Here is a 280,038-nt window from a genome sequence, read left to right on the forward strand (position 1 = left end):
GGGTAAGAGAAGAGGAAGTATTCCTATTCATTTTAGGAGGAAAAAGAAAACATAAATTACTATGAAAGTAAGGAGAGTATAATCGGAAAAGAAGCAGCGATCAAGTATTTCTGAAAGCAAAGATTACAGTTGAGAGCAAAAGTGAAATTTGAAAAAGAAAAAGAGTTCTTATGAGACAGTTTTGACGGCAAGCTTTAAATGTAGTTTGAGAAACGGGACAGCTATCATTGAAAAGCTTGGTGCATAAAGTGGCGTGAGCCAAGAAAAAATCAATATCCATAAGCCACGTGTCCCAGATTGTGAAAACAACTGTCACTTTCAAATCTGAATAATCAAAGACCAGGAGTGAGACCTCTGATGTTACATAACGATTGCCCAAAATAAGCTGAGCTGTCACCATAAGATAGGGTCACGTGACAAGACTCTAACATGGTCCCATCCAGACGCCTTAACACTTGGTTTATTATAAAGACTCGCCCTTCCTTAGATAGGACAAGTCTTGGCACAAAGTTACCGTTACCAGGCACAGTGCAGTGTATCCCATTACGCCTACAATTGCGGGATCACCGATTTATCCACTTGCGATATCCCTTATCAAGCAGTCGGCCACATATTCGCCGGATTATCAAGAAATATTATATTTATCTCCACAGTATAAAAAGAAAAAGATCATAGAGATAAATGTACGCTATTCTTACACTATTCAAGTTCTAAGCAATTCTGTTCTCTCACCTTTCTTTTCAGGCTTACTGAATTGAGCGTTGGAGTGGGTGCTACCTCACGTTCTCTTTTTTATAGATTTAACCAATCTTAACAAAACTCTATTTTCTGGGTGTATCGCTAATCTTAATATGTTTATTTAAATCTCATTATCAAATGTCATAATAAAAAATTATAGGTAAATTTAATCCATCATCTTCTATATGCTATGCAAATAGAATTATTTTAGGGTAATATGATAATCATTCTTTTAACATATAATTTCATATAATAACCTCTTCATATATATCTATAAAATTATAAACTGAAATTAAATCTGATCTATGTTATCTATATAGTATTAGAGTATATTCTTACTTCAATGTTGGATTACCCACAGACGTAAATACCTGCATACTTTATATTTTAGATATTCATATTTGAACGCGAGGAATGTATTGTCTCACAGTGGTATGATTTAATTCAAAGCTGACTTATAACAATAGAGCATCTAAGTGTGAGATGAGGACCAAACACAAAAGTTCCTTCATCAAGCTAGATGCCTCCAAGAAAATTTTTAAGAATAAATCTATGATTCCTCCGAGAAAATTTAGATGTTGCTAGGCCCATCTAAGTATTTGGACTTCAAGAAACCTTGAAATGCTGAGGCCTGGAAAATACTCACTAAGCTAGCACCCAGTAGGTGACCCACTAGCCAGGGAATGAGCTCAGGCCACACGCTGGCTCGGCACAAGAATCTGGTGGCCCGAGCCAGATTATCTGTGGGGTTATGCTAGCAAATTGATGCTTTCCAGGAGTGCAAAACAACATATCTGAGCATAACTTTCAAAAGTTGAGATTTGATTTGTTAATTTTTTTTTTCAATCAAACTTGATTACTCCGTCCAAATAGCTTACTAGCACCAACCCAATTCATTTATAATCATAATTTTAGATTTAAGATAAAATTTTTTAAAATAAATAATTTTAAACGGTTAGATTAAGACTTATTAAATAAATGAGTTCATAAACAATTTAACAAGTTTATTTTAATTCATTCACTAAATAAGTTTACAAATTAGATTTAGTGTGATTAATTTAAAAAATAAATTAAATCAAAATAAATCAAATTTTATAGAACAAAATTGGTTTGATTACCTAAATGCTTTCTTAATGTTACTATGCAAGAAAATTTTGTACTACGCATTAGCAATCTAAGTTAGTTAACTTAGTATTATTGTACTTGTTGTCCTTTTTAAAAGTTGGTCAAATTTGTATGGTTATGTTTGTTCTTTTTCTTTTATTTCTTTTAAGAAATATAAATTTCATTATTATCAATGTATTTTAAAGTATTACAATAGTTTTCAATAAAGCAAATCTCATTATTCTATTCAAAATTCACTATTAAATATCTATAATTAAAAAGAAAATGCATACAGACAACACAAGTGTCCTTGAAAGATAGGAACACCTGTTGGACATTTTCACAATCATAACCTAAATTCTCAAATGCACCCAATCAAAAGTTGCAGACAATCTAATTTATTTTTAAAAGTCTTGTATAATCCAAAGATAGCAATCAAGACCCATAATTCTCACTTAGTTCACCCTCCTACAATTTTTTCTGATCTCTCCTCGTGATCCAGTGAGTGGACTGATATCTCCCATCTTGATCATGCCAGCCACAAAATCAGAGAAAAAGGTGCTTTGGCCATTGCTGTAGGTGCGAACTATTGAATCAGTGGATCCACCATTGAACAATTGCTGATCGGAATGCAGGAGGCCCTTCTGATTAACCAAGTTCTTGAAGTAGTTGTTATCAAAAGATGTAGGAGTCAGCAAATCAAGTGGTGCCAAGTTGTTGTCCCCTGTCCCACTGGTTCTTGGGCAGTTTGATCTCCTTGTCTGAGCAAAGGAACTATCTATGTTGGTCTCATTGTATATTCTTGCCCTAAACGATGTGCACCTTGCTTGTCCAATTGTGTGCGATCCTGTAAGATTTACAGCTTTTGATTTAGTCATCAGCAACTCTGCTGGCTTATGTATGACAATTTAGTCTCCGAAGTTAGTTCGAGTTTTATACACCCGTAATATAAAATGATAGTAGCGCTGCATGAAATTCCATATATTTACTACGCGTTTATTGCATGTATGTAAATAAAACTAACCCGCTAATGCAACTAGGTCTCTGGTTGAAAGGCCGAGAGCGTTGAATCTTGAGATGAGTTGGTTGAGGTTAGAAGTTGGAGGAGGAATACCATTATTTGCAGCAGAAAGGCTTGCAGTTCTAGCATCTCTTCTTCCAAGTTTAACATCCCAACTTGGACCTCCAAGCTAATTAATTATTAACAGAAGAAAAAAACCCATGATTAGTTCAATAAATGATGCATGAATTAGGCTACATACGTGTAAAAAAAAAAATCACTTACGATAGCAGTAGAGTCTCTAGCAGCGATGGCAAGGATATCAGCACATGAGACTACTCCAGGACAAGCTTTCTCAACTGCGGATTTTATATTGTCTATCACATCAAATCCTCTTGCTGAATTCCGATTTGGATTTGCAGTCTTTTCTCCGGTGAAGGAAGAAGTGTCGTCAAGTAGAAGTGAGCCATCACATCCCTGCCATGAAATTTAAATTAAATGATCATATTGATATAAATAGTTAAAAAGGGGAGGTCCTATCACAATGGAATTACGGCCTTGAATATGTTGGATTCGTTATAAACGTAAGAAATGAATATCTTTGATAGACCGAGTTTAAGTAAGAAAAACTTGACTAATGTAAAAATGATGAAGAGAATGAAAATTACATTAACAAAGCAATCATGGAAGAACAAACGAACGAGGGAAGCACCCATTCGTTTCTCTTTATTAATGGCAGATTGAACAACAGGTTTCACAGTAGAAAAGAGGTTAGGGCAAGATTTGGAGTAGAAGTTTGTTGAGAGTTGAGCATTGGTAGTGGTGATTCCCATGGAAGCCAAAAGCAAAACAAGGAGACAAGAAGACATAATAGGCTTGAAAAAAGAAGAAAAAGCCATGGATGAAACAGTGAAATTGGGTTTGTGTGTGTTGTTGAAAGAAATGCAAGGAAGTGTGGATTTATATAGGCGACAGTTGCTCAAGGTTGTTATGGTCGACAAAGGACAGGTAACCTAACACGTAGACTCTTATGTGTGTGCATGGCTTTATCTACGTTAAAAAATTGAGATGACATTGATTATTGATTAATAAGAGAAAACTGAGGAAGATTAAAGACTTTTGAGTAAGAACACGTATTTTAGAAATGACATGCTACAAGGACTTGTATGTGGAGATTATTTGTCAAAGATTCTAGCTATAATAGGTTTATTTTCTTGGTAACGATTTTTGACAAACTCTAAGATCTCCCAAAAGAAAAACAATCAATTTCTATGAATTGGTTAAGGCCAACTGGGAAAAAAATTTTATTGTTAATTCAAACGTGCAATTGTAGTATCAATTTAAAATGAAAATTTGAAATTGAAATTTTGTAGGCTGGATTTACAAATTTTTTTTTTTTTTTATGTTTCAAATTTTGAATATCATATTATAAATTTTAAAATAAATTAGCAACAAAGAGATGAATAAAATTCTCCAATATATATAATTGCTAAATTGTTATTTTTTTTATTTTTAAAAATGTAGAAAAGAAAAAAGAAAAGTATCGACTTTGATAATAATAATAAAAAAAAAGATTATCGTAAATGTCAAATCTATTGATTAATTATTAAGATAAAAAAAAAATTAAAAAAGGAAAGTAAGAGAAGGATGACAATGACATGGCGTTTTTTGGTGAAGTTTGGTGAAAGTTAACGCGGTTTCTTTTGTTTGCGTTGTGCACCAGCATTGCCTATCCACAGAAGCTTCTAAGTTTTGGAAGACATATAACAACCCACTTCAAGTTTCACTAATGATGAAATTGAATGAAGTAAATAGAATTAAATTAATCTCTTCTGAATAATTAATCATATATACTTAATTCCATAAGTAAGGAAATTTATGCATAATACCTAGAGAGAGAGAGAGAGAGAGATTAGCAAATTGCAAAATGATAAGAAAAAATCAAACACAATTATATATATAAATCAAATGAGTTGAATTTTGCTAAACTTAGCATTAATGGGAATTAGTTGGAATCATAGCTCACTATGTCTTAATCATATGTATGCTTAACCATACAAAGTTGCTTAAGAATTCTCTACCATATGTGAAAAGAATCAAACCATCTTAATTGGATTGGCTTAAAAGATATTCAATTAGTAATCATTTTTTCCTTAAAGTAAAACCAAAGTATTCTAGCAATCTAGAAAATTAACTATATCGACTTTTCTTTTTAATTCATACCCATTTAAATCTATTTCTCTTTTTAATATAAATTTTATATATTTCTATATTCAAAAAGCTAATAAATGAATAATTCAAGGTTTAGTATTTATGTATTTTTATATAAATATTTTAATTCTAAATTTATTTTTTTAATTATAATCTCATTAATTTTAAATCAAGATATAAAATTTAAAATTTAACCAAATATATATTTTGATTTCTTATTAGTACCCTAACTTTTTCATTATTAATTTTTAACTCCTTTTTTTTAAGAATATAACTATTTAATACCTAAAATTTTTAAATTATTATTTAACCCTTAAATTTATAAAATATAATTATTTAACTCTCTCATCTCGTTTATTTTCTTTGTCTGTAAGTAACTGCGGAAGAAATTTCCTAACTCAATCATTTCAATTTACATCAGCTTGTGTAGGTTTTAAGAAAAATATCGAATTTTTGAGTAAAAAGAAGGCTTTTATTTATTTTTCAAAATTTAATACAATAAGTTGAATAAGACAATTTTGTAAAAGTAAAAGTGGTTGAATAACTAATCTCAATTTTTACTCTATCTTTCTTTAATTTTGCTTTGTATACTCATTCTTTTAATTTACATATTTTTCTTCTATTTTTGTTTAGGGAAAGGGAAGAGGTCACCATCAACAACACAGAAATTAATACAAAACTAGTAGGTTGTCATGGATATTGATATTTATTCATTATTTCAAGTTTGACTATCTATAAATCAAATATTAATTCCAATAAAATAAAATAATATAAAATTTTAATAACCATTAATTAAAATGTATATAATAAATTATATGAATAATTAATCAAAATAGTTGTAAAATTCATGCTCATTTGAATTTGAGCCCATGAAGAGTCCTTTATTTCTAGCTTCACAAGATTTGCTCCTGTCGCGTACAACCCAACCCAGTAATTACCGAGGCATTGAGCCTTAGGGAGATTCTTTAATGGCGAGGTGCTGCCAGTAAAGTAAAATAGGAGTAGATTTTTTTCTTTTAAACAGATAATTGGAAATTGGTGAATAAAATTTAAAATTTCACATATTTATTTAAATGCACTTATAAGATGAAATTTGTAAGTACAAAATAAGAGTAAATATTAAAACGGAATGGTCGATATACGCTATTATTTAAAAAAAATTTAAAATTAAGATAACGGGTATATACAAGCTAATATCATCGTTCATTATTTTATAGTTTTACTTATGGATAACGAGTGAGTTTTTTTTTTTTTTTTTAACATTCAAATCATTATGATTTTGCATTAGACAATTAATTTAAAAAAATCCATATTATATATTTAAGTTCTAAAAGAAAGAAATGGTCGTAATTCTGCAATAAATTTGGTTGGTAAACTACTGCAGCTCTTTTTGAACAAGGCATGGATGACTTTTGAAATGGTAAAATTAAATAATTAGTTAGCCACATCACATGAACATTGAACAAATTGAAATTTAGGGATTGCATGCAAAACTTGACTTTGGGTCACCATTCAACAACTTAATTAATATTGTTTAGGCCTTTTGGATGTTGAATTTATTAACAAAAAAAGAGGGGAAATATTTATTTTGCTTTATGACTAGGTCTATTTATGTATATTATAACCAACCTTGCTTTTGATAGAGTCAAACTTTAGTAGAAAACCAATTAATTAATTTTCTTATATTTTTATCCAATGAGTTTCTATAGTTTCATACTTTATTATAAAATAATTATATTATTATCTTATAATTCACATATATATATATGATTTAATGATAGTGTCGAAAACATCTAAATTATTCAAATATTTTTAATACACATCTATTTTCACTTATATAATATATATTTTTTAAAAGATAGTAATGTGTAAAATATATCACGTATAATTTGTAACACTTAGTATATTGTATAGGGTTTGAGCCAATTATGTTTTAGCAGTCGTAAAAAAGATTAGAGAATTAAGATTAGAATTAAGATCTTCATCCTAAAGAGCTTGGAAGGAGTCAAAATAGACCGAACTCTCTAGAACTTTATCTTTTTAATTTCTATCATCCGAATATTTAATTTTGAGATAGCCATATAAGATTTTAAATGAGTATGTTTCATCAATTTTGACTTAACGTATATGAAAAAAAATATGATCTAAACTGATTAAATATTAAATGAGTCAACTGTCCATTATCAATAAGCCGCTGAAAAATTCATATCAAAACAATAAGACTTATTCTGAAAAGATATGTATTAGACATATCCTGAACGAATAAATATATAAATACTCATAATTTTATTGAAAACACAATTTCTATTTTGTTTTTCTTCAACCTCAAAACTCTTTCAGCTTTTCAATCTTAAAACCTTCAAATACTTAAAATTCAAAACCATTACTCCCTCATTTACTATGCATATTCCATATATTTACTATCCTTAACCCTTAATCTAACCACATATCTAAATCTACTCTCTTGAGGATCTTTCGGTTATCAAAAAATAATTGATTTTTTTTTTATACAAATGTAAAAACCACCAGCTAATTTTAGTGCTTCAGCTATATTTTATAATTTTCCTAAATATTTTTGTTGCTTGCAATAGGAAAATTGCCAAATTGAGACTTGAAAACTTCAAAGTTACTACTTGTCTTGACAGATTAGGCCTAAGCCCATTAGTCTGGACTCTATTTGGGCTATGACAAGAACTATGACCACCAGGGTCCAGTTGGTTCTGTACAGCTAAACAAGTTTTAGACATATACAAATTATATAATGGTGATATTAAAATTATAATGGAAAAACTTACTTAGATTCTGCAACCATAAACTCAAATCTTATTTAATTTTTATATAAAAAATTTATATTTTTATATTTTCAATTCATAGTGGATCGGATATTCAAAATCACTTTGTACATTTCACCGAAATTTTATCAATTCATATAATTGTAGTCATACATTAACATTTACTTTCTAAAACATAAAGTTATCATAAAATTTCCCATTATAAAGAATGGGAAAAATAGCAATTAGAACATACACATTTATTCATAGGATCCTAATTACAAGAGGAACTAAAACAGCAAAACAAGAACCTAAAATTAATACTCATATCTTACAAGGACTATGATGCTAATCAATTAATTATGTTTTAGTCTCTTAATTATACTTGTAAACCTAGAGGGGATGTGTCCAAGGTCTTCTCTTCACCTTCATTCACCTTTATGATTTCCTTCTTGTATATGAATCTACTTGATGCCCACACAAAGGCTCCCAAGTTCAGAGTTGATACAATCAAAAGGAATCCATAATAGTAATCTAAGTGGCAATCATTCAAGTTGTTACCAATCCAACTCTTGCCTCCTCCTCTTCCTGTGATCTTATCAACCATTGTCACTAAGAAGCTGTTCAAGAAGTTCCCAACTCCAATCCCACTAGTGAAGAAAGTGGTTCCAAGGCTTTGCATGTCTTCAGGAGATTGATCATAGAAGAATTCTAGCAACCCAATTGCATTAAACACATCTGCAATTCCTATTAGAACATATTGAGGCAATAGCCAAAATATGCTCATGGGGACAATTTCTTTTGGCCCCATGCTGTGGTGTAGCCTTATCACATGCATTCTTCTAACTTCAACTGCATAAGCGATTGCAATGGCAGTAACTTGGATCACAAATCCAATTCCAAGCCTTTGAAGAAGTGTGATTCCTCTTGGGTTCCCAGTTTTCTTTCGCATGAAAGGAACAAACCAACGGTCATACATTGGAACAGAGAGAAGCATGGAGAGTGTCACAAAGCTCCCTAGTGAAGCAGCTGGGATCTTAAAGTTGGACCCAAGGCTACGGTCCAAGGTGGTGCCTTGTTTGACAAAAAGGGTGTTGATTTGAGCCCATATGGTGCTTGGAATTAAGGTCACTAGCCATATCATTATCATCCCAAGGACAAGCTTGGTTCCTTCCACTTGAGTCACTGTGCAGGGTGGACTTGAAGCACTTGTGTTTATATTTTTTATTGCAGCTTTGTCCAAGCACCTGAGAACAAAAAACACTTGTTTATTATGGGTGAAGACTCCAAGAAGTATTTTAAAGCTTCACTTTAGAGGAAGACTTTGTATATCCTGCAACTAATGCTATGTAGTGGAGGATTCCACCATTAAATTCACCTACGAGTTGTTTGGATATGAAGCAATGGTGGGGTAAGGAAGGCGCACCACTGCACTGTGACACTTACTATCTTCATAAACAACTTGACAGAGATGGGTCACAATTCATTAAAGATGACCAACACAGTACTGTATGCACCCATGCACATGGAAAAAATTATTCAAACCAATATGGCTATCCAATCTTAAAGAGAAGCCCCACACTTTGCTTCTAGGCAGAGTAGATTTCCTAGTAATGCACATGAATTTGGGAGGTCCCTCTCCACCTGCTCCTTCACAATGACATTTAAAGACTTGGAATCCATTTTGAGGTCTAATATTGACCATGTTTTCAGATTCCATGCCACAATTATTTGTAGGAATGAAAAGGGTATATATTTTGTCTATTTCAATAGCAAAATATCTTTTCTCATACGAAAATGATTTAGCAAAGCTCATTTGCATTAAAACACATGAATTTATAACTATCTTACTGAAGTGAACATACTTATCAAATGATTGTAAGCTCACATGCAGATTCTTGCCGGATTAGAATCCTTGCAAATTAATAGTCAAATTCTTAGATTGTTCATGCATTTTCTTCTAATTAAGCAAGCTTGGTAGTTTAATAGTAGGATGACAAACCTGAATACTAGAGTGTGATGGACTTGCCGTTTTCCACTATCAATATAATGTTGTTGTTCAAACTCATGAAGCTCTGAGGGATCATTAGGGAGCGGAAGCTTCCTATTTCTAAAGGCAGCAATAGGGACTTGAATTAGATCCCTTGCAGGGCTCTTAGTCTTTCTAACTTTGTGCCTGTAAAGTGGAGTCCCTAAATAGAATATAAATAGGGATAGTAGCAGGCCAACTGTAGGGATACCATACCCTAAACCCCATCCCAAGTTCTCTTGGATGTAAACGAGACAAATAGTGGCAAATAGAGCACCCAGAAAGGAGCTAAACATCCACCAGTTGAAGAATGAGACTTTAAGCTTTTTTTCTTGGGGGTCAAAATCATCAAACTGGTCTGCACCAAAAGTTGATATGTTAGGCTTTGTCCCTCCTGCTCCTATCGCTATAGCATAGAGAGCTGAGTAGAAGAATGCAATTTGTGAAGAAGAAGCCTTGTTGCATACTCCATTTATGCATGTTGGCTTCATGAACTTTAGTGAAACAGTCATTGTTAATAGCATCATTCCCTGCAGAGAAAATTCCATGTTAATTAATCTTTGCTTTTAGTAGAAAGAAGAATAGCATAAAAAAATTCAAACCCAATATGTACTTTTTCCATCATGTGGAAAGAAAATCATCCTATTAAATTGTGACCCGTTTGTTGTTTTCTTTTTGAATAAGCATATTAAAGTAACCCAGTTGTTGTTGATGATGATTCAAGGACATATGGGTTTGGAAGACAAAGGAAAAAAACAGAAAAAAAAAGAAAAAAGGAAATATATGGTATCTATATATTAACCATGATTTGTTGTTATTATTGATGATTAGTGCAAAAAAATAAGAGTCCACTTCAATCAGTTGCAACTCATTTTCAACTAATTGAACCGCTACAATGGCTTAAGTTCCCTAAGAATAGTGCAAAATGATGCAGGAAAGCTATTGGTCTTGTGGGCCTAATGTGAATCTTAAGCTTGTGGAGAACAAATTTTTGCAGCAAATAAATTATATTGATTCAAGCTGATGGCCAATAAATGAAACTAGCAATTCCTGGAGGGTCCCACAACCAAAAATAAAGAAACCAATTGACCACCTTGAAGTAGGTAATCCAATACATGGTCCAAACAAGTGTAAGCTGTCTATTAAGATAGAGATTTTGAATATGAACCTCATGATAGGACAGAAAGATTCATTTCAAGAGAAAATTTGAACTTTTTCCTCCACAAGTAATGGGCTTCTAGATTAGACCTTTTAGAAGACAAAAATAATTAAAAATATATATATAAAAGAGCTTAGTGGAGGAGGCAATGATAATTTACCATGACATATAAAAGAGAAGATACAGTGAAAGTCCAATATCGACCCAAGTAAGTATCTGCTATGTAAGCACCAAGAATTGGCGTGATCCACACAGATCCTGACCAGTTGTTCACATTCCTCACTGATGCAACTGTGTCTTCATGAAGTTGGGTTGTCAAGTAATTAACTAAATTTGAAGCTATTCCATAGAAAGCCATCCTCTCAAATGCTTCATACCCTGTTCAATTTTACTTTTATATAAGCAACTAAACAAACGTAGACTTCTTTTTCAAGTTCTTGATTACATAAAATATACCATTATTTTGATCCGATCACTTGAAAGAATATATTGTTAAAAGCTAACAACTTTCTTCCAGATTTGCTCTAGTCTTCAGCTTAAATTTACATCATCATGCAGACACACTTGTAGTTTTTTTATACACAGAGAGCAGTAAAAGCAAAAAAGATAAGGGGAGAATTGGGGAAGAAATTCAAAGAGAAGATACTGAAGCTTAGGTTCAATCTTGAAAACATCTACTCAGTATATATTCTGTAGAATAATTAATCATTGTGATTAAAGAGAGATTCTCTCATGAAACATAACCAATTAATGAGGACTTAAGTACCCAGAAAAAAAAAAAAAGAACAGAAAGTTTAGCTTGCAAGAAAGAAGATAATTAGAAAATGAATGCAAACTTCAAGATTGACAAGAGAAGAAAAGATGTTTGATTATTTACCAACTAGAAAGGCACAAGCTTTCCATTTGCCAGTTTTGGAAGCAAGAACAGGACGGCCACGAAGATCAACAGTGCCATCTTGGGTATAGCCTTTGGACTCCATTAGAGATTAAATGAAGGTTTTGAGTGAGAGGAAGTAGCAAGCGAGAAATAAGGAAGAAGGAGAGCACTGAGCTGAGGATGGTGGAGGTGGAAACCTCAGCTATATATAAATAGGCCAACATAACAAGGCTTGTATTTTATAGCCACTATGAATTTTCCCTTTAATTATTTATAAAAAAATTTGTATTAAAAAGAGAGATTTTGATTTTGCTTAACAAAACAATAAGCCCTATTACATAGTCAACGTTTCCTACATATGTTGGGACCAATTAGGCAATTGCTTTATGCAAAAGTTCTTGTGCAGTGAGCGAGTTTCTTTTTCATTTTTTTTTCTTATGTCAAATACCATTAATATTATAGAATTAGAAGAATCATCCCCAAAAATATTAGCAAAAATCCCATAATCTTTAATCTGAAATACAATAACATCAGTAATGATTGGGTTGTGTTGATATATATAGATATCTCTGAGTCTTAGCCCACCGTTAGAATAGAATTGGTGACTCAGAGCAAAGAGCATTGGCTTAAGCGTAGTAGCATACTCAGCGCCGCATCACATGAATATTGGGTGAGGCGAATTGGTCCCCTATGTATAAGTTTGTAGAGCTGGAGATTGGCTATTTTATGTTGGGGAAGTCACAAATCAAAAGCAAATCACCACCACTAATCTTCTAATGATAATTGCTTTGGGAGGCCAACACATAATCCACCATCATTTCTACTTAAAATATCATTTTCTTAATTATTTCTTCCTATTTACCTTTTCAATCACACCATTAATTTCATTTATGGGCTGCTATAACTACCCATTAATCATTACATTTTTCTGAATTAATTTCCACTAATCATCACTCTCTTTTTTTTGTTGGAATGTCTACCAAGTATTTTATATATTACAAATCAAAACAAAAATCACGTTCACTTACAGCCAACTCGGAGAAAAAAGCTTTACGTTTCATCTCTAAATTAAATAAAACAATCAAAATACATATTTAGTTATTTAATAATCAAACAATTATAAAGAGAGGTAAATTTAATTAATTTTATTTGGTGAATCCTTTTATATAATATGAATAATAATTGATGGATGTGAATCTAATTAAATGTATTATTGATGAAAGTTGTATTGGAATTATCATGAAATTATGAGAATTGTTTTGTTTCATTAATTGCAAAGGACCTTTGAAAAGGGGGAAAGAATATAGAATTTTGTCCATTGCTTGAATCTTGTAGCCAGGATGGATATGCATGGGGAGACAATATTATATTATACTAATAAAAAAAAGGAAATGTACTCCAAAATGTTAGAGATTCTCATATATAGCCAAAACACAGGAATTTTTTTATTATTCTTTAGCAATAGAAGCTTAATATTACATTCCATTTAAAGCTTTAAATTACATTTCATATATATTTCGTTATTTAATTTGGTAGGTTTACTAAATACCAATAAATGAATAAGATTTTAAGGCAATATAGTTAAAAAAATGACGAGAAAAATCATGCAGAGCAGCCACTTGCACCGACCTTGTAATTCAACTAGGCCCTCACTCACAGACTTTCCCTTCTTATTGTTGCTATTTATCACCTCGATAATGCCAAAGGCACCCCCACACGTTTTGGCATTTGGGTACTAATTGGGCAAAAGTTTTTTATTTATTTAATTTCAATTTGGATTTAAATTATAGACATCATCAATTTGGGTTATCATTTTTTAATATGATGATTGTAATGCCATTAAATTAAAACTTATTATAATAAAAGTATAATTTTAATTAAATATTTATCCTTTTTGTAAGTTTTGAAATACACACGTGAGTGATTCAAATATAAATTATTTGAGAGGTAAGATATTTGCTGCTTTTTTTTTTAAGAAAATATTACATAATTTTTGTGTGTCTCATTTGGTGTAGGATCATTGATTCTCTTGTACAATTTGTCTGAACATAGTTGAAATGGAATGCATTGTGATAATGAAGATTGTCTATGTTCATTTGACTTGCAGTTTGTGGCTGTGGTTATGCTTATATAGTACATATACCTAAGCTAGATGGTCCTCTCAAACTGTAGCATGCCCATTTATTGTCTAATCAAATTTCTTTTTCTTTTTCATTCAAAATTATTTTCATTTCATTTTCATTTATATGTATAATATTGTGCGTTTATTTGTATAATATGAATCTTGGTGCAACAGTTGTGGGGAAAGAATCTTAAAGCAGTTGGTGCCTGCCTTGTACAACAGAACCTAAAAGCCAATATTCCTGAGTAGAAGTAGCTCCAGTTGGGAGCTAGCTACTTGCCATTAGTACTCATTGGTGTATTGTAGCCACTGGAATTGGAAATATGTGTCATCACTCATCCAACATTCTTAACTAGTCACCTTACTCAATCACTTGAATTGAGTACACCCCTAAAATAGATTCGGCTATAATTTGGTTTAACTCGATTTTAGAGTTTTATACATTTAAATTGAAATCAAATTAAAAATTAAATAAATCCCATTCCATCATTAAGTTAATTTAAATAAATAGAAATAAGGATTCTGAAATTAAATTATTTAAAACTCGATAAAAGAATTTTAAATTTTAACGAATCAAACTTCAAACATTTGAGTTGATTTCATTTTCACCGCTAACATAGGTGTTGTTGCAATATGTGTGGTTATGAAGTGCAACATCATTCCAACTCAAAAGAACAAATTATGGAGAGCATATGTTAATAAATGTGTAAAACAAGGCAAAAGGGACCACAACGTCTTGCTGGTTGCCTGTTAAAGGATACACACCGACCAATCACCCTCCATTTTTAATGTAAGATGCTGATCTTTTTCGAATCTATAGAATGACAAAGAATCACCACTTGGTCAATGCAATATCCCAACATTATTTCACTAGCCAAGCAGCTACCTAGCTAGATGCTATTCTAGCACCCAGTTGCCCTCCATTTCTATTCAAGTTGGAGGTTTCTGTGTCTTGTCTATATATTTTCACACTACTAATTCATGAATTCATATGTTCTTACTCTTTATATTTTACAGATTTTAATATGTCAATTTTAAAATTTTTCTTTTTTTTAAAAAAAAATTTGAAACACCAAAATCTAGCAAGAAAGTAATCTTTCCATTAGCTATTGGCTTTTTGATATTTCAGAAATTTTTAAAGAGGATAAGGCTTCTTATACTATGAAGTCGACACTCATTCCTGATCTTATGATGATAAGAAATATAAGATATTTATATATATAATCCAATTTCTTAAATGTGTAAATCATTATAAATTTAAATAAGACAAATGATATATATTATAAATTCTATTGGAATTAAAAATTTTGTAAAAATTTAATTTAATTAAATTTTTTTTGTCAATTCTTTTATTTAGAATAAAGAATCCAATTCTTTTATAACTTCAAAGAATTACTTTAAAAAAAAAATATAAATCATGCATAATTATTTAAATAATTTTCTTATAAAATGAATATTTTCGAATGAAGTTTTGAGATACTTATATAAATACAGAAAATTATAGATTCTAAATGGGTTGACACCAAAAAAAATAAAGATAAGTAATATACATAAATTGACAAATAACTTTAATCTCTATTTACTTTTTTTAAATTAATTTTGATTATGAATTCCTCCAATCAGTATGAGTTATATTTTGTGGTTCCTTTAGACCAATCAGAAGCATCCAGCATAGCAATATAATGTATAAAGAGAGAAAGATCAATCCCATCATCAATAGCAATGTCTGATCATATGATAACATCAAATTGGACTTCTTTTGAAAGGATGGTCTTGTCTTCATTCTACTATATTGATCTTCTTGTTTTGATGAATTGGAAGAAATTGAAGAATGCCATTAAATGAATAGAGGTAAGCTATAATTTTCTTGTTTTTAGTACAAATGATGATAGTTTCTTGGACCAACTCTTTTTTATAATGCCAATGATACATCTCATTCATGGGTTGCAATTGCCATTAAAACAAACTAAATAGCTTTGTATTATCAAGAACATGCTCCAATATTTTCAGAGCTAGGGTTTGCAAATGCAAAGTTGTTGCATGGCATTGAGGGCATGCATATATTGCATGCCCTACATATCAACAGCATCCTAAAACTCAAGCCAGTTATAAGGTTACCCAGTAGTTATTTTGGGAAGGAGGTGTGGATGCCCTCTCCATTGTGCTCATTTAGAAAGAGACTCAAAATTAACCATTAGGGTTTTGATGTGGCCATTTGATAAGTGTGAGACAAACTCTTTTGACAATGGCCCTCAGAAAAGCCCCACAAGTTCAAGATTATGATAAGGCTCTTTTTCAAAGGTGCTGTCCAATGAGGGACAAATTATTAGAAGAGGTCCTATCACTCAATGAAATGAATCACAAAGTCCAAAAAGGAATCAAATTCAATTGAGACTTACAATCTATTGGTTGCCATGCTATGTAAAACTATACACTCACTGTTGCATTGCAAATTATCACTACTAGTCCAGAAGAAAATGATCTACATCGATTTGGGTCGGTAATTATTCTAATAGTGATCGGTTAAAAGTTTAAGGAGTAAATTGAATATTTTTTTATACCTTCAAAATTGGACATGTAGGTTAAATATTAAGCTTTCTCTTGTACCTAAATTCTTGCTTATGTAAGGAAAATCATAAACTGGAATGGCCACAAGATGCCTTTTTTTCATTTGAATGGAAAAACAAAGAAGATAACTCACTCCATATTCACCGTAGCTTTGCCATTGAACAATCAATTGTGGGTGACAATGAGTTGCCAAGTTGGTTTCATTCTTGCAACTTGCAAGAACAGCGACTATGAATAGGAACTAATATATATATATAGGTTGTATCATGCTGTATTAAAAATCATAGACTTTAGTATCACTGAATTAAAACTATTTAATTAGCTTTCTGTATTATAAAATCACACGCAATATCAACTACGTTTCTTTCCGTATATGCTCAAAACCGGAAAAAGGAAAGAAAAAAAAAACCCTAATTTGGAGAATTCAATTTATAAACGCATATGATATATACCAATGATCTTAAATCCTTATCCCCTAATGCTTATTAACCAACAATGGTGGTCAAAGAATGTATATGAGGTTAACTGTGCACAGAACATTTGCTGCAGTAGGTGCACTACATTGAGTTGCAAAAATTAATCATGACAAGAATTTTAAAATTCTCGCATATGATTGGCTCTTCGTGGAGTTATGTTTGGTAGGTGTCGGTGAATAATATGCTATCTGTCTTTTTGAATTTATCTATTGATTTATATTTTATTATATTTTTAACTATATAATCTAAAGTTGAAGAATAAATCTGAACCTCTTATTGTGTGAATTTTGTCACAGTTTCTTATCTTATGTGATAACAAGTTAAAGAATAAATCTTAATTTCACCAATGAAAATAAAAATTTCAAAATAGTCCTTAATTTTAGTAGTGGAAAGAACAATAAATAGAAGAATAGTCATTTAATAAAAGCCCACAAGAATATTGTAATTCCAACCAAATTGGAAGAGCCCTGCAAGCCCATATCCTTAGGGTTAAGGACTTTGTGATAGAGACAAATTTGGGCCTCTGCCCCCAATTGACTTCACAAAGAGAGCCTAAACCCAGCTTCAGACAAATTGAGGTGCCCCAGCCCAAGTAGCTCTCAAGATTATCAAAATTAAATCTCATCTCTTAATAATTTTAAAAATACATTCCTAATTTTATTTAATCTCAAAAACCATTAAATAATTAACCTAAATATTCAATTAAATTTAAATCTCACTGATTAGAAGGAAAATTACAAATATTATATAAATTACAAAACCACAATTTATTTTTGTTATATAATAGTGATTTTTTTTAATAATACATATAAAAAAAGGTTGAGTTGTTTCTCTAGTTTTGAGGTAGAGAGAGAAGCTCTCTCTTCAATTTTCCTGCAGCTTCATTTGTCACCCCTGTGCGGATGTCCTCTGCCCTATCTGGGCAGGGGATGGCTAATTCTTTCTTTGCTCAAAAAACAGGTGTTTCCTCCTCCTCTAGGCATGATTATAAAAAAAAAATAAGATTTTTATTTTAGTTTGTTTAGCTTTTTAAGCAAGAAATTTGTTATTGTAGCTTGGGTGTTTAGTTCTTGACTTGTAAATGTTTGTGACATATGATGTTGAGTCTAATAAAATTTTGAGTACACATCAAGCTTTGACAAGAAAAAAACAAAACAAAAAAGGTTAATCAAATTATGAGCAATTGATTTTCAATTAATCTGTAATTAAATTTATTGAGATGTGATTTTGTTTGGTGCGATTCTTTTTGACTAAAAACAGTAAACGTACGTTATTTCTCTATTGCTTTGTCGGTGAAAAGACCGGTGTTTCTCTCTTAGAAGCATTATAATTAATCAGCAAACAATCCAAAATTATTACCTAAATATTAATATTCCAACCTGCAATTTAAAAAAACAAAATTATTTCACATAAAAATATTTTTATGAAAAATATCCTTTCACTTATTTTTCATTTTTCACTCTTAATTTAAAAAAATAAAAATACTAATAAATCTACATAAATGGTACTAATAAGATTTTCGAAATATAATTTTTTTATTTTAAAAAATATTTTTTATTAATTAATTTTTTAAGTATTTTAAATAAAAAAATTCTTAACAAATATTTTCTCTACACGTATTTGTGTGCATATATATACATATGTGGTGAAAATTACTTACTTAATTTAGGGAATGATCCAACCATTTTCAAAGTGAGCAAAAGCTTTGCTTACGAGTAAGTTGTCCATATGCATAACGCACTCGCAACTATGCTCTTAAAATATAAAATTTCCTTTTATTTTTGTTAGATTTGTAAAAATAAAAATAAATACTTTTAAATCCAAAAGAAATTCTTTTAAAATATTTTTTAACTAATTTTTTCTCCATTTAATTCTATTTAATATCAATTTCATTTTAATATTTAAAAATTAAAAATCTTTTATATGCTTTTTATCTTCCTCTTTCCTCCTCACCCTCCATGTATTAATAATTATTTGAAATTTCTTTTATATGCATAATCCAATTCAACCAATAAATTATAATTAAGTAAAAAAATTATTATAATTTTATTTTATTTATTGACTGAGTGTATATGCACTCGAATGTATGTAAAGATTTCTCGTAATCATTACATCTTGGTATATGAAAACTTGCTTCTCTATTTTCAATATATAACCAAATCTATCTTAATTTTTAGTCTCGCATTTTATCTTTAAGGGGCAATGTATGTCTAAAAATAGATGTAAACTAAAACAAATTATCTCACAAAAGAAAATTTTCCTTAGAGGACCAAAAGCGCATTACTAACAAAAGTTAAAACACCAAAATTTCATATCCATATGTAGCATATTCAGACAAGCAATTTCATGTGAAAAAAAGTAAAGGTTGTCAATTATTTATAAAGCAATGGTGAACTGCTCATCTATTGGTAGATCTTATTACAGAGATCACCAGAATATGATTTGAGAGACAAGGTCGAGGCTATAGATAGGTTCCCTATAGACTATAGAGGACACTGCATGGGCCCTTCTTCATGCAAGATGAGGCTTAAAATTATACAACGTTAGTACGTGCACTATATAATACATTCAAGAAAAGCCAAGCAAAAATAATGGAGGACACTTAGATCAGAAAACGACGTTTAAACTTTATCAAGACACAATAAATAATGACTAATCAAATCAATGCAGCTTAACTTTTAATATCTACTTTCTTATTGTTATTTTGAGTTAAGGGAATTGGCCAGATTAATTATGTGCAACCATATGATATTTATCGACTCCTTTTAATCTTAGTAACTGGGTTAGACTTAATATCTGGTTCTCTTGAGGTTATAAATCATTCCTACAATATTAGCATAGATAATTGTTAGGCAACAGATATTTTCATGGCTTCTTACAACCTTCTGTTGTTCTTTCTGGTTGCTGCTTGTGCATTTGCTGTCGCTAATGGCAAGCTATCCCCGGATTATTACTCGTCTATGTGCCCGAAAGCGTCGTCTATTGTTCAGAAAGGAGTTGTAGCAGCAATAAAGAAGGAAACAAGAATGGGAGCATCTTTGCTCAGATTGCATTTTCATGACTGTTTTGTGAATGTGAGCACATGTTTGTTTATACATATGGTTTTGCTTGTATATTGGTGTTTTTATGGACTAATATTCACTTCATTTGTAGGGCTGCGACGGTTCCGTCCTGTTAGATGATAATGCCACCTTCATAGGGGAGAAAACTGCTGTTCCTAACAATAACTCAATTAGAGGATTTGATGTTATTGATGACATTAAAGCTAAGGTAGAAAAAGCTTGTCCTGGCGTTGTGTCCTGTGCTGATATTGTCGCCCTGGCAGCTCGAGACTCGACTGTTTATGTAAGTTATTGCATATTAAGCTCATAAAAGTGTCAAAGTTTCAGCGTTTTTCATGTGGTTACTTTGTCAGAATAGATACTTGAAATGGGTTGATGTTTTTTTGGCAAGTGCAGTTGGGTGGTCCATTTTGGGAGGTTGAGTTGGGAAGAAGAGATTCTCTCACTGCAAGCAGGGCACTCGCAAATACTTCCATCCCTGCACCTACTTCTAATCTGAGTGATCAGATAAAAAGCTACGCTGCTCAGGGCCTCTCTTTGAAAGACTTGGTGGCTCTTTCAGGTGAGGTTTTGTTTAGCCTTCCGTGAACTCACATTACTAATTCTCTTCAAGAAGCATATAGATGAAATGCTCATTTCAAGATGAAATGCTCATTTCAAGATGAAACTTAGGCGAGAATTAATTAAAAGTTGACTTCAGGTTTTGAGCCAAGACCATCACTTCACTTTTTAAGCTAATACCTAAATTATGATCCTGAAATTTCAACAAACACCTTTATAAATTACTCATTTGGATGGCAGGTTCACACACCGTAGGCTTAGCCAGGTGCACAACATTTCGAGGGCACATATACAACGATTCTGATATTGATCCTTGCTTCGCCAAGTCATTGCAGCAGATATGCCCAAGAAGTGGGAAAGATAGTGTTCTTGCACCCCTTGATCTCCAAACACCAACCTGTTTTGATAATCTGTACTACAAGAACTTGTTGGAACGGAAGGGTCTTCTCCACTCAGACCAAGAACTCTTCAATGGCAATTCTGCTGATTCCCTAGTTAGAAAATATGCAAGTAACCCTTCTGCCTTTTTCAAGGACTTTGCCAGAGCTATGGTTAAGATGGGCAACATTAAGCCCCTCACAGGAAGCCAGGGAGAGGTAAGAAAAAATTGCAGAAAAGTCAATTGAATGTTCCACAGCTGGCAATTGGGGATCACAAGTATGATTAGTATCAATAAACAATATTTTAAGCATGTAATAAAAAGCCCTTTAGTTGGGAATTTCTCTGCCATGTATGAAATTTGGGAACCAAAAGTTGCAACTGCAATAGTGTTATGAAGAATTTATTCTCCATTGCATAATGACTATAGTCTAGAGAGAAAAAGGCTCGTCTCTTTTCTACTCTAGAAATATCATTCTCAATGCATATTAGACTACAACTGCGAGTAGAAAGCACTTATATCATATAGTTTGTTAGATGGTCATTACACTAGAACGTATCAAGATCAACTAAACTATTCTCAACTATACAGTCAAAATTCCACGTTTATGAAGTGTCGTTGGCTCACCCAGAATTATATACTTGATATAACATTTATTCAGTCCAAGTCATCAACTGAAGTAACTTCCTCCTCTGGCAGCTCAAAAGCATCAATTTCTGCAAAGTAAGCTCTTTGCTGCTCGATAAAATCCTGTGGCAAGGCATGACTGGCACCATCTTCCTTAGTCTGGCGTCGCTTCTGCAACAAAATAATAGAGACGTTGAAAATTAATATAAACATATGCTAATATGGACCCTTTATTAAAAGCATCTAGGAAGTTAATTTAAAACAGTATCACTATATGGCAAAATGGATGCAACATGGAACAGAACACTAAAATCTAAAATCAACACTTAATTTATTAATTTATTAACAACTGTGTCAGTTTCAGAAAGAACAGAGACCGATTCTTTTAAGCTGAAGCCATATTGCAAAGTAGAGTGAGTGATACAAAAGCTCACCACCAAAGCAGGATGAAACATGATTATACCCAGAGAAGAAGAAACATAGCAGTCTCAACATCAGCTTGCTGTTGGCAGTGGCAAAGCTAGATCATAAACTTTGAGGGGGCTAACTTACTAGAAAGAAAATGCCTGTGTGCGTGTATGTAATTTATTATACAATAATAATTCATTCTAAAGTATTAATATAAATAATAATGTAATAACATTACTTTCAAATTTATAGGCCAAAGGATAAACCACTTAAATATTTGAAACTTTTAAATACATTATAGCTAGACATTTGAATGTCCAAACCATAAATTGAAGTATTAAATGAGGACTACTCTATTTAATGAATTAACACTAGTTCGTAAAAGTATAGACCAAATTTGAGACGCTGAAATCAATAAGCAAGTAGTCATGCCAATAGATATCACTCTTTACAGGTCCATTAAGAACAGAAATCATTCAAAATAAACTGGGATGCGCAACAAATTTTCCTCACAAAATTTTATATATAAGAAGTTTGTATCAATTTGATTAATAATGGTAAAAACTAAAAACACATCGAGATCCAGAGATAAAATGGGCAATAATAAAAATAGTGTGAGAGTATAGATTACAGACAGCAAGCAAAATTCTCCAAACCTTTTTGGAAGGCAATGTACAGGATTTGGATAGCTTTGTAACTCCACCTTCATTCCCTTCACCCCTACAAGGCAAGACCAGAATATATGGTTTCATTCATCAATCTTGAAAATCTCTAGGAATAGAACTAGCAAGGAAATACATAGCGAAGTAAAGACAAAGCAACACATTGTTGTATGTAGTTAAATTAAACGGCATTATTCTGTAATAAACGAATTGAAAGATAACCCTTGTTTCAGCTTTTGACCACTTTTACTCCTTTAGATTGTACTTCCCAATATCGAAAGGAGACCAAAACCCATTCGAGTTAGTAGAGTGCAGAAACTAAAAAACATCTCTAATATACTAATACTACTGTTAAAGTCTAGTTCATCAGTAGTTAGAATGTTTTAATCTGTCAATATACAATTCATAACAAGTTGGACAAAGCCACTGCTCATCAACATCCCAAAAGGTAAATAAGCCAAAGACCCCTTTCACGAAGTGAGATTACTTGTCTTCTTAAAATTGAGCATCCCACTAGAATTTATAAATTGGATATGAAAGATACTATTCTCATCATCCTGAAACAAATTTACCATAAATCATAAATTTGATAATCACTAGTATGACATGATCAGTGATTCCAGTTTCATATCAAAATTCATCCTTCTACTACTTCAGTTGGTTTACATTTGCCCCTTTATTCTTCTTTTTTTTCTTTGGAGGGGAAGGAACATAAGAAAGAAAGTGAGCAATGTATACCTAGTACATCGAGTCTTTACTGCAGGAAAGCAACTCATGGGTACAGCAACCTCCTTCCCTTTACTTTTCCTCTTATCTGCAGATTGTCTCCGAGTGTAAACTGAACATGGCTCAGAAACCTTATGACTGGCAGTACCTAACCTCAAGTCACAAAACATGCTCATGAGGAGAAAATTGAAACATATATATAGAGAAGGCAAATTGAACAATAAGAATACAAAATTACTCGAGAAACAGGCCATCTAAAACAAGCAAGCATCAATTTAAATGTCATTTGTATCTCAAATATCCAGGCCCTGAAAACAGACCATCCAATTTTCTACTAAGCAATCCCAGAAGAACATAAATTAAACTAGAATGGTTTAAACGTATAATGGCCCATACAATAAATCAATTATCGATAGCTTACATCTATACTAACACCAGACACATCAAATAACAAATCTCAAACGCGACTCCGGGAAGCAAATAATGCCAAATTACCAAAACCCATAAGTTCGTAGTAATGTGGATCAAACAAACAAACAATTCAACTACAATAGAAAATCCCAGTTGAGAACCCACAAATGAAACTCCAATCAAAGAGGAGAGCAGCAAATTACCAGCCCGAGGAGGCGTGGAAAGAGAAACGGTACTAGGGTTTGATGGGGGGTTGTCGTTTTGAGGGGTGCATCCAGTGGTTGATTGCTTTTGGGTTTCTGTTGGTTTGGTAGTGGTTGTGGGTAAGAATTTACTGGGTTTGATAATAGAAGAGGAATGTTTGGTAGAGGTTGAAGAAGATTGAGAAGTGTTTAGAGAATCAATGGAGTTAGTGCAGTCCGAAAGCGGCCTTCTAGTTCTTCTTCTGCTTTTAGCTTCCATTCTTCTCGTAATTTACTTGTTTCCCATCACGGAGGAGAATTAGACTGGTACTTGTTTCTATTGCGGGTAGAGATAGTTCAACATTGGCGGGAAACTTCTCTGTTTGTTATTCTAGTTCTCTGTACATTTCTTCTTTCTTCTTCTTCTTCTTATGCAAGCTAAAGCCATGAGGCCTGAGTTGGGTCACTCTGACTCGGACAGGTTTCATCGTACAAACAGGTCCAGATAAATTAATTTGGGCCTTTATTCAAGTCCAATTTTTCTAATTAATAAGATTTTAAGTTGGGGAAATAGACAAAAATCAGATTATTTAAAATTATATTTAATACATTAAAATAAAATATCTATATAGTGTGAATTTTTAAATTTATTAATACTTTATAAATTATATACTTAAAAAAACTACAATTTTAATACAAATATAATAGAGTTTAATAAATTATAGTAATTATTTAAAATTTCTAATACATACATATTAGGCAGGGCGTATATTTTTTATTTAAAAATTATTAATTTTATTTTTAAATTAATTTTTTTACACTTACATTTTTAATCTAATTATGAAAGGTTTTAGATTCTACTCTTATCGATTCCCATTTTCGTGAAATCTAAAGCGGAGCAGTAGCACCCCTAGTTTCATACAATACCACATTGTTTCTCTCATCTCTCCTTCCCATATTAATTTGGCATGGAATTACAACAACCCTACCCACCACTTTGAAGCTTCTCTTCATATTTATTTTCATTTTTACTCTCTCTATATATAACATTTTCATTATTATTTTTTTTAAAAAAAAATAACTAATTTTATAGGCATAACTTAATATTTATTCAAAAAGTATATAGATAGCTGCACCTACTGATTAAGATATTGAATGCTCTGTTGTATCAACTACTTATATATGGGTGAAATCAAAATCCAACGGCTCACACCAAATGATGGGATTAGGAAATCAAGAAAACCAGGAAAGTGGAGCCTCTAGTTTAAGGTTCCAGTGTTCCAACAAAAAATTGTAAGCACTAAACCAAGGGGCCACAACACAAAGACAACAAATGCACATGTTTCAATATCTAATTCCTTTGCCTATAAATACAAATCCTTCTTTGCTTTCCATTTCCACCCACTCTCTCAATTTCTTCTCATCCATACACTACACGTCTGCTACAACTTCATCAATCAAGAAGATGGAGGCTTTTCAGTCATGGGTTTCAAAGCACAAGCTCACCAGCATTGGTTAGTTTCTGTTATCATGCATGAACTATTTAAAACTGCAAGGATTTATAACTAATAATAATAATAATAATGTGGTGGGTATTGCAGGAGCATTGTGGGCAACAGCAGTTGGAGGATCACTGGCTTATACAAGTAGAACAACTCCTCTAAAGCCAAGTCTCAGGCTCATCCATGCCAGGTATATAGCATCTTTCTTTTGTGAGGATTTGGTCTCCAGTACTTGTAATTTCTTAGTTATATTTTTGTGCATCTCTTGAAACAGGATGCATGCACAAGCCTTGACACTTGCAGTGCTCTCAGGTGCAGCAATCTACCATTACTATGAGAAGCAAGGAGAGGACAATGCTGCTGCTGCTGCTTCTGGAGTTACCAATTCTATGACTAATTAATAACAAGTTTTCTCTCTCTTTGTTAATCTTCATGGTCTTTTTCTCTAAAATCTATATATTAATCTGGGAGTTGCTTTCCTGATGGGTGATAAAATCACTATTAAGGTTTGTACTTTGCAATTCCATGGTGGATATGTATATATACTTATTATGGTTTTATTTTATTACCATTAAATAGTTTTATACATTATTATTTTTGAGGTTTTACTAATTAAATTCTTATTGTTTCCGAATCAAATTAAAATATTTCTACAGTTTATTATGTTCACTAAAAAATTTCTCTACTAGAATTTGAAAATTATTTATTAACGAAAACAGTTCATAATTCATGAAAAGAAAATAAGACATGACTTGATAATAATTATAGCTAGCTAAATTTTAGAATGTAATAATAGTTTGCTTTACATTTATTTATATTTTTAATTATTATATTAAGGTGAAACAATATAAATATTAAAGTAATTACCAGAAAACATTGCCAAATAAATAAATATGCAATCCCAATTTAGTATAAAGAATACTATCTCTAACAATTCATCATTTAAAATTTATATATCTAAACTAATAAAATGAATTAATAGTTAAAAAAATATATAATAGTTTATCTAAAATAACTTTAAAATATTTATTTTTTTCACATTTAATTAAAAAAAAAAAAAAAAAAAAAAAAGCTAATTTATGAGACACAGTAACTACTAACGAGACTGCCACTGTAGACGGCACCACCAACCACCACGCGCCTTTCTCTCTATCCTCCGCTGGACCCTGAGAGAACGTAATCAGAATCACTACAGTTATGAACTTGATTATTGAAAAATGGGGATTGAGTCTATAGGATGACCATGATGATTATGGTATCCTTCTCTCGTTTTTGTTGTCGATTTCTGAAGCTTCGAGCCGTATTTACATGTCTTGGCCCGTTAAATCATTCCTTTTCTTCTCTCGCGAAACAGCACCCAGCAAGCTTCACGAATCGGATTCCCATTTCCGTCAATGGAAGTTTGAAGCTGACGTCAATGGTTTCCGATGCATACGAGTGTAACGTAAAGATAAGTAATCTAGGTCGTCATGGCAATGTCAACCAAGCGAGGAAGTTGTTTGATGAAATGCCTCACCGTGACATTGTTTCGTATGCTTCAATGATTACTGTTTATTTGAAAAACAATGATTTTTCACAAGCTGAAAGGCTCTTTTTGACAATGCCCGAGAGAAATATAGTTGCTGATTCTGCAATGATCAGTGGTTATGTCAAGGCTGGCCAGATTGATAAGGCTCGTGACGTTTTTGATCATATGGTGGAGAGAAATGTGTTTTCTTGGACCAGTTTGGTTTCTGGGTATTTCATGATTGGAAAAGTTGATGAGGCTCTTCGGCTTTTCCATCAAATGCCTTACAGGAACGTGGTCTCGTGGACAACTGTGGTTGCGGGTTATGCTCAAAATGGTTTCATTGATCAAGCTCGTCTTATTTTTGATCAAATGCCAGAGAAAAACATCGTTGCTTGGACTGTTATGATCAAGTCTTATGTTGAGAACGATCGAATTGATGAGGCTTTTGAGCTTTTCTATCGGATGCCGCAGCGGAATCTCTATTCTTGGAATATTTTGCTTTCGGGTTGCCTAAGTTCTAATAGGCTAAATGAATCCATGCAACTATTTAATTCAATGCCTCAGAGGAATGCAGTTTCATGGACAACAATGGTCACAGGTCTGGCTCGAAATGGAATGATTAAACCTGCGAGGGAGTATTTTGATCAGATGCCTAAAAAGGACACGGCAGCATGGAACGCTATGATCACAGCATATATTGATCAAGGCAGCATGGTTGAAGCTAATGAACTCTTCAATTTGATGCCAGAAAAGAATATTGTAAGTTGGAATGCGATGATTTATGGGTATGCAAGATATGGGCCTAGTGGTGTTGCCTTCAAGCACTTAATCCTCATGCTTCGGCAAAATGTTAAGCCGAATGAGACTACCATCACAAGCGTATTGACAGCATGTGATAGCATTGTGGAGCTTATGCAGGCTCATGGCCTAGTGATTCATCTTGGTTATGAGCATGACTCAATGCTTGCCAATGCTCTAGTGACTGTGTATTCTAGACATGGTGATGTCCTCTCAGCGAGGTTTGTTTTCGATCAACTCGAAGCCAAGGACATTGTATCATGGACTTCAATGATATTAGCATATTCAAATCATGGTTGTGTTCATCATGCCTTACAGATCTTTGCACGTATGTTAAGATTTGGAAATAAGCCTGATGAGATTACATTTGTTGGACTCTTATCAGCTTGTAGCCATGCAGGTCTTATCCAAAAAGGTCAAAAGCTCTTTGATTCAATGGATTGTGCTTATGGTATAAAACCAAGGGCTGAACATTATTCCTGCCTTGTAGACATTCTGGGTCGTGCAGGAGAAGTGAACAAGGCAATGAAAGTAGTCTCTGAAATGCCTCAGCATGAGCGTGATGGTGCTGTTCTTGGGGCATTGTTGGGTGCATGCAGATTGCACAAGGATGTTAGATTGGCAAACCAGATTGGTAAAAAGCTAATAGATCAAGAGCCAACTAGCTCAGGGAGTTACGCACTCTTGGCTAATGTGTATGCAGCATGTGGGAAGTGGAATGAGTTTGCACTGGTAAGGAAGAAGATGAAGGAAAGGAACGTGAAGAAAGAACCCGGTTTTAGTCAAATCGAAGTAAAAGGCAAGAGCCATGTATTTTTTGTGGGGGAGAGATCTCATCCCCAAGTTGAGGAAATTTATAATTTCCTTGATTATAGACTGCTACCCCTAATGCAGGACATGGGATTCAATCCAGAAGGCACACCTGAACTATTATCCTGTTACAATGAATAGAAGGCACGTCTGAAGTCCTGAACTATTATCCTATTACTAGGCTCTGCGGAGATGGACGTTTCTATTTTCTTTCTTTTGATGGTCAATAGAGGATCGTTCAAAGCCTTCCTTTGCAAACTTGAGAAATGATACAGTGAGTCACATTTAGGGATGTAAACGGGTAGGGTACCGCGAAAATTAAACTACCCGAATTCGAATCCGAATCCGAATCCGAATCCGATTTATATTAGTAATATCCGAACCCGATTAAAAATTAATTTAAACTATCCGAATCCGTCACAAATCCGATTATTATTATCCGAATAAAATTCGAACCCGTTTAATCTTATATATTTTAATTAATAATTTATATAAAAAATATTTTTTATTAATAATTTTCATTTAAAAAATTTAATATTTCTAAAGAATATTTAAATTTAAATTTTTAAATATAAATATATAAAAAAATTTATAAATATTACTGTAAAATATATTTTTTATATTAAATTAATTATTTATATAAACGGATTCGGGTATCCACGATCCTGTACATAAAATCCGAATTCGATCCGAACCCGCAACGGGTATTATTCTTAAAACCCGAATCCATCCCAAATCCGATTATAACTATCCAAATTCATTCTATTAGGGTTCGATCGGATCGGGTACCCAAAAATACCCGATCCGTTGCCATCCCTAGTCACATTCCAATGCACACTTGATTTCTGAATACCCATTTGCTATTTGGCAGTTCATGAAACATCAAGGTGAGTTTGTGCGCTTCCAACTAACTGATCTCCCTATATACTTCATGCAGGCTGAAATTCGGCTGCAAATTTGCAAGATGCAGATTGAGGATATCTGTATGCTTGAGTGAGCTTGCTCCACGCATGCTTGATAATCAATTCATTGAAGGTTCATATATTGCCACAGACAGCTAGATGATTTTTGTTGCAAGATACCAAGAAACTTCTCCCTTTATCCACTCGGCTTACAGTTATTATGGGTGCACCTCAGTCTCCACATACTAGAGCAATCATCTCTTCAAGAAGAAGGTCCACATTTTGGAAACACTGAGCATTGCAATTTCAAGTCTTAATGTTTGGATGGTCTCTCAGGGAGGATTATAGCTGCAAGAAGGGGGGAATTTTTTCTTCCCCTGCAACTTGACTGATGCTTATGGAGTATTAAACATGACCAGCAGGGTAATTCTAATGCACAATGGGGCTTTTATAACAAGGTTCTTAAAAGGGTTTGAATCAGCAGATCCTCTATGGTTGTATTTGCTTTCTTAGCTGTCAAATTTAAGCATATATCATCTGGGTTACTGGCATCCTCTTGGCATTGAATCTGCTGGAATTAAATGGTGTGCCGACCAATAAACTGGCATTAACACTACAGGGTTGTTGCATGTTGCAGACCAGAAAGTAGCAAGCACAGACTCTACTCTAATTGGTACCATTGTACTGCGGGATATAGCATAGGATAATTCTCAGATAATTAACGTTTGTAGCAATATTTTCGCAAGTATACACGCTTTTTGTGATTAAGAGAAAGCTTAGAGGAGATGTCAGAATGCTCAGAAACTGAAGAAGTTTAGATTAGTGTTGTTTTTTCCCCAAGTATCTATGTAAGTTCTTTTGATCCACTTTTGCTGTGGAAGAAAATAATGGCATCCCTAGTGCAATCTGCTCAATGCTTTTTAGTTCCTTGTGGAGTTTCCATGAATTTATTTTGTTGTTGTTGAATCATTGTTATGTGATTGATGAAAATGTATTATGATTTATAAATATATTTCATAAAAGTTTACAGAAATCAACTTTTTCTTATTAAATTTAAAATTCTGTTTTAAAAGAAAAATGAGAAAAGACAAAGAATAAGAGAGTACCGAAAACCAAGCAAAAAAACACATAAATTGCAATCATCCCTCCATCACAGGATTGGTAAGATCCTAGTATCTTCGTGGGGCTGAAGAGTGGCTTACTGGGAATTCCATTTTAAAAGAAAATCGAACTTCAAGTTTCTATCAGCTGATCCAATGGATGGATCATGGAATAAACTAAAATTTTCAGATACAATTGATTAGGAAGAATTTTCAGATACAATTGATTAGGAAGATCGGTTACTGAAACCCTGTTTGACTCTACTAACTGTTTTTAGGCAAATGTTATAAGAAGTAAATCCCTCAACCTCTAAAATAAAGTATTTTGATTTATATCAAAATACTAAAACTACCTTCAAAACGTGATTACCGAACATTGGGCTTAACAAGCCAAATTGGCCTAAAAGAACTACTTGGTGGAGAGTTCCAAGTTAGGGGAGTGAATAATGGAACTTGCTTGCCTCTCACATACTGGCCTGTTGTTAGGTTGGATAGTCCATTTCTTCTTCCTAACTTTCTGATTCTCTGGTGATTGTTTATTATCCTCCTCATCCTCTTCTTCTCCATTACCATCTTTTTCTTGTTTGTGTTTCTTCTGGGTATACAAACACAAAGAGGAGAATGGAGTGATGTATTTGTAGCTCGATGCCCTCTATTATGAGGCCTCCGAGAAATACCCTATTGTGGAGCTTGCTATGCGGGAGCTAAACAAATTTGATAAACAAATTTGATAAACAAATTTGAAATACCCTTTGATAAACAAATTTGAAAACGACAAAGGAAGCGACAAAGTCAATACTTCTATATATCATTTCTTTCCCAAATTCGTGTAAGGCAAGCTCTTCTTTCGTTGCTTCTTCTAATTGTTTTCTTTGTATTGTCTTTTGCAGTTGATGCTTGTCTTGAATTGATGATCAATATTGGGATTAAATTTTTTTATATAAATAATTTAATCCATAAGCAAATATTCTAAATTGTTTAGCAAATGATATTAATTATAGCCGAAATATTCTAAATAAGGAATAAGGAATGAAGGTGGAGTTACAAATTCTATTAATACAAATATTCCTCAAAATAAAATAACTTTTTTATTAAAAAAATAAAGGCAGGCTAAATTATAGGTTAACCTAATCAATATATACTCAAATTTATAGCAAAACATTTTTGCTGATTTTAATTTTTCATTTTTTATTGGTAACGGATGAAAACTATACAAATGTTTATGCTTTTATGCAAATATACTATCATCCAATGTTGAGCAATTTTGTCATTTAATCAAGTATCATGGAATGTGTATACATTGTTGACTGTCGGGTTTCACCATTCCAGTACGGGGCAGATCTGCGAGGTCAGTATTGACCCGAGGCCAATGAAGCCTCTCTTGTAATACTCGGCTAGAGTCTGACATCGGAATTCTACTGTCCGGTGGAATCTAGGATGTCGGAACCCTCTAGAAGGGTAATAGATATGTTTCTAAAGTGATTTTATTATGTTTTAATGTTTTAAGTATAAAGGAAATGAGTTTTTGAAAGAAAAGAACTAAGGAAGAAAAGCCAGGTTCGGCCGCCGAACATTGCATGGTTTTGGAATCACGTTTGGCCGCCGAAGGTGGTCTGGCCAGCCACCTATAAAAGGCCATAGGTCGGTGAATGGATAAGATTTTTCTTTCCATTTTCACGGACAGAGGTGAGACCATGATCTTCCTTGGGTAATCTTCATGTTTTCTCCAAATCTTTCAAAGTTTTGATAAGTTTTCATGTTGTTTTTGAAGCTTTTGAGCTAAAAACCAAAGTTTGGAAGCTTGGAGACTTTGAGAGAGAGTTACTCCATATCTCCACGTTAGGATCACCTATCCTCTAGATCTTCAAGAGGTAAGTGTAGATCCTTAACTTCTTTTCATGTTTTATGAAGGTTTTATGGAGTTTTATGGATAGAGATGCATGATTAGGTTGAGTAGGGTTTTTGGTTGATTGTTGGTGAAAGCATGTTTATGTGTTGAGTTGTGACGTTTGGTGGGGTTTTAAGGTAGTTTTGGACCCCTTTGTGCATATACTTGGGTATATGTTTGTTGTTAAGTTGTTGGTTGCATGTATGAGGAAGTTTGGTGAAGTTTTGCATGAAGCAGAGCAGGGTTCTGCCTTACTGGAGAAACCCAGTTTCGGCTGCCGAAGGAAGGTTCGGCCGCCGAACATGCTAAGGAGGTGGTTTCGGCTGCCTAAGCTCGCCCCCGAAAGTTTGGATTTTCGGCTCTGGAGGGAGTTTCGGCCGCCGAATGTGCCGCCGAAGGTTGGGGACTTTCGTCTCTGGAAAGGATTTTCGACAGCAGAAGGTACCGCCGAAAATGCCTGAGTTTCGGCTCTGAAGGGACTTTCGGCCGCCGAAAGTGGCCCTGTCCAGCCTTCTTTTGCATGTTTTCCTTGATTGTTTTAGGATGTTTTAGGGGGGTTTTGGGGAGTTTTATAGAAATGTTCTTGAGTTAGTTTGGTCCCTCATTTGAGTCCACCTGTGTAGGAATGAACCAGAGGAATCTAAGAGATCAGTAGTGTTAGCTGCTTCAGAGTTTTCAGAGTCAGTACAGAGTTAGTCAGAGGTGAGTGGAACTAAACTGAATCCTTTTAATCGACAAATCAAATGCTTTTAGCATGCTTCATGCATCATGATTATGCAAAGATTGATTGCATTAGAATTCACGATTTGTGCATTGCATTATTTCTTGTATTTGACGGCACGGAATAGAGTTATTTCATTAGCCTCCAGTAAGTCCTGAGGAGCTCCTTCGCGGGCGGGCACTGAGGGATTTTTGATTCAGTCCGTTCGGTATGTGATTACTTGTGTTGTGATGCATTTCATGTGAGCATGTTTATTAAACATGTTTTTATTGTTATACTCACTGGACTAGTATAGCTCACCCTCTCCCTTAAACCCAGTCTTGCAGGATCAGAGTACAGGAGGAGTTCAGCGAGTACATGAGAAGTAAAGAGTTTTTGTAATAGCATAGTGTGGACATGTAATATTGTAAAGAGCTGTTTTAAGTATGTATAGGTATAGTAGTGTGCTTGACCATTTATGTTTTGTAATCCTGTTTGTATACATTTCTGTTTATAAAATGTGTTTTTATGAGTATGAAACTCAGGCTTATTCATTAGAGTTTTAACTTGTCTAGAGCAATGATGAAAGCTTCTAATAAAGAGTTCTATAGTACAGAGATAGTGCTGCACAGATTAAGCCTTGGTACAGAGTAAAGTTTTATGTTTTACAGAAAAATGTTTGTCATGTATTGGGATTTTACAGTACACAGAGAGTATATCACATTTTGCTACAGGTCCCGACCACCTAAAGTCGATCTGGATCCTAAGCCGTAGCGGTCCGATTTCGGATCTGTAGCCTCTCTGATGGACCGATCTAGCTTCTTCAGCCCTGACTCGACTTAGTCTCATCAAGTAGACTGAGTTACTCACAAGTCTCAGCCTACTCACCACGAGCTCGGCCCTGAAGGAGACTGCCCTTGTCTCAACTAGTTAAGAAATTGGAAGATATTGTTTTTTCAGATAAATATGAAACATTTGTATCTAAAATTCCACATCTTGATGTGCATCTTTCTTGATGGATGCCAAAACCAGGAGGAGAATTGACACCATTTCTTGATGCTGAATTAATTAATTACCAATAATTCATACGAGAAAATCCTAAATTGATAAAATCCTGTAGGATTTCATTTTGTTTAAAATTAAAAAATTTTTAAATTTTAAAAAAATTAAATATTTTTATTTCAAACCAGATAACTGTTCCGAGAAATTAATATATATTAATTGACATTGCATGCAATTATTGGAATTATGAATTACAAGAATGAAATTGTTGATACACACAGTGCACTATTAATCATTTTGATTCTATTGGAATTTCACATGAAAACAAAATCCCAACTGCTTGCCATTCAACTTGCGATAAGCTTCTAATTATTTGATTTGTAGTAATTGCATTTCTCATAAATGGAATCAATCCAACCCTAAACAAAACTTCAAATTATTTTGCATTTTCATTGCAAGAACACAAAACAAAAGGCCAATGCATGCTTTTACACTTCAATTCTTGTACTCTTAACAATCATTTTGATTTTACAATTGCATTTCATTTCTAAATTTGCCTTCTCTCTCCGAACTATGACTTAAATTCGGAGCATAACTAATATCATCCCTCATTAACAATATTCTCCATCTAAATTAGCTAGCTTCAATGACAGATTAAAGAAAAATAAAAATATATCAATGGGTTTTAACTCATTGATATTGGAGCCATCTCCAAAGCTGAAAAATAATTAATTTATAAAAGTAGGAAAACTTTGATGATATATAATTATATATATATGTTATATATTACTCCTCTTCATAACTCTCACTCCAGTTGTTAATAGCCTGCAGCACTGCTTGTTTCACCATCTGAGCATCAATGCATTCTCCTTCTTCATTCTGCGAAATCATACAATCACCCAAAAAATATATATATATATATTTTTTGACATCAGCATGACATACTATTTCACATTCGATAGCAGAAATATCAACCCTTTAAATATTATATGGATAATCAGATTATTCTTTTTTTTGGTTTCAAGACTAGAAGAAGAACAAAAGAAGACCCCACTTGAATTGGTGGCCAAGAATGGTACGTACGAAGCCAGTACATGACTACTACTCCATTGTTAAAATACAGAAGCAATAAGCAAATCTACCATAGCAACAACACATGGCTGACTAGAGTGAGCTGAGCCTCAACAAAAATAAGCTAAATGGAAAAACTTAATATAAAAGGAAAAAAAAAATTATAATAATGATTCCAAATTTTATCCATTATTAGCAATAGCAAAAAGTAACTGTAATACGAATTTCCCATTCGAATTATTGCCCAATAATTAATTATTAGCTTATTGTGATTGCTTGCTTTGTAATCATATGTATATTAATAATAAAAAATAAAATAAAATTTAGTTCATCTCCTACCTCTCCTCCAACTGCTTGTAATCGGAAACTATCAGTACAAGAAACCCTAGCTTCCCGAACATTAAGACCCAGTTCTTCAAATGATTCCAATATGGAGACAAGCAAGCCAGGGCAACTCCTATCTATAAATACTTTTATAAGAAAGCCCTTATCTAGGGTTTCTACTGTTACCTGCAATAATGATAATAATGCAAAAAATAAAAAATAAAAAAACTGGGTTTTTACACAAGACAAAAACAAAATGAATACTATTGAAGAATAAATCAATAAAGAAGAAAGTCCTATCATGTGGGAATGAAATAAAGAATAATAATAGAGAAAGGATAAAAAGAAAAAAAAAATTCGTACCACAGGCAATGGATTTTGCTGGCTCGAAGTTTGTGCAGCTTCTAAATCTTGATTCAGTCTCTCTACCTTCTGTTTTAGCTCTTCAATGTATCTGGTTGCATCCACGATGATTGAGGATTTGTTTAACTGTTACATGCACAAACTTTTGTTAGAACAAGTTCATAAAGACTAACCCTTAATTATCTTCTCTTTAATTTCTTCTGATTCCTTCATAAGATAGACAAAGCAAATTTTGACTCCTGGTAGATGAGATCAATCATAGTATTGAAAAGATGAGTATGGTTTTGTTTGAATTATAGAAATATTTATATATATATGAATTATAGAGAAAAATGGAAGTAAACCAATATGAAAGAAAAGGAATTACAGCATGAGAGTTAGTAATGGAACGAAGAAGTTGAAGCTTCTCATGCAGTGCTGCTCTCTTGTTCTCCCTAGAAACCATGGTTAATTCTTTGATGAAAAAGAAAAATTCTTAGCCTTTTCTCTTTGTTATACCTCTCTATTCTTCTTCTTCTTAATTTTTTTTTTCTTTCTCCTTCTTACATCAACTATCTGCAGAGATGTGAGGGTGCTTAAAGAGGAGATGAAGCTCTCAAATCTATATGATTCTGCTGTTTTCTTCCCACATGACTGCCTCAGTTTCTTCACAGAAAAATATAATATGGGTGGTGGCTGGACTTACCTCAATGCCCTTTCCAAATGAAATTATAATGCAAGTATAACAAGTTATTACGTATACTTCATGTATATAATTTTTTTTTAAAATAATATTCTTTCTGAATATTAAATGTATAATTATATAAGAATGTATATACGACATTAGTTTTCCTTTTCATGGAAACTTGTGAATTGATCCCACCTATAGCTAAATTATATATTAGGCATCATCTTTTTGAAAATTTTAAAATACTTATTACGAAGATGTTGGAATTTGATCATCTCATCCCATAATAATTTTTTCTTATTTCTTTATTTTTCAAGATATATATCATTTACTCTAATTTTTCTTAAGAAAAAGTTGAATAAGTTATAATTTGTCCTTTTCATCACTTTGTTTTTAAAGATGCACAATTCCAAGGCCATATCAAATGCATGCTTTGTAATAGAAACGATGGATGCTCCATTTGTTTTTAAATTTTATATTAATTATATATAAAAAAAAAGAGACAATGAATTTTGTTTTTTTTAAAAGCCATTTTAGGGAAGAGGGTGTTTTGGGAAAGAGAGAATGATGAAGTGAGAGTGCAAAAACAAGAGTATCGAAAGAAGTGAAAAAGAGAAGCAACAAAAAAGATGTTTAGTTGTGATATTTGGAATGCATCCAAACACTCCTCACGGGGCCTTATAAGCTCTTTCTCTCTCTCTCTACACGTGCCTTTATATTACTCATCTAATCACCATTTCATTTCATTTCATTTCCCTTGGGAACTGAACTCTCTATCTATCTATCCACCATGCACTCTCTACTATTATTCATTCATGCATCCCCTTTGATCTATTTCACCATATACCTACTCTCATACGTATCACTTGAATACGACTGAGTTAAAGCTTGCTTAACGACATGGAATGCAGTAATTAAGTAAATGAGATGGGGCAAATTAAAGCATCTGCAGAAGAAGAGGGTCACGAGAATTGAAGTTATCCAACAAGGAAATGAAATGAAAATCACAAGTGAGGAAGAGATTGTCTTGTTTGCAGAGAGACAAATGAAGTACTCCCACATTCACATGTGTGCCCATTAATCATTACAACAAAACAATACTCTCCATATACATACCCCCTCCTCTCCTCTGCTCTTCCTCTTCCTCTTCCTCTTCCTCTTCCTCTTGTCTCTTCCATTGCCTTTGCTTCAGAATCATTTATATATTAACAGATTTATTAAGAGACATACTCTATTGATGTGTCATGCATCCCATGTAGTGATGATATATAGAGTGGTCCATCTATACTTGTATACGTTGAATTAATCCATGCATGAGCCCTAGTTGGAGTAATGAAAGAATTTGGGTCTAGTGACTCATTTGAAACCATCTATGCATGCATGCATGCATATATGTATGTTGAAGGAGAATGGAATGATTCACGAATAATGTAATATAATATTAAATATGAAAATTATAAAATTTAGTGAAAAGAGAGTGACTTTGGTAGCTTATAGAAATGATGGTGTTGCGAGAAAGTGGGAAAAAAACAAATTTAAACAGATAAGCAAGTATTTGTCTTCACACACATTAGCTAGCTATATAGCATTTTGCTTCTTCTTCTGCTTCTTCTTCTTCCACATCACTACCACTGTTTTACACTTCATATGAATATTGATTTCTATTTCCCTCAACCTACTCCTTTTCAATTTCCCATCCAATAATTGAACAATTTATAATATTACTCCAATAATTGTAGCATTTCATCTTCTATTTCTTTTTTTATAAATACTTTTATACGCCAGAGATTATATTAATAATAATAATATTATTACCAAATCATTTCACCTACCCATTACACAAAAACCTGGAGAATTAATGGTTTTACTTATATGTTATTTCAATAAAAGCCCTCTAACAGAAGTCTTAACTTATTTTTAATCTAAGACAGTTTTATATATTTCATCGAATCAAAATATTATAATATCATGAATGTAATTAACTGAAAAAAAAAATTAGTATGTAAATGAGACATAGCTATGGAGGTTTGGTATGTGTGTGATATTGAGAGGCTTAATTTGATTAGTTGCAAAAAAGTTGGAGAAGAAGAAGATACTGTTTTAGAATGTGATGGTGATTGTTATCATTCACATGCATTTTTTTCACTATATAAAGAATCTTAAAATCTAAACAATAAACTCTTTAACTCTACCCTTTAAGGAATTAATTAGCAATTTTAATAATATATTTGCAATGGTGCAAAGCTGATCTGTTATGTCTGATTTTATGTTATTTTACTGTTGGATAAAATATAAAATCATCATGTGACAAAATAGAACAAAATGTAAACCAAAATTAAAACCCTAATAGCCAAATAATTAATATTATTTTAAGCTCCAATAATGCAATTAATTATTTAGTTGAGCAGAAATGTGTCTCGTGACATTCCAAATTACTTAAAAAGTAAAATTGTTCTCATAACATGACGACCAATTTAAAGACATGTTTCCTCGGATTTTAAAGCTTGTAAACATCATCAACATTCCCTCAAATCATTTTTTTAATTTCTTTTATATTTATTTATAATTGTTTTCATTAAATGAAATATATAGTGGGATTTGAATAATAATTAATTTACATCTTTTTTCTTCAAGAGCAATTCAAATTTTGGCTTTTCCTTTGAGAATTTAAATAGTTTTTTTTGTGGGTATTTTTTATCAGCATAATGCATTAAACATATTATTATTATTACCATATTCTGGATTATGGGCATTTGTAGTATTACAGGAGCCTTGTGACTTGGTAGGATGAAAGTCACGTGAGTTGCACATCGGGAAAAGTACATTCACATGATAAGAACAAACTTACAGTCTACGTATAAAGTTGTGATAAGTGCTTCAGATATACGTATGAGATATTATTTTGTTTTTTTATTTGGTAATAAAAGAGTTATATTCATGATGATTTAAATATAAATTTCTCATTAATCAAACTAATAATTAAGGTGACAGCTATTCTATTTTGTCTGTTCTCCTTTTTATACTTTTTCTTTTTAAAAAAATAAAATTATATATATTAAGTTGAAATCACTACTCATAATTTTAACCACAAGTTTCAATCCAACTATTCTAAAATGTATTTGATTAATGAATTTATTAATGGTCACTTGTAGAAAAGGATATAAAATTTTGATTATTAAAAATATATATAGATAAAATTGGAAGAAGATGATATAGTTTTATTGAAAAACCAAGTAGAATAGACAGAGAAGGTGACTTATAAGAGAATAGCAAACAATATATATGTAGTCATGTCATGTATACTTACCAAATTTGTTGTGGTCTTTTTGGTTGATGAAGCCAGCTGCATGAACCTCACAGAATTCTGAGTCGAGTCACGGGGTCTGTTTTATTTGTTGGTATTTTAATATCCTATAAAAATAAATAAATAAATAAATTATTCAAATGATATGATACACTGGCTGCATCAATTACTTCTCATTTTCCTTGCCAGCTACTGCTATGGCCATACGTATCTCTACTAGACATATAACCATTCCATCCCAAGAGAGGCAGGCAGTAGATCATACATATGTAAATTAATTAAATAATTTCAATTAATCAATTTAGAATTAATAAATAAATAAAAGAATACAGACCCAGTTCCTTAAATGTGTTTTATAGTATTATTACAAGAAGGTTTTTCATTGATTCTTCTCTTGATGGGGACATCTAATTATTGGCTTCAAAATACAAAGAGGAGAAGAAGCTCAGATAGTAAAATAATTTCATTTTATATTATACAAATACTTCTATTGGTGTGGATGGTATATAGTGATTCTGCAAGTTATGAAACTCTTTCACTATCGTCATGTTGCAACCACAATTGACTGAAGCTGTCCTACAATGGACTCCATTGTTGACCTAATTTCTCAGAATATACAAGGTTCTGAATGATTCTTGTGGTTTTCAGGTTCTTCAAGATAAAGACTTCGTTTCTCCTCGAGAAATGAATACATTTGCTACTCTGCCAAAAAAGCAAGCTAAATTAGAAAATTTTACAATAATCTTGGTAGTCCTTTACGAGATAAATGGCATGGATCATACGTAATTATTACACTTAGTAATCCCTTGGCTAAACTATATTGATTAAATATATTTCTTCCTTTACTTTTTGTATTGGCCAAAAATAAATTATTGTAAATGAAAGTGTGGAGTTTAATACATATAAAAGATAGATTCCATATGGGACTTATGTTGTCAGAGTCCAAGTCTAGGGATGACCTATAGATAAAATCAATCCTTTACTTGCAATCACAAGCAGCTTATAAACATGACTGTCCCTTTTAGAAGGGAAAATTTTATAATATAGGGCTGTTATATTATTATATATACAACGATTCTACTATAGTCCTTCATCATGAGATTTCATTTAGATCTCACTATAATTAAATCACCGATTTATATATAAATTTACAGAGTAAACTTAATTATAATATCTTAATTCTTCGGCAATTAAAGTTAATTTTTATTTTTTCTTTTGTGCCCTTATAAACTGAGTAAAAAGAAAAAGAAACTAAAAGAAAAGCAACATAAGAAACCGAGTAATCAACACTTAAACTTTTCTTGAGAGCTGTTCAACTGTTCTTTCCAGCCTCAAGTTCAAGTACATCCCATTTGCCTACATTTGATTTTCTTTTTTTTAATTTTAAATTTTGGTATCTGGAAATTTACACTGTATCTGAAAGCTATGCATAACAGATTTCTGGGAAAACGTCCATCCTTCATGTGATTATTTGCTTTGATACGAAGCTGCTAATGATTATAAAGACAACAAGATAAAACTAAATCAAGAATTTCCATATCCAGTTAACATCCAAAATAATCAAGAAAAAATGAGCAATAAATTAAGCCTTAGACACTCATCACCTTGGCTAGTCTTGGGGTGCATTACTTTGCTACGAGCCATGAGTGGTACTCGTTTTCAATATTGCCATTACTCTCTTGTGCTGCTCAACAATCTAATGGTTGCTTTAGAAACTGGAAAGCTATTTGGGCTCTTGCCTGGAGCTGCAGCTGATTATCTTCCTCCTTCTATAATCCTAGTAATTGGCCTTATACTTGGATTAGTTGGCTATGGCATGGGCAGTATCTTTTCATTGCACACAAAATCCCCGATTTGTCTTATTGGCAAGTGCTATTACTAAATGTCCTTGCAGGAAATAGCAGTTGCTGGATCAGCACTTAACTCTCAGGTAATGCCTTAGCCTTGTACTGACATTTTTGAAGCAAAATCCAAAAGGGTCATCAAAGATTGGAGATCAGAGGAGATAAGGCAGGAGAGGCTGAACGAGACATGGAAGAAGAGTTAATGGTGGAAAACATGAATATGGTTTGAAAGAGCTGCCGATAGATGTAGACTTTTGGCCGTTCTACTTGGTGAATGCACGTGGAGCTACAGCAGGAATTGTTTATCTGCTCAACCTGGAAAAAATCTTCATATCTCGCAGCAGCCGTGTAGCATTATCCTTATTCGCAATGTCCTTTGTGTTCAGCTTATTTGGCAGGATATCTTCTCAGTTGTGTCTGTAATTTTCTATGTTGGATAATCACAAGATACTGTTTCCAGGAAAATAAATCAATCATATCCAACCCAGCACTAACCGTGCTTCTAACACTTCCAATGCCGGTGGCATTTTTCCTGCTAAGTAACGACAGCAACAGATGTTTATACATTAGTACAGGAATTCTTGGAACCTGTTCAGGAGCCTTAGATGTAATAAGTGGATCAACCACGTACGAGGCTTTTGGCTGCAACAACTTTGTAGTGAAACAAACCATTGTTCAGACCAATGTTCCACTTGGGGTTCTTGTTTTTGGGTGTTTGGCTGCTGTTAATTATAAGAAGGAAGGCGAAGGAATAAGTCATGTGATTTGCTTGGGGTTGCAATGCTATAGCAGAAGTTTCATCATCTGGGGATACATTTCTCTGGTTGGAACAATTCTCAGCTTTATTCTGCTTCTTCGTAAGCAGAACTTGTATTCACATAAATCGTAGAATAGTCTCAATCCTTGTTAATAAATTTGGGTTCATTTAATAATGAGAAAGCTTTATATTAGCATCATTCTAATATTAGTTAAAAGAGATTAAACAATAATTACCTATTAATTGGATAATTAAATAAATTAATTTTGGACTTTGTTTTATTCCAAAATTAAAATAAATCAATTTAATTAATTTAGTAATGAGTTAGAGCTTTATGTGATTGATTTAGTAAGGGTAACAAATATTAGTATTAAATTTATATTTATAAATATTAAATAAATAAATAATATTTAAAATAACTAAAAAATTTTAATTGAAGTAAATTTTTGTAAATATTATATTTCAAAAAACTAATATTTTAAAATATAAATTATAAATAAATAAATAAAATTTTATATTATATAACATCGTTTGTCAAAGAAGAAGCGGCACCGTTTTGCATGGGTAAGATATATAAACTAAGCGGCTTGCAAGGTTTTTCCTTCTCTTACCTTCTGCGCAGCCAGTCGGCAGCTACCTCTGGGAAGCAGGCAACAGAGTCAGAGAGAGATGGGGAAGAAAGCGAAAAGCTCAAGGAAGGGGAAGAAAGCATGGAGAGCAAACATAAGCACCGAAGACATAGACGATTTCATTGAGAAATCCACCAAAGATGCTCTCTCCGGCGGCTCTCTTTCCCATGTTCCCACCGAGTCCCTCTTCTTCGTCGATAAATCGAAAGGTTACTCCTCCTCTCTTTCTCCTCCGCGTTTTTTCTGACTTTATCTTTAGCTGATTACCTTTTTATTGGGTCAATTTCAGATCTTTCTGTGAAGCGCAATATTGAGAAGCACAGAGAAAAGGTTCTCCGCTGTGACAGTGTACTGCAGAAGAATCCTTTTGTCCAGGCGGTGCCATCTTCAAATCAGAAAAAGAAGAAGAAATCTAAGAAATCCCAGAGAGAGGCTGAGCCAAAAGATGCTACTCAAGATGGTTCCAAGGTAAGTGAGCAAGCAGTTTTAGTTGAGGTTCTGAATTTTCATTAATTACTTTGAGTATTCGGCATTTAGATTATTTCATGGGATTTTGTCTCAGAATGATAGTTGTGTCAAGGGTTCTAGCATGGTGGACTTGTGGGGAAGTGAAGGTATTGAATTTTCATTGGCATACCGAACTTATTAATTTATGTTAGTTTAGCTTGTTTAGAGTTGGCAAGATGTTTATTTTTTTCTTCCTTCGACAATGTTCCAGGTGAAGCTGACAACAAACTTCGAAAGGTACTTGCTTGGCTTTAGAAATCTAAATTTCGACTTGAGCTCTTATTTCTGAGCATATTTCTTTAATTTTGATAGAGTCACACAAGACTCCTTTTTTTTGTCATGGCATATGTGGAGTTCGTTTTACTTTTTAGATATTTAATCAGCGTTTGTTGCATTGGCTTTATGATTATCTGATCACTTACAGGCATCCAAACCTTCAGCTATTCCGGCAGTGGAAGTTGAGCCTCCAGGATGCTCGTTTAATCCTTCATTTGAAGCTCATCAGGTATTTTCCTGTTTCAAATACCGATAGGTTTTGCTTTTCTTTTACTACTTCCAAATCAGAATGCTTATATTTTTTTACTTTAACTCTTCAATCCAGGATTCATTGGCCCAAGCTGTTGCAGAGGAAATGCAGAAAGTGTATCAAAGTGAGTTGGGACCTCAACCTGTTCCTTTAACTGTTCCTGGGGAACAGCAAGTGATTGATGAAGAAGATGTGAGTCTCTTGCTTTACTCTTACATTTACCTTTATGTTTGGCTGGGGGAGTTTGAAATATGAGATTTAGATTTATAAGAGTATATGTTTCGTTCAATTGATTGTAGTGATGAATATATATTGGATTCATAAACTAGTAGAGTATCTTATTTGAATGTGGCTTTGAAATACTTAAAAAAAATTATTATTTCAAATGCACTCTAAAAATCTCTTAATAAGTAAAATAGTGCTATTTGAAATCCCGGCTAGATTAATAATCTATACTAAAGTATATCCAAATCTTCAATTTCAAATGTTGGTTTTCAAGCATAGCATTAAGTTATTTTCCTATAGCAGAAATTTACAACATCTGTACTGTGTTTAGATGTACTTCCTTGAGGCGGATAATGGAGATGATGATGAAGAGAATTTAACAAATAATGAGGATGCTGAACAAGAAAAAAGGTAAGCATCATTTACTTGATTAAAATAGAGATTTTATTTGTTGCTATTAATGCATAAATGTGCATGCGAGTCAAATCAACTTGTTAAAGACTTTTATCTCAAATGCTGTTCTTTCTTTTGCTTAACTTATACCCTTATATGTTTATCCACTAAGTCCTGGCTTTTCAATACAAAATGAAGCATTTTAGTCTCAGATTTTTTAGTCTATTTTGGTTTTGGTAGTTCTATCTGTTTTCCACTAGTTGTATCATCTAACTTCTTTCTGTTTGAAATTTTCAATGGCCATGTGGCAGGTCCACTAAAACAAAAAGGGTGACCAGAGTTGAGTTGAATAGGAGAGCCAGACTCAAAGAACAGCAGAAAAAAGAAGCAGAATCCAAGAAGAAGGAGGAGCTTTCGAAAGAAATTGATTCGTAAGATGATACCTCTTGTTCAGATGAGATTTATTTCAGTGAGAAATGTGTTCTTACTGTTGTTTCTTCATCCCGGCTGCAGCTTGCCTGATATCATTAAGGAAATAGCTAAAGAAGATGAGGAGAAGCATAAAAGACATATCAGGCGTATAGTAGCTAAGGAAGAAAGACTTAAAGCACGTCCACCGCGCCTAGGAAAGCACAAGTATGCATGCAGTTGCTGTTGTCTTTTGACATCTTTCCTTTTGGCCCAAACAAATAGAAAACAGTGCTGAAATATTGTTTGTTTTGGTTATGCATGTTTAACTTCTCAAGGTTTTTCCATTTTCAAAGTTAATTTGTTAATGGATTTCATTTCTTGAATCAAACTTACATTGTGCATTATAATTTCAAGCATGACTCCTGGAGAATACTAATTGACAATTTTCTATTACAGATTTGAGCCTGCACCTCCACAGGTACTATTGTCAGAAGAAATTACTGGTTCTCTTCGCAAGCTGAAGGTGCGCACTAGGATCCTTTTTATTTTTAGAAGTTGCTTAAATGTCATCTGATTTATGTTTATTAGAAGTTAGAAACTGATGTTTGTTGTTCTTATCCTTTGTACTTCAATCATATAAAGGGTTGCTGCACCCTTCTAAGGGATCGATATAAAAGTCTAGAGAAAAGGGGATTGGTTGCTCCAACAGCTAAACGCCTAAGGTTAGTCGATTTTTACCTGTTATTTCCATGTGCTTTTGTCTGGGAGGAGTTTGCATAGTTCATTAGAGCCTGAGTTATTCTATTTAATTTATCTGTGGTTTAAGTTTTTGCTTGTTAGCTGGAAACAGGCATTTGCCTTGGCATGGAGCATACTCTAGCATGTTATCCTTGATCTGCTATAGATACTGAAAATAAGAGTCTGCCCTGCATAGCTTTCACTATGTAACTTGTCTTATAATTAACTGGTCTTTTTAGAACTATAATTGACCAAAGAATAGCAAAAACAAATTAGTAATAAATCAGTAGTTTAAACTGTTAAGATACCAGTGAGGCTAATATAGGAAAAACATGGATATAATTATATTCAAGATCAAATTTTATCTAATGAAAGTTTTATCAGAATCCATTTTAATATTTATGAAAAATTTGAGAATAGCCTTGAACCCAAATTCTCAAAGATATTGGAGGAATCCTTCCTCTTAAAAACAAGATTTCTATGTTAATTTGTGCTAGAAATGTTTGTCTGCATATGTTGAATTTAACATCACTTTCCAAGTTCACTTATATCAAAGCATGGGAAATTTCCTGAGCAGATTTTGAAAAATGAGAATGAGAGTGATAATTACCAATAAAATTATTAATCACTAATCAGGATTAGTTGAAGTTAACTTTAAATATAGATGTGAAAGATTAGAAATAGTATCACAAATTCATTTCATTATTCTCATTAAAGAACAACTACATATAGAATTGGATTTACTCTTAGTGATAATTTCATGTCATGAAGAATAAATAATACTTACTTTTTCCCATCTACTCCTCTTCCTTGTACGGACAAATTAGCACAAAGGATCAATCAAGGACACCAAAGAGAAATTCCAATAGGAAACTTTTATGATGAAAATATTAACTGAGAATAAGAAAGTCAGTATTATATAAAAAATGAAATAAAATAAGAAGAAATAGGGAGAGACTGCAAAATTATTTAATAAGAACTCCAAACTGTACAAACTGAACTAACCTGAATAAATGGAAGTGCCTAACTGTGAGAGATAAGTTGTTAATCGATTATTTAAATATCTTAAGATCATTAGAGAAAGAAAAGTTAAAACTACAAAGAAGCCTATCAGAATCCGCACTAAACATGTATCATCTGAAATAACTGAAGAATCTTTGAATCAACCTGGGATTGTCCTCCTACTCTGCTGTCCAATAGTTGAATTGTAGTTCTGCATAGCATTGCTTTAGAGGGAGGGAAGAAAGGAAGAGACACAAGTGAGCTAATTGTTATATGCAACACTCTTGCAGCATAAGCAATAATTTAGTGGAACTAGGATTACTAATCTTTATAGTGATGTCCCTTCCGCTATTGTCTTATTACAACTAATTTAAGTGTGACTGTGTTATGTTTTCACTATATTATTGATATGCTTACTTGATTCAAAACCAAAATTGGGAGATGTTTGGTGGTTCATTTTGGTGGTCAGTAGTAAATAGTTTGTGTTATAAGGCTATATGGTCTTTCATTTGCTGATGTATTTACTGGAACTGGTCGGTGGTTCAAATTAGTTTTGATTGATAGAATATTATGATCTTGGACAGGAGATAGATGGTGGATTCAACTACAGAGATTGCCTGATTGTGTGGCAGTTGGCACAGTAATGCAAATGGATGCTGCTTAGCATGAGAAGAAACTGATAGTTGGGATGCGAATTCCTTTGCAGACAGAGCCAAAGCCTTCTATGTGTTTTAGTCCATAGAAAATCCCAATCATATTATTAGTCCTTACCAATAGCTTATTAGTGTTATGCAAATGTGATTGTTAAGTTTGACGTTTGATGTTGGTCTCAAGTCTTTCCCTTTTTTCCCCTTTTTGATTCCTTAGATTGGATGAACGTATTTAGAGTTCAGATTATATTTATAGACTCCAGATTATAATTTAGCCACTGTCCCAATCTCATCCGCAAATATTCCCCTTCTTTACCGACAATTCGACATCATTATATTAAAATTAAAATGAACATGAAAAATATAATTTATAGAATACTTGTTTTCACATGAAGATTATAATTTTGTAATAGGCATTATTGAACTTCGGAAATGAATAAGCCATTGACCATGGCAGGTTCGATCTATACGTCTTCACCTTCAGCTAGCTTATGCTGGCAATGAAAAATTGTTTTCCATTTTTATCTTCTGCTTTCCAAATTTCTTCAAGTCTTTGCTAGAGAGTACAGCCTGCAAAGTAACCAGGGCCGGCGTGAACTTGGCATGATTGATTGATTTATCAATTGTGGGAATTATTCCGTGAATACAAGGTAAATGAAGCAGAAGGAAGAAAGTGGAACTTATGAAAAGTAATTGTCCAGATGATAGTTGGAAGTGAAGTGAAATTTAAATTTGTTTATCGAACTTTCACATTTTTTCGAGGAAATGGTTTACAATGAATGATTGTAATCCTTGTACAGGAGATCAATAGTGGATTCTCTCAAGGATATCCTTGATCATGCAGCAGTTTGTGGGTTAAAGCAAATCAAGTGCCATTTAGTCTGATGGAATTGATAATAGAAATATGATGTCAATTTATTTCAATTGCAGATTGATGCTGAAACCTATTTTCTGTGTTGTCATGTTCCATGGATTTAAATTGCTGGATGTGCTTGCCCAGAAGAATTTTCTACTGACAACGAGACTGAGCTGTATGATTGGTATGATTTCCATTTTAAATTAGCAGAGAAGGATGTTATTATGGCCGACTTCATGATTCCATTACAAAATTAAACAAGTTTTGACCATTTATCATTCAAGTTCCACTTCTGCATCCTCAACCTCATGACCTCTAAGTTCAGAGGCAATTCTCTTGCACCAAATCTATATCAAATATCAATACCTATACAGAGCAAAGTTCATTCAGCAGCTAACACTCCCTTCATCAGGAGAAAAGTCTGGTAAAAAAGTTCCCTGAATTGGCTTTTTCTAGACATGCCACATGAACATATCTTCCAAACTTGTCAACTTGCCTTGGCTCTCCTCCTGTCTCTTTCCTGCAGACCTTGCATGTTTTATCAACCCAGCCTTCTTCCACGTATTGGCCATCCACTGATTTCAAGATAAGCAAATACAGCAAACTGTTAGAGCTCGCTAAACCCAGTACTCAAAAGCAGATACAACAAGAAATATGATAGTTTCTACACTTGTTCCAAGAGAAAAATGATGGGATACCAAGAACAAGATTTCGACAGAATGAATACAAAATTAGAAGAATGAATTACATACCTTCAACATAAGATTTGAAGAAATCCTTGTATGTCCCACCAATCTTCCTTCTAAGAGCACCATACTGCATTAAATGAGAAATTCCAGTCACATATGGCTTAGACCACTACAATAAAAAGAATAAAAAGAAACACTATTAGTCCTTGTATCAAAACAAGAAGTCTGCAATACCTGTTCTCTAGTCATTCTGTTGCCAGAGCTGGTGTTTTCTCTAGCCTCCTCAAGAAGTTCAGCATCTTTAGCAGACCGAACTTGGGAGAAATCTAAAGCTTCAGTTACACTGCTAAACAAAGATTGCTTGCTCTTCTTTGGCTCCTCTTTACCATTCTCTGATTTAGCTAAAATTCTAAAGTTAGAGCTCTTATGCAGCCTGTGATCGGACGAGTATTTCTGTGCAACTCGTACCTGTGGAGGGAAAGAACAGTTTTGAGAAGGTGACAAGGGAAGAGTTCTAAGTCCCATGTCTAGTTTCCTGAGGTGTAGCAGTATCAAAGTCAATTTTTTTACTCAGAAACTTCGTCTAATTTGCTCCTTTTATATAGTTAGTACGGCTATGCTTGGCCTGCAAAGCAGAACCACTAGTTTATTGCAATTTGTGATTGCACATAGCTTAGCCGCCACTCACAATACTTGGTGGCTAAAGGAAAGCTACGTGGTCCTTGGGCTAACTAATAAAATTGAGAGGAGCAATTTGCTTTGAACATGGAGCAAATACATTAGAAATATCTCAATGGCTGGCGAGAGATTAGGATGGTCATCTTAATGCCAAAAACAGAACTTTTTTTGTGATAGTTATTAGACTTAATATCAAATTATAATCACTATATATACAATAAGTAGATAATCCCAATTATTGTAATACAATTAATTTTTTGATAACATTATATTGAAACAAACGCATAAGCACTCACCGATTGCAATATTAAAAAAAAAAAAATACACACAAGTAATTAAATAAAGGAAAATAGTAAGTAAATAGCGAAAATTTAACTTGTCAATCACAGCGAGTCACTACGCCTAACAAAATTCATAATCAAAACCTCTTCTTGCTGCTGATGCTTTTCAGCTTACTGTAATCATCATAGTATTTTTCTTATAATTTCATTTTTCTATTTCAAGATGTGGAAATGATTGATAGAAGATGACTCTCTACAAACAAGTTGACCTTCCTCTACAGACCTTGCCTTAATTTAAATTTCCTCTAGCTACAGTTCAGTTTTTTCTCTATATAAAATAAGCATAGAAAATTACTTACATGAAATTATTACACAACATAAACCATGCCAACTTCAAGAAGAGACACTGGTGGAACTTTGAGTGCCACATCTGGGCCTCTGCAGTTCCTTCCAAGGATGTTATACCCATAATTAATGGCTAATCTCTTCAGGAGAGATGACCCTTGTTTTGCTTGAACATGCGAATGCCCTAGTATAAAAGCAGTACCAGCTTGTTGAGCTGCAAACAGATCTTCTAGCTCTTCTTTTAACTGCAGATGCATATCAGATAGTGGCTCATCATCAATGGCAAACCTTACTTTTTTTTCAACTGTGGGTTCCATTTCGATGACATCGGTCATACTTTCTACTGTCGAAAATCCGCCAGATACACTTGCTGGCTGCAGAGTTTCCTCAATCTCATAAGCTGGTATGCCAGATAATGAGTTGCTTCCAATTACTGCCAATCTATATTCACTCGATGATTCATTGGATCGAGAAGCATCATCCTCAGTACATGAGTTAGTCCCATGTGCTCGATGCCAATCATAGTTGATGAAATCAGCCAGCCTAGCTACAAGCTCAGATTCAAAAGAATCAACATCCTGATGCACGTCACGGTATCCATAACGAACAATGCATCTGTAAGATCTATGAGATGCAGGGCCAACACGGCCCACAAGGTACCTCTCAGCAGGTGGCACATAAGGAACAGGCACTGATTTTATGCACACAAATACAAGGATACGATGGAAGGCAGGAAGGTTGGTGACAAATCGTGAAAAGTTTGCAGGGATGCCAGAGGTGAGATCAGTGAAAACTAAGCCAATGCCAGGAACTCTAGCAATTCCTAAGCTTGGACCTAGGGCTAAAAGCCAGTCTAGTGAAACCTTGTTATGAAGATCAAATTCATATTTCTTAATGGTGGCATAATGCCAAACAAACATGATGGTCATGAGGAAGAGGGCTAAGAGGATGGGAAGCCAGGCACCCTCAGTGAACTTGGTGAGGGAAGCCGAGAAGTAGAGCAGTTCAACAGAGCCAAAGAAAAGTAGAAATGAAAGCGCTAAGATAGGGGGCTTGTTCCAACAAAGGATGATAACCAGGGATGTAAGGCATGTGGTCACTAGCATTACTGTCATCACTGCTAGTCCTGCAAGAGAAAACAATGAGATTACAATACTTAGAAGTTAGGTGCTTAAAACAATTTTATCATGATTCTGAGACGAAGCAAGTTATATAACAACGTCAATTCAGCAAATGGCACGTTAGGCTTACCCACAAAAACGTAAAAACCTAGAAATGGACACTGCTCTTATGAACAGGGAAATGAACTTCCAATGTAATAATTAAACATTTAGTTGAAATGGGAAACTAATTTGGTGATATATTAGAAAAATAAGGATCTGAGCCAACACTGACGATGCAACTTACCTGATGCATTCCCCATGTGTTTTGTGTCTCTAAATCCAATGGTCACAGCAATGCAGAGAACCATGAGAATCCAATTGATCTCAGGAATATATATCTGGCCATGTATCTTATCAGATGTGTGAACAACTTTCACTTTTGGGAAGCAGCCAAGAGACTGGCTCTGGTTTATGATAGAGAATGTTCCACTGATGATTGCTTGGCTTCCAACCACAGAAGAAAGAATGGCTATTATTAGCACCGGTAGCCTCAATTTTTCTGCATCCAAAGTCATCATTATCTTAGTAAAGTACACAGTTGCAATGGTTTGAATAAAATAATCCCCAAGACTCCAACAAATAGAGACATTGCATTTTCTTCGGTTGCTAGGATTGGCACATTTTAAAGTTAAGTCAGCATTGTTAGGATGACAAACCCTGAAGTCAGTACTAATAAAGCATATAATGTAACATCCTATTCTATACAACACAGGTTGAACATTGTGATCTTTAAAAAGAATGAAGTTGGTTGTTACCTGGAACTGAAATATAAAAACCAATATGACTATTGTCATCATGATGCTGCGACAGATATGCAGCTTGCCCCATATATGCCAATATAAGTGCTGGATAAACCATAAATGTGAAAGCAATCTGAAGTCCGAAGAAAGAGAAAAAAAAAATTATACTATCAGTTGTAGGATGTCTGAATTTTTGTATGGCCAAAAATCATACTAACTTGGGAATTCCAACAAACCTGAATTGCAGCATAAGAGAAATGACCAAGATCAGCAAACATTGCCTCTGAACCTGCATACACATCATGCACATTATTGGCATTCTCAGGTAGCTGAATAAAATATGATCCAGAGGGCTGTTTCCTGCAATATAATCCATCGACACCAAGTCCTGGATGGCAAACTGTACTGGTAGATTGTATTGGTCTAGGGATACATCATACATAGCAGACACATTTCAGGTTGAATTTGAAATTTGTAGTCACAGAACATCCAACACAACAATTCTGCAAATGCACGTGTTATAAATGTACCTGTTATGCACAACAATATTCCCCCCAAAGACATCCACCCGCCTTTCCTTGTTTTTTTCAAGAACTTAAACATGTAATATGGGGAAAGAGCTTTATAAACATGTGGATTCCAGTAGATTATGTTGTACAAGCCAAGGGCACTGATGCATAGTAGCCACGTCAACACTACTGGAGCAAAGAAAAATCCCACTCGATGCGTGCCATAGTGTTGAAGTGCAAAAAGACAAACCAAGATGAAGCAAGTAATTGGAATTACAGCATCTGCAAAAAGGACGGGGCAAAGAGTATTAAGGTAAAGTTATAACTAAAAATAAAACCAGCATAAAAATGATAATATTTCATTTCTACTGATGAAACACATCTAGTGACATGAATTACTGCGCTTTATGCCAACATGTTTAACATGATAAAATATAAATTGGATATGACAGAAGACCTGAAGAATGAAAATACATACAACAGAAACTCAGAGAGACCTAAAGCCTTTCAGTGAAAAAGATCTGTCTCAAAAAGCAACTAAATGTGTAACAAAATGTCCTATATTAATTTAACTGTCATAAAAAGACATTGACCAGAAAAAAGCAACTAAATATGTAAACAAAGTCCTGTATTACTTGCCCAAAATATTTACAATTATTCTCCCATTCATGGCTGCCTATGCAGACCTAAAGAGAATGGTAAAACTTCATGCATCCAGAAAATTTTACTCTAGTGACATCAAAATAAGTCTAGAAGATTCATTCATTATTGCTGCCAATTATTTACTCTTCATCAACTTCAAATAAAAAATAAAAAGATGCAGTAGTAATAAGAAAATAAAAAATAAAATAAAAAAACTGTTTCTTTGTCAATCTGACTTATGCAGCACTATCCTCATACTCCCTAAACAGAATCACACATGAGGATGACACAAGGTGTCCGGGTATGACTCCTCAAGAACATGGCACCGATAGTATTGATGGTCCCAAAATTTCAGGCCAACTGTCTTTTCTTATCAGATTGACAAAGTAGAGCCCCCTCTCCCAAAAGAACGAATCCAATTATTCCCCTATGGCCAAATAAAGACATCAGCTTACGCCTTTAAATAATTTGCATGACTTTGTCAACATTTGGGAGCATCATGTCACCAATTTTGGACATCACTTTCCTCATAACACAACCAAAGCTCAAAAAGTTTTATTCACAGCCAGCCAAACTCTAATCCTGCCTCTCCCTAGTCCCCTCCCCGTTCTAGTCTCTTCCTTCTCTGGAGAGATCACCATGAAACTAAATAGAGAAATAAGAAGATTGAGCATTAATCCATGTAATTAACTAGCTATTCTTTGCTGCTTTGTTTGCACACCATCAATCTATAAATGCAACAAGATTGGGCATTCCATTAAATACCAGCTTCTTTTAAAATTTATACCTTCTAGGAACAGTAAAGTATTAGAAATAAGGCAAATGCAAGTAAAGAAGAGTTACATTGATGATGTTCCTTGGACATGGATAACTCAAGGCCAGACACTGCAGAAAAAACTACATATGAAAAACAAAGAAACAATAAGTTAGTTAAGAACTGAGAGAAATTCAGCATATACTAGCCAGGGGGGACTGTTACTAGAAAGAGACTCACCAGAAATTGCTGGAGTGAGCAGTCCATCTCCAATCACCATACATGTACCAAGAAGTACCAATATCAGCAATGCAGTATGCAATCCCTTGCGCTTCTCAAGGTACAATTTAACCTTTGATTTATTATTCTTCTCTGGAGGATGCTCCATTTTGTAGGTGGATAATGCTTCATCTGCAACTTGTCTATTGGGCAGAAGGCTAACTTTTGCATGCCGGCATATCAAGGAATACAATGCAAATGTACCGCCTACAAAATGAGTCAAAAGGTTTTCAATTTGATGATACAACCCATAAAAGTTAAAGCAGCATAGCCGTCCAGGCACTTACCCTCTCCGTTGTCATCAGCTCTAAGTACAACGAAGACATACTTGAACAAGGGGACCAAAGTGAGAGTCCAGAAAACAAATGACAGAACACCAAAAATCTCTTCGTTGGACTCTGAATGTTGGATATCTTCTGCAAATGTGCTCTTGTAAACGTAGAGCGGGGACGTGCTAAGGTCCCCATATACCACGCCAAGGCTCTGATAAGCCAAAACCAACAGTGTCTTCCAAGAATCTTTCTGAAATGAAATTTGACAAGCACTATTCTTAAGGTTTCAACCAAGTTGCACAAGCACCACAAATAATTAAGTTTCTACAAACTGAATTGATTCTACGTGTTATGCCACAATAAAAGGTCCACAACTTCAAACAACCAGTGCCTATTAAGCTCTAAAGGAAATGAACAGACCTTTGAGGTATCCCAACATTTACCATGCTCAAGATCCATGGTTCCTATGCCTCAATCTTCACAATAATTTTCTTCAAGTTCCTGAAACAACACACTTGTTGATCTGCAAGGAATCAAACATTTATACTGAACATAGAATTAGAATGGAATCTGAGAACACAATCAAAAGAATATGCTCATGAATTCCAAGGCACCCATGCATATCCTTGCCTTTCACCCGCATACAGAGAAGATAGAACGCGCAAACAGAGAAGATAGAGAACAAAAAAAATGCAGGTCTCATTCACTCACTTTCCAATAAGTCCACATGCCATCCATACCTCCATCACATCCCACCAAACTCTTAGAAAATGCATATATTTTTGCGAAGATTTTCACGAAAACTTTTTTAAGAATATAAAATGAAAACCGCAGAAGTTATTTGACAGCTCAAGCCTAATTTTTAGTGAAATACCTGAATCCTAAAAATATTTGGCTGAACTACAATAAAACTAATCAAATAGAGCTTCATAAATGTAGAAGGGCCCTCATTTTAATTGCTGGACTTGCACTTATTTTGCGTTATAAATAAGAATTACATGTTTACCTTTATTTTCCTTTTCTGGTTAATACCTCTCTGTTTCTTGCTCTTGAATCAATCAAAAAATCCAATCAAACACGAAATATTAAACAACCACCAGCCCATAAAAGACAAAAAGGGTATAGAACAACAGAAGCTTTGAGATAACAGTGTACATATAGCCACGGGTATGGCAGCCTATGGGAGAAAGTTACTGCTGCTACATCTTTCAACAGTGTGGAAAAAAAAATACAAAAAAGTGAAAGAATCCTAAGTGATGGAAACAGAAAGGCACAGTCACGTGATATAACGACAGTTACATTCTCCAAACCATCACACCACCACAAGTGCCCACTGCAATAAAGCCGATATTGAGGACCATTGAACAGACCCCACCCTCCCTTGCTTTCTCCTCCTCATACACACCAAATTGCACAGAACAGAATCCCTTTAATCTCTCTCAATTTATCCATCCACCGATGAGTTACAAGATTCTCAGTACAAAAAGATACACTTTTTATTCTTTTTTCCTGGTAAAATCTTTGAAAGCTGATTCAAGAAGTTTAGAGGAAGGTTAAGCGTTACTATGATTGCCGTTAAACAAATGGGTTTTACTGAAAGCATGTAACGATAATAAAAACGAAACACATAGCCTCAATTGAATTCTTTAACCTACGAAACTTGTCCTCGAGAACTAGCAATTTGGTTCAATGATCATCAGAGGCAGACCCATGTGAGTCATATGAGATGAACATGCTTCTTAGCTCTAAATGCACTAATCACCAAGCCTTTCAAATCCTCTCTGCACCAACATTCAGGCTCTGCCTTTTCTCTTTTCTTGTACCCCACTTGGCCTCTCTCTAGACCCACTTTGTCTATTTAATCATCTCAGCTAACACCCTTCTTTTTTGGCCGGATCATCTCTTATGTTTTCTTCTGGGGGGTTTATCAAGAATAAAGATAGCGACTTGACCTCTAATCTTAGCATTTCACAGCTCACTCTGATTAAGAAATATGGCAAAGCACTTTATAACTGACTCGACCCATCATATTTTTTGTAAACTTCAAAACAAATAAACAATGGGAACTGATACAAACAGAAAAATGTAGTGAAGCATTGAACTTTTACCTGAGTTTCCATCCCATTCTGAACTTCTTGGACACAATTCTCTTATTGGATCTGCAAGTAGAGAGTTAAAGTTCAAATCTTTCCAATCTTCACAATATATTAGCAATACAGTGAACCTGACTCACTCTTCATAAAACAGATTATTCAGCAAAATATAAGGCATGTGAGGCAGATTTGTAGATAAATTGAAGGTGGAGAGTAAGGTTAAGACAGCGAGGAGTGGAGATATTGGATGGATTTAAAGAGTTAAATGAATGGACAAAAGCTGTTAAAGCTGAGCACCAACCGACAATTGCGAATGTTGCTCAATTAAGTGAAGTTAATATTATAAAGAATGAGAAAGGAAGAGAACGTGGGTTAGAAAAAAGGGCGTTTTGATTCTGTCTTGTGACGAATGACGATGGATTTTACGAAAATTGTGATAAAGTTGTATCAAAGTTGATTTCTTTTTATCCAAGTTGAAGAAATATAAATTCCCAAAAACTTTTTATAAATACGAGGGAATGTTTTCTCTTTTCAAAAATATTTCTTTGCAAAACTAGTTGTTCAATGGAGTTGATCCATGTTTGCCATGATTTGGAACTATTCGCCACATCTCAACATACTCTCTTCTTTTTTTGTTTTTTTTTTCATACTTGTTATAAGAGTAGGAACAAGTTTATAATCCGACGGATGCTTTTGAAAATGAGTAAGGATTCAAGAATTTAAAAGATTAATTATTTCGACTAAATATATTTTTTTTAAAATATATATATTTGCTGAAAATTACATAATCAATGACATAATATTTTCGTAAAATTAGAATATCATTTACCAATTAATAATAAATTTATGAAAAAGAAAATTGGAGGGACCAAAATGTGATTGATATAAAAAGGGAAAACAATGGTTGGCCTAATTAGTGGGGTGGCTTATCAATTTAAGGGAATTGGCAGTGCTATAAACCTAACTTTATTTCATGAAGTCAAAATTCAGCCACTCCCAATTAGATCTTTGGCTTTGAAAAAAGAAAAGAAAACAAAAGATCTTTGGGACCAACATCCTACAATAGGCCTTGTGTTTCATGCCTTGTTGATTAAGATTTTGATTTAATTCCATTTACCCATGTGTGAATTTTATTTTAAAAATATTTAATTTCCCTCTTATTTATATGGAGAAACTTTAATCTAATTTATCTTTTTTTTTTCCTTCTAAATTAATCAAAATTTTTAATTCAAATTTGATTTAGATTTAAAATTAAAATAAGAAAATTAAGCTTAACTCAAAAATTAAGAAAAATTGACCCATTGTCAACTTTTCATTAATATTAAAATTCCCTCCTCCACTTGTATAAAAATAAGTGAATTTTTTCATTGGTTGATGTTTATCAAGAAATACCCTCTTTCTTATAATCATCGATATTTTTAACTTACTAAATTAATAATAAATTTTATTCTCCCTATATTAATATACATAATAAAATACTTTTAATAAATATTTACTTAATTAATGTGATTAAATTCTTTAACTTTACTTAAAAATAATTAATATTTTAATAAACATTTGATTGAGAGAGGGGTGAAATATTGAATGAGAGAGAGAGGGGGGCACGTGGAGGAAGACCCATGTGTTTGTTATCTAGACAACAAATGTTCAAAAAAGCTTCTTCATCTTAATTGCTTCTGAGTTTTTTGGCCTTTTCCATTTAATGTGTGAATGTGATATCTCTTAACTCAACCAACTGGAAATTGGAGCTTTTCCAACTTCTCATTAATGGTGAATCTCCCATTATTGCTTCAGCCTGGGCCTTCATGTCAACTATTCCAACAACTCTTACAATTTTGTAATTTCAAGTTCTAATCAAAATAATATCTTTTCATGACAATTTACAGTTTAGTCATTTTAATGTTTAATTTGAATTTCATTGTTTATTTAACTTTTTTTTTTCTTACAAAAATTAATTATCTAAAATATAGATTAAATCAACGTCGATTCAATAATATTAAAATTATTTTCAACTTAAATATTAACTAAAATAAAATGATCCAAAAAAGAAGAAACAATTTTTTTGCATTTCGCTGTTGGATTGAAATTGATAGTACACATTGAAAGCTCCATTCCAGTCAAGAGGAAGACCCCTGTGTTGTTTGTAGTGTTTCTTTTTTTTTTTTCTTTTTCAACTTCAATGAGTAAGCCTGTGAAGTATTAACAAAAATTGCTTGACAGATTTCTAGCTGTTGGATTCAATGGAGATCTAGTATAAACAGGATAAGCTAAAAAGTTTATTTATTGATATTTAAATCGTTTTTGTTATATAGTTTTGAATTTTAATAAAAAATAATTATATTTATAAAAAAAAAATAAAATTAGTAGTTCAATGTGGGACATGTATTTTTTTGATTTAATAACAAAAATCTCGATAGCAGCCGCATTGAGGACGGGCTTTTTAGTGGCAAGCTCTTATGCACAAACTCCATTTATTCATTCTCAATTCTCAAATCAGATCATGCAATCACATCTTTTAATCAAAATCTGATAAGAAGAATATTCCCAGAAAGTGAAGCTATTTTCCATCACTTGGTATGCTATTTTACATCATATTAGGCTGTAAACTGATTTCCTTGTAATTTTTGTTACTCGGGTGAGGACCGATGTTGTCCACTAAGCATTTTCATCTCTATAAACAATATGGGCAGAGTCAACTCCGATTTATCGCTTCACGCCTATGGAGTGTTTGAAAGGTTTAATAGGGAAAGCTTAGCCCAAATTCTAAATCATCCTAATGATTTAAACTCTATTTATTTTATGAAATTAATAGTTTGAATTGAAGTTTTACTCATTTCTGTATCTAAATTTTTTAAAAAAAAAAAGTCTGTTTCTTAATTTTTTAAAAAAAAAAATTATTAACGCTAATATGTATAAAATTATTTTACGTATATTAAAAAATATAATTTTTTATTTATATTTATTTTAAATATATTAAATTTTATTAAATATTAAAAATTAATTTAAAAATTTTTTAAAAATTTTAATAAAATTATAATAGTCAATTTATATATTATTATAATTTTAAAAAATAAATAATAACTTTAAAATAATTAAAAACATAAAAGATGAACAAATTCTATTTAATTAAAATAAACATTATTTACTTTCACATTTTATCAATAATAATTTGATAATATCAATTTAAAAATGTAACAAAATATATTAAAATAGAAATTAAAATTTGGACATATAAACATTATTTTAGAATTTTTTATTTAAAAAACCAAAAAATTATAAAAAAGATGCAAAATTTTAAAAAAATACAGAAAACTAGGAATTGAGTTTTTGTCTTTTAGCAGGTGATTGTGAAGCATATGGCCCCAAACGCAGCGTTGCATTATCCAATGACGACGAGTACTGCTCAAGTTCTGCGATCGGATAAGCAATTAGCAACTTCACCATTTGTTTGGCTCCCGATAAACGGCAGGAAAAAATAATGGCAAAAACACTGCCAATGCCTGTGGCACCTCATATGCAACGTTCGGAGAAGTGATTATCTCTCCACCTTTGTGTCTCTTCCATTCTCAAACACTCCTAAGGCGAGTCCCGTTTTCTTTCCAGGATCCAATCGTTTTGATATTTTCTTAAGTTCGTTTCTCTCTATTTTTTCTTAAGTTCTTATGCACCTCTTTTGATTTTGAATAATTTAGAGACGTTTCAATGCTCTCAATATAAGGAGGTTGAAGGAGATTCAATGCTATTGAGTGGTAGGACATATTCAGGGTTTGCCATGCAGGGTACAACGCACTGAGAACAATTGCCCAACCTTGACGGGGAAGAGAGTCACTGTTCTAGGAAAGAAGAAAGCTCCCCGTTAACCATGTGGGGTTCAAATTTTTATATATATATATATATAGTTGGTAAAATTCCGATTTTGATTCGATTGAAATCACTCTGTAGAATTGAGGTCATCTTCTTTGGAAGTGCTTCTGGTATCTATCCCGTTCTTACTCATATTTTACATATTCTAAACAGCATGCTACATGCCCTTTCGTGTTCTTGTCTAGCAAATTATTCTTGTTGATTAATACTAGGAGCATCCAGTGTAGATAATTCGGTTCCTCAATGATATTGTGATTGTGAGTTAGTACTGACTTAGCTTTTTGAAAATTCGAATGGTTTTGTTGTCTTTGCTACAAACCCATATTACAAGGAACAACTTGAAATTTTTTTAAACCGATTTTTTTTTTCTAGGTCTTATATATTGACATTGGTTTGAGTTCCCACAATTTTCCATGTCTAATCCAATCCTATGCCCGCTCATTGACTAGTCTATTGCCATATATTTTCATCCTCGACTTATTCTACTTATAGTTTTGCATCAATGCGTATTCCATTCACTGAAACATTTGTGAGATCTTCCCATTTGTGGCTAGTTTGTTGTCTCGCAATGTTCTCACTAAATCACTTGTTCAGACATTTGCACTCTGTTTCTGGATTCATAATTGCAAATCAAGTTTAGATCCTAGTTTTCAGTCTACCTCTTGTGTACTTTTTTCAAAGCTTAGGAGGATTGAAGCCATGGATTTTGTAAACTGCAGAGAGCAATAATACCCAGACCAAGAGAAGCCTTGCCAGCCTGCATTTTGTATGGAGCCACATTTTCATTTTCCTGGCCAAGTATGATTGCAAGAAAAGGACTAAAATTGATGTCAGTGATCTTTTGTGAGGATCTGAGTTGGGGAGGGAAGCTGGTTAATAATGATGATTAATTGTCAATTAGAAGGAATACTATTTCCTTGTAGTTTGTTTGCTGGTTGTCCACTAAGCAAGTTTATCTCTTCACTAGAACACAATTGATTGATTTAACTGCAGTTTCTTGCTATATCCTGTTTCTATTAAGACCTCACTGCTGAACGCAAAGATCAAACACTAGAATTTAAATATAGCACAAATGGGCCTTCATCATTTCTCTGTTTAAAGGGGTTGAGCCAGTATTTTTTATTAGATTAAGAGCGGAAGAATGAAATACTAGAGAATGCTATTCTGGCCAAAGGCATTTGTACATAGCTTGGAATCCACAGAAAAAGCTTGAACAAAATTAAGCTTTGTCAGTAATTTCAGATAAGTACTGCTATTAGCTTCATTTTCTATTTAGTAGTATTTCAACAAGAAATTATTGATGAAGATTTTTTTTTCTCTTTTCATACTTGTTATTGCAAAATTTTCAAGAAGGAGCACGTTTGATATATACACTAACTTGTTTAGAGATTTCAACAGTGGTGTGAGTACATGACCCTTGCTTCGGTTAATTTCAAGGCGAAACATTCAAGAAACATTCCCTACATCTCTATGATGAACTAGCAAATATTGATGCCTGCTTGTTATTGAAAAACAGCATTTTCTTTTTCAAATAGAAAAAGGCTGATATTGCTTAGTGCTGGCTTTAGAATTAAGCATGCATAATCATGAACCTGCGCTTAGATGGGATACGGTCGCTTTCTCACCCCTGCGCAAAGAAACAATAAAAGCATCTACCATAGGCCATGATGCTAATTTCCCCATTTGTGATAATTACAGTGGGACTTCACGAAGATTTTTTTTTTTGGGTCACCCAATTGAAGTAGAGGTATGGCCCTAATTCTTTTTTTCTTTTCAAATAATCAGCACAAGATACAGTTTCTAATGAGTTGTACCTTCACTTGGTGGGGACTTGATCATACATCCCTAACCGTATTATGCTAAAACTTTCAATATTATCATATCTTCACCATAAAACCATAGATTAGCCAAAATCCTTACTGAAAATGCTTATTTATTAACAGAGAAGTAGCAGCAGCATAACATGATGAAAATGAGAATTAAACGTAAAAACGTATAGCAGAGAAAAAAAAATAGCAGTTGCATGGAGATAAGGACTAACTCTGCCATCAGTGGCCAATACCAGGGCTTGGAACATCACCATACCTTCTATAGTAGTCATAATCTCCTTGTCCAGATTCATCTCCTGAATCATCTTCCATGTCTAGATGCTTTTCTGTTCCTCTTCTTTCAACAAGGCAAGCAGGAGCACAATCCTTGCCAATCCTGGTAGCCACTTTACATTGAAACATCAGAGACATAAGAAGCACTAGTGTCAGGAGAAGAGCACTGGCCTTGGCCATTTCTTGAACTGATATAATTCTTGATGCTAGCTAGATACCTAGCTTTACCAATGGAACTTAACCTTGAAGGAGGTAAAGCTTACACCAATTTGAATTATTTATAAGGCATTACCATGGGGCGGCATGATTTTTAGAAAGGTAAGTAGTATTATATGATTTCATTCATGTAGGGTCATATAAATAAGCAGTGCATAGTATTTATGAATAAAAAATTATATATTTGTGTGACTTTGATGACTTTGTCTTTGACCTTAGTGCAGTCCATTGTAATTAGGGAACATCTTGAAGTTGAAGATGTTACTGACATCATTATATTTGATGTACTAACTTTAGCTCAACAACGTCTTTGAAGACAAGACAATTTCAGTAGCTGGCAGAAATCTCTGGCCAAGGTATAGCCTGATGTGTACAGACTACAGTTCTGGAGAAATGTTGAGGGGAAGCCTTGGTGGAGCAGTAAAGGAGATTGCAAATTCAAATCTTGTGAGACAGTTCCTTCTCCAGTCAAGGAGGGACATTTTGAAGGTCAGGAGTCAAATCATTTTCAGCCTTGACATGGGTTATATCATATGAAGATTTACTTGCATGTGCATGTTGCTGTCTTCTATAAATTTCCTTGAAGTTAGTACTCAACATAAATCACCTTGAATTTTAGGTCTAAGGTACTTGTAAATAACATGAGATGTTATAGATTGAAGTCTGGTCCTTCATTTATGGATCTGAAAGTTGTTGGAACTACAACTCTCAGTTGATAACTCTCATGTCACATGGGATTTATCAGATTTCCTGTCATGAAATCTTATTCCCTTATTGCACAAACTTCTCAACTTTTCCAATGCAACATGTTAATCCAATTTATGAGGATGAAGCTCTCCTTTTTTATTGACTAGATAACCCTACAATTAGGAACACTTCAAATTATTAACATTGAGTGAACTAGAACGATAGAGGAATTCGCTTCTAAACTTGCTAAGAAAAAAACTTTACCTAAGAGGATAATTAAGGATTGCTTAGATAGCTGGTTCCATTTTATTTTAGATCAAGGTTTTGATTATGGCGAACTCCTATGCTTAACCTATGTTTTAAGGTATCCTAGGAACCAAAGATGCATAGACAACCATAATTAGTTACAATCAAGTTTATAATGCTACTTGTTGGACAATGGAAGATTTTTTTTTTTCTTACAAAAAAATCCATTCCTTTAAAGAAAAGAGATTGAGAGCTGCCTTTATTGCAACAAGATAAAAAAAGGCTATAAAAATAAAAGGGAAACTGGGGTCACCAAGTATTCATTTTGTCTATGGAAAATGTCAATATCTTGATGGCTTTTGCTTTAGTTTGCTTTTTCTTTTATTTTCTTCTTCATGGAAAGCAAGTCTTTTGTAGGTTGTATGTATCAATAACATTCAGCCATGCAGGTGCAGCTAAGCAAATCAATGACGCATTACAAGATTTAATTCTTTTTTCATGGTGTGTAGCTCTCACACTCAACACTTGACACTTTATTTTTCTTTTTCTTTTATGATCAGAAATGTATGTGAAAACTCTCAAAGTATATCATATGATCAGAAATGGAAATAAAATGCTAAGAATCTTTTTTTAAAAAAATATAAAATAAAATGGAAGTGGGTAAATACGTGCCCAAAGCCCACTAACAGAACTTTTTATTATCCACTAATTAATAATGGCAAGGGACCATGAATGCTTAGATTTTGACTGTCAATCCTTAATAGTATCGTGGGAAGTAGGTGAGAATGGTGTTTTCAAATTTGCTAATTAACCATGCATGACTTGGCTCCGACGACCACCGCCACCACTTTCCGTGATGCCCGCCTTTTCTTTTTTCCCACAAAGTTAAGGATTATATTCATTAAAAAGGCCCTTACACCCAAAAATTACAAAAGAAAAAAAAAAAGTCCATGGCCTAGAATTACATTGAATAAGATCTTAGGTTCCCGTTCATGATAGAAAAAGAAAACTCCAATAAACAATAGCCAAAGCCATAAAAACAAACTAAAGAGCGGTGGAGTTAATCCATTGCCAACAACCGAAGTTTCTCCACCAACCTTAAAGTTTGTCATTAACTGAATTAAAATTCATGCATAGATCATGGTAAATTAAGTATGAAGAGTCTGCATGTGGTTTAAGTGTTGTTTTGTAGTTTGTTTGCATGTTGAACTGGGTGAGTAAAATCAGTTGTAAAATTGATTTTTAATTTCAATTGTAATTGGAATTAATTCCTATTGGTTGGATAAAGTGACTTTAGTTACAGATATTAATTAATTATTTTGCCGACATGTGTAGAGAGTGGTAGGTTAATAATTAAAGGCAACATTTTTCAATTCCATGGGATTTTAATGGAAGGAAAGGAAAGGAAAGGAAGTGTATTAATAAGGAAAACAGCAACAATCTCTGAGTTTATAATTCCGTATAAATACCAATATAATTATTTAATCTAATTTAATTTAATGCATTAGTTTCAATAATAATTTAATTTAATTTTAATAGAATGATATGAGCAGATGATATATATTAAAAAAAACTAATAAAATTATATTTTCTGATGCATATCAATTTATTTTATGGGATATATAAATGAAGCATATCTTTAGGAAATGAGGTTGGTGAATTTATTCTCTCCTTTCTCTTTTATTTCATAAATTCTCTTTGGAATTTTTTTTTTTTAAATATTCTTGGCTAAATTAGCTAGTTATATTGCTTGATCTCTATATATGAAATTTAAATTAACTAAAAATTATTTTTTTAAAAAAAAAATGCTAATTAGATAATGTTAAAATTAATTTAAATTTAATTTAATATATTTTTTATCATATATATTTTTTATCAAATTACATTTTAAAAGTATGTTTTTTTTTCAATATTTATTGGAGATTGTGAGGCTTTTCAAATTTATTTAAATATATTTAACACCAAACTAAATTTATAAGTGCTCGAAAATATATTTATAAGAATTAAATTAATCACGATTACAAATAAAATTAAATTACCCTTCATGAACTTCAAATCAAATTTATTCGGTTACGTGTTTGTATAAATAAATAATTAAATATATTAAATGAATAAAATTTAATTTTTTATAAAAATATTAAAATTTAAAAATACAAATTATGAAGAAATATATATATATATATTTTTATTTGTAGTCGGTGAAGCAAAACAGGGATAGTAGTAAATAGAGAAGGGCGTGGCCACCAAGCCAACGACTAAAACGCGTTAGCATTTTGGCATAATCCCGAGCTGGCAATTTGCCAATTTAAACGGTGACGTGTTACCCATCTTTTTCTAATCCTCACCACGCGCTCTCCATCAGTAGAGATGGGACTTTGAATTGCGACATCAGCATTAGCTTTGGAGTAATTTTGACTGATTTATTTTAAATATTTACCAAATTATATTTAATTGTTAATAATAATATGCCTAATAAGTAGTTAAATAAAATATTAAAGTTATAACTTACAACTCCATGAATATTACTATTCTTAAGATAACCACTTATATAGTTTGAATCTATGCTATGATCGACAAAAATTAGATTATATAAATTAATTTTAAATTAGACAAATTTTCCTCATTTTATGGGTCAAATTTCAAATATTACTAATAAGCTTCGTAGTGGATTTCAGTGGAATTAATATCTTCCACTAATTATGGAACTCAAATTTCACAAGTCCAAAGCGTGTCTCAACCAAACTTCCCATGGAGTGGAATCAGCGCGTGAGCATCTCATTTCTTACATCATTTGACTATCATCAACTCCTTCTCTCCTCTGACTTTGTCAGCTTTAACTAAACGCTCTATGTTCTTCCTGCCATATAAAAACCCTCAACCCTAACCTAACCCTTCCCATCAACTCTCTGAAACCTCTCCAAATCTTGTTCTCTCATCTCCAATGGCGAAATCCTACAAAGCCCATAGTCTAATACCGTTTTTCCTTCTCATTTCTCTCTCCATTCTTTCATCTTCTTCAGCTAGGTTATTGCACGACTCTTTCCCACAGAACCTAGCAGCATCCGAACCAGCCTTCAATCTTGCACTTCCTAGTGATAATGTTATTGATGCATCGCCGGAGAACCCATCGGAGAAAGATGAATCGAAGCATGTTAATGTACCATGTGAACTGGAATCCGACGAGAACAAGGACAAGAACTCTGATGTGAAAGTGGGGGCAAGACTGGCCGGAAAGTATGGACCAACGCTTCTGAATATGCTTCCAAAGGGATCAGTTCCAAACTCTGGACCAAGCAAAGGAAGCAACGACATAAACAACTAGAAACTGAAGCTCAAGTCGGTGGTGTTTAATGTTGTCTGTATCTATTAATTATTCTTTCTTTTTTATAGTTTACAAGAGTTGATAAATTAGCTCTTAATTATGTATATAATCATTGCAAAACTATAGGTTATATGATAGAGAGTTTTGAGTTTTTTTTTCCTTTTCTATCAATATAATGGAATTGATGGAAAAATTAGATCTATTGAGAGTTCTTTTTGCTTCATTAATTTCCATGGAAATTTACCTCTCAATTGCAATTCACCTGTGTCTCTTTTTTTTTAAAAAAAAAAAAAAATTAAAACTTCATATTTCACTAATATCACTGAAATAATATTTATGGAGATTTTATTTTTTTTTAGATTAAAAAAAGTACAACGAGAAAGTAGATTTTGATTATATAAGTTTTTATGAAAAGTTAAGATGAGTGATAAATTGTTGCAGCATTGTCTTTTTCCTTTTGTCCTGTAAAGTGAAATTACATAGTTATCAATTATATTTAATTTATTTTTGTTATTATATTTATTTTCAACGAATTAAATCATATAGCAGACTTTTTTAACAAAGAAAAAAAGAAATTAAATTGAATTAATCAAACCAAAAGCTTATAATTTTGTATAATTGCAATTTCTGAAGGGAAATAATAAGCTTTTGTTGCTTCAAAGAAAACACAAGCATTGTTGCAATAAAAAAATGTACAACATAGGTTTGCTCCAAATTAATAAAAATTTTGTTGAATTCTCTTATGGGCACTCAATTGTGATAACATTATTTTAATTAACTTACAATTTGTTTTTTATAAAAAAAAAAAATTAGAGAAATTAAGTAATGAGACATGTATTAAGTTGAGTTTATTAACATCAGAGTGGTTAGGGATTGAGGCATGTGTTCACAAAACTGCCATGATTGTCCTACTTTGTAGCAATTGTGGCGAGGTTCATGTTGCTTTTTTGGGAAAAGAAAGGTTGATTAGTGATTAGGGTGAGTCTGGTATTGGAGCATAAAGTCATGTTAAAAGGTCAAAAATCTTTCAATCTTCGTGCATAAAATCCATTGCCGTCCAAAGCATGGCATTGGGATTTTTAGTATAAAAATTTCTACTCATTTTTCAACATAGGCGTCTGCCTGAGCCGCCTGCCATGACCCCATCACCAAACCAAATATGTATATACTTATTTATGTTTCTTAATAATTTAGTGTCCCTTTCATGAATAAACCTACTGATTTTAAAATTAATTATTAATACATATTTCAGAGAGGTATATGTTTGACCAGGTTATGATTAAGGCCAGTTTTAATGAATTGGAATACCAGGCCTCTCTAAAATCCATGGATGAAGAAATGGGTCCAAAGCCCATTACAAGGTAAAGGTCTCTAAAGTCCATATTGAAACTCCTAAATAAGCTTTCACTTTGAAAATTTAACCAAATAAGCAGAGAAGGGTTATATTTGATAATATTACTAATTTTTTTTAATCTATTTTTTAATAGATGTTGAAGCACCAATTACCCCCTCAAGGTTGCTGAACTCAGAGTTTGCTAAAATCAGAGTTTTGGTGTAGATATGTTTTTAGTTTTTTTCCTTTTTTATTACATTGGTAAGGGACATTTTTGATACTATATTTAATTAAAATTAAAGGAAAAAAAGAAGATAAAGATAAAGGAAGGAAGATGAATTACAAGTGGGGCCCTGAGTGGGATTTTTGTAGTTTTGCCTGTGGTGGGGCCTTCTTTTGCAGACCAAACAGTTTCTCTACTTGTGCTGTTGTCCTGACATTTAAATAAAAATAAATTATTTTAAATGTTATCAAAACTATGATTTTCAGATCCAACAGGTTAATGCTATATTATTAAATAAATAATTAAAAATTAATGACAATATTTTTATAAATAATTAATAAAAATTATATTTAAATATTTTTGGAAAATGATTTAAAACTTTAACTAAAATAAATTAAAATTTTATAGTAACAAATAAAATAAAAATAAAAATAAAAATTATTATATTTATATGAAATATTGAATTCTTATATCCTTTTATTTGAAATAAAATGATTTAAAATGTAATTTGATTTAAAGAAGCTAAAGTAAACAGATCCATTCAATTTTACCAAAACTAAAATGAAACCAAATTAGATAAGAAATAATCATAAAGCCCAACAAAACGATAGATTAAAAAAAACAACAAACAAGTATTATCCATAATTGTTTCAATTGATTAAGTAATTAATAAATATCTATTAAAAAATCCAAATGTCGACCTGGCATTCGTTGAAGGTGGGACAGCTAATTCCGTATCCAAAGACTTGCCAAAGTTCAGTTTCTTCTCAACATATCTTACCTCCGTCCCAAAAATTTTCTGTATATTAGAGCTTTGAAGACCAGATGGACATACTCGAAGGATTGTATTCACTAATGGGGAAGAGATGCTGTTTGTTCTCTTTGTATTTTTTGGGTCTTTCATGGCTGATTCAAGTGGCAGTTGCAGGGAGAGAAGGGCCTCTGTTGCAGAGTTATGAGAAAGGGAGTTTTGGGTATAGCGAATCGTTTAATAGGATTTTTGATACTTCTAAGTATGGGATTCTTCAGCTCAAAAACGGGTTGGCACGAACTCCGCAGATGGGGTCTCTCACTCACTCTCTTGCTTCATCGATTTATCTATCGTTGTGTTTGTTTGCATATCATACAAAAGTAATGTTTTTCAATGAGATATTACTTTTTTTTTTCTTCAAATATTTGGTCGTGGGTATTAATGGGATCCTGTTGTTCTTGGCCTTTTGGGGTGCACAAGTGTTCAGTTTTGCAATGCTCAGGGAATATTTTATTTTTATCGATGCCAGTTTAACATGTCCCAATTTTTTTTTTTTTTCTTCATATCTCTATTTTGGGTGCTTGATTTTGTATTCTTAATCATATTCTCGCAGATGGAATAGCTGGAATTTTTTTGCTTGCAATATCAATGAAACTGTCATCAAGGAAACAGGTGATCATGTTACCTTTTTTGGTGTTTTTGTTGATTTTGATTATTGATTTATTTTATTATTTTTGTTACAAGTTAAAGACACGTGATTTGACTGGGCTCCTTAAAATAAGAGAGGCTACGGAAGTAAGTTGAAATGAGAAAGAGAAGTAGAGGTAAAAGAAAAAATAATTTTGAGCAGAGGCAAGATTGAGGTTCTAACTTATTATTTTTATTGACAATAATTGAGTTAGCAGTTTGGTTTTTCTTTTCTACTTTTTGGGAAGTATTAGAATCTTTAAACTCTGATGAACAGTATGTCTATCTTTCCACATAAATGGTGAAGAACAAATTACCATGGGTGGCTAGGTGGACTTTTAATTGTCTATTATGGTTTTTAAAGTAATAGATGCCCTATATGCATTAGAGTCTATGGATTTTGCCAATCATGCTATGAAATTGACGTTTGCCTTATGAGATTTACTTTATGATAATGTGTTAAATTGAGGACTTAATGTACATTTCATATTTGAATGCATTCTTGTATGCAATTTGATTCAATTATTACTATTTGTGGATGCTATAATCTCAATTCTAAATTGGTCGATCCTAGGAATTGGGAACTTTTTTTTTAATCCTTGATACAACTTCTTTAGAATATTAATGTACAGTTCTGTGTTTGCAGCTGATGCACTTGTTTCAACTGGCTTGGCTGATTTAGGTTATGTTTTTGTTAACATAGGTATAATGCTCTGTTTGTTTCAAGTATTTTTCTGTTTTTTGTCCTTTTTCCTTCTCTTCAAGCTTATTCCAATTCATTGGATGCAGATGATTGTTGGTCTTTTATAACCCGAGATGCAAAGGTCAGTTGGGTCCCATTACCCTTCAAATTATAGTTCTTATTTTTGTTAGTTTTAAACTGCCTTTTGACTTGCCAATGAATTATCTGCTTTCAATGAGACCAATAAAACTGCATCTTCTTTCAATGAATTATCTGCTGGTTACAGAGAAAGTCTGAAACTTTCAATAGGAAATGATTTTTTTTTTTTACTCCAGAAAGCATAGAAATAAAATCTGACACAGCCTCATCCTCTCTCCTGTCCTTGCATGCATCCAAAAGGGGTTGGTAAAATTTTGAGGCTATGAATCATGTCCAATTCTTTAGTATGACCGACTTTGTTTCACAGGGTCAGTTGGTTCCTGATCCAAAAACATTTCCTTCAGGAATCAAAGCTCTTGCAGATTATGTACATGGGAAAGGCCTCAAGCTTGGTATTTATTCTGATGCTGGGTAGGATAAACTTTCCAGCTATTGTTCAGAATCTGGAAGACAGATCATTCATTATGATCGCTGTTATTTCAATCTCCACTCACTCTTTGGACTCACCTTACTGCATTTCTGTAGGATTTTTACGTGTCAAGTTCGACCAGGGTCACTTTCCCATGAAAACGATGACGCAGAATTGTTTGCTTCTTGGGTTAGTTCTGTTATCCTGTACTTAATATTGATAGAAGTCTACCAATTGTTAGCTGGTTTACTTTTGTGTATTTTAATGTTCATTGGAGGCAAATCCTTTAATATTGATTTCTGATTTTTAGGTTTTCTTTAGAAGCACTCAAGTAAAATTAATCATTTCAAAAGCAGTTTCTAGAAATGTCAACAGCAGGGGGATTGCAGCTGAAAATCATTCTAATTTCATAATTGAATCATTGACTGATTCTGTTTGTTTAAATATTTAAATGATCTTCTATGTGCTATTAATTGCACCAAGTATATCATGAACAAAATAAGTTTGTAATTCTCCATATTGTAGCCATATCTAGTTAAGCAAAAACTTCATTACAATAATTTCCATCAGAACCTGGAATTTATGATTTCTGTTTAAAGGACCTGATACCCTATGGTTGTAATATTATTTGAGAGCTATTAATTTGAGCTAATCTTTGATGTTGTTCTTATCAGGGTGTGGATTATCTAAAGTATGACAACTGTTACAATTTGGGCATTGAACCGAAAAAAAGGTTTCATCTCCATCCCAAGCTTATTTATGTTATCAAACAGCCATCTAAGTACTTTAAAATTATGTAATTTGATAATTTCCAGATACCCACCAATGCGTGATGCTCTTAATGCAACTGGGCGCAGAATTTTCTATTCACTTTGTGAATGGTAAACATTTACTTCATATGGTTCTTTAAGCATCCTATATGGTCCCTATTATCATCAAAGTAATTTGCAGCCCTTTTGTTTTGGTTTTGATAGGGGTGTCGATGACCCTGCCTTATGGGCTGGGAAAGTTGGAAATAGTTGGCGCACGACAGATGACATCAATGATTCATGGGCAAGGTTAGTCATCTTGACCCTAATATATTATTCAAAATGCACATGTCATGCGTATCTGGTTTAAAGGCCCAAGCAACTTTTGTTTATATATTATTTACCCAAGGATAATTTGCTATTTTATTGCCAGTTGGCAGCCTTGCCACATTTACTATTTGTTCTTAAGATGTTGAACCAGTTATGACTTACTGTCTTTTTTTTAAAGGCGCTTTAAGCCCAAAAAGTTGGTTGTAATGCTGATTGATTCTTGTTCCTTTATTGTTAAGCATGACTACTTTAGCTGATCTGAATGACAAGTGGGCAGCCTATGCTGGACCTGGTGGATGGAATGGTGAAAACCTGGAACTTTGTGAATATGTAGATATAAAGGCTCAGCTATTTGGTCCCAGCAGTTTTATCTTATTTACCATCATATTTTACCTGGGCAGATCCAGATATGTTGGAAGTTGGCAATGGAGGCATGACTTACCAGGAGTATCGTGCTCATTTTAGCATCTGGGCTTTGATGAAGGTCACTTCTCTGAAGTGTGCTTTACTGATATAGCTTTGGCATTTATGATTGAATTGGCAAAATATCCTTCATTTGTTATTATTTTTATCTTTTTTTCTAAGCCATAAAGATTACCCAGCACAAAATGATTTAGTTATTCCATTTTTAGATAGATGTTTGATCTTATTAAGCTAATCTATCATTATATATGATGGAAAATATCGTCATAGCTAAGCTACTGAAGGAAATATCATGCTGTCCATTCCATATACTTCTGGTTAAGGCTTGGTTGAGTTGGATGAAATTATATAGTTCAGAAAAACTCTGCTTATTTTTTCCTTTCATCACTTTGACATTTTAATTACAAGTTGGTACCTTAGCCATTTGTGCTGCATGAATGTTTTGACTGGTCATGAATGTGTTTATATAGAAATGACACTTGTTTAGTGCTCCTTGTGGGTCATGGGTAACTTTGCTAGTTTTCAAGCTTGCACAACCTTAGCATTGGGCATGAATGCTAAATCTGACCTTCTGAGTCCATAATATGGTGAGCTTAGATGTGCAGGCCCCACTTTTGATTGGTTGTGATGTGAGAAACATGACAGCGGAAACCTTTGAGATTCTAACAAATAAGGAGGTCATTGCCGTAAACCAAGGTGATTTAATGATTTTCATAGATCTTGCTATGCAACGTGTTTAAAGCAGCATTTTCTTGCTTCCTGTTTTATTTATTTATTTTTTTGGCTGATATCTTGATGTTATATTATCTTTTCCATTTATCATGTCTGTTAAACTAAGCTTACAAGGATTTGATTCAATTGCAGACCCACTTGGGGTCCAGGGAAGGAAAGTTTACACTGCTGGAACTGATGGTTGCCTACAGGTGTGGCCCTCTTGCATCCATTGATAATATATTCAGTTGATATTACACATTAAGAAGGGATGAATAACCGAATGTTTCCTAGTCCTGCTGTGTTGCGTCATTTTGCATTATCAGAACCTCGAAAAGTGACCGGGACAAATTTAGTCACGCTTTTGTCTTCCAATTGAACACCTTTCTTTTTTACCAAACTACACGAGGGGCTTTAGTAGAAAGAAATTTTTTTTTTTACCCATTTGTTTTATCTATGGAAATGTGACAGTTGCTTCGTGCATATGTAATGGAATGCAATGCTTGTTCTATGTTCTATGATATATTGGGTTCATTAAGTATATTTGGTGAAGTCAAGTTTGTTGATTTTGTTTTAATTCGAAAAAAACCAATTATGCAATTATCTACCATTACATGTTTAACTTATTTCAGTAACTTTGATCGTTCCAGATCTGGGCAGGTCCTTTGTCGGGAAATCGCTTGGTGGTTGCTCTCTGGAATCGTTGTTCAAAAGCTGCAACAATTACAGCTAGATGGAATGTACTTGGGCTTGAATCCGGCACCAGTGTCTCAGTGCGAGACTTGTGGCAAGTAAGGAAACTACAAGCTGAATATTGCCATCCCACGATGGCTTGCTGTACAGTAGTTTAAACATTTTCCCATTATATAAATTGGAGAAAGTATGTCAAATAGCGTTGCAAAATTTCATAGCAGTAAAATTTAATGAATTGTTTCTGTTTAGAAGACTTCAGTCAATCCAAGTTTTTAACTCATAAAACTTGGCTTGAGCCTTGTATTGTCGTGTACTTCATATTGTGCTGACTGAAGGATTAATTTGGGTTTGCAGCACAAAGATGTTGCAGGAGATGCTGTGGCATCATTTGGTGCTCGAGTTGATGCTCATGACTGTGCAATGTATATCTTTACTCCCCAGAAGGCGCGGCGCTCTGGATTTTAGTTTTCGATAATATGCATTGCCGTGTGATTCTAGTTCATATGGGTGATTCCACTTGCATATGCTTCAATGTTTGTGCATCTGATTTTCTTTAAAAATGAGAAAAAAATAGTGTTACTGTAAACATACTATACTGTCAAACGCTAGCAGTCATATTATGTAGAAACTTGGAGTGGAACTTATATAATATTAGTCAGAAAATATAAACAGTAAATTTTAGTATAGTGTATTCTCGCTGGTGCCATTTCAACGTTAACGTTTGTCGTGAGGGTAGATGGGCCTCTGTTGATTGAAACTGGCATAAATCAGATGGTTGTCGCACTTTTTGATCCAAACCGAACCTGTCAGTTTAGTTTCATCTGGTTCAGCGCCAAGGTCAGAATTTTTTGAAAAAAAATGAAAAATTGGACCAGTCTGGTTTAACGGTGGACTGGATTGAATTTTCCATTGCTGCAAGTTGACATACCTCTTCTGTTAACATTTTCAACTTGTAGAATGAAAAGTCTGTAATTTGCAGAGATGTGAAATGAGGTATGCTATTACTCATCAATTCTCGTCTGCAAGTCTTGATTCTTATTCATCTCTCCATTTCCCGACCTTTTCTATATTCTCTCTTTAAGCAAACACATCTTTATTAACGAACTATGCTCAAGAATTGATCATCACATTCAACGGGTGCAGGACCTAACACAATGCTTACACCATCAGGACATTTGAGAAACCTATGTGGTTGTAAATAAGAAACAAAGCTGTAACTGTCACATTTTACTCTTGTGGGCTTGAAGGGGAAGAAAATTTATTTCACAACTCTTAAAATATCTTCTTAACTGGGATTTTGCAGATAAAAAAGTATGCTCCAGAAAATTGCAGTGCACGCTAACATTTTTCAAGTACAACTCTACAAACCCAAAAAGGGGTAAAAGGTTGACAAAACTCAGCTACCATCCTCTACAAATGCTTTCTGCATTATGCTTTGAAAGTCGGAACCAAAAACAAAAAGTATTTCTCAAGTCTTAAGAGACAGGTATTAGTACTGCTGTTCCCATGCAGGCAACTATCTACTTCAGGGTAGTGCATCAACCTTTCTTTTTGCCATTGCGGGTTTCATCTTCCATCCACAACCCTTTTCCCCTCAACCAAGGGTTTGTGTTTGCTGTCTGACCCTGCACTGCCAAATTAGTAAAGAGAAATTTTGAGAATATTGTGTATGGTCTTCAAATCCTTAATAAACTAAAGGAATGCATGCTTACCCTTGTCAGTCTCCAGTGATTCTTGTTGCTTCAGCTTTCCCATTTTTGGGATAGCCGACGACGTTATCTCCAAAGTGGATGGAACTCCACTATCCACTTTCTTAGTTGCCATTGATGAAGTCGATGACAATCGTGATGATGAATGCCTGTAAGTCCCGAAGTTGATATTTCTTAAGGCGGCAAAGCACTCTTTGGCCTGTGGGGAGTTTGAGATGGGCTGACAGGATTGGCTAGTTTCTGATGACGTGGACTTCTTGAGGCAGGGCAAATGAGGGAATTGATCTAGTGAAACATTCATGGAGCTGCTATTCTCACCCTTTTCTCTGTGTGGTTTGAATTCATCCAATGAAAGATCAAGGTGACGAACATTCTTGCTCTTCTCTGCCTCTGGATCATCTTCAACTTCAACTTCCTTAGCCTTTCGAGACAATTTTACAGGACTGTGAGTTGAAGAATCTGGATTCCTCACCCTCGTGCATGATAACAAATCTTTGTAAGGATGATTGCTCTGCAAAATTCAAGCGACATTTAATGTTTGGTTAAGAGTGAAAAAACCTAGTGATTTTGACCAATTAACAAGGAAAACAACAAATTTAGATATACCACATCAGGTATATATGTGCCTGTTCCTCGTGATTTCCCCATTTCATTGATACCAGAAGTAGTGGCATATAGGTGTAAACCATATGGATGATAGGGTACCAATCTCGGGATATATACATTTTTCCCTCTTTGAAAAAATGCATTTTGCTTGTGTTGCAGAAACTGAGACATTATGTCCCAGGTACTTCTCTGCTGGATTTGAGAAGGTGATGATGGTGGACTGATCTGGGGAGAAACAGGCATTGAATAATTGTGATACCATTGTCCTTGCAGTAGACCGATGTAGTCATTGTCATAGTCTCCTGTGAGATTAGAAACCTCAGATCTTCCAGTGCCAAATGCAGGTACAGGAACTTGTGTATCTAGCCTTTCTCCCCTCCCATTGCGATCTAAAGTATTTACAAAAAATTTCTCCAGTCTTGCTCCCATGCTTTCTCCTGGCAGCATAAGGATTTCCCCAAGTCTTTGAGCCCCATAAGCAAGGGCATATTTTATGCGGTGAAAGTTTCCTGGAAGGAAAGACATGGATAATCATAAGCTAATTAGTTTCAAGCACTAATAATTCTGGAAAAAGTTTTCTTGTCTTGATCTTCCAAAGATAATAAATAAATTCAGAATTTAATTCCATTTCTTCAGGTAAAGATTGCTAAAATTCTAAGCAGAAGTTTCTCTCTCTCTCTCTCTCATGTGTGTGCATACGTGTATACACATAAATGTAATACTGAAGCTTAATAAATTTTCATTTAAGGATAGAAAATATCTATGGCACATTCAGATCTTGATATTCAGATATTTTTGTCTTACGACCATAAAAAGTGACATGCAAAATGTCTCTTGCTAGTAGATGACATGTGAAGTATTGTCCAACACACAACATCAATTGTTCCTTTGTAAAATTGTGGCAGGTCTCTGAAGAGAAAGAACTCCGATGCCTCTGTAGGAAGTTTCATATTTGCAGATACCATGAAAAAGCCTTTTAAATCTAGATTGTCACCCGTAATAGCTTCAATGTGCAATGTTATTCAAGTACCTTTGCTGACACTACGCCCTAAGTTGTTACTGTCTTTTAAAGGATCCAATATGTTGATATGCTTAACAGCAAATTCATGGACCCCATTCTCAACAGCTTTTATTGGAATTGAAAATGTCTCTCTGCAGTTTTTCAGAAACTCTGGACTGATCAATAACTCATTCCCATGATTATCTCGTGATTCTGCTGCAAAGAACATAAGAAAGAGGTGTTTTAAGTAACCGCTTAAACCGATCAAGATGATCACCCCACATAGTTTAACACTACTTACCTGCAATTTCAGGAAGGGATGATATCGCCACAGGACCGTTAATGCTGACACAATAATTTTCCCAATCGAAAGTGCTATAGTAGTCCAAAAATCGATATAGCACCTGTAATCAGAATATCAAAGTCAGCTCAATCATTCATCTGCAGATGCACAGAATAAAAGTTCAAATGAAAATACTCACTGCTAAAGGACCAGGTAGAGATGCATGGAAGATATTGATGATATACAAGACCAATATTTCTAAAGCATATGTTGCAATCAAGCCATGGTGTGCTCCAAGAATTCGGCTCTCATAAAAGCACCAGGCCTTGATTAATATAATACTTTGTTTGAGAAGATGATCTCTCCCAATAAGTTGATCAACCTGAGAAACAGTAAGAAAAGAGAAATAAAAAAGGCGTAACGTTAATAATAGAGAAGAAGGTTGTGGTTCAACACTATTGGGGGGGACCTCGTGGTGGTGGTGATGGGGGGTGCGGGAGTTGCGCAAAGATCCCTCATTGACTTAAGCAAAGGTTCAAAGAGACAATAGAAAAGAGGAAGATTTGCAGGTTACTTAATTAACTTTGAGAATCGGATAGAAAATAAGAAGGAAAAAGGAACAGCAAAATGAAAGACTCTAAAACAACAAAAGATAAGATAAATTAAAAGGTAAATATTGCAAGAGAAGCATATTAATGTAACACACACATATACACATCCGCTACAATTGTTTGCTAGCAGTAAAGATTTATGCAGATTCTTTAGAATATACAAGTCGGTGTATTTGGTCTATCCGCAGGATGCTTCATGTATTAATAATATTCTTATTAAAGGTTGATCGATATGATTAGAATTAAAAAAATAATAATTTTTTACGAATTTCAAAACTATTTACTAGTTATTTAGTTACTTCTGGTTGAAGTGAAACTCAATTCATCACTATAATTAAATATGAAACTGTATGAATATTGCTTAATTAAATGCCAAATCCACAATAAGAAGAAATATATCTCAAAATATTCATTACTCATATGTTGTGAAGAATTGAATAACCGGCAATTTGATAATAAAAAAAACTTATTATAGAATTCAATCATAAAGAATACTTTAATTATATGAACATGTGAATTTTCAAATCTAAATATATGCCCACTTTTAATTCTATAGAGAAAGCATATTCAATGTTTACAGAAGTAACATATGACTTAAATCATACTAATAACAAACAAAAAATTATGAAATTTCATCACAACATAATCAATTATTAAATTCACTAAATTTATTGTCAATGATAAGAGATATCATTTGAAAATTTAACAATTATTTCTTACTTCAGATTATGGTCTCAAATCGCGGTCACGGGTAACGGAAATAAACCTGTAACGGTCGTAATGTGACGGTAACGGCAACGGCAACAGCAATGCAAATTTTTTTGAAAAATTTACAAAGTTCATGAAACTAAAAGATATTTGAAAATATAATCAAAACTAAGTTAAACAACTTAATAACAAGTAGAACTATATCAAATAAACACAAAACTAAGTTGTATAACTTAGTTTTCTGTTTATTTGATATGTTTCTACTTATTATTAAATTATACAACTTAACAATAAATATAAATATATCAAATAATAAGTACGAATAAATTAAATAAACACTTAAAAGGTAGTGAAGCTTGAGAGAAATTTGAGAAAGTTGAGAAGGGGTTGATCAATATCCGTAAATATAGGCTGCTGTGAAAGAACTTGAGAAAAATATTAATGTTTTTTAAGTTTTCTGCTTTGTAATATGAATATGAATGAAGGCTACTGTGAAAGAACCCTCCAATAATTCATTTTTGTGTGACTAAGGCTGTTGGTGAAGAAAAATAAAATTGATCCGAAGATTCCTGCTGGGAAAAGAAAAGAAATAGCTGTTATTTCACTACAACAGCCATTATCATTGCATAACGGCCATAATGGCCGTTACAATAATAAAATTTTATCACCGTTATGTCAAGGCCTTAACGGCCAAGGGTTTCTTCAAAACCTGTAAATAATGACCGTACGTAGTTATTTAAACCATGCTTCAGACCCAAATATTTTAGAATAAAAATGGAAATTTATGTTCATTGCTATTTTATAACATTATCAATATTCCCTTTTACCTTTTTAATAAAAAAACTTAAGAACTTTTAAAAATCTAAAGAAAATTCACTACTATTTAAAAGGAGCACTAAAATGAAGATTATTTTTCTTTTATTTTGATGCAAGTGTCAACATTTCATCAATATACAGGTAATTTACAAAATAAAATTATTATATCCAAAGAGAATAATGCTTAAATCGTTTAATAACTATTACAATTTAATTAGAATAGTACCATGGTGGAAGAACCAAAATAGTTTAATTATTAAAAAAAAAAAAAAAGAAAAGGCAAAACTGAGATGAGAAGAGGAAGGAATGAGGAACACCAGTGCCACACAAATTCGATGTGTCTTGTAATTTGGTTGGAGAGTTCGAGGATAAAATGGTCACAACAATATTCTTAGAATAATGACACAACAGCCAGTTTTAGCATAGATAATAACATCTCCACAAGCATAGCAGTGCAATAGGTGTGAACTGTACCATAGTATCGATGCAAAGCACAGTCACAGCATAAATTTCTACTGCATGGAAATTTTTTTGCTAAAGCATTCTCAAAGAGAATATTCTACTCTCACAACATACAGGAATAACAATGAGGGTAAAATGGTGAACCAAAAACGTTTGTATCCTGTCCCTTTAACCATGTACCTAATACTTTGCAGTAAGCTTGCAGATTCCACACATCTTGCTATACTCTCTCCTCCAATATTAACATAGATTGTTTTATTCATTCAGGAAGGCACATTACATTTAATAATTTTAAACCTAATGGATAACGTGGGATTATACCTGTTCCAGAAAGCAAAGAGCACAAAGCCCGGCCAATTGATTGAAAGAGATGTCAACTGATATATCCTTCACGCAGCATTTTACAATCTTAACCTGGCATCCAAAATTGCAACATTACATACAAGCAAATAATTAACTTTGTTTTGTTCAACAAAAAAAAAAAAGAGATTAAAAAATATAAAGCTTCGCTTCTGTCATACAAGTTGCACAAAAATACATGCATCTAGTCTTAAAATAGGGTAGGGCTATAATTGTATAGAACTAAGAAGTATTAGGTATAATATTGAACCCCAGATCTACACATACAAAATGGCCTCCTTTTGCATAGGCTTATACCTACAAATCATGGATATACTTTTCTCTCTCCAGTTTTTTCTGCAGCATAATATCACTGAAAACTCCTCTCGATGACTAAGGTTTTAATTTTAACTTCTTATGAACCTCAACTTCCTATGAATTTGGAATAGGTTGCAAATGCTAGACAACCTAGCATGATCAGCGCATGTGAAGGACTAGTGTCCTTGAAAAGGTGACCGAGTCAAAGTTTGCAATAGAAATAATTGATTAGCTAGATAGTCATTTTTTGTTTAAATAGATTTACAAAAATGACTATTATTTTGTTAATATAAACTGGTTTGTCAAAATCAGTGCTAAGTGGAACATAACAAGGCAATGATGGAATACTAAATTCTAGAGAACCTCAAAAGTAGAAAATATACAATTGCATTTGCAAGCTAAGCTTAGCAAAAGCAAAGTTTCAACCTGAAAAACAAATGGTCATAAAAAGCGAATCCTTTATTTATTTTTTTGCATAAAAATAATAGCTGAAACAAGAAAGAAAATGCAGTATATATTTGTGGAGTAAAAATCAAAGAAATTAAATTCCACACGCCTTATGTGGAATCTAAGACTATTAACTACCTAAATGGGTGAGATTATTGCATTTTACTTCAGAACAATTGGATTGGTAGGGTCTATAATTCAAATTAGAATAGTCCACACATGGAACAAATTTTCCAAATTGAAAATCACAAGGGGTAGGGGGCTTAATGGTTTATGTTTCTCAACTGGAACTTTTGGTAACATATCATAATCATCACAGGCTCTTTTATATACATTTAACGACAAATGAAAACTGGTTTAACAGAAAACCATTTTCAGATTATCTCTTTTTTTTTTGTTGCAAACTTGAAGAAGTCATATTGTAAACAATAATAATAAAATATAAGTTCATAGGAAGTTGCTTTGGCTACTTTTCTGTTGGAATAGAAGAGCAAGTCCTATCCAAAAGTAGCTCTAAAGAGCAAATGTAGCTAATGGAAGACTCAACGAATTATTACACATGGCTAACACCTCAAGAATTTGTGATAAAAAGCCATATTAGCTTCAAGCTATAAAAGTTGTATATTCCTTTTACTCATATTCTTGACTACAGACAGATCAAATTAAACTAAAATAGAAGTGACTGAATGTTAATTGATGAAAGGTAATGGTTGTGACAGTGTTGGTGCTACTTTTAATATTGTGAGTAACAATAGCTGTGTCTTTGCTGAGATTCAGAATATATATATATATATATATATATGTATGCACCTTAAATATTTATTGGTGAATGAAGGGTGTAGAATGAACTGTCAGTGGTTACTGCACATTCCAATCAAGGCATACGTTGCAAATGGACCAAGTCCAAAAGCTATCCCAATTGAAGTTATTACATGAACAAATTGGTCTCAACCTAAGTTGGATTGAACAAGATAACTAATGACCTAAAAATTAACTAATGAAGAGAAAGTAATTATTGAAATTTTCTAGATAAAGAAAAATATATTACACTAGTTTTAAATGGTAAACTCTCTTGGTTCAAAAATACTTAAATCAGTTTGTCAAACATACTCTCCTTAGGGAGAGTCAAACAGGTGATAGCATCCTCACACCGTTGACTTGTTAACAAATGTAACAACCTTTAATTGCATTTGTCGGTATCTAGAAGCATGGTACATATCGTTGCTCACATGCTTATAGCAAAGAGGGAGAGGGTTTAGGTCAAGAAAAAACTAGTCAACCACCGAGGTCAAGTGACTATACTTGAAAGAATACCACACTCAATTAGTGCAAGAAATAGAACAGACAGAAGAAAGTAATTATTTTAGCTTCCAAAAAAATGGAAAAAAGAGAAAAAAAAAACTCAATATAGAAGCATTTGAAACAACAGGCAACAAAGGAGAAATAACAAAGGAACGTGATCATATATATAGTGGACTACCAATTCATGACTTTACAATAGAAGGATTGAAGTCAAGTAAGCCAACCTGTGCTTGAATATACTGGACATCCTTTATTTCGGAATTTGGGTCCTGCTCTTTATATTTGAGTATATTGCAGACTTCTCTAGCCAAATCCTCTTCCATGTTTTGTTGTACGAGGGCAGTTAGATCGATATCTCCGTCAGGAAGATAGGTTTTCAATGGTACCGAACCAAATGAAAAGACCTGTGAAAGTGCATGACAATGGAAAACGACTTCAAGTTAAAGTAAGGTTGATGAATAATACCCCTTCAACAAATTGAATAAATTAACATCAAGGCTTTTCAGCAAAGCCTTTATGGGTAAATGCAGTCAAAAGTCAAAGTCGTTCCTCAGATCCCGGGAATAAATGTTCAACTGATTGGGATCGGTACTCGAATTAAAATGAGGTTAGTTGAAAAGCACCATAATGCCACGTAAGGTTAATCTAAATTCCAAAAGGCCAAAAAAAAATACTCGCAAAAAAGAACTCCTATGGATCATCATTTTTACGTGGCGTCTTGGTCAGCTTCCTATCACAGAACGTCACATGGTACGTGTACATGCTTAGCTAAGCTTACGTTAGTTATTCCCCCCGCCCACCCCATAAAGTAGAAAAGTTCATCCAGTGACTAAAATCCCTAATTTCACATGAAAGGGCAAAAAAAAAGAGTTTTCCTACCACGTAAAGTGGAAGCAGCTATACTATGAGTAGTAGGCAATATGCACAAACTAGGTAAGAGAAGGAGATACTCAAATGAAACGTGGGGCACTTAGAATCTAAAATCTAAATGAATTCCTGAAGCAAAAAATCAGAGAGGCATATTTAGTCAAGCTATCGAATAACTGCCCACGGATCAACTACAGCAGTTCGCATTCTTATGGCTCCAACACCTCAAGTGAGTCCTTGATAAGGAACCCATATCACAAACTGATTTCATTTCTGATACAGAAAGAACTTGTGAAAACAAACTTTCCATGAAAACACTTTCACTAAAAATAATAGAAAATTTATTGACAAAAAAGATCCACAAAGGAAACAAGTGAAAATTTCTAAGGTTAACCCTAAAAAAATGGAAGATGATTACATCAAAGAAAAGGGGAAAAATACTATTGTACTAAGACTTCACTGAAAAAGAAATACATAAAAAAGCAGGTTGGAAATTCACACCTCAGTTGCATAATAACCCTTAATTAACCTCTGAATATAATCAATAACCTCTTTCCTCTTCTGCTCAGAAGCCATAGCAGGTTGAATAATCCAAAGTATCTCTTGGGTCCTTTGCTCAGCCATTAACCAGAGTTCAGAATCAATTGACAACGGGTATAGATCAAGTGAAGTGGTGGAAGAGGAGCAAGAAGACAAACTCCCTTGAAGATCTCCCATAATAAAGAGAAGAGCTGAATTTCAGTTCCGAAAAGAAACTTTAGGATCCCTCTCCATTGCAATGCCCCATTGATATTTCCTCAAATGATTGTGTACAAATTACCACTGGAACCTTAGGCAATTAGAAATCAGATTTGTGAATTAAGCAGAGAGAGAAAAAAAAATCATTAAAGCTAACATAATAGATTAGGAAGAACAAGATGACTAAGATTCAAAGATAAAACAGCAAAAGAAACCCTCATATCCCCAAATTGGCACCAAGTTGAGAAAAAATCAGCTGTTTGGTGCTTTACAAGGAGTTAAAGTACTTCCATATTGTGCACAGACTCCAACACTGTTTCCGTCATTTTCTGAAAGTTTATAAGCCCTTCTACACAAAAAAAAAAAAAAAAGAAAAAAGAAAAAAGAAAAGGAAAGAACAGTTGTTGTTCTGCACTTAGTAAAAAGGGATGGGAAATAACCACAAAGAAAACATTAGGGTTACTTCGAAAAAGTAGGGTTTTTGGGATCCTCTTGAAAAAGGAACAGGGAGTAAGATTACCATTTTTACATAAATGCGACTAGAATTTAAAGAAACGAATTGAAGGTAGAGGTCTACAAACATGGACAAAAGTAAGTAATGAGGACAGATATGATATTAAGAAGGAACAAAAAGAGAACTTTATGTGCCCCATCCTATCTTCTCATTTAATTTAAGGAGAAACTCCAGAATTCGATCGGTAGATGGACAAAAAGTGAATGTCAAAGAGATGAATTTCAAATGAAGAAATTATGCTATTGAAAGGAGTCTGGTTATCTCATAGAAGATGTTAGAATGAAGCTTCATAACCTTAAAAAAAAAAAAAATCTTGCCTGTCAAAAATTGGCAGAGATTCTCTTGACAAAGTGGTTTCATCTTTTATTAATGGTCCAACAAAGAATGCAAGACAAATTGCAATAAGATTAAATGGTAAAGTTGTGCTTCCATATTTGCACATATGCAGCTAGTTTTGTGACAATCAATGTTTTTAGCTATTTCTGATTGGAGCCTCCTAATCCTTATCCTTTGTAATTTGAATTAAATAGTTAGGTAAAAAATTGTGTATAATATCTCCATTATTAAATGAAATTTTAGATTTATTCCTAGATATGACCCAGCAATTACATTTATTGAATAAAGACACACTGGTTATTTTGCCCAGTGCTGTCAATCATCTTCTGGGGAAGATGCCAACTGCCTTGTACAAAAGATTTCACAAAATGCTCTGAGCTGTTTGAGAAAGTTCAAAATCATTCAGGAATCCTGGTATTTAACAAAACAAGAGGCTATAAAAGTCAGAGCTGGATTCATCTGTAATTTTTAGTCATTTCTATAGTTCAGCCTAGCTCAATGAATATATATTGTAGAAATGTAAAAAAAAAAAAAAAAAAAAAAATTGAAACTGTTTTGCTGTATGAAATCATATTCATAAAGCCCTCATTTATGTCTTTTTGCTCTCCCTTTATTGGATGGGTTTGCTATCTGACTTATATGAAACATATTGTCAATCTATATTCTCGTGGTGATATTAACACCAATAGTTTCATTATACTTCTTGCCATAAATGAAAGTATGAAACTTGAATCACGCTCATCCAATTGTATAGATGAATTCTACATCCTCAAAACATATTCAAAATCATATCTTTGCTGCAAAGCTTCCCATGAAAATAACCAAGCAGGTTTTAAAGGTAAAAATATTAGCAACAAAAATCCAATTGTGAATAACCTTGAGTATTGCATTACTGACATCTCATTATCTAAATCAGGACTAAAATTAGAAGGTGAAAATATAAACAAATAGAAGGTACACCTATCATTTGTGAGTTATCTGAGTTTATATGCTTGTCAATTGCACAACCTATTATAAACAACAAAAACTGGGGACCAATTGTTGGGATCAAGAACCTCCTGAAATTGGTAGATGCTCCCAGGATCGCCTAATCAGTTAGTAAAGTTAAAAGATTTTACAAGTTACCAATCTAACTATTTCTAGGAGTGTGCACAATTCAGCAAACCCTAGAACATATTTGGTTTGAGAAGTTTTTAAACCAAAACCAAACATGTCAACCTGATCAGGTTGGGTTATGTTGGTTTTCATTGTTTTTACCAAATTTAAGTTACTTTTCATTTATTTGGACAAAACTCATCATGTAAAATTAAGTCCAAATATCAACTGAGCCTAAATTTTAGTTTTTTGTATATCACGTAATAAAAATAACTATAACTTAGACAAAAAGTCTAAAAATTAAAAACTGAAAAAATAAAACCATGATTTTAATAACATTGTACAACCACTTATTTACTATACTAAAAAGAAACAACAACAATTATTTAAAGAAACATAATCCAACAACATAATGGGTCCATCCTTTTACTTACCAAGAATTGTTTTGAAAATTAGCAAAATGAATCAAATAAAAAAAATAAAGAATTTAAAAAAATATCATTATAATCTCATATGACTAATAATTATGGTAAAAACGAGTCAAAGAAATAAATAATTCACTAAAACAACATAAATTTACAAAGTTACAACTTTTATAGAATGGGTTATAATACTCAATTATAAAAATAAGTATATGATCTATATAAGAAATTAAAAGAAATTAAAAGAAATCAATTTTTAGATAGTGTGTTTAAAAACCTTTAATTATATATAAGGATAAAAGTGACAATTGAAATATGAATTTTAAATTGAAATCCACTGCACATTCAGCATCCGTTTGTTTCACGAAAAATATTTTCTCGAAAATATTTTTCACATTTTATGACATTTGGGGTGCTTAGAAAAATATTCTCCTCATTAAAAAGAATATTAAGTCATTTTCTAGATTTTGAGAATCTTAATAACACTATTATATATAAATTTATTAATATCTTTATTTTTTAAATTACAAAGAGAAACGGAAAGTAAGCTATTTTCTTGGAAAATATTTTCCAAGTATTTTCCACAGAAAATTTTTCTATATACATTATTTTACAGAAACAAATAGAGCCTAAGACTCCAAAAAGATTGAAAAGAGAAGGCATTATACTAAAAAAGAAATTGAAGAGACAAAGAGAGAGAGATAGCATTTCGATTCAACAACCACTCTTCCCCTTTTTTCATTCTCCTCCTTTTGAAAATCAACATGGCATGCTAGGCATCCTCCCCCCTTCCTTGCTCTCTCTCTCTCTCCTCCTCCTCCTCCTCCTCCTCCTCCTCATCCTCCTCCTTTAGAGAATGTAGAAATCCAGACACCATTGCCCTCCCTTTATCTAGTATGCCCACTACTTCCATATTCTCTTTTCCTTTCCTCTCTCTCTCTCCCCCTCCTCCTCCTCCTTTAGAGAATGTAGAAATCCAGACACCATTGCCCTCCCTTTATCTAGTATGCCCAATACTTCCGTATTCTCTTTTCCTTTCCTTTCCTTTCCTCCTGCTTCTTCTCCTTTGTGCAGCCATCATTTCTATTATAGCACAGTAGGTGTTTTAGCCAGTAAAACTACGTCTCGGTTTTAGTTTAATTCCAAATCACTGGAAATATTGTATCCAAAAGTTAAAAACTCTAATATATTCGAATAGTTACCAGACATTATCATAAGTTCATAACCCATTGGTACCATATACTGAAAATAAGAAGTCTAATAATAATTGATAAATTCCGAAAAACAAGTTTTTCAACCAAAGAAAAGGAAGAAAAAAGTGGAATGAAGCCTCTAACTAAAAAAACAATTTAAAAAAATATTATATTTATAAATCAGAAACATAAATATAACATTTAATATATAATACATATAATACCAGCTCACCAAACCAAACTAATTGTTATGTGCATCTTTCATTTAATTTGATTAGTTGCAGTTTCCAATGATAAAAACTGAAACTGAACTCTTTTCTTCTTTTTTTTTTTTTTTGGGGGGGGGGGGGGGGGGGGCGGTGGGCAGTGAGAACGAACATACTGGCTCGGCTCAATAATTTTTTGGTCTGGTTTATTCAATTTTAAGTAGGCGGTTTTATTTTTTGGTTTTATTCGTCAAGCCCTAACCATTTCTGGTGTAGTCGTCAAAAAATAATTTAGACGTGCAAAAACACTAAGTAGCTTTTCATTGTGATGTTGACAAGAAAAGATGCCTTCTATTTTTCCCCATTTTGTGGGTCCAATAACAATTGATGTTAAAACTAAGATTCGCTGGGAACAACTGCATTGAACCTTCTTTTGTATTTTCATACATTTTGTTGACTAACGCCCAAGTATAAGAAGATATAGGTTGAGTAACAGGATATCCAAAATGAGCATACATCATTGTTATTAGAATCTTACAAATTTATTCTATTTCCCACCCTTGCTATTTGAATCTATAAGGTGAATTTTAAATGACTTGAATCTTATGATTCTCAATTTTAATTGTACAATTCTCAATTCAATTCCCCATTCTTGAATTTATGGAAAAAATCTTAAATATACCTAAATTGTGACTAACTTGAAAGAATAGATAGTAAATTGAGTGAGAAAGATTCTTCACATGATTTAGTCGATTCTTTATCTAATAGTTTGGTAGATTTTATAGCTTTCAAATTTAAGATCTCATTTCATTTGTTAATATTAAGAGTGCACATAAATCTTTATTTAGCTATTTTTCTTCTACTAGCTATTCTTTTCCCTTTCCCTCTTATTTCTCTTCTTTTAAGCTAATTTTCTTTTCTAATTATAGTTATCAAATTATGACATTTTGTATTAATATATTCTAACCTTTTAATGTAACCTATTATTCTTTTTTATTATTAAATTACTTGATCAAATTAAATTAGGAGTTCTAGCACATGTGCAATGATAACTATTGTCTATGACAAAAGCATACTTCTAATTAGCTTATTTTGATATATATATATTACTTAATTTTTAATTAATTTTGAGAATTTTTATTGAATCTTACAATTCAATTCAATTCTTGGTTCACAAAATGAAGATTTCCATTTTCTATTTGGCAACTATATCCTATATTATATGCATGCATGTTCCTCTAAAGAAAGATTACCTTAGTCATTAGTTGTATAGCATTTAATTTTCTGTCTTTACAAGGTTTTAATAACTTAAGGCCATTGCATAGGAAATCAGAGAACAGTAAACTTTTGTTATGTCAAACAAAAAGATAGTAGCAATTGATTCAGTAGTGACAGGAATAAATTATTTACCAATCTAGGTGTGCTTCACCAAGGACATGAAAATTAAGGGTTTTAATATTTGCCCTAATAAATTAAAAAGCAAATTTCTTTTAGCCATTATGTCTCATCTAACTCTAAATGCCTGGTTGATTTGAAATAACCATTAAAATCGCTGAATATGAAGAATTATTCCAAACTTGATAATGGAGGTTTTAAATTTATTCTATTTCCAATACATTAATCATATATATTGGATAATGGGTACAGTGTATCATAGAGCTACAAGACTTTAGTGGGTGAACTTAACAATCACAATTAGAATTCATAAGCTCAAGCCAAAGCTCTAAAGAGAAGTGGTTGAGATAATCCAGTAATAAACAAAAGGAAACCAAATATAAACTGGCAAAAGGGAAAACAATCAACTATATGGCTAACCTTAATTTCTTTGCATTAAAAGAATAATATTTGTGAGGAAATCCCTTACCTTTCCAACGCAGGTTGATTATGAAGCCGCAAACACAGATTAAAAAGCCTGCTCTGCTGTTCAATTGTATAACCATTGTGGTTGCCAATCATTGCTTATTGCGTGCTACAATGGAACTTTCCTAAAACGAGCCAATGCTAATTTCAGAACATATCACTCTTCTATCGCTAGTTTCCACCAAAGACACAGCAAAATACTAAAACAGCTAAGATTATAAAGCATTGAAGAGAAGGAAAGGAAACCCGGAAAATGAGACACTATATTCGTATCAATGGAAGTATGGGAAAATCTTAAAACTTGGATTAAAGACGCTTTTACCTTAGCGAGAGACAAATTTGCTCGACCTTCATCTTTTGCTTTGCCTTGCTGTTTTGCTTAATTTTTAAATCTGTGTTTGTTTCAGGAGACTGAAACAAGCAAAAGGGCAACATCTTCTTCAAAGACGAGAAGAAAAGGAAGTATTTTGAAACTCAAAAACCCTTAAAACCCTCACAACACAAAACCCAGAAGCGAGACAAACCACAACGCCTCTCAACCACCGTTAAGTTACCTAACGACTATAAAACACCTTCAAAGTGGATTGATCATGACGTGGCAAAATTTAGATGGATGTCAAATAGGAAAGGCAACGGTTCAGGTTCCGATTAGACCTAGCCCTAATAGATGAATTTGAATCCGGTTAAAAAATAAATAAATGAATTTAAATAATTATAATTAGATTTGAAAGAAATTTAAATTAAAAAATTGACAAATTTAAATTTTACATACAGCTATCGGCTATCAATTTGTTAATAATTAATTTAATATAAAAAATATATTTTATAATAATATTTATAAATTTTTATATATTTTTTAAAAATATTAAATTTTTTAAATGAAAATTATTAATAAAAAATATTTTTTTATATAAATTATTAATTAAAATATATAAAATTAAATAAATTTAAATTTTATTTGAATAATAATAATTGTGTTTAAGATGAATTTAATTAATTTTTAATTAATTTAAAATAAATTTAAATATTATTAATATAAATTAAATTTTAATTCAAATAATTTAATTTTTACATCGGTAATGTCAAATCTTTAGATCAAAATATGATAAAAGCATCTGGACCGATGTTTTAATATAGTCAAATAATTTACCCATATAACATCCTGCTAAAATCACCTAATCCTTCAATTTTCCCGCCATGTCAATTCTCACCCCTAAAGCCCTATCCCCTTCTCCTTGTCTTGGGAAACCCAGAAACCCAATTCCTAATCCCAAATTTCGAAGCTTCAAACCCCATGTTACCCAATTTCACTGCACATGCGAGCGTCAGACCGAGAGGGGTATCGAGTTCGATACCGGAGAGAGTTTCTTCCGCCATGAAAGTGCCACAGGCCGGGACTTGGGAGTCCTGGCCGCAGCTCTCTACAGGCAATCAAAGGGAAGTTTACGAGTCCTGGACGCAATGTGTGGCTGTGGAATACGGTCTTGTCGCTATTTACTCGAAGCCAAAGCAGATTTTGTGTTGGCAAATGATGCAAATGATGAGTACAGAGGGATTATTGTGGGGAACTTGAAGAAAGTAGAGAGGGGCTTTGGGGATACGAGGAGATGGGTTGTTTCTCACTTTGATGCAAATAGAGTTTTGACGGAATGTTACTTGCAGAGGGATTTTTTCGACTTGATTGATATCGATTCGTTTGGGAGTGATTCCTTGTTTTTGAGGTCCGCTATGAGTGCTCTTAGATTGAATGGATTGCTTTATCTTACTTCCACTGATGGGTACTCTTCAGGTGGTCACCGGCCTCATTGGTGAGCATTTGCAATTTGCATGCCTTATGAGAAGGCATTGCTCTTGTTAATTAAATTTTTCTGACTTAGTATTGTTTGTTGTACTCATTGTTATGTTTATGGTCTCATCCCTTCTATTGCCAATATTCATTATCACATTTCTCTTGGAATTACAGTAACATCTTATGCTTCATAGGATTGGCAATGAGTTGACATTTTTTTTGAATGGGTTTTCTAATTTGTTTTTCCCGAGTATCATAGTTAAAAGTTTGTGCTTTTGTTGTCTAGTTCCTTAGCTGCATATGGAGCATATATACGCCCTATGCCTTGCTCCAATGAGATCGGTTTGCGAATGCTTATAGGTGGGGCTGTGAGAGAAGCATCTCTGCTGGGTTATCATGTCACTCCACTCTTTTCATACTACTCGTATCACGGACCAGTTTTTAGGGTCATGCTCCAAGTAAATCGAGGGAAGGAACATGAGAACAGGTGTGTGTGTGTGTGTGTGCTTGTGTGTTTTCTTCCCCTTTTTTAATTGTGTTTTTTGGATTATGGTTTTATGAGTTTGATTGTGTATGTTGGTGTTGGCTTACCATTTATGATAGGCATTATGGATTCATCAGCTACTGCAGCCAATGTGGAAATACTCGATCATTTTCATGGGAGGAGCTTGGTCAAATTAGTTGTTCTTGCAGTAGCAATAAGGTATATTTTACTCTTAAGACATATATTGTCTTTCATGATAATATGATCTTAAATCTTTGTCTCTCTTACTTCCTACTGGTACCGCTGTTTTCTTGCAAGAGCTTGGTATTGTGGATGGCAGCACAGAATCTCAAGCACTGTTAGGACTACGCAGTTAGCACTGCAAAAATTGAAGGATATGCTAATATTCTTTTATGGGTTTCCAGGATTGTAGTCCGGTTACTGTTTCAGGACCCTTATGGAAGGGACCTCTTCATAATGCTGCCTTCATTGCAGAAATGTTAAATTTAGCTGAGCAATGGGGATGGATAGGAAACAGCACGGGAGCTGATTTGGATAAACTATTGAAAAGGATGTTAGATGAAAGTGATCCCAGGTTACCTGTTGGCTACATCAAAATGGATGAGGTATTCTTGTGAATCCCTTTTCCATTTGTTTTGTTTGTTTCTGTCAATATGCTGTATCGAGAAAATTTTTGAAATTTCAAGGAAGATCTCTTGTTATTTACCCCTTTAATAATTTCAGATGGCAAGCCGTGCAAAAATCAACTCACCTTCACTGAAGACCATGATGAGCACCCTCCTCAAGGTATGCTGTCACCTCTAAAACATTTCACCATGATCAGCCATGAAGCTCTATAGGACATGTGCTACTGCATTAGTAGGGAGGTCTGTTAAACTTCACCTCAATTAGCTAGAATGATTCTTCGACCTACTAGATTCTTGCTCAATTCTATGCTTTAACTGATCAAAGTTTTAAATACAATGAAAAAAAATAAAGAAATTAAACATCCTTCCTACTGAATCCAGACATTTATTTTATTTTCCTAACTCCTTATTATGGGTGTCAAAGAAGTAAGATCTGACTTAGCATTTCCATATTTCTGCACAGACACAAAATTTCATAATAACCTCTTTGTCCTCATTAAGTAATTCCCAGCCTGGTGAATTTGGTTCTTTTAGGAGGGGTATGCTGTTAGTCGGTCGCACATTGCTTCCAATGCAATCAAGACAAACTGTACTATGAAGGAATGCATCAGGATTGCCAAGGAGATACAAGGTGCTCAAAATTTGGATGTAAAGTGATTTTAGAGTAGGCATACTGATCTTAGGAGCTGGAGAAGTGTTTTTCCTGAGATTGAAAATGCTCAGTAGCAGAGATGGTATTGATTCTCTCCCATGGATTGAGTTGAAACTTGATAAAGAAAGTTGACTTTTTGTATTTGCATATAAAGTATTGATTTTATTGCAACAAATGGGATAGGGTAGGACAAAATGTATTTGTAATTTCATGTCACTGAACACTTTAGATTTTATCAAATATTCTTTTGAGTTAATGAAAAATAAAATAACAACAAATCAGTTATAATGAAACTATTTGCTATCTTCTTTTTATCCAGTTATTTATGGTGTCACTGAAATCATAATATGACAATGTTGAACATTCCTATATATATATATATATATATGTATATGTATATGACAATTATTTGTGTATTGGTTCCTATTCTCTTCTATGCAATGGCAGACAATTGTCTTTGCTTAGAATTGGAAAAGAACAAAGGGAGCAATTATCTTTCTGAGCTTGGTGTTGGGGCTGATTAAGTTTGAGCTCCTGGAATATATCCAACATAGAGCTTAGCCAAAAATACAAGTTTACAACTACTAATATTTGTCATTTGCGTATTGAGCCAAAAGAATAATATTTTTAGTTTTTTTCCCCATTTTGAATATAAATTAAATAAATTTTAAAAAACCAATAAATCTACTCATTTAGCACTATTATAAAATTACCTTGTATGCTTACCTCTATACTCAATGGATTTTTTTTCTCCGGATCACAAATTTAAAATCTAACCTCGAAATCAAAATTAGTTTCTTTTTTTAAGACCTTATCTCTCTAATTTTTAAAGAGAGATTTTTTTCTCTCCCCTTTCTTCTTTTTTAGGTTCAATCTAAGTTTTCTCTCCCACCTCTTGCGGTTTCTCCTACTCGTGGGACCTTCCTCCCTGTCCTTTTGGTTGTTCCTATCCAACAAATCTGAGCATATGTAAGAGAAAGACTTTCTTTATGCATGTTTGGATTTTATTGGTTCTCCTCCTATTAGCGTAACAAATCTCGTTTTTCTCTTCCTTGCATCAAAACCATTCTACTCCTATCGGTGGTGTTTGTCTCTGAACGGCAGCGAGTTGGCTGCCGGTTTTGTTGTCGCTAGCTTAGGGGCCCATTCCGTCAGCCATGAGAGTTGGTCAGAAAAACGTTATCCTAGACTATATTGAGGAGTAAGTTGGACTTGATTGTCTTTGTGGACTAGTCTCATTTGTGTTTTGGGCTAAGTTTGAACTAGACTTTTTCTATAGCCCCAACTTGAGGGCTAGATTTTTTCTAATAACGGACCTTGAACCTCCTATGCTATGAATTTTATTTTTTGCGAAAAAATTAAAAAAGAGAAAGAGTCTCAAAGGTAAATTGATAAGCTAAGCTTCGCTCACAAGTTGATCATAAAGAGACGAAACAGAACAAACAAAAGTTGGAGTTATTTTAATTTAATTTAAAATTTTGAAATGCTTTTAGTTAAAAAGATAAAACTTTATTATGAAAAAACACTGAAAAATGTTCCAATTTAAGAACAGCAAAATTTCACTCAAAACATTTTATTGCGAACAAACAGGATAAAGAGAATGGCAAAGAATTAACTGTATTATAGTTTGCAACGGCTAAACGCTAGTAGTACAAAATCATAGGGGCGATCAAACCATAGAGAAAACATTTTTATCCTACTCCCACTATCAATTCCTCCAATTTGTCAGTAGTAAAATAACTTTAAAAAAAATTACCCCCCCCCCCCACCATAGAAAACAAAGAGGACAAATTTTTTCTAAAAATAAAACCAAAAACAATTAAAATAAGCCAACATTACTACTGCAACTATCATTATATAGGGGGAAAATGCAAAAATCGAAATGGCCACGCCATAAAGCAGAAAATCCAGTGATTCCAAAGTGCATTCTCATCAACCAAAACCTTTCGACATCTTAAACATATATGATCCTTAAAAGGACTAGCGGGTCCAAATTAAAGAGTGAAATTTCAAAACATTCCTCTGAAAATTCCAGTTGCAACTTCATAACAAACATCAAACAGAATAAATTGAATTCTTAAGCTCTAGCAGCAGTCCCAGTCCCTGCAGGACGAATTCCTTGACCAGGCTGACCAGGCTGTCCAGGCTTTGGCAAGTCATCCTGAGAATCACAACCACAAAAACAAGAAACAATCTTGAAATATAATGAATGAAAACAGTAACAATACAAACGCATGTAAAACAAGGTCATCATATATGGTTCAATGAAAATCAATAAAAACTACTACTTTAACATAACCAACAGCATATTTCTAGAAATTATAAACCCAGGAAAGGAAAACTGAGATGAGCAGAACAGAATACAGCTAAAATATGAAGAGAAACAACTTACATCATGTGATTGCACATGATAAACATCTGAACCCTACAACTGAAATAGGCCTAAGGCAAACAATTATCCTACACACCTCTTTGCACCTAAGAGTACACAACACTATACCATTAAGCTACTAATTAGAATGTGAGAGAAATCTAAAGCAGCAAGTGAATATACTTTGAACTTTCATGTTAAAATGCTTCAACATATTAGTTCTATTACCAATTTTGAGATTCAACAGAAAACAAGTATAACTGCAAACTTAACTATAAATCAAACTAGGTTAAATGTAGAAAACAAAAAATAAAAACAGAAGGAAAAAAATTAGTACCCTGCGCCTAAGGAAACGCTGTGGTGGCTCCCGGTTCCTGCGCTCAGTGCGAGAGCGAACCCTCACGACCCTGGAGTGAATGGCACATGAAACGCAGTACTGCATCTTCACGTACAGCTTGGGAAGGACATATCCTGCAGAATCGTTCATATCAAACCATAAATCTTTAAATAAAGAACAAAGCAGAGGAGGAAGGGAAGCATACCATCATAAACGCAGGAATCCTGGACATCCCTCACAGCAGCTTGCTCGACAATGTTTCTCACAAGAAATCTCTTGATTGCTTTGTCCTTTAGGTGTTAACAAAAACCCCAATCCCAAACACAAATCACGAATTACAAACCGAAACAAGTTAATGAATTGTTGAAAGATTTAGAAACCGGTGATACCTTAGGGCAGCATTTGCCGCAGTTGGAACAGCGGATGAACTTGACGTGTCCCCGCCCGTGCTTGTTACGGCCACCGTTCCTACGCTTGAATGTCTGCAAAAATGGAAAAACATTTATTAGAGATTGAGATTAAGGTGGAGTATAAGAAGATGGAAAAGGAGATCCAGCTCACCATGGCTGCTAGTGGCGGAGATGTTGTTTCCTGGGGAGAGAAGGGAAGGACCTGCACCGGCTGCTGCTTAGGGTTTTTGCTAGGTAACGAATGAAAAGTTGGTTTAGGAGACTTTTATAGGGCGAAAGGGGCGTAGCACTTAAAGCCCTTCATTTTGAGATTATTTGTATTTTACACCACATTATTTAGTTTATTTTCTTTTGTACCCTCCTTTCAGCCTAATTACTGAATTGTCCAAATGTCATCTCTCTTTCCCCTTTTTCCCTTAATAACTAATAAGAGCTCTCACTAATTAAATTTACGATCACTCATTATTATTTTATTTTTCAAATTTTAGTTTGTCAACATAAAAATTTGAATTATCAATTTATGTCAATAAAATTGTATTTCGGCCAAATTTTTTTTATCGAAGTGCTAACCTTGTGAGCTAGCTAAAAATACTTTACTTTTATATTGATTTGTTTATTTTTTCTTCCATATTTTTCAATTTATTTGTGATTGTTAGAAAATCAAGATAAATGATATTCTATCATTTTAAAGTATGAAATAATTTTATTATTTAAATTAATTTAAAATAAAATTATTTAAATTTTGATATATATATATATATATATATTAAAAAATAATTTTTTGGCATAATGATACTTAAATAAAATATTTAAATATTTTTAAAAAATAATTTTGATAATATAAATCACGACATAGTAAGAATTATATTTTAAATTTTAAATTTTAAATCAAATATTAAAAAAATATTAAAAAATGTTAAACTATTAGATAATATATTATACATATATTTTCATAATTTTATAAATATTTAAATTTTAAAGTTAGTAAATGAATATTTGTATTTTCATTTATATATATGTATATTAAAAAATTAAAATTTTGAAATAATTTATTAAAATAAATTTTAATTTTAACAACATTAAATTATTAGATAATAATTTCAGTTTTAAAAAATAAAATAAACTTTATACAACAAAAAATTTTATTGTTTTTTATGACATAATAATAAATGATTTATTTTACTTTTCAATTAATTTGAATAATTTTAAATCGGGTAGAGGAGACTATTTCCTCCTTTTATCCTCTTTCTTCCTCCTCACGCGAGATAGCCTCTTCGCTATAGGACCACCTATCTCTCGGTGCAGATCCGTAAGTGTAGGTGACCTCTGGACCTTTCCCGTGTCAGACAAGCATTTAATTTGCTTCGGCGTGTGAGTGGACAGGGCTGCGAAATGACTGGTTCCGCAATCTTTTCTTCTTATGACCGGGTTTGAGGAAAAATGATCGAAACCTAGGAAAGGGCTGGCTTTAAGATTGGAAAGGGCTGGTTTTAAGATTGGAATGGGCCGGACCGGTCTGATTGAGTGATTTAAATAAGGGTCCGATCAGGAGGATAAACGGGTTAGACCTGGCTTATTAGTTAACTTAGGAGCCTCCTGATTGTGGGCTGCTACTATCCATCCGGCCTCGTAATGGGATGAAAAAATCTCGCGGTCATCAATAATCATATTTATCAAAAATAATTAAGAATATCATTCAATTTATTAAAAGATATTAATAAAATATTAAATAATTTTAATAATAAATTTATTTAATTTATACAAATGATATTAAATATTAAAATATCATATATATATATATATGTAAAAGTTCAAATTTTAAAATTTTTACTATTAGTTATATTGATATTCTAATATTTCATTAGAATTTTATTTTATTATTTTAGTGATATTTGAGATTAAATTTTTTTATTATTATATTAATCAGTAAATTTTTAGATAGTTGCTCTATTAAAAAAATTATAATAAATTTAATTTAATTTATTAATATCTTATTATTTCTACTAATATTATGAGTAATTTTTACATGAAATTAATTAATAATAATTTATTATTATAATAAAAAATAAATAATTTATACAACGAGCAGAGATTTGCACTTCAGAAAAAACTAGTTATATCAAAAATAGATATTGACCGAGCTTTGATGCAGCTAGATGAGTTAATTATTAGGTGCACACACCACATATTTCAATATTAATTTATTTGATCCTTTAAGATTTTAAATCGGCTATAAAATATACCTTTCACATTCTACATTACTTATGGATTGTGGGAATAAAATTTATATAAAATTATAAATTTTGTTAAAATTGTTATAGTTTTAATAATAATCTAATCTTGTGACTGAATCTAGCACGCGATTCATCTCTTCAAAAAAAAAAAAAAAAAAGTACTAACCTACTCCATAATCTGAGTTCTTTATACCCTCCAAGTTTATATACCTGATTTTTATGAAATTATGACAAATTCAAGAAGAAAGCATCGACGTTGAGTAGCGATAGAAATCGTTCATGATGTAAGGATAAAGAAAATAAACATTCATAGAGAGGGAAGAGGGAGGGGGAGAAAAAGGGAGGGAGGGGGAGAAAAAGGGGGGGGAGGGGGAGAAAAAGGGGGTTGGTTTATAAAGAAAACATTTTTACTATTAACCTTCCCGCATTTCAGACGCTGTGTCAGCGTCCAAATTAAGCGCTTTGTCATCATTCCAAATTAAGCTCCCTTTCCAATCATACATTTAACGTTGCATGAATCACCAACCATTAAGCTAAGAATCCCAGGGAAACTACCACCCCAGCTAATCATGGTGATACAGGAATCAGTGTCTTGAAACGCCCTTAAATCAGCAACCAAATTATTGTTAAAAGATCCTCGAAAAAACACCATTAAAAAGGAGGATTGAATGTCCGATGATGGAACCAACACGGAACCAAAATGTGCAAAAACACAACAATGTCCTGGTTTGCCTCTGGATATACCAGCAAACAGTCATTGCAACAAAGGCTAACAAGGGAAAAGAGAAGGCCTTCATATTCTACAGTAACACATCATTTTATTTTATTCCATCTCTAAACCTGGCATAAAAAGCCACTTCCATCTTAGGATGGAGATCCCTCTAAGATGAAGGGCATTCTTTGGCATACACTTCACTTGCATACTTCCAATTCATTACCTTCCATATGTTCTTCAAATAGTCTGGTCTGACATTTTTGTACTGCAGCATTAAAAAAATTCCAAGTCAATGACAAATTCAAAAGCAGATCAAATATCACTAAATGTATTTGGGGAAAGAAAGCAATGGCAAATGAGTTTTTGTGCAATGCCTTTTGCTTCTGTGATTATCAGTTGCATGCAAACCATATATACAATATCAAAATGAGAGAGAGAGAGAGAGAGAGAGAGCTTAAACCTAATCCAACTAGATCTATCAGTATGCACTATGCAAACACATTGTCAAAGTTAGGCATGTTAAGACAAAGGCAACACTAGAGTATAATCTGCCTTTCAACACTGGTTCAGAATATTTCAACACCATGGAGTAAGAACTAAGAAGTGACTGCAGCTGATAAGTAACCTTAACATGCCAATTTAAATGTTCATCATGACTCAGAAGTATGAATGCAAGTTGTGGTCTAAAGTTCGGATTGAAATCAAGGAACCACCACGATACACAAGGGAGGAAGCCTTGTGCATTGGGACACCCCTTTTAAGAATAGGCATCAAACAAGCTCAGGTTAATCCCAATTCCAAAGGCTCCAAAATAAATAACAGCTTATTTTACAAGTTAAAATAAACTATTAACCTTTGGCAAATGTCAATAATGTAATCCAAGGCATATTGGAAATTTTCAACTGTCAGACACGGATGACAATTTTAGCTTGTAACATCTATTCCATATACATTCTGAGTACATAAAAATAAGGATTTCTATAATGATGCAGGCTAAATGCTAATGAAAAGAGCTAGCTTCATTAAACTAATACTATAAGAAATTCCAGCACAACCAAAGCAAAAATTGATAAATTTTGAAGGTGCTGATGCCCGAGTCACCACAAAAGTAAAGGATTGTCAATAATATAATTAAACCATTCATAAAAAGAAATGGAAAGAAAAATAAATCTACATATCACAAAGAAACCATAGTGAATTTAAAGATACAAGTTCACCTGTAAGTAGTATGCATGCTCCCAAACATCAATGCCAAGCAAAGGAACTAAAGTTGGTCCTTTAGTTACCAATGGATCCTGTAACAAAAAGAAGAAGCAAACCAGGTTAACCCTACAGCACATCTTAAATTGTGAGAGGCAGAAAGGCTAAAAAGATTTGGCATCATCTGATAGAATTGCACAAGATGTTTAGACAAGGAATACGGCAAATTCTAAGAATTTTGAGGATTATTAATATCAGTCAAAGATATGATTAGCAGGAACCCCTGAATCTAGAGCCACTTGGCATGCTCACATGTATCCTGATAATGGCAACCTCTAAAAATTAAACAAGGAATTAGCAGAGCTTGCAACTAAAACCCACACACCTCATTATTGTATATGAAATCTTAATGAAATTGAGAGGCATAGAGAAATAGCGTCCTGAGTTCTTATACGGAATCCAAACAGTTGACAGTGTATAATCAATGGATAAGAAAATGAGAAGTGCAAGAGAACCGATAAGTTAAGTTTACAACAATAATTTGTGAAGTTACCTGGTTTGCAGTGGTCTCAACCACAAGCTTCTTCAATTCTTTGTCCACGGCAAGCCACTATCAAGTGTTAAGATCAAATGTTGTCAAAAGAAAAGCAAAAATGACTAAACTGATACAACCAATCTATCTGACATAAACAGAGACAGACCATTGTTTAAAATTCAACAAACTTAATAACTTACCACCCATCCAGATCCTTGCACTGCAGCACCTTCTGCATTCATTTTTTGTATCAACTTTTCCAAAGAGCCAAAATCTGCATCAATAGCCCAACCAAGGGAACCATGTGGGGGTTCACCACCTCCTTCCTGTCAAGCATGAAGTGTTAGTCGGCAATTAAAAAGAAATGGGCTAAATAAGTAAATAGCAATAGAATAATATGCTTACACGGACAGGGGAAAGATTCTTCCAGAAAATGGAGTGATTGACATGACCTGCAGGATGCATTCTTTGTGCATAAGTCAAACAAAGTGAAGGACACTAAGCAGTAAGCAACATTAGAAGGATGTCAAATTGTCAATCAATAAAGTCTGAGGCACCCTAAACTTCTTTTAGAACTTTGACAATGACAAACAGTTCCGCAAAATAAAGACGCAGAAGCAGGAAGATAAGAGGCATGATACACAAAAATAGCTACCAAAGTCCATGCAAGAATACTAGACCCAACATCACAAGTTCCACATGCATTGTTTATTGTGAAAGAAATATAAGAATAATACATCTTTCCCATTCTGAAGTAGAAACAATTCAAAAAATGTTCCAACCATCTCTTCCAGTAGGTTACTCTCACTGTCATGTTATTCTTTCTTATCAGATATGATGTTGCTTACTTAATTCTAGACAATAGATCGAAATCACTTCCAATAAGTACTAATTGTTGCTGCCATCTATCGAATACCAACAATAATCGAAAGAATTAAAAACATCAAGTCGACCAATCCTGCTCTGATAAAGCAATCAGTTTCCTCCTTGCTACAACTAATTCATTCACAATACAATCCAACAATACTCCTCAAGATCATTTTTAAAAACTAAATAAGCTAAAATTTCTTCCGAAGATCAAATTTCGCATCAAATGCGTCAATCAAAACAGCTAAAACAAAAAGAAACAAGCAATTGATGATGAAGGGAGGAAACGAACCTCCACCGTTGAACTTGATGGCGCTCTGCAACTTGACAACGGTTGCAGAATCGCCCTTCTCCATAGCATCGTTGAGTTGCTCAAGAGCCTTGTTGTAGTTAGTAATATAAGTCTGGTGATGTTTCTGGTGATGGAGCTGCATTATCTCGCCGCTAATCGCAGGCTCCAGGGCGCCATAGTCGTAAGGGAGATCGGGGAGAGAAAAGGTCTGCAATCCCCGCAGTTGCCCTAGCCCAGTGGCGGCCTTGAAGGCCGATGAGAGGTTCTTTCGGGTGACCAGAGATCGTAGAGCCATGGATTTATCGAGAGGATTCTGCTGTGCTGCGAGTGATGTAGCAGGTGAAGAAAGAGTTGCCAGTATATATAGTATAAAACCACGGGTCTTATCGTGTCACGGGACAAGCCATGTCAATTGTCTGAGCGGCTCGCTGGCTAATGGGCTATCCTTTTACTCTTCGCTGCATCAAATTATGGGCCTAAACCCAGCCCAAATAGTCCAAGTGTTTCCCCAAGTGACTTGTTCTCCATATGGCAAAATTATTACATGCTAATACCATCTCCCGCCTAGCTATTCCTGTCCTCATCACATCACTCACTACTTCATAATCGTTCTTTCCCTCAAGAATAAATTAAATTAGGAAACTGAATTTGTATAAATGAAGCATTTTCCAATGTTGCATCTTGAAGAATAGAGCTGAACTGAGAACAATAGAATGATGCAAGTTTTCAACAGCGTTGCTTTGAATATACAAGTAAATAAACTGAAGAGGATTCAGACATAAACCATTTTGTTTCAACCAATGGTGGGTAATATACTGACAACGAACAACATATTTGCACAGGTATTTATCATTCAACTTCAAAGCATCTATGGAAATCGAATGGCATTTTATTGCGTTGTTCCATCAAGGAGCCTCTGGTTTTTATCCACGCCTCTTTAAAATCATTTTGTAAATTCTTGGACTGTAGATATGGCTACTGTAGCAGCTTCCTTTAAAGGACCAATTAATTCTTTCTGCAATCAACTCACACTCTCAACCCATATGTTGAAGGAGGAGGTTGCAGCAAGACGAAACAAGAGGAAGTCAAAATACAGACATTGGCTTTATGCGCATTCCACGAACCAGTTGAAAACCGACCCGTTGCAATTCAAGATCAATTGAAATTTAAAATAATTACAATCATGCCCTATATTTTAACCAAACTAGTTAAAGTACCCTATAATATTAGAATTACATTAAAATATACCTATTATTTTTATGCTTTTTTGCTTTTTTTTTTTTTTTTTACTGTTAATCTTCTTTTTGTGCCCATCCATAGCGTTTGGTGACTTCTGAAAACATGCAATTATTAAACAATCTAAATGAGTGCAATGGATTACATACTCGTATAATCTCCTCTGGTCATTCGCAATATCGGCCATTTCATCAAGAATGGCTCATAGATAGATAATATCCATCATGGTTTTGGTTGCCCCTCCATTCTTCTTTCCTTCCCATATTATCCATCTCACATAGTCTCACATGCATTCATGATAATAAACTAAAATGGCTGACACCATCTAACAGTTCCATCTAAGTGAAGCTCATAATGATACCTCAATCCCATACAATCTGAAGCATCAACTTCATAATAACTAAAATAACAGTTTTACATCTCAGCCAAAAGGGGATATGAAAATCCAGCTGCTATTCATGTCAAGGAAGAAGCAATTCCTTCGCCTTCTTTAACCAAACATTGTCGATGTCATCCGAGAACAGAACAAAATGAACCTGTCAATAATAATTGCGAGTTAAGGCCTTATACATAGTAAACTTCAGCATCTAATGGACCAGTATGATGGAGGATATGATTGATTAACTTAAAAAGAGAATAAAGGTCCTTTGAGTCTTTGACTATAGAGAAAGGTAAAGCACACAAGTTTTTCCACCTTAAAGGTAACTTGATTGCAAAAATTATGTCAAGAAAAATATATGAGGTCTACAAAGATAGATAACAATTTATATTTTGTTTCACCACAGAAGCAAAATTGTTAAAAGAGGGGGAGAAAAGAAAAAATAAAAATAAAACAATAACAATCCTGCAATGACTAGGCAATGCAGACATGAACCTTAAGGAATAAAATGCAATAATCCATTTAACAGCTGAAGTGATTTAGCGTCCACCTTACTAAAATATCGCCCGTCTCTACCCAAGATCCTAGCATCACAATTCCGTTTTTGTCTAAATTTTGGAGTAAATGGGCCTCTAGATGCAGTATTTCGTTAGTGATCCTTTCAGGTCCTTGGCTTGTCACATGAGTCTGAATGTCATATTTCCGCATGTGAAAAGAAATATAAATATCTTCATATACCAGACGCTCGCTAATGAATACCAAATCCTCAAAATTGTAATCTATATATTACAACTAGATAAATAGACTTATCAACTCGCACCTAATATCTTTCTATAGTATATAAATTATCTTTCAGAGAGATGGCCGAGTGGTTGATAGCTCCGGTCTTGAAAACCGGTATAGTTCTTTGCGAACTATCGAGGGTTCGAATCCCTCTCTCTCCTTTTCTCGATGAATAGATTTATGTCTATATTAGTTTTGACTGGCCCAGTATCATAAATGTAAATGGCTCGGCTAGGTAGGATAGCCGAGCCAGAAAAAAAAAAAGATTAGATCTAAATGAGTTAAAAATTAAAAAAAAAAAAGGAAAAAAAATACTTTTTAAGTATGACCTAATCCACCTAATCAATACGTACAGAACCCATTGTTGATTATTGATTTTGAGACCTTTATAAGGTAAATAGCCGGTCTATTCAATACTAGGCATAATGAGTATAAGGACCTCAAAAAATTTTCTTTTCGTCCTATCCTGTGAACTTTAAGGTGTATGAATTTCATATTGGATTCTTTAAGCAGAAGTGGGGCGATGGAGATTCCATTTAACTTAGGTTGATCTAAGCCAAAAGCAGACCTACGTTAGAATAACCCTTCTTTGAAATACTTTGGTAGTAGTGCTCTTGGATCGGAATCCATAAATCAGAGCACATGAAGCCATCTTCTTATCTTTCTGCCAAGAGAATTGTGGTAGACTAACGGATTATTTATATCAGTTAATGAACAAGCCCAATGCAAAACAAAAAAAATGCATGTTGAGTCTTTGAAAAAGTTCGAATCATTTTGATAAAAATCAGTTTGATCTGTTTTACTAAGAAGGTCTACGGTTCGAGTCCGTATAGCCCTAAAAACAATAAATAAAAAAATTCAAATAAAACAAATTCAATATTTATATAAAAATAATATATAATTAAATAAATGAAATAAAATAAATAAATAAAATATATAATTAATATATAAATAATTAAATATTAATAAATAAATAAATATATATAATAATATAATAATATTATTAATATATATATATGTATATAATAATATATTAATATATATATAATAATTAATTCAAAACAATTTTTTATTTATTTCATTTTTCATATAAAGATAAAAAAATACGGATTTGGGCCCCTATTAATCTTAATCATAGCATAGGAAAAAAAAAAGCAAATAACATGATACCTCTTTCAAGCCATCTGCAAATTCTTTCACTGTCGATATTGCCACCGCAGCAGCTTCCTCAAAAGGATATCTGAAAAAGTAGAAAAGTGAAGGGAAATGAATAATTATGAAAGATAATGAACTTGCTGAATAGATTTTTCAGACAACAAACCAGGTAAGATCTAATTCTGAACTCCCATCCACTAGATAATAGTTTGAGCTCATATCCTTATTCAAGGCTATTTTTCAAATAGAAAGCCATTATCATTTATCACTCTTAATAATTTTTCCTCCAATGAACTAATCTCACAAAAGGAATAGAACAAAAACAAAGGCATTAGGAAAGATAAGTTTTTTCATTTACATTGCAATTATGCAATGTGATCAACACTTAAAGTTATATTTTGGGGAGGGCAGAGAGAAATTTGGGAGAGGAGCTCAGTTCTCCCCTTCAACCTACCCATAAACACCACAAGATATAGCAGGAAATGCAATATACTTGATGTTGTTGTCCTTGGCTACCGTTAAGCTGTTCCTGTAACCATGACAGTGAACAAGAGATTTATTTAGCATAGGAAAATAAATCACAGGAAAGGACATAAATCAATGCCAAGAAATACCTGTATGCATTTTTCAGGATGGCTGCACAGTTCCTGCTGGGGTCATAGATAGGGCCTACAGTGTGAATCACATGAGATGCAGGCAATTTGAAACCTCTGCACACATTCAGTGTCCACCATCACTCCATGATTAATGATAAATAAATTACTAGAGCAGAGACATTATCTCCATCCTAAAAACCAGTACGCAAGAGGAGCATACGGAGTAATTCTAGCTTCTCCTGTTGGGCAGCGAATTGTAGGTTGGACTTCAGGGACCTTATAGCATGCATCTCGGAGTTCTGGTCCAGCAGCCCTATGTATTGCTAGAAAGATGCAATATTTATAAGAAGTTAAAACCTGAAATCAAGTTAGCAAACTGAAAAGGAGATTATAAAAGACAAAAGTACCTCCATCTGCACCTCCTCCTCCAAGCATTTTCTCATTTGCTGGATTAACCTGCAGAAGAAGAATAACACTTAATAAGTAGTATGCCATCTATCCAATATTCAAGTGGAAAACGTTCAATTTCACTTTGTTCAATCAGGTGCTCTCAACGTAATACAGAAAATTTTGTATTCATTGAAAAAAAAAAAAAAATCTCCACTGCACAATACGTGAAAGATCCAAAATTTCTAATAAACCAATAGGAAAAAGAATTCATCACCAAACCGACGCTGTTGTAGCTTGTAGGAATCTATGAACTCTCCCATCTCAAACGTGATAGAGTTCATCAACGAAATTGCAAAAATTTGAAGCTATTCATTCATGCACCTAATTAATCAGTATAGTTAGTGGGTTGATTACCGAAGCCCGATAAATGTCAGGACTAATAAAACGCATTTCGTCATATAGCAACCACGGACTACAATTACCACGAAAGCAGCAACTGCATCATGAATAAGCTGAGGTAATCAAGAAATGAAAACTCGCAATCCCATATCAAGCAACTTTGATCCTACTAAGAATTAGAGAAATCAAAAGGGAATGAAGGAAGAGAGATGGGTAATTACAATAGCATCAGATGAGCCATCAACGAACCACTTGGTAATATCCCCCTTGTTGATTTTCAGGACAGACGACGAAGACAAAGGAAAAGCAGCGGTATTATCCCCTCCATTACCAAAAGACGGCGCTGTAGAAATCCCAGCGGAGCTTCCCACCTGGGCCATGATGAATGATAATGATGATGATGATGATGATGAAGTTAAGGGAAAGTGTTTGTTGAAGTGGAGATGGTGAAGTGATCCATTTACGAGCTGTGGGTTGTTAAAAGAGGAGAGAGAGAGAGAAGAATGAGGAGAGGCAGCCACAAGGAATCGAGGAGTTGATAGTCTCGATCCCACTAGAAATACCCCTCTACAGAGTGCTGGCATTTTGGCGTATGGACATGTTTTTTCTTTAGCTTTTATCAGCTAATACTGCCTAAAACGAGTCGTCGTTTCATTCCATGAAAATAAAGTTTCCATTTTTTTTTTATCGTCGTAAACTCGCAATGGCAATAGCATTTAAAACCTATTTGCGGTCCACTTAAAATAATAAAATGAGAATTGAACTCAGAAATCTCAAAATCAAAAGATAGTACCTCTGAATGACCAGCTAAGCGCTTTAGGCATAAATTTTTTATTCACCCAACTAAAATAAGTAAAAAGGCCCCATTGAAGTTGTGCAAAACGACAATCAAGGTGATCATTGATGTATTGCATAAATTGCCCCAACTGGGATTTGGGGATTAAATTACAAACAAATGTGGTATTTGAAGGCTTTGAAAGAAACAAAAAGCCACCACTAACAGGAAAAGAAAACATCCATCCCTATCCAAAGTAACCAAAGTCTCTTAAATCTCACAATCATTTCTGTTAAATAGAAAGGCCTAGCGGGTGCCAATAACCACCTCAGCAACAGCCAGCCACATTGGCCAATCTTCTCCTATACCCTGAACCCCCTCCCCTTCTCACAAACCATTTTACAGTACTATAATAGCAAATAAATACAGTTGCTTCTCCTTAAAAGCAAAAAAAATCTAAAACTGACCACCCTCAAATGTTTGTCCAAATTGCCAGTTAGCAGGCACAATGTTGTAGCTTGTCACTGTCCTACCATCACTTGTGGTGACCTGAAAAGAAAGGCTTTGCCCATTGAGGATTCCATTGCTTTGCCAGTTCTGGCCCCAGTTTCTTGACATGGCTTGCCACCCTGTCTTAGAGCCCTTGATTGATACTGCATGTACGTCTCCTGCTCCACCAACATTTGTCACCAAAACCAAGTTGAAGTATGAGTGTCCATTGATGGTGAACCTTATTCCTCCTTTCTTCATACAGGGCACCCTGTTTAGACCACCCACAAGAACGTTAGTGATGCTAATACAATAGGGTGAAATTGGGAAGAGTTTAATTATTTAACTTTGGAGGATGCTTTCTTTTTACCTTCTGAAGGAAATGGGTACAATTCCAGCTCTGTACTGAGCAATTTGCAAGAAAGCAGGCTCAGCCAAGTCAAAATGTTGGAGAGGAGGATTGCACCAGCCACCATTGTCATTTGACAGGGCATAGTTAGGAGGGCAGAAGTTGGTAGCAGTGACTGTGATAGTTCCAGGGAGACACCATTTGGGATCATTGTCACATCTCATTTCATAGCAAGCTCCACAGCTCAAGCCACTGTTGAATAGGGCAGTACTAAGTGCTGCAGTGTTAGTACCATACCCTTGGCTATACAAATTGCCATACCCACAAGCACCTCCTGCAAAAAAAAACAACCATTCAATCCATAAGTAAATCAGAATTTTACTTCTGGCCTAATAATGGGTTCCTTTTGGCCTAACAAAAAAGAAAGACACTTTCTTGAAACATACCCATTGTCCCAGAAGCATCACCCCCACCATAGAAAGTGGCATGACCACCTTGCCATCCTCCATAGTCTCCAAAAGTGCCTCTAAAGCAAAGATTGAGCACAAAAAGCAGAAGGGAAATTGCAGAAAATGCTGCTGTGGCCATTTTTCTGTATAAGCAAAAAGAGAGGAGGAGAGAAGAGTCTTAACTGCTGAGTGCTGGGTGCTTAGCAAAAGGCAACTCAGAGCATACTTATATAGCTAAAGGAGGGAATAGGATATGAAGTGGACTAGGAAACTAACAAGAGACAACTTAATACAAAACCTCATGTTTCAAAACCACAAAAACAATTTCTTTTTTTTTTTTTTTCTTTTTAGTAATTGCCGAAAATCGAGATGCACATGCAAATGTGGAGACTTGGCCTAACAACTGCTAATCCTATGACCCCACAAGCACATGCATTTTGTCAACTGTTTAGTTTTTGTTTTACTTGCTCTTACTATTAACATGTCTTACGTGTGGAATTGCAGATATAAATGTGGAATTTTTCTCCCTTGAATTGCCTGAGATTCCGCAAATTAGCCGACAATGTTTTGGCCTTTGATTAAGGGATATGGGGTCCAATTTGAAATGCAGGTTATAGAAGTTAAGCATTTAACTCTTGACACATCATATGAGACCCTCAGAATTTTTAAGGTTTTTATTGCAGATGTAATAAGAAGCATTTTCAGGTTTTCTTCATGTGGGGCAGAGATCTTTAACCAAATTACATTCATGTCAATATTTTTCTCCTTGCACCAATTGAAAATTACAAAACAGTCGTGCAAACAACTTCGAGCATATGAACGTAATCTATTAAAAAGATCAACGTGCTCACTTGTTAGATTGAATAGGTTTCTGGTTTTTTTTTTAAAAAAAAAAGTTTAATTTAAAAAATGTGATTGACTTTATTAAACAAGGCCCTTAACTAGAATGTGGATAGAGATCTCCATAGTATAATCATTGTCGGTCGCTAAAATAATAATAAACATGATTAGAGGGTACAATCAGAAATAAATATATATATGAATAGGAAATGAGAAGCACACGTTTGATAAATGGATGATGATAATTAAGGATTTTCGAATAAGAGGAAAACTTGTTGCTAAGTGCATGTGGGGATGATTAGGGTTCCTAATCAAAAGGATGATGAATTGATAATTACATAGTTGTTTCTATGTGTGTACTTTGATTTTAATAGATATATATAATTAAAACTTGATTGATAGTGTAATTAGGGACCTACCATGTTACATGCACATGCCCCTCTCCCACTCTTTGCGGTCCCTTAATATTCATGCATCCTTTTCATGCATCAAATTTTCAATTTAATTTTTTTTTTATATAAAAAAAAATTGCATGTATATGGATTTTGCAAGGAAAATATGAGATGCTGACTTCACCATAATGAAAATAAAAACATTAATAAAGATATGATTAAGTTGATTTATTTATGTATGGGATTTCAATTAGAATTTAACTTTGATTTTCGCTTAGAAAATATGAGCTGTTAGTATCTTTAACTTTTTATCTTGTTTGTATGGGAACGTTAGCTCTTTAATATAATCTTTCTTCATTTGAGTAGGGACAAAATGAAGTTAGACTTTGATTTTGTTTTAATAATCACCAATTAGGAACGACCACCTTCATAAAATTTCTCAATATTCAATGAGATTCGTTGCATACCAAGTCAAGATTTGAGGCTTCCCTACAAAAGATGGTGGCAATGTCAAAAAGGAACAATTTTTCACAACAGATTGTCGGGAAAAGAAATGGTAAAGATGGGAAGAAGAAAAAAGAGCAATGCCCTTAACTATTTCAAGTTTTAGACCTTGACTTTAGGATTGTTCTCCTTCTTTAGTGCCATACATAGCCAACGGGCTCGTAGTTTGGTAGTTAATGGCATCACACCTAATCTCTCCCTCCTTCAATATAACGTAATCTGCGCTATACAGATTTTATATATTATCGAACATGGTAAAAAGAAATTATATTAAAAAAAAATGTCATGATCGGTAATGACATTATTCAAGTTATTTATATTTTTCTATCCATGAAGAAAATGTATTTATGGTTTCAGTTTTTTTGATGTTTTTGTGCACACAAGTTATGCTAGTAGAAACTAATATTTGTGAACCTAAAGCACCAAAGAGAAACAATCTTGGGACCAAGACCAACTCAAAATGAGATCCACAATAAGGTGGGAAGGATTTTATCTTAATGAATGTCAGTTCAGATCAAATTGAAAGAGCCCTTCACAAGGGGTTGTCTGTTGGTCCGAGTTGAAAGACACTAACAAAGTATAGGGCACTAGCCGCTAGGTTTTTGAGTAGTCAATTTCTAATGGGTAGTTAAGGCCATCCGCAAACAAACCCACTTGGACTTTCCAACAAGATGCATCCCTACCATGTGAACTTTTAATGTAAGCTTGGGAGTGTAGGCCACCATAACTCTTGTAAGGAAACAAGTCACTTGTATTTGCTACCTTCTGCTTGAGTTCTGATACCTGATAACATACTATGTTGCATAGCTTTATCTTCTTGTTTACAGATACTAATGATTCCAAGATACAGATCAACTTAACGGATACGTGCAAAGAGTTAAAAAATACTCTTCCAGAAACGATAATAGTTTAGGGATTTAACTTGGATACATTAAATCTTACCTCTAGGTTGCATAATCACTCAATGATATAAGTACAGAAATTCAAACCATGTCATCTATAAACTGAAACATAACTATTGAAAACAAGAAGGGAAGTACAGAAATTCAAATGGGAATAACACTCCAGACGGCATGCAGCACATGGAACCCCAAATCACTTCTCTCTAACATCAATCTTTTGTTCTCATGAGATTCAATAAAATGTTTAATGATTATCATTTTTATTAATGGCACAAGGCACACTAGGCAACATCATACATTCATAAGGCCTATTACACAAGATAACTCTGTAGCCCATACTCTCTCATGTTGCATTAGGAAGTGAGTTCTATATAAAATCTGTTGTGGAATTGTTAATGTTAGTATTCCTAAAATCAATAGTTCATACCGAGGCAAAGCCACAGAGGGCAAAAAGGAGTATGGTGGAAGACGAATCTATTAGAAACCATATTTAACACAAAAAGAAGGTCAATCTTATCTCCTAACGCGCAAGAGACAACAATATCATAGGTTTCTTGAAACTCAATTTGGGGGGGGAAGCAAAAACAAAAAGGAAGAAACAGATGAAATAAAAGGAAAGAAAACCGAAGAAGAGTTGAGAAGGAAGGAGACAGGAAGGCAGGGGAAAGGAAAAAGGAGAATCGAGAAACAAGAGATAAAGAAGAGATTTGAGAAGAGAAAGGAGATTGGCTAAATGATTCTATGGAAATTCAGTTTGGAGCATTATCTCTAACATTGTGTAATCTTACAACGTTTGCACCTCCCAAAATCCCAGCATTAATGGAAGCAATGTTGCAGGATCTCTTCCAATTGCTGCAGGGCGAGAACACATATCCAAATCAATTGGGCTAGGCCCATATCTTATACCATCAATACTACGACTTATATCCTTTTCAATCTTCTTAAGCCCTCCCAACAACTCATGTGGACCACGTTTTGTAACACCTCTAACTGCAGAATTAAGAAAGTGAGGTTGATCACTCGCTTAGGCAGGTGCTGTCTCATACAAACAACCATGTCAAGCAATGGTAATGCCAGATTTCTTCCAAATGCAATGCCTGACTAAAATTATGAAGCCGGTTGCCCACATTGCTTCCCAAAGCAATTACTACTTCCTGTTCTTGAGAATGAAGCTCCACGTAGCTGAATGGAGAAAACACAAAGAAGATCCCGCAAGGTACATTGAGAAAACCATAAAAAGAACCCAAACACCTGGTGCTATTAGAAGATGTTGGTTTCTGGGAGTAGAGCAAGAGTGTGTGAATGAAACTGAAGTGGTCTACTGATTTTATTAATTTACTGGTGATAATATGCATAATTATGCAGCTTTAATATTACAAATTATCTAGACATTGAGTTTGATTTCATTTAAAACAGACTAATTTGTTTAAATTTCGTTATCTTGGTAGGATTGGAGGATAACAGAAAAAATCCAATTGGGAACCCACATTCTGAGATAAAAGGTGGCCACAATCAAATTCATAAAAGAATACTCTAGATAAGTTGTGTTATGGACTGCATTATGGGCACAAGCATACTTGACAAACAAAGCCGACTTGAAATCCGGGAACCACCAAACAGATAATTCTTATCTGTCAAACTGTACTCAATTTTGATTTTAGATCCTTATATTGGGTTAGGACTCTTAGCACTATAAAAAGGGGGGCATTCTAATGTATCGATCATCTCATCTTATCTTTCATCTCCTATTTTTAGCCATGAACTTGTGTGGCTAAATTTCTCCTTTCAGTTAGAGGGTAATTAAAAGTTCCAGTTAAACGGGTTGTGAGATTGATGTAATTTTATAGTTTCTTCAATTATTAGTATTTATATTATTCCTATGTTTATTGCTTAATATCATTCTGTGGGTTGTTGCATTAAGGCGCCATTGTTTAATTGATAGAATGGTAGACTGCTATTCAGGTTAGTTAAATCCGTAATTGTTTAACTAAATTGAAATAGGTAGTGAATTAGGTTGCGTAAGGCCTTCCTAAGGAATAATATAATCTAACTTAAACGAACCGAGCGTCTCGCGTTTGTTAGTTAGAATCAGGTCCTTTTAATTTTTAATGCAATAATTGGATTAAATTCTAGGAGCGTCTCCTACGGTTGTCCAAGAGTTAGGGCTAGTTAACGAGCGTCTCTTAACTAGTTTAAAATTAAGAAAGGATTGGATACCTGAAGCGTCTTCGATATCTATAACTGGTTTATTAATTAATTTGAGATTATTTTGTATCCGTGATCAACCCATAAAATCTGGAACTAAAATTATTCATTTAACTGAATGTGTCTCATCTTGATTCTCTCTTTTAAATTTAAATTGATTCTTCTTTTAAATTGATTTTATTTATTCCTCTATATTCAAAACCCCCCATTTTATTTTTATTTAATTTATTTCATTCGATAGAATTAATCTATTTAACCAGTCTTTGTGGGATCGACCCTGCTTACCATTATCGCAAATTTTATTTTAAAGCAGGAATTTATTTTTGGTGGTTTCGACGCCCATCAAATTTTGGCGCCGTTGCCGGGGACTGGTTCTAAATTGTTTTATTAATTCTTTTTGAATGACACGTTCTAATCTTGCAGGTAGCCTTGAGTTCAACCCAGACATTGAGAAAACCGCAAGGAAACTGAGAAAAGAGGCTAAACAGCGAAACAAAGATCTCTCATCATCCAGCATTGAGGAACAACTCCCTATTGAAGCACAGGTTGCTGCAGTTGAAGAGGAGATCACGGTTGAAGAACAGGTTGTTGTCGACGAATAGGTCATGGGCACAGAGGAAACAACATCTGACCCGGACGATACCTTTGGTGAATCTGACATGGAAGAGCAAATGGCTGAAGAACAACCAATACAGGATGTTGACAATGTGGATGACCCTCAACCCCTTTGCATCGTGTATCCTGCACTAAATGCACCACTTGAGCTGAAATCAGGATTAATTCACCTCCTTCCCATCTTTAGAGGAATTGAAAGGGAAGATCCTCATAGACATTTGAAAGAGTTCCATGTGGTATGTTCCAGCATGAGACCACAAGGAGTTACAGAAGAACAAATCAAGCTAAGGGCATTTCCTTTTTCTCTAGCTGACAATGCAAAAGACTGGTTGTACTACCTACCTCCGCGTTCAGTTACTACATGGGGAGAAATGGTAAAATTATTTTTAGATCGATTCTTTCCCGTTTCTAGAGCATCTGCAATAAGAAGAGAAATATCAGGAATTAAACAAAAGGAAACATAAACTCTCCATGACTATTGGGAGAGATTTAAACGTCTATGTGCTAGCAGTCCTAGGCATGAAATCTCAGATAAACAACTTATGCTTCATTTTTATGAGGGACTCACGACCATGGAAAGACGGATGATAGATGCTGCAAGTGGCGGTGCGATACGCAAAAGACCACCCCGAGAAGCTAGGGAATTGATATCTACGATGGCTGCAAATTCACAACAATTTGTACCTGTACAAGACTCTCATAGGAGAGTTTCTGAGGTAAGCAATTATTCTGTTGAGTCTAAACTTTCTCATCTAACCACTTTAGTTGAAAATCTTGTTGCAGAGAAGGCACAACAAGCCAAAGCTTGTGGAATTTGCGCTAATATGGGTCATCCCACTGATATGTGCCCATCACTTCAAGAGGATGACCAGCATGTGGATGCTGTCAACGGGTTCTTAGGTCCTCCACAAAGAGAGTACGATCCTTTCTCAAATACGTATAAACCAGGATGGCGAAACCACCCAAATTTTAGCTATAAACAGCAGAATTCTCAAAGTTATCAGCCTAAACAGTTTCAGCAGCAAGCATCTTCATCTAATTCAGCTATGTCCTTGGAAGATATTGTTAAAAATTTGGCAACTAATACTCAACAATTTCAACAGGAGACCCGGATGAGTATTCGCAACTTGGAAACACAAATCAGTCAATTGGCAGTATCGGTGAACAAATTGGAAAATCAAGGTAAATTGCCTTCTCAGACCACAGTGAATCCTAAGCAGAATGTATGTGCCGTTACACTCAGAAGTGAAAAAGAACTGCAGGATGATCCTTGTCAGGTAAGTTTTGGGCACGACAATCCTCATCAGGTAAGTTGTGGGCACAATCGCAGTACAAATCTAGAAACCAAGATGATCGTCCCTGAACAAGATAAATCAGCTTCAGCACCTGAGCAATCTGAACCTCTGATCATTAAACCTCCTTTTCCTCAGAGATTAGCTAGGTCCAAACAAGAGAAAGAAGAAAAGGAGGTCCTTGAGACATTTCGTAAGGTAGAAGTCAATATACCTTTACTTGATGCAATTAAACAGGTACCTCGCTATGCGAAGTTCTTAAAGGAATTATGCACAAATAAAAAAAAAGTTAGTAGGCTACCAAAAGGTTTGTATGGATGAAAAGGTATCTGCTGTTTTTCAAAGTAAAATGCCTACCAAATGCAAAGACCAAGGTATATTCGCTATACCTGTTAAAATTGGCAATATTGGTGTGAAAAAAGCAATGTGTGATTTAGGTGCATCAATAAATATTATGCCTTTATCAGTTTTTCAATCTTTGAATGCTGGTCCATTAAAAGAAACGGGTGTGGTGATTCAGTTGGCTGATCGCTCTATTGTTTATCCTGATGGGGTGTTAGAGAATGTTTTAGTGCAAGTAGATAATTTAATATTCCCTGCTGATTTTTATGTGATTCCTATGGAGGATAATAAATCCTCAAATTCTTCTGATATTTTGCTAGGGAGACCCTTTTTATCTACTGCTAGAACAAAAATAAATGTTTATGATGGCATTCTCACCATGGAGTTTGATGGGAAAATCATTGAATTTAATGTTTATGATGATGTGAAACACCCCAATAATGTTTCTAGTGTGTGTAGAGTGGATGCTAGTAAACTTCTAGTTCAGCAAGTGCTTAAATTGAAATATGGAAATGAGTTGAATACTAAATTTCGTGAGAATTTTGAAAAATCCAGCTCAATAAATATGAAGGAAAATTTTGATTGTTTAAAAGAAGTGGTATATGAATTAAAAGCAAATAAACCGTTACACTATATTGCTTCTATTGAGGAACCACCTAATATACATACTAAATTTTTACCTTCTATTGTGCAGGGGATGAAAATAGAGCATAAATCACTGCCCGGTCAACCACCTCCATTCATAAATGAGAATCGCACTTCATATAGTTTGAAATTATCATTTGAACAAGTATTTCTTAAGCCATTTTATAAAGGATTCAAGGTGGAACCTGCTAAAGAGATCACTTTCAGTGATCCAACACCAATTATCTGATAGCCATGATATTCAAATAAAGTCTAGCTACGACTATAAACTAGAACTACTCTTGCCATTCTCTAGTTAGATTTTATTTTATTTTATTTTTTAAAAAAAAGTTACAGGAGTATATTTGTGTTTTTTTGTTATGCCCATAACTAGCCCTATGATGGGTAAAAAAAATATATATATTTAAAATAAATTTTTTTTTTTCCGTTTTGATTTTTTTTTTATTTCTGTTTTATTTGTTTCATTTAATTTTTTTTTCTTTTCCAGGCGTAAGTGTTCTATAGTAGCCGCACATCATATACTCTCATGGCATCTAAACGCATATCCTCCTCCACCACTACTGATGGCCGCGAGTTCGCACCTTCAATGGGCGCAACCCGTCACATGACATCCTTCCGGGTCCTATTCTAAACTCTATTCCTATTTCTTTATTTATTTATTTTTTTTGTTGTGACCCAAGTGTGGGGGAATAGCTGAACGTATATATGCTTTGGCTGTTTTTTTTTTTTTTTTTTCTCTTTATCATATTGAGGACATTGTGATCCAAGTGTGGGGGAGAGTCTTTCACTTGTTTTTGTTTTAATTGTTCTTTTTGTTTTATTTGATTTGTTTTTCTGCCTAAAGGAAAAAATAATAATAATAAAAAAAAGGTTTAAAAAATTAAAAATAAAAAAATAAAATAAAAGTTGACTTTCAGAGTTAAATTGAATTATTTTAGGTAGCTGGCATAAATATCATTCTCTTATCTTTTTATGAAGATCATTAAGAGATTTTAGCATTTTCTTTATGGTTTGAAATGTGCAAACTTATGTTTAAATGAATTAATATTGCTTGATAAAAGATCAATAGTGCATTCTGAAATTCTACTTTAACCTGCTGCAGTGAGTCTTGATACTACTATCTAGGGAACTAAAAAAAAAAAAAATTATTATTAATTTCTTTTTGAGTGGTTTACCAACATTAACTGGTTCAAATGGTACGGCATTTGATCCCCTTAAGCAAGGGATGTCTCTTGTGGATGGAAAAAGTTAGTGGTTGGGAGAATTATACCCCATAGGAGCCGTCAATAATTCGAAACATACCACTAATAATATGGTTTACCATCACTGGTTGGTTTGGGTGGGTCGGACCCATTCCCCTTAAGTAAGGGATGTCCCTTGTGAATGGAGCAAATCAGTGTTGGGAGAGTATACCCTCGTAGGAGCCGAAAAAATCTCGAACCAAAACCATAGGAAGAAAAAAATAATAAAAATAAAAATGATAAAATAAATAAAAACTGGATTCCTGGGTTCCCTGGTGAAAAATTATAATTTTAAAAAACTTTCTTGGTTGGTTGGGTATATGTTTCTTTATGCACTAATTTAAGAATTTCATAGAACTTAATTGCATGATCACATATTGAGTTTGCTACATTTCAGCTTTTGAAGATTGTATTGGTATTTCTTTTATGATTTGTATACATTGATGAGATTTTGCTGTGAAATGCGGGTTATTTGAAATAAGTTGAGTTAACTTTGTGAGCCATTGATTATGGGTAGTTTTTTGGATTTTTTTCTGTTAATGAGTACATACTTGAGGGCAAGTCTGATCTAAGTGTGGGGGATTTGATAATATGCATAATTATGCAGCTTTAATATTACAAATTATCTAGACATTGAGTTTGATTTCATTTAAAACAGACTGATTTGTTTAAATTTCGTTATCTTGGTAGGATTGGAGGATAACAGGAAAAATCCAATTGGGAACCCACATTCTGAGATAAAAGGTGGCCACAATCAAATTCATAAAAGAATACTCTAGATAAGCTGTGTTATGGACTGCATTATGGGCACAAGCATACTTGACAAACAAAGCCGACTTGAAATCCGGGAACCACCAAACAGATAATTCTTATCTGTCAAACTGTACTCAATTTTGATTTTAGATCCTTATATTGGGTTAGGACTCTTAGCACTATAAAAAGGGGGGCATTCTAATGTATCGATCATCTCATCTTATCTTTCATCTCCTATTTTTAGCCATGAACTTGTGTGGCTAAATTTCTCCTTTCAGTTAGAGGGTAATTAAAAGTTCCAGTTAAACGGGTTGTGAGATTGATGTAATTTTATAGTTTCTTCAATTATTAGTATTTATATTATTCCTATGTTTATTGCTTAATATCATTCTGTGGGTTGTTGCATTAAGGCGCCATTGCTTAATTGATAGAATGGTAGACTGCTATTCAGGTTAGTTAAATCCGTAATTGTTTAACTAAACTGAAATAGGTAGTGAATTAGGTTGCGTAAGGCCTTCCTAAGGAATAATATAATCTAACTTAAACGAACCGAGCGTCTCGCGTTTGTTAGTTAGAATCAGGTCCTTTTAATTTTTAATGCAATAATTGGATTAAATTCTAGGAGCGTCTCCTACGGTTGTCCAAGAGTTAGGGCTAGTTAACGAGCGTCTCTCAACTAGTTTAAAATTAAGAAAGGATTGGATACCTGAAGCGTCTTCGATATCTATAACTGGTTTATTAATTAATTTGAGATTATTTTGTATCCGTGATCAACCCATAAAATCTGGAACTAAAATTATTCCTTTAACTGAATGTGTCTCATCTTGATTCTCTCTTTTAAATTTAAATTGATTCTTCTTTTAAATTGATTTTATTTATTCCTCTATATTCAAAACCCCCCATTTTATTTTTATTTAATTTATTTCATTCGATAGAATTAATCTATTTAACCAGTCTCTGTGGGATCGACCCTGCTTACCATTATCGCAAATTTTATTTTAAAGCAGGAATTTATTTTTGGTGGTTTCGACGCCCATCAACTGGTATTTATACATTAAAAATATAACTGAAAATTCAAATAAGATCATATATAATTTAAATTTAAACTTAAAATTTTTAAATATAATTTTTAAAAATTGTGTGATTTAATCTAATCATCGTAATTCAAAATTGAAGACTAAGTCAATTATTCTAACATTTCTCTTTGACTTATGAGTTGCAAATTTCTTGAATATGAACATGAATGTGAATTTTAATGTGGTTGTAAACTCAAAGTGAGCTCTCAGCTCTCATGTCTTGAATGTGAGCAGAGAATTTCCATCTATGCTCTTGAATGTAAATGAAGAATTTTAAATGTGAATCAAGAATTCCCTTCTCCCGTCTTTGATCTTCTCCGGCATTGATTGTGAATTGGCTTAATTTTTTTTTTCTCTTCGAATCTCTCAAGCACACAGGCGGCTTAAGAAAATTGCTTCCCTGATCCCATTGTTGATTTTTTGAGACTAAAGCAAGAGTGTGAATAAGACTGAAGTGGTCTACTGATTTTATTAATTTACTGATATTTACACATTAAAAATGTAACTGAAAATTCAAATGAGATCATAAATAATTTAAATTTGGCCTTAAAATCTTAAGAATATAATTTTTAAAACTTAACCATGTGATTTAGCCTAGTCACTATAATTTAAAATTTGAAGACTAAGTCAATTATTCTAACAAAAGTATTGTTATTTATAGACTAAATTTCAAACAGGTAAACCTACCAAGAGTTGGGAAGGCCTGTGAATGAGATGCAGAGCCATAAGCAGATATGAAGTTGGCATGTTAGACTGAAAGAGAGGAAACTGTGGATTTTGCATGTTCTAGATGTTGATTGGCCTGGGTAGTGACTGGGTTTGAGAAAAGGAAGATTTCATGTAAGTTATCTGTTGTTGTCATTTGTCTCTGTACTTCCTTCTTTAGTGACCTATGCAGAGCTGTATATCACAGTCATATGGGTAGGAAAATGCCATTCTCCATCACATGTCAGTGTCTTAGATGATAACATGTTGTCTAGAAACTGCATCCACCTTGTGCCCCAATACATTCCACATTTCATGCACTGGAACAACAGAGTGGTCCAGATTGAAGGAAAGGCAGGTCACAGCTATAGTTTGACAGTATTTATGGTCCAGAGTAAACAGCAGCACCAATAGATTTCTCATCAAACATATAACTGGATTTCAAATAGTTGCTTCTGTCTGAAATTTTCTTTCTTTTGACCGAGCAGCAGACTGCCAATTTGCAATGTTCACCCTGAAACAAACGTTCATCGTCAGTTACAACAAGTGAATCAGATTCATGAAACAATTTCTTTGATTAACATAAGAAACAGTTTCCTTCATGAATACAATATTCAAACTTTTGAACACTTCATTTGCAATGCAATCAAACTTGTTGGTGGAAGAAGCCACCGAATGACTGGATTATAATGAAAATGGCATCATCATTGTCAAATGAGGAAGATCGACAATAAGAAACCCGTTTCATGAATCATGTAGAATATTAGATTGTAGTGAAAATGATATGCTCTTGACAAATGACACTTCGTGTAAGACCTTGTAAAACTATATCTCAAAAATTTTTTGTTTCACATAATAAAATATAAATAATTTTTTTTTCTTATTGAATTTATAAGGAGCTAAGTAAAAGAAGTAAGGTTCATGCGCACATACTTAGATTGAAATCATTTAATAGCATGCTGCCTTTTATTTATATAATATTTTTTTCTTCAGGGTGTAAGATGTTCTGATAACTATGCATATTAAGTAAAATTTAGTCAATAAATATTGTTTGGATTTATTACTTCAAAAAACAGTCTAAATATCCACAAACTCTAAAATTTCAAATCTGATGAGCCGATTCTCCGAGTGGGAAAGTATACTCGTGTACTTATTACTTAAAAAATTTATACCAGCTCTTAAAAGCTTCCTCCAAATGTAATATGGGGAGGAATTGGGGGATGGAGAAGGTATGGAGAGATGGATATAGTTAGATCAGTTCACCTAGAAAAGCAGTGGGTTTAAATATGGGGCAGCAAAGTAGGTGAAGAAGGCACATAGTGATGGAATGGAGGTACTCAATTTTAATTGTAGGGAGACAAGTGTTGTGGGTTGTGAGGCTCCACAGTGTAAGGATTGTCCATCACACTTCACAATTGTGGGCCTATGCTTCATTTTCTCTTGGACATAACACAACATCTCCATGTGCCAATACCATCATGGTTTTTCCCTATCCTTGAGGGTAACAATTTCACTTTCTCACAAGTAATTCCATTCTCTACACCCTAGACTAGGCCATCAATTTAATTCAGTTTTTGTTTTGGAATGAAATGGGTATTTCATGAGTAAGATAATAATTTCATCTTAACTAATTTTGATTCAAAACTTTTACTTAATTTTTCAATATAATTCAATCTATACGAAATTATTTTGTATTTGTCAAATCACCTTTTTAAAATATACGATTTATTTAATTTTGATTTCACCTTTTTAATTCAATTTTGTAACACTAATTTTATATTTATTAAATCAAATTCTAATAGAAAAATAAATCAACTTATTTTAACATTTTATTATTAAAATTAAGTTTTAATATTATGAGATAAATATTCAACATTGAATCTAGGGAATTAATTTTTATAATTACTTGTAGTTTTACTTGACCATAATAGTATTTATGCTAGTTGATCACCCACTACAAAGTGGGGAACCTCCAATGTGCTTTTAATTTGGTAAGATGTGATTTATAGTGTATATTAATATTTCTAAAATTAAGGAATGTGAGAATTTGATGACAAATGGGCTAATTAGTTTTTTTTTTTTTTTTGAAGAAAAAAAAGATCCAACTTGCATGGTAATGGTGATCCTAAATCTCAATTATCATACAAAGAATGAGGTAATGTAAAATACAGTGTGATCTAATGTTGTAGAAAAGTATAGCAAATTAGCAGCATCTAAAACAATGGGATGGATGGAATTACTTGACCTTTTGATTAAAGGAAAGACTGAAGAGAGTGGGAGAAGGATTTGGTGCTCTAGAATATAAGCATAAATTTTTTAAGCAACTAATTGTGATTAGTTAGGATCAGGTACCATAAAATCAATTACCTTTTTCTTTCCTCTTGATTCTTAAAAGTTCAATTTGACCCCTACCCATCTACAATTCGAGATTAAATAGTAAAATTTTTAGGGTAAACTGTAATTTAGTCCCTCTGGTTTAGTGAAATATAACCTTTTGTCCCTCTGTTTTAAAAAATCTTCAATTTAGTCACTGTGATTTTTAAAAACTATGACATTAGTCCCTACCGTTAGATTTTCGGTTAAATCAACGTTAATTTTAGTTAAAAAGACTAAAATACCCATTCTCTCTCCTTCCTCTTCCTCCTCTTCTTCTTTTTCTTCTCCTTCCCGATCTCCTTCTTCTTCTTCTTCTTCTTCTTCTTCTTCTTCTTCTTCTTCTTCTTCTTCTTCTTCTTCTCTTTTCCAATCTCCTTCTTCTTCTTCTTCTTCTCCTTCCCAATCTCCTCGATATCCTTTCTTCTTTAGTTCCTTTGTGATGAATTACTCAAGTCGGCTCTTGTCATAGTTTTTAAAGGCAAGTTACCTAATGGTCTTCTCGTGGCAGTGAGGGTCTTGAAGGAATCAAAAAGTAATGGAGAAGAATTCGTTAACGAGGTAGCAAGCATTAGTCGGACATCTCACGTCAACATTGTTAATCTTTTAGGATTCTGTTATGAGGGTGCAAAACGGGCTCTAATTTATGAGTTCATGTCCAATGGATCTCTTGAGAAGTATATATATGAAGAAAATCCCTCGACAGCTAATTGCAAATTGGGATTGGAAACACTGCACGACATTGCAATTGGCGTTGCTCGGGGATTAGAATACTTGCACCGAGGGGCTAGAATTTTTTTAGGCTTGGTACATTGAAATTGAATGCTTTAGCGAATTTTCAAAGTCAAGAATATCTATGGTTATATGCTTTGATGCAAATCCATTGGAAAGTAGAAGGGGTTCAGATTCTTTGAGTTTCTCTCTTCTGTTTTGAGTACTGGCATTTGTTCTTTTGTATTCTACGAATTATTGGTTTAAGAACCATCCAATCACTTCTAACAATTTTTTTTTTGTTTTTTTTCCCATTCTGTGTAGGTAATGTGGTCCAAGCTGCAATTTGGTATGGACTAGTTGTCCATTTCAGAATTTATCCTATAATCTATGCGCTCCCTGTTGTTTTGGTTCTTGATCCATGCTTCTTCCAACCTGGTCAGAGGCCTCTCCTTGTGAATTGGAAATCCAGTCAACAGAAGCCATCACAGAGTAGTTTGGGAGGACCTAGGGAACGTGGTATATGGAGTCTATTGAAAAGGATATTTACAAGAGAGAGAATTAAGTTTGGACTGATTTTCGGAACCGTTTTTCTCTCTTGTACTGCACTTTTTTTCTACTTATATGGATGGGAGTTCTTGAACGAGGCATTGCTGTACCATCTCACTCGTACAGATCCAAGACACAACTTTTCCATCTATTTCTATCACATATATCTCCATTATGAACATGAATTTTCAATTGTGGAAAAGCTCATCTCATTTTTGCCTCAACTGATAGTCCAGCTGGTTCTCATTTTCTGCTTTGCACCAGATCTTCCATTTTGCTTTTTCCTGCAGACAGTTGTATTTGTTGCATTCAATAAGGTTGGTTATCATCTTTCAAAAGCATCTTCTTCGAATTTCCACTTTCTACTGTGTTCCTAATTATGAGAAAATGAGCTATTCTCCTTTTTCTTTGCTTATATGTATATATTTTATTGAAACTAAGGAAGGAATCAAGTTTCTTTTACTACGAGTCAACTACACTCTTCGACTCTGACTTATAACTGTGGTTTCTTTTTGCTTACAATTGTGTGGTGCTTGTCCTCTTTTTCAGGTAATCACAGCACAGTACTTTGTCTGGTTCTTTTGCTTGTTGCCACTGATACTTCCATAGAGCAATATGAAGTTGAGGTGGGTAGGCATAAGTTGCATGCTTGTATGGATGGGTGCTCAGAGCCATTGGTTGTTCTGGGGTTATATGCTTGAATTTAAGGGCAAAAATATTTTTCTACCAAAGCTAGCAAGCTTACTGTTTCTGGCTGCTAATACTTTTGTGGTCGTCATGTTGATCCGGCATCATAGATGTTGTCCGATGTTCAGGCGATTAGAGCATTCAAGTTCAAAGAAATCTGAATGAGCGAACCAGTGTTGCTGGAAATTTTGAGGATCTTTATATTGCTTAGGATAAACACTTCACTTAGGATAATGATTCAATGCATATGCTTACTGTTTGTACAAATGGTCCGCCTGATGATGTTGGCATTTTTCACAAGCCTCACAACATTCTTTTAGACGAAAACTTCTGTCCTAAAATTTCAGATTTTGGCCTAGCTAAAATATGCCCCGAAAGAGAGAGTATCATATCAATGATGGGTACATAAATTACTCAACTATGCTCTTTTCCGATCTTCTTTCTTTTTAAAAAGAAGAAGAAGAACAAGAAGGAGATCGGAAAAGAGAAGAAGAAGAAGAAGAAGGAGGAGGAGGAGGAGGAGGAGGAGGAGATCGGGCAGGAGATCGGGCAGGAGAAGAAGAAGAAGAAGAAGAAGAAGAAGAAGAAGAAGAAGAAGAAGAAGGAGATCGGGAAGGAGAAGAAGAAGAAGAGGAGGAAGAGGAAGGAGAGAGAATGGGTATTTTAGTCTTTTTAACTAAAATTAACGGTGATTTAACTGAAAATCTAACGGGAGGGACTAATATCATAGTTTTTAAAAATCACAGTGACTAAATTGAAGATTTTTTAAAACAGAGGGACAAAAGGTTACATTTCACTAAATCAGAGGGACTAAATTATAGTTTACCCAAATTTTTATGTTAAATCTCTCTCTGTGCCTGTGTGACTGTCCATTTCCCCTCTCAACAATAATGAAGTGAAGTGCAGACACCAAACACAGTATCTTTCTTTTATTTGGTATCTTTACTTTTCTTTTTTTTTTTCTCATATGTATTCCAGTGTCCTTTGCCACATCCAAAGACTAGACCCACTTTCAACAACTCTGTTGTTTCACCTTTTTCACGAATATTAAGCCATCACTCATCTCTTCTCTTCAGAGTAGCATAATTCTTGTTGGAGAGCTTAATTGCAACCCTTTAAAAGCTCATTCTTGTTCTTGAAATTGGGCTTAAAGGTTCTTACTTGCTGCTATTCAACTCTTTTCTTTCCTTTCAGAAGGATGCTTTTTTGATGTCCTTTGCCCCATAACTAAAAGATTCATCTCTCTCTCTCTCTCTCTTGTGTTCCTGTCTAAAAGCAGATCAACAACAACCAAAGCAAGAAACCTCAAAGGTAACACTTTTCTACAGCCCCTTTCCTCAAGCATCAAAACCCATCAATCCTCTTTTTTTTTTGAAAGAAATCCTCCATTACAAGCCCTTGAAATAGAAATCCAACACAAAGGGAAGCTTCTTTAGCAGATAGAATGAACTCTTTGCTTTCAGTTTCCTTCGTGGTTCGATTTGATGTCAAGACGAAGCCTTGGAACCATGAAATCTCCAGCCTATTTGCATAACTTCATTAAAGAAGCTCTAAACAAGTTACACAAGGCCAAAAGGGTTTTCTAAGCTTCTCAATATACGCAGATTTAAAATTATTTGCAGGAATGGTAACTCTTCCTCATCGTCCTCATCGGCTGCTTCTAGATACAGAATCAAGCACACCAGCACCAGCAAATGGAAGCAGAAGTCGCAATAGTTACACAAGCGAGGCCAATTTTGACACCAACATGGTGATAATCCTTGCAGCTTTGCTCTGTGCATTAATATGCGCGCTTGGACTAAACTCGATAGTACGATGTGCCTTAAGATGTAGCAGAAGGTTTGCTTTTGAGACACCTGATGAGGCTGCAGCTCGTTTAGCAGCAACAGGGCTTAAAAAGAGTGCATTGAGACAGATCCCTGTGGTCATATATGGGTCTGCAGGGATACACATCAAAGCCACAGATTGTGCAATTTGCCTTGGAGAGTTCATGGATGGTGAGAAAGTGAGAGTTTTGCCAAAATGTAGCCATGGTTTTCATGTAAGGTGTATAGACACATGGCTGGGATCACACTCTTCCTGTCCAACTTGTAGACAGTCATTGTTGGAGGCACCAGCAGCAAGTTCGGATGGTGCAGAAGCTGATGCTGGGATCAGAATTCATGGAAATGGAGCAGCAGCTCAAAGTGATGTGTCCATGGCTGCAGATGAGGTAGGTTGATCTTGAAATGCTGAATTGGTTGATGTAATTATGCGTACATAGAGATAGAGGGAAATACATACTTGGATGCTGTGAAGGAATCATTATGTGGATTGAAGATTTCTAAAAGGAAATCTTTGTTTGTACATGTTTAGTGGGTGAGAAAATTATGCTTAATTAATTAGGAGGCTTGTTTGTTGTTTGCTTTGTGTTAAAATTCCATGGATTTTATATTAGAATTTAACAAGATTTATCTCCCAACTTGTTTCTGTCATTTCTTATCAAGAGGCTCTATTGTATGAATCCATTTTTTGTTTTTGTGATGAAGTAGCTTCCATGTTAGATATATTTTTATTAAGCCCAAATATATATAGAAGAACATATGGTGTGGTTAAAAAGATATATTGAAAGGTAGGATTTTTATTTATAACTCCAACTCTAACCATTCTTACTTAAGCAAATCAAATTATATTAATTTTTTTATGTTCCTTTATGGTAAGTAAGATTAGAAATGTAATACCTTGGAATTAAGGTGATTATTAAATAAAAGAGTTGATCTTGGCCTAAAGAGAGAATTTATACTCATGGGGGCATGTGCCACCCTCGTGGGGATTCTCTTCCTAACCAAAAGTGGTATAAAAGGGTTTCAGTTAAGTGTTTGGATGGCTTCAATTGAGTTAATTGATTACCCTTACACTTTGGATGATATTTTAATTATAAGCGTTTTCCAAAAAGCCTTATTTTTTGTTTTTCAAAAAAAAAAAATCAATTTCAAAGAAACTTAAATGACAAATTTTAATGCCAAGATCCCAAATACTCAATAGAGTTTAATTAAGATAACTTGTAAAATAAAATTTAAGAGTGTGTTTCAAGTCCAAAGTTGAAAGGAAGAAATGATTATGGATTCCAACCATTGTTATATTAATAGCATTTAATGTATGATTAAATTTGTGAAAAATAAAAGAAGAAATATTGAATGTATTATGAAGATAAGGAAGCTTAATTTATAGTCTACTTTTTCCCTGTTTGATTTGATGGGGCATATGTAAAACAGGGAATCATGATTTTGTGCTTAAAGAATGGAATCTCAAACTCATTTCTCTTTCTTTTCTTTATTTATTTTGTATTTTCTGAAAATCTTTTGTGGGTCCATGATTACGAAAATTCATTCATTGCACTACCTCTGCTCTCTGCACATTTGTCTGCTAAATAATGAAGAGGACATCTCTGCTGTGATTAAGACTTGATGTTTAGCATCATTTTTCATTTGGGTCACCCCCCACATTTCATTTCAAAATATTAAATTTCATTTTCTACTTCCTACATCTAGCTCAACTTTCTTTACTCAATCCTTTCACAAGGGAGGATTCCCTTATGATATTTTTTTGTATTATCTTTAATCAAGTGATGGGTAGGATTCCCTTATATCAATAATAATAAATTTCATTTCCTTTTTTTTTTAAAAGTAATTGGCAGATGGGTCACTCAGTTACAGGATGTATTTTTTTTTTTGCATGCCAGAGAAATGAACTGGGCCAATATGCAAACATTTGCAGAGTTTGTGGATGGCTTAGGCCTTCCCTATCTAAATTGCATATCATACAACTCATTAGATTGTAAGCAGAAGAGCTAAATACTTTTCAAAGCCCAATACATAAAGGCTCAAACTTAAAAAAGAAGCTTAAATGTGCAGGAAATTTTATTTGAGGAAGAAGCAGAACAAAGAGGCTCACTTCATACATAAAGTAAAAGGTTCAAACTTTGATTGATCCCAACTCCCAAGCAATCAATACAAACAGAAACCCAGGAAGGCCCATTTTCATTTAGACAAATGGGCAGAAAGGTTATTGGCCAGGAAGGATATGGTTGTGGCAGACACCCCCCTAGTTCCACCCAAGTACCATTTCTTGATCATCTCTACAACATTCTTATTCTCTACCTTCATCTTTGCCTCCTCTTTGCCTCCTGTGCTAAATGCAATCTGTCCACATTGGACAAATCCATCTAATGGATTAGTACCTGCCCTGCTAAAAAATCAATACAAGCTGTGAAGTTGTAGAGTTTTTACCTCAGCAGCAGCTGGAGAAACTGGGAAGTGATATGTGATAACAGAGTCTTTCTTAAAGTACTTGGACTGGAAGAATTCAACAATTTTCTCCAAGGCTTCTTCTTCTTCCTCTTCATATTTATCATCTGCTGCCAATCTATCTCGCACAGCACTCTCTAGCTGCACCCCATATTGAGATCCTTTAATTTCCTTGATCACCACAACTCTTATGAACTTCTCCACTGGAGCTGCACATTTTAATTGAAAGAAAAATATTTCACTTGGTTATGGAAAATTGTTCCATTATAGATATGCTGCAGAGGAAAATGTGTTAAGCACCAGCAATAAGAGCGTCAAAGAAGTCATCATCTTCTGCTAGTTGATTTCCTGGTTTTCCCTTCCACTGTTGCAGATGCCCAACAACTTCAGTGTCTATATAAACTCCAATTGCTGTGAACTTAATCTGGAGGAAGTGTATTTCAATGTCTGTGATTCCTGTCTCAGCCCACAAGAAACACATTAGTGACAGATTTAAAATTTTAGTAAAGAAAGTGACTTGAATTGCGGAGGGATTTTTTTTTCTTTTTCTTTTTACCTTGACCAAGCAGCGATAAAGGCTTGGAGGTAGTGATCTGTGAAGGAAAAGGGACTTCATCCACCATAACCACTTCAGAACCCACTGCGCAAAACAAGCCAAAATCATTAGTATCTGTCTCAGTCAGCAGTTGTGACAAAAGAGAAAGCTTAGAGAGAGAGAGCTTACTGGTTGATTTTGTAGATTATTTTTGGGGAGTTTGTGAGTTGTGAAGATGGTTTTCAGAGATAGAATTGAGGAGGAGGGTTGATATACGTGCATAATTAAGGTGGTAGGTAGTGGAAGTTGGGTGAGCTTGTGACTCATCTCATTTTCTCTTCTAATTAGCTAACTGCTTTGGAAGGAATAGTGAGCAATGACTTAATTTAATTTTGATGATAATGTTAAGAAATTAAAGAATTAAAAAATATTAATCAATAAATACATACCAGCCTTCATACCAAAAGCATTTGGTGGGTTAGGTATAATATAAATAATTATTATCATCAAATTAATTTGCATTTTTTCTTAATTATGAAAATGTTCTTTTAGAAAAGGGAATATTGCTATGAAAATTGAGTATGTTTTATGGTTTGCATGAATCAACAATTATATCATAGCGTACGAAAATTTTAAAATACATTAAGGTGTTTATACATCTGATTAATAATAAATAAAATATATTATTAACATATATAATAATTTATTTTTATCAAAGTCAAAAGCATTAAATTAAAATCACCATAATTTTAAAAAAATTACTTTGATAATATGTAATTTTGAATTAATAAAAAAATATATGGATCCAGATGCAGAGGGAAAATGGTTTGGTGGAGGTGCAGAGATCATTGAATGAACCATATTGCATACAGGGAGCCAAGCCACGTGATTGGCTGTGTAGCTAACTATCGGCCGCTCATTTTACCTACCCTACTCGTGTGGTTTATAGGAAATAAGGACTAAGGAGGAGGAGCATTTAAGAGATTGGACTGCTCAACACAAAATGTTTTATAATTTTTTTTTATCATAAAAAATTTATTGATGCTTATGGATTTAACATGATATACATGTGACATAATATCAATAAAGAGATATATACACCTTTTATTGATTTAAATATGAGAGTAAATTTATTAAAATATACAAAATAAATAATTTGAAAAATAAAAAAACACTTATATTTAAAAGTGCGTAGTGTACATACTTATTAATTGAATATATATATATAAAAAAATTAATTAATATTAGGGAGAATTACTCTACCAATTTATTATTTCAAAATTATTCTTCTTTTATTATCGTTTATTTTTCCGTATTAATAATACGCAATTGGAATGAGTTTATTGCTCTACCAATTTCTAAGTTTTATGGAGGGAAAAATTGTTCCTTAATTTCTTAGTTTTACCCTTATGATATATACAAAAATGATAGCACTAATTGAAAATTAGTGCAACAATCTGTTTTTGAATTTCAATATTTCTAACAGCCCCTTTGGATCATTTTCTTGCATCCAACACCACCAGACCATTATCAAACTCAGAAAAATTCCTAAAGCCATCGACACATAGTTAAAAGTATGCCAAAAAAATTGGGTGATAAGTTGGCAAAGGAAAGAATAGGTATAATAAATCTACAGAATGATAATAAAGCTGATTCAATTTCTGGCTTTGTTCAAATCAAATGGTCTATTTAATTGAAACTGCATAACCACCAAACCATCGAATTGTGCATATGGAAGTTATAGCAGTGAAGACGAAATTGACTTTCAAAATGGGTAGGGTAGCTCTAACAGAAAGCAAATGACCGCATAAAGCCACACTGCATTTGACGGAACTAAAATAAGCGAAAATTATAAGGGGAGGTGCTTGAGGAAACAGAGTAAAAACTTTAATATATTAACTCACGGATAAATTGAAAAAGAAGTAAATTAAAGATATTTTAATCTAACTAGTCAAGTCATAGAGTAATTTAACCCCACCATGGTAGAATTTAATGTGATAAATTTTAATAAATAAAAAAACATAAATGTTTGATTTAGATTTCCCACGAAAAAAATTCAAGTCAAATCCAGGAAGTAGACTTAAATTGAAAATAGCAGAAAAAAGGCTCGTGATGTAAACGTTGCCAAATAAGCATTTGCTGAGTAGGAATCCTCGTGTCAACCATTCAATGGAAATCAGTTGCTGGAGATGCTTAGCGTGTGCCCCCTCGACGCTGCATGCAATTAGTGCGTGCCTCCACGTGCTCTCTCCGTTTCATGCACTACCCGCCACATTCTCCACGTTGGACTTCCCCCTTCTTCTCCATCAACGGCTCTGATTCAATCTCGCTTCTCTTCTCTAAACCTTGGCTTCTTCCCTGTGTCTTATGGTAGAGTAACAATTGAAATCAAACGTTTATTACCGTTGGATTTGATAGCTTGGAAAATAGATGGCGATTTTAGGTGGCCTCAGGTGTGGAGGATTATATTACGAGTTGGGCAATGATGGACCAAAACTCAACTATTTAAAAGACACGGTCTTTTGATTATGCCAAGCTTGACCATCCAATAAATCCCCTGTTTCTTGCCTCCTTCGTCACCCTATCACTCTCTTCTACGTCTCATATAAACCAAGCCAATCCAGCCCAGGCAAGGTGTTAATCGCGATCTCCGATTTCCGACTCTCTCCATAGATGGCATCGGCGGGCATTCGTTGTCACGGGAACCACCATTTCATCAATAGCCGCTGGCCGGGAAACACTCAACCGATTAATCAGAATGCTCGTGTTGGGCTGTGTTCCCTCGCGATCGATGCCTGTTCCAGACGGAAACAATGGAGGATTTGTTCGGTTTCGATGGGGACGGGAATGGGAATGGCGGTGACAAAGCATAAGAATAAGATCAATGACGGTGATGACGTGGCGGTTGTATATGAGAAGATGGATGAGTGGATGAAAGATTCAGTGGTGGAGATTGTGAAGAATTTACGAGAAGCGCCTTTGTTAGTCCAGGTTGACGATAAAGGAGAAACGACGACGTTGAAGACGGAAAAGGCAGTGGAGGAAGAATCTTGGCCATTAGTGATGGAAAGATGGGGGAAAAGAGAAGCGCCATTACCTGAAGGGTTGATATTCGTGGAGCAATTGGAGAAAGACGAGGAAGAGGAAGAGAAAGAGGAAGAGGAAGCGGAAGCGACGACGAGGGCGTGGGGAGTAGTGATACAAGGGAAAGGGGTGGATTGTGGGCCGGTGTGTTACTTGTTGAAGACGAGCAGAGCTAGGTCATCAGGGATGGGAGCCTGCTGCACCCACTTCTGCTTGATGAGGGTGAAGAATTTTAGGGAAAGTGCGAGGTCCCAGCTCAAGAATTGCTGGTTGTTACAAGGCCAATAAACCATTGAGTTAGTGTGATTAATTACTTTTTCATAAACCATTTGTGTTATTTTGATATTGGTTTATGTTGTAAATGATTTTTATTTATAGGAACTGAATTATTACTTAATTGTAATAAGACTATCATCTCATCAATTGTTATGAGATTTTTTAAGATCGATTCTTTTTTTTTCCCTTTGAACATTAGCCAGTTTGCTGAGAATTCCATAAAAGAAAATTCGTAATCTAAATTTTGTTTAGTTTAATTTTATAAATTTCACTTGATTTAGGGCTGCATAATTAGAAAAGTCTAGTATTTTCTTAATTTATTCATGAGCAGTGAGGATTGCAGATGAGAGGTTAAAAGATTATTATTTTATAGCATATCGATCAACTCTTATTCTTAGACTTGTAAACCATTTTAAGTTTAATAAAAAATTTGCGTGTTATTGTACAAATTGTTTTTCCAATATAGGTTTTCTTTTTCCTCAATATATTCAATAAAAAATGCATCCAACCCAAAGATTTGGAAAAGGTCCTGGTCTACCAATATAATAGAACACCAGCCCATAAGTCTGGAGCCCAAAACCAAAAAAATTTGGTCTGAAAGAGTTAATTCCTTCAACCACAGCCAAGGCAATGAGAATGAAGTTGAAAAACAGAGAGTAACCGCCATCTCTAAGCAACACAGAGCCAAAACTTCCAAATTTGAAGGAGAGCGGTAATCACTGCATAGAAGGAACATGCACTGCCAGATTAGAGTTGGCAAAGGAGGAAGCAATAGGCTTCTGAAAAAGGAGGAAGCACTCCTACGATTGTGTTAAGCCCCACCACTATAGCCAATAAAGAGAGCCCTTGCAAAGGCATCTATGCTTGTGGAAGAGAAGTTGAATCTAGAGCTGTTGGCCTGTTGCTCCTCCGACCACCAATCACCCTCACTGCATGAAGCGTCCCTGAAGCTTAGAGAGGAAAGCCGTCTAAATCTGCAAAGCTACAGCCAAAAAAAAGAAAAAAAAACGCATAACAAAGCAATCAGCCGCCAAAACAAAGCTCCTGAAATCCACCGTTGCCACTGAACCTATCAAAAAACACTATTTACACTTCCACTAGATAGGAGAAAGACAATCCATAGATGAGTAGACGGAGGATTATATTGTAATGGATTTCATAGGAAGAAAAAATACATACATCAAGGAGATGCTCCTATTCCATTCTTTTTAGAATGAAAATTAGTCAAATTTGATTTGAAAATAAATTAAAATATATTAAGATTAAAGAGATGAAACTAAAATTAAATGTAAACTAATCAATTGATTTTTAATTAAAATAAATGATTTTTTAATTCAACTATTAGATTTATGATTTAATTAAAATTGATATCGAGTTAAAGTGAAAACTGAACTAAAACTAAAATTAAAAGATATTGTACTTTATAACAAATTACTTTTAATTAAACCGCTAAGTTTTTTATTCAAAATCAATCAAAATTCAATGAAATGAATCTCAACAAAACATGACCAAATTGAACAAACGCAAACGCAATGGCAATGGCAATGGCAATGGATTGAATTCAGGCAACAGACCATCAACAAATTAATTAAATCTAACAAATTTCAACCGACCAAGAAGCAATAAAATTTCAACTAAGTAGAAAAGAAAGCGTAGTTGATGATGTCCAGAGACATGAGAATGGAATATTCAACAGCACATCACAGAAGCTCGTCTTTTGTAGTACTGTAATGGGTAGGCGACATGTGATGGTGAGCAAGGCAGAAAGAGACTAAATGAGCTTGCTGACTGTGGAAGTGTTTCGGCTGCATAATTATATTGGAGATTAGGATCCAAAACTTCTTCTGTAACGTGGAAAACCATTAACCCTATAGCAATTTTGGTAGGCTTATCATGATGAAAACATGTTTCATCAGACAGTTCAAGAAATCTCTACACTACACTCTTTTGCACCATCAAGGATCTCTGCCTTTTTTCCTTCAAAATCATATTATACACTAAATTTAATAAAGGAAAAATGCTTCATGAAAATGACTTGTGATCTTAAACTTTGATAATTCTGGTTCAACCTGTTAACAAACTTAAATACATAATCTTACGAAAAACAAAAAGAATCACATTTGCGACAAGAACAAACCTTTTGTTTTACATATAACAGAGAAAATCAGTTAAAATAAACATGAAAAACAACGATTAAAATAAATAGCTTTGAGCTATAACTCTTCCAACTATTTTCTGTTTGCTGCATTTGATAGAAAGATAGTTAAGACTTGAGAGAGAGAGGGAAGTGAAATGGAGAGGTCAGGGAAGATTGGATAACCGGGAATCAGTATAGTATTTCAAAAAATAATAATAATAAAAAAAAAAAAAAAACACGAAGGCTGCTTGCCAAAGACTTGTTTAAAGGCCTTGGCCAATGGCATGAAGAATATATATAGGAAGAGTATAAAATGCGTGGCAAAGGCGGGCCCCCATTTTTGAATTTGAAACCATCGGTTCCCCCACGCTCTTTCCTTCAAAATTCATTCCATACTTAACACATTTTCTAATCCTATATGCTAATTGCAATGCCCGCTCTCTTCTTCTCCAATTCCAAGCAATCAACTTTTCAAATACGGATCTGCTATTCCCTTTTCTAAACCTATCCATCCATTCCATTCTACTTTCACTCCCTTCCTTCCCAACAAAGTTCCCATCCTTTTTCTTTTTTTTGGTTCGTTTTCATTCAATTTGAAGTTTTCCCAACACCTTTTGAATTTTGTGCCATCAAAGTTTTGGACTTGAATTGGGTTTCCTAGATAATGAAGAATCAAGGTGATCTACGGTTGCCCGGAACTGATCATACGGTTGGTTTATATATTTGTCATTTGTTAGATGAACTCGAGATTTATGTTTCTGTTTGAACCTCTGTTTTTTTGTAATTTATTTCCTCTTTGTCGGGTTGCTTTTAGGCGATTGGAGAAAAGCGAAGCAGTGGCGGATTGGGAGAGAAACAAGAAAGTCTTCGTGAACGGATTAAAGTGCGAAAACTTGATTCCGTGTTGAGGACAGAAGGTACTCTTTTTTGTTCAAGTTATAAATTTTGAGGATTCTATTGGTTGCTTTGTTCATGAATTTTGAGTGTTAACGGATTGCTAGAATTGATTTCAGTTGAATTACAAAGAAATAGTATTGTTTTTCATTTAAAACTAGTAGCTTTTTCTGTATTTATATCCTATAAATTGTAAATTGCTATTGCTAGTGTAGGTCCATTTTTGTTATGTTTCTCAATGTGCAAGCAGTCCTGTTACTTTTAAACCCTCTTCTCATTTCACTTGCTTTTACCTTTTTTTTTTTTTTTCTCATTTGTAGGAACTTTTATGTATGATTTTAATGTTTTAAAACTTCACAGAGACCAGCACCCATCCTATGAAAAATAGAGAAGCTAGTGACCAGTTTCAGTTTGGTGAAGGACTTTCTCAAGTTACCAGTTTGCCTGTAACCATCGATCTGGCTGCTGCGCAAGCAGAAAGACGTGGGAGGACTTCATTGTCTGTCGAGGCAGGATCTAGACCACTAGATCTCAATACTGAAGCTTGTGTTGCTGATAATTCAGCTAGCAATGCAAGTCCGGGGAACACTGAGACTTGCAAGAAAGTCTCTTTGCTCAAGCAGCATGATAGAGAACATGATAGTAAATTTGTAACCTCTGGAGGGAGTGGCTTGGATCTCAATGCCGAAGATGTTACTAGCCCCATGAACGCGGAATTGTTTCGTAATCCCAAAATTCATGATCACTTGAAATCAAGAAGGGATGCTTCTGAGTGTGGGAGTACTACTAGTCCAGTGAAGGGGAAAGACTCATTAAGAGTTTGGAAAGAGATGAAGCAAAATGGTTTTCTTTCATCTTCTCATGGCGGCATTTCAATACAACGTGGTGTAACCTCATTTTCACATGGTGGGATACCAATGCCAAAGCAACGTGGGAGGAAAAGCAAGAATGATATTCTCAAGAAAAAGATGGAGCTTGCAAAGAAAGAACAAGTTGATAGGTTCACTAAAATTGCTGCACCAAGTGGACTGTTGAATGGTTTGAACCCTGGGATTATAAACCATGTGAGGAATAAAAAACAGGTCCATTCCATAATAGAGGCCTTGGTTAAGTCTGAAAAACTTGAAAATGGTTGTGTTGAAACTAAAGAAACCAGAAATGTGGGTGATTCTGGTGTACATCTACTCAGTTTTTCTCGAGGAAATGGGGGTTCAACTATTTTATCTGGGAACAAACAAATAGGAGGATGCCATATATTAACTGGGGAGAGTGACTCCAGCATGGTAGGCACGATATGTGGCAGAAATTCTGTCATTGAAGATGATACTTTAGCACTTAAGTTATCAACATCAAGCAAGCTATCTGAGGAATCTAGAACTTTTTCTAATGAGGAATCAACAAATGTCAATAGCATTTCTTCTCTTTCAGTAAGAGGTGTGTACTTGAACAGAATCTGTAATTTACTTTATGCACTTTTTATATGAAGAAATATGGGGTTGGTTAGTAATAACGTATAGAATAGTTTACGAGTAGTTTATTTTGCAAGTCTTTGGGCATCACTATTTTTCATGAAAGGAATGCTCTTTCTCGACTTTCAGCTGCTAGCGTTGCTTCTCAATGGCTAGAGCTTCTTCATCAAGACATTAAAGGGCGCCTCTCAGGTAGTGATCTAATGTTTGAATAAAATTCTGACGGTTTTAGTAAAGAATGCATAGTACTGCCCGGCAATAAACCGTGTTCTATACTTGCAGCATTGCGACGCAGTAAGAAGAGAGTCCGAGCTGTAATTACTACAGAGTTACCCTTTTTAATATCAAAAGAATTCCCATCTAACCAAGAGAATGATCCTTTTATTATGAAAACTTCATCTGATGGACAGTCTAGTAATGCAATGTCTTCCCTGCATCAAGCAAGATGGAGCACATTATTTGATCAGATGGATAAGGCACTTATCGAAGAAGAGAAACAACTTGTAAGAATGAGGGGAGATTATTCTATTTCATATCATGGCTCCAAGTAAATAAACTATAGGTGTTCTCTAAAATGGAATTTCCTTATTCTCTTTGAAGAAGATCAGGAAATAAAATTTTACTTGATTAGATCTGTCATCCATTTACTGATGTTTGATTCAGTTTATTCTTCACCTAACTATTTTAATGGAAACATGATTCCCCACCTCAAAATATTTGTTGTCAAAGCTTTTGTTAAAATAAGAAACTCTTTTCCACAGTTTAATATCCTGTAGAGACCTTCCCTAAACAAGAAACTTGTTGGTTTATGTCAAGCACTAACCTTTTTTATGTGGTTTAAATTGCAGGAAAGTTGGTTGAACCAAGTAAAAGAAATGCAACTGCACTGTGATCAGGGGCTGCAAAATTTTCAATGGAACTCAATTTCTGTTTCCCAACTGCAGGAAACATCAGAAAATTACAATAGGTAAAGCTTTTATAATCTAAGGAGTGATGATGGTAAGCATCTATAGGTAAAGAAAATTACAATATGCACTCCATTGCGTTATTTTATGGAGAAAAGGAACAGTGATCGGTAAGGTAGTGATCTTAATGTAGTCTAAATAAAATAGAGAACAGTGCGACTCTTATATAGTAGGTAATAATCATTGCCTTTTGTTCTGTCTGGTTTAAGAGGTTTAGTACATTGAAGTAAGCATGTCAATATTGGCTTCATGTCTTCCTTGTCAAGAATGTGCATCCAAAAAGTGGTTTTGAAGAAAATTTATTTATCTTTTTATCAAGTTGAAATTCATGCCTTTGCCTTTGGGTAAGGCGGGAGTGCTGCAAAATGAAGCAAGTTTGCTTCTGAATAGGCTCAGCAGGCGCTCGTTTACGGTCTTCTGATTAATCTTTTTGATATTAAAACATAAAAGTAAAATTTTTTCAACATCTTTATATCTTTGTGATTGAGATTGGGTAAAACACAGTAGGCAGGCTCATACTATATCATGTGGTAGTATAATGCATTTCTTGTTTTGTTTTGCTTTTGTTTTTTCTTACCTCAGGCTCCCTAGGCGGTGGATATTGCTATTAGTTTTCAAAAAATTATTGTTTTGTATGTGGTGCAGGAAAGTTGAGACCTTTGAGAGGGAAATAGCAGTTAGAGCTGCAGCAGCTTCCATCTATTCAACCTGCAGTTTTCTGATGTCAAAGGAGAATGTATCATGCTTCTGATCTCGTTAACAATATTGTTTTTTTTTTTGTCCCTTCAACTTATCTTATTGTGGTAGCTTGACCATGTGCGTTTAGCAAACTACTGATTAGGTGTTTAGTTTTACAAGGCTATGCGGCTTATCTAGTTTGTAACATTAGGAGAGGAACTCTCTTGACCTTTTCTCTTGTTTTAATTTGATCTGTCAGGTACCGAGCAGTGGCAGGATAACAGAATCTGATTGTTAGAACTCAAGTTGCATGATTAAAGTGGTAGAATCTGATGTTCAGATTCCTTCATTAAATTTTTTTTTCCTTGGTTTTTAACTGAGTGTAGAATATTTTAAAATTTTTAACTGTTATAATAATCTTATTTCTCTCTTTAGAGCCAACATGAAGCAACCCCTGCTCATGATATTATAACCAAGAAATGGTTACAATAATTTGTACAGAATTATTAGTTAAATACAAAAAAAGAAAAAAACTCTGCAGTGATATGTGAAACAAAAATGACTGCATATTCTTGACATCTCAATCACATTCCTGGGTTCCTCATCTTACGCTTGTAACAGGGCTTCTATGATTTAAAAGGCCTTCACATCACCATGTTTGCCTGCGAGGAGTACAGTATCAAAGAGCATAAACAAGAAAGCTGTATAATATAAGTTACATTGTGTGAAGCGCTGCACTTTGGTAACATGTTGCCGCCTCATTTTGTATAAGCAGCAGGACTCGGAGCCAATTTGGGAGCATGTTGCTGGACATCTCCTTGGAGGATGTTCATCTGAAACTCTGTCCAGTGAACGATACTGCAATTTCACACTCTGCATTATCTTCACCCCACAACTATACATGATTTATGCATCAGTTAATGGATAACCAGCTGAGTTTTCACATGAGAAAAATATTCAACCACGACATAAAACTGAACTAATGGGCAAAGTTGTTATTTGTTTCAACCAACATAGGTTCAACTCATTAAATTATCGCTCTTGGAGTCCACCGAGTTAAAAGCAAATATACATATTTTCCAACTAATGGAGAAAAATATTCAACCACTCGTAAAACTGAACTCCTTATGGACAGAGATGTTATGAATAACACAATTGACGTGGTGATTTTCTGCCAAAGGATCATACACCTTTTTTTTTTGTTAAATTCTAGAATCATAAAAAGTCTGTTCCTTTTGATGTGAGTATCTGAGTAGCTGAAAGTGGGATATGTTTTTTTTTTCCCCTTTGTTGGGTAGTCGTTAGATTTCTTCTTGGCTTTGTGAATTTGTTGCATTAACTGATGAGAGGTGTTAAAATTCCTTACAAGAACCTGTCATGTCATGAAGTTTGAATCTTTACCCTTATTATATTAACTTTTACTTAAATTTTGTGCATGGGCTTTTAGTTGCTTTGAATAAATTTAGGTAGTTTCTCGTTAAGTTCAAGTTAAAGCATTAGTAAAATTCAAATGCGTGATTGAAGCAGACATGAATGTTTTAGAAGAAAACTGTTAATGAAGTTATAATTTGAATCGAGCTTATGGCACATTCTCTTTCTATAGTTTATTCTAAAAAAAAATGAAATTCACGGCTTCGTGAATGAATCCAGGATTAGGTTCATTCCAACCAAATTTTCTAAATGTGAAAACTCGACTGTAATGATCAGGAATTTATTCTCTTTTCCTGGAAATTTGAATATAGACCCAATTCACTCTCATTTCAAACTGCTATCTTAAATCTTTCCTTCTGGAGTTGGTGGTTGGATATTCTTTCAGTTTGACGCTTTCTCTTCTTAGACTTTGATCTGTAATTTGGACTTTGTAGTGTGCTGATCAAATTTCCTGTGAACAAACTCGAACCTTTTGATTTCCCCAACTTGATAATGGATATTTGGATTTGGTTTATTACTTGCATTCCTCTCAATTCTTAATGGCTAACACTGAATTGCTCCTTTTTTTAACATGTAGCTACCCAGGATTTGTTTGTTCTTGTCCAGAATGAGGGAAAGGATCCTCTGAAAGTGAATTTTACAATCATAGATGTTGACATTACTATCCCAGAGATACAAGTACCTAAACACCAAGCCAAAAATGTCCAATTCCAATACTTAATCTTATTGACTTTTGCTCATCCTCCTAAGGATTGGAGATGTCTTTGTTTGGAATCATGATTAACCGCTTCTGAGTCTCTACTTTTTGATGAGAACTTGGGAAAGTTTGATTTAGTATTACTTCGGTGGCCTTTGATTAAGTGTAAAATATAACCTACTCTGAGATTTAATTACTGTGTCCCATCTAAATGAATACGTGTCTTGATCTCATCACCTGTGGACCTCTGACTTACAGTCTTATTGCTTTTTTTTTTTTTTTTCCCATATCAGAATCATGGCAAATATTTCTGATTGGTGAGGGTATCTGTGTATTCACTCCTTGGTGTTACCCTTTTTCTTTTTTACTTTTTTTACTGAGGTAATTCTTGAAGTTGCTTCCAAGAATTTCACTCTCACAGAATCAACCCCTTAGAAACTAGATACTGTAAAGCTGCAAATGCACATTTCTTGTGCTTAATTATTACAAGTGGGCATCTATTGGAAAGAATGTGTTGTCCCCCACCTACCAATCCGAGATCATTGGCTCTCTACTTACAACTACTATGTGCTTGAAAAAAGATGAGAGGTATCATTTTCCCACTCAATAAAGCAAGGAATTTTTAGAAAAACAACATTAAAAAGGAAAAAAAAAATATAAAAGAAAAAGGAATCCAGAGGAGAAGGCTGGAAGTGGAAATCATTTTGTATACCATTTATCTCCACCAATAATTCTTTTCTATTCTTTCATGTATTTTATATTATTGCATAATACAGTTTGAGGAAGCATGGACTTGTTTAATAGGAATCTGTCATGTTCGAGTATCAAAACAGAGATCCTCTGTTCCTTGATCACAGAGATTCAACACATGGGGCAGAGCAACATAAAATATGGTCAGTCAGCTCTCTCAAGTACAACAAAAATAGTAGGTAATTTTCAATCTGTCACTTCCTGTAACCAAGAAGACATTAATATTCCAACCTTAGACAAATAACAGGATTGTTAAGGACCCATGTGCTAGTTGATTATTACATGCCAATACATAAAGTTCTCCCGGTCCCATCACCATTTATACAACCTCAAGGCTGACTCCACTTCAAAGTATGGACAACTCATTCATTTCTCCTTCCACATGCTTATGAAAATTTTTATTCTTTGACTCCTGCCATTTAAAGTAGAAGGCAATTTTTTTTTTTTTGTGATTAAAAATATGTAGGGCTATGACTATGAGTCTTTGAAGAGTAGAAGAAGAATAAGGGCGAAACCCATGTGAGATTAGTTGTGATTAAATTACTTAGCTTAAGAAAATCCTTTGGACAATTAAGACAGTCTGAAGAGAAACAAACAAAAAATGCATTTAAAGAAAGTGGAGTATTAGTGTTATTAAAGACACCAGGGGTGCCAAGATATAATACAAAAAAGAATGCTTCTATTCCGACAGCATCATTTCATAGTGTGTAATATTATATTTCCATTCTTTATCTTTGTGAAGCATGGGATCTTTCTTCTTTAACCCTAACTTTCACTTTTGTATTGTGGGTTCTGTGGTCCTTTTCATTGTGTAATTGGGAGCAATAAGGTCATTTGTTTCAAAGTGGGTGCTTGGAATCTTGGGAGTCCCGAGGCCTTTAAATCACTTTTTGACTTGTAAAGAAGCAGCATTTTGATACCTTTCACTGTTGCTGTCATTGACAACACATAATCTTGATATATGAAACCAGCACTCTATTTGGAGAGTTAAAATCTGCCCTTCACTGTGGAAAATACAAGAAATCCTGTGATGAACATTGGTGGAACTTCAAAGATAACTTTTGTTGCCCAAAGTCTCGAACCACACAGTCAACACATGCATTGATAAGGCACACATTTTTCTATTGTTGAGGCCATCATCCTTCTGACAACTATCACATCTTTGTCCGCACCAACTGGAGTTGCATAACAAGACATTCACTACCCATGTAAGATATTTGCTAGAATCAAGAAATCCACTAGGAAGTTTATAGTTATATCAAGAAGCCTGAATGATTTACAATGCGAGTCATAAACAAGTTCCAGGGTGCCCTTCGCAAAATCAGAATAAAAAATCAGTGCTACTATTACTATCAGCTAATAACTAGAAAACAAAGCAAAGGCCAAGTGGAAGCTGAAGATTTGTAGTAATAATATCCAAAAGTTTCCAAAGTTGGAAGCCGGTGAAAAGGAATCCGGAAACCTAAATGTAACATTGACATTGAGAAGAAACTACAAGCATAAACTGAAAACAAACCAGAGACGAAACAATACAAGAAAATAAAAGGAAAAAGAACTTGCAACAATGAAGTTTCTCCTCTTTGATCAATTGAACAAACCGGATTCCTTTTCGCCGGATAACCAATTGCTAATCCTTACTCGTAATGAATATGGTTTCATATTCATCCTGAATCTTCTTGCCCTTCTGAAGGGCATCTAATCAGCTCCAATATATTTAAGACCTCTCCCATGTCTGGTCGGTTTGATGGCACTTGTGAAGTGCAAATCAATCCCAATTTCATTACTCGAACTGCCTCATCAGCTGGGAAATTCCCTCGGAGGCTTTCATCAACACATTCTTCCATCCTTCCTTCCTCCAATGCTCCTCTGACCATGTCACAAAGTACCACCACATCATCTTCCATGTACTCAACAGGCCTCTTGCCAGTAACAATCTCCAGTACCAAAACCCCAAACCCATAAACATCACATTTCTCAGTTATCTTTACTGTTCTACAAGCAAACTCAGGTGCCATGTACCCGAGTGCACTCTGAATCTTACTGCTTAAAATATAGCAGTCCAGCATAGGTAACAACCTTGCCAGGCCAAAATCTCCCACTTTTGGTTCACCTGAACTGTCAAGAAGCACGTTACTTGATTTTATGTTATAGTGGATGATGTTTGAATGGTGCAAATGGGCAAGGCTTTTTGCTGTCCCAAGAATTATGTTGAACCTCTCATTCCATGAAAGAAAATGTCCACGAGGTCCTTCATGGAGATGCTTGTACAAACTCCCACCAGAGACAAATTCGTAAATCAAAAGTTGCAAGGATGGTGTCCAATAATAACCTTCAAGGGCCACGAGATTTTGGTGCCTAACTTTTCCCAATTTCTTAACCTCCCTTTCAAAATCTTCTTGGGACTTGACAAGACTTGAGACAGTGAGCTTCTTGATGGCCACAGAATGCCCATCTTGAAGAACTGTCTGATAGACTGCTCCAAATCCACCACGTCCAAGTTCACAATCCTTATTAAGCAGAGCATGTGCTCCAGTGCTGAAGTCAGGTTCACCTGAAAACATGACAAGCTTGCCAGAATTGGCATCTGTAGCGGGGGAATGGCTAAACTCATAGCCTGTAGATAATGACAAAGCAGCTGCAGATCGTGATGTTGATGATCGAACATGAAGATTAAGGACAGTGATAGTAATGACACCAACAACAATAACAGCAGCTGCACCAATGGCAATAAGAGCAGATACACTTAGGATGATTCTCTTGTGACCAAGAGTTTCAGGAATCAAGCCAGGAGGTTCCAGCCACAACTCAGGGCAGTGGCAGAGGTAGAGGGAGAGGGGCAGCCTCTTCTTCTGGTTCCCGAGGTGAAGGTCCATCAGCTCCAGCCAGGATCTTCACCATGACTCAGCAGGAGGCAAACACATCCAACACCGTGGTGTCAGGTAATCTCGTCATTGGGTGTTCTGATGTGTATGCATTAATGGACCCGGGTGCATCTCATTCATTTATTGCTCCGAGAGCCGTTGAGAGGTTGGGTCTGATAGTCTCTGGGTTAGAGTGTCCCCTATGGGTCAGTGGACCCAAGTGTGACCCGTCAGTGGCAGTGTCAGTCTGCCAGTACAGTCCAGTTTTTATTGAGGGAAGATGCCTCTCCGCCGACCTTGTGGTTCTAGATTTGACAGACTTTGACGTCATTCTAGGGATGGATTGGCTATCTACCCATGGTGCTACCTTGGACTGCAGAGACAAGTTAGTCAAGTTCAGAGATCAGGACGGGTCAGAGGTCGTCTTCAGAGGAGACAAGAGGGGCACACCTAGAGGTCTGATATCAGCTCTTCAGGCTCGTAGGTTGCTTAGGAAGGGATGTCAGGGGTACTTAGCTCATGTGAGAGAGCTAGACAGTCAGGTCAGGGAGCCAGCCTCAGTGCCGGTTGTCAGAGAGTTTCAGGATGTCTTTCCTGATGAGCTTCCAGGTTTACCACCTGCTAGGGAGATAGAGTTCAAGATAGAGTTGATGCCTGGAACTAGACCGATCTCTATCCCTCCCTACAGGATGGCTCCAGCCGAGTTAAAGGAGTTGAAAGAGCAATTGCAAGAGCTGGTAGAAAATGGGTTTAGGAAGGACTGCAGGGCAAGACTTGTTGACTGCAGCACCACAGAGAGATGGATTGCCAATGACAGAAAAAGGTGATATGGTGTTGAAGAAACCACCAGCGGGTAGTTCACCTTGCAACTGGTTATGGGAAATGTTGAAGGAAGAGAGGTTGGGAAGATTTGCCAATTGCTTGGGTAGGCCACCGCTGAGGCTGTTAAAAGACAAGTCCACATCTTGTAGGCTTGTAAGTTTCGCTACTGCTGTGGGTATTGGTCCAGTCAAGTTGTTATGAGATAGGATCCTAAGTGATCAATAGGAAAGAAACAAATAAACAAGAAAGGCATATTGGTTAGAATGAGGAAGACACCACACCTTTCACCAACATACAAGTTTCCAGAAAAAGGGCAACAATAGTCAGAGCATCAAGGAGCTTTTCTTATTTCTTAATTTAGATATCAAGCAACTACCCCAGAGAATTAAAACGTCTTGTTCATTTCAGTTGTAAGGAACTCTAAATTTCAAATCCTAACAACTCGTAAAAAAGAAACCATTGTATGCACTGCAACCACATCTTTACAGATTTGAAGTTTCTTTGATAGGCTAAATCTTTAAAACAGATGGAATCAACTTTTACTGTAAAGGGACTAAATTATCTACTAGAGAAACTTTCATGTCTAGTTGTTTATAAAGAATTTGAAGATGGCAGCAACCTAAGCAGTGTCGATGATCTCAAGTTAACTAAGTTTGGTATAAAATATTTAATGACAACAAGAAAGAAAAAGCAGAGAAGGGAAAAGGAGTCGTAGCAAAGAAAGCTTACAAAATTGTTAGTGAAGACCAATTCGCAACAGAGCTAGGAATCTGCCATATCAGTAAGTTCCTCTCCAGCCTCAATTCCTTTAAGGAAAAGGCTCCACCGATTTCCAGAGGAATGCTTCCGTTTAGAAGATTATCACTCAAATCAAGAACATGTAATTCCTTCAACTCTCCAATAGTCACAGGAATAGGGCCCACAAGAGAGTTCCCTGATAGATTCAAGAACTGCAAGCTGTTCATGATCTCAATGGAAGACGAAATTTTACCAGTAAACTCATTGTCTGATAAATCTAAAATTTGAAGCTTTGGAACTGAGTTAAAACTCCCTAGCTTATTCTCCAAACGCGCAACCTTCTCCCCTCCCGAGCCAAAAATCCACAGAGGAAGGTCACCACCCATTGAATTCCTGCTGAAATCTAACGCCAAAAGGTTTCCACAATTGGCCATGGATTCCGGCAAGTTCCCAGTTAAACCATTAGAAGATAAATTCAATACCTTCAGCGACTGAATATTCCCAATTGAATTCGGAACCAGACCAGAGAATCTATTCCCAGAAAGATCTAAAGTCTCGAGTCGTTTCATTTCTCCAATCCAGCTTGGAAATTCACCAGCTAACAGGTTGTTGCTTAAGCTTAGATAATTACACAAACTAAGCTTCTGCATTGCATCTGGAAGGTACCCAGAAATCGAATTATCACTTAAATCGATGGACCTCAATAACAAACAGCTTCCAATCCCATTAGGGAACCCCCCGCCAAACTTATTTTTACTCAAGTTAATAGCTCTCAAATTGTTCAAAGCTTCAATTCCTGTAGGAATCTCACCTTCCAACAAATTATCTGACAAATCAAGCGACCTGAGCCCACTCAAACTCCAAAACCCAGCAGGTAAAGACCCTGAAAACTGATTCGAACTGAAATTTACAGATCCAAGAGTAGTACATGAGCTCAAAGAAGCTGGAATCTTCCCAGAAAACTTGTTCTTCGCCAAAGATATGGATCTCAAAGACCCACATTGCTTAAAAAAATCATCTGGGATCGGCCCAGAGAGACTGTTCTCACTTAAATCAATGATGCTAAGGTGTTCAAGCCAAGCAAGACTAAGGCTAATGCTGCCAGTGAGGTTGTTTCTTGCTAATGAGAGCTTGTAAAGAAACTGGAGCTGCAAGAGGCCACGTCCGATTTGTCCCGAAAGGGAGAAGCCGTCGAGATTAAGCTCGGTAACCCTGTTGGATCTTGGGTCGCATTTGACCGCTACCCAGTTGCAGGGAGTATCATCATCTTGGTTCCAAGACGAAAGCGTTCCCTTTGAATCTTGAATGTCTGCTTTGAACACAATTAGACCCACCACGTCGTCATTTAGCGGCGGGTTTAGAGATCCTACACACTGTGAAACAAAAACCAGCGAAGCTAATAAGCTTATTAACATCTCTTCTATCTTCTGCATTGCAGCTTCTTTTTATGCTCTAACAAGGAAAGCAAAGAATCACACACAAGTCCATTGAAGTTTTGCTCAAAACAAAAAAGAACAACAGAAGCTAAAAACCGATTAACTGTTGGGTTCAAAAAGCCAAACTCACTAGTCACTACTCTACCAGGAATTTTAAAGAGAAAATGGAAAATATAAAAAAGGTTCTCTTTCTCTTTTTAACGGCTAGATTTAGACCAGTGAGACAACGAGGAGAGACAAAAAAAAAAAACACACTAAAATACACCAAAAATAGAAAACAGTTACTCTGAGCAAAATGAGAGACCACAAGAATGAAGCTCAAATCATAAATGAAAATGCTAGCAATGGTACTCTGCAAGAGGGAAGTGAGAAAAAAAAAGCCCAGAAATTTCTGCAGAAACTAAGTTTTGGGGGTTTGAAGAACTCGAAGAGAAGAACAAGGGAAGACTTGAAAACAAGCCTGGATCAGAGAATATAAGTTAAGCTTCAAACACCAATGGCATCTCAAGACTGGTTGGAGAATCCAATGGTTCGCCGAGGTCCGGAGATAAGTTAGGTTTCCGGTAGGAGTCGCCAATAAATTTCAGCGAGGTACGGACGGTGGAGAGTCAGAGAGAGAGAGAGAGAGAAAGAGATGACAGAGGCGCAATAAAAGAAGTTAGTGTTTTGTTAACAGAAAATGGAAATGGGCCACGTATGTGGGTGGGGAAGGGGAGGTGTGACTATTTAATAGATGCAACACGTGGCGAACTTTCCGAGGACGTGGATGTCCTTCATGGCAAAAACGTTGTCGTAATCTTCAATTAATGGATTGGAGAATTCGACCACGTGAATGGAAATAAATTTTTTAATAATTAAAATTTTTTATAAAATATTTTATTTCAAATGAATAGTACATAATTTGAATAATCAGTAGAATTTAATTTTAATATTTACATAATTTAAATATTTAATTAAAAAAATATTTTATGAATTGAGTACGAATTAAAAAGCATAAGAAATTTCATAACAACATTTGGATTACATAAATTAGTACCTTTCCTTCAAATTATCCTACTCCTATGCATTATATTTCATAATAAATTTGGACATATACGAGATCTATTTTTTTTTTTTTAAATTAGCTTATATTTTCAGCATATTTCTTCTATATATATATATTTTTTTAACTGATGCTGTAGTAAAACTTTGACATTGCTAGTGAAAGAAAAAGGACATATTTGGAGACAATGGATATGAAAATGGCAAATTGAATTGCGTGGCAAGAAGATGGTTGAATTTTGATTTGAAGCAATTGGGCAGACAAGATAAGAGTGAGAGGAAAAAGCTAAAAAGCAATAAAGGGTATAAAGGAAGGCAGCCCCCTGTTACAAGCTTTATGATTTTCCTGAGAGATAAAGCTGTTCCTTATGATTAAATCAAAAAGAATCATAAAGCTGTTCCTTCAAATTATCCTACTCCTTTAAATTATATCTTCTCAGGTATTTAACCTTGGGTTGAAAGCTTGAAACCCACGAAAGCCCTGTTACAAGCATTCTGCCTTTGCCAATTGATAGCGTGAAAAGAATTTGGTTGAAATTGAAAACATCGATTAAATTAATTTAATTCAAAAGTTTAGTTTTATTTTTTTTAATATATTTTGATTCGATTAAAGTTTATTTTTTTTAACATACTTTGATTCTTTTTGTCTCTTGATGTTTTATCTGTGTGTTCTTAATTATGATTATATAGTGGATAAGTAGTGATTGCTGATTTACCAACAGCTTTATGATTTTCTAATATGCTATATTTATTGGTTCATTTTACATTTCAGTCCTTTTGCTAGGAAAAGCTATAAGTTGGAGCTCATTAATTTATCTTCGAAACCTCTTCAGTTTGACAACATCGTTGGAGGCTCTCTGTGTGCATTTTACTATGTGTGCTTTTGCGTATTTTTGTGGATGTTGAGAACTTCTGTGTGGAAAAATTTTCAATTTGATAAGTTTTTACACATTGCAATGAATGTTTGGTATTTTCAAGTTATTTTGTGTTTTCACATAACCGTTGCATCTCTTACATTTTTCTTCTCAAATTAAATTATTCTTATATTTATTTCCCTCCTTCTAGATAATGATGCCATGTAAAAAAGAGTATTTGAATCCTCACAGATTCATCTCTTGCATTGAAAGACACCCCCCCCCCCTTTCTTTCGCAGTCTCACTGATATGATCTTGTTGCATTCCATTATTTTTTTTGTTATTTGACCAATATTTCTTCTGTTATTCATGAAAGAAAGGCACCAAGTTGCGGAATTTGTGAATTTCATTCTGACCTGTTTTGTACTGTGATTTGTTGGTTTTTAAGATTTTGTGGTTAAGTTTGAAATTAATTTCTGTAGGGAACTTCTTTGGGTGTCAGTGGCAAGGATGATATTATGAGCTTGTACACAAAGATTTTGAAGTCATCAGGAAAACCTTTTCTGCAGAAAGAAAATGAGGAGGTAAGGTTGCACTGGTTGCCTATGCTCTGACACTACACTGCTATAACTTCAATGTGAACTTTTCTTTATAGGTGATGAAGTGGATAGAGTTTGCAGAGAGTTTTCCTGTAGACTGTCAGGCGTGCTTAGATGCTCTCACTGGATTCAATCAAGACTTGGCTCAGAAGTCTATACTCTTGGGCAATGGAACTACACCCTCTGAGGCTGATGTCATTGTGTTTTCTGTTATACATTCTTCAGTGGTATGCTCCTTCTGTTTTTTGCTATGAACTATTCTTCCCATTTGCTGCTCTCTGGTTAGTTAATGCATTCAAATTTTTCTTGCTATTTGATTTTCAAATTTTTCCATATGTTGTCAAAATCTTTTTCAAATAAGAATGACATGTTAGGAATGCCGTTGGTGAACTTAAATTCTTACATTTATCAGTCCTACTGATAAAATAGGTGCGTGTTTGAAATTCTAATGAATTTTGAGAGGTTACCTTTATGCAGATTGGCCTTTCACATTTAGAGAGAGAGAAATTGACACATGTGATGAGATGGATGGACTACATTCAGGTAGGCCCCATTCTTAACTTCTTCTTATTATTCACTTTTTTGAATTTTTTTTATGAATCTGATGGTAACTTTCTGTGGAAGGAAGACTTCTTAGTTACTCTGTGTTATCATCAAACAGTCACATGTGAACTCCCTGCTTTTCAATGTAACTATCAAGACTTTGGCTGTGAGGCTGACTTGATTATGCCTCACCTTTGGCTGTTGGTTCCATTCGCAACAATCTGATTTGATTGGCAGTTTTATGCATCATATTTGTTCAAGTAACATCTTGTACTTGTTTGAAATTTGGGTTTAAGAATTATCACAACTTAAATAAGTCGAACATGTAAGAGCAGTTTATGTTGTCTCAGTTACAATTAGTTGAGCTTTTGTTGACAAATTTAGGTGCATTTCTTAGCAGTATTCAATAGTTGTGGCCTTACCTGACTCAAATAGAGAAGAATGAAAAGCAAAATATTTATCTGTGAAATTTTGTCCTCAGTTTTTAATATTTTTTTTATCATGACCTGAATCTGCATATTTGCAGTTAGTAGCATGATCCCTCAAACAACTATCAAAGAATATGGCATGTTTTCATTATTATTATTTTTTTATAAGACATTGTAGATTACTTGTTTCTTTCTTATTACATCACAAGGAGGAGTTTGCAGATCTGTTTGAAAAGATATTGCTCAAAAAACCTGCATTTGAGTTTCTGGTGAGCTATCTTGTATTATTATATTGTTTTTATCTGTTTCATTTGCCTTACTAACCCTGAGGCAAGAAGGATTAGAATGTTGAAAAGTATTTGGGATATGTTGGTTGCTACACATTTCACAAAATGAAACCTAAAGTTTAAGGAGAAAAGGGGTCATTGATTTTACATTATTTGATCAGCATCATGGGGATGGAAATAGTCCTGCTTCTACTAGTTGTTTAATGGCAATTTTTTTGTTTGAATGGATTAAAGCATTTTTTGGCAGTTGTAAGCCATCTTTTGTTGAGACAACCTTGTTCTTCTCCCCTCCCCCTTCTCTTATCCAAATGTATTAATTACTTTTGGATCATTCTTTTGGTTGAGTTCCTATTATTCTTTGTTTATTTAGTTGCAGGGTACAAAGGGTATGGCTAAAGTTGAAGTGGATTCAAATGCAAAAAAGACTCTTGAAAGCACTAAGAACACAGAAAAATCAGAAGCAGACAAGAGTACAAAGAAAAATGTTGCTGGGGTAAATCTTTTTCTGTTCCATTTTCTGATACATAGTGCTGATATTTTATGAGTTTTCTTTTTTCAGTTTTGTGATAATAGAATTATATTCATCCATGTTTGTCATTCTGAAGAATGCCAAGAGGTTCAGTAATATGCTGATAATAGTTGTAGAATTCAGAAGTTAATGTTGAAAATCATAGCCTATCAGAGAGTTATTAGCTGTCTAAGCCTTTATATTCCTAGGCAAATAATCTATTTGAAGCTTTTGTAGTTGTAGGAACTGAAATGCCATTGCCAATTCTTAAGCATTTGATCATATTGAAACACACACACACGCATGTAAAGTACAGTGTATATACATGCCAGTGTATGGTGAAGCTGTGAAATTTTAGATGCATGACTTGGGGTCTTTTATTATTCTAATTACTTTTGTCTTTTGATCACGTTACAGTCTTGTGCATTAACATTTCTATGGTTTTTTGTACCTTACAGAAAAAGGTTACAGAAAATAAGGAACCTGTGCCAGAGAAAAAGAAACCGTCTGAAAAGGAACCTGCTGAGAAAGATAAAGAACTAAGTGTTAGTTTGCTGAACATACAGGTTGGCCTTATTCGCAAAGCATCGAAACATCCATCTGCTGATAGGTAAGCTGACTTCTCATTCTTCTCCTTTAAGCGTTCAATATAGTCATTAGAAAAGCTGTTCCACTGCGATCCTGGTCATCATAGATTTAAGGGGGTATTGGACAAAAAAATCCAAATGTTTATGATAATTCACATTTATATTCAACACTTTATATCTAGGACGGTAAAATCAAAACTTTTCAATTTGTCACAATTATAGCCAAAAGGACTAAATTGAATATAGAAAAATTAATGATAAATTACACTATAGTCCTTAAGGTTTTATATTATTAATAAAATATATAATCCTTTAATTTAAATTTTGAAATTGAAATCAAATATATTTTATATTTATTATGTGTAATATTAAATATATTGTATTGAATAAATATTTATTACAAATAAATTTCTATTTATTTCTGTGATTTTGTTTGTTGATTTAGTGTTTTTATGTCTTCTTGTACTATATAATAACTGCCTCCCAGCACCTTTATTGCAACCTCCTTCTGTTACGTGCAGCCTTCTTCTTCTCCTCCTCCTTCTTCTTACTCAATTCTTTATGTATATATATGGAGGGTGGTAATGGTGGGTCTTGTTCATCAGTGGAGAAGGTGATGGGAAACTATGGAGATCAACCTCATGTTTTAGCAGTGGACGACAACCTGATTGACCGAAAACTCGTTGAAAAGTTGTTTAAGAACTCTTCTTGCAAAGGTAATGATTATCTCTTCCTCTGTTCTCAACACACAGATGGATTAGAAATGGCGCATAACCAGTAACTAATTCTTCTGAGTTGCTGCAGTCACCACAGCAGAAAATGGGCTAAAAGCATTGGAGTATTTGGGGTTGGGCGTTGATGGAAGGAACAAATTAGACACTAATGTAAGCAGTTTACTTCCATAAGATCGCAGCAAAAAGTTGAGGGACATGTAATAGTGATTCTTAACATTTGTTTCTACAGGTTTCCAAGGTGAATTTGATCATCACTGATTATAGTATGCCTGGAATGACATGCTATGAACTACTCAAGAAAATTAAGGTAGCATTAGCTGCAAGTTCTACTAATTTTGAGATTAAGACCTAGTAATGGCCTGTAATTCTGTAAATATTTGTGTTACTTGGAAGCAGGAATCATCAATCATGAAGGAGGTTCCAGTTGTGATTATGTCATCTGAGAACATCCCAACTCGTATTACCAAGTAATACATTACTTTTATTTTGAAGTTTAGTTTGTTTCACATTTTGTTTAAAAGGCTTGAGTTGACTCCATTTCAAGCAGGTGCTTAGAGGAAGGAGCTCAGATGTTCATGCTCAAGCCCCTCAAGCAGTCAGATGTGAAGAAATTGAGGTCTGATTTAATGAGCTGCAGAAGATGACAACAAATTTGTTTGAAAAAGAACTTTGGAACAATACCCATGAAGACTAAAAATAGGGTGGTCATTAACTGGAGACCACATACCTATTTTAATTTTAGAATTGGCTATAAATACTTTTAAATCATAAGCCATATTCAGAAATATTAACTATTTTAATTATTAAGTTTTTTTAATAAATCATCAAAATGCAGAATATGTTCACTCTTAGTAAACAATAGAGACTTATTCTGCACTAGTTTTCATTCAATTTCAGTTATATTTATTTTATTTATTAATAATTTAAGTCCTTAATTGTAGAAAATAAACTCCTCATTTCAACTTTTTTCCTGCAATTTCAACAGAATAAATCAATTTTTTAATTAAAAATCAAATCAAAATATATATTAAAAAAAATCAAACTAAAATTTTGAATTAAATTAATTTAATCGATGTTTTCAATTTCAACCAAATTCTTTTCACGCTATCAATTGGCAAAGGCAGAATGCTTGTAACAGGGCTTTCGTGGGTTTCAAGCTTTCAACCCAAGGTTACAGGATTCAGAAATTTTGTGGAAAGCCAACTGATTGCAAGGTTGGGCTCCAATGGGCCTATGTTCTGTGCCGAACGATCACATTTCACATGCGGGACACACTCGCTCAACACGAGCTGCAGCCTGCAATTGCAAACCCTACCAAAGCACTCTGCCGGTGACCTGTGAGCGACAGAGTGAGCGAGTCCCCAAGCTCAAAACCAGAAGTGAAACAAATTGGGGTCTGTCGCAGAAGCAAACAGTTAGGATTGGACATGGCACCTATTGATGAAAGTATCACTCTCAAAAGAAAGCAAGTGATAGCGTCAGCTCTCGTCAAGCACCTCTCTCTAGATCCTGTAAGCCTTAAAACATCATTCTCATCATTCAACTTTGAATTACCTGTACATACTTTGATTCTTTTTGTCTCTTGATGTTTTATCTGTGTGTTCTTAATTATGATTATATAGTGGATAAGTAGAGATTGCTGATTTACCAACAGCTTTATGATTTTCTAGTATGCTATATTTATTGGTTCATTTTACATTTCAGTCCTTTTGCTTGGAAAAGCTATAAGTTGGAGCTAATTAATTTATCTTCGAAACCTCTTCAGTTTGACAACATCGTTGGAGGCTCTCTGTGTGCATTTTACTATGTGTGCTTTTGCGTATTTTTGTGGATGTTGAGAATTTCTGTGTGGAAAAATTTTCAATTTGATAAGTTTTTACACATTGCAATGAATGTTTGGTATTTTCAAGTTATTTTGTGTGTTTTCACATAACGGTTGCATCTCTTACATTTTTCTTCTCAAATTAAATTATTCTTATATTTATTTCCCTCCTTCTAGATAATGATGCCATGTAAAAAAGAGTATTTGAATCCTCACAGATTCATCTCTTGCATTGAAAGACACCCCCCCCCCCTTTCTTTCGCAGTCTCACTGATATGATCTTGTTGCATTCCATCATTTTTTTTGTTATTTGACCGATATTTCTTCTGTTATTCATGAAAGAAAGGCACCAAGTTGCGGAATTTGTGAATTTCATTCTGACCTGTTTTGTACTGTGATTTGTTGGTTTTTAAGATTTTGTGGTTAAGTTTGAAATTAATTTATGTAGGGAACTTCTTTGGGTGTCAGTGGCAAGGATGATATTATGAGCTTGTATACAAAGATATTGAAGTCATCAGGAAAACCTTTTCTGCAGAAAGAAAATGAGGAGGTAAGGTTGCACTGGTTGCCTATGCTCTGACACTACACTGCTATAACTTCAATGTGAACTTTCTTTATAGGTGATGAAGTGGATAGAGTTTGCAGAGAGTTTTCCTGTAGACTGTCAGGCGTGCTTAGATGCTCTCACTGGATTCAATCAAGACTTGGCTCAGAAGTCTATACTCTTGGGCAATGGAACTACACCCTCTGAGGCTGATGTCATTGTGTTTTCTGTTATACATTCTTCAGTGGTATGCTCCTTCTGTTTTTTGCTATGAACTATTCTTCCCATTTGCTGCTCTCTGGTTAGTTAATGCATTCAAATTTTTCTTGCTATTTGATTTTCAAATTTTTCCATATGTTGTCAAAATCTTTTTCAAATAAGAATGACATGTTAGGAATGCCGTTGGTGAACTTAAATTCTTACATTTAGCAGTCCTACTGATATAATAGGTGCGTGTTTGAAATTCTAATGAATTTTGAGAGGTTACCTTTATGCAGATTGGCCTTTCACATTTAGAGAGAGAGAAATTGACACATGTGATGAGATGGATGGATTACATTCAGGTAGGCCCCATTCTTAACTTCTTCTTATTATTCAATTTTTTGAATTTTTTTTATGAATCTGATGGTAACTTTCTGTGGAAGGAAGACTTCTTAGTTACTCTGTGTTATCATCAAACAGTCACATGTGAACTCCCTGCTTTTCAATGTAACTATCAAGACTTTGGCTGTGAGGCTGACTTGATTATGCCTCACCTTTGGCTGTTGGTTCCATTCGCAACAATCTGATTTGATTGGCAGTTTTATGCATCATATTTGTTCAAGTAACATCTTGTACTTGTTTGAAATTTGGGTTTAAGAATTATCACAACTTAAATAAGTCGAACATGTAAGAGCAGTTTATGTTGTCTCAGTTACAATTAGTTGAGCTTTTGTTGACAAATTTAGGTGCATTTCTTAGCAGTATTCAATAGTTGTGGCCTTACCTGACTGAAATAGAGAAGAATGAAAAGCAAAATATTTATCTGTGAAATTTTGTCCTCAGTTTTTAATATTTTTTTTATCATGACCTGAATCTGCATATTTGCAGTTAGTAGCATGATCCCTCAAACAACTATCAAAGAATATGGCATGTTTTCATTATTATTATTTTTTTATAAGACATTTTAGATTACTTGTTTCTTTCTTATTACAGCACAAGGAGGAGTTTGCGCATCTGTTTGAAAAGATATTGCTCAAAAAACCTGCATTTGAGTTTCTGGTGAGCTATCTTGTATTATTATATTGTTTTTATCTGTTTCATTTGCCTTACTAACCCTGTGGCAAGAAGGATTAGAATGTTGAAAAGTATTTGGGATATGTTGGTTGCTACACATTTCACAAAATGAAACCTAAAGTTTAAGGAGAAAAGGGGTCATTGATTTTACATTATTTGATCGGCATCATGGGGATGGAAATAGTCCTGCTTCTACTAGTTGTTTTATGGCAATTTTTTTGTTTGAATGGATTAAAGCATTTTTTGGCAGTTGTAAGCCATCTTTTGTTGAGACAACCTTGTTCTTCTCCCCTCCCCCTTCTCTTATCCAAATGTATTAATTACTTTTGGATCATTCTTTTGGTTGAGTTCCTATTATTCTTTGTTTATTTAGTTGCAGGGTACAAAGGGTATGGCTAAAGTTGAAGTGGATTCAAATGCAAAAAAGACTCTTGAAAGCACTAAGAACACAGAAAAATCAGAAGCAGACAAGAGTACAAAGAAAAATGTTGCTGGGGTAAATCTTTTTCTGTTCCATTTTCTGATACATAGCGCTGATATTTTATGAGCTTTCTTTTTTCAGTTTTGTGATAATAGAATTATATTCATCCATGTTTGTCATTCTGAAGAATGCCAAGAGGTTGAGTAATATGCTGATAATAGTTGTAGAATTCAGAAGTTAATGTTGAAAATCATAGCCTATCAGAGAGTTATTAGCTGTCTAAGCCTTTATATTCCTAGTCAAATAATCTATTTGAAGCTTTTGTAGTTGTAGGAACTGAAATGCCATTGCCAATTCTTAAGCATTTGATCATATTGAAACACACACACACACGCATGTAAAGTACAGTGTATATACATGCCAGTGTATGGTGAAGCTGTGAAATTTTAGATGCATGACTTGGGGTATTTTATTATTCTAATTACTTTTGTCTTTTGATCACGTTACAGTCTTGTGCATTAACATTTCTATGGTTTTTTGTACCTTACTGAAAAAGGTTACAGAAAATAAGGAAGCTGTGCCAGAGAAAAAGAAACCGTCTGAAAAGGAACGTGCTGAGAAAGATAAAGAACTAAGTGTTAGTTTGCTGAACATACAGGTTGGCCTTATTCGCAAAGCATCGAAACATCCATCTGCTGATAGGTAAGCTGACTTCTCATTCTTCTCCTTTAAGCGTTCAATATAGTCATTAGAAAAGCTGTTCCACTGCGATCCTGGTCATCATAGATTTAAGGGGGTATTGGACAAAAAAATCCAAACGTTTATGATAATTCACATTTATATTCAACACTTTATATCTAGGACGGTAAAATCAAAACTTTTCAATTTGTCATAATTATAGCCAAAAGGACTAAATTGAATATAGAAAAATTAATGATAAATTACACTATAGTCCTTAAGGTTTTATATTATTAATAAAATATATAATCCTTTAATTTAAATTTTGTAATTGAAATCAAATATATTTTATATTTATTATGTGTAATATTAAATATATTGTATTGAATAAATATTTATTACAAATAAATTTCTATTATATAAGATATCACATATAAATAATATATATTAAAATATTTCATTGAATTTTTATATTCAATATTATAAATTATGTGTATACTTTTTTATATTTGAAAAACTTTATTTTATATTAATAATATTCTAAATAAAAATATAAACCAAAATATTATATGTTTTAAATTGTAAAGTTTTATTTTTTTATATTTTAAGTTTTTATTAATGTTTACGATATTATATAAAAGTGAAAATAGGGAGTGAATAATGAGTTTAATAAAAAAAAGATATTATTGTAATAAAAATATGTATTTAAAGACTATTTTATTATTCAAATAGAACTTTAGGGACTATATTGTAATTTATCATTAACTTATACAAATTCAATTTAGTCCTCTTAGCTATAATTGTGACATTTAGTCCTCTTAGTTATAATTGTGACAAATTGAAAAGGTTTAGTTTTAACATCCAAGATTTAAAGTATTGAATATAAACGTGAATTACCATAGACGTTTGGATTTTTTTGTCCAATAGCCCTAGATTTAAATTTCAAGTATCTTAATTTATGCAACGTGGCATGTCTGATAGAAACTATTTGTGACATTTTTAATCTTGGTTGTTGATTCAGTTTATTGGTTGAGGAGATAGATGTTGGGGATGCGAAATTGAGGCAGGTGGTCAGTGGTTTGGCAAAGTATTGCAGTCCAGATGAGTTGACGGTATGATTATGTAGTTTATTGGAAATAAATAAGCTATACTAGTTCTTTTTTTTTGTAACTATTTTTTGTTTACTTTTTGGGATTTATTCAAGTACCGAAGTCCAGTTGCTAATGCTGTATTTGGTATTTGCATTTTCTATAAAGAATCGTCGTGTTGTGCTGATAACAAATGTAAAACCTGGAAAGCTACGAGATGTGATGTCAGAAGGACTGGTAAGTTTTCTATGCATTTTTATTGTTGTATGAATCAAGTAATGATGTTCTTTATATTCAGTGAAACCTTATGGTTTAATTGAATTACTGCTTTTGTTTTCAACACTTTTCTTATAAACCTCGTGACTAAAGAGTAAAACAAGCAACAATAGGATCTGTGTCTTGCTAGTAGGATAATTCTGCTATTGTAATAGTGTCATGTCGAAATTTTTGTGCTTCTTACGTGGACTGATTATTGTGAACATTGTCAAATGATGTATTTTGTGCTTGTTAGGTCATTTATATCAATAAAATTTAGCATTTTGGAAAAGAAAGTCGTTGATCTTATTGATTTTAATTATAACCACATGGTGGTGATGCTAATTGATTCCATCTCGTGAATATTGGCAGTGTCCATGTGTATGCTTTGTTCATTTCCTCTTTCTTGTTGCCAAAGGTCCTAGATATTCTAGTTTGCTGTGATCGGTTATTCAATTTGTACCAAATTAACTTAGTTAACACAAGAGTCCCAAGGAATGAATTTAGTGCGTCAGGTGTTTGCTTTCTAATTTTTTCAGGTCCTGTGTGCTTCTAATGAGGATCACAGTGTGGTGGAGCCCCTGCTCCCTCCAGAAGGTGCTAAAATAGGAGAACGTGTCTCATTTTCAGGGTAAGCATACAGAAGTTGCTTAATGCTAATAGAGTAATTTTAATAGCTGAAATACTGGAGGAGAAAGTGTGAAAGCACATTTTTGAATAGCTAATAGCCAGTTGAATACTTGCTAGTAGCTGCCATTTTCTATAGTAAATGCATATTTCGTCTTCCATGTGATGTGCTAGTATCAATTTCTGTTGAAAACAATATTGCTGGTTGGTCACTAATTTTGAAAAGCATTTGAATTTGAACAATAAGGTTGCATTTTTTTTGGGTAAAGTGGCTGTTGCCATGTAGTGTCATTCTAAGACTAGAAAACTAGGAATATACAGCTGTAAGGTGTTTACTGTCACATGCAAATGGTTCATATGCATGGGTTTGGCCCTGACAATGTGTATAGCCAAACGGCAGAGTTTTGTAATTTCTTCCTCCTTCCTTAAAATTATGTGGTTTTCTGCTGAAAGTTGAAAACTATTTGGTCTAATATATAGTTAATATTTTCATTCAGGATTGATGGTAAGCCAGAAGATGTCCTTAATCCAAAAAAGAAGCAGTTGGAGAAAATAACACTGGTATGTGGTTCGAACTTTTGTTTTTCTTGTTATGAGCTGGGTTCATTTTATGTTGTCTGCCTATTCAGTTTAACCTGCACCTTATCTATCAAACTTCTCGGTCATCTTCTTGTTAATTAGGATCATGTTCCATAGAACTCAGAAAAAGTATGGGTGAATGAATTGGCGTTAGTTGGCCATTTGTAGTTTTCTGTTTGGTTCTGTGGCCCACTGCAGGTAAATATCAATTAATTAGATGATGTGATTCAATGAGCATGCCAAAAGTTAAAATTAAGGACTACACCAGTCATATTTCCTTCCTAGTTCTTAGTAGATATGACAAATTTTGAACAGCAGCGGGGAAGTAACGACTTATAGTTTGTCTTGTTTTTATAGTTTGTGAATAATAACTTTTTTCTGTCTTTAGTGCTTGTCGTCTTAAAAGAGGAGATTTGACAGCACTGATGGGTGGGTGAACTGGTTTCTCTGTACTGCACATGAATGCTGTGGCCATGGCTTGTGTCATTATTGCCTTCTCATCTAGTTAGTATATGAATTCTTTCGTTATGGTTTTTGATCATGAGCATTTCATGGGTGCAGAATCTTTTCACCGATGACAAGGGTGTGGCCACATTTAAGGGCATACCATTTATGACATCTGGTGGGCCATGCACATCATCCATTCCAAAGGCAAGCATCAAATGACGACAGGGACCAATTGGACCACATTGTAGCTTACTGTTTACTGGTTATATAAATTTTAGCTTTAAGCTCTATTTGTTATCTAGTACAAGAAAACACATGTTAAAACAGCCAGGGGTTTTGAATCATGTAGTAACATCATCAGATTCAAACTGTCGCATTCATTTGGAATCTGATGTTGCACAAAATTCAGCAAGGTGAGTTTTTAATCACATGAACAATTGTTAAATCAATAGAAATTTTGAGTTGTCCTGCAATTTGATGTATTTAGCAAAGTTGGAAACCTCTTCTTGCTTCTTCTTCTCCGCCCTTGTGTATATACACACACAAAAACGCGTGCATATGTACTGGAATACAAGTGATTGAAAGTGATATATTTATATATATATTTGATGCAGTTTGTCCATCTTTTGCTGAGGATGCATGGGATATTCTTCCAAATAACTTATAGTGTGGCAGCTTTCGTAGTTTGTCCTGTTCAGATAAGAGAAATAGCCGCTTGCAAATCTGTTCTGCAGATTGAGAATTAAGGAATAGATGAATGTTTTTGTCTTGTTGGATGCTCATCCACTTGAGCTTTCTTCTTTTAGCACTAGAATCAAGTTTGTCATAGAAAATCCAATTCTCTGAATCTATATCAAGGAACTGCACTTCAAATGTGCAAGCACTAGTACAAAGCTCTGAATCGAAATAAATGAAAGATGATTCCCCGCTCATAATCCGCAACAAATGAAGTTGCAAGTTCTTGTGCTTAATATATTTTTTTTTTTCCTTTTTTGATTAATAGAGGATTTCGTACTCATTGAAACTATCATGTCTTAAAAATTATATCCTGATGCATGGGATTGGAATATATTTTATAAAATAGTTTGATTCATGGTGGGAGAGTTCAATGGCAGGACAAAGCCATTTATAAAGTGAATGGCCAAGCATGAAAAGGCCATCAGTGGCTAAGCTTAGCCTCATTTATGGGGTTATGGGTCTTACTCCTAACTGTTCAATGCATTGAGGGACTTGGTTTCTTGAAAAATAATTAAGGAATGTATGAAATTTAGAGAAGCCCATCTTGTTTATCACTCACAGTCAGCGATGAGTAGGAGATGCGATTGCTTCTAATGTTATTATATTTTATTTGATGCTGTAAGAGTATCAAAGAAAGAATCCCAATGGAATTTTAACAATTGGTAATTGATCCTCAAGACTTCTCTGCAATCCGTAGTACTTTCAATGATCAAAACTAGCACAGATTCTATTCTGGAAAAATAAAGAACTATGTGCATCCTCTTTTTAAAATTCAAAAGAAATATTATTATGCATACCTGTCCAGTTGTGCACCTAAGATTTCATATGGATCTTGCCCTGATAAGCCAATGAGGAAATCATTTCATATCCTATAAAATCAACATTACATAGGGATGTAAACGGGTAGGGTATCCGTGAAAATTAAACTACCCGAATCTAAACTCAATTTATATTAGTAATATCCGAACCCGTTTAGAATCCGATTAAAAATTAATTTAAACTATCCGAATCCGTCCCAAACCCGATTATTATTATCCGAATAAAATCCGAACCCGTTTAATCTTATATATTTTAATTAATAATTTATAAAAAAAATATTTTTTATTAATAATTTTCATTTAAAAAATATAATATTTCTAAAGAATATTTAAATTTAAATTTTTAAATAAAAATATATAAAAAAAATTTATAAATATTATTATAAAATATAGGGAAAATTACTTTTTAGTCCCTGAGGTATAGCGTAATTAACGGATTCGTCCCTCTATTTTTAGAACCCAACACTTTCGTCCCTGAGGTTTAATTCCGTCAAAATTAGAGGTCCCTCCGTCAAAAATGCCGTTAGTGATAGGAAAAATGACCGAATTACCCTTTTTAGAACTCAATACTTTAGTCCCTGAAATTTAATTCCTACAAATTTATAGGTCCCTCTCTCAAAGAATTAAAGGAAAAAATACATTTTTGTCCCTAAGATATTACATAATTAACATATTTGTCCCTCTATTTTTTTGAATTCAATATTTTAGTCCCTAAAGTTTAATTTCGTCAAACTTTAAGGAAGAAAATCTCAAATTCAATCTCCATAAATAAATAAAAATTTTAATAAATTTAAGATTCAAATTCAGCAAAAATAATAAAAATCAAAATATATAAAATTTAAATTATTAAAAATAAAAAGTTAAAACTCAATATAAATATTTTTTGTGATGCTGTTCGTCATCGATCACTGCTCGCCATTTTAAAAATTCATTAAAATGTCTCTGATATTTTAAAAAATTTACTAGTTAGTCTTTCCGTTAATTTTAGTCGTTAAGTGTTATAAAAAAAAATCTAAAATTTCCATGATATGGAGTGACTAATTAGTAAATTTTTTAATAATTTGAGGGACTAATTAATTTTTTTTTCTAAACTATAGGGACTAAATAGTAAAATATTTAGTGATAAAATTAATAGAAGAACTAACTAGTAGACTTTTTAAAATGTTAGGGACATTTTAATATATTTTTCAAAATTGAGGGACTAAGTAGCGAGTTTTTCCATTCTATAGGGACTAAATAGTATTTTTTTTCATTTTATTATTGATAAGGGTATTTTTGGGATTATATTTATTCTCTTTCCTTTGACCAAGTGAAAATCATTGACTTAACAGAAATTTTTGACGGAGGGACCTTGAATTTTGACGGAATTAAACCTCAGGGACGAAAATGTTGGGTTCTAAAAATAAAGGGACGAATCTGTTAATTACGCTATACCTCAGAGACTAAAAAGTAATTTTCTCAAAAATATATTATTTATATTAAATTAATTATTTATATAAACGGGTTCGGGTAGTGGATACTCTGTACATAAAATTTGAATCCGATTCGAACCCGCAACAGGTATTATTTTTAAAACCCAAACCCATCTCAAACCCGATTATAACTATCCAAATTCATTTTATTAGGGTTCAGTCAGATCGGGTACCTAAAAATACCCGATCCGGTTACATCCCTACCTGCAATAAAAGAAAATCAACAAACAGACTCACAGAAGATGTATGAACGTAATATAATTGCGAATTTATAGTGAGAAAACAAAAAGAAAATGAAGGAGGTGGGTGAGAAAATAAATTATTAAAACATGAATTTAGACATAAAGGAATGGAGAGTACATTATCAAATTATTCACAGTGGTGAATGTTCAGAGAGGAATATCCTCTCAAGTAGATCACAGATATTTCGTGATCCTTCTTGGGTTTCTCTTTGATTTGATTCAGTCCCATTCTTCCATACATATCACGTCATTCTCTCTCTTTCTGAGTTCTGTTTCTCTATGTCTATAGAATCAGTATCAGTATCAGCATCTGTATCTGTATCCGTATTCTCTCTGCAAGATGCTCACTCTGCCCTGCATTTCATGGATTTTGGACCACTTAATATTTCTCTCAACTTTTCACATTCTGATTTTATTTTCTTGGTTTCCCACACAATCTTAAAAGAAAATATTTCACTTACATTGTTCAATCTTCTTCATGTCTATAAAATAATGGGAAATTCTAACTTGTATCCATTTTCATTACAATCTCTTTGGTCTAGGCAAAGAATCCATAACCTCTGCCAAAGATCACCCCAAGCATCTCAAGGAAGCCAACCGACTTCAGTAGATAACATAAAAGCTTCAGGGAGATCTTTATGATAGGATTGAAAAATGTGATCCATATAGATCTGAATTAATTATTGAAAAATATAAAATTCTTACCTATAATTTGATATATACTCACAGTTAATTAAAAATAATAATAATTATGATTTTAAAAAGGACCCACCATATTTTTTCTCGTTGGACCGACGAAAATATAGAGACTAAGATTAAGTGTAATGTTGATTTTATAGGATATGAAATGATTTCCTCATTGGCTTATCAGGGCAAGATCCATATGAAATCTTAGGTGCACAACTGGACAGGTATGCATAATAATATTTCTTTTGAATTTTAAAAAGAGGATGCACATAGTTCTTTATTTTTCCAGAATAGAATCTGTGCTAGTTTTGATCATTGAAAGTACTACGGATTGCAGAGAGGTCTTGAGGATCAATTACCAATTGTTAAAATTCCATTGGGATTCTTTCTTTGATACTCTTACAGCATCAAATAAAATATAATAACATTAGAAGCAATAGCATCTCCTACTCATCGCTGACAGTGAGTGATAAACAAGATGGGCTTCTCTAAATTTCATACATTCCTTACTTATTTTTCAAGAAACCAAGTCCCTCAATGCATTGAACAGTTAGGAGTAAGACCCATAACCCCATAAATGAGGCTAAGCTTAGCCACTGATGGCCTTTTCATGCTTGGCCATTCACTTTATAAATGGCTTTGTCCTGCCATTGAACTCTCCCACCATGAATCAAACTATTTTATAAAATATATTCCAATCCCATGCATCAGGATATAATTTTTAAGACATGATAGTTTCAATGAGCACGAAATCCTCTATTAATCAAAAAACGAAAAAAAAATATATTAAGCACAAGAACTTGCAACTTCATTTGTTGCGGATTATGAGTGGGGAATCATCTTTCATTTGTTTCGATTCAGAGCTTTGTACTAGTGCTTGCACATTTGAAGTGCAGTTCCTTGATATAGATTCAGAGAATTGGATTTTCTATGACAAACTTGATTCTAGTGCTAAAAGAAGAAAGCTCAAGTGGATGAGCATCCAACAAGACAAAAACATTCATCTATTCCTTAATTCTCAATCTGCAGAACAGATTTGCAAGCGGCTATTTCTCTTACTTATCTGAACAGGACAAACTACGAAAGCTGCCACACTATAAGCTATTTGGAAGAATATCTCATGCATCCTCAGCAAAAGATGGACAAACTGCATCAAATATATATATAAATATATATCACTTTCAATCACTTGTATTCCAGTACATATGCACGCGTTTTTGTGTGTGTATATACACAAGGGTGGAGAAGAAGAAGCAAGAAGAGGTTTCCAACTTTGCTAAATACATCAAATTGCAGGACAGCTCAAAATTTGTATTGATTTAACAATTGCTAATGTGATTAAAAACTCACCTTGCTGAATTTTGTGCAACATCAGATTCCAAATGAATGCGACCATTTGAATCTGATGATGTTACTACATGATTCAAAACCCCTGGCTGTTTTAACATGTGTTTTCTTGTACTAGATAACAAATAGAGCTTAAAGCTAAAATTTATATAACCAGTAAACAGTAAGCTACAATGTGGTCCAATTGGTCACTGTCGTCATTTGATGCTTGCCTTTGGAATGGATGATGTGCATGGCCCACCAGATGTCATAAATGGTATGCCCTTAAATGCGGCCACACCCTTGTCATCGGTGAAAAGATTCTGCACCCATGAAATGCTCATGATCAAAAACCATAACGAAAGAATTCATATACTAACTAGATGAGAAGGCTATAATGACACAAGCCATGGCCACAGCATTCATGTGCAGTACAGAGAAACCAGTTCACCCACCCATCAGTACTGTCAAATCTCCTCTTTTAAGAAGACAAGCATTAAAGACAGAAAAAAGTTATTATTCACAAACTATAAAAACAAGACAAACTATAAGTCGTTACTTCCCCGCTGCTACCTTCAAAATTTGTCATATCTACTAAGAACTAGGAAGGAAATATGACTGGTGTAGTCCTTAATTTTAACTTTTGGCATGCTCATTGAATCACATCATCTAATTAATTGATATTTACCTGCAGTGGGCCACAGAACCAAACAGAAAACTACAAATGGCCAACTAACGGCAATTCATTCACCCATACTTTTTCTGAGTTCTATGGAACATGATCCTAATTAACAAGAAGATGACTGAGAAGTTTGATAGATAAGGTACAGGTTAAACTGAATAGGCAGACAACATAAAATGAACCCAGCTCATAACAAGAAAAACAAAAGTTCGAACCACATACCGGTGTTATTTTCTCCAACTGCTTCTTTTTTGGATTTAGGACATCTTCTGGCTTACCATCAATCCTGAATGAAAATATTAACAACTATATATTAGACCAAATAGTTTTCAACTTTCAGCAGAAAACCACATAATTTTAAGGAAGGAGGAAGAAATTACAAAACTCTGCCGTTTGGCTATACACATTGTCAGGGCCAAACCCATGCATATGAACCATTTGCATGTGACAGTAAACACCTTACAGCTGTATATTCCTAGTTTTCTAGTCTTAGAATGACACTACATGGCAACAGCCACTTTACCAAAAAAAAAAATGCAACCTTATTGTTCAAATTCAAATGCTTTTCAAAATTAGTGACCAACCAGCAATATTGTTTTCAACAGAAATTGATACTAGCACATCACATGGAAGACGAAATATGCATTTACTATAGAAAATGGCAGCTACTAGCAAGTATTCAACTGGCTATTAGCTATTCAAAAATGTGCTTTCACACTTTCTCCTCCAGTATTTCAGCTATTAAAATTACTCTATTAGCGTTAAGCAACTTCTGTATGCTTACCCTGAAAATGAGACACGTTCTCCTATTTTAGCACCTTCTGGAGGGAGCAGGGGCTCCACCACACTGTGATCCTCATTAGAAGCACACAGGACCTGAAAAAATTAGAAAGCAAACACCTGACGCACTAAATTCATTCCTTGGGACTCTTATGTTAACTAAGTTAATTTGGTACAAATTGAATAACCGATCACAGCAAACTAGAATATCTAGGACCTTTGGCAACAAGAAAGAGGAAATGAACAAAGCATACACATGGACACTGCCAATATTCACGAGATGGAATCAATTAGCATCACCACCATGTGGTTATAATTAAAATCAATAAGATCGACGACTTTCTTTTCCAAAATGACTAAATTTTATTGATATAAATGACCTAACAAGCACAAAATAAATCATTTGACCATTTTCACAATAATCAGTCCACATAAGAAGCACAAAAATTTCGACATGACACTATTACAATAGCAGAATTATCCTACTAGCAAGACACAGATCCTATTGTTGCTTGTTTTACTCTTTAGTCACGAGATTTATAAGAAAATTGTTGAAAACAAAAGCAGTAATTCAATTAAACCATAAGGTTTCACTGAATATAAAGAACATCATTACTTGATTCATACAACAATAAAAATGCATAGAAAACTTACCAGTCCTTCTGACATCACATCTCGTAGCTTTCCAGGTTTTACATTTGTTATCAGCACAACACGACGATTCTTTATAGAAAATGCAAATACCAAATACAGCATTAGCAACTGGACTTCGGTATTTGAATAAATCCCAAAAAGTAAACAAAAAATAGTTACACAAAAAAGAACTAGTATAGCTTATTTATTTCCAATAAACTACATAATCATACCGTCAACTCATCTGGACTGTAATACTTTGCCAAACCACTGACCACCTGCCTCAATTTTGCATCCCCAACATCTATCTCCTCAACCAATAAACTGAATCAACAACCAAGATTAAAAATGTCACAAATAGTTTCTATCAGACATGCCACGTTGCATAAATTAAGATACTTGAAATTTAAATCTAGGGCTATTGGACAAAAAAATCCAAATGTCTATGGTAATTCACGTTTATATTCAATACTTTAAATCTTGGATGTTAAAACTAAACCTTTTCAATTTGTCACAATTATAACTAAGAGGACTAAATGTCACAATTATAGCTAAGAGGACTAAATTGAATTTGTATAAGTTAATGATAAATTACAATATAGTCCCTAAAGTTCTATTTGAATAATAAAATAGTCTTTAAATACATATTTTTTTTACAATAATATCTTTTTTTATTAATCTCATTATTCACTCCCTATTTTCACTTTTATATAATATCGTAAACATTAATAAAAACTTAAAATATAAAAAAATAAAACTTTACAATTTAAAACATATAATATTTTGGTTTATACTTTTATTTAGAATAATATTAATATAAAATAAAGTTTTTCAAATATAAAAAAGTATACACATAATTTATAATATTGAATATAAAAATTCAATGAAATATTTTAATATATATTATTTATATGTGATGTCTTATATAATAGAAATTTATTTGTAATAAATATTTATTCAATACAATATATTTAATATTACATATAATAAATATAAAATATATTTGATTTCAATTACAAAATTTAAATTAAAGGATTATATATTTTATTAATAATATGAAACCTTAAGGACTATAGTGTAATTTATCATTAATTTTTCTATATTCAATTCAGTCCTTTTGGCTATAATTGTGACAAATTGAAAAGTTTTGATTTTACCGTCCTAGATATAAAGTGTTGAATATAAATGTGAATTATCATAAACGTTTGGATTTTTTTGTCCAATACCCCCTTAAATCTATGATGACCAGGATCGCAGTGGAACAGCTTTTCTAATGACTATATTGAACACTTAGAGGAGAAGAATGAGAAGTTGTCAGCTTACCTATCAGCAGATGGATGTTTCGATGCTTTGCGAATAAGGCCAACCTGTATGTTCAGCAAACTAACACTTAGTTCTTTATCTTTCTCAGCAGGTTCCTTTTCAGACGGTTTCTTTTTCTCTGGCACAGGTTCCTTATTTTCTGTAACCTTTTTCTGTAAGGTACAAAAAACCATAGAAATGTTAATGCACAAGACTGTAACGTGATCAAAAGACAAAAGTAATTAGAATAATAAAATACCCCAAGTCATGCATCTAAAATTTCGCAGCTTCACCATACACTGGCATGTATATACACTGTACTTTACATGCGTGTGTGTGTGTTTCAATATGATCAAATGCTTAAGAATTGGCAATGGCATTTCAGTTCCTACAACTACAAAAGCTTCAAATAGATTATTTGCCTAGGAATATAAAGGCTTAGACAGCTAATAACTCTCTGATAGGCTATGATTTTCAACATTAACTTCTGAATTCTACAACTATTATCAGCATATTTCTGAACCTCTTGGCATTCTTCAGAATGACAAACATGGATGAATATAATTCTATTATTACAAAACTGAAAAAAGAAAGCTCATAAAATATCAGCACTATGTATCAGAAAATGGAACAGAAAAAGATTTACCCCAGCAACATTTTTCTTTGTACTCTGTCTGCTTCTGATTTTTCTGTGTTCTTTGTGCTTTCAAGAGTCTTTTTTGCATTTGAATCCACTTCAACTTTAGCCATACCCTTTGTACCCTGCAACTAAATAAACAAAGAATAATAGGAACTCAACCAAAAGAATGATCCAAAAGTAATTAATACATTTGGATAAGAGAAGGGGGAGGGGAGAAGAACAAGGTTGTCTCAACAAAAGATGGCTTACAACTGCCAAAAAATGCTTTAATCCATTCAAACGAAAAAATTGCCATTAAACAACTAGTAGAAGCAGGACTATTTCCATCCCCATGATGCAGATCAAATAATGTAAAATCAATGACCCCTTTTCTCCTTAAACTTTAGGTTTCATTTTGTGAAATGTGTAGCAACCAACATATCCCAAATACTTTTCAACATTCTAATCCTTCTTGCCTCAGGGTTAGTAAGGCAAATGAAACAGATAAAAACAATATAATAATACAAGATAGCTCACCAGAAACTCAAATGCAGGTTTTTTGAGCAATATCTTTTCAAACAGATCCGCAAACTCCTCCTTGTGCTGTAATAAGAAAGAAACAAGTAATCTACAATGTCTTATAAAAAAATAATAATAATGAAAACATGCCATATTCTTTGATAGTTGTTTGAGGGATCATGCTACTAACTGCAAATATGCAGATTCAGGTCATGATAAAAAAAATATTAAAAACTGAGGACAAAATTTCACAGATAAACATTTGCTTTTCATTCTTCTCTATTTGAGTCAGGTAAGGCCACAACTATTGAATACTGCTAAGAAATGCACCTAAATTTGTCAACAAAAACTCAACTAATTGTAACTGAGACAACATAAACTGCTCTTACATGTTCGACTTATTTAAGTTGTGATAATTCTTAAACCCAAATTTCAAACAAGTACAAGATGTTACTTGAACAAATATGATGCATAAAACTGCCAATCAAATCAGATTGTTGCGAATGGAACCAACAGCCAAAGGTGAGGCATAATCAAGTCAGCCTCACAGCCAAAGTCTTGATAGTTACATTGAAAAGCAGGGAGTTCACATGTGACTGTTTGATGATAACATAGAGTAACTAAGAAGTCTTCCTTCCACAGAAACTTACCATCAGATTCATAAAAAAAAATTCAAAAAAGTGAATAATAAGAAGAAGTTAAGAATGGGCCCTACCTGAATGTAATCCATCCATCTCATCACATGTGTCAATTTCTCTCTCTCTAAATGTGAAAGGCCAATCTGCATAAAAGTAACCTCTCAAAATTCATTAGAATTTCAAACACGCACCTATTATATCAGTAGGACAGATAAATGTAAGAATTTAAGTTCACCAACGGCATTCCTAACGTGTCATTCTTATTTGAAAAAGATTTTGACAACATATGGAAAAATTTGAAAATCAAATAGCAAGAAAAATTTGAATGCATTAACTAACCAGAGAGCAGCAAATAGGAAGAATAGTTCATAGCAAAAAACAGAAGGAGCATACCACTGAAGAATGTATAACAGAAAACACAATGACATCAGCCTCAGAGGGTGTAGTTCCATTGCCCAAGAGTATAGACTTCTGAGCCAAGTCTTGATTGAATCCAGTGAGAGCATCTAAGCACGCCTGACAGTCTACAGGAAAACTCTCTGCAAACTCTATCCACTTCATCACCTATAAAGAAAAGTTCACATTGAAGTTATAGCAGTGTAGTGTCAGAGCATAGGCAACCAGTGCAACCTTACCTCCTCATTTTCTTTCTGCAGAAAAGGTTTTCCTGATGACTTCAAAATCTTTGTATACAAGCTCATAATATCATCCTTGCCACTGACACCCAAAGAAGTTCCCTACAGAAATTAATTTCAAACTTAACCACATAATCTTAAAAACCAACAAATCACAGTACAAAACAGGTCAGAATGAAATTCACAAATTCCGCAACTTGGTGCCTTTCTTTCATGAATAACAGAAGAAATATCGGTCAAATAACAAATAAAATGATGGAATGCAACAAGATCATATCAGTGAGACTGCGAAAGAAAAGGGGGGGGGGGTGTGTCTTTCAATGCAAGAGATGAATCTGTGAGGATTGAAATACTCTTTTTTACATGGCATCATTATCTAGAAGGAGGGAAATAAATATAAGAATAATTTAATTTGAGAAGAAAAATGTAAGAGATGCAACCGTTATGTGAAAACACACAAAATAACTTGAAAATACCAAACATTCATTGCAATGTGTAAAAACTTATCAAATTGAAAATTTTTCCACACAGAAGTTCTCAACATCCACAAAAATACGCAAAAGCACACATAGTAAAATGCACACAGAGAGCCTCCAACGATGTTGTCAAACTGAAGAGGTTTCGAAGATAAATTAATGAGCTCCAACTTATAGCTTTTCCAAGCAAAAGGACTGAAATGTAAAATGAACCAATAAATATAGCATACTAGAAAATCATAAAGCTGTTGGTAAATCAGCAATCTCTACTTATCCACTATATAATCATAATTAAGAACACACAGATAAAACATCAAGAGACAAAAAGAATCAAAGTATGTACAGGTAATTCAAAGTTGAATGATGAGAATGATGTTTTAAGGCTTACAGGATCTAGAGAGAGGTGCTTGACGAGAGCTGATGCTATCACTTGCTTTCTTTTGAGAGTGATACTTTCATCAATAGGTGCCATGTCCAATCCTAAGTGTTTGCTTCTGCGACAGACCCCAATTTGTTTCACTTCTGGTTTTGAGCTTGGGGACTCGCTCACTCTGTCGCTCACAGGTCACCGGCAGAGTGCTTTGGTAGGGTTTGCAATTGCAGGCTGCAGCTCGTGTTGAGCGTGTCCCGCATGTGAAATGTGATCGTTCGGCACAGAACATAGGCCCATTGGAGCCCAACCTTGCAATCAGTTGGATTTCCACAAAATTTCTGAATCCTTTAACCTTGGGTTGAAAGCTTGAAACCCACGAAAGCCCTGTTACAAGCATTCTGCCTTTGCCAATTGATAGCGTGAAAAAGAATTTGGTTGAAATTGAAAACATCCATTAAATTAATTTAATTCAAAAATTTAGTTTGATTTTTTTATATATATATTTTGATTTGATTTTTAATTAAAAAATTGATTTATTCTGTTGAAATTGCAGGAAAAAAGTTGAAATGAGGAGTTTATTTTCTACAATTAAAGACTTAAATTATTAATAAATAAAATAAATATAACTGAAATTGAATGAAAACTAGTGCAGAATAAGTCTCTATTTTTTACTAAGAGTGAACATATTCTGCATTTTGATGATTTATTAAAAAACTTAATAATTAAAATAGTTAATATTTCTGAATATGGCTTATGATTTAAAAGTATTTATAGCCAATTCTAAAATTATGAAATAATAAAATACAAATTTTAGGGTCTATTAAACTATTATTTGAGTTTATTTTATTATAAAAAATATATATATATATTGAATATAGTATTTTTTTTACTTCTTTTAATAAATATAACATTATTTGCTAACATTTCAGTTTACTTTTAAATAACAAAAATGCTTACTGACAAATCAAATTAATAATTCACAATAGCAACAGAAAAAAGAAGTTTCTAAAATCTGCAATGATTAAATACCTGAGAAGATATAATTTAAAGGAGTAAAAAGAAAAATCTGATTGTTAAAACTAGGCCTGTGCAATCGGTCGGTTCAGTTTCGAATCAAATCGAACCGAAAAAATCGAAAATTAAAATGTTAAAATTTTAAAAATCGAAAAAATCGATTATGATGATATAATCGAACCGAACCGAACCGATAAAAATCGATTCGGTTCGGCTCGGTTCGATTCAAACCAAAATCTGCAATTTTTTAAAAAGTGATGAAATGCAACTATGAGATTGGAAGCAGAGGAGAATTACTCAAAAGTATTAAAATTCACAATAAAATAAAATTAACGAACCAGTGGATGAGGATAAGCCCTTCTCTCTCTCTTTAATCATCAAATCTTCTGGAACCCATTTGTAGAGGGATGAAAGAGATCCAATCTTCTGGATATGTCCGCGGAGGGATCGTCTGCGTCGCCATGCCCGGGATCTTCGACTCGTTGCCGGAGAGTAAATTGGTAGATAAGGAGGAGGAGGAGGAGGCGGAGGCAGAAGTGAATGAATGTAGCTCATCGGCGTCCTCAACGACGTCGTCCATCGAAAAGAATAGCGATCTGTCGGGGAGAGAGTCATTAGATGGTCATGGTCGACGAGAAAGAGAAAGAGAATAATGGGTTTAGAGGATTCGTCGTCGTTGGGTTTGGGGTGCTGGCCTGGGTTGGGTATCAGAGGGGGAGGGGGAGGGCTAGGCTCACGAAATCGGTTATTTCGGTTTGATCGGTTATTTAACACGTTTAAATCGAATCGAATCGAAAATCGAATAATTTTAAATATACTAACCGAACCAACCCGATCATCCCAATTAACCGAACCGAAAAACTAAAATTAATCGGTTCGATTCGATTTTTTAATTTAAACCGAAATATGCACAGGCCTAGTTAAAACTTTGTTAAATGGAGAAAAAGGTGTGCAATATGCATTTAATGAACTGTAAAAAAAAAAAAAAAAAAGAATTAGAGTAGCAAAGCCCATGAAATAAAAGTGAAAGTTGAGGGGGCTGCCTTCCTTTATAATCTCCACCTACTTCCTCTTTACCCTTTATTGCTTTTTAGCTTTTTCCTCTCACTCTAGTCTTGTCTTGTCTGCCCAATTGCTTCAAATCAAAATTCAACCATCTTCTTACCACTCAATTCAATTTGCCATTTTCATATCCATTGTCTCCAAATATGTCCTTTTTCTTTCACTAGCAATGTCAAAGTTTTACTACAGCATCAGTTAAAAAATATATATATATATAGAAGAAATATGCTGAAAATATAAGCTAATTTAAAAAAAAAAAAATAGATCTCGTATATGTCCAAATTTATTATGAAATATAATGCATAGGAGTAGGATAATTTGAAGGAAAGGTACTAATTTATGTAATCCAAATGTTGTTATGAAATTTCTTATGCTTTTTAATTCGTACTCAATTCATAAAATATTTTTTTAATTAAATATTTAAATTATGTAAATATTAAAATTAAATTCTACTGATTATTCAAATTATGTACTATTCATTTGAAATAAAATATTTTATAAAAAATTTTAATTATTAAAAAATTTATTTCCATTCACGTGGTCGAATTCTCCAATCCATTAATTGAAGATTACGACAACGTTTTTGCCATGAAGGACATCCACGTCCTCGGAAAGTTCGCCACGTGTTGCATCTATTAAATAGTCACACCTCCCCTTCCCCACCCACATACGTGGCCCATTTCCATTTTCTGTTAACAAAACACTAACTTCTTTTATTGCGCCTCTGTCATCTCTTTCTCTCTCTCTCTCTCTCTGACTCTCCACCGTCCGTACCTCGCTGAAATTTATTGGCGACTCCTACCGGAAACCTAACTTATCTCCGGACCTCGGCGAACCATTGGATTCTCCAACCAGTCTTGAGATGCCATTGGCGTTTGAAGCTTAACTTATATTCTCTGATCCAGGCTTGTTTTCAAGTCTTCCCTTGTTCTTCTCTTCGAGTTCTTCAAACCCCCAAAACTTAGTTTCTGCAGAAATTTCTGGGCTTTTTTTTTTCTCACTTCCCTCTTGCAGAGTACCATTGCTAGCATTTTCATTTATGATTTGAGCTTCATTCTTGTGGTCTCTCATTTTGCTCAGTGTAACTGTTTTCTATTTTTGGTGTATTTTAGTGTGTTTTTTTTTTTTGTCTCTCCTTGTTGTCTCACTGGTCTAAATCTAGCCGTTAAAAAGAGAAAGAGAACCTTTTTTATATTTTCCATTTTCTCTTTGAAATTCCTGGTAGAGTAGTGACTAGTGAGTTTGGCTTTTTGAACCCAACAGTTAATCGGGTTTTAGCTTCTGTTGTTCTTTTTTGTTTTGAGCAAAACTTCAATGGACTTGTGTGTGATTCTTTGCTTTCCTTGTTAGAGCATAAAAAGAAGCTGCAATGCAGAAGATAGAAGAGATGTTAATAAGCTTATTAGCTTCGCTGGTTTTTGTTTCACAGTGTGTTGGATCTCTAAACCCGCCGCTAAATGACGACGTGGTGGGTCTAATTGTGTTCAAAGCAGACATTCAAGATTCAAAGGGAACGCTTTCGTCTTGGAACCAAGATGATGATACTCCCTGCAACTGGGTAGCGGTCAAATGCGACCCAAGATCCAACAGGGTTACCGAGCTTAATCTCGACGGCTTCTCCCTTTCGGGACAAATCGGACGTGGCCTCTTGCAGCTCCAGTTTCTCTACAAGCTCTCATTAGCAAGAAACAACCTCACTGGCAGCATTAGCCTTAGTCTTGCTTGGCTTGAACACCTTAGCATCATTGATTTAAGTGAGAACAGTCTCTCTGGGCCGATCCCAGATGATTTTTTTAAGCAATGTGGGTCTTTGAGATCCATATCTTTGGCGAAGAACAAGTTTTCTGGGAAGATTCCAGCTTCTTTGAGCTCATGTACTACTCTTGGATCTGTAAATTTCAGTTCGAATCAGTTTTCAGGGTCTTTACCTGCTGGGTTTTGGAGTTTGAGTGGGCTCAGGTCGCTTGATTTGTCAGATAATTTGTTGGAAGGTGAGATTCCTACAGGAATTGAAGCTTTGAACAATTTGAGAGCTATTAACTTGAGTAAAAATAAGTTTGGCGGGGGGTTCCCTAAAGGGATTGGAAGCTGTTTGTTATTGAGGTCCATCGATTTAAGTGATAATTCGATTTCTGGGTACCTTCCAGATGCAATGCAGAAGCTTAGTTTGTGTAATTATCTAAGCTTAAGCAACAACCTGTTAGCTGGTGAATTTCCAAGCTGGATTGGAGAAATGAAACGACTCGAGACTTTAGATCTTTCTGGGAATAGATTCTCTGGTCTGGTTCCGAATTCAATTGGGAATATTCAGTCGCTGAAGGTATTGAATTTATCTTCTAATGGTTTAACTGGGAACTTGCCGGAATCCATGGCCAATTGTGGAAACCTTTTGGCGTTAGATTTCAGCAGGAATTCAATGGGTGGTGACCTTCCTCTGTGGATTTTTGGCTCGGGAGGGGAGAAGGTTGCGCGTTTGGAGAATAAGCTAGGGAGTTTTAACTCAGTTCCAAAGCTTCAAATTTTAGATTTATCAGACAATGAGTTTACTGGTAAAATTTCGTCTTCCATTGAGATCATGAACAGCTTGCAGTTCTTGAATCTATCAGGGAACTCTCTTGTGGGCCCTATTCCTGTGACTATTGGAGAGTTAAAGGAATTACATGTTCTTGATTTGAGTTATAATCTTCTAAACGGAAGCATTCCTCTGGAAATTGGTGGAGCCTTTTCCTTAAAGGAATTGAGGCTGGAGAGGAACTTACTGATAGGGCAGATTCCTAGCTCTGTTGCGAATTGGTCTTCACTAACAATTTTGTAAGCTTTCTTTGCTACGACTCCTTTTCCCTTCTCTGCTTTTTCTTTCTTGTTGTCATTAAATATTTTATACCAAACTTAGTTAACTTTAGATCATCGACACTGCTTAGGTTGCTGCCATCTTCAAATTCTTTATAAACAACTAAACATGAAAGTTTCTCTAGTAGATAAGTTAGTCCCTTTACAGTAAAAGTTGATTCCATCTATTTTAAAGATTTAGCCTATCAAAGAAACTTCAAATCTGTAAAGATGTGGTTGCAGTGCATACAATGGTTTCTTTTTTATGAGTTGTTAGGATTTGAAATTTAGAGTTCCTTACAACTGAAATGAACAAGACGTTTTAATTCTCTGGGGTAGTTGCTTGATATCTAAATTAAGAAATAAGAAAAGCTCCTTGATGCTCTGACTATTGTTGCCCTTTTTCTGGAAACTTGTATGTTGGTGAAAGGTGTGGTGTCTTCATCATTCTAACCAATATGCCTTTCTTGTTTATTTGTTTCTTTCCTATTGATCACTTAGGATCCTATCTCATAACAACTTGACTGGACCAATACCCACAGCAGTAGCGAAACTTACAAGCCTACAAGATGTGGACTTGTCTTTTAACAGCCTCAGCGGTGGCCTACCCAAGCAATTGGCAAATCTTCCCAACCTCTCTTCCTTCAACATTTCCCATAACCAGTTGCAAGGTGAACTACCCGCTGGTGGTTTCTTCAACACCATATCACCTTTTTCTGTCATTGGCAATCCATCTCTCTGTGGTGCTGCAGTCAACAAGTCTTGCCCTGCAGTCCTTCCTAAACCCATTGTTCTCAATCCAAATTCTTCTTCTGACTCTGCTCCTGGCTTGATTCCTGAAACTCTTGGTCACAAGAGAATCATCCTAAGTGTATCTGCTCTTATTGCCATTGGTGCAGCTGCTGTTATTGTTGTTGGTGTCATTACTATCACTGTCCTTAATCTTCATGTTCGATCATCAACATCACGATCTGCAGCTGCTTTGTCATTATCTACAGGCTATGAGTTTAGCCATTCCCCCGCTACAGATGCCAATTCTGGCAAGCTTGTCATGTTTTCAGGTGAACCTGACTTCAGCACTGGAGCACATGCTCTGCTTAATAAGGATTGTGAACTTGGACGTGGTGGATTTGGAGCAGTCTATCAGACAGTTCTTCAAGATGGGCATTCTGTGGCCATCAAGAAGCTCACTGTCTCAAGTCTTGTCAAGTCCCAAGAAGATTTTGAAAGGGAGGTTAAGAAATTGGGAAAAGTTAGGCACCAAAATCTCGTGGCCCTTGAAGGTTATTATTGGACACCATCCTTGCAACTTTTGATTTACGAATTTGTCTCTGGTGGGAGTTTGTACAAGCATCTCCATGAAGGACCTCGTGGACATTTTCTTTCATGGAATGAGAGGTTCAACATAATTCTTGGGACAGCAAAAAGCCTTGCCCATTTGCACCATTCAAACATCATCCACTATAACATAAAATCAAGTAACGTCCTTCTTGACAGTTCAGGTGAACCAAAAGTGGGAGATTTTGGCCTGGCAAGGTTGTTACCTATGCTGGACTGCTATATTTTAAGCAGTAAGATTCAGAGTGCACTAGGGTACATGGCACCTGAGTTTGCTTGTAGAACAGTAAAGATAACTGAGAAATGTGATGTTTATGGGTTTGGGGTTTTGGTACTGGAGATTGTTACTGGCAAGAGGCCTGTTGAGTACATGGAAGATGATGTGGTGGTACTTTGTGACATGGTCAGAGGAGCATTGGAGGAAGGAAGGATGGAAGAATGTGTTGATGAAAGCCTCCAAGGGAATTTCCCAGCTGATGAGGCAGTTCGAGTAATGAAATTGGGATTGATTTGCACTTCACAAGTGCCATCAAACCGACCAGACATGGGAGAGGTATTAAATATATTGGAGCTGATTAGATGCCCTTCAGAAGGGCAAGAAGATTCAGGATGAATATGAAACTATATTCATTACGAGTAAGGATTAGCAATTGGTTATCCGGGGAAAAGGAATCCGGTTTGTTCAATTGATCAAAGAGGAGAAACTTCATTGTTGCAAGTTCTTTTTCCTTTTATTTTCTTGTATTGTTTCTTCTCTGGTTTGTTTTCAGTTTATGCTTGTAGTTTCTTCTCAATGTCAATGTTACATTTAGGTTTCCGGATTCCTTTTCACCGGCTTCCAATTTTGGAAACTTTTGGATATTGTTACTACAAATCTTCAGCTTCCACTTGGCCTTTGCTTTGTTTTCTAGTTATTAGCTGATAGTAATAGTAGCACTGATTTTTTATTCTGATTTTGCGAAGGGCACCCTGGAACTTGTTTATGACTCGCATTGTAAATCATTCAGGCTTCTTGATATAACTATAAACTTCCTAGTGGATTTCTTGATTCTAGCAAATATCTTACATGGGTAGTGAATGTCTTGTTATGCAACTCCAGTTGGTGCGGACAAAGATGTGATAGTTGTCAGAAGGATGATGGCCTCAACAATAGAAAAATGTGTGCCTTATCAATGCATGTGTTGACTGTGTGGTTCGAGACTTTTGGCAACAAAAGTTATCTTTTAAGTTCAACCAATGTTCATCACAGGATTTCTTGTATTTTCCACAGTGAAGGGCAGATTTGACCTTTTAACTCTCCAAATAGAGTGCTGGTTTCATTTATCAAGATTATGTGTTGTCAATGACAGCAACAGTGAAGGGTATCAAAATGCTGCTTCTTTACAAGTCAAAAAGTGATTTAAAGGCCTCGGGACTCCCAAGATTCCAAGCACCCACTTTGAAGCAAATGACCTTATTGCTCCCAATTACACAATGAAAAGGACCACAGAACCCACAATACAAAAGTGAAAGTTAGGGTTAAAGAAGAAAGATCCCATGCTTCACAAAGATAAAGAATGGAAATATAATATTACACACTATGAAATGATGCTGTCGGAATAGAAGCATTCTTTTTTGTATTAGATTTTGGCACCCCTGGGGTCTTTAATGACACTAATACTCCACTTTCTTTAAATGCATTTTTTGTTTGTTTCTCTTCAAACTGTCTTAATTGTCCAAAGGATTTTCTTAAGCTAAGTAATTTAATCACAACTAATCTCACATGAGTTTCGCCCTTATTCTTCTTCTACTCTTCAAAGACGCATAGTCATAGCCCTACATATTTTTAATCACAACAAAAAAATTGCCTTCTACTTTAAATGGCAGGAGTCAAATAATAAAAATTTTCATGAGCATGTGGAAGGAGAAATGAATGAGTTGTCCATACTTTGAAGAGGAGTCAGCCTTGAGGTTGTATAAATGGTGATGGGACCGAGAGAACTTTATGTATTGGCATGTAATAATCAACTAGCACATGGGTCCTTAACAATCCTGTTATTTGTCTAAGGTTGGAATATTAATGTCTTCTTGGTTACAGGAAGTGACAGATTGAAAATTACCTACTATTTTTGTTGTACTTGAGAGAGCTGACTGACCATATTTTATGTTGCTCTGCCCCATGTGTTGAATCTCTGTGATCAAGGAACAGAGGATCTCTGTTTTGATACTCGAACATGACAGATTCCTATTAAACAAGTCCATGCTTCCTCAAACTGTATTATGCAATAATATAAAATACATGAAAGAATAGAAAAGAATTATTGGTGGAGATAAATGGTATACAAAATGATTTCCACTTCCAGCCTTCTCCTCTGTTTCCTTTTTCTTTTATATTTTTTTCCCTTTTTAATGTTGTTCTTCTAAAAATTCCTTGCTTTATTGAGTGGGAAAATGATACCTCTCATCTTTTTTCAAGCACATAGTAGTTGTAAGTAGAGAGCCAATGATCTCGGATTGGTAGGTGGGGGACAACACATTCTTTCCAATAGATGCCCACTTGTAATAATTAAGCACAAGAAATGTGCATTTGCAGCTTTACAGTATCTAGTTTCTAAGAGGGGTTGATTCAGGCTTTTGTGAGAGTGAAATTCTTGGAAGCAACTTCAAGAATTACCTCAGTAAAAGAAGTAAAAAAGAAAAAGGGTAACACCAAGGAGGGAATACACAGATACCCTCACCAATCAGAAATATTTGCCATGATTCTGATCTGGGAAAAAAAACAAAAGCAATAAGACTGTAAGTCAGAGGTCCACAGGTGATGAGATCAAGACACGTATTCATTTAGATGGGACACAGTAATTAAATCTCAGAGTAGGTTATATTTTACACTTAATCAAAGGCCAAATCAAACTTTCCCAAGTTCTCATCAAAAAGTAGAGACTCAGAAGCGGTTAATCATGATTCCAAACAAAGACATCTCCAATCCTTAGGAGGATGAGCAAAAGTCAATAAGATTAAGTATTGGAATTGGACATTTTTGGCTTGGTGTTTAGGTACTTGTATCTCTGGGATAGTAATGTCAACATCTATGATTGTAAAATTCACTTTCAGAGGATCCTTTCCCTCATTCTGGACAAGAACAAACAAATCCTGGGTAGCTACATGTTAAAAAAAGGAGCAATTCAGTGTTAGCCATTAAGAATTGAGAGGAATGCAAGTAATAAACCAAATCCAAATATCCATTATCAAGTTGGGGAAATCAAAAGGTTCGAGTTTGTTCACAGGAAATTTGATCAGCACACTACAAAGTCCAAATTACAGATCAAGGTCTAAGAAGAGAAAGCGTCAAACTGAAAGAATATCCAACCACCAACTCCAGAAAGAAAGATTTAAGATAGCAGTTTGAAATGAGAGTGAATTGGGTCTATATTCAAATTTCCAGGAAAAGAGAATAAATTCCTGATCATTACAGTCGAGTTCTCACATTTAGAAAATTTGGTTGGAATGAACCTAATCCTGGATTCATTCACGAAGCCGTGACTGTCATTTTTTTTTTAGAATAAACTATAGAAAGAGAATGTGCCATAAGCCTGATTCAAATTATAACTTCAACAGTTTTCTTCTAAAACATTCATGTCTGCTTCAATCACGCATTTGAATTTTACTGATGCTTTAACTTGAACTTAACGAGAAACTACCTAAATTTATTCAAAGCAACTAAAAGCCCATGCACAAAATTTAAGTAAAAGTTAATATAATAAGGGTAAAGATTCAAACTTCATGACATGACAGGTTCTTGTCAAGGAATTTTAACACCTCTCATCAGTTAATGCAACAAATTCACAAAGCCAAGAAGAAATCTAACGACTACCCAACAAAGGGAAAAAAAAAAAAAAAAAACATATTCCACTTTCAGCTACTCAGATACTCACATCAAAAGGAACAGACTTTTTATGATTCTAGAATTTAACAAAAAAAAAGGTGTATGATCCTTTGGCAGAAAATCACCACGTCAATTGTGTTATTCATAACATCTCTGTCCACAAGGAGTTCAGTTTTACGTAGTGGTTGAATATTTTTCTCCATTTGTTGGAAAATATTTTTCTCCATGAGTTGGACCTGTGTTGGTTGAAACAAATAACAACTTTGCCCATTAGTTCAGTTTTATGTCGTGGTTGAATATTTTTCTCATGTGAAAACTCAGCTGGTTATCCATTAACTGATGCATAAATCATGTATAGTTGTGGGGTGAAGATAATGCAGAGTGTGAAATTGCAGTATCGTTCACTGGACAGAGTTTCAGATGAACATCCTCCAAGGAGATGTCGAGCAACATGCAGCTCCCAAATTGGCTCCGAGTCCTGCTGCTTATACAAAATGAGGCGGCAACATGTTACCAAAGTGCAGCGTTTCACACAATATAACTTATATTATACAGCTTTCTTGTTTATGCTCTTTGATACTGTACTCCTCGCAGGCAAACATGGTGATGTGAAGGCCTTTTAAATCATAGAAGCCCTGTTACAAGCGTAAGATGAGGAACCCAGGAATGTGATTGAGATGTCAAGAATATGCAGTCATTTTTGTTTCACATACCACTGCAGAGTTTTTTTTCTTTTTTCTTTTTTTGTATTTAACTAATAATTCTGTACAAATTATTGTAATGTAACCATTTCTTGGTTATAATATCATGAGCAGGGGTTGCTTCATGTTGGCTCTAAAGAGAGAAATAAGATTATTATAACAGTTAAAAATTTTAAAACATTCTACACTCGGTAAAAACCAAGGAAAAAAAAAATTTAATGAAGGAATCTGAACATCAGATTCTACCACTTTAATCATGCAACTTGAGTTCTAACAATCAGATTCTGTTATCCTGCCACTGCACGGTACCTGACAGATCAAATTAAAACAAGAGAAAAGGTCAAGAGAGTTCCTCTCCTAATGTTACAAACTGGATAAGCCGCATAGCCTTGTAAAACTAAACACCTAATCAGTAGTTTGCTAAACGCATATGGTCAAGCTACCACAGTAAGATAAGTTGAAGGGAAAAAAAAAAACAATATTGTTAACGAGATCAGAAGCATGATACATTCTCCTTTGACATCAGAAAACTGCAGGTTGAATAGATGGAAGCTGCTGCAGCTCTAACTGCTATTTCCCTCTCAAAGGTCTCAACTTTCCTGCACCACATACAAAACAATAAATTTTTGAAAACTAATAGCAATATCCACCGCATAGGGAGCCTGAGGTAAGAAAAAACAAAAACAAAACAAAACAAGAAATGCATTATACTACCACATGATATAGTATGAGCCTGCCTACTGTGTTTTCCCCAATCTCAATCACAAAGATCTAAAGATGTTGAAAAAATTTTACTTTTATGTTTTAATATCAAAAAGATTAATCAGAAGACCATAAACGAGGACCTGCTGAGCCTATTCAGAAGCAAACTTGCTTCATTTTGCAGCACTCCAGCCTTACCCAAAGAAAAAGGCAAGCATGAATTTCAACTTGATAAAAAGATAAATAAATTTTCTTCAAAACCACTTTTTGGATGCATTCTTGACAAGGAAGACATGAAGCCAATATTGACATGCTTACTTCAATGTACTAAACCTCTTAAACCAGACAGAACAAAAGTCAACGATTATGACCTACTATATAAGAGTCGCACTGTTCTCTATTTTATTTAGACTATATTAAGATCAGTACCTTACCGAATACCGATCACTGTTCCTTTTCTCCATAAAATAACGCAATGGAGTGCATATTGTAATTTTCTTTACCTATAGATGCTTACCATCATCACTCCTTAGATTATAAAAGCTTTACCTATTGTAATTTTCTGATGTTTCCTGCAGTTGGGAAACAAAAATTGAGTTCCATTGAAAATTTTGCAGCCCCTGATCACAGTGCAGTTGCATTTCTTTTACTTGGTTCAACCAACTCTCCTGCAATTTAAACCACATATAAAAGGTTAGTGCTTGACATAAACCTCATTAATAAAACAAGTTTCTTGTTTAGGGAAGGTCTCTACAGGATATTAGACTGTGGAAAAGAGTATCTTATTTTAACAAAAGCTTTGACAACAAATATTTTGAGGTGGGGAATCATGTTTCCATTAAAATAGTTAGGTGAAGAATAAACTGAATCAAACATCAGTAAATGGATGACAGATCTAATCAAGTAAAATTTTATTTCCTGATCTTCTTCAAAGAGAATAAGGAAATTCCATTTTGGGGAACACATATAGTTTATTTACTTGGAGCCATGATATGAAATAGAATAATCTCCCCTCATTTTTACAAGTTGTTTCTCTTCTTCGATGAGTGCCTTATCCATCTGATCAAATAATGTGCTCCATCTTGCTTGATGCAGGGAAGACATTGCATTACTAGACTGTCCATCAGATGAAGTTTTCATAATAAAAGGATCATTCTCTTGGTTAGATGGGAATTCTTTTGATATTAAAAAAGGTAACTCTGTAGTAATTACAGCTCGGACTCTCTTCTTACTGCGTCGCAATGCTGCAAGTATAGAACACGGTTTATTGCCGGGCAGTGCTATGCATTCTTCACTAAAACCGTCAGAATTTTATTCAAACATTAGATCACTACCTGAGAGGCGCCCTTTAATGTCTTGATGAAGAAGCTCTAGCCATTGAGAAGCAACGCTAGCAGCTGAAAGTCGAGAAAGAGCATTCCTTTCATGAAAAATAGTGATGCCCAAAGAATTGCAAAATAAACTACTCGTAAACTATTCTGTACGTTATTACTAACCAACCCCATATTTCTTCATATAAAAAGTGCATAAAGTAAATTACAGATTCTGTTCAAGTACACACCTCTTACTGAAAGAGAAGAAATGCTATTGACATTTGTTGATTCCTCATTAGAAAAAGTTCTAGATTCCTCAGATACCTTGCTTGATGTTGATAACTTAAGTGCTAAAGTATCATCTTCAATGACAGAAGTGGAGTGTGATAAAGAATTTCTGCCACATATCGTGCCTACCATGCTGGAGTCACTCTCCCCGGTTAATATATGGCATCCTCCTATTTGTTTGTTCCCAGATAAAATAGTTGAACCCCCATTTCCTCGAGAAAAACTGAGTAGATGTACACCAGAATCACCCACATTTCTGGTTTCTTTAGTTTCAACACAACCATTTTCAAGTTTTTCAGACTTAACCAAGGCCTCTATTATGGAATGGACCTGTTTTTTATTCCTCACATGGTTTATAATCCCAGGGTTCAAACCATTCAACAGTCCACTTGGTGCAGCAATTTTAGTGAACCTATCAACTTGTTCTTTCTTTGCAAGCTCCATCTTTTTCTTGAGAATATCATTCTTGCTTTTCCTCCCACGTTGCTTTGGCATTGGTATCCCACCATGTGAAAATGAGGTTACACCACGTTGTATTGAAATGCCGCCATGAGAAGATGAAAGAAAACCATTTTGCTTCATCTCCTTCCAAACTCTTAATGAGTCTTTCCCCTTCACTGGACTAGTAGTACTCCCACACTCAGAAGCATCCCTTCTTGATTTCAAGTGATCATGAATTTTGGGATTACGAAACAATTCCGGGTTCATGGGGCTAGTAACATCTTCGGCATTGAGATCCAAGCCAATCCCTCCAGAGGTTACAAATTTACTATCATGTTCTCTATCATGCTGCTTGAGCAAAGAGACTTTCTTGCAAGTCTCAGTGTTCCCCGGACTTGCATTGCTAGCTGAATTATCAGCAACACAAGCTTCAGTATTGAGATCTAGTGGTCTAGATCCTGCCTCGACAGACAATGAAGTCCTCCCACGTCTTTCTGCTTGCGCAGCAGCCAGATCGATGGTTACAGGCAAACTGGTAACTTGAGAAAGTCCTTCACCAAACTGAAACTGGTCACTAGCTTCTCTATTTTTCATAGGATGGGTGCTGGTCTCTGTGAAGTTTTAAAACATTAAAATCATACATAAAAGTTCCTAAAAATGAGAAAGAAAAAAAATAAAGGTAAAAGCAAGTGATATGAGAAGAGGGTTTAAAAGTAACAGGACTGATTGCACATTGAGAAACATAACAAAAATGGACCTACACTAGCAATTTACAATTTACAATTTATAGGATATAAATACAGAAAAAGCTACTAGTTTTAAATGAAAAACAATACTATTTCTTTGTAATTCAACTGAAATCAATTCTAGCAATCCGTTAACACTCAAAATTCATGAACAAAGCAACTAATAGAATCCACAAATTTATAACTTGAACAAAAAAGAGTACCTTCAGTCCTCAACACGGAATCAAGTTTTCGCACTTTAATCCGTTCATGAAGACTTTCTTGTTTCTCTCCCAATCCGCCACTGCTTCGCTTTTCTCCAATCGCCTAAAAGCAACCCGACAAAGAGGAAATAAATAACAAAAAAAACAGAGGTTCAAACAGAAACATAAATCTCGAGTTCATTCAACAAATGACAAATATATAAACCAACCGTATGATCAGTTCTGGGCAACCGTAGATCACCTTGATTCTTCATTATCTAGGAAACCCAATTGAAGTCCAAAACTTTGATGGCACAAAATTCAAGCGGTGTTGGGAAAACTTCAAATTGAATGAAAACGAACCAAAAAAAAAAAAGATAAAGAATGGGAACTTTGTTGAGAAGGAAGGGAGTGAAAGTAGAATGGAATAGATGGATAGGTTTAGAAAAGGGAATAGCAGATCCGTATTTGAAAAGTTGATTGCTTGGAATTGGAGAAGAAGAGAGCGGGCATTGCAATTAGCATATAGGATTAGAAAATGTGTTAAGTATGGAATGAATTTTGAAGGAAGAGCGTGGGGGAATCGATGGTTTCAAATTCAAAAATGGGGGCCCGCCTTTGCCACGCATTTTATACTCTTCCTGTATATATTCTTCATGCCATTGGCCAAGGCCTTTAAACAAGTCTTTGGCAAGCAGCCTTGGTGTTTTTTTTTATTATTATTATTTTTTGAAATACTATACTGATTCCCGGTTATCCAATCTTCCCTGACCTCTCCAGTTCACTTCCCTCTCCCTCAAGTCTTAACTATCTTTCTATCAAATGCAGCAAACAGAAAATAGTTGAAGAGTTATAGCTCAAAGCTATTTATTTTAATCGTTGTTTTTCATGTTTATTTTAACTGATTTTCTCTGTTATATGTAAAACAAAAGGTTTGTTCTTGTCGCAAATGTGATTCTTTTTGTTTTTCGTAAGATTATGTATTTAAGTTTGTTAACAGGTTGAACCAGAATTATCAAAGTTTAAGATCACAAGTCATTTTCATGAAGCATTTTTCCTTTTATTAAATCAAGTGTATAATATGATTTTGAAGGAAAAAAGGCAGAGATCCTTGATGGTACAAAAGAGTGTAGTGTAGAGATTTCTTGAAATGTCTGATGAAACATGTTTTCATTATGATAAGCCTACCAAAATTGCTATAGGGTTAATGGTTTTCCACGTTACAGAAGAAGTTTTGGATCCTAATCTCCAATATAATAATGGAGCCGAAACACTTCCACAGTCAGCAAGCTCATTTAGTCTCTTTCTGCCTTGCTCACCATCACATGTCGCCTACCCATTACAGTACTACAAAAGACGAGCTTCTGGGATGTGCTGTTGAATATTCCATTCTCATGTCTCTGGACATCATCAACTACGCTTTCTTTTATACTTGGTTGAAATTTTATTGCTTCTTGGTCGGTTGAAATTTGTTAGATTTAGTTAATTTGTTGATGGTCTGTTGCCTGAATTCAATCCATTGCGTTTGCGTTTGTTCAATTTGGTCATGTTTTGTTGAGATTCAGTTCATTGAATTTTGATTGATTTTGAATAAAAAATTAGCGGTTTAATTAACAGTAATTTGTTATAAAGTACAATATCTTTTAGTTTTAATTTTTGTTCAGTTTTCATTTTAACTCGATATCAATTTTAATTAAATCATAAATCTGATAGTTGAATTAAAAAATAATTTATTTTAATTAAAATTCAATTGATTAGTTTACATTTAATTTAATTTAATTTTAGTTTCATCTCTTTATTTCAAATTAAATTTGACTAATTTTCATTCTAAAAAGAATGGAATAGGAACATCTCTTTGATGTATGTATTTTTTCTTCCTATGAAATCCATTGCAATATAATCCTCTCTCTACTCATCTATGGATTGTCTTTCTCCTATAGAGTGGAAGTGTAAATAGTGTTTTTTGATAGGTTCAGTGGCAACGGTGGATTTCAGGAGGCTTTCTTTTGGCAGCTGATTGCTTTGTTATGCTTTTTTTTTTTTGGCTGTAGGTTTGCAGATTTAGAGGGCTTTCCTCTCTAAGCTTCAAGAACGCTTCATGCAGTGAGGGGTGATTGGTGGTCGGAGGAGCAACAGGCCAACAGCTCTAGATTCAACTTCTCTTCCACAAGCATAGATGTCTTTGCAAGGGCTCTCTTTATTGGCTATAGTGGTGGGGCTTAACACAATCGTAGGAGTGCTTCCTCCTTTTTCAGAAGTCTATTGCTTCCTCCTTTGCCAACTCTAATCTGGCAGTGCATGTTCCTTCTATGCAGTGATTACCGCTCTCCTTCAAATTTTTTATTAAACTTAAAATGGTTTAAAAGTCTAGAATAAGAGTTGATCGATATGCTATAAAATAATCATCTTTTAACCTCTCATCTGCAATCCTCACTGCTCATGAATAAATTAAGAAAATACTAGATTTTTCTAATTAAGCAGCCCTAAATCAAGTGAAATTTATAAAATTAAACTAAACAAAATTTAGATTACGAATCTTCTTTTATGGAATTCTCAGCAAACTGGCTAATGTTCAAAGGAAAAAAAAAAAAAAAAAAAAAAAAGAATCGATCTTAAAAAGTCGCATAAGAATTGATGAGATGATAGTCTTATTACAATTAAGTAATAATTCAGTTCCTATAAATAAAAATCATTTACAACATAAACCAAATATCAAAATAACACAAATGGTTTATGAAAAAGTAATTAATCACATTAACTCAATGGTTTATTGGCCTTGTAGCAACCAGCAATTCTTGAGCTGGGACCTCGCACTTTCCCTAAAATTCTTCACCCTCATCAAGCAGAAGTGGGTGCAGCAGGCTCCCATCCCTGATGACCTAGCTCTGCTCGTCTTCAACAAGTAACACACCGGCCCACAATCCACCCCTTTCCCCTGTATCACTACTCCCCACGCCCTCGTCGTCGCTTCCGCTTCCTCTTCCTCTTTCTCTTCCTCTTCCTCGTCTTTCTCCAATTGCTCCACGAATATCAACCCTTCAGGTAATGGCGCTTCTCTTTTCCCCCATCTTTCCATCACCAATGGCCACGTTTCTTCCTCCACTGCCTTTTCCGTCTTCAACGTCGTCGTTTCTCCTTTATCGTAAACCTGGACTAACAAAGGCGCTTCTCGTAAATTCTTCACAATCTCCACCACTGAATCTTTCATCCACTCATCCATCTTCTCATATACAACCGCCACGTCATCACCGTCATTGATCTTATTCTTATGCTTTGTCACCGCCATTCCCATTCCCGTCCCCATCGACACCGAACAATTCCTCCATTGTTTCCGTCTGGAACAGGCATCGATCGCGAGGGAACACAGCCCAACACGAGCATTCTGATTAATCGGTTGAGTGTTTCCCGGCCAGCGGGTATTGATGAAATGTTGGTTCCCGTGACAACGAATGCCCGCCGATGCCATCTATGGAGAGAGTCGGAAATCGGAGCTCGCGATTAACACCTTGCCTGGGCTGGATTGGCTGGGTTTATATGAGACGTAGAAGAGAGTGATAGGGTGACGAAGGAGGCAAGAAACAGGGGATTTATTGGATGGTCAAGCTTGGCATAATCAAAGACCGTGTCTTTTAAATAGTTGAGTTTTGGTCCATCATTGCCCAACTCGTAATATAATCCTCCACACCTGAGGCCACCTAAAATCGCCATCTATTTTCCAAGCTATCAAATCCAACGGCAATAAACGTTTCATTTCAATTGTTACTCTACCATAAGACACAGGGAAAAAGCCAAGGTTTAGATAAGAGAAGCGAGGTTGAATCAGAGCCGTTGATGGAGAAGAAGGGGGGAAGTCCAACGTGGAGAATGTGGCGGGTAGTGCATGAAACGGAGAGAGCACGGGGAGGCACGCACTAATTGCATGCAGCGTCGAGGGGGCACACGCTAAGCATCTCCAGCAACTGATTTCCATTGAATGGTTGACACGAGGATTCCTACTCAGCAAATGCTTATTTGGCAACGTTTACATCACGAGCCTTTTTTCTGTTATTTTTTTCGTGGGAAATCTAAATCAAACATTTATGTTATGGAATTTATTAAAATTTGTCATGTTGAATTCTAACATGGTGGGGTTAAATTACTCTATGACCTTGACCAATTCAATTTATCCGTGAGTTAATATATTAAAGTTTTCTAATTTCAAAATTACTATTCACCCTCTACTCTACTCTACTCTACTCTGTTTCCTCAAGCACCTCTCCTTATCATTTTCGCTTATTTTAGTTCCGTCAAATGCAGTGTGACTTCATTTTGAAAGTTAATGTCGTCTTCACTGCTATAACTTTCATATGCACAATTCGATGGTTTGGTGGTTATGTAGTTTCAATTTTTATTAGGACCGTTGATATGGAACAGTTAGACTCCTATTAGAATTAGAATTATTTTTGCATATTAAAATTTTATTTCTATTGTAAATAGCCTTCCTTGGCTATTAGAATTTTAGACTCCTATTAGAATTAGAATTATTTTTGCATATTAAGATTTTATTTCTATTGTAAATAGGCTCACTTAGCTATTAGGATTTTAGACTCCTATTAGGATTAGGATTATTTTTGCATAATAGGATTTTATTTCTATTATAAATAGCCTCTCTTGGCTATTAGAAACTCACTTTTCAATCTTTGAAGAATTTTAATAAGACTTTTCGTCTTTTAGCCTATCTTTTCTCTTATTTCGTCTTAACCAAACGATATTGGTTACAACTCCTGACGGAGTCTAAATAGCCCTACATCAGATTGGTATCAGAGCAAAGTTCGACCATGGCAGATAACCAAGAGGTGCGACTTGCTGCGATTGAGGCATCTTTGGCAGAATTGAGGGAGATGATCGGACAACTGACCCTGCAGCAGGGAATCCACCAACCCGCCGCCGCCGCACACCCCCAACCAGTCGCCAATCTTATGGCCGCCAATCCTAAAGTCACCTATGTGGTGAAGAACATCTTATGTTCAACAAAACAGGAGGATGAGACGCAAAGGAGGAAGATTTTTCAGGCAAAGTGTCGAGTAGGAGAGGCAATTTGCAGGCTAATTATAGATAGCTGCAGTTGTGAGAATCTGATAGCTAAGCAGTTGGTGGAAAATTTACAGTTGCCTACACAGCCTCACCCCTCACCATACAAAGTCGGATGGATTAAGGAAGGACCGACAATTGAGGTCAACAGAATCTGCAGCGTGCTTATCTCGATCGATAAATCTTATACTGAACCTGTTAATTGTGATGTTGTGGATATGGATTGCTGTGGAATTTTGCTAGGTCGCCCTTGGCAATTCGACGTTGATGCTTTGCATAAAGGGAAGGAGAATTCATACATGTTCACGTGGAATCAAAAGAAGATTACTATCTTGCCTTCCGGTTCTACGAAACATTCTAGGGTGGAAGGGAAGCATACTGTTGTTGTTTCTACGGGAGTGCAGAAGCTATCAGGCGCAGTTGAGAAATCTAGAGGCACACTAGCTTTATTGGTGAGAGCAAAAGGTACAATGGAGGATGCACCATCTTTACCACCGCCCGTCAAAGAGTTGTTGAAGGAGTTTCCTAAGATAGTAGAGGAATCATCAAAGCTTCCACCCCTGCGGGATATCCAACATCAGATTGATCTCATTCCTGGATCAAAATTACTGAATCTGCCTCATTACAAGATGAGTCCAAAGGAGAGTGAAATCCTTCAAGAACAGGTGGAAGAATTACTGAAGAAGGGGTATATTCGGGAGAGCATTAGCCCCTACGGAGTACCTGCCCTATTAGTTCCAAAGAAAGATGGGACTTGGAGAATGTGCGTGGATAGCAGGGCCATCAACAAAATTACAGTTCAATATCGATTTCCTATCCCACGTTTGGATGACATGCTAGATCAGCTATCCGGGGCTAAAGTCTTTTCTAAAATCGACCTCAAAAGTGGCTATCACCAAGTTCGGATCAAGGAGGGAGATGAATGAAAGACTGCCTTCAAGACTAAAGAAGGCTTGTATGAGTGGTTGGTTATGCCCTTTGGTTTAACAAATGCACCTAGCACTTTTATGCGACTCATGAACCAGGTTTTGCATCCTTTCTTACGCAAATTTGTGGTTGTTTATTTTGATGACATTCTGATATTTAGTCGCAGTGAGGAAGAACATCTTCAGCATCTCCCGTCAAGTCATGACGGCCCTACAAGAAAGTGAGTTGATTATTAATCTTAAGAAGTGCATCTATATGACGGAGCGCGTTCTGTTCTTGGGATTCGTTGTTAGTGCAGAAGGGATACATGTTGATGAGACGAAGGTAGAAGCAATATGGAATTGGCCCATCCCCAAAACTATTTCTGAAGTTCGCAGCTTTCATGGTCTTGCCACTTTCTACCGACAGTTTATCAAAAATTTCAGCAGCATCGTTGCCCCTATCACAGATTGCTTGAACAAAGAGAGAGTACAGAAATTTGCATGGACTGAAGCTGCCAACAAGAGCTTTGAAGATATTAAAGATAAGCTTACTTCTACCCCTATTCTTGCTCTACCTGATTTTGATAAACTGTTTGAGATTGAATGTGATGCTTGTGGAGTTGGGATTGGAGGAGTATTGTCACAGTCTAAAAGGCCTATTGCCTTCTTTAGTGAGAAACTGAATGAAGCTAGAAAGAAGTGGTCTACTTATGAGCATGAACTATATGCAGTATTCCGGGCTTTTAAAACTTGGGAGCAGTATTTGATGGGATGAGAATTTATTATTCACACAGATCATCAATCTCTGATCCATTTTAAAACTCAAAAACATGTGAATAAGATGCATGCCTGATGGGCAGCTTACTTTGGAGCCTTTCATTATGTCATCAAACATAAGGTTGGCCATAGTAATAAGGTGGCAGATGCTTTGAGTAAGAGGGCTGCTCTGTTGATTACAATTAACCAGGAGGTTGTAGGTTTTGAATTCCTGAAGGATTTGTATGCTACAGATGATGATTTTGTTGATATATGGGCTAGAGTCCAGACTCACCAGCCTACTGATGGGTTCTTGATACATGATGACTTTCTTTTTAAGGAGAACAGGTTATGCATCCTGATCAAGCATAATTTAGCCACATTTTTATCATAATTATTATTGCTTATTTACACATTTTTTAGTTTAATTTATGGTTTTTATCTTGTTTTTACAGAAAAGGAAGAAATTGGAAAATTGAAGAAAAAGTGCAGAAAATTACAAAAGGATGATTTGCCCAGTGATTTGCCCAAAAGTCTGCTCCAATCACTGCCCAGATCAAAGTTAAAGCAGAAACCCGGAGGCAACAGACAGTAGTGATTTGCCCAACGATTTGCCCAATCACTTGAAGAAAACTGGTCAAAGCACCGGGCAAATCACTTTGACAGCAGAAAATTACAAAGAGCGGGAAAATTGGCAGCAAACTGAAATCCGAATTTTCAGAAGTCCAAATCCAATCCAATCACTTCCAACACAAATCCAAGAGCCACGAAAGAGCTTCTCATCCAAGGAAATCCACTTGCAATTAAATTCAACATCAAAAGAGGAGTCCAACACCAAATCAAAAAGGGATTTCAAAACCCTAGATGAGAGAATTCTTCAGCTATAAAAGGGGGACTTCCAAACCAGCAAAGCATCCTCTTCCTCACGCTAGAAATTCTGCAGCTCTTTTATTTTTCTTTCTTTTCTATCTTTTGTGTATTTAGTCCACCATGAGTGGCTAATTTCCTTATTTTCTAGTTGAAGTTGAGAATATTCAGATTTGTGATGAATTGGGAGGTTTAATACTCCATTGTTGAACTCTTATTTGTTTCAATATTTATACAATCTGATCTTTTCTACAAGTATTACTTTGCTTTTAGAATCAATAAGGGTCCATTGCTTTTAAATTGCTTGAGTAATATTGTTTGAATGGTTTAGGTCCGTAATTGCTTGGATTGTTCAAATACACATTCAATCAGGTTGCATAATCTAAACTTGACCACGCGGTTGGCAAGGATAGAATTGGGTTTCTCTAAGTCTTAATGCAATCAACAGTTGTTCGATGCTACAATGCCCCAAGGACGTTCCTTGGCAACTTGTTGATTAGTGTTTGATTAGCGAACGTTTCCTAATCAAACTAGAACTAAGGAGGAATTTGGATTGTGAGAAGCGTCTTCCACAACCAAAACTAATTTATTGAAATAAAAAAGGAGTCTTTTAAATAATCAATGATCAATTCTGAACAAACTGAATTAGACTCATACTTCAACTAGAAGCCTTTCTCTTATTGATTTACTCATATTTAAATTACTGCTTTCTTTTACTATTTAGTGTTAATCCATCAACTCAAAAACCCCCTCTTTTATTTACTTGCTATTTACTTTACCTAGTCATTATTAGGAAGATCTTTAGTGTTAATTCCCTGTGGTTCGACCCTATTGCCACTATCTGCAAATTTGTTTGTTGATTGATAATAGGTTTATTTTTGACGGCTTCGACAACCGCCTATCAAAAATTGGCGCCGTTGCCGGGGAGTTGATTTAAACTAACGTATTTTCCCTTTATGACCAGGTCTGGCCGTAAAGACACTCTTCTTTACGATCCGGAGATTGAGAAAACTGCCAAGAGCTTAAGGAAGCAAGCAAATTTGAGGAACCAAGCCTCAAAAGCATCTTCATCAACAACACCCTCTCACAGACCACCTACTGCCCCAGCTGAAGAAATTTCTGCACCAGCAGAAACTTCCATCACCGCACCAGCTGTAACGACCCGGAAACCGGTACCCCTCTGTAACGGCCCGAACCATCACTGGCACTAGGATCCAGATCGGCTTAAGGCCGCCGGGACCCGTAGCAAGCCGACTATACTCTCTGTGTACCTGATAAATCCCATACATGATACAAAGATACTCAACAATCCTGTAAAACTCTGTAGGCTTAACTACTGCTACTCAGATATACCAATATGAAATGGCCCTCAGGGCCTATACCAGGGACTACTATCTGCTATGGATCAAGGGATTGAAACCCTTTTACTCTGTAACACAATCCACTGGTATCACGTCAAAGCCATACATTAAGCCTAACTCACACATTTCTCATCAAGAAACGTAAAACAGGATTCATGTACAAGGGATTAATCATACATCACACTATAGCAATAATACTAGGAAAAGCACAAGTCTATCCAGTATACGACAGTATATATATCTATACATTACATTACATTACAACTACTCTTTTAATTACATCATGTCCACTACGCTATTACAACATACATTCAAGCACAACTTTCCTCTGTACTTTTGCTGACTTTGACTTCCCATAGCTATCTCAGAACCTGCAAAACTGGGGTTAAGGGAGTGGGATGAGCTCTATAGCCCAGTGAGGAGGAACAGTAAAACAGTTCATTAATTACATGTTATCATGACATGCGTCACATCACAAACAAATCATCAAACGGATGAACTTGTCACCTATAGCCCCCTACTATAAACAAATACCCTACTTGCTAGGGAGGCAGAGCCATCACCTAGACTTCTATACCCAACTGTGCTAGGGAGGTAGAACCATCACCCAGTCTTCTCTGTACTGTATCATATCACAACAAATCCAATAATGCTAGGGAGGCGGAGCCATCACCCAGTCTTCTCTTATGCTGTATGTCTATCTGTAACTGAGTACCAGGAGCGACCTGGACTATCCAGGAGCGACCTGGAATGGCTATCTCATGCCATATCTCTGTAGTAGTATCTTATCTCATGTCAAGGGCTAAGGATCATCCAACGTTCATCCACACCACAACAACAACTTATGCAATGCATCAAATTCGTGGATTCTAATGCAATACAACCTATTATATAACATGGCATTTTATGATGCATGGATCATGCTAGAATCGTGTCATTTCTCAAAATAAAATATTCAGTTTAGTTCCACTCACCTCTAGCCAATGCTGGCTAACTCTGGACCAACTCTAACTCTGGAGCCTCCTCGGTTCCTCGGTCCAATCCTACACAGATGGACATAAATGAGGTACCAAACATACTCTAACATAACTAGGAACATCTCTCCAAAAACCCTCTAAAACATCACAAAACATGCATGCAAAACAAGCAAAGGAAGGCTGGACAGGGCACCTTCGGCAGCACCTTCGGCGGCCGAATGTCTCCTCCAGAGACGAAAGTCAGGCATGTTCGGCGGCCTAACTTGGACTTTCGGGGGCCGAACCTGAGTTTAGCCAGAACTCAGTTTCGTGCACAAGGACGCTTGCCAGTCCCTCCATCACCTGTTCAGACCTCAACACATGCATTTAACCCTTCTAAAACATGCATAAACACTTCAACAAGCCTAAGGGAGCTTCAAATAACTTTAAACTCCAACAAACAAGCTCACAAGACACACATCAAACATAAAGGATTCATAAACCCTATGATGCACATCTCATGCAAACTCATGCCTAGCTCCCTTTTCCCTTTACAACCCTCATAAAAACATCAGAAGAACCATGGATCAACACTTACCTCTTGAAGAACAAAGGCTGAGATGATCCAAACTCAAAGATATGGAGAAACCAAGCTTCAAAAGCTTCAAACTCCAAAACCTTGTTTCAAGCTCACAACTCTTCAAAACAAGGGTAAAACTCATAAAAACCATGAAAGATTTGAAGAAAAACCATGAAAATACTTTAAGGAGATCAAGACCTCACCTAGGTCAGAAGAAGAGAAGAAACCTCCTCCTTTTTCTGCCACTCGGTGCACTTATAGATGAGCAACCGCCTCAGGTTCGGCTGCCGAATCGCATGCAAAACTATGCAACTTTCGGGGGCCGAACATAACCTTCGGGGGCCGAACATTGGGCACTTTAGGCGGCCGAACTTAACCTTAGGGGGCCGAACATGGCAAAATGCCTCCTTGGCCATATCTCTTCAAAACTCAATCCTTTTCTACGCTAAACCTTTAAAACACTTGCACATATTTTAGAAAACTTTCTCTTACCCTTCCAGAGACCTCTGACATCCTCGAACTCCCCCGGACGGTAGGAATTCCGATGTCTGAATCTAGCCGGGTATTACATTCTTCCCTCCTTTAAAAACATTCGTCCTCGAATGTTAAAACAACAACAAGAAACATACAGGGAAACAAGAAGAAAGCCTACCATCGGTCTCTACGACGAGACACAGATACCCCTGGAGTAAAACTCCCGGGTTGGCTATACTGTCTGACTTTGCTGACCCTTCATTGCTTAAGCTGTGTCTACACTGAGTGTTTACCACTCTTGCTTGTACACAAACGACCTGACTCTTTCATATGACTACTAACTTTTCTTTTCTTTGCCTTTTCTCAGCTTATTCGCACTCCTCTGGTTATACTAACCTGTACTTCTGACTACGGATCTTCCTTTCTTTTTGATGCTTCTCGGCTTTATAACTCTACGGAAATGCTAGATGACTTGGCTATCACGTTCTCTCTCTCTACTTACTTTCAATGTTATATTGTGACACATCACAATGAAACAGACATGCCCTGAAATTGCACTCAGCTTACAGAACTTGACCTCTATGCCATGTTCTCTGAAAATCTACAACATTTCGTAGATATCGGGCATGCTTCTCTATTTCTCTAAACTATTCTACGATTTTGCTGCGCACTCTGATCCTTGCCCGTCTTTATTCTTCTTTACTATACTGGCTTCTTCTCTTTTGATCCCTTCTAACATGGCTAGACTATCTCTAGCTCTCTCGCTATCTGTTTCTATAGGATAAACTGATAAGCGACATCTGACTGAGGGCAGCTAAGTCTTACCCAGTAAATCTTGTCTTGTATACTCAGAGTCGCTGAGCAGTTTTACCCCTTCCCTCTGGTTTAGACTCTTCACTATCATAAAGATCTCACCTCTACGCAACTGCTAAATTGACTTTTCTCTAACTGACTTTGGCCATATAGTTCCCAACTCTTAGATCTATTATGAAAAACAACCAGCTTCTACTAGCTGGTCCTATAGATCATCCATTCTGCATGGGAACACCTGTCCTTGGTAGTGATTTTGTGCAACTAGTCACAGTTGTGACAAAATCTCAAGGTTTCATCCTTCGTTTCTCACAACGATACTGGAACACTCCAGGGTGTAGTACTAAGTCGGATAGAAGCCTTTACTACCAAGTGCACATTGTTCTACTATCGCTCTTCAGTCTGTAACTGCTTTTCTAGCTCTTATAGGTTTCAACTCTTACATGCTACAGGTATCATTCCAAAGGAAAAGGTGAAGATACATCTAGTCTCAACTCCACTGGGTTTACTAATGGTAAACCTGCTAACTCGTCTGGAATAACATCTAACACTCTTTCTCTTTTCCTATCTATGAATACTGAGGCTGGTTCCCTGACCTGGCTATGCGCTCAAACAAGAGCAAGAAAACTCCTGACTAACTTCCCTAACGAATTCACGAGCCTGTAGGGTTGATATCAAACTGCTGGGTATGCTAAACTGTCCCCCTCTAAGGACTAACTCTGACCCATCCGAGCCTCTGAACTCTGACCTGTCCTACCTTGTCTTTGCAGACGTAGGTAGTACCTCGAGTAGCTAGCCAATCCGCCCTAGGTTGACATCATCAGTCACCCCTAGAACCATAAGGTCAGCTGGACGGCATCTACTACTCTCACCAAACTCTGAACTGAACCGACAGACTGACTCTGCCATAGATGGATCACACTCTTGGGCCCTCTGACCCAAAGAGAACACTCTAAGCCAGAAGTTATCAACCCCTCCTCTATTTATGGCTCTCACAACAACAGGGAAAGAAACATCAGGGTCCACTATAACCTACACATCTGAACACCCTCAAGTGAACGTATTTGACGTCACCGTGTTCAATGTGTTAACCGCCTACTAAGTCAGGATGAAGATCCAAGCTAAAGCTAACGAATCTTCCTTCGGGAACCGACCAAAGAAAAGGAGAACTCTCTTCTCCTGCGTCAACCACTGTCCTGAAACATGGCTAGAGCAACAGGCTGAGTTACACTACTCGAAGTCATCTGCTGGGACTGTGCCAATCTGGGCCGCAGTAGGACGCTCACAAAATATGAGTCCTTTCTGCTCGCATCTATACATGCCGTAGTCCCATACCATCAGACTACTTTTGTGTAACCTCCACGCCTCACGGATCCAGAACTATCTGAACTAAAGCTCACTCGCCATCTAATCCCAGACTAAACTGAAATCTCTTTCTAACCTTTCTTACTTTACATTTAGTCTATTCTGTTCTTTCTCTGCTCTATCTTCTCTCATTTACTCTTTTCTTTCCTTACTTTTCTCTTACTTACTTTTATTCTTTTTCTTACTCTTCACTTTCTTCCGCTATTCTCTGCCTTCTTTCTTTACTTGAGGTCTACACTCAGAGATGAGAGATCACTCTCTCTCTACCTGGACTTCAAATCCACGGCTATAGCTTTCGAGCTTTTTCCTGGCTCACTAACATGTAGCGACTCACTCGTCTCTAAACCTTTATCTCTGACCTTTTGGCTCTGAACATCTAACTCTAGTACACTTTACTATTTTCACATCAACTGATATTCTATACACATTAGAACACTCAAAAGTGAGTTTACCTGGCACCACTGTGTTCCGTGTGTCTGTCTCTGGCTGATCCTGGGTGAAAATCCGAGCCGGAACTAACGGACGTCCACTGAAGGAACCTCCTGAAGAAGGGACTACCCCTCTTTCTCTACCTCTGCCCTGTACCGAGGCTGGAGCTTCTGGTGGCATTATATTGTCTGCGGATGTCTGTGGGAACTGTGCTGACATGACCGTAATGGGACACTCTCGTGCCATGTGCCCCTCCTGTCCGCACCTGAAACATGCTGTTGTCCCAGCCCGACATACACCTTTATGCCTCCTACCGCACTTCACACATCTAGAACTATCCCAACCAGAACTCGAACCCTCGCGACAACCTATGCCAAACTTTACCCTATTCCAAAACTCCCTTTTCTTTGACCCTTTCAGGCCTCTCACTTTCTTTTTATTCTTTGCAGCAGCTTCACCCAAAGGAAAACGATCACTAGTCTCTGGGTCATTTTCTATACTCATGTTTTCTGTCTGCCCTGGCTGCTCACAGTCACTCTCTTTATGCTCCCTTGAGCTATCTGAACAAGCCCATCCTGCAAACTCTATAGCAAACTGTTCCCAGAATAAGTTTTCTACCCTCGGATCCACATATTGGGTGAACCATTCCCTTGCCTTCTCACATTTCAATGTAACCCCTGCCATCTGTATGGCTCTACTCTCATTAGCTCCCAACTCATCGGTTATCAGCTTAACCATTCTAAGATACTCAACAGGGTCATCACCAGTCTCAAATTTGGGAACATCCAACCTCAAATAAGCTGTCATCTGCACCATACTTTCCCCAGGTGAACTAGACTTGGGTGTTTGGACAATTGGGGCTACTGTTTCTCCTGGTGGTGGAGGAGGTGCAACATTCCCTGAGGTAGGGTTTACTAAACTTGGATAACCAAAGAAGGGTGGAAACATGGTATACTGTGGATGTGGCGGTGGATATGGCGGATAAAAGGAAGGATAGGGCATAAAGGTGGGATATGGGTGATACCTAGGAAAATCTGATGTACCTCTCATCGGGTACTCTACCCCCCACTGGTAGGGTGGATACTGAGGTGGAACAAATCTCGAGGCCTGAGTGCCTCCTTGGGACTCACCCATATCTCCTCCCAACCCACTCCTGCCAAAGCTACCATCTCTACTCTGCTCATTCTCCTCTATTTCTCTCATACATCCTGACATACCACTCTGGACAACTCCCCTTCTACTCTCATCATCAGACCTTCTAGGGTCCCTTGATGTACCTTCTCTGTTTATACTATCTGATGTTGCCCTTTGCAGAACGGGGAGATGAGCATCCATGTCCTCATCCTCCGGCGGAGATCCTGTCAATCTAGCAGATCGACGAGTTCCTCTCATCCTGCCTCTGAAAAGCACAACATCACACAAAAATATCATCAAATGATCCATGTGAAAACACATGAATCCTCAGCACATATTAAATATATCAATAATGCACATGCAACTCATCATGGCATTTCACATCAGCATGCAAAACAGGACTCCACATCCTATCCTAGTGGACATGATTTTACCTATTGTGCTTCCCCTCCTATACAAGACAACACCTCTTTCCGATGTGGGATATCTCTAATCCTTGAGCAAAGATGCTCAACACACCGTACTCTTGAGGCCCTATGCTCTGATACCAATCTGTAACGACCCGGAAACCGGTACCCCTCTGTAACGGCCCGAACCATCACTGGCACTAGGATCCAGATCGGCTTAAGGCCGCCGGGACCCGTAGCAAGCCGACTATACTCTCTGTGTACCTGATAAATCCCATACATGATACAAAGATACTCAATAATCCTGTAAAACTCTGTAGGCTTAACTACTGCTACTCAGATATACCAATATGAAATGGCCCTCAGGGCCTATACCAGGGACTACTATCTGCTATGGATCAAGGGATTGAAACCCTTTTACTCTGTAACACAATCCACTGGTATCACGTCAAAGCCATACATTAAGCCTAACTCACACATTTCTCATCAAGAAACGTAAAACAGGATTCATGTACAAGGGATTAATCATACATCACACTATAGCAATAATACTAGGAAAAGCACAAGTCTATCCAGTATACGACAGTATATATATCTATACATTACATTACATTACAACTACTCTTTTAATTACATCATGTCCACTACGCTATTACAACATACATTCAAGCACAACTTTCCTCTGTACTTTTGCTGACTTTGACTTCCCATAGCTATCTCAGAACCTGCAAAACTGGGGTTAAGGGAGTGGGATGAGCTCTATAGCCCAGTGAGGAGGAACAGTAAAACAGTTCATTAATTACATGTTATCATGACATGCGTCACATCACAAACAAATCATCAAACGGATGAACTTGTCACCTATAGCCCCCTACTATAAACAAATACCCTACTTGCTAGGGAGGCAGAGCCATCACCTAGACTTCTATACCCAACTGTGCTAGGGAGGTAGAACCATCACCCAGTCTTCTCTGTACTGTATCATATCACAACAAATCCAATAATGCTAGGGAGGCGGAGCCATCACCCAGTCTTCTCTTATGCTGTATGTCTATCTGTAACTGAGTACCAGGAGCGACCTGGACTATCCAGGAGCGACCTGGAATGGCTATCTCATGCCATATCTCTGTAGTAGTATCTTATCTCATGTCAAGGGCTAAGGATCATCCAACGTTCATCCACACCACAACAACAACTTATGCAATGCATCAAATTCGTGGATTCTAATGCAATACAACCTATTATATAACATGGCATTTTATGATGCATGGATCATGCTAGAATCGTGTCATTTCTCAAAATAAAATATTCAGTTTAGTTCCACTCACCTCTAGCCAATGCTGGCTAACTCTGGGCCAACTCTAACTCTGGAGCCTCCTCGGTTCCTCGGTCCAATCCTACACAGATGGACATAAATGAGGTACCAAACATACTCTAACATAACTAGGAACATCTCTCCAAAAACCCTCTAAAACATCACAAAACATGCATGCAAAACAAGCAAAGGAAGGCTGGACAGGGCACCTTCGGCAGCACCTTCGGCGGCCGAATGTCTCCTCCAGAGACGAAAGTCAGGCATGTTCGGCGACCTAACTTGGACTTTCGGGGGCCGAACCTGAGTTTAGCCAGAACTCAGTTTCGTGCACAAGGACGCTTGCCAGTCCCTCCATCACCTGTTCAGACCTCAACACATGCATTTAACCCTTCTAAAACATGCATAAACACTTCAACAAGCCTAAGGGAGCTTCAAATAACTTTAAACTCCAACAAACAAGCTCACAAGACACACATCAAACATAAAGGATTCATAAACCCTATGATGCACATCTCATGCAAACTCATGCCTAGCTCCCTTTTCCCTTTACAACCCTCATAAAAACATCAGAAGAACCATGGATCAACACTTACCTCTTAAAGAACAAAGGCTGAGATGATCCAAACTCAAAGATATGGAGAAACCAAGCTTCAAAAGCTTCAAACTCCAAAACCTTGTTTCAAGCTCACAACTCTTCAAAACAAGGGTAAAACTCATAAAAACCATGAAAGATTTGAAGAAAAACCATGAAAATACTTTAAGGAGATCAAGACCTCACCTAGGTCAGAAGAAGAGAAGAAACCTCCTCCTTTTTCTGCCACTCGGTGCACTTATAGATGAGCAACCGCCTCAGGTTCGGCTGCCGAATCGCATGCAAAACTATGCAACTTTCGGGGGCCGAACATAACCTTCGGGGGCCGAACATTGGGCACTTTAGGCGGCCGAACTTAACCTTAGGGGGCCGAACATGGCAAAATGCCTCCTTGGCCATATCTCTTCAAAACTCAATCCTTTTCTACGCTAAACCTTTAAAACACTTGCACATATTTTAGAAAACTTTCTCTTACCCTTCCAGAGACCTCTGACATCCTCGAACTCCCCCGGACGGTAGGAATTCCGATGTCTGAATCTAGCCGGGTATTACACCAGCTACCATTGAGTTTGCACCAGAAACTGAATTTCTGGATATGGCAGAAAATCCAGCTATGGCAGCGCCACCTGCTGCACCTGTAGAAGCTGAAAATCAAGCTAGAAACTTGCTTGTACAAGTACCCCAGCCACGGGAAAGAACTCTCGGAGAACTAGATGAACCAGAAGGAGACCAAACACCCTTGTGCATTGAGTATCCCCCATTGACAGCACCTTTTGAGCTAAAGACAGGTCTGATCCATCTCCTTCCCAAATTCAGAGGCTTAGAAAATGAAGATCCTCACAAGCATTTGAAGGCATTCCATGTGGTGTGTTCCACCTTGAGACCCCAAGGTATTCCAGAAGAGGATATCAAACTTAGAGCCTTCCCTTTTTCCCTTGACGACTATGCTAAGGAGTGGTTATTTTACTTGCCACCCGGGTCCATCACATCATGGACTGATATGGTGAGAGCATTCTTGAGAAAATTCTTCCCAACCTCAAAAGCCATAGGCATCCGTCGAGAAATAAGTGGCATAAGGCAAAAGCACTCTGAAGACTTGTATGAATACTGGGAAAGGTTCAAAAGGCTGTGCACAAGCTGCCCTCAACATGATATTTCTGACAAATCTCTCATTCATTACTTCTATGGAGGTTTGCTACCCTCGGAAAGAAAATTTATTGACGCAGCCTGTGGAGGATCGATTGAGAAAAAATCAGCTCGAGAGATGAGAGACTTAATTTCCACCATGGCTGCAGCTTCTCAGCAATTTGGAGATCAAGAGCAGCCATCAAGAAGAGTGAATGAGGTGAGTACATCTGATTTGGCATCCCAAATTTCTAATCTCACCAATGCTGTCCATAGCCTTGTTGTGGGTCAAACCCAACAAGTTCAGCAAATTCAGCAACCCAAGCCATGTGGAATATGTGCCAACAACCACCCTACTGATCTATGTCCTTCCCTTCAAGAGGAGGACCAGCAAGTCAATGCTATTGGAGGCTTTAATGGGCAAAGAAGGTATGATCCCTATGCAAATACTTATAATCCAGGTTGGAGGGACCATCCAAATTTCAGTTATGCAAGGGGACAGCAATATCCAAGCCACCAGCAAAGAAACCAAGCTCAAGCTGCACCTCAGAATTCTAATGCATCTCTTGAAGAGATTGTGAAAATTTTGGCAAATTCTGTGCAGAATCTTGAGAAACAAATGGGGCAAATGGCTTCATCCTTGAACAAAATTGAAGCACAAGGAAAGCTACCTTCCCAAACTGAAGTAAATCCAAGGAAAAATGCTAGTGCCATTACATTGAGGAGTGGAAAGGAGTTGCAAGACATTAGGGCTGAAAAATTGCAAAAACAGGCCATGGAAGAAATTCTGCCAGAAAGTGATCAGGGCAGTGATTTGCCCAGTGCCCCAGTAGAAACTGACCCGATCGCTGGGCAAACTAAGCTGTCCAGCAGTGATTTGCCCAATTCTCCAGAGAAGGTAGAAGGTGATCTGCTCAAATCAACAGACCAGGCAGAATCAAGTCAAAGGCAGAAACAACAACCTATGGAGAAATTCAAGATACCACCTCCCTTCCCCAAAAGATTTGCAAGATCTCAAAAAGAAAAAGAGGAAAAGGAGATACTTGAGACACTCCGCAAGGTGGAAATTAACATTCCCCTACTTGATGCTATGAAGCAAATTCCAAGGTATGCCAAATTTCTCAAAGAGCTATGCACCAACCGAAGGAAACTTGCTGAACGTGAAAGGGTAAGTGTGGGGGAGTGTGTTTCAGCTGTCATCCAAAGAAAACTACCAGTCAAATGCAAGGATAGAGGAATGTTTGCGGTTTCATGCAAAATAGGCAATGTGGGAATTAAGAAGGCCATGTGTGACCTTGGAGCTTCAATAAATGTCATGCCTCTGTCTATTTTTAACTTGTTGAATGCAGGTACACTCAAGAGCACCGGCATTGTGATCCAACTAGCTGACCGATCCATTGTCTACCCCAAAGGAGTGCTAGAAGATGTGTTGGTGCAAGTTGACCAATTAGTCTTTCCAGCAGATTTCTATGTTATTGACATGGAGGAAGACAAGAGCAACACCACCTCTGATATCTTACTTGGGAGACCATTCTTGAGCACAGCAAGAACAAAAATTGATGTGCATGATGACACATTGACAATGGAGTTTGAAGGGGAAGTTATCAAATTTAATGTTTATGATGTCATGAAATTCCCCAATGATGTTTCTCCTGTTTATGGCCTTGATGTTATTGATGATTTAAGTCAAGAAGTGTTTGATATTGATCAAGAAAACTTACTTTATGAAGGTCTTTGCAGGAGAGAAGAAGTTGACAGCAACATCACTGAAGCAGAAAAAACAGCAGACTGCTGTAACTTGCTGGATGTGGGCGATTTGCCCAGAACACCAGAAAATCTGCTCAAATCACAGCTCAAATCAGACAGCAGGCAGACAGAAAACCAGCAGACAGAAAATGCACCAGAACTGAAACCCTTGCCTAACCACCTCAAATATGCCTACTTGGGAGCTGGAAATACACTTCCAGTAATCATTTCCAACCAGCTCAGCCAAGAAGAAGAGGAAAAGCTCCTGGATGTGTTGAGGAAACACAAGAAGGCAATTGGGTGGACATTGGAGGACATAAAGGGTATCTCACCCTCAACATGCATGCATCGGATACTTATGGAGGATGAGTGCAAACCTGTTCGTGAGGCACAAAGAAGGCTGAATCCACCTATGATGGAGGTTGTAAAGAAGGAGATTGTGAAGCTCCTAGACATTGGGGTAATCTACCCCATTTCTAACAGTAAATGGGTGAGTCCCATCCATGTGGTACCAAAGAAGACCGGGATTACCATTGTCCCTAATTCTGAAGGAGAGCTAGTACCCACTCGTGTACAAAATGGGTGGAGAGTTTGCATGGACTACAGGAAGCTCAACACAGCCACAAGGAAGGACCACTTTCCCTTGCCCTTCATGGACCAAATGCTTGAGAGACTTGCTGGAAAAAGCCACTACTGCCTCCTAGATGGATATTCGGGATTTTATCAAATCCCCGTTGCACCTGAAGATCAAGAGAAGACCACTTTCACATGCCCATTTGGCACCTTTGCATTTAGGAGGATGCCCTTTGGTCTTTGTAATGCACCAGCCACTTTCCAAAGGTGCATGATGAGCATTTTTTCTGACTATGTGGAAAAGATCATTGAAGTCTTCATGGATGACTTTACGGTGTATGGCAACTCATTCCATGAATGCCTAGCCAACTTGGAGAAGATACTTCAAAGGTGTTTGGAGACAAACTTGGTTCTCAACTATGAGAAGTGCCACTTCATGGTCAGCCATGGCTTAATCTTAGGCCATATTGTTTCAGCAAAAGGGATTGAGGTGGACAAAGCCAAAGTTGACACCATCAAAAATTTGCCCTACCCAACCAGCCTTAGGGAAATTCGATCATTCCTTGGACATGCTGATTTTTACAGGAGGTTTATCAAAGATTTTTCTAAAATAACTCAGCCTCTTTGCAGATTGTTACAGCAGGATGTACCCTTCAACTTTGATGACAGCTGCAAATCAGCCTTTGACTTGATCAAATCACTCCTAATCTCTGCCCCAGTCATCCAGCCACCTGATTGGACCCTTCCATTTGAGATTATGTGTGATGCCAGCAACTTTGCTGTAGGTGCAGTTTTGGGACAGCGTATAGGTAACTCTCCTCATGTCATTCACTATGCCTCACGCACCCTAGATGCTGCACAATGCAATTATTCCACCACGGAAAAAGAGTTGTTGGCTGTTGTGTTTGCATTGGAGAAGTTTAGACCCTACCTACTTGGTACAAAGGTGATTATATACTCAGATCATGCTGCACTAAGGTATTTAATAAAGAAAAAGGAGTCCAAACCTAGGCTGGTAAGGTGGATATTGCTGTTACAAGAGTTTGACTTGGAGATCCGTGACAAGAAAGGCAAGGAGAACCTTGTGGCTGATCACCTCAGCAGAATTCTGACCGAAATGGAGACATGCCCCATCAATGAGACCTTCCCTGATGAGCACCTCTTTGCTGTCCAAGAAGAGGAACCATGGTATGCTGATATTGTTAATTTCCTTGCCATAGGTGATTTGCCTACTGATTTGCCCAAACACATAAGAGACAAGATCAAGAAAGAAGCAAGGTATTATGTGTGGGATGAGCCTTACCTATGGAAGCATTGTGCAAACCAAGTCATAAGGAGATGCATCCCAAACCATGAGATCACATCTGTCCTAACTTTCTGCCACTCTTACAGCTGTGGAGGTCACTTTGGGCCACGCAAGACAGCCTTGAAAGTCCTTGAAAGTGGATTATTTTGGCCTAACATATTTAGAGATGCCTATTTATTTTGTAGGTCATGTGCAAGATGCCAACAAACAGGAAACCTTGGCAAAAGAAGTGAAATGCCTCAAGCACCCATCATGGTGTGTGAAATCTTTGACATATGGGGCATTGACTTCATGGGACCATTCCCACCTTCCTTTGGCAACACCTACATACTACTTGCTGTGGATTATGTGTCCAAGTGGATTGAGGCCAAAGCAACAAGAGCTGATGATGCAAAAACAGTGTGTGATTTTGTAAAATCCCACATTTTCTCAAGATTTGGACTGCCCAAAGCCATAATCAGTGACCGAGGCACCCATTTTTGCAACAAGGTGGTAGAAACTCTCCTAAAGAAGCACCATGTCATCCATAGAACTTCTACCGCCTATCATCCTCAAACAAATGGGCTGGCTGAGGTATCAAATAGGGAGATCAAGTCAATCTTAGAGAAAACAGTCTGCCCAAATCGCAAGGACTGGAGTGTGCGCCTAAATGATGCCTTATGGGCATATAGAACAGCATATAAAGCTCCAATTGGGATGTCTCCATATAGGTTGATTTATGGGAAAGCATGTCACCTACCTGTGGAACTTGAACACAAGGCCTATTGGGCTGTGAAGAGCTGCAATCTTGATGAAAAGGCTGGAGTTCACAGAAAATTACAGATTCAAGAGCTTGAGGAGATTAGGCGTGATGCATATGAAGCTTCATGGGATTACAAAGCAAGGACCAAAGCCTTCCAAGATAAAAACATCTCCAGAAAGCCCTTCCAGGTTGGTGATAAGGTTTTGCTTTTTGATTCAAGGTTCAAACTATTCCCTGGAAAGCTTCGGTCAAGGTGGATTGGACCATTCTTGGTTGAACATGTCTACCCGCATGGAGCTGTTGACATTCGGAGCCCACAAACAAGCAAAGTTTTCAAAGTTAATGGGCATCGTTTGAAGAGATTCTATGAAGGTTTTACTGTTCATGTTGTGGAGGAGGTCCCCTTGGATCCCCCTTCCCAAGATTGCTGAGCAAAACACTGAAGTCCAGCCCAAGACAAAAAACAGGGCGCTACTGGGAGGCAGCCCAGAGGCAGTGATTTGCCCAGTGATTTGCCCACTGCTTACCCAAATCACCGGGCAAATCGACTGAATGTACCATAATCACAAGTGATCAGGGCAGTGATTTGCCCAGTTGCCCAGACAAAGTGACCAAATCACCGGTCCCATCGCAAAACCAAGCACATATCAGCAAAGGGCGTGAACAGTACCAGTCCAGCAATTGCAAAGGAGGAGTGATCTGGCCAAAGTGATTTGCCCACTACTTACCCAAATCACTGGGCAAATCACCCTGTCAAGAATTCAGAGGGCTAGCATTAAATGATCAGGGCAGATCACATACCCTAATCACTTTAAGTAGTCTTTTCTTTTATTCTTTTAATTTTTACGCTAACTACTGTTTTTATCTCTTCTACTTCTTCAAGCTTTCTCCTCTCCGACCACCACTCACCCACCGGCTATCTCAAGGACCACCATGGTAAGGATCAAGATGAAGGCCACCGGCGGACCATTCATATGGAAGAAATTAGGGCTACCAAGACCATCAAATTCCTCTGACAGTGATGATGAAGCGTGGGACACACCTCCACCAGCCACCATCAACACCGAGACACCACCGGCCACAAGCACAGCACCAGGACGCACCGACTCACCGGCCGTCCAGACATATCGCCGGCAAAAGAAACGGCAAAGAACGCCGCCGCCACCATCCACCATAGCCCCGACGGCAGACCCTGCGGGCAAAAAGCTACCTGACGCCACCACTTCCTCCGGCTACAGCCAGAAACGGCCAAAAACACATTCGCCATCAAGATCAGACCCAGAGCCAGAACCTGCCATTCATCCCGCAGGAAACAAAGAAAGCGATGTGCCCACTAATTCCACCAGCGCTGTGCCCACGGATGTGCCCACTGATGCGCCCACGGACCTGCCAAGTGCTACGCCCACTAATACGCCAAGCGCTATGCCCAGCAATGTGCCAAGCGCTATGCCCAGCAATGTGCCTAGCGATGCGCCTACTGATTTTACCAGCGCTATGCCCAGCGATGTGCCCACTGATGCGCCCATGGACTTACCAAGTGATGTGCCTAGCGATGTGCCCACAGACACACTCAGCGATATGCCCAGCAATTTGCCCAGCGATTTGCCCAGGCCAACACACCCAGATCACATCGTCAAAGCACTGACATTCAACAAAATTTCTGAGCGCACCCGGCTGCTTAAAATCTCATCCCTACCATATCACCCAGGTAAGTATATCCACCATGCCACCCTCAGAGCACTGAGACTCCATTCCCAGGTACGTTCTCTAATTTCTGCTATTGGCTGGGACACTTTCTTCCTCCTGCGCATGCCCTCTTTCCTGGAACTCACACAGGAGTTTTTCACCACATTCTATTTTGATAAGCCTGCCATGCACAACATACACACACCTGGCACCATTGGATTCAGGTTGTTGGGGAAGCGATTTCGCTTATCCCTGCAGGAATTCGGCATAGCCATGGGCTGTGAATGCCCACAGTCCACCTGGGACTTCCCTGCTGAGTTTGATCCAAGCTCTGTGTACTTGGAACTGAGTGATAATCCACCAGAACCATACTCACCCACTAGGTCCAAGGACCTATACCTCAGCAACCCCAGTCTGAAATACCTTCACAGATTCCTATCCTACACATTCTCTGGGAGGAAGGATGCTTCAAACATCCTGACCAGAACTGAGTTGTATATTCTATGGTGCATGCATAGGGGAAGGAAAATTCATCTTGGATATTGGGTTGCCACCCAACTATCTAGCATCATTCAGTATAGCAGGCCACTGATTTTTGGCCCCTTGATCACTGCCATTGCAGTGAATCTAAAACTTTTGCACCCAGCATATACTGACCTCTCCCCCACCCCCAAAACAACCCCCCTGGACCTACGTACATTGGATGATATGGGGTTGCTTTGTAAGGTGGGGGATGTTTTTTCCATTGCACCTGCAGGTCCAGTAACACCACGCCATGAGCGTGTTTTCAGAAGGAAGAAAGTCACCATAAGCACCACCACCCAGCAGCCAGCCACTATAGCAGCCCCTGCAGATGAAACAACACAAGCAATAGGGCAGGAACCTGCAAATGAACCACCTCCAGCAGCCCCCCAGCAGGATGCTCCTCAGCCACCTGAAGACGAAGCCCCCAACCAGACAGTAGAGGCTCGTCTAAGTAGGATTGAAGATCGAATGCAAAGGATGGAGCACTTGTTGGACCTGCTGGTGGACCATTTTCTGCCCCAGCACCATCACAGATAGCGATTTGCCCAGTGATTTGCCCAGTACTTGCACAAGTCACTGGTCAAATCACTCACAGGCCAGGGAGTACCTTTCCCTTTTCTCCTTCAATTTTCTATATGTCTTTGCACACATTGAGGACAATATGTGGGATAGGTGTGGGGGTACTGGAGAGTCTTTATTCACTGATCACAAAATCTTCCCATCTTTTTATTTTCTTTTTGTTTCTTTTTGTTTCTTTTTGCATTATTTTTACCCCTTTTTGCACACACCAGAATTTTTTCACACTCCTAGCACACACACACAGAATTTTGTAGCTGATTGCTTTATTCAACATAGATAACAAGGTTGAAAGAGTGCCCTTATCTCATGACCCCATTGATTTGCCACCCCTTTAAGCTTAAACTGAATCATTCACAGTATGTTGCCTTCACTTTTGGGAGTTTTTCTCTTGAATTGAATCCTTAAATGTGCTAAGGTCAAGAGAAATAAAAATACAAATGCATGCAAACTTAAAGCTAGTGTAACTCCCTATGAGTTGATTTGCCCAAACTATCATAAAAAATCAGCACAAAGCACAAATCATAAACCTGTTCCAATGGTCTAAAACTATGAACTGTGCCTAAAAGCCACTTGGAGAAGTTACTGACTGAGTAACCGGGGGTGTATCACCCATGTACACAATCGCGTAAAAAGGTCAGTAACTTTTTCAAGCAAATAAGTTTCGATGGTCTAGACTATGAACAGAGCTAGTAGCCACTTGAACAAGTGACTAACTCAGTAACCGGGGGTGTATCACCCATGTACACAATCGCGTAAAAAGGTTAGTGACTTTTTCAGGCAAGGATAAGAATAAGTGCTGCTGAAAATAAAAACAAAAATAAAATGAAATAGAGAAGAAAAGGGGCAAGTCACTCCTAGGGGTTGCATTAAAACTAACATAAAGGAATAAGCATGATTAAGCCAAAAACCTTTCTCTTGACCATGGTAGGTGAAAGGAAACAAGGAAAGGAGAGGATGACCTTAGTGCATGTACTCTATACTGTGATAATTCAGATTAGGAGTCTAGGGGGGCTGATTAAGTGGAACTTAGGCTCTAAAGAAAAAGGGGGCTTGATTGGCTAAGTTATTTGTTGCTTGAGGACAAGCAAAAAGCTAGGTGTGGGGGTATTTGATCAAGCATAATTTAGCCACATTTTTATCATAATTATTATTGCTTATTTACACATTTTTTAGTTTAATTTATGGTTTTTATCTTATTTTTACAGAAAAGGAAGAAATTGGAAAATTGAAGAAAAAGTGCAGAAAATTACAAAAGGATGATTTGCCCAGTGATTTGCCCAAAAATCTGCTCCAATCACTGCCCAGATCAAAGTTAAAGCAGAAACCCGGAGGCAACAGACAGTAGTGATTTGCCCAACGATTTGCCCAATCACTTGAAGAAAACTGGTCAAAGCACCGGGCAAATCACTTTGACAGCAGAAAATTACAAAGAGCGGGAAAATTGGCAGCAAACTGAAATCCGAATTTTCAGAAGTCCAAATCCAATCCAATCACTTCCAACACAAATGCAAGAGCCACGAAAGAGCTTCTCATCCAAGGAAATCCACTTGCAATTAAATTCAACATCAAAAGAGGAGTCCAACACCAAATCAAAAAGGGATTTCAAAACCCTAGATGAGAGAATTCTTCAGCTATAAAAGGGGGACTTCCAAACCAGCAAAGCATCCTCTTCCTCACGCTAGAAATTCTGCAGCTCTTCTATTTTTCTTTCTTTTCTATCTTTTGTGTATTTAGTCCACCATGAGTGGCTAATTTCCTTATTTTCTAGTTGAAGTTGAGAATATTCAGATTTGTGATGAATTAGGAGGTTTAATACTCCATTGTTGAACTCTTATTTGTTTCAATATTTATGCAATCTGATCTTTTCTACAAGTATTACTTTGCTTTTAGAATCAATAAGGGCCCATTGCTTTTAAATTGCTTGAGTAATATTGTTTGAATGGTTTAGGTCCGTAATTGCTTGGATTGTTCAAATACACATTCAATCAGGTTGCATAATCTAAACTTGACCACGCGGTTGGCAAGGATAGAATTGGGTTTCTCTAAGTCTTAATGCAATCAACAGTTGTTCGATGCTACAATGCCCCAAGGACGTTCCTTGGCAACTTGTTGATTAGTGTTTGATTAGCGAACGTTTCCTAATCAAACTAGAACTAAGGAGGAATTTGGATTGTGAGAAGCGTCTTCCACAATCAAAACTAATTTATTGAAATAAAAAAGGAGTCTTTTAAATAATCAATGATCAATTCTGAACAAACTGAATTAGACTCATACTTCAACTAGAAGCCTTTCTCTTATTGATTTACTCATATTTAAATTACTGCTTTCTTTTACTATTTAGTGTTAATCCATCAACTCAAAAACCCCCTCTTTTATTTACTTGCTATTTACTTTACCTAGTCATTATTAGGAAGATCTTTAGTGTCAATTCCCTGTGGTTCGACCCTATTGCCACTATCTGCAAATTTGTTTGTTGATTGATAATAGGTTTATTTTTGACGGCTTCGACAACCGCCTATCACATCCCTCGATCTTCCTTGTGGGAGAAGTTGATTCGCGAGATCCATGGAGGAGGTTTGAGTGGTCATTTGGGGCGTGACAAGACTATTGCTGGATTGGAGGAGCGTTTTTACTGGCCTCAATTAAAAAAGGATACAGGTCGAATGGTTCAGAAGTGCCCAGTGTGTCAAACTCAGAAGGGACATTCGCAGAATACAGGCTTATACACTCCACTGCCTATTCCAGCCCATCCTTGGGAGGACTTGTCTATGAATTTTGTTCTTGGTCTTCCACGTACTCAACGTGAATCTGATTCCATTTTTGTTGTTGTTGACAGGTTCTCTAAAATGGCGCATTTCATTCCCTGCAAGAAAACTAATGATGCTTCCTATGTAGCAAAACTGTTTTTCCAAGAGATTGTTCGCTTACATGGTGTCCCCAAAACAATTACTTCTGACAGAGATGTGAAGTTTCTAGCTCACTTCTGGGTGACTTTATGGAAACACTTCGGGACTGATGTAACAGCCCGAAAATCCGGACCGCTACCGGCGCTAGGATCTAGGTCGGCGTAAGGCCGCCGGGACCCGTAGTAAGCCTGACATATAACCTGTAAACCTGTAAATCCCATACATGATCAAACAAACTCAAAAGAATCTGTAAACATACTCATATATCAACCAAGCTCAACCTGTATATTACATAATCATAAACATAAAACCACCACTGAAGCCCTCATCAAATGCTCCAATGGGGTATCTCATCATACATTAAGCTTAGACTATCATGAACATCAGATACGTAACTATAGATCATGTATCAAAAGGGATAACAATACTCATAGGGTCAAGCACAACTATAGCCTCAATATACCTCATTACATAACATACTGTAATCTTTTACATTACAACATAGTACAATTGTCATGTCCACAATCTAGCTATTACATAAACATACTTCAAAATTCTGGCTAACCTCCTGGTCTACCCTGTACCTGCACATCTGGGGTTAGGGGAGAGGGGTGAGCTACAAGCCCAGTGAGCAGAATAGAGAAAACATATATTAAAATTTCATGATTTCATGAAATGCAACACATCATAAACATATCACATAAGGATGGTATTGTCACCTATAGTCCTCTACATTCCAAAATGCCGGGACGTAGAATGGGTACAACCGGACTTTCTCTTACATAACATAACATAACATTCCAATATGCCAGGGACGTAGAATGGGTACAACCTGGTCTTTCTCTTACTCTGTGCCGGGACATAGAATGGGTACAACCGGCTAACATACCATAACATATCTCATCATAACATATCGAGGACTAAAGGATCATTCAATGCCCACCGACATCATCATCAAGGTATGCAATGCAACATATTCGTGGGGTTTAGTGCAAACAACCTAACATATCACATGGCAATCGTGATGCATGAACATGCTCAAAATTCATATTTTCATTAATTCAAAAACTTAAAGTTTATTCCACTCACCTCTGGCTAGCTCTGACAATACTCTGTAGCAGCTGACTCACTGCTGGGGTCCTCGGTTCCTCGGGTCCGAACCTACACAGGTGGACTCAAATGAGGGACCTAACATACATGAACATAACTCTAAACTACTCCCCAAAAACCCCCTAGAACATCCTGAAATCATCACATAAAAACATGCAAGAAATGGCTGAACAGGGCACTTTCGGCGGCAGGTTCGGCGGCCGAAAGTCCCTCCAGAGCCGAAAGTCAGGCACTTTCGGCGGCACCTTCGGCGGCCGAAAGTCCCAGACAGAGATGAAAGTCTCTTTTCGGGGGCAAGCTTCGGCAGCCGAATGCTGCCTCCACAAGGGGGTTCGGCGGCCGAAAGTTCCTTCGGCTGCCGAACCTGGTTTCTCCCAAATGGGCAGAAACTTGGCTCAAATGAACCTCTTGCCTCCCAAAGCCTCAAATCATGCATAAACTTGTTCTAAAACATGCATACATATCATACATCACACCTAGGGGTCTCAAACTATCATATACCCCAACTACAACACTTCAAACACACACAATCAACATACATTGTCCATAAATCACATAAAACCTAGCATAGCTCAACTAACTTAAACATGCATTTCTACCCCATAAAACAACTTAAAACTTACTTAAAACATACAATGAGCTTAAGATCGGCTCTTACCTCTTGAAGATCGAGAGAGAGACGACCTAAACTCGGAGATCCAAGCAAATGAGCTCCTGAGTTTCCAAAGCTCCAAAACTTGTTTTAAAAGCTCAAAACTTGAAATGCAAGGTTAAAACTCAAGAAAAATGGAGGAGATTTGGAGAAAGAACACAAGATTTGGGGAGTGGGAGGTCGGAAGCTAGCTGTGGCCGAAAATGGGAGAAAGCTCGCCCATTTCGACTAAGTGACCCTTTTATAGGTGGCTGGCCAGGCCACGTTCGGGGGCCGAATGTGCCTCCGCATGCATGCGATGTTCGGCGGCCGAACCTGGACTCCCCTTTTTTCATGCTTTCGGGGGCCTAACGTGCCTCCAAAACGCATGCATGTTCGGCGGCCGAACTTGACTTTCGGCTGCCGAACTTGACTTTCGGCGGCCGAACCAGGGTTTTCCTCCTAAGACTTTTCATGCAAAAACTCATTTTATTTCATACTTAAAACATTAAAATACATGAAAACATTCTATGAAAACATGATGTTACCCTTCTAGAGGTCTCCGACATCCAAATTCCACCGGACGGTAGGAATTCCGATACCGGAGTCTAGCCGGGTATTACATTCTCCCCCCCTTAAGAACATTCATCCCCAAATGTTCCTCAACTAGAACATGCATAACATAAAACATAACATACATACTAAACACATAAAACACATAGGTACTAACCTTTAAAAGAGATGGGGATACTGCTGGAGCATAGACTCCCGTGTCTCCCAAGTGCACTCCTCAATGTTGTGGTGATTCCAAAGGACTTTCACCATCGGGATTTCCTTGTTCCTCAACTTTCTGATCTGGGTGTCAAGAATCCGCACTGGCTACTCTACATAGGTGAGATCCTCTTGGATCTCTACATCAGGCTCACTAAGAACCTTGCCCGGATCTGACACAAACTTTCTCAACATGGAAACATGGAAAACCGGATGGATTCTTTCCATAGATGCAGGTAAATCCAGCTTGTACGATACATTCCCAATCTTTTGCAAGACTTCAAAGGGTCCGATGTACCGTGGAGATAGCTTACCCTTCTTACCAAACCGAACCACCCCTTTCATTGGAGACACTTTGAGCAATACTAGATCCCCCTTCTGAAACTCTACCTGTTTCCTGCGGATGTCTGCATAACTCTTCTGCCTGCTTGTAGCAGTCTTAATCCTTTCTCTGATAATGGGCACCACCCTGCTGGTGATCTCTACTAGCTCAGGCCCTGCTAAGGCCTTCTCTCCTACTTCTTCCCAACAGATGGGTGATCTGCACTTCCTCCCATACAAAGCTTCATATGGAGCCATCCCGATGCTAGCATGATAGCTGTTATTGTAGGCGAACTCCACCAAGGGTAGATGTTGCCTCCAAGAACCGCCAAAATCCAGCACACACATTCTAAGCATATCCTCTATAGTCTGGATGGTCATTTCTGACTGTCCATCAGTCTGGGGATGGAAGGCAGTACTGAAATCTAACCTAGTACCCATAGCACTCTGCAGACTCCGCCAAAACCTGGAGGTGAACTAGGGCCCTCTATTCGACACTATAGAAACAGGGACCCCATGCAGTCTGACAACTTCATCCACATAGACCTGTGCCAACTTATCCACAGAATAGTTGCTCCTGACAGGGATGAAGTGAGCAGATTTGGTGAGTCTGTCCACAATCACCCATATGGAGTCTAATCTGTTGGATGTTACCGGTAATCCCACTACGAAGTCCATCGCTATATTCTCCCATTTCCACTCTGGAATAGGTAGTGGGTTAAGCATTCCAGCCGGCTTCTGATGTTCCAGCTTCACCCTCTGACATATTTCGCAGGCTGACACAAACTGTGGGACATCATACTTCCTATCAACGGAAGTCAGTCGAAGCAACCTCACTTGCTCAATAAGACTCAATTGGGGCAGGTCGTTGCAACCCGGATAGATCTCTCCCCAACTTAGATCCACCTCCCACGTACGAGCGGACCCTAATTTCAGCTCCGCCACAAGGAAATTCTCTACCCATCCCTTTATAGAATCCTTGTAGCCCATGAGAAGAGATAATCCCCTACGGGGGGAAAAGTAATAGAAGTTTTGAACCACCTTAACCAGGCGGAAAAAAGTAACAAACAGACAGGCCGTGGGTGTAAAACCCCAACTCAGGCAGATAGACTCGAAACAGGACATGAACAAAATGGAGTTTGGGGATAACATCCGAGGAGTCACCCCGAAGTATTCAAAGACCTCAATAAAGAAAGGGGTAAAAGGAAGCGGTAGACCAAATTCTCTCTGCTTCAAGAAAAACACTATACTACGATCCTCTTGGGGATCCACCAAACCCGAAGGGGGAGGGTAAGGAAGGACTATCCTTTCATTTGGAAGAGGCGCTCGAATCAGATACAGAGGAGTATCTAAGAGCCTCCGGGAAATGTACTTAGTTATGTTGGAAGGAGTAATATGCGACTCAATGTTAACAACATCAGGAAGCTCTGAAATTGCCATGGAAGAATAAGGAAGCGTACCTGAAAATGCAATAGGGTGTAAAAAAGCAGGAGTCGCAGGGAGACAAGAGCAGAAAAGAGCTAGTTTCTTCAGAAGACAGAAGGAATTCAAAAGGAAAGGCAATAATGAGATGGAACGTTGATCTGAACAGTTTTGTCTTAGAGCGGCGCGATCATTAATTACTCTCGAAGTTTACCCTCTCAACGGTTAAATAACCGGCGAGAAGGTAAAGGGGCAAAAGGATGATCGCTGGGCTTCTTCACAACCATCAAGGGCCAGGTCCACAATGACAGCCCATCACTCAAGAGCCCATTTGCTGTATATAAGCCCAACTCGTCAGACAGAGCAACTTAGCCTACAAAGATTTACCACTTTATCAATAAAGGGGCAAGTCATGAAAAGACTCAAAAGTACAAACAGATGGGAGCATGATAAAGGTCAGACCTGCTTATCACTTAAAAAGTTATAAGTTCTGACTCGATTGTTATTAAACAAATGCTGCGAGATCGGAGGCACTAAGGGCACCTCGGAATCACACATAACGAAGGGCTCAGAGTTCGACTTATGAAATAAAAGCAGAGATCACACGTCGGTATTCTAGCTCGGAAAAAGTAAACCGAAAGGGATCTCACAGGTCGGACAGTCCAGTTTGGAAAACGTAACTTGAGAACTCAGCCGGCTAAGGAGGCTCAAAGCTCAATCCATCAAATAAAGACCGGGCTCACAGGTCGGTTAGTCCAGCTTGGAAAAGCGAACCGACCTCCCAGTTGGCTAAGTAAGTCCGGAGCTCGGCTCATTGACAAAAAGCGAGAGTTCACGAGTATGGTCAGCGTAGCTCGGAAGAAACGAAACAAAGTTTAGTTGACTAAAACTACGAAGAGAACGGTATCAGTACTTCATCCACGATAAAGAAAAGAGCAAGCTCAAGTATGAACGAAAAACAAGAATTTCATTAAAGAAAAGTACATTACAAAATGGAAGACTATCCTTAAAGGATTTACATGTCCGGGCCTACATTACAGAATGGAAGACTATCCTTAAAGGATTTACATGTCCGGATACTTCACCATCTACATTTACACCGTTATCACTATTCTAGTCTTCAGTTCGGAGGAACTCTCGCAGCTCGAAATGTGAGTTTGTCAGAAAAGACCAAGATCTGTCTCGCTATTATAGGGGAGCTGAACAAGTTCATTCCCATAAGCATTTCTCACTGTTCCCCTATAATAGGTCGACACCCTGATTGCCCAGGTGTGATTCACGATACATACGGACAGGATATAATATCCGAGCTTGTCCGTACGTACCATGAAAACACGGGCCTTCTAGTTACGGCTTCAAGGAGGTCGCAGGGCATACATCCGAAGGCATCGCCAGAAGCTTGGCTGAGTGCAGCAGATCTCAGCCTCGCATAATACTGGTACTTCACACCAAAGGGAACAATAATACTGGTACTCCACACCAAAGGCAAAATTAGAGCAAATCCCTCAATAGCCCAGAACCTCTTTGGAGTCCGGACAACAAGCAAAGGAGGAGGTCGGCCAGATGACCTGGGTGAAATAGTTCCTGCAACTTGCCGAATGGTCCCACCCATCGACCTCCCTACCAGAAGGACCTCCAAAACTGTAACAGCCCGGAAATCCAGACCGCTACCGGCGCTAGGATCCAGATCGGCGTAAGGCCGCCGGGACCCGTAGCAAGCCTAACATACATCCTGTAAACCTGTGCAATCCCATACATGATCCAACATAACATAAACCTGTAAACATTTCAACATGTCAACCAAGCATAACCTGTACATAAACGTAACATAAACATAAACCTCCACTGGAGCCCTCATCAAATGCTCCAGTGGGGTATCTCATCATACATAAGCTTGGTTGAAACATAACATCATAAACTGTAAACATCTCTATAGATCATGTATATAAGAGGGACAGCTGTACATGTAGGGTCAAGCACCATTCTAATCCTCAATATCATACATAACATTACATAACTGTTTTATACTCTTACATAACTTCAATTACATTTTGTCATGTCCACAATCTAGCTATTACATAGACATACTTCAGAACTCTGGCTAACTTCCTGGTCTACCCTGTACCTGCACATCTGGGGTTAGGGGAGAGGGGTGAGCTATAAAGCCCAGTGAGCAGAATAGGGAAAAACATTATATTTTAAATCATGCCTTTCATGAAATGCAACACATCACAAACATATCACATCAAGGATGGACTTGTCACTAACAGCCCTCTACGTAATCCAACAATGCCAGGGGCGTAGTGCAGGCCACACCCGGACTTTCTCTTACATAACATAATACCAGGGGCGTCGTGCAGGCCACACCCGGTCTATCCATAACATATCATATCCTATCATACTGAGGGCTATTAGATCATCCAACATCCATCCACAACAACAACAAAATATGCAATGCAACATCTTCGTGTATACTAATGCAACACCCTAAAATATTACATGGCATATATGATGCATGAACATGCTCAAAACTTATATTTCATTTATTTAAAACTTAAAAGTGTATTCCACTCACCTCTGGCTAGCTCTGAAGACTCTGACACAGCTGACTCACTGCTGGGGTCCTCGGTTCCTCGGGTCCGAACCTACACAGGTGGACTCCAATGAGGGACCAAACATACATAAACATAACTCTAATATACTCCCCAAAAACCCCCTAAAACATCATGAAAACATCATACAAAAATATGCATAAAATGGCTGAACAGGGCACTTTCGGCGGCACCTTCGGCGGCCGAAAGTCCTGGACAGAACTGAAAGTCAGGCACTTTCGGCGGCACCTTCGGCGGCCGAAAGTCCCAGACAGAGACGAAAGTCTCTTTTCGGGGGCAACTTCGGCAGCCGAATGCTGCCTCCACAAAGGGGGTTCGGCGGCCGAAACTCCCTTCGGCTGCCGAACCTGGTTCCTGCCAAATGGGCAGAAACTTGGTTCTAGCGAACCTCTTGCCTCCCAAAGCTTCAAATCATGCATAAATTTGTTTTACAACATGCATACCTCACATACATTACACCTAGGGGTCTCAAACTAGCATATACCCCATCTACAACACTTCAATCATCCACAAACAAGCCACATTGTTCAAAAAGCATATAAAACCTAACATAGCTCAACTATATCCTAACATGCATTTCTACCCCATAAAACTTTATAAAACTTGTGTAAAACATATAATGAGCTCAAGATCGGCTCTTACCTCTTGAAGATTGAGAGGAAAACGACCTTGACTCGAAGATGGGAGGATTGAGCTCCTTGAACCTCAAAACTCCAAACTTGCTCTAAACTTGTAAATCTTCAAAACAAAAGTTATAAACTTGTTAAAAATCATGGAAAAATGAAGGAAAAGCTCAAGATCGAGGGAGGGACGACGGAGACTCACCTTGGCCGACAACGGGGGAGAAAAAGCTCGCCCGTGCGGACCTAAGGGACCCTTTTATAGTGGCTGGCCAGACCACGTTCGGGGGCCGAAAGTGCCTCCGCATGCATGCAATGTTCGGCGGCCGAACTTCACTTTCGGCGGCCGAACCTGGACTTCCCTCGCTCATGCTTTCGGGGGCCTAACGTGCCTCCTAATCACATGCATGTTCGGCGGCCGAACCTCACTTTCGGCGGCCGAACCTGTGTTTTCCTCCAAAGATTTTTCATGCAAAAACTCATTAAAATCATACTTAAAAACATTAAAAACATGAAAACATTTTATAAAAACATACTTTTACCCTTCTAGAGAGTTCCGACATCCGAGATTCCACCGGACGGTAGGAATTCTGATACCGGAGTCTAGCCGGGTATTACATTCTCCCCCCCTTAAGAACATTCGTGTAACAGCCCGCTTACCGGACCATCACCGGCACTAGGATCCAGATCGGCTTAAGGCCGCCGGGACCCGTAGTAAGCCTACTGTCAACTCTGTGTACCTGATAAATCCCATACATGATCATACTTAAGCTTAACACTGTAACTTACGTTTTTTTTTCTTTGCTTGACTATCTTTTCTTTCTGTATAACTTCCACTAAGCCTGGACTATGCATGCTCTGTCTGTATGCACTCGAAGAGTGATACCTGCTATGGTACCATACAGTGACTACAGAGATAGAAAGACTACCATGCACCAAGCTTAGCTCATCATCATCACAACATTATCTCAATCATATATAACATAAAAGGATCATGTGCAAAGGGATAACAAGCACTAGGGCCAAGCACAATTCTATAACTCACTATATAACTTACTATTACATCATTTCTATACATTACATAAACTCTGTACTGTACATCATTATCATGTCCACTATACTATACTCTTACATATGCCTTTTACCCTTGCTATCTCTTTCTCTTTCTCTTCTCTGAGGCCCTGAAAAAATGGGGTTAGGGAGAGGGATGAGCTGCTAAAGCCCAGTGAGCGAAATCTATAAAAAACATCACATTTAAAACATGCTATCATATGATGCATCACTGCACAAACATTTCACATCTCGGATTGGACATGATCCCAAAACTCCCTCTGTCAGTGCCCGGCCCCCAAAGGAGCTCACACAGGTCTTTCACTAACTACTCATGGTGCCCGACCCTATAAGGGCTCTCACAGGACTCATCCAAGGTAAATGCCCGGCCCCAAAGGAGCTCACACAGGTCATACAATAATGACAGACTTATGGGCTATTGAGATCGCCTCGGTCCAATCCACATATACACGTAATAATGCAATGCATCAACTTGGTGAATACTAATGCAAAGCATCCTACATAAACATGGCATTAATGATGCATGAATCATGCTAAAATAGTTCGTAACTTTTAAAATAAAGTTCTGTTCCACTCACCTCTGTCAACTGCTGAGCAGTCTCTGTAACTCTAACTCTGTGGGCCTCCTTGGTCTCTCGGGTCCGTACCTACACAGGTGGACTCAAATGAGGACCAAACGTACTTAAACATAACTCCTACTATCTCCCCAAACATCATAGGCATGCATGGAAAAATGGGCAAAAGAAGGCTGGACTGGGCACTTTCGGCGGCTGGTTCGGCGGCCGAAACCTCCCTCCAGAGACGAAACTCATGCATGTTCGGCGGCACCTTCGGCGGCCGAAAGTCTCATCCAGAGACGAAACTCATGCACTTTCGGCGGCCGAACTCCCTCTTTCGGCGGCCGAAAGCCCCTTTCTCACCCAAAAGCCTAGCTTTCGGGGGCAAGGTTTGGCAGCCGAAACTGCCTCCACAAGGGGTTCGGCGGCCGAACCTGGATTCTCCAGAAAGGCAGAATCCGAGCACAACTCATGCTCTCAGCCTCCAAACTCCTATCAAATACCCATAACATGCATACCAACACTTCTCAACTAACATATAACATAACTCATGCATATAGAGGCCTAAAAACTAGTTCAAGCCCCAAAAACAACAACAAAACGCATATGAGCAACATATGCTCAAACTCATGCTTATACCCCAAAACATGCCATAAACCTCTCCAAAACTTCTAAAACTTGCTTTAAACATAAGGGGAGGTGAGGATCCATGCTTACCTCTTGAAGAACTAGAGGATTGATGATCCAAGCTTGGAGATAGGAGAAAACTAAATCAAACTCTCCAAGTGCTCAACTTTGCTTCCTTTTGCTCAAATCTCTAAAACAAAGCTCAAATCAAGTTAAAACATGCAAGATTTGAAGAAAACATGAGAAATCACACCAAGGAGAGCTTGAACCTACCTTTGACCCAAAAACAGAGTGTTTACCACTCAAGTCTCGGGCAAAGGGGCTTTTGTAGTGGCCAACCGACTCTTCCTTCGGCGGCCTAACGTGCATGCGAAACCATGCAACTTTCGGCGGCCGAACTTCACCTTCGGCGGCCGAACCTGGCTTTTTGTCCCTTTGGCCTTTTCATTTCAAAACTCAATTTTCTTAACTCAAAACATGCAAACATGATAAAAACACTTAAAAAAAACATCTTAAAAACCTTTCTTATACCCTTAGGGCAAGCTCCGACATCCTCGAATCCCAACTTCCAACGGAAAATCCGCCGGAACGTAGGAATTCCGATACCGGGGTCTAGCCGGGTATTACATTCTCCCCCCCTTAAGAACATTCATCCCCGAATGTTCCTCTCTAACTCAAACACTAAAAACATAACATAAAGCACATAAAGAACAAAAGAAGCTAACACTAACCTCAAAAGAGATGGGGGTACTGTTGGAGCATAGACTCCCGTGTCTCCCAGGTGCACTCTTCGATGTTATGGTGGTTCCAGAGGACTTTCACCATCGGGATCTCCTTGTTCCTTAGCTTTCTGATCTGGGTGTCAATGATCCGCACTGGTTGTTCTACATACGTGAGATCACCTAGGATCTCCACATCTGGTTCGCTGAGAACCTTACTCAGATCTGACACAAACTTCCTTAGCATCGAAACCCCTTTCATTGGAGACACCTTCAACAAGACCAGATCCCCCTCTTCAAACTCTATGTGCTTTCTGCGAACGTCTGCATAGCTCTTCTGCCGACTAACAGCAGTCTTGAGCCTCTCTCTGATGATAGGCACCACCTTGTTCGTGATCTCTACTAACTCAGGCCCTGCTAGGGACCTTTCTCCAACCTCTTCCCAACAAACTGGTGACCTGCACTTCCTCCCATACAGAGCTTCATATGGGGCCATCCCTATGCTAGCATGATGACTATTGTTGTAGGCAAACTCCACTAAGGGTAGATGCTGCCTCCAATGTAATACCCGGCTAGACTCCGGTATCGGAATTCCTACCGTTCGGTGGAATTTCGGTTGTCGGGAACTTCTAGAAGGGTAAAGACATGTTTTATAAAATGTTTTCATGAATTCTAATGTTTTAAAGTATGAAACTAAAAGAGTTTTTGCATGAAAAGTCCTTGGAGGAAAACTCAGGTTCGGCCGCCGAAAGTCAAGTTCGGCCGCCGAACATGCATGCGTTTTGGAGGCACGTTAGGCCCCCGAAAGCATGAGTTAGGGAAGTCCAGTTTCGGCCGCCGAAAGTCAAGTTCGGCCGCCGAACATTTGCATGGATGCGGAGGCACATTCGGCCCCCGAACGTGGCCTGGCCAGCCACCTATAAAAGGGTCCCTTAGCCGAAAATGGGCGAGCTTTTTCTCCCCATTTCGGCCAAGGTGAGCATTCCGCCATCCTTCCCCAATCTTGAGTCTTTCCTTCCTTTTTCCATGATCTTTACAAGTTTATAACTTTGGTTTTGAAGATCTTTGAGTTTAGAACGAGTTTTGGAGCTTGGAGACCAAAAGTTGGAACTTCTCCCATCTCCAAGTTTAGATCTCCTCAACCCTCGATCTTCAAGAGGTAAGAGCCGATCTTAAGCTCAATATATGTTTTAAAGAAGTTTTAAGAAGTTTTATGGGGTAGAAATGCATGTTTAAGTTAGTTGAGCTATGTTAGGTTTTATGTGAATTTTGAGCAATGTGGCATGTTTGAGTATGTTTGAAGTGTTGTAGTTGGGGTATATGCATGTTTGAGGCCCCTAGGAACTTGTATGCATGATTGGTTGAGATATATGCATGATTGGTGAAGTTTGGAGGTGAGAATGCACAAAGGAGCCAAGTTTCTGCCCTTTGGCAGAAACCAGGTTCGGCAGCCGAAGGTACTTTCGGCCGCCGAACATGGCTGGGGAGACAGGCCTTTCGGCTGCCGAAGTTGCCCCCGAAAAGAGACTTTCGTCTCTGTCTGGGACTTTCGGCCGCCGAAGGTGCCGCCGAACCTACCCGAGTTTCGTCTCTGTCCAGGACTTCGGCCGCCGAAGGTGCCGCCGAAAGTGCCCTGTTCAGCCACTTCATGCATATCTCTATGTGATATTTTCAGGATGTTTTAGGGGGTTTTTTGGGGAATATATTAGAGTTATGTTTATGTATGTTTGGTCCCTCATTGGAGTCCACCCGTGTAGGTTCGGACCCGAGGAACCAAGGACCCCAGCAGTGAGCCAGCTGCTACAGAGTTTGTCAGAGTCAGCCAGAGGTGAGTGGAACTAAACGTAACCTTTTAAATTGAAAAAAAAAAAATGAAATGCTTTTATCATGCTTCATGCATCATGATCACATTATAGGTTGTTTGCATTAGAATTCACGACTATGCCGCATAGTATTGTTGTGATAGATGATAGTGGATGGACATTAGGATGATTCATTAGCCTTCTATATACGAAGTCCTGTGGTGCCCATAATAGGGCCGGGCAATACGAAGACCTGTGGTGCCCATAATAGGGCCGGGCAATAACTCCGAGTACGAAGTCCTGTGGTGCCCATAATAGGGCCGGGCAATACGAAGTCCTGTGGTGCCCATAATAGGGCCGGGCATGGAGTTGAGGGATTTTTGAATCAGTCCATCCGTGGTGTGATTTATTTGTGCAGTGACGCATTCCATGATAGCATGTTTTAATATTCTTTTTACAGTTCTACTCACTGGGCATCTAGCTCACCCCTCTCCCCTAACCCCCAGGTTTGCAGGTACGGGATAGATAGAGAAGGCAAGACGAGAAAAAGTCATATGTATGTAATAGTTAGTTTGTGGACATGACAAATGTATTATGATGTAATGTAAGAGATCACAGTATGTTATGTAATGAGGTTATTGAGGATAGAGTTGTGCTTGACCATAATGTATTGTTAATCCCTTTTGTATATACATGATCTTATGTTATGATGTTCATGTAAACTAACCCAACACAGGTTGTTTTGCCTTTAAGGCTTGATGAGATCCCACAGAGGGACTATGTTATGTATATGTTCAGAGTATGCACAGGTTGAGTTAGTTGATGACAGTTTGTATGAAGAAAAGTTTTAATTTTTATGCATGTTGTTGATCATGTATGGGATTATACAGGTTTACAGGTTATATGTCAGGCTTGCTACGGGTCCCGGCGGCCTTAAGTCGACCCGGATCCTAGCGCCGGTAGCGGTCCGGATTTTCGGGGCGTTACAGAATGGTATCAGAGCCCTAGGTTCATATGGTCGGACCTAGAGTGTCGGGCTCATAGAGATTATAGAAAGTCAAGCACAATAGGAAAGTCATGTCCACTAGGATAGGATGTTGAGTCCTGTCTTGTATAATGATGTGATATGCCATGATTATATACATGTGCATAAATGATATGCTATGCTATGTGATGTTTATGATGAGGGTTCATGTGTGCCCACATGAACCATATGATACTAATGTTTGTATGTTGTGTACTGTTTTTCAGAAAACAGGATGAGGGGAACTCGTCGATCTGCGCGATTGACTGGAGTGCCACCCGAGGATGAGGGCACGAGCGCCCGTCCTCCCACATTGCCTAGGGCAATGTCTTGTAGAGCCAACAGAGAAAGAGTGTCAAGGGACCCTAGAAGGTCTTTTGATGCTAGCAGAAGGGGGACAGATAGAGGTGGAAGTTCTTCAGATGTGAGGGAGGTTATGGAAGAGGATCAGAGGAGGGATGGGAACCTGGATGTGAGCATGCAGGAAGAAGGGACAGGGGAGTCTCAGGGAGGCGTTCAGGCCTCGGGGTATGGTTTTCCACCCCATTATCCACCCTTCCCACAGGGTTCAGGGTATCCGATGGGAGGCACATCGGATTACTCCAGCTTTAACCCCTACCCTACCTACATGCCTTATCCACCTTTCTATCCACCCTATACACAGTACCCAGCTTATCCACCCTCACCCTTCTATCCAAACCCGGCAAACCCCACCTCGGGGAATGCTGCACCTCCACCTCCACCACCTACAGAACCAGCAGCCCCAGTTACTCAACCTCCTAGACCTAGCTCAGTTGATGGGAGCAAGGTAAAGATGACAGATTACCTCAAGCTAGATGCTCCCAAATACAAGTCAGGGGATGACCCCTTTGAGTATCTGAGAATGGTGAAGACAATAACTGATGAGCTAGGGGCAAGTGACAGCAGAGCCATCCAGATGGCAGGGTTCACTTTAAAGTGCAAGAAGGCACGGGAATGGTTCAAGTGTTATGTGGACCCAAGACTAGAAGGGATGACATGGGAAGAATTTGCGAATGAGTTCGCTGGATGGGCTTTTCCAGACAGTTCTAGAGAACTGAAAATGATTGAGTTTGAGCAACTGAGACAGTCAGAGCACATGAGTGTAGAGGAGTTCACGGATAAATTCTTGGAGCTATTGCCTTTTTCAGGGCAAGCTCTAGATTCAGATACAAAGAAAGCCAAGAAATATGTTATGAAGCTGCATTCCAGGTACTCCTCGTTGGTTCAGTCAGCTGAGAGAGAAAGTTTCCACACTGTGGTGGATATGGCTCGAAGAATGGAGGCAAGTGCTATAGTTGAGGGGTCAGTGAAGCAGTCAGTGACCCAGTCTTCAGGGGTTAAGACCCCAAGCAGAGGAGGACTAGGTTTCTCTTCTCAGAGTTCAGGTAAGAAGAGGTGGGATAGTACCACCAAGAAGCCGAAGAAGAATAAGTTTTGGAACAAGTTGAAATCCGGTCTGGGATTTGGCGGTGGCTCGAGCTTAGGCTCAGATGGTACAGAATGTCAGAGATGTGGAAGACCACACAGGGGAGTGTGTCGAGCTGGGACTAATGCATGTTTCAGATGTGGACAGGAGGGACACATAGCTCGGGATTGTCCTAGAGCGCCTTTTATGGGCCAGCCCCAGCAGACAGCTTCTGGTAGTGTGGCACAGCCAGCAGTTCCAGCCACAACTCAGGGCAGTGGCAGAGGTAGAGGGAGAGGGGCAGCCTCTTCTTCTGGTTCCCGAGGTGAAGGTCCATCAGCTCCAGCCAGGATCTTCACCATGACACAGCAGGAGGCTAACACATCCAACACCGTGGTGTCAGGTAATCTCGTCATTGGGTGTTCTGATGTGTATGCATTAATGGACCCGGGTGCATCTCATTCATTTATTGCTCTGAGAGCCGTTGAGAGGTTAGGTCTGATAGTCTCTGGGTTAGAGTGTCCCCTATGGGTCAGTGGACCCAAGTGTGACCCGTCAGTGGCAGTGTCAACCTGCCAGTACAGTCCAGTTTTTATAGAGGGAAGATGCCTCTCCGCCGACCTTGTGGTTCTAGATTTGACAGACTTTGACGTCATTCTAGGGATGGATTGGCTATCTACCCATGGTGCTACCTTGGACTGCAGGGACAAGGTAGTCAGGTTCAGAGATCAGAACGGGTCAGAGGTCGTCTTCAGAGGAGACAAGAGGGGCACACCTAGAGGTCTGATATCAGCTCTTCAGGCTCATAGGTTGCTTAGGAAGGGATGTCAGGGGTACTTAGCTCATGTGAGAGAGCTAGACAGTCAGGTCAGGGAGCCGACCTCGGTGCCAGTTGTCAGAGAGTTTCAGGATGTCTTTCCTGATGAGCTTCCAGGTTTACCACCTGCTAGGGAGATAGAGTTTGAGATAGAGTTGGTACCTGGAGCTAGACCGATCTCTATCCCTCCCTACAGGATGGCTCCAGCCGAGTTAAAGGAGTTGAAAGAGCAATTGCAAGAGCTGGTAGAAAAGGGTTTCATCCGACAGAGTACCTCACCTTGGGGTGCTCCGGTTTTGTTTGTGAGGAAGAAGGATGGATCCCTTAGACTTTGTATCGACTACAGGCAGTTGAACAAAGTCACTACCAAGAATAGGTACCCATTGCCTAGGATCGATGATCTATTCGACCAGCTAGCCGGAGCGGGTTGTTTCTCCAAAATAGATCTAAGATCGGGGTACCATCAGCTGAGGATAAGGGATGAGGATGTGCCAAAGACGGCTTTCAGGACCAGATATGGGCATTTCGAGTTCCTTGTGATGCCGTTCGGGTTAACTAACGCCCCTGCAGCATTCATGGATCTCATGAACAGAGTGTTTAGCCAGTACCTGGATCACTTTGTTATTGTCTTCATAGATGATATCTTGGTGTATTCCAGGAATGCAGAGGAGCATGCCCATCATCTGCGGTTGGTCTTGCAGACTTTGAGGGAACATGGCTTGTATGCCAAGTTCTCTAAATGTGAGTTCTGGCTGAGGAGCATTTCGTTCTTGGGGCATGTAGTGTCAGAGAATGGTATAGAGGTAGACCCCAAGAAGACAGAAACTGTGGCTAACTGGCCAAGACCCACTTCAGTGACGGAGATTAGGAGTTTCTTGGGTTTGGCAGGTTACTACAGGAGGTTCATTCAGGACTTCTCAAAGATAGCAGCTCCTCTGACCAGGTTGACCAGGAAGAATCAGAAGTTTCTATGGACCGACCAGTGCGAAGAGAGTTTTGAAGAGCTTAAGAAGAGGTTGACTTCAGCACCAGTGTTAGCTCTGCCATCTAGTGGAGAGGACTTTACAGTCTTTTGTGATGCGTCCCGTGTGGGACTGGGTTGTGTACTGATGCAGAATGAGAGGGTGATCGCTTATGCTTCTAGGCAGCTGAAGAAGCATGAGTTGAATTACCCCACACATGACCTTGAGATGGCAGCAATAATCTTTGCACTCAAGATGTGGAGGCACTACCTCTATGGGGTAAAATGTGAGATCTTTACAGATCATAAGAGCCTGCAGTACATCTTGAGTCAGAGGGATCTGAATCTGAGGCAGAGGAGGTGGGTGGAGCTGCTGAGTGACTATGATTGCAAGATTCAGTATCATACGGGTAAGGCGAATGTCGTGGCAGACGCCCTAAGCCGGAAGTCACTAGGCAGTCTATCCCACATCGCGGCAGAGAGGAGACCAGTGGTGAAGGAGTTCTACAAGCTTATTGAGGAAGGTCTACAGATAGAGTTGTCTGGTACAGGTGCCTTGGTGGCCCAGATGAGAGTGGCACCCGTGTTTCTGGAGCAGGTGGCTCAGAAACAGCATGAGGACCCAGAGTTAGTGAAGATTGCCAGGACTGTTCAGTCAGGCAATAATAGTGAGTTCAGATTCGACAGTAAGGGGATCCTCCGCTATGGGAGCAGACTATGTGTACCAGATGACATTGGGCTAAAAGGAGACATTATGAGAGAGGCTCATAATGCAAGATACAACGTTCACCCCGGAGCCACCAAGATGTATCAAGATTTGAAGAAGGTTTATTGGTGGCCAGCGATGAAGAAAGAAGTGGCACAGTTTGTGTCAGCCTGCGAAGTATGTCAGAGAGTGAAGCTGGAACATCAGAAGCCGGCTGGAATGCTTAACCCGCTACCTATTCCAGAATGGAAATGGGAAAATATAGCTATGGATTTCGTAGTGGGGTTACCGGCGGCGTCCAACAGAGTGGACTCCATATGGGTGATTGTGGACAGACTCACCAAATCTGCTCACTTCATTCCTGTCAGGAGTGGCTACTCTGTGGACAAGTTGGCGCAGGTATATGTGGATGAGATCGTCAGGCTGCATGGGGTTCCTGTTTCGATAGTGTCAGATAGAGGGCCCCAGTTCACCTCCAGATTTTGGCGGAGTCTGCAGAATGCCATGGGTACTAGGTTGGATTTCAGTACTGCCTTCCACCCCCAGACTGATGGACAGTCAGAAAGGACCATCCAGACTATCGAGGATATGCTTAGAATGTGTGTGCTAGACTTTGGCGGTTCTTGGAGGCAGCATCTACCTTTGGTGGAGTTTGCCTACAACAACAGCCATCATGCTAGCATCGGGATGGCTCCATATGAAGCTTTGTATGGAAGGAAGTGCAGATCACCTGTTTGCTGGGAGGAAGTTGGAGAAAAGGCCTTGGCAGGGCCTGAGTTAGTAGAGATCACCAGCAGGATGGTACCCATAATCAGAGAAAGAATCAAGACTGCTGCAAGCAGACAGAAGAGCTATGCAGACGTCCGCAGAAGACAGTTAGAGTTTCAGGAGGGGGATCTGGTATTGCTCAAGGTGTCTCCAATGAAGGGAGTGGTTCGCTTCGGGAAGAAAGGTAAACTAGCCCCACGATACATCGGACCCTTTGAAATCTTGCAAAAGATTGGGAATGTGTCGTACAAGCTGGATTTACCTGCTTCGATGGAAAGAATCCATCCGGTTTTCCATGTTTCAATGTTGAGGAAGTTTGTGTCAGATCCGAGCAAGGTTCTTAATGAGCCTGATGTGGAGGTCCAAGAGGATCTCACCTATGTTGAACAGCCAGTGCGGATCATAGACACCCAGATCAGAAAGTTAAGAAACAAGGAAATCCCGATGGTGAAAGTCCTGTGGAACCACCACAACTTGGAAGAATGCACTTGGGAGACACGGGAGTCCATGCTCCAACAGTATCCCCATCTCTTTTAGAGGTCAGTATCTATGTGTTCTATGTGTTTGGTATGTATGTTATCTTTTAAGCTATGCATGTACTAGTTGAGGAACATTCGGGGACGAATGTTCTTAAGGGGGGGAGAATGTAATACCCGGCTAGACTCCGGTATCGGAATTCCTACCGTTCGGTGGAATTTCGGTTGTCGGGAACTTCTAGAAGGGTAAAGACATGTTTTATAAAATGTTTTCATGAATTCTAATGTTTTAAAGTATGAAACTAAAAGAGTTTTTGCATGAAAAGTCCTTGGAGGAAAACTCAGGTTCGGCCGCCGAAAGTCAAGTTCGGCCGCCGAACATGCATGCGTTTTGGAGGCACGTTAGGCCCCCGAAAGCATGAGTTAGGGAAGTCCAGTTTCGGCCGCCGAAAGTCAAGTTCGGCCGCCAAACATTTGCATGGATGCGGAGGCACATTCGGCCCCCGAACGTGGCCTGGCCAGCCACCTATAAAAGGGTCCCTTAGCCGAAAATGGGTGAGCTTTTTCTCCCCATTTCGGCCAAGGTGAGCATTCCGCCATCCTTCCCCAATCTTGAGTCTTTCCTTCCTTTTTCCATGATCTTTACAAGTTTATAACTTTGGTTTTGAAGATCTTTGAGTTTAGAACGAGTTTTGGAGCTTGGAGACCAAAAGTTGGAACTTCTCCCATCTCCAAGTTTAGATCTCCTCAACCCTCGATCTTCAAGAGGTAAGAGCCGATCTTAAGCTCAATATATGTTTTAAAGAAGTTTTAAGAAGTTTTATGGGGTAGAAATGCATGTTTAAGTTAGTTGAGCTATGTTAGGTTTTATGTGAATTTTGAGCAATGTGGCATGTTTGAGTATGTTTGAAGTGTTGTAGTTGGGGTATATGCATGTTTGAGGCCCCTAGGAACTTGTATGCATGATTGGTTGAGATATATGCATGATTGGTGAAGTTTGGAGGTGAGAATGCACAAAGGAGCCAAGTTTCTGCCCTTTGGCAGAAACCAGGTTCGGCAGCCGAAGGTACTTTCGGCCGCCGAACATGGCTGGGGAGACAGGCCTTTCGGCTACCAAAGTTGCCCCCGAAAAGAGACTTTCGTCTCTGTCTGGGACTTTCGGCCGCCGAAGGTGCCGCCGAACCTACCCGAGTTTCGTCTCTGTCCAGGACTTCGGCCGCCGAAGGTGCCGCCGAAAGTGCCCTGTTCAGCCACTTCATGCATATCTCTATGTGATATTTTCAGGATGTTTTAGGGGGTTTTTTGGGGAATATATTAGAGTTATGTTTATGTATGTTTGGTCCCTCATTGGAGTCCACCCGTGTAGGTTCGGACCCGAGGAACCAAGGACCCCAGCAGTGAGCCAGCTGCTACAGAGTTTGTCAGAGTCAGCCAGAGGTGAGTGGAACTAAACGTAACCTTTTAAATTGAAAAAAAAAAAAAATGAAATGCTTTTATCATGCTTCATGCATCATGATCACATTATAGGTTGTTTGCATTAGAATTCACGACTATGCCGCATAGTATTGTTGTGATAGATGATAGTGGATGGACATTAGGATGATTCATTAGCCTTCTATATACGAAGTCCTGTGGTGCCCATAATAGGGCCGGGCAATACGAAGACCTGTGGTGCCCATAATAGGGCCGGGCAATAACTCCGAGTACGAAGTCCTGTGGTGCCCATAATAGGGCCGGGCAATACGAAGTCCTGTGGTGCCCATAATAGGGCCGGGCATGGAGTTGAGGGATTTTTGAATCAGTCCATCCGTGGTGTGATTTATTTGTGCAGTGACGCATTCCATGATAGCATGTTTTAATATTCTTTTTACAGTTCTACTCACTGGGCATCTAGCTCACCCCTCTCCCCTAACCCCCAGGTTTGCAGGTACGGGATAGATAGAGAAGGCAAGACGAGAAAAAGTCATATGTATGTAATAGTTAGTTTGTGGACATGACAAATGTATTATGATGTAATGTAAGAGATCACAGTATGTTATGTAATGAGGTTATTGAGGATAGAGTTGTGCTTGACCATAATGTATTGTTAATCCCTTTTGTATATACATGATCTTATGTTATGATGTTCATGTAAACTAACCCAACACAGGTTGTTTTGCCTTTAAGGCTTGATGAGATCCCACAGAGGGACTATGTTATGTATATGTTCAGAGTATGCACAGGTTGAGTTAGTTGATGACAGTTTGTATGAAGAAAAGTTTTAATTTTTATGCATGTTGTTGATCATGTATGGGATTATACAGGTTTACAGGTTATATGTCAGGCTTGCTACGGGTCCCGGCGGCCTTAAGTCGACCCGGATCCTAGCGCCGGTAGCGGTCCGGATTTTCGGGGCGTTACATCCAAGATCCGCCAAAATCTAGCACACACATTCGAAGCATATCTTCTATGGTCTGGATGGTCCTCTCTGACTGTCCGTCAGTCTGTGGATGGAAAGCAGTGCTGAAGTCTAATCTTGTGCCCATAGCCTCTTGCAGACTTCGCCAAAACCTGGAGGTAAACTGGGGTCCTCTGTCAGACACTATGGAAACAGGAGCCCCATGTAACCTCACAACTTCCTCAACATATACCTGCGCTAGCTTGTCCACAGAGTAGCCACTCCTGACAGGAATGAAGTGAGCAGATTTAGTCAGTCTATCCACAATCACCCATATGGAGTCTAGTCTGTTGGACGTCGCCGGTAACCCCACTACAAAATCCATGGCTATATTCTCCCATTTCCATTCTGGAATCGGCAGTGGGTTAAGCATTCCAGCCGGCTTCTGATGCTCTAGCTTCACCCTTTGACATATCTCGCAGGCTGACACAAACTGTGCCACTTCTCTCTTCATTGCTGGCCACCAATACACTCTCTTCAGATCTTGATACATCTTGGTGGCTCCAGGGTGAATGCTATATCTCGCATTATGAGCTTCCCTCATAATGTCTCCTTTCAAACTGATGTCGTCTGGTACACATAGTCTATGCCCGTATCGGAGAATCCCTTGGTCGTCGAATCTGAACTCTTCGCTCTTGCCTGACTGAACAGTCCTGGCAATCTTGATCAACTCTGGATCCTCATTATGTTTCTGAGCCACCTGCTCCAGAAACACGGGTGTAACTTTCATCTGTGCAATCAAAGCACCTGTACCAGTTAACTCTAACTGTAGCCCTTCCTCAACTAACCTGTAGAAGTCCTTCACCACCGGCCTCCTTTCTGCTGTAATGTGGGATAAACTGCCTAATGATTTCCGGCTCAAGGCATCAGCTACAACATTTGCCTTTCCCGGATGATACTGGATCTTGCAATCATAATCACTAAGCAATTCCACCCACCGTCTCTGCCTCAAATTTAACTCCCTCTGACTCAGGATGTGCTGTAGGCTCTTATGATCTGTAAAGATCTCACATTTCACCCCATAGAGGTAATGCCTCCACATCTTGAGTGCAAAGATAACAGCTGCCATCTCAAGATCGTGTGTTGGATAGTTCAGCTCGTGCTTCTTCAGCTGTCTAGAAGCATAAGCTATTACTCTGTAATTCTGCATTAACACACAACCTAATCCCACTCGGGACGCATCACAGAACACTGTGAAGTCTTCATCACTAGTAGGCAGAGCTAACACCGGTGCTGAAGTTAATCTTCTCTTTAACTCTTCAAAGCTCTCTTCACAGTGGTCAGACCATGTGAATCTCTGGTTCTTTCTGGTTAATCTGGTCATAAGAGCCGCTATCTTAGAGAAGTCCTGAACGAACCTCCTGTAGTAGCCTGCCAAACCCAAGAAACTCTTGACCTCTGTCACTGTGGTGGGTCTAGGCCAGTTGGCTACAGCTTCTATCTTCTTGGGGTCCACTGCTATACCTTGATCTGACACTACATGCCCCAAGAATGAAATGCTCCTTAGCCAGAACTCACACTTGGAGAACTTGGCATATAAACCATGCTCTCTCAAGGTCTGCAGGACTATCCTCAGATGATGGGCATGCTCCTCTGCATTCTTGGAATACACCAAGATATCATCTATGAAGACAATAACAAAGTGATCCAGGTACTCTCTGAAAACTCGGTTCATGAGATCCATGAATGCTGCAGGGGCGTTAGTCAACCCGAACGGCATCACTAAGAACTCATAATGCCCATATCTGATCCTGAAAGCTGTCTTAGGTACATCCTCTTCCCTGATTCTCAGCTGATGATAGCCCGATCTCAGATCTATCTTAGAAAAACAACCTGCTCCTGCTAGCTGGTCGAATAGATCATCGATCCTGGGTAGAGGATACTTATTCTTGGTAGTGACTTTGTTCAACTGCCTGTAGTCGATACAAAGTCTAAGGGATCCATCCTTTTTCTTGACAAACAACACTGGAGCACCCCAGGGTGAGGTACTTGGACGGATGAAACCCTTATCTACCAACTCCTGTAGCTGCTCTTTCAACTCTTTCAGCTCTGCTGGTGCCATCCTGTAGGGAGGAATAGAGATCGGTCTGGTACCAGGCACTAACTCAATCTCGAACTCTATTTCCCTATCAGGTGGTAGTCCTGGAAGCTCATCGGGAAACACATCTGGGAACTCTCTGACTACGGGCACTGAACTGGGGTCCCTAACCTGACTGTCTAGCTCTCTCACATGTGCTAGATATCCCTGACATCCCCTCCTGAGCAACCTACGAGCCTGTAGGGCTGATATCAGACCTCTAGGCGTGCCCCTCCTGTCTCCTCTGAAGACAAACTCAGATCCATCCTCATCTCTGAACTTAACTACCTTGTCTCTGCAATCCAAGGTAGCACCATATGCAGATAGCCAATCCATCCCTAGAATGACGTCAAAATCTGTCAACTCTAGAACCACAAGGTCAGCTGGAAGGCATCTACCATCTAAAAACACTGGACTATGTCGACAGACTGTCTCTGCCAACGATGGATCACACTTAGGGCCACTGACCCATAGGGGACACTCTAACCCAGACGTCATCAAACCCACTCTCTCTATGGCTCTGGGAGCAACAAAGGAATGCGAAGCACCAGGGTCGAACAAAGCATACACCTCAGAACACCCAATGAGGAGATTACCTGACACCACGGTGTTAGAAGTGTTTGCCTCCTGCTGTGTCATCGTGAAAATCCGCGCCGGAGCTGACGGACCTCCACCTCGGGGACCCGCAGATGAAGAGGCTGACCCTCTCCCTCTGCCTCTGCCCTGTGTCATAACTGAAACTGGTGGCTGTGGCATGCTAGCTGGAGCTGTCTGATGGGATGGTGCCGTGAAAGATGCCTGAGGGCACTCACGAGCCATGTGTCCCTCCTGGCCGCACCTGTAACATCCTGTAATCCCCAAACGACAAACTCCTCTGTGCGCTTTACCGCACCTACCACACACTGGCACCTCTGAGCCTGAACTCATGCCATTGCCTAATCCCAGACCTGCTTTAATCTTATTCCAGAACTTATTCTTCCTCGACTTCTGCGTGGAACCACTCCACTTCTTACCACTGGAAGTTGCTGCACCCTGTGAAGAGGGATCTGACTTACCCCTACCTGGGGTCTTAGAACCAGAAGACTGTGCCGGCTGCTGTTTCACTGTACCCTGTATAATGGCACTAGCCTCCATCCTCCGTGCTAGATCCACCACGGTGTGGAAACTCTCCCTCTCGGCTGCATGGATCAAAGAGGAATACCTGGAATGCAGTTTCATAGCATACCTCCTAGCCTTTTTCTGTTCCGTATCATAGGCCTGTCCTGCATACCGCAGCAACTCCAGAAACCTGTCAGTAAACTCATCAATACTCATATCCTCTGTCTGCTTGAGCTGCTCAAACTCTATCATTTTTAGCTCTTTCGAACTATCTGGGAATGCCCATCCGGCAAACTCATTAGCAAACTCCTCCCAAGACATGTTATCCAACCTAGGGTCCACATAGATGCCAAACCATTCCTTCGCCTTCTTACATTTTAAAGTGAACCCTGCCATCTGAATGGCTCTGGTATCATCTGCCCCTAGCTCATCTGCTATCATCTTGACTGCTTTAATGTACTCAAACGGATCATCTCCTGATTGGTACTTAGGAGCATTTAACTTTAGGTAATCAGTCATCTTTACCTTGCTCCTCACAGATGGGCCAGGTTGAGGTGTTTGGATAACTGGGGCTTCTGGTTGTACCACTGGTGGTGGTGGGGGAGGTGCAGAACTTTCTGGTGTAGAGTATGCTGGACTGGGGTAAAAAGGTGAGGGTGGATACATGGGATATGGTGGATATGGGGGGTAATACGGTGGATAAGGCATATATGTGGGATATGGGTGAAAACTAGGATACTCCGATGTCCCTCCCATCGAATATCCTGGGCCCTGTGGGTAGGGCTGATAGTGGGGTGGATAACCATACCCCGAGGCCTGACCGCCTCCCTGTGATGATCCCACATCCTCCTCTGTAGTGCCAACACCTAACCCTCCATCCCTTCTTGGATCCACATCCATCTCTTCCCTTGTATCACTCGATCTTCTTCTCTGTTCTGTCTCCCTCCTGCTTTCATCAAAAGACCTTCTAGGGTCCCTTGATGATCTTTCTCTGCCTGCCCTTTGGGACATAGCTCTTGGCAAAGCAGGGGGACGCCCTTCCATACCCTCATTCTCGGGTGGAGCTCCAGTCAATCTAGCTGATCGACGGGTTCCTCTCATCTTAGCTTCTGAAAACATAACATGAACTTTAGCATCATAGGATCCATGTAACAACATGAGCCCTCAACTCATAACATAGCATAGCATAGCATGAAATGCACAGGCATAAAATCATGGCATTTCACATCAAGACAGGACTCAACATCCTATCCTAGTGGACATGATCTTCCTATTGTACTTGCCCTCTAAAACAACCTCTTTCCGATGTGAGATATCTCTAATCCCTGAGCATCTTAGCTCAGCACACCGTACTCTAGAGGCCCTATGCTCTGATACCAATCTGTAACAGCCCGCTTACCGGACCATCACCGGCACTAGGATCCAGATCGGCTTAAGGCCGCCGGGACCCGTAGTAAGCCTACTGTCAACTCTATGTACCTGATAAATCCCATACATGATCATACTTAAGCTTAACACTGTAACTTACGTTTTTTTTTCTTTGCTTGACTATCTTTTCTTTCTGTATAACTTCCACTAAGCCTGGACTATGCATGCTCTGTCTGTATGCACTCGAAGAGTGATACCTGCTATGGTACCATACAGTGACTACAGAGATAGAAAGACTACCATGCACCAAGCTTAGCTCATCATCATCACAACATTATCTCAATCATATATAACATAAAAGGATCATGTGCAAAGGGATAACAAGCACTAGGGCCAAGCACAATTCTATAACTCACTATATAACTTACTATTACATCATTTCTATACATTACATAAACTCTATACTGTACATCATTATCATGTCCACTATACTATACTCTTACATATGCCTTTTACCCTTGCTATCTCTTTCTCTTTCTCTTCTCTGAGGCCCTGAAAAAATGGGGTTAGGGAGAGGGATGAGCTGCTAAAGCCCAGTGAGCGAAATCTATAAAAAACATCACATTTAAAACATGCTATCATATGATGCATCACTGCACAAACATTTCACATCTCGGATTGGACATGATCCCAAAACTCCCTCTGTCAGTGCCCGGCCCCCAAAGGAGCTCACACAGGTCTTTCACTAACTACTCATGGTGCCCGACCCTATAAGGGCTCTCACAGGACTCATCCAAGGTAAATGCCCGGCCCCAAAGGAGCTCACACAGGTCATACAATAATGACAGACTTATGGGCTATTGAGATCGCCTCGGTCCAATCCACATATACACGTAATAATGCAATGCATCAACTTGGTGAATACTAATGCAAAGCATCCTACATAAACATGGCATTAATGATGCATGAATCATGCTAAAACAGTTCGTAACTTTTAAAATAAAGTTCTGTTCCACTCACCTCTGTCAACTGCTGAGCAGTCTCTGTAACTCTAACTCTGTGGGCCTCCTTGGTCTCTCGGGTCCGTACCTACACAGGTGGACTCAAATGAGGACCAAACGTACTTAAACATAACTCCTACTATCTCCCCAAACATCATAGGCATGCATGGAAAAATGGGCAAAAGAAGGCTGGACTGGGCACTTTCGGCGGCTGGTTCGGCGGCTGAAACCTCCCTCCAGAGACGAAACTCATGCATGTTCGGCGGCACCTTCGGCGGCCGAAAGTCTCATCCAGAGACGAAACTCATGCACTTTCGGCGGCCGAACTCCCTCTTTCGGCGGCCGAAAGCCCCTTTCTCACCCAAAAGCCTAGCTTTCGGGGGCAAGGTTTGGCAGCCGAAACTGCCTCCACAAGGGGTTCGGCGGCCGAACCTTGCTTCGGCGGCCGAACCTGGATTCTCCAGAAAGGCAGAATCCGAGCACAACTCATGCTCTCAGCCTCCAAACTCCTATCAAATACCCATAACATGCATACCAACACTTCTCAACTAACATATAACATAACTCATGCATATAGAGGCCTAAAAACTAGTTCAAGCCCCAAAAACAACAACAAAACGCATATGAGCAACATATGCTCAAACTCATGCTTATACCCCAAAACATGCCATAAACCTCTCCAAAACTTCTAAAACTTGCTTTAAACATAAGGGGAGGTGAGGATCCATGCTTACCTCTTGAAGAACTAGAGGATTGATGATCCAAGCTTGGAGATAGGAGAAAACTAAATCAAACTCTCTAAGTGCTCAACTTTGCTTCCTTTTGCTCAAATCTCTAAAACAAAGCTCAAATCAAGTTAAAACATGCAAGATTTGAAGAAAACATGAGAAATCACACCAAGGAGAGCTTGAACCTACCTTTGACCCAAAAACAGAGTGTTTACCACTCAAGTCTCGGGCAAAGGGGCTTTTGTAGTGGCCAACCAACTCTTCCTTCGGCGGCCTAATGTGCATGCGAAACCATGCAACTTTCGGCGGCCGAACTTCACCTTCGGCGGCCGAACCTGGCTTTTTGTCCCCTTGGCCTTTTCATTTCAAAACTCAATTTTCTTAACTCAAAACATGCAAACATGATAAAAACACTTAAAAAAAACATCTTAAAAACCTTTCTTATACCCTTAGGGCAAGCTCCGACATCCTCGAATCCCAACTTCCAATGGAAAATCCGCCGGAATGTAGGAATTCCGATACCGGGGTCTAGCCGGGTATTACTATTCGTCCCCGAATGTTCCTCAACTAGCACATGCATAACACAACAACATAACATACACACATAACACATAGCACACATGGATACTAACCTTCAAAAGAGATGGGGATATTGCTGGAGCATGGACTCCCGTGTCTCCCAGGTGCATTCTTCTATATTGTGGTGGTTCCAAAGGACTTTCACCATCGGGATTTCCTTGTTCCTCAACTTTCTGATCTTGGTGTCCAGAATCTGTACTGGCTGCTCAACATAGGTGAGATCCTCTTGGATCTCCACATCAGGCTCACTAAGAACCTTACCCGGATCTGACACAAACTTTCTCAACGTGGAGACATGGAAAACCGGATGGATTCTCTCCATGGAAGTAGGCAAGTCCAGCTTGTATGATACATTCCCGACCTTTTGCAAGACCTTAAAGGGTCCGATGTACCGTGGAGCTAGCTTACCTTTCTTACCAAACCGAACCACCCCTTTCATTGGAGACACTTTGAGCAATACCAGATCTCCCTCCTGAAACTCTACCTGTTTCCTGCGAAGGTCTGCATAACTCTTCTGTCTACTCATAGCAGTCTTGATCCTTTCTCTAATCATGGGCACCACCTTGCTGGTGATCTCTACAAGCTCAGGCCCGGCTAAGGACCTCTCTCCAACCTCTTCCCAGCAAACGGGTGACCTGCACTTCCTCCCATACAAAGCTTCATATGGAGCCATCCCGATGCTAGCATGATAGCTGTTATTGTAGGCGAACTCCACCAAGGGTAGATGTTGCCTCCAAGAACCGCCAAAATCTAGCACACACATCCTGAGCATATCCTCTATCGTCTGGATGGTCCTCTCTGACTGTCCATCAGTCTGGGGGTGGAAGGCAGTACTGAAATCCAACCTGGTGCCCATAGCACTCTGCAGACTCCGCCAAAACCTGGAGGTGAACTGGGGCCCTCTATCAGACACTATAGAAACAGGGACCCCATGCAGTCTGACAACTTCATCTACATAGATCTGCGCTAACTTATCCACAGAATAGTTGCTCCTAACTGGAATGAAGTGAGCAGATTTAGTGAGTCTGTCCACAATCACCCATATGGAGTCTAGTCTGTTGGATGTTGCCGGTAACCCCACTACGAAATCCATAGCTATATTCTCCCATTTCCACTCTGGAATAGGTAGCGGGTTAAGCATTCCAGCCGGCTTCTGATGTTCCAGCTTCACCCTCTGACACACTTCGCAGGCTGACACGAACTGTGCCACTTCCCTCTTCATAGCTGGCCACCAATACACTTTCTTCAAATCCTGATACATCTTGGTGGCTCCTGGGTGAACGTTGTATCTCGCATTATGAGCCTCTCTCATAATGTCTCCCTTTAAACTGATGTCATCTGGTACACATAATCTGTTTCCATAACGGAGGATCCCCTTTTCATCAAACCGGAACTCTTCATTCTTGCCTGACTGAACAGTCCTAGCAATCTTCACTAATTCTGGGTCCTCATGCTGTTTCTGAGCCACCTGCTCTAGAAACACGGGTGCCACTCTCATCTGTGCAATCAAAGCACCTGTACCAGACAACTCCAACTGTAAACCTTCATTTAGGAGTTTATAAAACTCCTTCACCACCGGTCTCCTCTCTGCCGTGATATGGGATAGACTACCGAGTGATTTCCGGCTCAAGGCATCAGCAACTACATTAGCCTTACCCGGATGGTACTGAATTTTGCAATCATAGTCACTCAACAGTTCTACCCATCTCCTCTGTCTCAAATTTAGCTCTCTCTGACTCAAGATGTGCTGCAGGCTCTTATGATCTGTAAAGATCTCACATTTTACCCCATAGAGGTAGTGCCTCCACATCTTGAGTGCGAAGATAACCGCTGCCATCTCGAGATCGTGTGTGGGGTAATTCAACTCATGCCTCTTTAGCTGTCTGGAAGCATAAGCGATCACCCTACCATTCTGCATCAACACACAACCCAAGCCTACTCTGGATGCATCACAGAACACCGTGAAGTCCTCATTACTGTTTGGCAGAGCTAACACCGGTGCTGAAGTCAACCTCTTCTTAAGCTCTTCAAAACTTTCTTGACACTGTTCGGTCCATACAAACTTCTTATTCTTTCTGGTTAATCTGGTCAAAGGAGCTGCAATCTTCGAGAAGTCCTGAACGAACCTCCTGTAATAACCAGCCAAACCCAGGAAACTTCTGATCTCTGTCACTGAGGTGGGTCTAGGCCAGTTAGTTACAGCCTCTACCTTCTTGGGGTCTACCTCTATTCCATTCTCTGACACTACATGCCCCAAGAATGATATGCTCCTTAACCAGAACTCACACTTGGAGAACTTGGCATACAAGCCATGTTCCCTCAAGGTCTGCAGAACTATCCTCAGATGATGGGCATGCTCCTCTGCATTCCTGGAATACACTAAGATATCATCTATGAAGACAATAACAAAGTGATCCAGGTACTGTCTAAACACTCTGTTCATGAGATCCATGAATGCTGCAGGGGCGTTGGTTAACCCGAACGGCATTACAAGGAACTCATAGTGCCCATATCTGGTCCTGAAAGCTGTCTTTGGTACATCCTCTTCTCTAATCCTCAGCTGATGGTACCCTGATCTCAGATCTATTTTGGAGAAACAACCTGCTCCGGCTAGCTGGTCAAATAGATCATCGATCCTTGGCAACGGGTACTTATTCTTGGTGGTGACTTTGTTCAACTGTCTGTAGTCGATACAAAGCCTGAGGGATCCATCCTTCTTCTTCACAAAAAGCACTGGAGCACCCCAAGGCGAGGTACTCGGTCGGATGAAACCCTTGTCCACCAACTCTTGCAACTGTTCCTTTAGCTCCTTCAACTCAGCTGAGGCCATCCTGTAGGGAGGAATAGAGATAGGCCTAGTTCCAGGCATCAGCTCTATTTCAAACTCTATCTCCCTAGCAGGTGGTAATCCTGGAAGCTCGTCTGGGAAGACATCTAAGAACTCTCTGACCACTGGCACGGAGGCGGGCTCTCTAACCTGACTGTTTAGCTCTCTCACATGAGCCAAATATCCCTGACATCCCCTCCTAAGCAACCTACGAGCCTGAAGAGCTGAGATTAAACCTCTAGGTGTACCCCTCCTGTCTCCCCTGAAGACAACTTCTGACCCATCCTGACCTCTGAACCTGACTACCTTGTCCCTGCAGTCCAAGGTAGCACCATGGGTAGATAACCAGTCCATCCCTAGAATGACGTCAAAATCTGTCAACTCTAGAACCACAAGGTCGGCGGACATGCATCTTCCCTCAACAAAAACTGGGCTACAATGGCAGACTGACTCTGCCACTGATGGGTCACATTTGGGTCCACTGACCCATAGGGGGCACTCTAACCCAGACATCATCAATCCCAACCTCTCTACGGCCCTCAGAGCAATGAACGAATGAGATGCACCAGGGTCCATCAATGCATACACATCAGAACACCCAATGATGAGATTACCTGCCACCACGGTGTTGGATGTGTTAGCCTCCTGCTGTGTCATGGTAAAGATCCTTGCTGGGGCTGACGGACCTTCACCTCTGAACCCTGCTGAGGAAGAAGCTGACCCTCTCCCTCTGCCTCTGCCACTGGCCTGTGTAGCGGCTGGAGCTACTGGCTGCGCCACACTACCTGATGCTGTCTGCTGGGACGGTGCTGTATGAATTGCTCTAGGACATTCCCGTGACAGGTGTCCCTCTTGCCCACATCTGTAGCAGGCTGTCATCCCAACCCGGCACACTCCCCAGTGTTGCCTACCACACCTTGCACAAACAGCATTATCCGCACCCGAGCTCGAGCCACTTCCTAGTCCCAGACCTGACTTGATCTTGCTCCAGAACTTGTTCTTCTTGGATTTTCTGAGGCCTCTGTCCCACTTTTTACTGCCTGATTTCAAAGAAGAAGGGTCTATAGTTCCCCCACCTGGGGTCTTGGAACCAGAAGGCTGTGCCACTGACTGTTTAACTTTCCCCTCGATGATAGCACTAGCCTCCATCCTTCTAGCCATATCCACTATGACGTGGAAACTCTCTCTATCTGCTGACTGTATCAAGGAGGAATACCTGGAATGGAGCCTCATGATATACCTCCTTGACTTTTTCTGATCTGTGTCAAGATTCTGCCCAGCAAATGGCAGCAACTCCATAAAACTGTCAGTGTATTCATCTACACTCATATCATCAGTCTGCCTTAATTGTTCGAACTCTAACATCTTTTGTTCCCTTGAGCTATCAGGGAAAGCCCATCCTGCAAAATCATTAGCAAACTCTTCCCAAGTCATGCTATCCACCCTCGGTTTCACATAGTTCTTGAACCACTCACGGGCCTTCTTGCATTTTAGGGTGAACCCCGCCATCTGAATGGCTCTGCTGTCATCAGCTCCTATCTCATCTGTTATGGTCTTGACCCTCTCAAGGTACACAAATGGGTCATCGCCGGTTTCAAACTGAGGAGCACCCAACTTCATGTATTCGGTCATCTTAACCTTGCTCCCTCCAGATGAGCTAGGTTGAGGTACTTGGGTCTCTGGTTCTGCTGGGGGTGGAGGAGGTGCAGCATTCCCTGGGGTAGGGTTTGCTGTATTGGGATAGTAGGGAGGGGGTGGATACATAGGGTACTGTGGATATGATGGATAGTATGGTGGGTATGGCATGTGTGTGGGATATGGGGTGAAGCTAGGGAAATCCGATGTACCTCCCATCGAATACCCGGAATTTTGGGTGTAGGGCGGGTAGTGAGGTGGCTGAACAAATCCCGAGGCCTGAGTGCCTCCTTGGGACTCTCCCATACCCTCTTCTGACATACTAACACCCAGACTGCCATCCCTTCTCTGATCAACATCCATGTCATCTCCCACATCTTCTGACATACCTCCCTGTACTGTTCCCCTTACTGATCTGCTTCTTCCCAGATCCAAAGACCTTCTAGGGTCTCTTACTGTCCTTTCCCTGCTAGACCTGCTAGACATTGCCCTAGGCAATGCTGGAGGACGGGCGCTCATGCCCTCATCCTCTGGTGGTAATCCAGTCAATCGTGCAGATCGACGAGTTCCTCTCATCCTGTTTCTGAAAAACCGCACACATCACATAAACATCAGCATCATATGGTTCATGTGGAAACACATGAACCCGCATCACAAACATGGCATACAAAGCATATCATATCATTAATGCACATGTATAATGTCATGGCATTTCACATCATTATCAAAAGACAGGACTCATCCTATCCTAGTGGACATGACTTTTCCTATTGTGCTTGACCTTCTATGACATCTATGAGCTCGACACTCTAGGTCCGACCAAATGAACCTAGGCGCTCTGATACCACTCTGTAACAGCCCGGAAATCCAGACCGCTACCGGCGCTAGGATCCAGATCGGCGTAAGGCCGCCGGGACCCGTAGCAAGCCTAACATACATCCTGTAAACCTGTGCAATCCCATACATGATCCAACATAACATAAACCTGTAAACATTTCAACATGTCAACCAAGCATAACCTGTACATAAACGTAACATAAACATAAACCTCCACTGGAGCCCTCATCAAATGCTCCAGTGGGGTATCTCATCATACATAAGCTTGGTTGAAACATAACATCATAAACTGTAAACATCTCTATAGATCATGTATATAAGAGGGACAGCTGTACATGTAGGGTCAAGCACCATTCTAATCCTCAATATCATACATAACATTACATAACTGTTTTATACTCTTACATAACTTCAATTACATTTTGTCATGTCCACAATCTAGCTATTACATAGACATACTTCAGAACTCTGGCTAACTTCCTGGTCTACCCTGTACCTGCACATCTGGGGTTAGGGGAGAGGGGTGAGCTATAAAGCCCAGTGAGCAGAATAGGGAAAAACATTATATTTTAAATCATGCCTTTCATGAAATGCAACACATCACAAACATATCACATCAAGGATGGACTTGTCACTAACAGCCCTCTACGTAATCCAACAATGCCAGGGGCGTAGTGCAGGCCACACCCGGACTTTCTCTTACATAACATAATACCAGGGGCGTCGTGCAGGCCACACCCGGTCTATCCATAACATATCATATCCTGTCATACTGAGGGCTATTAGATCATCCAACATCCATCCACAACAACAACAAAATATGCAATGCAACATCTTCGTGTATACTAATGCAACACCCTAAAATATTACATGGCATATATGATGCATGAACATGCTCAAAACTTATATTTCATTTATTTAAAACTTAAAAGTGTATTCCACTCACCTCTGGCTAGCTCTGAAGACTCTGACACAGCTGACTCACTGCTGGGGTCCTCGGTTCCTCGGGTCCGAACCTACACAGGTGGACTCCAATGAGGGACCAAACATACATAAACATAACTCTAATATACTCCCCAAAAACCCCCTAAAACATCATGAAAACATCATACAAAAATATGCATAAAATGGCTGAACAGGGCACTTTCGGCGGCACCTTCGGCGGCCGAAAGTCCTGGACAGAACTGAAAGTCAGGCACTTTCGGCGGCACCTTCGGCGGCCGAAAGTCCCGGACAGAGACGAAAGTCTCTTTTCGGGGGCAACTTCGGCAGCCGAATGCTGCCTCCACAAAGGGGGTTCGGCGGCCGAAACTCCCTTCGGCTGCCGAACCTGGTTCCTGCCGAACCTGGTTCCTGCCAAACGGGCAGAAACTTGGTTCTAGCGAACCTCTTGCCTCCCAAAGCTTCAAATCATGCATAAATTTGTTTTACAACATGCATACCTCACATACATTACACCTAGGGGTCTCAAACTAGCATATACCCCATCTACAACACTTCAATCATCCACAAACAAGCCACATTGTTCAAAAAGCATATAAAACCTAACATAGCTCAACTATATCCTAACATGCATTTCTACCCCATAAAACTTTATAAAACTTGTGTAAAACATATAATGAGCTCAAGATCGGCTCTTACCTCTTGAAGATCGAGAGGAAAACGACCTTGACTCGAAGATGGGAGGATTGAGCTCCTTGAACCTCAAAACTCCAAACTTGCTCTAAACTTGTAAATCTTCAAAACAAAAGTTATAAACTTGTTAAAAATCATGGAAAAATGAAGGAAAAGCTCAAGATCGAGGGAGGGACGACGGAGACTCACCTTGGCCGACAACGGGGGAGAAAAAGCTCGCCCGTGCGGACCTAAGGGACCCTTTTATAGTGGCTGGCCAGACCACGTTCGGGGGCCGAAAGTGCCTCCGCATGCATGCAATGTTCGGCGGCCGAACTTCACTTTCGGCGGCCGAACCTGGACTTTCCTCGCTCATGCTTTCGGGGGCCTAACGTGCCTCCTAATCACATGCATGTTCGGCGGCCGAACCTCACTTTCGGCGGCCGAACCTGTGTTTTCCTCCAAAGATTTTTCATGCAAAAACTCATTAAAATCATACTTAAAAACATTAAAAACATGAAAACATTTTATAAAAACATACTTTTACCCTTCTAGAGAGTTCCGACATCCGAGATTCCACCGGACGGTAGGAATTCCGATACCGGAGTCTAGCCGGGTATTACAAAAACAACGCTCAGGCTCCTTAGAGGTAACCTCAAATTTTCAAAAATTTTGAACTGACTCATCTTTATCTCAGGTACTGCAAAAAGTTTCTCAGGTACTGCAAAAAGTTTCAAAACAGAGACAAGTCAGAACAATTTTCTATCAAGATAACAAAAGCAAATCTATGGAATAGCAAAGCAATACAAACTCAAGCTCACCTCCAGTCATTTGAAGAAGGCGTCAAATGGATCCTTCGCAGATAAAATAGGACAACCTCGCCGGAAGAAGGAAGCAGACAGAAAACCAAAAACAGAAGAATCCCTTACTCCAACAGAGGGTTCGAGAATGAAGAAGAGCTGGCGTTGATATATACCCGGAAGTCTGAGGCCCTAGCACAAGATAGAGTTATATTAGACTCTAAGCTGACAATATCAGATGTTCATGGGAAAGGAAAGAAAGGACATGTCCAGATAATGATGACAGGAAAGCAAAGACGGCAGAGAACACGAAGAATAAAGGAAAGCCAGAAAGGGGAAAAAGCAGATAAGATTCAAAAACTGCGCAACAACAGAAAGATGAAAGGATGTTATGAAGGCACCTGAACACGAACAGACGCGGTCATAATGGTTCTTGATATTCACCCCCTCGGCAGTTGGAGCAATAACTGCCGAGAAGGTGAAGGGGCAATTGATGACCGCTGGATTTCTTCGCCCCGGTCCTGGGCCTCGACCATAGCCAAAGGCCCAACTCATTCATCCTCCAAGGCCGGGCTCGATCAAGCTTCTCCATTCAGGCCGGCCCAGTCCGCGCAAAGCAAGCCTTCTCCTCTTGGGCTCAGCGTCCGGCCTAACTCTCGGCCCAGCCCAGTATCCAGAGCCCTACTTAGATAGCCTAGCAGATCCGCTTGAGCGTACGCACGAGGAGAATCAGAGGTCGTTACGCATGGAGCAGGAGCCTGATACCCTCGTACGCCCGAATCTGTATGTCAGAGACGCGTGTCCCAATCATGGAGAGGCCTTTACACATCATCAGCAAGCAAAGCGAAATGGATAAAAGGGGAGCCTCCTCCCCAGATAGCATAAGGTTTTTGATAAGCTTTTCTAAGCATTATTTTTACAAAAAATCCAAAGAAGACATATAATCAAAACCGGCCGTTGAGTCGACCATTTTATTAATATCAGGGAGGGGGTAACAATCTTTAGGGCAGGCCTTGTTTAGGTCGGTAAAATCTATGCACATCCTGTATTTGCCATTGGCTTTTTTGACTAACACAGGATTTGCCAACCACTGCGGGTACATAACTTCCCTAATAAAGCCTGCCTCCTCTAGCTTCTGCACTTCTTCCCGGGTGGCCTGCTGTTTCTCTCTTCCCACTACTCTCTTCTTCTGCTTTATTGGCTTAGCCTCATGAAGGACATTCAGTTTATGCATCATCACCTTAGGGTCAATTCCCGGCATGTCTGAAGGCTTCCATGCGAAGGTTGGCGTGTGACTTCAGATCAGGGCCATTACTTCAACCTTCTATTCTTCGATGAGACCGGCATTGAAACTGAAGACCTTGCTTGCCTCTGTTTCTGATAAGGAGAAAGTCTCCAACTCTCCAACTGGCTCTGTCCGGGCCTCTTTTGTCTCATCCCTGACCTCCAGAACTTCCGAGTCAAGTGCTTCTCCCATTGGGCTTGGTTCTGTTACTGTGGCCAAGTATACCGCCCTCGCTTCTTCCTGGCTGCCCCGGACCATTCCCACTCCTTCCTCTGTTGGGAACTTGAGTGCCAAATACCGGATGCTAGTGACAGCTTCGAAGTCGAACAGCGCGGGCCTCCCCAAAATCGCATTGTAGCACAGTGGGAGTTTGACTACTACAAATACATCGTGATGAGTGCGAGCTCTAGGCGCTTCTCCCAAGGTGATAGCCAACTTCACCTTTCCCTCAACAAGCACCGGTGCACCTCCGATCCCTTTGATTGGTGACTGGTCTCGAACCAGCTGTTCTTCGGGAATTCCCATCTGCTGGAAAACCCGGTATGGCAGTAAGTTGACTTTACTCCCATCATCTATCAGAACCTTCTTCACCCGAAAGTTATTGATGACAGCCTCAATGACGAGTGCATCATCATGGGGCATCTGAATGCCTTGTGCATCTTCCGGAGAGAAGGCGATGGTCACGGGAGAGTGTTCAACAATCTGCATTACTTCACCCTTGCTGGTCTCCCCTTCCCTGTTTCTCTTCTTTCCTCGACGGCTCATCCGTCCTCCCGTTCCTCCAACAATCATGTTGATGGTCCCACTAGACCCATCATTCACTGGTCCAGCTCCAATTCTCCTAGGCGTCTGAGCTGCCGGACCGGGCTGAAGCCTCTGTCCCTCCAGTTTCTTCACAAAATTCTTGAGATGCCCCCTTTTTATCAACCTCTCAATCTCCGCAATCAACTGGAAACAGTTATTTGTATCATGGCCATGTGTCCGGTGATACTGACAATACTTGTCAGGGTTTCTCTGGTCTGCCTCCGACTTCAGGGGTTTTGGCCACTGGAGAAACTCCTTATCCTGGACTGCCATGAGCACTTCGGCTGTGGAGGCGTTGAGGGGGGTTAGCTTCTCAGGAACCCAAGGAGGGAGCATTCTCGGTTCAAGAACTCGAGGATGAGGAGGCCTTTGATCCCTTCTCTCCCAGGCCTGCTTGTACGGCCCGGGCCTCTTCCCATGTTTCTTCTCGTGTCTCTCCGGCCTCCTTTCCTCCGGGGCTTTCTCTTTTCCTGCCATCTCTTTAGCAAATCTACTCGTCACCAAGGCATCATCCTGCCTTATATATTGCTCCGCCCTCTTCATCAACTCAGCCAATGAGGTCGGAGGTTTCCTGCTTAGAGAGCCAAAGAACTCGGCAGAGGTTGTTCCCTTTTGCATGGCCTCTACCGCCCTTCCTTCATCAAGCTCGGGAATCTGCAGAGCCTCCGTGTTGAAACGGGCGACATACTCTCTGAGTGATTCTCCCGCTTTTTGTCTCACTGTTTTCAGATAGCTCGTCTTCCTATCTGCTGGCACCCCGGCTATGAACCGGCTGATGAAACGGGTAGCAAGATCTCCAAAACTTTTAATGCTTCCGGCCTCCAGACTATTGAACGATGCCCGAGCTGGTCCCAAGAGCGTTGTTGGGAACACCTTACACATTAAGGCATCTGACAGAGTTTGCAACTCCATGAAAGTTTTATAGTTCATGACATGCTCCCTTGGGTTACCAGCTCCATCGTAGGCCGCCGTTGTCGGCATCATGAACTTCTTAGGGACAGTCTCTTGCTGCACCACCTTTGAAAAAGGAGAAGAAGTAGGCAAGGAGGTTAGGCTCTGATCTTTCTTACCTAGCTCGGCTAAGAGCTGCTCTTTCAACTTTTCAACTTTTGGTTCATCTTCTCGTCGTCCGGGCTGTATTCCTCCTCCTCCTCCACTTCCGTCCCTGTCTCTCTAGTTGTTCCGGCGGAATAGTTATCCACCTCCTCATTTTCTATCATCTCTTTCGCCCTCCTCCTATGGATTCGGGCCTGTGGTTCTTCCTCTTCCTCGGCCTCGTGGCTGTTAGTTTGGAGGCGGTCAGAGGTGGGTCGGGGCTCATTGGTTCTGGGTTCCTCCACCACTGGGAGTGCATTTACTGGGGTGCTGAGGCCCCTCTGCTACATTATTTGCCCCAACCAGTGGGCGGTAGTCTGTAACTGGAGAGCCATAGTTTGAATGTCCTGGTTAGACAGGGTCATAGTGGAGTATTCCCTGCCAAGCTTGGCGAGGGATTAAGGGGAACAGGCGTTTGGTTATTCATCGTTGTAGGGCTAGAAAAGGAGAACTGCTGCCCTTCTTGGGTAGAGCTCAGGTCATTTGGAATGTTGAGGTTACTTTCTTGGTGGTTTGCCATCGTGGATCTCAGTGGGTTTTGAAAGTGAAAACTCCGGTGATGAAAAGATCTCCTTCGTTTCCCACAGACGGCGCCAATTGATGATCTAAGATCCAAAGAATAGGGTTTTACAAGGGCTTTGTCTTGTAAAAATAATGCTTAGAAAAGCTTATCAAAAAACTTATGCTATCTGGGGAGGAGGCTCCCCTTTTATCCATTTCGCTTTGCTTGCTGATGATGTGTAAAGGCCTCTCCATGATTGGGACACGCGTCTCTGACATACAGATTCGGGCGTACGAGGGTATCAGCCGCCTGCTCCATGCGTAACGGCCTCTGATTCTCCTCGTGCGTACGCTCAAGCGGATCTGCCAGGCTGTCTGAGTAGAGCTCTGGATACTGGGCTGGGCCGAGAGTTAGGCCGGATGCTGAGCCCAAGAGGAGAAGGCTTGCTTTGCGCGGACTGGGCCGGCCTGAATGGAGAAGCTTGATCGAGCCCGGCCTTGGAGGATGAATGAGTTGGGCCTTTAGCTATGGTCGAGGCCCAGGACCGGGGCGAAGAAATCCAGCGGTCATCAGAATTCTTTGTTTGTAGAAGCCAATACAAACCGGTGGATACATCTCCTTGACGTCAGCCCATATCCTTTTGTATGGAAACTATTCAAATGAATTTTTAAAATTCATTTCATGATTTTTATTTTTTTTAGATAAAAAAATTTTAAATTAAAAGGCATTAAATTCTTTCATCTTAAATGAAAGAATTATTAGAAAAATAAAAAAAATAATTAAATTAAATTTTTATAAAAATTTTAATTCCAAACAAATGGTATATGAGCTGAATCTTCTTCGATACTAAATTAATGATTGACATTGTCACTACTTAACAGATTTAACGTGGTTTTTTTTTTTCTAAAAAATGGAGATTTTATTTAAAAAAAAAAGCAGCAAAAGCTTCATCAGCACCCAATACAATACTTTCCCTTATTTTTCTCACTTGTCTTCTTTTTGATGGACTTTCTGCATTACTTTAAAGGGAATTGCAGTCATCCCTCTATTCATTTTCAGCTAAATGATTTTAGCAACGTGTTGAGATCTCAAGGCTGAAACTCAAGTCGGTGATACAATCTTCTCTATTTCTGTTCGTTCCAACTGCTTAAGCTTTAGTATGACACAAGGAGCTAATGACATGCGACAATAACAATCTCCAAAGCTTCTTTGTCTTTCACATGGGACAAAGTTAATGGCTCCAAAGTCCAGGCTCACGCCGAAAATACAATAACAAACATTTCATTTGTGAGATGGCAATTAGAGTTTACCAGTAACTGAAATTCAAATATCTACGGAAACAAAATGGATAGTCTCATTTATCTTTATGCTCAGTTGAACAATTTTCTTTATTCTCCCAACTCAGCTCAATGAAAGCAGAAAATTGCAGTGAAAATAGTGCAGCTCTGCATCTGAAATTATCTTGCAATCTGTAATAAATAGTAATATTATCAGAAATCTACATTCAAGGATTTTAAATGATACCCATTAGTGTTCCTAATCAGGACTAACTTTTCTTCTTTTTTTCTATTTGCTTTACATATTACTGATTTTCAAATCCAAATTATTAAAACATAGGAGTAGAATGTGCAGAACCAAACCTAACTTGTGAAGAAAATCACCAAGAGAGCAAGTCAAACAAAGAAGAACAAAGGCAAATTAAGGAAATTGCATTACTTCCTTTAATTGTCATAATCTAAAACTGCTAAAATAGCAGAAAATTTGCCCTATTTATAGAGCTTAAGGACCTAATCAAATTAGGAATAGAATTAAATCTAATTAGAAATATTAAATAAATTAAAATTAGGAAATAAAAATAATAAATAAATAAAAGCTAAAAATAATAAACTTCCTAAACAAACTAAATAATTAAACCCTAAATTTCCTAATTGTACAATAAACGAAATCCCTAAACTGTATAAGGATCCTTATCTTCCCATACTTCATTAAAAAGAGCATCCCATGAAATCGTTAACAAGTGACGCAGAATCGCAAAAAATAATTAATGGAACCATAAAGGTATAAAAAATAAATCAAATGTAATAATTCTCACCTTAACTTTACCTTTTAATCTTCAGATTAAGGCAGTCCACTCTGGTGCAGACTTCAAAGAGCATAAGTTGACCATCTACTGGTAAGCAACATCCTGTAGGAAGAAAATAAATTGAATATGAGATATATATTTTACATATTCCTCCCAAAATCAATTATAAATGTATCTCCTCATTTTAATACGTGAAACCGTAGACTAATGTCAAATTAATATCTTGTTTCAGTTAAAAATAAACAAGTTGCAAGCTGAATATTGGAGTTACCACTGTTAGTTGAAGTCATTATTCACAAGAAGCAAACGATGATTAAAATTAATATTTGAAGAATGGAGATGTAAAAGAGATTGAAATACATGAGAATTCACAGATAAAGCTTGTTCAGTGTCCACACCCAAAGAGGAGAAAAAAAAAAGTAATAAATCTGTAAAGGTAGATACTTCAAATTCTTGCAATGAACAATATACAGGGATTGAAGAGAAGAGAGGTTACCCAACCACTCTGGCAAAGATTCCACTTGATAGAGATACACATATAGTGTGAGTTTCGGGCAGTGAAGCATTAGAGTTGATATGAAAGAGACTTTACTCTACACCACAATCCCCATGTATCTCTAGTATTTCAAAGGATGGGATGTCTTGGATTAAATTCAGATAATGAAAGAATCCAATTTCTCTGAGAAATCTCCAATACCTAATCCCTCAATTGGGTGAGGCTGCCAAATATCTTCTCTGGAAAATAACTCAAATCTTGACACTGCTGCTTGTAAAGAATGAAGAGAATGCATGAGAATTCACATATAAAGCTAGTTCAGTGGTTTAGTTCTCAAAGTATATGGCGAATCAAATTCATAGAAGACTTTGTCATTGATAATTTGATAAATATGAAAATGGAAATACAACTTTTCTCAATAGGAGAACAGAAATTATAGCCAAGATAGCAGAATCATTTAATCTGGTGATCTCTCTTAGAAATAGTCATTAGGATTGGAACATGAAATAATAGCAGAATTAATTGCTCTAACTAAGCGCATGGTTTTATAAAAAAAAAAAAAAATGGAAGTACAGGAAAGAAGACTAACCCTTTTTACAAGCTCAAGAGCTCAAGGTAAGATTTCTGTCTCAATTTGATGTTCTCAGCAGAGGTTAAGGGCAGCAATAATCATCTATAACTCCCAAATTCTACTCTTCCTCATCCCAAACTCTCCTGAAGAATCAACAAAATAATAAGTAAACAATTAAAAAAAATAAAATCATCTTCAATCCTAATGCAAATAGCTATTTGGATTGGAAAACTTGGAGGATTAATGGCTCTTGATACTCTTAAATGCTCAAGGTTTTATGAAAAGATTCAAAGTAAATGAAAGAAGGCTAAACCTTTTTACAAGCTCAAGAGGTTGAGGGTAGCAACAACCATCATCCATGGCCTAACTATTCCACTTCTCATTCTTCCTTTGTCTTTTGATCAGCCTACACATTCTTCTCCTGCACCCACCACGAAATAATAAACAAAATAAAATATATGAAAAATTCAAAATATAAAATCATCTTCAAGAGAAATAGCGAGGCCAATGATGGATCTTACGTATATAAATATACGGCACATGAGAAATCTTGGACCATTCAGAGCCACTGCCCTTGGCGCAATTTTTCCCAAGGAACAGACAACCAAGAATGCAAAGTTCCCTTAAATTGGAGAGGCGTTGCATGACTGTAGCTGAAGGAAAATACTTCAAATTCTCACAATTGGAAATGCTTAGGTTACGAAGAGATTGAAGGTTACCCAACCACTCTGGCAATGCTTCTGTCCCATTGAAATTCCACAAGTACAAATCCTTGAGGGAGTTGATGTGGGATAGACTTGATTCTATCTTCAACATCTCCATATATCAGTAACCATTCAAGGGATGGGAGGCCTTGGTTTGAATTCAGATAAGAGAAAGAATCCAACTCCTCAAAGAAAGCAACAATACTTAAAAATCTTAATCAAAAGCACCGATTCTTAAAATCTTAATCGGGTGAGGATCTCTAATATTTTCTCTGAAAAATAACACAGACTTTGGCCCTCACTTATTTCTAATTCACAAAGAGAATGCAATTATATGTATTGAATGCACACAAAATAGCCACTCAATTTACAAAGAGAATGCACACAAAATCAAAATAAAATTAACTGCTACAAATTCAAATTTAAGGTCACTATAATTTCAATGTCTATATAAATAATAATCTCTGAATTCATTCTTCACTCTACCTCCGACCTAAATGCTGAATAAAAAAATAAATTTAATTAAAAAAAGTGAAAATATTCACTAAATAAAATATAGAATAATATACTGAAAATCATAAATAAAGCCGCTAAACAAAAAAAAAATTAATTATACCTATGAATTAGAGGAATCTTATTTGGATGGATCTTGCAGAGACAGCAACTTCGACTATTTATATTCAAATTAGTTAAAAAATTTTTTAGGATAAAAATTACAATACCCAGTCCCAAAGCTATATTAGCAATATATCCACCCTTACTAATTCCTAAACTTATACCTATATCAATAAATAACACAGTTGGTGTAAAATTCATAGCAGAAATTTGAGGCATAAATGTAGATAAAAATAATGAGTATAGTGAAAAATAAAATACGGAAACAACCAAATATAAATCAATAGATGTAATACCCGGCTAGAGTCCGGCATCGGAATTCGTGTAGTCCGGTGGAATCTCGGGTGTCGGGACCCTCTAGAAGGGTAATACATATGTTTTATAAAGTATTTTAACTTGTTTTAAGGGTTTAAGCTTAAAGGAAATGAGTTTTTGAAAGGAAAAGCACCAAGGCAGAAAAGCCAGGTTTGGCCGCCGAACTTGCATGGCTTTCGGGTTTCACATTCGGCCGCCGTAGATGGTCTGGCCAGCCACCTATAAAAGGCCCTAGGTCGGTCAAATGGATAAGATTTTCTTTCCACTTGCACGAGCTGAGGTGAGACTTGATCTTCTTTGAGTGATTTATGTGTTTTCTCAAATCTTTCATGGTTTTGATGGATTTTCATATTGTTTTGAAGTTTTTGAGCATAAAACCCAAGATTTGAAGTTTGGAGCTTTGAGGAGTGTTTTCTTCATAACTCAACGTTAGAATCCTTCATCCTCTTGTTTTTCAGAGGTAAGTGAAGTTTCTTGACATCTTTTAATGTTTTAAGCAAGTTTTAAGCAAGTTTTATGCAAGTTGTTTGGGTAGTATGCATGTTTAGGTTAAGTAGGGTTTTATGTGAGATTTGTGTAAAAGCATGATTATGTGATGTTGTGATGTTGTTGCTTGGGGTTATAGGTTAGTTTTGGACCCCTTTATGCATATACTTGAGTATATGTTGGTTGTGTTTGTTGAGATGCATGTTTGACCAAGTTTGGGGGAAGTTGTGCATGTGTTGAGCAAGGTTCTGCCCTGTTGCAGAAACCAGGTTCGGCCGCCGAAGGAGGGTTCGGCCGCCGAACGTGCTAAGGAGGTGGTTTCGGCTGCCTAAGCTCACTCCCGAAAGTTTGGACTTTCGGCTCTGGAGTGGAGTTTCGGCCGCCGAAAGTGCCGCCGAAGGTTATGGACTTCCGGCTCTGGAGTGCTTTCAGTCTCCGAACCTTGCCCCCGAAAGGACTTTCGGCCGCCGAAATATGGAGTTCGGCCGCCGAAATATGGAGTTCGGCCGCCGAAAGTAGGCAAGTTTCGTCTCTGGAGAGGACTTTCGGCCGCTGAACCTGCCGCCGAAGGTGCCCTGTCCAGCCTTCTTTTGCATGCTTTATGGGATTGTTTTAGGATCTCTTAGGGGGGTTTTGGGGGGGTTTTATAGAGATGTTCTTGTGTTAGTTTGGTCCCTCATTTGAGTCCACCTGTGTAGGAACGGACCAGAGGAACCAGAGAGATCAGCAGTGAGCACTGCTTTAGAACCTGCAGAGTTAGTTCAGAGTCAGCCAGAGGTGAGTGGAACTAAACTTAATCTTTTAAATATGAGAAGTTAAATGCCTTTAGCATATTTCATTCATCATGACTATGTTTTAGGTTGATTGCATTAGATATCATGAATATGTTGCATGGCATACTATGTTGTTGATGTGGGTAAATGCTGGATGATCCAATAGTCCCCCAGAAAGACCAGGAGCCTTTGACTACGCCCTGGCAGAGATAAGAAAGACCAGGAGCCTTTGACTACGCCCTGGCACAGAAAGGGACGCCAAGACCAGGTGCCTAATAAGGCCCTGGGGCAGTGTAAGTTATGTTATGTTTACAGGAAGACCAGGAGCCTTTGACTACGCCCTGGCACAGATATGATGCTGGGACTACTTGGTGACAGGTTTACCCTTGATGTGGCTTGTATGTGATGTGATACATTCCATGAGATCATGTTTTAATCACATGTTTTATAGTTCTACTCACTGGGCTAGTATAGCTCATCCCTCTCCCTTAACCCCAGTTTTGCAGGTTCAGAGTCCAGAGAGAAGTCAGCAGGGTATAGAAGAGCCAAGAGATATGTAATAGCTAGTGTGGACATATAATTATAAAGAGATAGTTTATGTTGTACAGTGTATAGAATTATGCTTGACCATTATAAGAGTTGTATTTCCTTTGTATACATGATCTTTTTATGTAATGAGTTTACTTTATGTATTTGAAAACCAGGCTTAACATAGAATGAGTTTAGCCCACCTAGAGCAAAGATAAGACCTCTGGTAGGGGTTTACAGTACAGAGTTAGAGTATGCACAGGTTGAGCCTTGGTACAGAGAAAAGTTTTAATTTTTACAGAAAATGTATGATCATGTAGGGGAATTCACAGGTACACAGAGTTCACAGCAGGCTTGCTACGGGTCCCGGCGGCCTTAAGCCGATCTGGATCCTAGCGCCGGTAGCAGTTCGGTTTCTGCGCTATTACAGATTGGTATCAGAGCACGAGGTTCATATGGTCGGACCTATAGAGAGAGTTGGGCTCATAGAGGTTCTAGTAGGTCAAGCACAATAGGAAAATATGTCCACTAGGATAGGATGTCTAGTCCTGTCTATATGATGATGTGGAATGCCATGATTCATGCATGTGCATTATTATATGTGATGTATGCTTATGTGCTCTGTTATGTGCTGTTTTCTAGAGAGAGTTAAGATGCGAGGAACTCGTCGATCCGCAAGATTGACTGGAGTCCCACTAGAAAGTGAGGGTACAGCTGCTCGTCCTCCTGCATTGCCAAGGGCAAGGACTCACAGGTCAAGCAGGGAGGGTACGTCACGAGACCCTAGAAGGTCTTCTGACGAGAGCAGAAGAGGAGTAGACAGAGGAGGAAGATCAGAGGAAGTGAGAGAGGCTGTGGATGTTGACCAGAGCAGAGATGAAAGCATGAGTATGGGAAGGTCTGAAGAAGGTATGGGGGAGTCCCAGGGAGGCGCACAGGCCTCGGGATTTGGCTATCCACCCTTTCCACAGAGCCCCGGGTATCCGATGGGAGGTACGTCGGATTACTCCAGCTTCGCCCCATATCCACCCTATATGCCCTGCATGCCTTATCCTTCCTTTTATCCACCATATCACATGTATCCACCCCCACCTTTTCAATCAAGTTCAGCACACCCTGAACCTAGAGAAACAGTACCTCCACCTCCACCACCAGAACCAGTAGCCCCTGTTGTTGAAGCACAGCAACCTAGTACATCTGGGGGAAGTAAAGTGAAGATGACAGAGTACTTGAAGTTGGATGCTCCTAAATTCAATATGGGAGATGATCCCTTTGAGTATCTCAGTGCAGTCAGAATGATAACTAGTGAGTTGGGAGCTGAAGATAGCAGAGCCATTGAGATGGCAGGGTTCACATTAAAGTGCAAGAAAGCAAGGGAATGGTTCAAGAACTATGTGGACCCCAGAATAGACAGCATGTCATGGGAAGAGTTCGCCAATGAGTTTGCTGGGTGGGCTTTTCCTGACAGTTCCAGGGAGATGAAGGTTGTAGAGTTTGAACAGCTGAGACAGACAGAGGAGATGAGCGTTGATGAGTATACAGATAAGTTCCTGGAATTGTTACCGTACGTGGGTCAGACGTATGATACTGATCAGAAGAAGGCAAGGAGATATGCCACAAGGCTTCATCCCAGGTATTTCTCCTTGATTCTTCCAGCAGAGAAGGAGAGTTTCCACTCTATTGTGGATGCAGCTAGGAAGATGGAGGCGAGTGCCATTATACAGGGAACAGTGAAACAGTCTAAGGCATAGTCTTCTGGTTCTAAGCCAGTTTCCTCCTCACAGAGTACAGCAGGTGCGAGCAAGAAGAGATGGGATAGAGCAAGAGGTAAAAAGGGCAAGTTCTGGAACAGGATTAGATCTGGTCTGGGAATGGGCAGTGGCTCCAGCTCTGGCACAGACAGTCAAGTATGCAAGAAATGTGGGAAACCACAGAGAGGAGTTTGTCTGATGGGAACTACAGCTTGCTACAGATGTGGGCAGGAGGGACATATTGCACGGGAATGTCCTCAGGCGACCTTAATGGCACCATCCCAGCAAATGACCTCAGGCAGTGTGGTACAGCCAGTAGCTTCAGCCGTACCTCAGAGCGGTGGCAGAGGAAGAAGAAGAGGGTCAGCCTCTGCATCAGGGATGGGTTCCCAAGGTGCATGTCCGTCAGCCCCAGCACGGATTTTCACCATGACTCAGCAGGAGGCAGACACGTCGAACACAGTGGTGTCAGGTAATCTCATCATTGGGTGTTCCGAGGTGTATGCTTTGATGGACCCCGGTGCTTCTCACTCTTTCATTGCTTCTAGAGCCGCAGAGAGATTGGGTTTGATAGTCTCCGAGTTAGAGTGTCCTCTTTGGGTTAGTGGACCAAAGTGTGACCCATCATTGGCAGAGTCAGTCTGTCGGTTCAGTCCAGTATGCATAGAGAGTAGATACCTTCCAGCTGACCTTGTGGTTCTAGAGTTGACGGATTTTGATGTCATTCTAGGGATGGATTGGTTATCTACGTATAATGCTACCTTGAACTGCAGAGACAAGGTAGTCAGTTTTAGAGACCAGGATGGGTCAGAGTGTGTCTTCAGAGGAGACAGGAGGGGGACACCTAGGGGTTTGATATCAGCCCTTCAGGCTCATAGGTTGTTGAGGAGGGGTTGTCAGGGGTTCATAGCTCATGTGAGGGAGCTAGACAGTCAGGTTAGGGAACCGTCCTCCGTACCAGTTGTTAGAGAGTTCCCAGATGTGTTTCCTGAAGAGCTTCCAGGACTACCACCTGATAGGGAAATAGAGTTCGAGATAGAGTTCGAGATAGAGTTGATGCCTGGTACCAGACCGATCTCTATTCCTCCCTACAGGATGGCACCAGCAGAGCTGAGAGAGCTAAAAGAGCAGTTACAGGAGTTGGTAGACAAGGGTTTCATCCACCCGAGTACCTCACCTTGGGGTGCTCTAGTACTGTTTGTCAAAAAGAAGGATGGATCTCTTAGACTTTGTATCGACTACAGGCAGTTGAACAAAGTCACTACCAAGAACAAGTATCCTCTACCTAGGATTGATGATCTATTCGACCAGCTGGCAGGAGCAGGTTGTTTCTCTAAGATAGATCTGAGATCCGGGTACCACCAGTTGAGAATCAGGGAAGAGGATGTACCCAAGACAACTTTCAGGACCAGATATGGGCATTATGAGTTCCTAGTGATGCCGTTCGGGTTGACTAACGCCCCTGCAGCATTCATGGATCTCATGAACAGAGTTTTCAGGGAGTACTTGGATCGCTTTGTGATCGTCTTTATAGATGATATCTTGGTGTACTCCAGGAATGCAGAGGAGCATGCCCAGCATCTGAGAATAGTCTTGCAGACCTTGAGAGAGCATGGCTTGTATGCCAAGTTCTCTAAGTGTGAGTTCTGGCTGAGGAGCATTTCCTTTTTGGGGCACGTAGTATCAGATGAAGGTATAGCAGTGGACCCCAAGAAGGTAGAGGCAATAGCCAACTGGCCTACACCCACTACAGTAACAGAGATCAAGAGTTTTCTGGGTTTGGCAGGCTACTATCGGAGGTTCGTTTAGGACTTCTCGAAGATAGCTGCTCCTATGACCAGACTGACCAGAAAGAATCAGAAGTTCGTATGGTCTGAGGAATGTGATGAGAGTTTTGAAGAGCTGAAGAGACGGCTGACTTCAGCACCGGTGTTAGCTCTGCCAACTAGTGATGAAGATTTCACAGTGTTCTGTGATGCATCCCGAGTGGGATTAGGTTGTGTGTTGATGCAGAAAGACAGAATGATGGCTTATGCTTCCAGACAGCTGAAGAAGCACGAGCTGAACTACCCGACACACGATTTGGAGATGGCAGCTGTTATTTTTGCACTCAAGATGTGGAGGCATTACCTCTATGGGGTAAAATGTGAGATCTTCATGGATCATAAGAGCCTGCAACACATCTTGAGCCAGAGGGAGCTAAATTTGAGGCAGAGACGGTGGGTAGAATTGCTCAGTGATTATGATTGCAAGATCCAGTATCATCCGGGAAAGGCTAATGTTGTAGCTGATGCCTTAAGCCGGAAGTCAGTAGGCAGTTTATCCCACATCACAGCAGAGAGGAGGCCGGTGGTGAAGGACTTTTACAGGCTCATAGATGAAGGGCTACAATTAGAGTTATCTGGTACAGGTGCTTTGATTGCACAGATGAGAGTTACACCCGTATTTCTAGAGCAAATAGCTCTGAAACAGCACGAGGACCCTAAGTTAGTGAAGATTGCCAGGACTGTTCAGTCTGGCAACAGTGCAGAGTTCAGATTTGACAGTGAGGGGATTCTTCGGCACGGGAAGAGGTTATGTGTACCGGATGACAGCAATTTGAAAGAAGACATTATGAGGGAAGCTCATAATGCGAGGTATAGCATTCACCCTGGAGCCACCAAGATGTATCAAGATCTGAAGAGAGTGTATTGGTGGCCAGCTATGAAGAGAAAAGTGGCACAGTTCGTGTTAGCCTGTGAGATATGTCAAAGGGTGAAGCTAGAGCACCAGAAGCCGGCTGGAATGCTTAACCCACTGCCGATTCCAGAGTGGAAATGGGAGAACATAGCTATGGATTTTGTAGTGGGGTTACCGGCGACGTCCAACAGACTAGACTCTATATGGGTGATTGTGGATAGACTGACTAAATCTGCTCACTTCATTCCAGTCAGGAGCAACTATTCTGTGGACAAGTTAGCGCAGGTATATGTAGAAAAGATCGTGAAGCTGCATGGAGTTCCAGTGTCGATAGTATCGAACAGAGGACCACAGTTCACCTCTAGGTTTTGACGGAGTCTGCAAGCTGCTATGGGCACAAGGTTAGATTTCAGCACTGCTTTCCATCCACAGACAGACGGACAGTCAGAGAGGACCATCCAAACTATTGAAGATATGCTCAGGATGTGTGTGTTAGACTTTGGCGGTTCTTAGAGGCAGCATCTACCTTTGGTAGTGTTTGCCTACAATAACAGCCATCATGCTAGCATAGGGATGGCCCCTTATGAAGCTCTGTATGGGAGGAAGTGCAGAACACCTGTTGCTGGGAAGAGGTAGGAGAGAAGGCTCTTGCAGGGCCAGAGTTGGTAGAGATTACCAGCAGATTAGTGCCTATCATCAGAGAGAGGATCAGGACTGCGGTAAGCAGACAGAAGAGCTATGCAGATGTTCGCAGGAAGCAGATAGAGTTTCAGGAGGGTGATATGGTATTGCTAAAGGTGTCTCCTGTAATACCCGGCTAGAGTCCGGTATCGGAATTCTACTTTCCGGTGGAATCCAGGATGTCAGAATATTCTAAAAGGGTAAGTTTTATGTTTTATTAAAGTAATATAGTATGTTTTAATGTTTTAAAGTTAAGTTGAAATGAATTTTTGAGAGAAAAGAACCAAGGTAGAGAGGCCACTTTCGGCCGCCGAAGGTAATGTTCGGCCGCCGAACATGAGCTAGTTTCAGCCCCCGAAGGTTAGTTTCGGCCGCCGAACGTTGCATGATTTTGCTGCCCCCGAAGCCTCAGTTAGGCCCCCGAACCTGAGGCGGTTTTTCCACCTATACATTGTCTTCCACTCGGAGAAAAGGACATGTGTTACTTCCTTTTCACTCCTAGAGGTAAGACCATGTTCTCCATGGCTACTCTCCATGATTTCATCAAATCTTGTAAGTTTTTAATGGTTTTGATGTTGTTTTTGAAGGTTTTGAGCTTTAAACTCAAGTTTTGAAGTTTGGAGATTTTGGAAGAGATTTGCTCCGAATCTTCACGTTAGGATCATTCATCTTCTTGTTTTCAAGAGGTAAGTGAAGATCCTGAACCTGTTTATATGTTTTCTGAAGGTTTTATGGGGTTTTATGAAGAGAGTTGCATGAATAGGGTAAAAGGAGAGTTTTGATGATTTTTGTGAGAAAAGTTTGTATGTGTGTTATATGTTTTGTGTTGTTGGGGTTTTAAGGTAGTTTCTGACCCCTTTGAGCATATACTTTGGTGTATGCATGTTGAGGAATGGAGGTGTTGAGTTTGAGAGAGTTTGGTGCATGTTGGTGTGAGGCAGAGCAAGTTTCTGCCTTGCTGATGAACTCAGCTTCGGCCGCCGAAGGAAGCTTTGGCCGCCGAATGTGCTGAGGTGGTGGCTTTGGCTGCCTAAGCTTGCCCCCGAGCCTTTGGACTTTCGACTCTGGAGGGGAGTTTCGGCCACCGAAGGTGCTGCCGAAGGTTAGAGACTTTCGTCTCTGGAGTGCCTTTCAGCCTCCGAAAGTTACCCCCGAAAGGGTTCAGCCGCCGAAAGTAGAGATTCGACCTTTGAAGGTGCTTAAGTTTCGGCTCTGGAGAGGACATTCGGCCGCCGAACCTGCTGCCGAATGTGCCCTGTCCAGCCTTTCTTTACATGCTTTGCATGATTATTTTAAGGTATTTAGAGGGATTCTTGGGGAGTTTTTATAGAGTTGTTCTTAAGTTAGTTTGGTCCCTCAATTGAGTCCATCTGTGTAGGCACAGACCAGAAGAACCAAAGAGAGTAGTAGTGAGTACTGCTTCAGAGCCTGTAGAGTCAGTTCAGAGTCAGCCAGAGGTGAGTGGAACTAAACTTAATTCTTTTAATTAAGAAATTGAATGCTTTTAGCATATTTCATGCACCATGTTTATGCAATAGGTTGATTGCACTAGTTCACGAATATGTTGCATTGCATTCTATCATTGTTGGTGCGGGTGAATGATGAATGATCCATTAGTCCCTGAGGAAGTCCAGGAGCCTATGACTACGCCCTGGCAGGTATAGGAAGTCCAGGAGCCTCTGACTACGCCCTTGTAACGACCCGAATTCCGGACCATTACCGGCGCTAGGATCCAGATCGGCATAAGGCCGCCGGGACCCGTAGCAAGCCTACTATACTCTCTGTATACCTGTGTAAGCCCCATACATGGTCAGACATTTCCTGTAAATTTTTTGTTTTGTTTCCTGGCTTAACCTGTGCATGCACTAACACTATAACCTGTGTACAAATCCCCCTAACCAGAGCACTCATCAAAGCTCTAGTTGGGTCCTTACCATATGTGTTAAGCCTGGATACTCATATACATTCATTGAACATAAACATAATCGACCATGTATATAAAAAGGTAATAACATATAACTGGGCCAAGCACAACACTTTACATCATTCTTAACGTTACTACGCATCTCTTTTTCAATTTACATCAATTACATGTCCACCACTAGCTATTTCATAAACAAAACTCTTCAAACTCTCGTCAACTCCCTGAACTGTCCCATACCTGCAAACTGGGGGTAAAGGGAAAACGGGGTGAGCTATAAAGCCCAGTGAGTAGAAACATGTGGCATTTTCATATAAACATGCTTTCATGGAATGCATCATAACTCAAACATTTCACATAACGGATGAACCTTGTCACCATTAGCCCCCTCATCCTATGCCCGGCCCTCGACGGGCTCCGCAGGCTATCACTTCATATCATGCAATTGCCAAGACGCGTGGACATGAGGTAGCCCTGGACTTTCATTAGCATGCAATCATAGGGGTGCCAGGACGCGAGGACATGGGCAGCCTTGGACTTTCATCATCATACATAGGAGAGCTAATGGATCATTCAACATTCATCCACATCATCAACATAGTGTGCAATGCATCAATTTCGTGGAACTAATGCAAGACAACCTAAAATATTCATAGCAATCATGATGCATGAGTTATGCTTGAATTTTAAAACATGGTTCAGTTCTACTCACCTTAACTGACTCTGCTGCAGCTGACTACTGCTGTGGTCCTCGATTCCTCTGGTCCTCACCTACACAGGTGGACTCAAATGAGGTACCAAACATAGACTATTAAGACTCTAAACAACTCCCCGAAAACCCCCTAGAACAGCATAAAACAATCATGCAAAACAAGCAAAGAAAGGCTGGACAGGGCACTTTCGGCGGCAGGTTCGGCGGCCGAAACCCCCCTCCAGAGACGAAACTCATGCATGTTCGGCGGCACCTTCGGCAGCCGAAAGTCTCGTCCAGAGACGAAACTCATGCACTTTCGGCGGCCGAACCTTTACTTTCGGCGGCCGAAAGTCTCTTTCTAAGCCGAAAGCCTAGCTTTCGGGAGCAAGCTTTGGCAGCCGAAACTGCCTCCACAAGGGGTTCGGCGGCTGAAACTCCCTTCGGCGGCCGAACCTGGCTTTCGCCTTTTGGGCAGAACATGCTCTGCTTCATGCAAACTTACCCCAAATCTTACCCAACATGCATATCAACTACTCCCAACTAGCACATACCATAAAACATGCATTAAGAGGTCAAAAACTACTCTAAAACCTCAAACAAACTCATCAAACAACACTTAAACATGCTGAGCACCAAAATCTCCACAAACCCTCCTTAACCTACTCATGCATTTCTACCCATAAAAACTTCATAAAACCTTCAAAAATCAAGAAAGGAAGTTCAGGATCTTCACTTACCTCTTTCAAACAAGAGTATGAACAATCCTAACGTGGTGTTATGAGGAAATCTCTCACAAAACCTCCAAGCTTCCAAACTTGCTCCTTTTTCTCAAAACTTCAAAATAAACATAAAACTCATCAAAACTTTGAGTAATTTGAAGGAAACATGAAAATCACCCAAGGAGAACCTCAGCCTCACCTCTGGTTGGCAAAAATGGAGAAAATGACCCAAATCACCGACCTTTGACCATTTATAGGTGGCTGGCCAAACCACCTTCGGCGGCCAAATGTGAAGCCGAATGCCATGCATGTTCGGCGGCCGAAAGTCACCTTCGGCGGCCGAACATGGCAATTCCTCCTTGGCTCTTTTCTTTCATAAACTCATTTCTTTCTAACACTTTAAAACATTAAAACATGTTGAAACACCTTAGAAAACATATGTATTACCCTCCTAGAGGATTCTGACACCCGAGACTCCACCGGACTACAGGGTTTCCGATGCCGGACTTTAGCCGGGTATTACATTCTCCCCCCCTTAAGAACATTCATCCCCGAATGTTCCTCATACATATAAAACACATAAGCACATAGAAAAGGGGAAAAACTAATAACTAACCTTAAAACAGATATGGATACTGCTGAAGCATAGATTCCCGTGTCTCCCACGTGCACTCCTCGAGATTATGGTGGTTCCACAGGACTTTCACCATCGGAATTTCCTTGTTTCTTAGCTTTCTAATCTGTGTGTCCAAGATCCGTACTGGCTGCTCTACATAGGTGAGATCATCGAGGATCTCTACATCAGGCTCACTAAGAACCTTACTCGGATCAGGCACGAACCGTCTTAACATAGAAACATGGAAAACCGGGTGAATTCTCTCCATAGAAGTAGGTAAATCCAGCTTATACGATACCTTTCCGATCTTTTGCAAGATCTCAAAGGGACCAATATACCGTGGAGCTAGTTTACCCTTTCTCCCAAAGCGAACCACTCCCTTCATTGGAGACACCTTCAGCAAAACCATATCCCCCTCCTGGAACTCTAACTGTTTCCTGCGAACGTCTGCATAGCTCTTCTGTCTGCTAACTGCAGTTTTAATCCTTTCTCTGATTATGGGTACCACCCTACTGGTAATCTCTACTAACTCTGGCCCCGCCAGAGCCTTCTCTCCTACTTCTTCCCAGCAAACAGGTGTTATGCACTTCCTTCCATACAAAGCTTCATAAGGAGCCATCCCTATGCTAGCATGATGGCTGTTGTTGTAGGTAAACTCCACCAGAGGTAGATGCTGCCTCCAAGAACCGCCAAAGTCTAACACACACATTCTAAGCATATCTTCTATGGTTTGGATGGTCCTCTCTGACTGACCGTCCGTCTGTGGATGGAAAGCGGTGCTGAAATCCAATCTAGTGCCCATAGCAGCTTGCAGACTCCTCCAAAACCGGGAGGTGAACTGAGGTCCTCTATCCGAAACGATAGACACAGGAACTCCATGCAGCTTTACTATCTCTTCAACATATACCTGTGCAAGTTTGTCCACAGAGTAGTTACTCCTAACTGGAATGAAGTGAGCAGATTTAGTCAGTCTATCCACAATCACCCAGATGGAGTCTAATCTGTTGGACGTTGCCGGTAGTCCCACTACAAAATCCATAGCTATGTTCTCCCATTTCCACTCTGGAATCGGTAGTGGGTTAAGCATTCCAGCCGGCTTCTGGTGTTCTAACTTCACCCTTTGACATATTTCGCAGGTCGACACATACTGTGCCACTTCTTTCTTCATTGCTGGCCACCAATACGCTCTTCTCAGATCTCGATACATCTTAGTGGCTCCAGGGTGAATGCTATATCTTGCATTATGAGCTTCCCTCATAATGTATTCCTTCAGCCCTCTGTCATCTGGTACACACACACGAGTTTCATAACGGAGAATCCCTTGACTATCAAATCTGAACTTATCACCATTGCCTGACTGGACAGTCCTGGCAATTTTCACTAGTTCTGGGTCCTCGTGCTGTTTCTGAGCTATCTGCTCCAGAAACACTGGTGTTACTTTCATCTGTGCTATCAAAGTACCCGTACCAGATAACTCTAGCTGTAGCCCTTCTTCCAAGAGCTTATAAAACTCTGACACCACTGGTCGTCTCTCTGCTGTTATGTGGGATAAGCTGCCAAGTGATTTCCGACTTAAGGCGTCTGCTACAATGTTAGCCTTACCCGGATGATACTGAATTTTACAATCGTAGTCACTGAGTAGTTCCACCCACCTTCTTTGCCTCAAGTTCAGTTCTCTCTGACTCAAGATATACTGTAAACTCTTGTGGTCTGTGAAGATCTCGCATCTAACCCCATAGAGGTAGTGTCTCCACATCTTGAGTGCAAAGATAACGGCGGCCATTTCCAGGTCGTGTGTGGGATAATTCAACTCATGCTTCTTCAACTGCCTAGAAGCATGAGCGATCACCCTATCATTCTGCATCAAAACACAACCTAGCCCTACTCTGGATGCATCACAGAATACGGTGAAGTCCTTACCACTGACTGGTAGAGCCAACACTGGTGCTGTCGTCAATCTCCTCTTAAGCTCTTCAAAACTTTCCTCACACTGGTCTGACCAAGTAAACTTCTGATTCTTCTTGGTCAGCTTGGTCATAGGAGCGGCTATCTTTGAAAAATCCTGCACAAAACGTCTGTAGTAGCCGGCTAAACCCAAAAAACTTTTAATCTCTGTCACCGTGGTGGGTCTGGGCCAGTTAGCTATAGCTTCTATTTTCTTGGGATCTACCTCTATTCCGTCTGCTGAGACAACATGTCTCAAGAAAGAAATGCTCCTCAACCAGAACTCACACTTAGAGAACTTAGCATACAAGCTATGCTCTCTCAGGGTCTGCAGAACTGTCCTCAGATGATGGGCATGCTCCTCTGCATCCTTGGAGTACACTAGGATATCATCTATAAAAACGATCACAAAGTGATCTAGGTACTCCTTGAAAACTCTATTCATGAGGTCCATAAATGCTGCAGGGGCGTTAGTTAACCCGAACGGCATTACCAAGAACTCATAGTGCCCATATCTGGTCCTGAAGGCTGTCTTTGGAACATCCTCCTCTCTAACTCTCAACTGGTGATATCCCGATCTCAGATCTATTTTAGAGAAACAACCTGCTCCAGCTAGCTGGTCAAATAGATCGTCAATCCTCGGCAGGGGATACTTATTCTTGGTAGTGACTTTATTCAACTGTCTATAGTCAATACAAAGTCTAAGGGATCCATCCTTCTTTCTGACGAAGAGTACCGGAGCACCCCAAGGTGAGGTACTGGGGCGGATGAAACCCTTATCTACCAATTCCTGTAACTGTTCTTTCAATTCTTTCAATTCTGCTGGTGCCATCCTGTAGGGAGGAATAGAGATCGGTCTGGTACCAGGCATCAATTCTATCTCGAACTCTATCCCTATCAGGTGGTAGTCCTGGAAGCTCTTCTGGAAACACATCCATAAACTCATTAACTACTGGTACTGAAGCTGGTTCCCTAACCTGTTTATCTAGCTCTCTCACATGAGCTAGAAACCCCTGACAACCCCTCCTCAACAACCTGCGAGCCTGAAGGGCTGATATCAAGCCTCTAGGCGTCCCTCTCCTGTCTCCTCTGAAGACACATACTGACCCATCCAGATCTCTAAGACTAACTACCTTGTCCCTGCTGTCCAAGGTAGCACCATATGTAGATAGCCAATCCATCCCTAGAATGACGTCAAAATCGGTCAAGTCTAGAACCACCAGGTCAGCTGGAAGGCATCTACCCTCTATGAACACTGGACTGAACCTGCAGACTGATTCTGCTACTGATGGGTCACATTTGGGTCCACTGACCCAGAGAGGACACTCTAACCCAGAAACTATCAGACCCAACCTCTCTACGGCTCTGGAAGCAATAAAAGAGTGAGTAGCACTGGGGTCCATCAAAGCATACACATCAGAACACCCGATGATGAGATTACCTGCCACCACCGTGTTAGATGTGTTAGCCTCCTCCTGCGTCATCGTGAAGATCCGTGCTGGGGCTACAGGACCTCCACCTCGGGAACCTGCTGCGGCTGAAGAAGAGGCTGCTCCTCTTCCTCGACCTCTGCTATTAGCTTGAGTTTGTGCTGGGACCGCTGGCTGAGCTACACTGCCAGAACCCGTCTGCTGAGACTGTGCCATGGGAACTGTTCTAGGACAATCCCGAGCCATATGCCCCTCTTGTCCACATCTAAAACATGCATTTGTCCCAGCTCGACAAACTCCTCTGTGTAGTTTCCCACATCTCATGCACACTTGACTTCCCGAACCAGGGTTCGAACTACTTCCCATTCCCAATCCGGACTTCAGCTTGTTCCAAAACTTACTCTTTTTAGACTTGGACCTGTCCATCTTCCCACTTCCTGACGCTTTAGGCATTGCAGTTTGAGCCACCGTCTGCCTAACCTTCCCTTCAATAATAGCACTAGCCTCCATTTTCCGCGCCATATCAACTATGGTATGGAAGCTCTCCCTCTCAGCTGACTGTATCAAGGAGGAATACCTGGAGTTTAACTTCATAATAAACCTCCTAGACTTCTTCTGATCAGTATCAAGAGATTGCCCTGAGAAAGGCAAAAGCTCCATAAATTTGTCAGCGAGTTCATCCACGGTCATCTCATCATCCTGCCTTAATTGTTCAAACTCTAACATCCTCATCTCCCTCGAGCTATCGGGAAAAGCCCATCTCGCAAACTCGTTAGCAAACACCTCCCACGTGAGACTATCTATCCTTGGTTCCACATAGCTTCGATACCACTCTTTAGCTTTCTTACATTTCAATGAGAATCCTGCCATCTGAATGGCTCTGGTATCGTCAGCCCCTAGCTCATCTGTAATTGTCTTCACCGTCTTGAGATATTCAAACGGATCGTCACCTGTATCAAATTGGGGAGCACCCAACTTCAGATAAGCGGTCATTTTGACCTTTCCCCTTTTTGATGAACTGGGTTGTGGTACTGGAATTTCTGGGGCCATAGGTTCTTCTGGTGGTGGTGGAGGTGCAACATTTTCTGGTATAGGGTTTACTGTTTCTGGACGATAAGGTGGGGGTGGATACATAGGATATGGTGGGTATGGTGGATAGAAGGGTGGATATGGCATATAAGATGGATAAGGGTTAAAACTGGGATCATCCGACGTTCCTCCCATCGAATATCCCGGATACTGTGGATAAGGTGGGTATTGGGGTGGTGAAACAAACTCCGAGGCCTGTGTGCCTCCCTGAGACTCACCCATGCCTTCCTCAGACATACCAACACCTAAGCTGCTATCCATCCTCTGCTCCACATCCCTGTCATCTTCCACCTCCATAGACATTCCACCTTGCACTATTCCCCTTCTGCTTCCATCAAAAGACCTTCTAGGGTCCCTTGATGCTCTTTCTCTACTAGGCCTACTTGACATAGACCTAGGCAAAACAGGAGGACGGGCATCTGCACCCTCGTCCTGCGGTGGTACTCTAGTCAATCGGGTAGACCGACGAGTTCCTCGCATCTTGTTTTCTGAGAAAACAGCACATAGCACAAAACATCAGTATCATACGGGCCATGTGAAAACACATGAACCCTCATCACATATAAAACATGCATGTCATAACATTAATGCTCATGGCATTCACAACATCATCAAAAGGACATAACTCAACTTCCTACCCTAGTGGACATATTTCCCTATTGTGCTTGCCCTTCTATAACATCTATGAGCCCTATGCACTATAGGTCCGACCATATGAACCTAGGGCTCTGATACCAATCTGTAACGACCCGAATTTCGGACCATTACCGGCGCTAGGATCCAGATCGGCATAAGGCCGCCGGGACCCGTAGCAAGCCTACTATACTCTCTGTATACCTGTGTAAGCCCCATACATGGTCAGACATTTCCTGTAAATTTTTTGTTTTGTTTCCTGGCTTAACCTGTGCATGCACTAACACTATAACCTGTGTACAAATCCCCCTAACCAGAGCACTCATCAAAGCTCTAGTTGGGTCCTTACCATATGTGTTAAGCCTGGATACTCATATACATTCATTGAACATAAACATAATCGACCATGTATATAAAAAGGTAATAACATATAACTGGGCCAAGCACAACACTATACATCATTCTTAACGTTACTAAGCATCTCTTTTTCAATTTACATCAATTACATGTCCACCACTAGCTATTTCATAAACAAAACTCTTCAAACTCTCGTCAACTCCCTGAACTGTCCCATACCTGCAAACTGGGGGTAAAGGGAAAACGGGGTGAGCTATAAAGCCCAGTGAGTAGAAACATGTGGCATTTTCATATAAACATGCTTTCATGGAATGCATCATAACTCAAACATTTCACATAACGGATGAACCTTGTCACCATTAGCCCCCTCATCCTATGCCCGGCCCTCGACGGGCTCCGCAGGCTATCACTTCATATCATGCAATTGCCAAGACGCGTGGACATGAGGCAGCCCTGGACTTTCATCAGCATGCAATCATAGGGGTGCCAGGACGCGAGGACATGGGCAGCCTTGGACTTTCATCATCATACATAGGAGAGCTAATGGATCATTCAACATTCATCCACATCATCAACATAGTGTGCAATGCATCAATTTCGTGGAACTAATGCAAGACAACCTAAAATATTCATAGCAATCATGATGCATGAGTTATGCTTGAATTTTAAAACATGGTTCAGTTCTACTCACCTTAACTGACTCTGCTGCAGCTGACTACTGCTGTGGTCCTCGGTTCCTCTGGTCCGCACCTACACAGGTGGACTCAAATGAGGTACCAAACATAGACTATTAAGACTCTAAACAACTCCCCGAAAACCCCCTAGAACAGCATAAAACAATCATGCAAAACAAGCAAAGAAAGGCTGGACAGGGCACTTTCAGCGGCATGTTCGGCGGCCGAAACCCCCCTCCAGAGACGAAACTCATGCATGTTCGGCGGCACCTTCGGCAGCCGAAAGTCTCATCCAGAGACGAAACTCATACACTTTCGGCGGCCGAAAGTCTCTTTCTAAGCCGAAAGCCTAGCTTTCGGGAGCAAGCTTTGGCAGCCGAAACTGCCTCCACAAGGGGTTCGGCGGCCGAAACTCCCTTCGGCGGCCGAACCTGGCTTTCGCCTTTTGGGCAGAACATGCTCTGCTTCATGCAAACTTACCCCAAATCTTACCCAACATGCATATCAACTACTCCCAACTAGCACATACCATAAAACATGCATTAAGAGGTCAAAAACTACTCTAAAACCTCAAACAAACTCATCAAACAACACTTAAACATGCTGAGCACCAAAATCTCCACAAACCCTCCTTAACCTACTCATGCATTTCTACCCATAAAAACTTCATAAAACCTTCAAAAATCAAGAAAGGAAGTTCAGGATCTTCACTTACCTCTTTCAAACAAGAGTATGAACAATCCTAACGTGGTGTTATGAGGAAATCTCTCACAAAACCTCCAAGCTTCCAAACTTGCTCCTTTTTCTCAAAACTTCAAAATAAACATAAAACTCATCAAAACTTTGAGTAATTTGAAGGAAACATGAAAATCACCCAAGGAGAACCTCAGCCTCACCTCTGGTTGGCGAAAATGGAGAAAATGACCCAAATCACCAACCTTTGACCATTTATAGGTGGCTGGCCAAACCACCTTCGGCGGCCAAACGTGAAGCCGAATGCCATGCATGTTCGGCGGCCGAAAGTCACCTTCGGCGGCCGAACATGGCAATTCCTCCTTGGCTCTTTTCTTTCATAAACTCATTTCTTTCTAACACTTTAAAACATTAAAACATGTTGAAACACCTTAGAAAACATATGTATTACCCTCCTAGAGGATTCCGACACCCGAGACTCCACCGGACTACAGGGTTTCCGATGCCGGACTCTAGCCGGGTATTACAGCCCTGGCAGGTATAGGAAGTCCAGGAGCCTTTGACTACGCCTTGGCAGGTATAGGAAGTCCAGGAACATTTGATTGTGCCCTGGCAAAATGGTAAGTTATGATTATGTGATGACATATAAAAAAAAACCAGGAGCCTACCTGTACGTCCTGGTAATGGTATAGTATGTGGGGACTAATGGTGACATGTTCACCTAGTTGATGTGAATTGTCTGTGATATGATGCATTTCATAAGATCATGTTTTGATGACTGGTTTTATTGTTCTACTCACTGGGCTATAGAGCTCATCCCACTCCCTTAATCCCAGTCTTGCAGGTTCAGTGTACAGGTTGTACAGGGATAGATCAGAGGTGTACAGGAAGAGTAAAGAGCTTTGTAATAGTATAGAGTGGACATGTAATATTAAAGAAAAGTAATAGTTGTGTATAAAGTTAGAGTTGTGCTTGACATAGTTAATTTGTGTTGTAAATCTTTTAAATACATGATCTGTTTATGTCACTGTTTTACAGAGTATGTGATAAACCAGGCTTAACAGGTATGAGTTAACCCATCTAGAGCAAGCTCTAGTCAGGGGTACAAAGTACAGAGTACAGAGTACAGAGTACAGAATACAAAGATTGTGCATGCACAGGTTGAGCCATGGTTCAGAGAAAGAAAAGTTTTTATTTTCACAGAAAATGTATGATCATGTATGAGATTTTACAGGTACACAGGGAGTATAGCAGACTTGCTACGGGTTCTGGCGGCCTTAAGCCGACCTGAATCCTAGCGCCGGTGACGATCCATTTTGGGGTCGTTACAGATTGGTATCAGAGCCCTAGGTTCACCTGATCGGACCTATAGAGAGTGTCGGGCTCATAGAGGTTACAGTTGGTCAAGCACAATAGGAAAATCATATCCACTAGGATAGGATGTTGAGTCTTGTCTATTTGATGCTATGATTATGCATGTGTATTATTGACATGTGCTGTTTAAATGCTGATGTGTTACATTATGTGTTTTGTTTCCAGAGAGAGAGTTAAGATGAGAGGAACTCGTCGATCAGCTCGATTGACTAGAGATCCATCAGATAGTGAGAGAGTAGATGCTCATCTTCCTGTATTACCAAGGGCAAGGTCTCAGAGATCAAGCAGGGAGGGTAC

The 280,038-nt window shown here is 37.5% G+C and overlaps 29 protein-coding genes, 2 long non-coding RNA genes, 1 other non-coding gene and 1 pseudogene across 70 annotated transcripts; 16 read left to right on the plus strand and 17 right to left on the minus strand.

Annotated features, from left to right (window-relative positions):
* Positions 1–2,065: 2,065 nt before the first annotated feature.
* Positions 2,066–3,786, minus strand: LOC110619476 (peroxidase 4). Its single transcript, XM_021762954.2, has 4 exons — positions 3,511–3,786; positions 3,128–3,319; positions 2,867–3,032; positions 2,066–2,689 (listed from the first exon to the last, which is right to left on the minus strand). The coding sequence occupies exons 1-4, from the start codon at positions 3,739–3,741 to the stop codon at positions 2,298–2,300; spliced, it is 981 nt and encodes a 326-aa protein (XP_021618646.1). The 5' UTR covers positions 3,742–3,786; the 3' UTR covers positions 2,066–2,297.
* Positions 3,787–8,061: 4,275 nt separating this feature from the next.
* On the minus strand, positions 8,062–12,109 carry LOC110619475 (protein NRT1/ PTR FAMILY 5.1). Of its 2 annotated transcripts, XM_021762953.2 has the most exons (4): positions 11,890–12,109; positions 11,173–11,390; positions 9,827–10,383; positions 8,062–9,071 (listed from the first exon to the last, which is right to left on the minus strand). In XM_021762953.2, the coding sequence occupies exons 1-4, from the start codon at positions 11,990–11,992 to the stop codon at positions 8,204–8,206; spliced, it is 1,746 nt and encodes a 581-aa protein (XP_021618645.1). In that variant the 5' UTR covers positions 11,993–12,109; the 3' UTR covers positions 8,062–8,203. The 2 variants fall into 2 exon arrangements, with proteins under 2 accessions (XP_021618645.1, XP_043814504.1); XM_043958569.1 differs by lacking the exons at positions 11,173–11,390; positions 11,890–12,109 and adding an exon at positions 10,467–11,129.
* A 7,647-nt stretch (positions 12,110–19,756) lies between these two features.
* Positions 19,757–21,458, plus strand: LOC110618512 (peroxidase P7). Its single transcript, XM_021761655.2, has 4 exons — positions 19,757–20,129; positions 20,209–20,400; positions 20,514–20,679; positions 20,919–21,458. The coding sequence occupies exons 1-4, from the start codon at positions 19,923–19,925 to the stop codon at positions 21,302–21,304; spliced, it is 951 nt and encodes a 316-aa protein (XP_021617347.1). The 5' UTR covers positions 19,757–19,922; the 3' UTR covers positions 21,305–21,458.
* Positions 21,459–21,560: 102 nt separating this feature from the next.
* On the minus strand, positions 21,561–24,513 carry LOC110618513 (putative protein TPRXL). The gene is made up of 4 exons (XM_021761656.2): positions 24,095–24,513; positions 23,493–23,628; positions 22,749–22,812; positions 21,561–21,855 (listed from the first exon to the last, which is right to left on the minus strand). Exons 1-4 carry the CDS (start codon positions 24,351–24,353, stop codon positions 21,715–21,717), a joined length of 600 nt encoding a protein of 199 aa, XP_021617348.1. The 5' UTR covers positions 24,354–24,513; the 3' UTR covers positions 21,561–21,714.
* A 939-nt stretch (positions 24,514–25,452) lies between these two features.
* On the plus strand, positions 25,453–26,144 carry LOC110618452. The gene is made up of 3 exons (XM_021761584.2): positions 25,453–25,587; positions 25,675–25,765; positions 25,850–26,144. Exons 1-3 carry the CDS (start codon positions 25,539–25,541, stop codon positions 25,974–25,976), a joined length of 267 nt encoding a protein of 88 aa, XP_021617276.1. The 5' UTR covers positions 25,453–25,538; the 3' UTR covers positions 25,977–26,144.
* Positions 26,145–26,650: 506 nt separating this feature from the next.
* Positions 26,651–30,522, plus strand: LOC110618752 (pentatricopeptide repeat-containing protein At1g09410, mitochondrial). Its single transcript, XM_043958055.1, has 2 exons — positions 26,651–28,848; positions 30,241–30,522. The coding sequence occupies exon 1, from the start codon at positions 26,813–26,815 to the stop codon at positions 28,832–28,834; it is 2,022 nt and encodes a 673-aa protein (XP_043813990.1). The 5' UTR covers positions 26,651–26,812; the 3' UTR covers positions 28,835–28,848; positions 30,241–30,522.
* A 4,183-nt stretch (positions 30,523–34,705) lies between these two features.
* LOC110619168 (transcription factor SCREAM2) lies at positions 34,706–36,750 on the minus strand. Its single transcript, XM_021762439.2, has 4 exons — positions 36,411–36,750; positions 36,044–36,169; positions 35,696–35,866; positions 34,706–35,164 (listed from the first exon to the last, which is right to left on the minus strand). The coding sequence occupies exons 1-4, from the start codon at positions 36,486–36,488 to the stop codon at positions 35,072–35,074; spliced, it is 468 nt and encodes a 155-aa protein (XP_021618131.1). The 5' UTR covers positions 36,489–36,750; the 3' UTR covers positions 34,706–35,071.
* Positions 36,751–41,458: 4,708 nt separating this feature from the next.
* LOC110619095 lies at positions 41,459–42,888 on the plus strand (annotated as a pseudogene).
* Positions 42,889–43,207: 319 nt separating this feature from the next.
* LOC110619341 (ribosome biogenesis protein NOP53) lies at positions 43,208–47,970 on the plus strand. Its single transcript, XM_021762730.2, has 12 exons — positions 43,208–43,453; positions 43,534–43,712; positions 43,807–43,858; positions 43,963–43,988; positions 44,176–44,256; positions 44,353–44,469; positions 44,834–44,913; positions 45,207–45,326; positions 45,409–45,531; positions 45,763–45,829; positions 45,949–46,028; positions 47,631–47,970. The coding sequence occupies exons 1-12, from the start codon at positions 43,285–43,287 to the stop codon at positions 47,635–47,637; spliced, it is 1,101 nt and encodes a 366-aa protein (XP_021618422.1). The 5' UTR covers positions 43,208–43,284; the 3' UTR covers positions 47,638–47,970.
* A 772-nt stretch (positions 47,971–48,742) lies between these two features.
* On the minus strand, positions 48,743–49,828 carry LOC110619343. The gene is made up of 3 exons (XM_021762731.2): positions 49,476–49,828; positions 49,305–49,368; positions 48,743–49,127 (listed from the first exon to the last, which is right to left on the minus strand). Exons 1-3 carry the CDS (start codon positions 49,764–49,766, stop codon positions 48,961–48,963), a joined length of 522 nt encoding a protein of 173 aa, XP_021618423.1. The 5' UTR covers positions 49,767–49,828; the 3' UTR covers positions 48,743–48,960.
* A 563-nt stretch (positions 49,829–50,391) lies between these two features.
* LOC110619338 (potassium transporter 2) lies at positions 50,392–57,313 on the minus strand. 9 transcript variants are annotated; one of them, XM_021762718.2, is made up of 11 exons: positions 57,138–57,313; positions 57,013–57,063; positions 55,325–55,427; positions 54,920–55,154; positions 54,594–54,839; positions 54,443–54,496; positions 52,979–53,239; positions 52,685–52,737; positions 52,464–52,581; positions 51,953–52,207; positions 50,392–51,671 (listed from the first exon to the last, which is right to left on the minus strand). In XM_021762718.2, the coding sequence occupies exons 3-11, from the start codon at positions 55,361–55,363 to the stop codon at positions 50,569–50,571; spliced, it is 2,364 nt and encodes a 787-aa protein (XP_021618410.1). In that variant the 5' UTR covers positions 55,364–55,427; positions 57,013–57,063; positions 57,138–57,313; the 3' UTR covers positions 50,392–50,568. The 9 variants fall into 9 exon arrangements, with proteins under 9 accessions (XP_021618410.1, XP_021618405.1, XP_043814475.1 ...); XM_021762713.2 differs by having other exon boundaries at positions 55,325–55,450; XM_043958540.1 differs by lacking the exons at positions 57,013–57,063; positions 57,138–57,313 and adding an exon at positions 55,911–56,233.
* A 3,376-nt stretch (positions 57,314–60,689) lies between these two features.
* Positions 60,690–64,751, plus strand: LOC110619345. 2 transcript variants are annotated; one of them, XR_002488657.2, is made up of 2 exons: positions 60,690–63,668; positions 64,530–64,751. It is a non-coding gene; the product is annotated as an uncharacterized LOC110619345 (long non-coding RNA). The 2 variants fall into 2 exon arrangements; XR_002488656.2 differs by having other exon boundaries at positions 64,562–64,751.
* A 2,080-nt stretch (positions 64,752–66,831) lies between these two features.
* On the plus strand, positions 66,832–67,695 carry LOC110619344. The gene has a single exon (XM_021762732.2). It carries the CDS (start codon positions 67,054–67,056, stop codon positions 67,432–67,434), a length of 381 nt encoding a protein of 126 aa, XP_021618424.1. The 5' UTR covers positions 66,832–67,053; the 3' UTR covers positions 67,435–67,695.
* Positions 67,696–69,714: 2,019 nt separating this feature from the next.
* On the plus strand, positions 69,715–75,268 carry LOC110619340 (alpha-galactosidase 3). Of its 2 annotated transcripts, none has more exons than XM_021762729.2 (15): positions 69,715–70,054; positions 70,355–70,413; positions 71,075–71,131; positions 71,218–71,252; positions 71,577–71,680; positions 71,795–71,867; positions 72,353–72,411; positions 72,494–72,559; positions 72,653–72,736; positions 72,997–73,061; positions 73,159–73,241; positions 73,786–73,876; positions 74,045–74,103; positions 74,542–74,682; positions 74,939–75,268. In XM_021762729.2, the coding sequence occupies exons 1-15, from the start codon at positions 69,816–69,818 to the stop codon at positions 75,047–75,049; spliced, it is 1,326 nt and encodes a 441-aa protein (XP_021618421.1). In that variant the 5' UTR covers positions 69,715–69,815; the 3' UTR covers positions 75,050–75,268. The 2 variants fall into 2 exon arrangements, with proteins under 2 accessions (XP_021618421.1, XP_043814480.1); XM_043958545.1 differs by having other exon boundaries at positions 69,719–70,121.
* Positions 75,269–75,815: 547 nt separating this feature from the next.
* Positions 75,816–91,041, minus strand: LOC110619339. 8 transcript variants are annotated; one of them, XM_021762727.2, is made up of 11 exons: positions 90,739–91,041; positions 90,421–90,541; positions 84,554–84,881; positions 83,410–83,589; positions 81,101–81,193; positions 78,382–78,564; positions 78,201–78,303; positions 77,930–78,115; positions 76,900–77,408; positions 76,297–76,804; positions 75,816–76,209 (listed from the first exon to the last, which is right to left on the minus strand). In XM_021762727.2, the coding sequence occupies exons 3-11, from the start codon at positions 84,767–84,769 to the stop codon at positions 76,151–76,153; spliced, it is 2,037 nt and encodes a 678-aa protein (XP_021618419.1). In that variant the 5' UTR covers positions 84,770–84,881; positions 90,421–90,541; positions 90,739–91,041; the 3' UTR covers positions 75,816–76,150. The 8 variants fall into 8 exon arrangements, with proteins under 8 accessions (XP_021618419.1, XP_043814478.1, XP_021618417.1 ...); XM_043958543.1 differs by having other exon boundaries at positions 75,816–76,214; positions 84,554–84,874; positions 90,421–90,536; positions 90,739–91,036; XM_021762725.2 differs by having other exon boundaries at positions 75,816–76,214; positions 90,421–90,536; positions 90,739–91,036.
* Positions 91,042–91,575: 534 nt separating this feature from the next.
* On the plus strand, positions 91,576–94,281 carry LOC110619101 (tRNA (guanine(26)-N(2))-dimethyltransferase). Its single transcript, XM_021762353.2, has 6 exons — positions 91,576–92,224; positions 92,492–92,692; positions 92,809–92,908; positions 93,115–93,315; positions 93,434–93,496; positions 93,871–94,281. The coding sequence occupies exons 1-6, from the start codon at positions 91,614–91,616 to the stop codon at positions 93,991–93,993; spliced, it is 1,299 nt and encodes a 432-aa protein (XP_021618045.1). The 5' UTR covers positions 91,576–91,613; the 3' UTR covers positions 93,994–94,281.
* Positions 94,282–95,882: 1,601 nt separating this feature from the next.
* Positions 95,883–97,416, minus strand: LOC110618557 (40S ribosomal protein S26-1). Its single transcript, XM_021761702.2, has 5 exons — positions 97,258–97,416; positions 97,086–97,178; positions 96,902–96,986; positions 96,697–96,830; positions 95,883–96,149 (listed from the first exon to the last, which is right to left on the minus strand). The coding sequence occupies exons 1-5, from the start codon at positions 97,258–97,260 to the stop codon at positions 96,066–96,068; spliced, it is 399 nt and encodes a 132-aa protein (XP_021617394.1). The 5' UTR covers positions 97,261–97,416; the 3' UTR covers positions 95,883–96,065.
* A 2,575-nt stretch (positions 97,417–99,991) lies between these two features.
* Positions 99,992–103,302, minus strand: LOC110619237 (superoxide dismutase [Mn], mitochondrial). The gene is made up of 6 exons (XM_021762534.2): positions 102,950–103,302; positions 102,196–102,242; positions 101,991–102,116; positions 101,809–101,865; positions 101,273–101,350; positions 99,992–100,320 (listed from the first exon to the last, which is right to left on the minus strand). Exons 1-6 carry the CDS (start codon positions 103,242–103,244, stop codon positions 100,222–100,224), a joined length of 702 nt encoding a protein of 233 aa, XP_021618226.1. The 5' UTR covers positions 103,245–103,302; the 3' UTR covers positions 99,992–100,221.
* Positions 103,303–104,313: 1,011 nt separating this feature from the next.
* On the minus strand, positions 104,314–108,489 carry LOC110619236 (macro domain-containing protein VPA0103). Of its 3 annotated transcripts, none has more exons than XR_002488625.2 (8): positions 108,109–108,489; positions 107,506–107,554; positions 107,319–107,421; positions 107,117–107,212; positions 106,957–107,031; positions 106,518–106,587; positions 104,576–104,721; positions 104,314–104,533 (listed from the first exon to the last, which is right to left on the minus strand). XR_002488625.2 is itself a non-coding variant. In XM_043958187.1 (8 exons), the coding sequence occupies exons 1-8, from the start codon at positions 108,126–108,128 to the stop codon at positions 104,647–104,649; spliced, it is 570 nt and encodes a 189-aa protein (XP_043814122.1). In that variant the 5' UTR covers positions 108,129–108,273; the 3' UTR covers positions 104,314–104,646. The 3 variants fall into 3 exon arrangements, 2 of the variants coding, with proteins under 2 accessions (XP_043814122.1, XP_021618225.1); XM_043958187.1 differs by adding an exon at positions 107,903–107,984 and having other exon boundaries at positions 104,314–104,721; positions 108,109–108,273; XM_021762533.2 differs by having other exon boundaries at positions 104,314–104,721.
* On the plus strand, positions 105,419–105,508 carry TRNAS-UGA. The gene has a single exon. It is a non-coding gene; the product is annotated as a tRNA-Ser (tRNA).
* Positions 108,490–108,753: 264 nt separating the features above from the next.
* LOC110618558 (expansin-A8) lies at positions 108,754–110,170 on the minus strand. Its single transcript, XM_021761703.1, has 3 exons — positions 109,947–110,170; positions 109,522–109,834; positions 108,754–109,422 (listed from the first exon to the last, which is right to left on the minus strand). Exons 1-3 carry the CDS (start codon positions 110,086–110,088, stop codon positions 109,119–109,121), a joined length of 759 nt encoding a protein of 252 aa, XP_021617395.1. The 5' UTR covers positions 110,089–110,170; the 3' UTR covers positions 108,754–109,118.
* Positions 110,171–126,513: 16,343 nt separating this feature from the next.
* On the plus strand, positions 126,514–128,242 carry LOC110618494 (RING-H2 finger protein ATL72). Its single transcript, XM_021761633.2, has one exon. It carries the CDS (start codon positions 127,406–127,408, stop codon positions 128,000–128,002), a length of 597 nt encoding a protein of 198 aa, XP_021617325.1. The 5' UTR covers positions 126,514–127,405; the 3' UTR covers positions 128,003–128,242.
* A 1,407-nt stretch (positions 128,243–129,649) lies between these two features.
* On the minus strand, positions 129,650–130,920 carry LOC110618709 (chalcone isomerase-like protein 2). Its single transcript, XM_021761923.2, has 5 exons — positions 130,792–130,920; positions 130,624–130,707; positions 130,368–130,523; positions 130,050–130,276; positions 129,650–129,962 (listed from the first exon to the last, which is right to left on the minus strand). Coding segments are annotated over exons 1-5 (630 nt in total). The 5' UTR covers positions 130,793–130,920; the 3' UTR covers positions 129,650–129,800.
* Positions 130,921–133,124: 2,204 nt separating this feature from the next.
* Positions 133,125–135,993, plus strand: LOC110618547. Of its 2 annotated transcripts, none has more exons than XM_021761691.2 (2): positions 133,125–133,857; positions 135,606–135,993. In XM_021761691.2, the coding sequence occupies exons 1-2, from the start codon at positions 133,276–133,278 to the stop codon at positions 135,735–135,737; spliced, it is 714 nt and encodes a 237-aa protein (XP_021617383.2). In that variant the 5' UTR covers positions 133,125–133,275; the 3' UTR covers positions 135,738–135,993. The 2 variants fall into 2 exon arrangements, with proteins under 2 accessions (XP_021617383.2, XP_043814256.1); XM_043958321.1 differs by having other exon boundaries at positions 133,125–133,854; positions 135,603–135,993.
* Positions 135,994–136,247: 254 nt separating this feature from the next.
* Positions 136,248–140,459, plus strand: LOC122724044. The gene is made up of 8 exons (XM_043958313.1): positions 136,248–136,808; positions 136,914–137,016; positions 137,354–138,427; positions 138,592–138,654; positions 138,745–138,965; positions 139,311–139,429; positions 140,073–140,163; positions 140,365–140,459. The coding sequence occupies exons 1-8, from the start codon at positions 136,764–136,766 to the stop codon at positions 140,401–140,403; spliced, it is 1,755 nt and encodes a 584-aa protein (XP_043814248.1). The 5' UTR covers positions 136,248–136,763; the 3' UTR covers positions 140,404–140,459.
* A 3,745-nt stretch (positions 140,460–144,204) lies between these two features.
* On the minus strand, positions 144,205–149,544 carry LOC122724045 (probable LRR receptor-like serine/threonine-protein kinase IRK). The gene is made up of 3 exons (XM_043958329.1): positions 147,396–149,544; positions 146,586–146,876; positions 144,205–145,782 (listed from the first exon to the last, which is right to left on the minus strand). The coding sequence occupies exons 1-3, from the start codon at positions 148,835–148,837 to the stop codon at positions 144,645–144,647; spliced, it is 2,871 nt and encodes a 956-aa protein (XP_043814264.1). The 5' UTR covers positions 148,838–149,544; the 3' UTR covers positions 144,205–144,644.
* Positions 149,545–150,679: 1,135 nt separating this feature from the next.
* Positions 150,680–155,702, plus strand: LOC110619325 (two-component response regulator ARR17). Of its 8 annotated transcripts, none has more exons than XM_043958326.1 (9): positions 150,680–151,319; positions 151,391–151,561; positions 151,812–151,877; positions 152,515–152,574; positions 152,969–153,076; positions 153,559–153,710; positions 154,293–154,403; positions 154,492–154,571; positions 154,651–154,713. In XM_043958326.1, exons 1-7 carry the CDS (start codon positions 151,254–151,256, stop codon positions 154,357–154,359), a joined length of 690 nt encoding a protein of 229 aa, XP_043814261.1. In that variant the 5' UTR covers positions 150,680–151,253; the 3' UTR covers positions 154,360–154,403; positions 154,492–154,571; positions 154,651–154,713. The 8 variants fall into 8 exon arrangements, with proteins under 8 accessions (XP_043814261.1, XP_043814260.1, XP_043814263.1 ...); XM_043958325.1 differs by having other exon boundaries at positions 150,690–151,319; positions 152,963–153,076; XM_043958324.1 differs by having other exon boundaries at positions 150,710–151,319; positions 152,969–153,085.
* Positions 155,703–155,710: 8 nt separating this feature from the next.
* LOC110619328 (aminoacyl tRNA synthase complex-interacting multifunctional protein 1-like) lies at positions 155,711–162,630 on the plus strand. Of its 7 annotated transcripts, none has more exons than XM_043958314.1 (12): positions 155,711–155,932; positions 156,692–156,793; positions 156,864–157,034; positions 157,285–157,350; positions 157,982–158,047; positions 158,436–158,558; positions 159,034–159,185; positions 160,183–160,273; positions 160,418–160,486; positions 161,044–161,135; positions 161,629–161,692; positions 162,272–162,630. In XM_043958314.1, the coding sequence occupies exons 1-12, from the start codon at positions 155,849–155,851 to the stop codon at positions 162,374–162,376; spliced, it is 1,185 nt and encodes a 394-aa protein (XP_043814249.1). In that variant the 5' UTR covers positions 155,711–155,848; the 3' UTR covers positions 162,377–162,630. The 7 variants fall into 7 exon arrangements, with proteins under 7 accessions (XP_043814249.1, XP_043814251.1, XP_043814250.1 ...); XM_043958316.1 differs by having other exon boundaries at positions 159,040–159,185; XM_043958315.1 differs by having other exon boundaries at positions 158,442–158,558.
* A 4,746-nt stretch (positions 162,631–167,376) lies between these two features.
* Positions 167,377–174,334, minus strand: LOC110619096 (aminoacyl tRNA synthase complex-interacting multifunctional protein 1). The gene is made up of 11 exons (XM_043958523.1): positions 174,113–174,334; positions 173,249–173,350; positions 173,007–173,177; positions 172,691–172,756; positions 171,994–172,059; positions 170,859–171,010; positions 169,769–169,859; positions 169,557–169,625; positions 168,907–168,998; positions 168,345–168,408; positions 167,377–167,763 (listed from the first exon to the last, which is right to left on the minus strand). The coding sequence occupies exons 1-11, from the start codon at positions 174,194–174,196 to the stop codon at positions 167,659–167,661; spliced, it is 1,062 nt and encodes a 353-aa protein (XP_043814458.1). The 5' UTR covers positions 174,197–174,334; the 3' UTR covers positions 167,377–167,658.
* Positions 174,335–176,831: 2,497 nt separating this feature from the next.
* LOC110619098 (probable LRR receptor-like serine/threonine-protein kinase IRK) lies at positions 176,832–181,393 on the plus strand. The gene is made up of 2 exons (XM_021762351.2): positions 176,832–178,984; positions 179,504–181,393. Exons 1-2 carry the CDS (start codon positions 177,543–177,545, stop codon positions 180,951–180,953), a joined length of 2,892 nt encoding a protein of 963 aa, XP_021618043.2. The 5' UTR covers positions 176,832–177,542; the 3' UTR covers positions 180,954–181,393.
* A 3,506-nt stretch (positions 181,394–184,899) lies between these two features.
* LOC110619322 lies at positions 184,900–189,220 on the minus strand. 4 transcript variants are annotated; one of them, XM_021762682.2, is made up of 8 exons: positions 188,838–189,220; positions 188,597–188,699; positions 187,167–188,258; positions 186,940–187,002; positions 186,629–186,849; positions 186,155–186,273; positions 185,412–185,502; positions 184,900–185,212 (listed from the first exon to the last, which is right to left on the minus strand). In XM_021762682.2, exons 3-8 carry the CDS (start codon positions 188,239–188,241, stop codon positions 185,174–185,176), a joined length of 1,608 nt encoding a protein of 535 aa, XP_021618374.1. In that variant the 5' UTR covers positions 188,242–188,258; positions 188,597–188,699; positions 188,838–189,220; the 3' UTR covers positions 184,900–185,173. The 4 variants fall into 4 exon arrangements, 3 of the variants coding, with proteins under 3 accessions (XP_021618374.1, XP_021618372.1, XP_021618375.1); XM_021762680.2 differs by having other exon boundaries at positions 188,806–189,219; XR_006351162.1 differs by lacking the exon at positions 184,900–185,212 and having other exon boundaries at positions 186,585–186,849; positions 188,806–189,218.
* Positions 189,221–191,187: 1,967 nt separating this feature from the next.
* On the minus strand, positions 191,188–192,209 carry LOC110618503. The gene has a single exon (XM_021761642.1). The coding sequence runs from the start codon at positions 192,039–192,041 to the stop codon at positions 191,343–191,345; it is 699 nt and encodes a 232-aa protein (XP_021617334.1). The 5' UTR covers positions 192,042–192,209; the 3' UTR covers positions 191,188–191,342.
* Positions 192,210–258,497: 66,288 nt separating this feature from the next.
* Positions 258,498–259,663, minus strand: LOC110618497. 2 transcript variants are annotated; one of them, XR_002488507.2, is made up of 5 exons: positions 259,587–259,663; positions 259,379–259,486; positions 259,084–259,208; positions 258,696–258,761; positions 258,498–258,615 (listed from the first exon to the last, which is right to left on the minus strand). It is a non-coding gene; the product is annotated as an uncharacterized LOC110618497 (long non-coding RNA). The 2 variants fall into 2 exon arrangements; XR_002488506.2 differs by having other exon boundaries at positions 258,499–258,761.
* Positions 259,664–280,038: the final 20,375 nt, after the last annotated feature.

Source organism: Manihot esculenta, chromosome 7, assembly GCF_001659605.2.
Source record: "Manihot esculenta cultivar AM560-2 chromosome 7, M.esculenta_v8, whole genome shotgun sequence".
Taxonomy (NCBI): domain Eukaryota; kingdom Viridiplantae; phylum Streptophyta; class Magnoliopsida; order Malpighiales; family Euphorbiaceae; genus Manihot; species Manihot esculenta.

Excerpts from the sequence above, each read along its gene's own strand:
- LOC110619328 (XM_043958314.1), top strand. The coding sequence starts at position 155,849 with ATGGCACCTATTGATGAAAGTATCACTCTCAAAAGAAAGCAAGTGATA. Across the intron at positions 155,933-156,691 it reads AGCACCTCTCTCTAGATCCT|GGAACTTCTTTGGGTGTCAG; the intron begins GTAAGCCTTAAA and ends TAATTTATGTAG. Across the intron at positions 158,559-159,033 it reads CAAAGAAAAATGTTGCTGGG|AAAAAGGTTACAGAAAATAA; the intron begins GTAAATCTTTTT and ends TGTACCTTACTG.
- LOC110618512 (XM_021761655.2), top strand. The coding sequence starts at position 19,923 with ATGGCTTCTTACAACCTTCTGTTGTTCTTTCTGGTTGCTGCTTGTGCA. Across the intron at positions 20,130-20,208 it reads TTCATGACTGTTTTGTGAAT|GGCTGCGACGGTTCCGTCCT; the intron begins GTGAGCACATGT and ends CTTCATTTGTAG. Across the intron at positions 20,401-20,513 it reads CTCGAGACTCGACTGTTTAT|TTGGGTGGTCCATTTTGGGA; the intron begins GTAAGTTATTGC and ends TGGCAAGTGCAG.
- LOC110619237 (XM_021762534.2), bottom strand. The coding sequence starts at position 103,244 with ATGGCTCTACGATCTCTGGTCACCCGAAAGAACCTCTCATCGGCCTTC. Across the intron at positions 101,866-101,990 it reads TGCAAGGATCTGGATGGGTG|TGGCTTGCCGTGGACAAAGA; the intron begins GTAAGTTATTAA and ends AACACTTGATAG. Across the intron at positions 100,321-101,272 it reads AGCATGCATACTACTTACAG|TACAAAAATGTCAGACCAGA; the intron begins GTGAACTTGTAT and ends TTAATGCTGCAG.
- LOC122724044 (XM_043958313.1), top strand. The coding sequence starts at position 136,764 with ATGAAGAATCAAGGTGATCTACGGTTGCCCGGAACTGATCATACG. Across the intron at positions 136,809-136,913 it reads TGCCCGGAACTGATCATACG|GCGATTGGAGAAAAGCGAAG; the intron begins GTTGGTTTATAT and ends GGTTGCTTTTAG. Across the intron at positions 139,430-140,072 it reads ACATCAGAAAATTACAATAG|GAAAGTTGAGACCTTTGAGA; the intron begins GTAAAGCTTTTA and ends TATGTGGTGCAG.
- LOC110618557 (XM_021761702.2), bottom strand. Across the intron at positions 96,987-97,085 it reads GCGGCAAATGCTGCCCTAAG|GACAAAGCAATCAAGAGATT; the intron begins GTATCACCGGTT and ends TAACACCTAAAG. Across the intron at positions 96,150-96,696 it reads AGCGTTTCCTTAGGCGCAGG|GATGACTTGCCAAAGCCTGG; the intron begins GTACTAATTTTT and ends TGTGATTCTCAG.
- LOC110618547 (XM_021761691.2), top strand. The coding sequence starts at position 133,276 with ATGGCATCGGCGGGCATTCGTTGTCACGGGAACCACCATTTCATCAAT. Across the intron at positions 133,858-135,605 it reads ACTTGTTGAAGACGAGCAGA|AAAGAAAGCGTAGTTGATGA; the intron begins GCTAGGTCATCA and ends CAACTAAGTAGA.
- LOC110619341 (XM_021762730.2), top strand. The coding sequence starts at position 43,285 with ATGGGGAAGAAAGCGAAAAGCTCAAGGAAGGGGAAGAAAGCATGGAGA. Across the intron at positions 43,859-43,962 it reads GGACTTGTGGGGAAGTGAAG|GTGAAGCTGACAACAAACTT; the intron begins GTATTGAATTTT and ends ACAATGTTCCAG. Across the intron at positions 45,830-45,948 it reads GTTCTCTTCGCAAGCTGAAG|GGTTGCTGCACCCTTCTAAG; the intron begins GTGCGCACTAGG and ends AATCATATAAAG.
- LOC110618752 (XM_043958055.1), top strand. The coding sequence starts at position 26,813 with ATGACCATGATGATTATGGTATCCTTCTCTCGTTTTTGTTGTCGATTT.
- LOC110619476 (XM_021762954.2), bottom strand. The coding sequence starts at position 3,741 with ATGGCTTTTTCTTCTTTTTTCAAGCCTATTATGTCTTCTTGTCTCCTT. Across the intron at positions 3,033-3,127 it reads CTAGAGACTCTACTGCTATC|CTTGGAGGTCCAAGTTGGGA; the intron begins GTAAGTGATTTT and ends ATAATTAATTAG. Across the intron at positions 2,690-2,866 it reads AGACCTAGTTGCATTAGCGG|GATCGCACACAATTGGACAA; the intron begins GTTAGTTTTATT and ends TAAATCTTACAG.
- LOC110619168 (XM_021762439.2), bottom strand. The coding sequence starts at position 36,488 with ATGGTTTCTAGGGAGAACAAGAGAGCAGCACTGCATGAGAAGCTTCAA. Across the intron at positions 36,170-36,410 it reads CCATTACTAACTCTCATGCT|TTAAACAAATCCTCAATCAT; the intron begins GTAATTCCTTTT and ends TGCATGTAACAG. Across the intron at positions 35,165-35,695 it reads TACAAGCAGTTGGAGGAGAG|AATGAAGAAGGAGAATGCAT; the intron begins GTAGGAGATGAA and ends ATGATTTCGCAG.
- LOC110618503 (XM_021761642.1), bottom strand. The coding sequence starts at position 192,041 with ATGGCATCGGCGGGCATTCGTTGTCACGGGAACCAACATTTCATCAAT.
- LOC110619338 (XM_021762718.2), bottom strand. The coding sequence starts at position 55,363 with ATGGATCTTGAGCATGGTAAATGTTGGGATACCTCAAAG. Across the intron at positions 54,497-54,593 it reads GCTCACTCCAGCAATTTCTG|TTTTTTCTGCAGTGTCTGGC; the intron begins GTGAGTCTCTTT and ends TTTCATATGTAG. Across the intron at positions 52,738-52,978 it reads AATATTGTTGTGCATAACAG|GTTCAGAGGCAATGTTTGCT; the intron begins GTACATTTATAA and ends ATGTGTATGCAG.
- LOC122724045 (XM_043958329.1), bottom strand. The coding sequence starts at position 148,837 with ATGCAGAAGATAGAAGAGATGTTAATAAGCTTATTAGCTTCGCTGGTT. Across the intron at positions 146,877-147,395 it reads TGGTCTTCACTAACAATTTT|GATCCTATCTCATAACAACT; the intron begins GTAAGCTTTCTT and ends TTGATCACTTAG. Across the intron at positions 145,783-146,585 it reads GTCCTTCCTAAACCCATTTT|GCTGGAACCTCCTGGCTTGA; the intron begins CTACCAGCTCTT and ends CCCTGAGTTGTG.
- LOC110619236 (XM_021762533.2), bottom strand. The coding sequence starts at position 108,471 with ATGCCAGCACTCTGTAGAGGGGTATTTCTAGTGGGATCGAGACTATCA. Across the intron at positions 107,213-107,318 it reads GGAGAAGCTAGAATTACTCC|AGGTTTCAAATTGCCTGCAT; the intron begins GTATGCTCCTCT and ends GAATGTGTGCAG. Across the intron at positions 106,588-106,956 it reads ATATCTTGTGGTGTTTATGG|ATATCCTTTTGAGGAAGCTG; the intron begins GTAGGTTGAAGG and ends CTACTTTTTCAG.
- LOC110619096 (XM_043958523.1), bottom strand. The coding sequence starts at position 174,196 with ATGGCACCTATTGATGAAAGTATCACTCTCAAAAGAAAGCAAGTGATA. Across the intron at positions 173,178-173,248 it reads TGCAGAAAGAAAATGAGGAG|GTGATGAAGTGGATAGAGTT; the intron begins GTAAGGTTGCAC and ends TTTTCTTTATAG. Across the intron at positions 167,764-168,344 it reads AGTTGGAGAAAATAACACCG|AATCTTTTCACCGATGACAA; the intron begins GTATGTGGTTCG and ends TCATGGGTGCAG.
- LOC110619101 (XM_021762353.2), top strand. The coding sequence starts at position 91,614 with ATGTCAATTCTCACCCCTAAAGCCCTATCCCCTTCTCCTTGTCTTGGG. Across the intron at positions 92,225-92,491 it reads GGTGGTCACCGGCCTCATTG|TTCCTTAGCTGCATATGGAG; the intron begins GTGAGCATTTGC and ends TTTGTTGTCTAG. Across the intron at positions 92,909-93,114 it reads GTTCTTGCAGTAGCAATAAG|GATTGTAGTCCGGTTACTGT; the intron begins GTATATTTTACT and ends ATGGGTTTCCAG.
- LOC110619325 (XM_043958322.1), top strand. The coding sequence starts at position 151,254 with ATGAGCTTGTACACAAAGATTTTGAAGTCATCAGGAAAACCTTTTCTG. Across the intron at positions 151,562-151,811 it reads CTGTTATACATTCTTCAGTG|ATTGGCCTTTCACATTTAGA; the intron begins GTATGCTCCTTC and ends ACCTTTATGCAG. Across the intron at positions 153,711-154,292 it reads AAACATCCATCTGCTGATAG|TGGAGAAGGTGATGGGAAAC; the intron begins GTAAGCTGACTT and ends CTTGTTCATCAG.
- LOC110618558 (XM_021761703.1), bottom strand. The coding sequence starts at position 110,088 with ATGGCCACAGCAGCATTTTCTGCAATTTCCCTTCTGCTTTTTGTGCTC. Across the intron at positions 109,835-109,946 it reads TGATGCTTCTGGGACAATGG|GAGGTGCTTGTGGGTATGGC; the intron begins GTATGTTTCAAG and ends TTTTTTTTGCAG. Across the intron at positions 109,423-109,521 it reads GTACCCATTTCCTTCAGAAG|GGTGCCCTGTATGAAGAAAG; the intron begins GTAAAAAGAAAG and ends TGGTCTAAACAG.
- LOC110619339 (XM_043958543.1), bottom strand. The coding sequence starts at position 84,769 with ATGGGAGATCTTCAAGGGAGTTTGTCTTCTTGCTCCTCTTCCACCACT. Across the intron at positions 83,590-84,553 it reads AGGGTTATTATGCAACTGAG|GTCTTTTCATTTGGTTCGGT; the intron begins GTGTGAATTTCC and ends GCACTTTCACAG. Across the intron at positions 77,409-77,929 it reads AGGGCGTAGTGTCAGCAAAG|GAAACTTTCACCGCATAAAA; the intron begins GTACTTGAATAA and ends CTTTCCTTCCAG.
- LOC110619343 (XM_021762731.2), bottom strand. The coding sequence starts at position 49,766 with ATGGGACTTAGAACTCTTCCCTTGTCACCTTCTCAAAACTGTTCTTTC. Across the intron at positions 49,369-49,475 it reads ACAGAATGACTAGAGAACAG|TATGGTGCTCTTAGAAGGAA; the intron begins GTATTGCAGACT and ends CATTTAATGCAG. Across the intron at positions 49,128-49,304 it reads CTTCAAATCTTATGTTGAAG|TGGATGGCCAATACGTGGAA; the intron begins GTATGTAATTCA and ends TCTTGAAATCAG.
- LOC110618494 (XM_021761633.2), top strand. The coding sequence starts at position 127,406 with ATGGTAACTCTTCCTCATCGTCCTCATCGGCTGCTTCTAGATACAGAA.
- LOC110619340 (XM_021762729.2), top strand. The coding sequence starts at position 69,816 with ATGGACATACTCGAAGGATTGTATTCACTAATGGGGAAGAGATGCTGT. Across the intron at positions 70,055-70,354 it reads GCACGAACTCCGCAGATGGG|ATGGAATAGCTGGAATTTTT; the intron begins GTCTCTCACTCA and ends ATATTCTCGCAG. Across the intron at positions 73,877-74,044 it reads GGTCATTGCCGTAAACCAAG|ACCCACTTGGGGTCCAGGGA; the intron begins GTGATTTAATGA and ends ATTCAATTGCAG.
- LOC110618513 (XM_021761656.2), bottom strand. The coding sequence starts at position 24,353 with ATGGAAGCTAAAAGCAGAAGAAGAACTAGAAGGCCGCTTTCGGACTGC. Across the intron at positions 23,629-24,094 it reads TTCCACGCCTCCTCGGGCTG|GTACTGCCAGTCATAAGGTT; the intron begins GTAATTTGCTGC and ends ACTTGAGGTTAG. Across the intron at positions 21,856-22,748 it reads GTACATTGCCTTCCAAAAAG|AAGCGACGCCAGACTAAGGA; the intron begins GTTTGGAGAATT and ends ATTTTGTTGCAG.
- LOC110619322 (XM_021762680.2), bottom strand. The coding sequence starts at position 188,850 with ATGAAGAATCAAGGTGATCTACGGTTGCCCAGAACTGATCATACG. Across the intron at positions 188,259-188,596 it reads TTCCGTGTTGAGGACTGAAG|AGACCAGCACCCATCCTATG; the intron begins GTACTCTTTTTT and ends AAAACTTCACAG. Across the intron at positions 186,274-186,628 it reads TCGAAGAAGAGAAACAACTT|GAGAGTTGGTTGAACCAAGT; the intron begins GTAAAAATGAGG and ends TTTAAATTGCAG.
- LOC110618709 (XM_021761923.2), bottom strand. Across the intron at positions 130,524-130,623 it reads TTTATCGCTGCTTGGTCAAG|GAATCACAGACATTGAAATA; the intron begins GTAAAAAGAAAA and ends GGGCTGAGACAG. Across the intron at positions 129,963-130,049 it reads TTTCTCCAGCTGCTGCTGAG|ATTGCATTTAGCACAGGAGG; the intron begins GTAAAAACTCTA and ends CAATGTGGACAG.
- LOC110618452 (XM_021761584.2), top strand. The coding sequence starts at position 25,539 with ATGGAGGCTTTTCAGTCATGGGTTTCAAAGCACAAGCTCACCAGCATT. Across the intron at positions 25,588-25,674 it reads GCACAAGCTCACCAGCATTG|GAGCATTGTGGGCAACAGCA; the intron begins GTTAGTTTCTGT and ends TGGGTATTGCAG. Across the intron at positions 25,766-25,849 it reads CTCAGGCTCATCCATGCCAG|GATGCATGCACAAGCCTTGA; the intron begins GTATATAGCATC and ends CTCTTGAAACAG.
- LOC110619344 (XM_021762732.2), top strand. The coding sequence starts at position 67,054 with ATGGCGAAATCCTACAAAGCCCATAGTCTAATACCGTTTTTCCTTCTC.
- LOC110619475 (XM_021762953.2), bottom strand. The coding sequence starts at position 11,992 with ATGGAGTCCAAAGGCTATACCCAAGATGGCACTGTTGATCTTCGTGGC. Across the intron at positions 10,384-11,172 it reads CTTCTCTTTTATATGTCATG|GGAATGATGCTATTAACAAT; the intron begins GTAAATTATCAT and ends TTTTCTCTGCAG. Across the intron at positions 9,072-9,826 it reads CATCACACTCTAGTATTCAG|GTGCTTGGACAAAGCTGCAA; the intron begins GTTTGTCATCCT and ends TTTTGTTCTCAG.
- LOC110619098 (XM_021762351.2), top strand. The coding sequence starts at position 177,543 with ATGCAGAAGATAGAAGAGATGTTAATAAGCTTATTAGCTTCGCTGGTT. Across the intron at positions 178,985-179,503 it reads TGGTCTTCACTAACAATTTT|GATCCTATCTCATAACAACT; the intron begins GTAAGCTTTCTT and ends TTGATCACTTAG.